The 250564-nt window shown below is 53.9% G+C and overlaps 63 protein-coding genes and 1 non-coding gene across 64 annotated transcripts; 27 read left to right on the top strand and 37 right to left on the bottom strand.

Moving 5' to 3' along the window:
* Positions 1-601: 601 nt before the first annotated feature.
* Positions 602-6741, top strand: BDP81DRAFT_204941 (uncharacterized protein). Its single transcript, XM_060582592.1, has 2 exons — positions 602-1202; positions 1254-6741. The coding sequence occupies exons 1-2, from the start codon at positions 711-713 to the stop codon at positions 6420-6422; spliced, it is 5661 nt and encodes a 1886-aa protein (XP_060446878.1). The 5' UTR covers positions 602-710; the 3' UTR covers positions 6423-6741.
* Positions 6742-11229: 4488 nt separating this feature from the next.
* BDP81DRAFT_204923 (uncharacterized protein) lies at positions 11230-11708 on the bottom strand. The gene has a single exon (XM_060582590.1). The coding sequence runs from the start codon at positions 11587-11589 to the stop codon at positions 11317-11319; it is 273 nt and encodes a 90-aa protein (XP_060446877.1). The 5' UTR covers positions 11590-11708; the 3' UTR covers positions 11230-11316.
* Position 11709: 1 nt separating this feature from the next.
* BDP81DRAFT_204924 (major facilitator superfamily domain-containing protein) lies at positions 11710-14356 on the top strand. The gene is made up of 2 exons (XM_060582591.1): positions 11710-12694; positions 12770-14356. Exons 1-2 carry the CDS (start codon positions 12188-12190, stop codon positions 14318-14320), a joined length of 2058 nt encoding a protein of 685 aa, XP_060446876.1. The 5' UTR covers positions 11710-12187; the 3' UTR covers positions 14321-14356.
* A 1604-nt stretch (positions 14357-15960) lies between these two features.
* On the bottom strand, positions 15961-18220 carry BDP81DRAFT_516119 (Alpha/Beta hydrolase protein; the record flags this gene model as incomplete). The annotated part of the gene is made up of 2 exons (XM_060595866.1): positions 16397-18220; positions 15961-16012 (listed from the first exon to the last, which is right to left on the bottom strand). The coding sequence occupies exons 1-2, from the start codon at positions 18028-18030 to the stop codon at positions 15961-15963; spliced, it is 1686 nt and encodes a 561-aa protein (XP_060446875.1). The 5' UTR covers positions 18031-18220.
* A 1366-nt stretch (positions 18221-19586) lies between these two features.
* On the top strand, positions 19587-20361 carry BDP81DRAFT_315663 (riboflavin synthase; the record flags this gene model as incomplete). The annotated part of the gene is made up of 2 exons (XM_060584100.1): positions 19587-19617; positions 19694-20361. 2 exons carry the CDS (start codon positions 19587-19589, stop codon positions 20359-20361), a joined length of 699 nt encoding a protein of 232 aa, XP_060446874.1.
* Positions 20362-20908: 547 nt separating this feature from the next.
* Positions 20909-22675, bottom strand: BDP81DRAFT_316033 (crossover junction endonuclease MUS81; the record flags this gene model as incomplete). Its single annotated transcript, XM_060584133.1, has 1 exon — positions 20909-22675. One exon carries the CDS (start codon positions 22673-22675, stop codon positions 20909-20911), a length of 1767 nt encoding a protein of 588 aa, XP_060446873.1.
* Positions 22676-23794: 1119 nt separating this feature from the next.
* On the top strand, positions 23795-25467 carry BDP81DRAFT_459967 (phosphoglucomutase/phosphomannomutase domain-containing protein; the record flags this gene model as incomplete). The annotated part of the gene is made up of 2 exons (XM_060593602.1): positions 23795-24556; positions 24607-25467. The coding sequence occupies 2 exons, from the start codon at positions 23795-23797 to the stop codon at positions 25465-25467; spliced, it is 1623 nt and encodes a 540-aa protein (XP_060446872.1).
* Positions 25468-26870: 1403 nt separating this feature from the next.
* Positions 26871-30299, bottom strand: BDP81DRAFT_316532 (uncharacterized protein; the record flags this gene model as incomplete). The annotated part of the gene is made up of 2 exons (XM_060584182.1): positions 26871-29709; positions 29839-30299. The coding sequence occupies 2 exons, from the start codon at positions 30297-30299 to the stop codon at positions 26871-26873; spliced, it is 3300 nt and encodes a 1099-aa protein (XP_060446871.1).
* Positions 30300-37447: 7148 nt separating this feature from the next.
* BDP81DRAFT_204857 (uncharacterized protein) lies at positions 37448-39352 on the top strand. The gene has a single exon (XM_060582589.1). It carries the CDS (start codon positions 37738-37740, stop codon positions 39235-39237), a length of 1500 nt encoding a protein of 499 aa, XP_060446870.1. The 5' UTR covers positions 37448-37737; the 3' UTR covers positions 39238-39352.
* A 1208-nt stretch (positions 39353-40560) lies between these two features.
* BDP81DRAFT_315911 (protein arginine N-methyltransferase) lies at positions 40561-41850 on the bottom strand (the record flags this gene model as incomplete). Its single annotated transcript, XM_060584124.1, has 4 exons — positions 40561-41039; positions 41121-41452; positions 41538-41681; positions 41768-41850. 4 exons carry the CDS (start codon positions 41848-41850, stop codon positions 40561-40563), a joined length of 1038 nt encoding a protein of 345 aa, XP_060446869.1.
* A 738-nt stretch (positions 41851-42588) lies between these two features.
* Positions 42589-45364, bottom strand: BDP81DRAFT_424580 (uncharacterized protein). Its single transcript, XM_060590147.1, has one exon. It carries the CDS (start codon positions 45174-45176, stop codon positions 42729-42731), a length of 2448 nt encoding a protein of 815 aa, XP_060446868.1. The 5' UTR covers positions 45177-45364; the 3' UTR covers positions 42589-42728.
* Positions 45365-45977: 613 nt separating this feature from the next.
* Positions 45978-48405, bottom strand: BDP81DRAFT_346100 (ammonium transporter). Its single transcript, XM_060586110.1, has 4 exons — positions 48026-48405; positions 47889-47953; positions 47067-47827; positions 45978-47010 (listed from the first exon to the last, which is right to left on the bottom strand). The coding sequence occupies exons 1-4, from the start codon at positions 48137-48139 to the stop codon at positions 46424-46426; spliced, it is 1527 nt and encodes a 508-aa protein (XP_060446867.1). The 5' UTR covers positions 48140-48405; the 3' UTR covers positions 45978-46423.
* Positions 48406-52630: 4225 nt separating this feature from the next.
* Positions 52631-53348, bottom strand: BDP81DRAFT_204790 (uncharacterized protein). Its single transcript, XM_060582588.1, has one exon. The coding sequence runs from the start codon at positions 53250-53252 to the stop codon at positions 52734-52736; it is 519 nt and encodes a 172-aa protein (XP_060446866.1). The 5' UTR covers positions 53253-53348; the 3' UTR covers positions 52631-52733.
* Positions 53349-54271: 923 nt separating this feature from the next.
* BDP81DRAFT_424573 (RNA polymerase II mediator complex subunit Sin4) lies at positions 54272-58365 on the bottom strand. Its single transcript, XM_060590146.1, has 8 exons — positions 57845-58365; positions 57434-57788; positions 57135-57384; positions 56647-57083; positions 56377-56596; positions 56203-56322; positions 56036-56149; positions 54272-55988 (listed from the first exon to the last, which is right to left on the bottom strand). The coding sequence occupies exons 1-8, from the start codon at positions 58027-58029 to the stop codon at positions 54697-54699; spliced, it is 2973 nt and encodes a 990-aa protein (XP_060446865.1). The 5' UTR covers positions 58030-58365; the 3' UTR covers positions 54272-54696.
* Positions 58366-59699: 1334 nt separating this feature from the next.
* BDP81DRAFT_204767 (uncharacterized protein) lies at positions 59700-60094 on the bottom strand. The gene has a single exon (XM_060582587.1). The coding sequence runs from the start codon at positions 60036-60038 to the stop codon at positions 59802-59804; it is 237 nt and encodes a 78-aa protein (XP_060446864.1). The 5' UTR covers positions 60039-60094; the 3' UTR covers positions 59700-59801.
* A 571-nt stretch (positions 60095-60665) lies between these two features.
* On the top strand, positions 60666-63421 carry BDP81DRAFT_424570 (Sir2 family protein). The gene has a single exon (XM_060590145.1). It carries the CDS (start codon positions 60862-60864, stop codon positions 63007-63009), a length of 2148 nt encoding a protein of 715 aa, XP_060446863.1. The 5' UTR covers positions 60666-60861; the 3' UTR covers positions 63010-63421.
* Positions 63422-64479: 1058 nt separating this feature from the next.
* Positions 64480-69505, bottom strand: BDP81DRAFT_316678 (SNF2 super family protein; the record flags this gene model as incomplete). Its single annotated transcript, XM_060584189.1, has 5 exons — positions 64480-64642; positions 64698-68805; positions 68867-68954; positions 69010-69036; positions 69092-69505. 5 exons carry the CDS (start codon positions 69503-69505, stop codon positions 64480-64482), a joined length of 4800 nt encoding a protein of 1599 aa, XP_060446862.1.
* A 5477-nt stretch (positions 69506-74982) lies between these two features.
* On the bottom strand, positions 74983-78207 carry BDP81DRAFT_424565 (uncharacterized protein). The gene is made up of 6 exons (XM_060590144.1): positions 77921-78207; positions 77723-77871; positions 76630-77674; positions 76462-76578; positions 75637-76401; positions 74983-75580 (listed from the first exon to the last, which is right to left on the bottom strand). Exons 1-6 carry the CDS (start codon positions 78059-78061, stop codon positions 75371-75373), a joined length of 2427 nt encoding a protein of 808 aa, XP_060446861.1. The 5' UTR covers positions 78062-78207; the 3' UTR covers positions 74983-75370.
* A 472-nt stretch (positions 78208-78679) lies between these two features.
* On the top strand, positions 78680-80671 carry BDP81DRAFT_316164 (TRAPP trafficking subunit Trs65-domain-containing protein; the record flags this gene model as incomplete). The annotated part of the gene is made up of 2 exons (XM_060584153.1): positions 78680-78857; positions 78909-80671. The coding sequence occupies 2 exons, from the start codon at positions 78680-78682 to the stop codon at positions 80669-80671; spliced, it is 1941 nt and encodes a 646-aa protein (XP_060446860.1).
* A 255-nt stretch (positions 80672-80926) lies between these two features.
* Positions 80927-83726, bottom strand: BDP81DRAFT_316556 (DNA replication regulator SLD3-domain-containing protein; the record flags this gene model as incomplete). Its single annotated transcript, XM_060584183.1, has 5 exons — positions 80927-81480; positions 81537-82060; positions 82108-82829; positions 82885-83628; positions 83691-83726. 5 exons carry the CDS (start codon positions 83724-83726, stop codon positions 80927-80929), a joined length of 2580 nt encoding a protein of 859 aa, XP_060446859.1.
* A 16533-nt stretch (positions 83727-100259) lies between these two features.
* BDP81DRAFT_448323 (uncharacterized protein) lies at positions 100260-101054 on the top strand (the record flags this gene model as incomplete). Its single annotated transcript, XM_060592284.1, has 1 exon — positions 100260-101054. The coding sequence occupies one exon, from the start codon at positions 100260-100262 to the stop codon at positions 101052-101054; it is 795 nt and encodes a 264-aa protein (XP_060446858.1).
* A 3329-nt stretch (positions 101055-104383) lies between these two features.
* Positions 104384-105690, top strand: BDP81DRAFT_392864 (histone-fold-containing protein; the record flags this gene model as incomplete). The annotated part of the gene is made up of 4 exons (XM_060587763.1): positions 104384-104707; positions 104777-104910; positions 105033-105151; positions 105284-105690. The coding sequence occupies 4 exons, from the start codon at positions 104384-104386 to the stop codon at positions 105688-105690; spliced, it is 984 nt and encodes a 327-aa protein (XP_060446857.1).
* A 3426-nt stretch (positions 105691-109116) lies between these two features.
* BDP81DRAFT_204529 (uncharacterized protein) lies at positions 109117-109901 on the bottom strand. The gene has a single exon (XM_060582586.1). It carries the CDS (start codon positions 109783-109785, stop codon positions 109153-109155), a length of 633 nt encoding a protein of 210 aa, XP_060446856.1. The 5' UTR covers positions 109786-109901; the 3' UTR covers positions 109117-109152.
* A 770-nt stretch (positions 109902-110671) lies between these two features.
* On the bottom strand, positions 110672-112972 carry BDP81DRAFT_392863 (chromatin remodeling complex subunit; the record flags this gene model as incomplete). The annotated part of the gene is made up of 3 exons (XM_060587762.1): positions 110672-112440; positions 112573-112656; positions 112906-112972. 3 exons carry the CDS (start codon positions 112970-112972, stop codon positions 110672-110674), a joined length of 1920 nt encoding a protein of 639 aa, XP_060446855.1.
* A 12895-nt stretch (positions 112973-125867) lies between these two features.
* BDP81DRAFT_204463 (uncharacterized protein) lies at positions 125868-126899 on the top strand. The gene is made up of 3 exons (XM_060582585.1): positions 125868-125938; positions 125998-126546; positions 126739-126899. Exons 2-3 carry the CDS (start codon positions 126131-126133, stop codon positions 126839-126841), a joined length of 519 nt encoding a protein of 172 aa, XP_060446854.1. The 5' UTR covers positions 125868-125938; positions 125998-126130; the 3' UTR covers positions 126842-126899.
* On the bottom strand, positions 126900-127454 carry BDP81DRAFT_204436 (uncharacterized protein). The gene has a single exon (XM_060582584.1). The coding sequence runs from the start codon at positions 127354-127356 to the stop codon at positions 126937-126939; it is 420 nt and encodes a 139-aa protein (XP_060446853.1). The 5' UTR covers positions 127357-127454; the 3' UTR covers positions 126900-126936.
* An 842-nt stretch (positions 127455-128296) lies between these two features.
* On the top strand, positions 128297-131730 carry BDP81DRAFT_371644 (RNB domain-containing protein). Its single transcript, XM_060586631.1, has 2 exons — positions 128297-128611; positions 128672-131730. The coding sequence occupies exons 1-2, from the start codon at positions 128413-128415 to the stop codon at positions 131425-131427; spliced, it is 2955 nt and encodes a 984-aa protein (XP_060446852.1). The 5' UTR covers positions 128297-128412; the 3' UTR covers positions 131428-131730.
* A 367-nt stretch (positions 131731-132097) lies between these two features.
* BDP81DRAFT_448319 (uncharacterized protein) lies at positions 132098-133071 on the bottom strand (the record flags this gene model as incomplete). Its single annotated transcript, XM_060592283.1, has 2 exons — positions 132098-132608; positions 132926-133071. The coding sequence occupies 2 exons, from the start codon at positions 133069-133071 to the stop codon at positions 132098-132100; spliced, it is 657 nt and encodes a 218-aa protein (XP_060446851.1).
* Positions 133072-133952: 881 nt separating this feature from the next.
* On the top strand, positions 133953-136334 carry BDP81DRAFT_392859 (uncharacterized protein; the record flags this gene model as incomplete). Its single annotated transcript, XM_060587761.1, has 4 exons — positions 133953-133991; positions 134882-135740; positions 135822-136070; positions 136324-136334. The coding sequence occupies 4 exons, from the start codon at positions 133953-133955 to the stop codon at positions 136332-136334; spliced, it is 1158 nt and encodes a 385-aa protein (XP_060446850.1).
* BDP81DRAFT_346073 (P-loop containing nucleoside triphosphate hydrolase protein) lies at positions 136214-138321 on the bottom strand. Its single transcript, XM_060586109.1, has 2 exons — positions 138139-138321; positions 136214-138064 (listed from the first exon to the last, which is right to left on the bottom strand). Exons 1-2 carry the CDS (start codon positions 138164-138166, stop codon positions 136449-136451), a joined length of 1644 nt encoding a protein of 547 aa, XP_060446849.1. The 5' UTR covers positions 138167-138321; the 3' UTR covers positions 136214-136448.
* Positions 138322-138550: 229 nt separating this feature from the next.
* Positions 138551-140147, top strand: BDP81DRAFT_424524 (haloacid dehalogenase-like hydrolase). Its single transcript, XM_060590143.1, has 3 exons — positions 138551-138976; positions 139121-139230; positions 139515-140147. The coding sequence occupies exons 1-3, from the start codon at positions 138870-138872 to the stop codon at positions 140006-140008; spliced, it is 711 nt and encodes a 236-aa protein (XP_060446848.1). The 5' UTR covers positions 138551-138869; the 3' UTR covers positions 140009-140147.
* A 3266-nt stretch (positions 140148-143413) lies between these two features.
* Positions 143414-144418, bottom strand: BDP81DRAFT_424521 (uncharacterized protein). Its single transcript, XM_060590142.1, has one exon. The coding sequence runs from the start codon at positions 144114-144116 to the stop codon at positions 143625-143627; it is 492 nt and encodes a 163-aa protein (XP_060446847.1). The 5' UTR covers positions 144117-144418; the 3' UTR covers positions 143414-143624.
* Positions 144419-144709: 291 nt separating this feature from the next.
* BDP81DRAFT_424520 (uncharacterized protein) lies at positions 144710-145708 on the bottom strand. Its single transcript, XM_060590141.1, has one exon. The coding sequence runs from the start codon at positions 145345-145347 to the stop codon at positions 144898-144900; it is 450 nt and encodes a 149-aa protein (XP_060446846.1). The 5' UTR covers positions 145348-145708; the 3' UTR covers positions 144710-144897.
* Positions 145709-154255: 8547 nt separating this feature from the next.
* BDP81DRAFT_459951 (homeobox domain-containing protein) lies at positions 154256-156138 on the top strand (the record flags this gene model as incomplete). The annotated part of the gene is made up of 2 exons (XM_060593601.1): positions 154256-154555; positions 154609-156138. The coding sequence occupies 2 exons, from the start codon at positions 154256-154258 to the stop codon at positions 156136-156138; spliced, it is 1830 nt and encodes a 609-aa protein (XP_060446845.1).
* A 2941-nt stretch (positions 156139-159079) lies between these two features.
* BDP81DRAFT_448315 (carboxylesterase) lies at positions 159080-161135 on the top strand (the record flags this gene model as incomplete). Its single annotated transcript, XM_060592282.1, has 6 exons — positions 159080-159256; positions 159305-159520; positions 159571-159871; positions 159924-160548; positions 160607-160736; positions 160821-161135. The coding sequence occupies 6 exons, from the start codon at positions 159080-159082 to the stop codon at positions 161133-161135; spliced, it is 1764 nt and encodes a 587-aa protein (XP_060446844.1).
* A 1508-nt stretch (positions 161136-162643) lies between these two features.
* BDP81DRAFT_424493 (uncharacterized protein) lies at positions 162644-163610 on the top strand. The gene is made up of 2 exons (XM_060590140.1): positions 162644-163257; positions 163353-163610. The coding sequence occupies exons 1-2, from the start codon at positions 163044-163046 to the stop codon at positions 163460-163462; spliced, it is 324 nt and encodes a 107-aa protein (XP_060446843.1). The 5' UTR covers positions 162644-163043; the 3' UTR covers positions 163463-163610.
* A 463-nt stretch (positions 163611-164073) lies between these two features.
* On the bottom strand, positions 164074-167035 carry BDP81DRAFT_392852 (nucleotide-diphospho-sugar transferase; the record flags this gene model as incomplete). Its single annotated transcript, XM_060587760.1, has 3 exons — positions 164074-164165; positions 164242-164623; positions 166055-167035. 3 exons carry the CDS (start codon positions 167033-167035, stop codon positions 164074-164076), a joined length of 1455 nt encoding a protein of 484 aa, XP_060446842.1.
* Positions 167036-167675: 640 nt separating this feature from the next.
* BDP81DRAFT_516087 (uncharacterized protein) lies at positions 167676-168624 on the top strand (the record flags this gene model as incomplete). Its single annotated transcript, XM_060595865.1, has 2 exons — positions 167676-167899; positions 167958-168624. 2 exons carry the CDS (start codon positions 167676-167678, stop codon positions 168622-168624), a joined length of 891 nt encoding a protein of 296 aa, XP_060446841.1.
* A 1317-nt stretch (positions 168625-169941) lies between these two features.
* BDP81DRAFT_392850 (peptidase family S66) lies at positions 169942-171159 on the top strand (the record flags this gene model as incomplete). Its single annotated transcript, XM_060587759.1, has 1 exon — positions 169942-171159. The coding sequence occupies one exon, from the start codon at positions 169942-169944 to the stop codon at positions 171157-171159; it is 1218 nt and encodes a 405-aa protein (XP_060446840.1).
* Positions 171160-171697: 538 nt separating this feature from the next.
* BDP81DRAFT_448311 (uncharacterized protein) lies at positions 171698-175825 on the bottom strand (the record flags this gene model as incomplete). Its single annotated transcript, XM_060592281.1, has 2 exons — positions 171698-172227; positions 172288-175825. 2 exons carry the CDS (start codon positions 175823-175825, stop codon positions 171698-171700), a joined length of 4068 nt encoding a protein of 1355 aa, XP_060446839.1.
* Positions 175826-179326: 3501 nt separating this feature from the next.
* Positions 179327-180784, top strand: BDP81DRAFT_316633 (glycine cleavage system T protein; the record flags this gene model as incomplete). Its single annotated transcript, XM_060584185.1, has 1 exon — positions 179327-180784. One exon carries the CDS (start codon positions 179327-179329, stop codon positions 180782-180784), a length of 1458 nt encoding a protein of 485 aa, XP_060446838.1.
* A 1122-nt stretch (positions 180785-181906) lies between these two features.
* Positions 181907-182995, bottom strand: BDP81DRAFT_448309 (rhomboid family protein; the record flags this gene model as incomplete). Its single annotated transcript, XM_060592280.1, has 5 exons — positions 181907-182118; positions 182203-182390; positions 182457-182538; positions 182596-182733; positions 182815-182995. 5 exons carry the CDS (start codon positions 182993-182995, stop codon positions 181907-181909), a joined length of 801 nt encoding a protein of 266 aa, XP_060446837.1.
* A 712-nt stretch (positions 182996-183707) lies between these two features.
* BDP81DRAFT_316330 (aconitate hydratase) lies at positions 183708-186212 on the bottom strand (the record flags this gene model as incomplete). Its single annotated transcript, XM_060584167.1, has 2 exons — positions 183708-185960; positions 186099-186212. The coding sequence occupies 2 exons, from the start codon at positions 186210-186212 to the stop codon at positions 183708-183710; spliced, it is 2367 nt and encodes a 788-aa protein (XP_060446836.1).
* Positions 186213-187033: 821 nt separating this feature from the next.
* Positions 187034-187779, top strand: BDP81DRAFT_424485 (uncharacterized protein). Its single transcript, XM_060590139.1, has 2 exons — positions 187034-187122; positions 187178-187779. The coding sequence occupies exon 2, from the start codon at positions 187465-187467 to the stop codon at positions 187696-187698; it is 234 nt and encodes a 77-aa protein (XP_060446835.1). The 5' UTR covers positions 187034-187122; positions 187178-187464; the 3' UTR covers positions 187699-187779.
* Positions 187780-189483: 1704 nt separating this feature from the next.
* BDP81DRAFT_424481 (uncharacterized protein) lies at positions 189484-190364 on the top strand. The gene has a single exon (XM_060590138.1). It carries the CDS (start codon positions 189553-189555, stop codon positions 189955-189957), a length of 405 nt encoding a protein of 134 aa, XP_060446834.1. The 5' UTR covers positions 189484-189552; the 3' UTR covers positions 189958-190364.
* Positions 190365-191837: 1473 nt separating this feature from the next.
* BDP81DRAFT_392845 (Metallo-dependent phosphatase-like protein) lies at positions 191838-194125 on the top strand (the record flags this gene model as incomplete). The annotated part of the gene is made up of 2 exons (XM_060587758.1): positions 191838-192033; positions 192150-194125. The coding sequence occupies 2 exons, from the start codon at positions 191838-191840 to the stop codon at positions 194123-194125; spliced, it is 2172 nt and encodes a 723-aa protein (XP_060446833.1).
* A 532-nt stretch (positions 194126-194657) lies between these two features.
* Positions 194658-196724, bottom strand: BDP81DRAFT_459945 (Oxoglutarate and iron-dependent oxygenase degradation C-term-domain-containing protein; the record flags this gene model as incomplete). The annotated part of the gene is made up of 2 exons (XM_060593600.1): positions 194658-196567; positions 196661-196724. 2 exons carry the CDS (start codon positions 196722-196724, stop codon positions 194658-194660), a joined length of 1974 nt encoding a protein of 657 aa, XP_060446832.1.
* A 1218-nt stretch (positions 196725-197942) lies between these two features.
* On the top strand, positions 197943-199335 carry BDP81DRAFT_459944 (aminotransferase class-V; the record flags this gene model as incomplete). Its single annotated transcript, XM_060593599.1, has 4 exons — positions 197943-198058; positions 198118-198251; positions 198318-199223; positions 199274-199335. 4 exons carry the CDS (start codon positions 197943-197945, stop codon positions 199333-199335), a joined length of 1218 nt encoding a protein of 405 aa, XP_060446831.1.
* Positions 199336-199581: 246 nt separating this feature from the next.
* Positions 199582-200702, bottom strand: BDP81DRAFT_448304 (ribulose-phosphate 3-epimerase; the record flags this gene model as incomplete). The annotated part of the gene is made up of 4 exons (XM_060592279.1): positions 199582-199848; positions 199966-200211; positions 200321-200447; positions 200587-200702. 4 exons carry the CDS (start codon positions 200700-200702, stop codon positions 199582-199584), a joined length of 756 nt encoding a protein of 251 aa, XP_060446830.1.
* An 821-nt stretch (positions 200703-201523) lies between these two features.
* BDP81DRAFT_204016 (V-ATPase subunit H) lies at positions 201524-203481 on the bottom strand. Its single transcript, XM_060582581.1, has 3 exons — positions 202973-203481; positions 202290-202818; positions 201524-202241 (listed from the first exon to the last, which is right to left on the bottom strand). The coding sequence occupies exons 1-3, from the start codon at positions 203268-203270 to the stop codon at positions 201629-201631; spliced, it is 1440 nt and encodes a 479-aa protein (XP_060446829.1). The 5' UTR covers positions 203271-203481; the 3' UTR covers positions 201524-201628.
* Positions 203482-205434: 1953 nt separating this feature from the next.
* On the top strand, positions 205435-206625 carry BDP81DRAFT_448302 (uncharacterized protein; the record flags this gene model as incomplete). Its single annotated transcript, XM_060592278.1, has 1 exon — positions 205435-206625. One exon carries the CDS (start codon positions 205435-205437, stop codon positions 206623-206625), a length of 1191 nt encoding a protein of 396 aa, XP_060446828.1.
* A 923-nt stretch (positions 206626-207548) lies between these two features.
* Positions 207549-207667, top strand: BDP81DRAFT_t136. Its single transcript has one exon. It is a non-coding gene; the product is annotated as a tRNA-Arg (tRNA).
* Positions 207668-208479: 812 nt separating this feature from the next.
* On the bottom strand, positions 208480-209258 carry BDP81DRAFT_316314 (ribosomal protein L6; the record flags this gene model as incomplete). Its single annotated transcript, XM_060584165.1, has 3 exons — positions 208480-208711; positions 208771-209026; positions 209186-209258. The coding sequence occupies 3 exons, from the start codon at positions 209256-209258 to the stop codon at positions 208480-208482; spliced, it is 561 nt and encodes a 186-aa protein (XP_060446827.1).
* Positions 209259-210118: 860 nt separating this feature from the next.
* Positions 210119-211614, top strand: BDP81DRAFT_203943 (vacuolar protein sorting-associated protein 26). Its single transcript, XM_060582580.1, has 4 exons — positions 210119-210556; positions 210619-211091; positions 211153-211294; positions 211375-211614. Exons 1-4 carry the CDS (start codon positions 210340-210342, stop codon positions 211506-211508), a joined length of 966 nt encoding a protein of 321 aa, XP_060446826.1. The 5' UTR covers positions 210119-210339; the 3' UTR covers positions 211509-211614.
* Positions 211615-211970: 356 nt separating this feature from the next.
* Positions 211971-215618, bottom strand: BDP81DRAFT_459940 (nucleoporin Nup120/160-domain-containing protein; the record flags this gene model as incomplete). Its single annotated transcript, XM_060593598.1, has 3 exons — positions 211971-212809; positions 212862-214919; positions 214976-215618. 3 exons carry the CDS (start codon positions 215616-215618, stop codon positions 211971-211973), a joined length of 3540 nt encoding a protein of 1179 aa, XP_060446825.1.
* Positions 215619-215923: 305 nt separating this feature from the next.
* Positions 215924-217427, bottom strand: BDP81DRAFT_371611 (DNA repair protein rhp51). The gene is made up of 3 exons (XM_060586630.1): positions 217226-217427; positions 217019-217166; positions 215924-216962 (listed from the first exon to the last, which is right to left on the bottom strand). Exons 1-3 carry the CDS (start codon positions 217313-217315, stop codon positions 216151-216153), a joined length of 1050 nt encoding a protein of 349 aa, XP_060446824.1. The 5' UTR covers positions 217316-217427; the 3' UTR covers positions 215924-216150.
* Positions 217428-217639: 212 nt separating this feature from the next.
* On the bottom strand, positions 217640-219253 carry BDP81DRAFT_424463 (HSP20-like chaperone). Its single transcript, XM_060590137.1, has one exon. The coding sequence runs from the start codon at positions 218831-218833 to the stop codon at positions 218093-218095; it is 741 nt and encodes a 246-aa protein (XP_060446823.1). The 5' UTR covers positions 218834-219253; the 3' UTR covers positions 217640-218092.
* A 900-nt stretch (positions 219254-220153) lies between these two features.
* On the bottom strand, positions 220154-221118 carry BDP81DRAFT_203904 (uncharacterized protein). The gene has a single exon (XM_060582578.1). The coding sequence runs from the start codon at positions 220837-220839 to the stop codon at positions 220351-220353; it is 489 nt and encodes a 162-aa protein (XP_060446822.1). The 5' UTR covers positions 220840-221118; the 3' UTR covers positions 220154-220350.
* On the bottom strand, positions 221011-222983 carry BDP81DRAFT_316440 (YT521-B-like domain-containing protein; the record flags this gene model as incomplete). Its single annotated transcript, XM_060584174.1, has 4 exons — positions 221011-221622; positions 221674-222188; positions 222242-222301; positions 222356-222983. 4 exons carry the CDS (start codon positions 222981-222983, stop codon positions 221011-221013), a joined length of 1815 nt encoding a protein of 604 aa, XP_060446821.1.
* A 361-nt stretch (positions 222984-223344) lies between these two features.
* On the bottom strand, positions 223345-225155 carry BDP81DRAFT_203919 (uncharacterized protein). The gene is made up of 3 exons (XM_060582579.1): positions 224464-225155; positions 223786-223897; positions 223345-223551 (listed from the first exon to the last, which is right to left on the bottom strand). The coding sequence occupies exons 1-3, from the start codon at positions 224959-224961 to the stop codon at positions 223502-223504; spliced, it is 660 nt and encodes a 219-aa protein (XP_060446820.1). The 5' UTR covers positions 224962-225155; the 3' UTR covers positions 223345-223501.
* Positions 225156-233786: 8631 nt separating this feature from the next.
* BDP81DRAFT_316288 (proteasome A-type and B-type) lies at positions 233787-234638 on the bottom strand (the record flags this gene model as incomplete). The annotated part of the gene is made up of 2 exons (XM_060584161.1): positions 233787-234474; positions 234535-234638. The coding sequence occupies 2 exons, from the start codon at positions 234636-234638 to the stop codon at positions 233787-233789; spliced, it is 792 nt and encodes a 263-aa protein (XP_060446819.1).
* Positions 234639-235137: 499 nt separating this feature from the next.
* On the top strand, positions 235138-241272 carry BDP81DRAFT_392832 (phosphatidylinositol 3; the record flags this gene model as incomplete). The annotated part of the gene is made up of 7 exons (XM_060587757.1): positions 235138-235320; positions 235405-237009; positions 237062-238767; positions 238815-239433; positions 239483-239689; positions 239737-240024; positions 240076-241272. 7 exons carry the CDS (start codon positions 235138-235140, stop codon positions 241270-241272), a joined length of 5805 nt encoding a protein of 1934 aa, XP_060446818.1.
* A 741-nt stretch (positions 241273-242013) lies between these two features.
* BDP81DRAFT_203808 (cation efflux family protein) lies at positions 242014-244900 on the bottom strand. Its single transcript, XM_060582577.1, has 6 exons — positions 244245-244900; positions 243452-244090; positions 243246-243359; positions 243062-243160; positions 242709-242914; positions 242014-242450 (listed from the first exon to the last, which is right to left on the bottom strand). Exons 1-6 carry the CDS (start codon positions 244658-244660, stop codon positions 242206-242208), a joined length of 1719 nt encoding a protein of 572 aa, XP_060446817.1. The 5' UTR covers positions 244661-244900; the 3' UTR covers positions 242014-242205.
* A 2986-nt stretch (positions 244901-247886) lies between these two features.
* BDP81DRAFT_315769 (phosphoribosylglycinamide formyltransferase) lies at positions 247887-248729 on the bottom strand (the record flags this gene model as incomplete). Its single annotated transcript, XM_060584111.1, has 3 exons — positions 247887-248030; positions 248096-248220; positions 248318-248729. 3 exons carry the CDS (start codon positions 248727-248729, stop codon positions 247887-247889), a joined length of 681 nt encoding a protein of 226 aa, XP_060446816.1.
* Between the last annotated feature and the right edge of the window lie 1835 nt (positions 248730-250564).

Below are 250564 nucleotides of genomic sequence, written 5' to 3'. Positions count from 1 at the left end.
TCACAAAGGGCTACCCTGCGGCGTGAACTTTTGCCTGTGCCGTTCCCTGGGATCTTTTTTTTTCTTCCTACCAGAGTTTTCTTTTGGTGTTTTGTTTGACGACGACACACAAGGCCCAATACGGCCAACGACCTTGCGAGCTCTGGCCCTGACTGCAACGCCTATCGTCGCGTTCACCTTCGCGTCTCCCTTCGTCGACTCATTCCGTCCTCGCCCGGCTTTCGAATAGACAACGGAGAATCGAGAATCCTTGGTCGGTCCACCAGAACCACCACCACCACCGACATTCGATCACCTTCACTTTCGTCCACGTCGAGCAATCCCTTCCGACTTTCAAGCTCCTTTCCTGGGGCCTCCGACCGCTCGTCGCCGACAATACCTTCATTTCTCTTGCCACGCCTCCGCCGTAAAGTGGGCAGCGTCTTGTGTTCAACACTAGAGCTCCCATCGCTACTTCGTGCCTTGGACCCTTTTGCTTCGATTCTCGTCATGTCTCGTGGTCTGGCTTGCCTTTAGTCTTGGCCCTTTGCCAGACAACCTGGCTCTCACTCGGTGCTTCGAGTTGAACCAATTCGCGACTTGCAACAGCCACGACATCTTCACGCCCTACCTCGAACACACACTCTCCAGACAGTCCTCGCTTGCCGAGACGGTTCAAACCGGCCAATGGTATCGAAACAACTCGGGATCTCACCCGCTTCTCTTCCACAATGGAACCACCGCAACTCAACATGCTGGCGCCACCGGCCGTGACCTCTCTTCGGGCACAGGCCGGCGTCATGGAACGATCTTTGAGCGAAGATATCCGAGAGGAGCGAGAAGAACTACGTGAAGCTGCCGAGCAGACTCTCAATGTCATTCTCGACCTCAACCTCGACGGCACTATCCGATGGGTCAGTCCGTCATGGACCGATGTGATTGGCACTCTGCCCGACTCGGTCAAAGGAACTGCGATAGCCGACTTGATCATCAGCGAGAACAAAACGGCCTTTGCGGATACCGTAGAGTACATGAAGAAGGACGACTCGCGGAGCCATAGAGTACGCTTCGCCGTCACAATGGGCCCACTATCCAGATTGCTGCCCATCGAAGGCCTTCAAGACCAGGAACCAAACGAGGCCAACGAGAGGGTTCCCGAGGCAATCGACCTGGAAGCCCAGGGCATCATGGTGTACGATGGTGTCTCGGGGGGGGAGAGCCATGTAGGTACCTCATTATCACCCCAACTTCCTTGCTAACAAAGCGCTTGCTAGACAATGTGGATGATTCGACCCTACATCGCACCCAGAGAGATCAAGATTGACCTCCCTGCTGTGATCGTCGACTCTCTTGGATCCGGTGCCGAAGTCCTTGCCAGCTATCTTACGCAGCTAGCCGAGTCTGGCGTCGATGACCCCGAAAACCACCCACCGCCGTTGCCCGTTCTGTGTCGAATCTGCGAGCGACAGATTTCTCCTTGGTGGTTCGAAAAACACACCGACCTGTGTCTTCAGGAGCACCGGGCAGAGATGGATGTGCAGATGGCGCAGGACAGTCTGACGGACCACCGACACTCCATTGTGAAAGTTCTCGATGCTCTCGAGGCGAGAAAAAGCCGGCCACTTACAGGCGATCAGCTTTCTGGCCCAGCTGCTGAGTACAAGGGCTTGCCAATTGGCCCTCCTCTATCAGCCTCGTCATCCCCTGGAAGTTCCGTTTCGCAGTCAAGAGAGAGATCAGGTGGTTTCGGCCACTCGCGAGCTCGCTCTTTCGCCATCAGACGTCCTCAAGCAAGAATTGTTGAGTTGCTTCTTGACCTCTGCGATACCGCCATCGAAGTCAGCACTCCAGCGGTGAAGGAGGCTTCATCGCAAAACCCCGGCGAGATCAGGACGCAATCTCCTCAATCCGAGTCTCGCATTTCGCAAGTCATGCAGTGGCAATCACCCAGCAACAATACTTTGGAACAAGAACAGGGCCTAGCTCTGCTCTGCGCCGACACTGAGAAGGCCGCGAAAACCAAGGTTGAAGCAGTCTTCAGACACCGGAAAATCATCGAGTATGCGGAGCGCATTAGAATTGAGTTCGCTGTCATCGTTCAGGACTGCATTGATGAGGCAATGCGGAAAGCAGCTCGAATCGCTGCTGGTCGGCTGAGCGATTCGACTGAAGACGGGGAAGAGGAGCAAGCCACGCCGGCGCAGGAGGAGCTCTTCTTTCAGGGATCGTTTGAAAATCCTTCGGCCCTTGCGGCTGCTTTGCAAAACGTCAGCCTGAATGACAACACCGACAGACCAAGACCTACTTCCTTTGTGGGATCAGCGCGCTCAAGCAGCCCTAGAGAGTGCCCGACGCCGAGATCGAATTTGGGAGGATTAAACCCAACTGCACCTGCCCGCGAGTCCCGGCGAGAGTCATTGCTTTTCGAGAGTGACGCTGGAGACAGCGATGGAAGTATTCGCTCTTCTTCTGTTACTTCTCGACAGCCACCGCGTACCGACTCCCCGATATCTGAGTTTGGCGATCTTCGTCGGGCAGCTAGCTCGAGACAACATCATCGCAGAAGCATCATTCTGCCCGGTACGTCTTCACCTCGACGACAAGAATCACCTTCGCGTATGAACCAACCATCATCCCCTCTACGAATCATCAAGCCGCGCAATTTCCCGTTCCCACAAGATGGCGTTACGTCGCCAGAAGCATCACCCTTGCTACCCGGGAGCGATTTCAGCTCTCCAGCTCATTTGCCAGCCAATCACCACCGTCGACAGTCCTCAGCAGCCATGTCCGAGTTTGTGATGAAAGGTCCGCCGTCTCCCAGAATGGCTGCCCATCAGCCTCCCCCTCAGGCAAGGCCGGCGCCTCCCTCCATCAAAGATTTCGAGATTATCAAGCCAATCAGCAAAGGCGCTTTTGGCAGTGTTTACTTGTCCAAGAAGAAGTCGACAGGAGAATACTTCGCTATCAAAGTGTTGAAGAAGGCAGACATGGTTGCCAAGAATCAGGTTGGCAATGTCAAGGCTGAACGCGCCATCATGATGTGGCAAGGCACAAGCGAATTCGTCGCCAAGCTCTACTGGACCTTTTCCAGCAAAGATTACCTGTATCTCGTGATGGAGTATCTCAATGGTGGCGATTGTGCGTCTCTGATCAAGGTACTTGGTGGTCTTCCGGAAGACTGGGTGAAAAAATACCTAGGTGAAGTGGTTCTTGGCGTGGAACACCTGCACAGTCGGAGCATTATCCACCGCGATCTCAAGCCCGACAACTTGCTCATCGATCAAAAAGGCCACCTGAAGCTCACGGACTTCGGTCTTTCGCGCATGGGTCTAGTTGGACGACAGAAGCGAGCGCTGGACAGTCAGAATTCCGATCCCACGCCCGACCTCCTCAAGCAGGGTCCATTTGCTCGCTCAGCATCTCTGGCATCGTCCCGGTCTACCTCACTTGATCTTCACCCTCATACTTACTCACCTAGCATGACGCCACAGATGACACCCGACACTGGCTCCAGCGGCGGCCAGCCCTCATACTTCGCCCTGGGAGGGCCGGAGGTCCGACGAGTCTCTAGTCACCGTAGCGAAAGCGGTGGTAGCGAAACCCTTGCTCGCATGCTCAACAGCTTTTCTTTGGCCGACCAAGAGCATAATGCCCCGATTCAAAACGCCCAGCCGACGCACGATGATGCGAGTGAAAGCACCGGCCAACCTTCGCCAGACATGGCGGCACTTCATCATACCAGCACTCAGTCCAGCATTGACTATCTGGGAAAGAATACTCCCCCGCAGTCTACGATGATGCCACCGCCGATGGCCCTGTTCGATCCGGAAGACACCAACCGCCGTTTCGTGGGGACACCCGACTACCTCGCCCCCGAGACCATCAAGGGCGAGAAGCAAGACGAGACCAGTGATTGGTGGTCTGTTGGCTGCATCATGTTTGAATTTCTCTACGGATTCCCGCCATTCCACGCCGACGAAGCAGAGCAAGTCTTTGAAAACATCCTTGCACGCAAGATTCAGTGGCCGGATGAGAACGAATGCGAGCCGATCTCAGACGAGGCGAAGGATCTGATCAACAAGCTGCTCTGTATGGAGCCCCAGTCGCGCCTTGGAGCCAACCGGGAGGATAAGTTCCCTTGCGGTGGAGATGAGATTCGAAGCCACTCTTGGTTTGAGGGTGTCAACTGGGAGACTCTATTGGAGGATGAGGCTCAGTTCGTTCCTCAGCTCGAGCATCCCGAAGATACCGAATACTTTGACGCTCGCGGCGCTGTATTGCAGTCTTTCGCCGAAGAGATGGAGGATCAGCTTTCACCGCCAGTCTCTGGCGCAGGCTCTGACTACCATGACCGACCGCATGACGCTCTGTCTAGGGTCCGATCTCAAGTCAACTCGATCAAACGCAACTTGATGCCTCTTCACATTCCTCCGCACGTCAGGGACTTGAAGAGTAGACGACTTAGTGAGCCTGTAGTTGCCGATGATTTTGGCAGCTTCGCTTTCAAGAACCTTCCTGTGCTCGAAAAGGCCAACAAGGACGTCATTCAGAAACTCAGGGCAGAAGCATTGGCATCTCAAAACAAACCGACTGTCGTAAGTCCAGGCGGCAGTGTCACTTCGCCTGGCCCAGCTCTCGAGGGCAGCCCAGTACTTGCCAACCCTATCCAGAGAACAATATCTAATGCGAAGAACCGACCTCAATCGCCATCCGGCCTCAGTCACGCGGCCTCGTCCCCTAGCAGGGCATCCCAGCCATCGTCGCCACTGCTAGTCTCGTTCGTCGCGGGCCAAGGCAGCGAAGGCCGGCGCAAAGCCTCCAGCAACTCTTCCAGCCTTTCACAGCAATCGAGTGTATCTCATCAGCCTACGTCCCTTGACATTCCCCGAGTACCGCCGAGCCTGCAGAAGGCGGCGACAAGCGTAGCTGCTTCCCCAGTCAAGGGCCGTGGGGCTGCACCACCTCCGCTAGCTCTATCACCGCAGAAGATCGTGTCAACGCCCAGGCAGGCCTCGAGTAGCCGGTCGAGATCTTTGACTGTTGGCTCGCAGTCCCAAGAAGGTAGCCCAATTACCTCCGATGTTCTGTCGCACCACCGCAATCGTCGCAGCCAGGTCTTCGACATGTCACCTTCATCGTCCGACAACGAAGGCGAAAAGCACAATGCTCTTCTCCGAGTGCAGCGTCGCCGCCAGAGTTCCCGTCGCCTTTCTCAAATTGCTTTTGACGGGGGTCCGATGTTCCGCCCACTGGATGTCTTAATCTGTGAGGATCATCCGGTCTCCCGCATGGTCATGGAAAAGCTCCTGGAGAAATTGCGCTGCCGTACCATTTCGGTATCGAATGGATCGGAAGCTGTCAGATACGCCATGAGCGAGATCAAGTTTGACATCATCTTCCTGGAGTATAGATTGCCTCAGATCAATGGCGCTGATGTGGCCCGCATGATTCGGGAGACTAAGAACACGAACTCGCATACGCCCATCGTCGCCATTACAGCATATCTCAAAGAGCTGCAGGCTCCGCATTACTTCGATTCACTAATCGAGAAGCCCATCTCGAGTTCTAAGCTTACCGAAGTTCTCAAGAATCTCTGTCAGTGGAAGCCCGAGTCGCCTGGCGTCAACTTCTCGATGTCTCTTGGACACTCTCACCCTGTGCCCTCTAGCCTCCGTCAAACCAGCTCTCGAGCAGACGACAGCCCAACGTCAAGTTCATCGCTGTACGCTGGACGGCCGGGTAGCAGCCTGATTACTTCACGTGAGGACTCCATCAGCTCTAGTCTCTTCGGGGACTCCGAGTCAGTATCAACGGATGATGTGCCGGTGGTGATCAGCAGGAAGGCTACTGGCGACTGGGACGAAGGTGGCCTGGGTATCAGCCAGGATGAAGTTATTCAACCGATCAAATCACCAAAGTCATTGCCACAGCTCCCACAGTTGGTGACGCAACAGTCTGCTCCGGGTCAGCTGGAGCACACTCGACGATCCGCACCGCCGCCTTCGTTGGAGAAGCTGAAAGCCCGGAAAGAGCACATGGAGAAGCGCCTTGCCGAGGGTACAGATTCGGCCGACGATGAGGACGAAGAGCTTGGCTCCGGACGGGACAAGCTATTCCGAGGCAAAGCGTTACTGCCGAGCTCCAAGCTAGGGATTGAGATGATGAGGGCCGATAGCCACGACAGTGTCACTTTTGGATCTGAAAGTACGCCGGAGCCTGTCACACAGGTCGTGACACCTTCCAAGGAGATCGATATGCCTTCGTACGAGATTTTGCGAGACACAGCCACGCGCACGCCTCCGGATAGTGGCATAAGCTCAGAAGATAAGACACTCGTGCCCGACGTTGACGAGACACCGAAGCCGCTTCCGACGAACAGAGAGGATGACGCAGACGGGGCAACGCCCAGAGCGTTGGATCGATCTGGGGTGTTGGGAAATTAAGAGCACAGGAGCGCTCGCATACCTATGGAAAAGGATGCGGAGACATTTACCAGCCGGCAAAGCCTATCATGTTATGGCAGTCTCCAGCAGATATGGAACATCTTTTTCTTTTTCTTTTTGTTCAGTTGTTTACCCGACAGCGAGGCGTTTAGCGGGGACAACAGCGACACGCAGACTGCATCATTTCCTTGAGTTTATGGTGGCTGGGAAGGGTTATGGCGTTATGGATTTGATTTTGCTAGTTCAGCCCGAAGGTCTCCTGGAGGAGGATGCGGGATTGAAGGACGGGGAGGTCTTCTATTCCACTATCTGTTATTGCATTTGTGTGCAGGGCGGATGCGAGGGTGCTGCATTGCCCTGCATACTAACTTTCATTCTTCTGCACAGACTTCTTGGGGCGACTGCGCTCACCACCACACACCGCTCTGGACTTGATTTCCTCTTTTTCCTTTCTATATTGTTCTGTGTCTACACGATTTAGGCTCTCTCCTACAAACTGCATCTGGGTTGACGAGAAGGGACGGGCAGGGTCGATATTCCGGACGCGGCGGGGTTCTGTGACAGACAGTTGGCCCTTGCTTGATACGAGAAGATCAACCGGGCAGACATGCTCGGTAACTGGGTCTATTGATCAAGCATGGTTGCGTCGAGGGGAAGACTCTTGTTTCTCTCTTCTTTTTGCGTTATGGTTTTTGCATTCGGGTCTGACGCAGTGCCGCCAAAAGTAGGGGGAGTCACGGCTCAATCAAAACAAAAGCCTCTTAAAAAACAAAACAAGACTGAATACAAGTATCATCAGACTGCAATGACGTTGATGGCTACGGCTGTACTTTCTTTCGTACTACGAAGTGTTCAACGTGCTGTCTATTACTCGGATTCGCAACTTTCCGTCTATTCTGGGAAGTATGGAATAAGGTACGATGATGGCCATTCGAAGAAGCGATCTGAGGAGGCAACCTACCCAAGACTACATCATCTCGTTTTTTTCTCTATTCGGCATGTTAATTATGGGATGAACCGAACAGTGGCAATGACGGCGACTGCGTAGGCTTTTGGCAACGGCGTGGCTGAGCACGTCACGGAGGGGGAGCTCTCGGACTCTTGGCGGTCGAAGCGATGACGGATTTCACAATTTTTAACGGACGTTGGGACCGTTGAAGAGACGGATGCTTTGAGAAGTGGCAAAGTCTCTCTTGCCTCTGAAGAGCTCGAAGTGAGGTAATCATGGGGTCGGTACACCTTAGGAAGCGAAGGTCCGGCCCGTCTATTTATATCCCTCCTCTCATCCAAAGCTCGTCATGAGCGGCGATCTTGGTAACTTCCATGAATGATCATGATAGATGAGGGAAGGAAGAGCAAGATCACTATGTACATGTTGAGGCTGTGCTGATTTGAATGTTGAGACGACCTATGCTCTTGTAGATGATGTTTCGTGGAGATGGATATCTAGGGCATTTGGTAAGATAGTCGAGAAGAAAACGGGAATAGGCTTCCCCCTCCTGTGACTATCTTGCAGACAAGCTTTCGATGCCAGGATGAGGGGTGATGCCTGAACCGGGGATAATTCGCCGGGCGGACGAGAGAGAGCCATGCGGAGATGGTTGTCTTTAAGGTGTTCGGGCCAGAGGATTGAGTTTACCGTTGCACTAGAATGGCAGGCGTCCTTACGTGCATAGAGTTGGAGGAAGACTAAGTCTCCTACTCAGTACTTAGTCTAGATGGCGGGCGATGAGAGGAGGAGGAGGGGTGTATAACATGTAGAGTATATCTCGAAATGTGGAATCCGGGGGAAGAGTTGATGGTGTCGTCGGCGATGCGTGGGTGAGCAGTCGGTTCATGCAATCATTGGCTCCAAGCACTGGGTTGATTTCATCTCAAGTGTGCTTGCTTTAGCAGCCAAAGTCTTGTCCTATATCATTCTGATGAAATGCTAATACTTAAGAGTTTATGGTGCATGTTTTGAGATGGCTGTAATTTTTCATCCGCTCCTTGATATTTATATAGCATTTTGGGGGGGGGGGGGGGGGGGGGTTTGTTATGGGTTTACTACGTTGGAGAGCTGACGTCTTTGACATGGCTCTTGGATGGGTGAGGGTGAGTGAGAGTCTGAGAGATGCGGTGATATGAGAGGAGAAGTGAGAAAGTGTGTGAGAGAGAGAGAGGAAGGGAGAGTGAGACGAAGAGTGCAAAGAAGCTTTGCCAATGTGCGTGGCGGCCGAGGCTTGTGTGAAACTCGTGTGGACTTGGCGCTTGGCGCTTGGCGGTGCGACGTTGACGACGACAGCTGCGGACGAGGGGACGTTGCGACTGAGGGAAAAAAGAGGAAAGCGAGCACGCGAGCACTTTCTCGATGGCGGCTAGCACAGGATGCAAAGGAAAATTGAAAAGGTCTTGGCGATGGCTCGGCATGCGGGAAGGTACCAAGGGTTTAGTGGGAAAGATTCCTCGCATAGCTCTTCAATTTGCCCGTACGATGATTTTCGAATTTTTTTTTTTTCGTTGGTCGCGTCTGCTTCGAGGTTTCGTCAACGCTGTCAACGCAAGCTTCATGCAGCCACAACGTGCATGGGGGAGGACTAGGCCCTGCCGGAAGTGCGGGTTTGCTGGGAGTCAATAGATCTGGCACGTTTTCGTTTTACGAGTAGTGATTGGCTGGATCTGGATGAGTTTTGTTTCGGCGGTTCTTGTACTTCCTTTAAGCTCGTCGAAAGGGCTGCGGGCAAGGTGGCATGCCATAAGTGGAGCCTTCCTACCGCAGTTCGAGAAAAAAAGGTGCCATGTGGGTAGCAGCGGGGTTATTTTATGGGGAGGACGAGGAGGAATGCTGTGAAGAGATTGGTTCGACGATCCATCCGTCACCTTCTTTTTGGTCACTTTGTCACTTGTATCTTTTTTCTCTAGGTACGCAGTCACGCAGTAAGGTAGGTACGTCTTCCTCTGGGGACAGAAAGGCGCGCGGAAGGGGAGGGGAGGAGCGGCCAGACCACAGAGGAAGCAGCGGAGGAGGACTGCAGCAGTGCAGCATCTTGCTCTTTCTCCTCCTGCCCCTCCGTTCGCCTTACTGCAGGTTGGGATATGGGGGGTCCAGGTGTTGCTCTCTTTCTGCAGCCGCAATTGGCGGGGCGAGTCAGCAGGACATGGAACGCCTGAGCTCTCTTCTACGTGTCTGCTCAACGACAACGACTGCACGCGGTTGACCTCGGCCGGGAGGGAGGAGGACGACACGGAAGAGTAAGGTACCTACTACCACGTACTTGAAAGGGTGGTTGTTTGGGAGAGATTGGGGAAAAGGGGATCAGTCAGGTAGAGAGGCACAAGACGGGGGATCCAGGCGTGGAAGAGATGGGAGGTTTCTAAAAGAGTCTCGATGGAAGGGGACTGCCTGTCTTGCATGTGTCGAACCATGGAGACAGATTGTGCCTCGTGGGATTTTGGAGTTTGAGAGCTGAAGCTTGAGCTCTACGCAGTATCGTACACACTATCTGTACACACACAGTTACATGGTCAAGACAGTGTTCTGGACTTGAGGCGGGAATGGCGAGTGATGGCCAGTGCTGGAAAGTAAAATAAAAATAAAAATACTGCCCTTCAATGCATGAGTTTCCCTCTGTCTGTGACTGTCACAGTTGCAGTTCATAGTATTTTGGACGCTCCCCCCCCGCGTGCCCTCGCACATCATCCACAGAACATGGTGCACATGGTACGACTTTGGCCGAGTTGAAGACGGGACTGTCAGAGTTGATGGCTGCCAAGATGTGTACAAAGGTACCTCCCTCTGGTATTCGTACGGAGCAGGACCATATTGGGTGAGGTGTCGTGTGAGAACATCGGCGGTGGCAGGCTGGATCTCGGTGCGGCGGACAAGGGCAAGCATGGAAAGGCAGGATCTTCGGGAGCGACAGCCTGGAAAGACCCAACAGGCCTAGCCGGCTCGGATTTTACCTGCTTTCTTTCCTCTTCGGCTCTTCCTGACATGTCCAGTCCTTGCGCAGCTTTGCCTCCAAGGTGTTCCCAGACACTTGCGGCTTGCCAGAGACTAGGTACCTAGACTAGGTACCTAGACTAGGTAGAGTCCAAGGTTGAAGGTGCTCCAAAGCTAGCCCAATCGGGTGACGTAGAGCTAGTGTGCCCCGCCCGTTTTCGGGTTTGACCGCAGCTGGTCCCTGTATCATTTTTCTGGCCTTTTTATTCCAGCTTGGTTTTTTTTTTTTTTTAATCAATCTTTTTCTTGCCGGTGCTCAACCCGCTAGTCCAAAAAACAAATAAAGATGGGAAAACAATAATAACAAATCACACTCAAGGTCTGAACCCAATGCTCAAACTCGGCTTGTCTTGCCCAAATACAATACCTACCGTACACATTCCACACAGACACGCCTCTTCAACGGCCATCCGTGTCGCCTCTTACCTCATCCCACTCCTCTTCTGGCCCTGACGCCTGGGGGGTTTATGGGTCTTCCCACACTCACCTTGATCACAAGGCGAGGTACACCGTAGCCGTACACGGTACAATGAGAAGAAAGTGGAGGGAAGCCACCATGGATACGTCCGAGGTCGCGGCGAACATGGAGAGGAGTTCAGTGCATGAGCAACCCAAAGGGTCCTTCTACTCTATGTATGCACTTGCTCAGAATTCCACTGCATAATACCTTCTTGGATGTGACCATGGGCGCTGCCGATGCTACGAAAAAGTCAACATCTCTCAGGTACTCCAGAACCCCTAGGTCATAGCAGATGTCTCCCGACACGGGACATTCCTCTTCTTCTCCATGCCATCCCATGCTCCGGTCCATGGATCCCAGCCCAACCCCCAGTGGGGTGTAAGTGGGCAGAGTGGCCACACTCCACCACAGTCCTAAGCCCGTCCTCCTCTTCCTCTTCCGCCTCTCGATTCTCAAGTATCTGAGTCTGCAGTGCTGCACATCGTACCCCCTGGTCCACTGGGGGCTTGATTCCGTCTGTCCATCCAAATCACCCGGTTGGACGCGCTTACAGCAACTTTGGCAATTGGCTTTTTCATTACTGTTATCGCTTTGTATCGTCTTCCATCAGGAAGACCAGTCCGCAGCAGAAGCCGCAGCAGCAGCAGCAGCACCCCATCTTTCAATCTCTGACCCTTAACCCAACCTGGGAAAAGATTCGAGACTACCCTGGCGACGCGGTACATGTACTACTTCCTACACCACCTATAGTATACCTTACGGTCGACCTACCCAACTCAAGGGGTCCTTTCGGCACATCAGAGAACCGTTGACCCGCCGGTGAAGCAGCCACGGGATCCAATTCTCGACGGAGACTGGTCCAGAGTCCCAAGACTTGAGCGGCTCCTCGGGGTTCGGCCGATTCCACATCCAGGACATCTTGTCACTGAGGCAAGACATCTGCCCCGACCAGGTCCTCCACCATCCCGGGATCAACTTTGCTTATATCTGCTCCCGTCCCTCTTTGGCCCATCACCATTGCCCTCCCTCTCTCTCTTCCCGCCGTGGCCGTCATCAACCCTCCTCTCCCCCTTCATCCTTTGCCTGCTTTCCTTAGGTACAGCAAGGAACCACTTGTACCAGTGAACCTTGTCCGTGGGTTACCGTCCCATCCTCTCGAGGTTTTGCTTTGGTCTCCCCGCAACCCCCCTACGAGACACATCTAAATACCACAGCCACCCGCCCTCTTCACATCGGCGCGTGAGCTAGTCCAGCTCGTCACTAAACACTTCCTTCTCACCACCCCTAGGAAGTGTCTCGGACGCCTCACAGTCTTTATTCACAATGGCGACTCATCACCAGCGCCATTCCGCCCCCATTGGCGTGATTCCCGTGCCTCACGGTCCGGAGACGGGCCAGGAGCATGAGGACTACCCCCGGGAGCACACCACCGCGCATGAGCGCGAGATCTTTGGTCACGTCACGCGTCCCGACGACTCATATACCCCCGACGGTGTCTACTGGGCCGATTTGCCTTTGTGGAAGCGCGTCAGCTTCGTCAACAAGGTCGATCGCGATGAGGCCGCCAAGGAGCTCAGGGCCACCGGCGAGATGATGAAGAAGGACCCCCTTTCTCCTCTCACCTGGTACTTTCGCAACGCTGTTCTTCCCGGTGCCGGCCTCGGTCTCGAGGGTTACGTTCTGTTCTCCATTGGTAACTTGGAGCCCCTTTTCGCTGCCGTCTGGCCCGAGTGCTGGGGCAAGGGACACGCCGTTTGCACACAGAACTGGGTCGCCTCTGTCACATATCTCGAGATTGTCGGTATCATGATTGGTCAAGCCGCTGTTGGTGTAAGTTTGAAAGCCTCGGGGTTTTTTTTTTTTTTTTTTTGAGAGAGAGAGATGTCATTTCTGACATGAATACAGGTCATTGGTGATTGGATTGGCCGTCGTTGGGGTCTCATTCAGGATGCCGCCATCATGTTTGTCGGTCTGCTGCTCTTGACCGGCTGCTGGGCCAGCTCCCTCCAGGGCTGGGTCATTTTCTACGCCTGGTCCCTCTTCTTTTACGGATTTGGTGTTGGTGGTGAATACCCCATCACTGCGACGTCCTCCATGGAAAACTCCGTCACCGCCGGTCGTCTGTCTACCCGCGAGGATCGCCTTCACCGCGGCCGCAAGGTCACCATGGCTTTCCTGATGCAGGGTTGGGGCCAGCTCATCAACCAGGTCGTTCTCATCGTCCTTCTCGTCATCTTCAACCGCGGATATGGCAACGGCCCGTACACCCAGTCCGCCGCTCAGTACACCTTCCGTCTCTCTTTCGCCCTTCCCGCCATTGGTACTCTGTGGCTCGTCTACTACCGTACCTGGAAGATGCCGCGCGCAAACCAACAGCTTGCGCTGGCTAAGAAGAAGCAGGGTGTCACCGGTTACGACGTGAACGCTTTGAAGTACTGCTTCCAGCAGTTTGGTGGCCGTATTCTGGCTACCGCTGGTACTTGGTTCTGCAACGACGTTTTCTTCTACGGCAACAAGCTTTTCCAGGGTCAATTCATCTCGGTCATCTCCAGCAACCCCGATTCCCTCTTGACCAAGTGGACGTGGAGTTTGATCAACGTCGTCGTCTCCCTTGCCGGTTACTACCTCGCCTCCCTGTTCATCGACAACAAGCTTTACGGCCGCAAGATGATGCAGCAGGTTGGCTTCTTCATGTGCTTCGTCATGTTCGTCATCCCCGCCTTCAACTTCGAATACTACACCAGCCCAGCTGGCGTTCACGCATTCCAGGCCATGTACTTCCTCAGCTCCTTCTTCAACCAATTCGGACCCAACTCGGTTACCTTCCTCGTCGCCGGTGAGGTTTTCCCTACCCCCGTCCGCGCCACGGCCCACGGCTTCTCCGCCTGCATTGGCAAGGCCGGAGCCCTTCTCGCCTCCGTCCTCTACAACTACATCGACACCCAGACCAAGTTTCACGTTGTTCCTTGGTTTGGTCTCGCCGGCATGGTCCTCACCTACTTCTTCCTGCCCGACACCACCGGTCTCGATCTCAAGGAGCAGGAGCGTCGCTGGACCTACATCCGTAGCGGCAAGGAGGCCGAGTACCACGGTGTCGCCGTCCACCCCACCCATCTCAGCGTCTGGGAGCGCCTCCGTGGCGTCGGCAAGTACTACGACGCCGAGAAGGACCACAAGGCTCAGATCGAGGACATGCGCAAGGAGTGGGAGGAGAGACAGGCGATGCAGGGCGAGAAGGAGCCCGAGGTCTGGGAGGACCCCGAGCTCTTCTCCGAGGCTATGCACGGCTACTTCAAGGAGCAGCACAAGGGCAAGTCTCAGAGCGGTGTGATGCACGACGCCGACGTGTCCGAGTCCTCGTCGGCGCGGGAGAAGGAGACGGGTGACGAGATCCAGCCCAGCCCGATGCTGGGAGCGAGGCAAGATCGCACTGATCTCGACGAGAAGAGAGGTTAATTGTGCATAAAGTGGTTTTTTTTTTTGCATTATACACGTAATGAGGAGTATTAACAATGGGCTTTGGAGTTTTACAACATGGGCGGGATTACTTGCATTGGGCTGGGGCTTTGGGTAGAAGCATACTCAGCATGGCGTATAAGACGCCCGAATATTCTTAACGTATTATGACTACCATGCTCTGTTGTCCTTGCTCTCGGTGACTCTACGTATTTGGTGCCTACCATTAATCTCTGCCTACACAGTCTTACGGGCCATGCCTATATGGAACCAGGAGCACCCATTACCCGGATATATGGAAGTCACATTCCCATGACAAGCAGGGGGATGGAAGCTGAGGCTCATAATTTCAGCAAATTGCGCCAAAAGCTTGATTACCTGCCATGCGGGTACCTGTATAACACCATGTCAGTTACAAAGGTTACACGGCCTCGGCGATCCCGGCAGACGGCATATGGGTGCCGGCGTATGACCTTCGATACATGGACCACGTGAAGGGCTGGCGGCGCTCTGGGTATCTGAGGTAATTGACGACGATACCTGGATAATCAGAGTATTTGGTTTGGAAGTTCGCCTGCCGGTTGCTCACGTGCGCATTTCGGCGGGTGTTTTGTTCTTCAAGGCCTGACGACCTCTTACTCTAGCAATGGTCCAGGCAGACGGAGAAGGTGGTTTGAGAGAAAGGGAAGAAAGCTTGCTGAGCCTTCTTATACAGGTGTTGGGATACATAGAGGTAAGGGCGGCTAGATGCTTGGGCTTTTGTATTATACGAGGGATAGCGTCTTGTGGTGAGTTGAACCTTTGGGGTGGGACCTAGTATGATGAGGACTTTGGATATCTATCCCGCCTTCTCGACATCGTAACCCTTTCGGAATACGTCACAAGTAGCGGTGATGTGGTGTTGGATGAGTATCCCAGTGGAGTGGGCAAGTGAGTAGTTGGTGTGAGTGCTTCTCTACCTTCCTTGTGAGCATGCCTCCATCATTAACGTCGTTGAGGGTTGAAGGAGCAGGAAACCTGAGAGAGGCTCAGATAGCAGGCAGTTATTTTAGAAGAAGCCGACACGGAGATATATAAACTAGAACCACCTCGTCGTCATCAACACCTCTTCACCACTACTTATAACGTATTCGGAGTGGACCGCGAAGTCAATGATAAGATATTCATCCTATGTCCATCTCATCCTAGCTATTGAAGACCCTAGCCAGATGCTCATACCAACATCATACTCACTCTAGCTTAAAATCCATTCTAAAGTTTGACCCATTTTGATACCTAAGCTCTGATATGGATCCAGCAAAGTTTTGATCCTCTACGAAAGGTTCTTTCTGAATGAACAGGGGCCGTCATGGTATAAGAAATTACAGAATAAGGGGACCAAGGTCCGCTTAGTTCTTTGTGAAGTCTCTAGTGGAAAGGAGAAAAGTCAGTACATAGACTGGTTGTCTTTCTTACACGCGACACAAGACGAGTAAGATGGCTGCGAACGTCGTACTAGAATCGGCAGGGTGGTCCAAGAATACAAGTACCTAGATGCAATGACCTTGGTAACTAGGAGCTTTCTACCCTTGCTGACATTGTCTTGTCAACTCTCATACTTATACCTTAGAGTTGCCTCGTTAGACTGCGACATAACTCTTTTATGTACGGTTCGTTGGGTTACCTGCTTCGACGTTTGGATTAAGACTCCTGCTACCGAGCTTTGGAGGCAATATAATGGTCCCGAGAGAAGCTTCCCATTCCACCAGAGGTTAATAGAGGGCCAAAGGACAGGTAAACAAACAAAACATACAGGCTCACTTATTGAACTACACACGCACAAGTAGTTCAAATGTCTTGGCAAGTGAGATGGTCATGATATCTAAACATTCTTCAGCCCGCTATATATGAGCTAACTAAATCCTTAACTGTGACGGCCCGTTCTCTCTCAACATCTTCCTAATATTCTTCGCCGTCATACCAGCCAGCGGATGAGGCTCCATATCCGGATCTTCGTCAGCCTTGATACTAACCTCACCACCACCCACCGCCGCCACCCGTCCCGGCAACACGGGCAGATGCGTATGCGGATCATACATGGCGCCCTTGGGCACAACCTGTGTCTGCACCGTCGCGGACCCTTCTCTAAAGGTACTCTCCGGGGGCCCCTGCGTGATCAGATTCTTCCCAAACACCATGGGCGTCGTCCCAGACGCGATATCTACCCCTTTAATCGTCCGCTCCTGGATCCTCAGCGCCGCCTCGGGCTGGTTGAAAGCAGATAGGTGACCCGCGAAGAATAGCCGCGTGAAGGAGAAGTTGTCGGCCTGCTTTACCTCCCCCGGCACCTGCCCGTCCGTGTTGGCAGACATGTTGACGAACCCGGCGCTCGCCCAGTTGGCGGCGCCCAACTGCGCAGCAACGATTTGCGCGCCAATCATGTTGCTGTCATAATCGGCGTCACCGGTAAAGAGGGAGACGGTGACTCCTTGCTGGACAAGGTTCTTGAGCGACTGCGTGACCAGCGCCCCCGTCCGGCTATCGTCGCCCGTAGACCCGAAGGCGATGGCGGTCTGCACCGACGCCTGGCTGAAGTTATTGGACGCCCCGATGGCGGCTTGCACGTCGGCCCTGTTGAGGTAGCTCACGAACGTCGCCGAGGGGTACGGCTCGGGCAGCAGGAGGCGGATATCGTTCTCTGCGCGGCCGGCGTTGACGTCCCAAAAGTCCTCTACATTCTTCACGCAAAAGGCGTCAGCCTCGGCGCAGAGCCTGTCGGCCGGCTGGGCGTTGCAGGCGTTCTGGCGGTCCTGGCAGCCGCCCGTGCCAAACATGTTGTTGAAGAGCTGCTTCTGGAGGGTGTCGTTGAAGGGCTTGATGTCGTAGGGGTTCCCGGGGGAGACGGAGTAGTTGAAGTAGGCGCCGAACTGCACGCGGGTGTCCATGAAGCCGTCCTCGATGGAGATGGACTTTAGGGGCACCGGGACGGTGCCCGGGGCGTTGGCCTTGTTCTGCTGGGTGATGAAGTCGGCGAAGACGGGGACGTAGTGGCCGCCGTACGACTGGCCGTTGATGTGGACCCCGTTGGCCGCGTACTGTGGGAAGGCGCCCATGATCCCCTGCATCACCTGGTAGAAGACTTTCGCGGCGTCGGCTGTCGAGTTGGGCGTGAGGGAGACGTCCATGGAGGAGTAGGTCCCGCACATGGGATCCGCGGACGTGCACTGCTGGGGCACGATCTCGGCCGTCTTGGGGTTGACGGTGCCGTTGACCAGGTTGGTGAAGGAGAAGCCGACGGTGGCGGGCTGGTCGACGAAGAGGAGGTTGCTCACCGTCGACCACGAGTTTGGGTTGTCCACCACTTTGCCCTTGGCGTCGATGGAGCAAGGACCGATCTCGGTGAAGAGACCGTTCATGGAGGACGCTCCCGGCCCGCCGTCCAGTCTGACGGTCAAGGGAGCCGCAGCGGCGTTCTGTCGTGCCTCGAACATGTAAAAGTACATGTGCTGGGTCGGGCTGACGTCCACGTAGCCGGCGAAGCTCTTCACGTTGGGGTTGGTCTCGCAGATGCCGTTCGGCACCTCCTTGAAGCGGACATTGACGCCGCCGGCTCCCTTGACCGTCTTGAGATCCGTAGGCTGAGCAACAAACTGTGCAGAAATTAGAGATGAAAAGAAGGCAACAGCGTAACCGAGAGTGGCCCGCATCATCATATTGTTTCGCTGCCGCATCTAGCGGACGGATCGACGTGATGGCTACCGTGGAAAAAGTGTGAACGAGCGGATAATGTCGATCCAGATCGACCAAACGAACGAAACTTGCGTATTACATACGAGCTGCACCCTCGCTATCGGGAAAGATCCATACCTAGGTGTCTTTAACGTTCCATCCAGAAGTTTGAAGGAGTGGCTAGTTTCTCACAAAACCAGCCTCACTGATCACGAAATGGCATCTTCTCAGGGCGCATAAGCATGGGCAATGCTGGGTCGTCCCCCAAACATGCTAGGTAGGAAAGCTTATTTGTCACCTAGGACACGGACTGTCGAGTAAAACGCCGTGGAGACCGCGGGATTGTTGTCCGTACCACTCAGGGTCCAAGTTCAGACAAGGCTCACCCATCTCCAAGTCGGTTGATTCGGCTGAGAGAGCCAGACCCTAGGCTATTTGAAGGTGCTGGTCGTCTCAAGTTATTGGTGGCTGACGATTGAAGACGGGCGAAGAAGTAATCCAGTCCGACTTGCCTGGTTTCCCATACATATTCGAGGAGGTGAGTGAAGATGGCTGTGTAGTGCGTATGAATTCCAGTCTTGGAAAAGCTGATCAAAGGTCTCATGAATCCCCCATTGCTCTTAAGGTGGCGGTAAGTATGTGAACCGATGTGGCTGGGGTCTCTAAGTGAATGAAGCCATTGGTGTAGTAATATGTCCCATGTGAAGGAACGTGCCGAGTTAACGTCTGTTTCCTACCACAGAGAAAGTGAGTAGTCCAATAGTGAACCTTTTTGGGATCGGCGGTAGAAGTTATACGACCACATTGAGTTCTTTCAAATGCCAGCTCCTAAGTTCTTGCCAAGGTGAACAACGGGCGAACACATCGACTGAACCAGCGATGAACTCACGCGTCCCGAAAGATGATGGACTAGGATCCCCCTCGGAACTTCCGACCTCCGACATTAGCCGCAAGAACCAACAAGAAACGCCCGCAAAGTTTCATGTCCCCATTGATGTGATGATGCTTATATCTCTACCTCGTCCCCACACCGAAAGAACTGCGTGGGTCGGATTGAAATGTAAAGAGTCCCACTTGGCTGGTTTTCTCCAAGGACAACAAAGCGGTCGCCATGCTTAGTAATACACACGACGTGCCTCCTAATCGCACATCTAGCGTTAAGCGCCATGGAAGAACTTTACTGATATGAGCTAACGGAATGGCCCGATACTGATAAATTTAGATGTTCCGCTGGTCGGATGAAGGAACGCGTAGGCAATGAATTGGAACATCGGAATCGCGAGGAATGCATTGGGCGCTGGCATATGTAATCAGGCCAGTGTCTCTGAGTGGATAGCGCCATCGCCCGTTATAGAAAGTGGGGGAGGGGATTGTGCTTGGAGGGGTCACTCTGATTAGACGTCCATAGCTTCCGACAGCTTTCAATGACTTCTCATCTCAGCTCAACTCACTCACTCAATTCAACACCAATCCTTCTAATTGACGTAGCTTCATAGCCTTTATACTCATCGAGTGTCGTATTCTCACAGTTGTACTCAGCAATCTAAGAACCGCAATCATGTTCACCGGCATCGTCGAAGAAATCGGAGGTCCGGACCCCTCATCTCTCACCCTTGACTCACCCCTCACCACACCCGTGAATACCCTCAACTAACATCCATTCAGTCGTCTCCGAACTCAACCCCAACGACGAGACAGGAGGCACCTCTCTCACAATCACCCTCCCCGAGTCCTCCACCCTCCTCTCAGACTGCCACCTCGGCGACTCAATCGCCATCAACGGCGTCTGCCTCACCGTCACATCCTTCGAGCCCGCCGGCCCGCCCTCCTTCAAGGTCGGCGTCGCCCCCGAGACCCTGCGCATCACTAACCTCGGCTCCCTGGTCAAGGACTCCCGCGTCAACCTCGAGCGCGCTGTCCGCGCCGACACCCGCATGGGCGGCCATTTCGTACAGGGCCACGTCGACACCACGGCCACCATCCTGGCCGTCACGCCCGACGGCAACGCCCTCACGTTCCGCTTCGCGCCGCGGGACAAGGCTGTGCTGCGCTACATCATCTACAAGGGCTACGTCGCGCTCGACGGCACGAGCTTGACCGTGACGCAGGTCAATGATGAGGAAGGCTGGTGGGAGGTCATGTTGATTAGCTACACGCAGGAAAAGGTCGTCGTCGCGAGCAAGAAGCCCGGTGACACCGTCAACATTGAGGTCGACATGATGGCAAAGTATGCTGAGAAGAGCCTCGCGGGGTACCTTGGCGGTGCTGGCAGCGCTCCGTTGGAGAGAATGGTTGAGCGGATCGTGGCTCAGGGACTTGGTGGCAGGTCTTGAAGAGAGAGTGTATGTATGTGGTAAAAAGAAAACGTCATTCCTAGGTTTTTATATGAGCTTCTTTATACAGCTATCATACGTTATCCCAAAAAGCTCTTCATTTGTACAAGCTGTCTGTCTTATGCCATTCGACGGATGTAAATGGGCATCCAGTGTGTCACCTCGAGGTGATTGAAATCTCCGCGAGCTCGTCCAACAAGAGCGATATACTACTACTACTACTACCACTGACGACACAAAAGACATCAATCGACGAGTATCAAAGTGAAAAAGCTCAGCCCCTCTCACGGGGGGCCTACGAAATCCCAGGTGGCTCTTACTTATTATTCCTCAGGTGTAACGATGCTAGGATTTTCACGAGACTCGAACTGGCGGCCTATGAGTGCAGGGTAATTCAAACGAGGACGTTCCCCGCGACGCCATAGGCCTTGGTGAAAGGATAACCTCCTTTTTCTTATATAGGGGTTGGGTGGTATGCGTGACCCGGATATGTGATGAGTCTATGGACTGCTTGCTGTATATTCGCAATAGGGGTATTCGTTCATAATTAGGCATCGCCCCAGACCTCGGCTAGCCGTTGACTGACGGCCTTGGCAATCTTCTTGCGCCCTACAAGATTGGGTAAACCGCTAATAACCATCTCCCGTTTCCTCTCGAGCCCTTGCTCCCCTGAACCGCACTCCTGGAACGCCTTGATGAAATCATGCGGTGTCTTCCACCGCTTCTGAATCTCCAAAGCCTTCTCTCCCGTAATGCCCCTAGTCGTCATGAGCATTTTCAGGTAAACATCTCGCAAGGTCATCATGTCCGACTTGGACGCCAACGACGCAAAGGCCGCGTAGGTGATGTAGTAATTTGTCGTAGGCTCCTTCTCCCGGAGGTGTTCCAGCAACGGCAAGTAGTTCTGCGCTGTCAAGACCGGGGTCGGTATGACCAAAAGAGGCTTACATTCGTACATCTTCTTGAGCATAAATGTCATCCGCGCAAGGTACCGGATCGTATCGTCCATCTTCTGGGTCTTCTTCAGAAAGTAGCCATTAACTACTTGTGTAGATGCGGTGGCGGATTGGACCATTTCCTCAATCTTGGAGAAGTACGCCGAGTCCAAGGCGATTTCCTCGACGATGTAGACGACGTGCTTGACCCCAGATTTCCGAAGTCGAAATTTCTGCTCGTGAAAACGGCCGTCCTTGATACTGCTAACAAGATCATCTAGTCGCTTGCGCTCGACAATCCAATCTAGAACAACCTCGTCTCCCTCTGCGCCTTGGCGGGATAGGGCGGTGGGATCGTGGCACTTGGCAATCCACTGCGCGTCGCCGACGTCCAGAGCTCGCATGATGGGTTTCACGCCCTTTTTGGTGAGCTCGTCTTGCATGTAGTCGCGATCCTTGACTGCTCTGACTTCGCGGATGTCAAGGGCGAGATGAACAGTGAAAGAGCCGGGCGCAAGCCGAATCGGGACGAAGTTTGGTAATGATGCCTCATCCGAGACCGCTGGTCCGTTTGCGACGACGCCTTCGTATTCTGATGTCGTTCTTGGCCGTTCCGCTGGCTCGACAGATGGCGAAGCTTCTCTGTTAAACGGTAGGGAGGTCGGGTCAACCCCTGTTGAGGGACCGGCATGCGTGCTGGGGCCTGCAACATTATTGTCGGCAGCACCGCTTGCCTCTGTGGTCTTTTTGATGCGTTCAGCAACCTCCCATCCCTCATCAGTAAGAGAGTACCGCCTCTGTGGACGGCCTTTCTCGCACACGAGATCTTTCTCGATGAGCGTCTTCATCGAGTTCCACGCCGTGTAGTACTTGCCAGGGTCACTGGGCGCCGAGAAGGATGCGTCGCAGTGTTCCTGAGCCACCTCTATGAGATTGGCTTTTGTTATTCCAAATTGTACACCCTTATCCAACGTGGAGAGTGATAGTAAGAGAGCGTAGGCTCCGGAGCGATATGTTGGAACGTAAGGCTTTGCCTTGCGTGCTTTCTTGGGTGGAGGGGGCTCGTCATCTTCAGCAGCGCCGCCGAGGGATGTGCGGTCTTCCTTGGACAGCCGTGGATTCTTAGGCATGGGCAGTCCATTTGACTCGCAGTGCTCCTTTAGCTTATCGGTCAGGCGTGAAGAGAGCTTGTCTCCGAAGCCCTTGAGCTGGGTGAGCTGGCGTGGATGGTTGAAGGTGATAGGGCATGCCTTGAGAGATTCGTAGGCATTTCGATAGGTGGAGGTGCTCTTCACGTTTCGTTCTCTCGCAGTATCCAGCCACTCCTTGACCCAGTCAAGGAGCAGGGGATTAGCGTATTGCTCGTGTTCGCCAGCCATGGTGCTGCCGTGATGTTGGAGGATCCTCGGCGTACTTCGAAGGTCATTGCCAAGAGCTCAGCGTAGAAGAGAGCATCTCTGCCGGCAAGTATGCAGCCAGGCTGGGCAATGCGATTTCCAAAAGTGCACCGAAAATGCCCTAAAAAATGTAGTTGTCAACTTGGATGCCGAACGTGCCTCGCCAGCTAGAAAGAGGCGAAGGACGGAGGGTGGGGGAGGAAGGAAACTTGGAGTCGCGACGCGTAGACACGCCAAGTACTGGCACTTGGCTTAGAGTGGTTATCACGAATCCACGTGACACGAGGCACAATGAATTCGACCTTTGTGCCAGGACCATCCTGTGTTCTGAGCGCTGAATGCGCCGATCACCTCCTGAGTGCCCAAGGGAGTGACAAAATAATCCGCCGCTGATTTATCCTAGTCACTCTTCTTGATCACTACTATACCACTACTGTTGTTCTGATCAATACTTGGAAAATACAAGACTGATGTGCATTTCATCGGGGATCTTCTGAGATAATACAGATACGAAAAAAGAACAATCCCATCAGTATCCAAGGTGATGGAAAGCAGTTGTCGGGATGTGTTGAGCGGCAGTTTAGGTACTGTGTCACCCACTTGTGCCCCTCATGGACGCTGAGGAGGGGCAATCCGGGCTGCAACCCCACTCCTTCCTGTTGCGGTGTACTGCATCCATCCAGCGCCCAGTCTGACTTGCATGATTGCATCACGGGCAATGGCTACGGCGGGGACTGCCTGTTGAGGTCGCTGCTGTCCTCGCATGAGGTAAATGGCGGGGAGCTGAGGTGAGCCTGGCAGTACCCAGGTACAGTAAGTAGTTGAGAGTTGAGGGGAGGAAACAGCACACTGGAATGGCGGCCTCTGCATCCAGTTTCCAGGTCAGCAAGTAAGGTACGGTAAGGTAGGCAAACTGCCACCCTCCATTTCTCTCCACTGTTTCCTCGTAAACATCCCCAGCTCTAATTACCTACTACGTTGCCTCTTTCTTTCCCTCCTTCTTCACCCCCGGCCATCGTTCTTCCAACACGTCAAACTCCCTTTTGAAATTGCCTCGTTCCGTTGTTCACCATAGCCACTCGCTTGAGCCCACCGCCCGCCATGTCGGACGAGAAGATCATCGCCGCTTCGCAGAAGCACCCCATCGTGCCGAACCACACCTTCAAGTATGGCACTGCGGGGTTCCGGATGAAGGCTGATCTCCTTGACGGTGTCACTTTCCGTGTCGGTCTGCTCGCCGGCCTGCGCAGTCGCAAGCTCAATGGCCAGGCCATTGGCGTCATGATCACGGCTAGCCACAATCCCGCTGCCGATAATGGCGTCAAGGTTGTTGACCCCATGGGCGACATGCTCGAGCAGGAGTGGGAGTCGTATGCTACTAAGCTCGTCAACAGCTCCACGGACCAAGAGCTTGTCGACAACTACAAGGCCTTGGCCTCCCAGCTCCGCATCAACCTGTCCGACCCTGCTCGCGTCGTTTACGGTCGAGACACCCGTCCTTCGGGTCACAAGCTTGTCGCTGCCCTGGCCGATTCCTTCGAGGCCACCGGCGTCGAGTACACCGACTACAAGATCCTCACCACTCCCCAGCTCCACTACCTCACCCGATGCGTCAACACCGAGGGCACACCGCAGTCGTATGGTAAGGTCAGCGAGACTGGCTACTACGAGAAGTTTGCCGACGCTTTCGTCAAGGCACTCAAGGGCCGCAAGGTCGACGGGCAATTGACCATCGACTGCTCCAACGGCGTTGGTGGCCCCAAGTTGACCGAGTTCCTGAAGCACGTCCCCAAGGATCTCACTGGCTTCGGCGTCAAGGTCGTCAACGACGATGTTCTCCGCCCTGAGGTCCTCAACCTCGACGTATGCCGCATCGCACCCATACCACTCTGCGCCTTAACTAACTTGTGCAGTGTGGTGCAGACTTCGTCAAGACCAAGCAGCGTGCCCCTGCTTCCCCTAAGCCCGTTCCCGGCGCTCGCTACTGCTCCTTTGACGGTGACGCCGATCGCCTGATCTACTACTACACCGATCCGGACACCGGCTTCTTCATGCTCGACGGCGACCGGATATCCACCTTGGCTGCCTCCTTCATTGGCGATTTGGTCCGATCTGCCGGCCTAGAGAAGGACTTGCGCACTGGTGTCGTCCAGACCGCTTATGCCAACGGTGCTAGCACCAACTACATTGAGAAGCATCTCGGATTACCCGTCGTTTGCACGCCCACCGGCGTCAAGCACTTGCACCATGCTGCTCTCAAATTCGACATCGGACCCTACTTCGAGGCCAACGGCCACGGCACTGTCATCTTCAGCCAAGACGCCATGCGTGCTTTCAGCGATACAAAGCCCCAGTCCCCCGCACAGAAGGATGCCCTCGAGACCCTCGCCGCCGTTGGCAACCTTATCAACCAGACAGTTGGCGATGCGCTCTCGGATATGCTGATGGTGGAGGTGATTCTCGCTCACAAGGGCTGGACTCTTAAGGACTGGGCTTCAACCTACTCGGACCTTCCCAACCGCCTGGTCCGTGTCGAGGTTGGCAACAAAGATGCATTCCAGACCACGGATGCCGAGCGTCGCCTCAGCCATCCTGCGGGAGCTCAGGACGAGATTGATCAGTGTGTTAGAAAGTACACCAGCGCTCGTTCCTTCGCTCGCGCCAGCGGCACCGAAAACGCCTGCCGTGTGTATGCCGAGGCGGCCACTCGGTCCGAGGCTGATGAGCTCGCCAACAAGGTTGCAGGCATCGTGAAGCAGTACGGTGGACTGTAGGCAAGGCCGCCTAACTGTCAAAGGAGCTACGATGCACTGTTCATGTAGAGGACAGTTGATGATTGGATTACCTTTCCCCCATTACTTGGACCAAAATTACGGCGGATATGTAAAAGCTAGAGCGGACTGGTTACGAGGTGGAAGCTGCCCAAAAAGATGAAACGAACAGAAAACGAGACATTTGATATCCCTAGTCCTTCCCTACTCAAAAAGAAGCGCAGCACATCCCCTTTAGAACTGAGAAATGTGACTGAAAGTGAGCTAAGTCACTCCCTAGCTGTCAATTACCTGCAAGAAGAAGTAAACGAGAACAACGAGAAAAAGCATAGTAAATACAATTTGGATGGCTGGCTGGCCTCATGCAACTCTCCGGGGTCTCCCTGTCCCGGAATGCCCGATTCGACGATCTGACGTTGATTCTCGCGGCCCGCCTGTTTGGTGTGGCAATCCTCTCCAGCGCGTCGGGATTATCTCAATGCACTACCAATCGAACCGGCTTCGCTCTCGCCAACTACCTTACCTTACAAGGCTAGCCATGAAAAGATCATGTCATGTTACTCACGATAGAATCTAAAGAATGCGTTCTATACAAGTCACGTAGAAGCGGATCAGGTTTGTACGATTCAAGTCGTCAATTCTTCTCTATCATACACCAGGCATCCTCGCAACCCTTGACGCTTGCCGGCATCGAACCTTTTCCCATTCTCTCATGGCAAGGCCGCCTCTGTTTTCTTCTGCCACTGATATTCCTCCTCTTCAATTATTCCGTTTCTTGTTTGTACAATTCTAGCCTCATACCAAGTCAACCCCAGAGGAACCCTTGCAAAAGGACATCCAAGAGCAAACAGGGGGAAAGGAGAAAACATAAACTAGATAAACACATTACACAAACACTTCCGTGCTTGACCGCCCACTAAGTATATATAATAGAGGTATAGAGAGATGTCTGCAGACTGGCGAGACATATATCATGTGCTGTAGCTTTCGGCCGTCAACGGTGCTTTGGTGTAGCACCAAAAAACAAAAACCAAAAAAAAAAAACCAAAAGGGAAGCCCATTCTGTGGAGAATTGTGGCACACTGCCTCATCCCAGAGATGGTTGTGCTCCGATACCCGCCCAAAACAAAAAATTCAAAAAAACGTCGATGCAAGTGATCGATGCGCACTTCGCTTTCCCAATGCATTGTTTGCTCCTTTTCGCAAGAGCCATTGCGGCTACCGTGTTGGTGGCCTGAATATCAAATTTCGAGCGCGTGCGGTGCGACGACTGGAGAATTGTCGAGGGAATGTCCTGGCCCAGGTGCTCATCCTGAAACAAGGCGCGCCGCATACTGATGACGGGTATAGGAGGCCATGTTATGCCGTGGCACCAACCCCTATCCGAGCCGAGTCGCCCGATTATATCATTGAACTGAGCTGCCGAGCGTCTTGAATCGGTCTTCGAACGCCTTCATTCTCTCCTTTTCCAATTCTTGCTGGATACGTCTGGTCTCACGTCTCGCGGCTTCGCGCTCCTCCTGCAGCGTCAAAACCTCGATTTGAGCAGTACTCATGCGGGCAATGACATCTTGCATCTCAGAGTCGGCAACAGTAAGCGCTGTCTCCAGCTCAACGACCTTGACCCGTAGCCTCTCGATCTGCGTCTCATCTTCGACGGACTGCTTCGGCATGAGACGGGCCGACCGAGGGAACATTGGCGACGGCATCGGGCTGAGACTGGACTTGCGGGGAGAACGAATGCCGCCAGCCCCCGGGGAAGGGCTCATACGGCGCAGCTGAACGCTTTGTGCGTCCTTAAGCTCCTTCAGCTGCTCCTCGTGACGAGCCACACGCTCCTCGGATGAGATCTGAGCAGCTTGCAGTTGCTCCTCCAGGTTCTTGAGGCGACTCTGCAGACGTGTGATGCGGTCGGCGTTGGCTTTGCGGTCGGCATCGCCACGAGCAACGGCTTCCGCGAGGCGTTGGCGGAGCTCAGAGTTCACGAACAGCTGGTTCTGAACTTGGGAGGCGAGTTCCTCAACGCGCTGGGCAGACGTGCGGAGCTCATCAGCAAGAGCGCGCTCGCTCTCGAGATGTGCTACCTCACTGCCGGCCAAGCTTTCCAGTTGGTCCTTGTAAGCCGAAGCCTCTTCCTTAGCTGCATCGCGCTCGAAGACGGCAGACGTCAGGGACTGCTCCAGTCTCTCGAGAGCCAGTCTCGTAGCCTCGTCTCCGACGACCATAGAACCGCTGCTCTCAAGGTCCTTGATCTTGAGAAGGGAGTCTTTGTAGGCAAGTTGGAGGTCTTGGAAGGCAGCCTCCAAGGATTCCGAAGTTACGGGAACGGACGCAGACTCATAGGTGCTGCCACGAGCCATTGACGGGGGAATGAGAATATCCTTCTCCTTCAACAGTTCACGGAGTGCAGCGACTTCACCCTCAGCACGATCGAGGTCCATCTTAAGGCCGGCGAGGCCCTTCTCCACCTGCCACTTCTGTTCGGCCGCTTCGTCAGCACGGCGACGCAGTACATTGACCTCAACTCTCAGGTTGGAAATGTCCTTGGCGAAGCCAGCTTGTCGTGGAGACGTCACCATCAATCGCTCGCGCTCTACCTCCAAGGTCTGGATCTTCTTTTCATTCTCGCGGTTTTGGAATTCTTGGCGCTCGAGGAGGCTCTTCAAGGCGTTGTGGAGAGCGTCTCTCTGGGCCTCGACGTCTTTCAAGCGCTCTGACAGCTGCTCTCGAGATTCGGTCACGCCAGACTTAACGGTGTTGGACCTGGTCAATCCCAGGCCTGACGGTGCCTTTTGAAGGATGAATGGCATAGCCGTCACCGAGCTAGAACGGGCAAGGCGAGTCGAGCTGCTGGTCGCACTGCGGGCGCGAGTCTCCGGCTGTGGCGGTGGTCCAGAAGACTTGAGTGCTTTGTTCTCCTGTCTCAGGACTTCCAACTCCTGCTGCATCTTGGATGATTCATAGGTGAGGTTGGCATACTCGGACGCCTCAGCTTCAAGGCCATCAAGCTTTGACTTTAATTGGGGGACGATCTCGTCGCGGAGGTTGTCTCGTTCATTCGTAGTGCTCTGGAGCTCAACCTTGAGAACGGAGAGAAGGTCTTCAAAGTTGGACTTGACCTGCACTTCCTCTCCAAGTCTGCGGCGCAGATCCTCACATGTGTGCTCCAAGTCTCGAAGGCGGTTGTTGGTGTCCACATTGTTGATCTGGGCAACATCCACCTGCGAGGCTTTCTCTGCCAGCTCTTTAATTTGCTGGTCCAGCTCGTTTCTTCGTGACCGTTCATCTTGCAGCTTATTGGTCAGTTCCAGTCGCATTGAAGCCTTTTCTTGTTCTGCACGACGTTGAATCTTCTCAACCTCTTCCTTGCTCTGATCGTATTCGCTAAACTTGGCAGAGCTATACCCAGAGTCGGAAAAGTAATCGCTGGTCCTCCTGCCGGGGGCCTGTGGGTTGTTGATCTCGGACTGGAGTCTATCGACGAGGTCTTCGAGATCCATTTCGCGCCGAATGGACGATGCCAATTCGGCGCTGATGGCCTTCAGTTCGTCCTCCATCTCTTCGATTTGTAGTGATGGGGCTAAGGAGGAAGGTGGTGGTGTGTATAGGTTTGATTCGCAATATCCAAGCGCGTTTGTCGGTGTCGCATTCCCTTTTCGAGGTTCTGGCAGTAGTGACGGAACTCCGGTTGTGAGAGGGGTGTCATCTGTCAGGGTAGCTCGTCGAGGCGAATTAAGAGGCGATGAGAGAGAGGAGAACTCTGTCGTCGAAGGTGACGGCGAAGAACCCCAGCCGAAGAAGTTGGCTAGCTTGGAAGAGCCTGGTGATTTTGGAAGAGGCTTGTTGATCGAGGGAGTCGGAGTTGATGTAGTAGGCGTGAGTGACTGTCTGAGTTCTAGAACTGTGGTGACTGTTTGCGAAGGAATGTCTCGATCCGTGGATAGATTCAGATGGGGAGTAGGTTTGGTAGCGGGCATGGACATGTTAGAGTTATCATGAGTGTTGTGACTGTAAATTGACTCGGAATCTTCGTCCGTGTCCTCCTCCTCCTCCTCTTCCTCGATGATCGGCTGAGGTGTCGCTTTCGGTAGCCTCAGAGAAAAGGTTGGGGTGACGTCGGAGGTCAAAAAGGCAGGTTCTGACAGGCCGTCTGAAGGTTTTGTTTGAGGGGATGCAAGGTTGGTGCTTGGGTTGTTTCGTGAAGCAAAGTAAGCCGCGTCGTCTGCCGCGTTGGTAGGTGGGGGTCTGCTTGCAAGAGGTCAAAGTCTGGTTAGCTACTGCAGGTGCTGACAGAGTTGTTTCTTGCCAGGCGAGGGACGACCTGGCAGAGGACCCGGCAAAAGTTGGACGAAGAGCAAAGGCGTTCGGACTCACTGTATGTCAAGCTTCTGGTGAGCGGCTGGTGGCGCGAAGAGAGGGCGAACGTTGTTGTCGGAAAAGTCATAGAGGGTAGGGCTGTCGACAGAGTAGGATCTCGAGAAACGTGTTTCGGGGGCGGCAAAGGCCGAAGGTGACAGTATAGACGGGGTACTGGAACCAGAGCCGGTGCCGTAGCTGGCGGCCAGTTGAGAAGCTGTCGAGGAGAGAGGCTTCCGCTTGATTGCCTTGGCGAAGGTAGGCGTCAGGACTTGGACGGGCAAAGTCTGCGATCTGGTACGTCCAGGCGAGGGCGAAGGGGAGGTTGCAGGGCGGTTGGGGTCGCGGTAGGGTGGGCGACCACGGAGGTCATCAGATGAAGCGTTGAGAGTCTCAGGTTTTGAAGGGTCTCCCGTGGCTCTCGGAGGGCGTTCGAGGTGAAGGTTGAGATGAGGTGGGCGAGGGTCGCGGGCCGCCATGATTATGATTAGGGTCGAGATCTGAGCGGCGGTGGCTGTCTCTGTTCATAAGTGTCTTACTCTGGCTTATCTCTGGAGCCAAGTTGCGAGCCAGCAAGAGATGTTCGAGGCCAGGCTCGTTGTCCATTGGGAAAAAGGAAGGGCAAAAAGAGGAAATGGAACAGTATTGGGGGATTTTCGGGAGGGCAAATGGTGGAAGAGGCCGCAGGGTGGGATCGCAGATGGCGACTGGCCAAAAAGGGGCCATGCTCGCGCACAGGAACCCTTGGAGATGGTGTGGGGCAGTAGTTGCAGCGTAGCGCTTCTGCTTTGGCGCCATTTCCCGTTTGGGCGCTTGGAGATGGTTCGCCCCAGCAACCCCGGGGCCACTGATATTGGAACCGTACGTGACATCCATGATACGATGGGTGCTGGGGCCGAAACTTGCACATTTTTCTCTTTTTGAAGTTTGCTGGACAGAATGGATCGATCTGGGACTCGGGAGGAGGATCGTGCTGTGATCTTGTGGATAGATGGGTAGGTGGTAGACTGAGGACACGGGGGCCGAGGAAAGGTTGGGACTTTCATGTTCCATTACGGGAGGTGCCGATACGATGTGAGGATCACAAAAAGGTAGGTGGGCGTTGTGCAATGCGACTGGCTATTGCACTCTCGATACGCCTTCATCTTGCTACCTACACTAAGGTAAGGTAGGAAAGGTAGGTAGAGAGAGTGCTCCCGTGTCGTTTCCGAGGGTTCCCCAATGGCGGTCTAGAACAAAGCATCCAAGCAATCAGCAAATGATGAGAAGATCGAACTTGGTCAAGCGCCCATGTGGACTTGTAGAAGAGTATCCATCTGTCCTTCCCCAAGGCAGGTAAGAATAAGATGTATCACTTCGTACTATGGCTCGTGGAAGGTGGATTGACCAATGGTGGAATGGGAGGCCTTGTTCGCAACATTCAGACACACAGAGGAAACATCCTGGGCGGATCCAGGAGCAGCAAGGAGCAGCGCTGGTACCTTGCTCTAGCGCCCCTGGCCGGCGGCAGGGGTGAGACAACCGTTTTTCGACGAATTCGAACAGGAGCAATTTTAGCCTGCTGCGCTAGCCCCGCCCAATCAGGTGAAGCAGTACGTATCTTTTCACTCCTCCATTTCACTCCTCCATTGCACAGAAGGTATTCCACTCTTTTCTCCACTTTCTCTGTCAGCGCCTCGCTCTTGCCTTGCACCCACACGACGCCCACGACACCCACGACACGCACGCGCGCACAGTCACCAGTTCCTTCACTCTGGTCCGGGACCTGAGTCTGAAGCTCTGTCCACCTCATGTCCTTCCCTTGTCCCTTGTCACTTGTCACTTGTCACTCACTGTCATTCAAGGTTCAGCCATGGCACGGCTGCTAATCGCTTCTTTCCCATGATAACCTCCTTCCTTGCTTCCGTCTGCACATCCACGGTTTACCCTACCTGACGGTACCTTGCGGATAGCACCCGGCCTCTCACATCCGCACACCGGACGCACCTGTCCCTGCCTGTAGCATGCGAATACATACGACGATTTTCCACTGTGCATACCCAAAGAGCAGAGCCTCTGCCCTCTGGGAGCCTCCCTTCGTGCCTTTGACACTTCCATATTTCCATGCTGCATGCATTGTGATGATCAATTCTCACAAATATATCTCCAAGCTGACCTCATCTTACCAATATCATGCAAGCTGCGCATATCCGTCCATGCCCCCATTCAAACAATTTTTCGCACTCCCCGATCATCGATCAATTCTCTCCACTTGGCGGCCACCTGAAGTCGACTCGAGTCACTAAACTGCCAAATCACGCTCGACCCGTGTCACTGCCATTGCCATCTTTGACAACAATGCCGACTCGGCTTGTGTTTCGGTCCGCTACCCGACACAACGACAAGAAAGCCAAATAACGACAGCGATGCCGATGAACTCCCACCCAACTGTTAGGGTTCCCGCCTAAAACGCTAGCCAGAGAGACACCAAAGTCAGAACTCAGCCTGCGTGCCGCACACGCGAGGGAATAAACCAAGACGACCTTACTTGGTCTTGGCTCTTTTCCTTCTTTTTTCTGCCAATGTTCCGTGCGTGTCGTCGAAACATTGAAACCGTCAGGCTTGCTCCTGCCCAGGACATTCCCCGTCTTCGTCTTGTCAAACCTCCAGCCTCATTTTCGCCTCGCCGCTCAGACTCGACTGACTCTCTTCGCCATCAGAGAGTTGCAAACGGCCTCGTCCGGTTTTCCGGATCCCACTCAGGGTTACCCTACCTCGAAGGTTCAACCCATTCTACCACCAGCCGGGGGCAAACACACAGACAAGATCATGCCCCCGCCATCCACTTCATGCTCTAATACCACCAGTTTGGACGCCGATTCCAAACTCTGCATACCCGTCAAAAGTCAACGTCGCCAGCTCGGGTCCCTGGCACCTAGCCTAGAATGGCAACTTATGGCTTCTACTGCACAGACATGCCCACTCTATTCGTTCGAACACATGCTACAGTCTGCTTGTGCTATTTTACACGAGAGCGAGACGCCTGCAAACTTGGCTCGTGCGATAGTTGCCCTACCACGGGTGATGGAGCTAGCATCGTCTCGCAGATCGTGCAGCTGAGCGACCACCAGTGCCTCTTCCCCTTCAACATCGATGGCAAATAAGCAATTCCCATCTAACTTTGGCGCCATGCACTCTGGCGATTGGTCACCGGGCCACCACATCGTGCCCCAAGATCTGTACCAGATCACACGATGGGATCCCGTAAGGTTGTGGTCCGTGGAGGCGCTGTAATATGCTTTGGCGCCGACAGAGTAATACTCTGTAATTTTCCCCTGAAGCGATCACAGCTGCAATCTCCCCATTGGCCGCCGTTCCAAAAACGATATTTCTCCAAAATGGACTAGCGCCAGGGACACGCATCTTGATGTGTCGAACCCCGGTTCAAAGCGTGTCGAATGAGAATCAAGCCCTCGAAAAATATCTTGCCTTTGTCCGTTCAACTTCGAGATCAGGGGCGCGATCGCTCTCCCCACAAACTTTCCAGATCTCGGTAGCCGAGATACCATGGCCTCTGAGATCTAGAGGAAGCTCTGCCTTTGGTCTCCAACAGCGAAAGCAACTCGGCTTTCTCAAACTATGCCATGGTCTGCGGGCGGAACACCACGCGACATGAATCGGAGTTGACTACCATCCCCCATATATACGCATTTTCAGGTCGCAGCTATTAGTCTATACGACTGTCTTTGTTTCAAAGCATTGAAAACAAAGTAATCGGAACTACAAGAAATGATACAAGGACGAGCGCATCCTCACAATCGGTCTCTACGGATACCTTCATTGACATGAGAAACACCAATACGGATAAAGAGCAATGGAAACTAGATAGCGCGATCTTTTCCCCCGATGTGTCAAAGGCGTGCTTCAACTTCCAAGTACCCAAGATGACAGCAGGGGTTGTCACGATCTCCAGACTCCAGATGGGTTGCGAAGGATGCGGGCTGCTTAGTTGATGATCGCCAGTTTACTTTCCCGTCCGGACATCAAAGGCAATGATCAGCGCGGCGATGCCAATAACGTCCGCTGCAACCTACCTTTTCGGGTCGACGGGTAGGAAGATTGACCTCGCACTATAAACACTTGGCCTCTATCCGTAAAGGGAGACATGTCACCCGGCCACGCCCATGTTCGCGGCTATTTCGGGAGTGTACTTCGTACACTGAACACATCCCAGAAACCGCTATCCTGGTCAGCAGGCACCACATTTCCTTAATCATCAACCAAAAATTGATGTGGGCAGCACCGCCTCACTGGGCCTCCAAGCGGGAGCCCGGAGTGGGCTCAAATTGCACCTCGGATGTTCCACCAGATATCTGCCAAGACTCCAGGCCAAGTCGTTGAGTCTAAATCAGCGAAGCAATCAACCTATAAGTTGCCATCCGCCGCGTTTGACCGGCAATCGACGACCGAATCCTCGGCCGAGGAGAAGAGTGTTTGAGGCTGAAACTCTTAACCTGCCATGACACCCATTGCTGTCAGCTCCGGTTTGCAGACCACCCTCACAACGGAGAACAGATTTTTAGATTGTGGCATCTTCAACATCTGATCCACACGAGCCAATTTCATGGAAAAGATGGCAATGGAAGCCCGCGCGACTAGGTCCAACAAGACTAGGTGCTCAAAACAACTGTGATTTCTCTCGGCCCGGGACAATAAGTGCAACCCGTTTCGTGAATCCGTGGTCGAAGCACATAAATCTCGAGAAACGACGTTCTCCAGCTCGGCTGGGCATGCAGTCCTGGTCGGTGGTGGCTGCATGATACTGTTGCTCATCTCAGATTTTGCGATTGCCACACTGCAACAACCTTCAGAGCAAGCAGCTCAGAAAAAAGCTTCATGACTTGCACAATAAAGACAAATTGGGAAGCATTCCGGAACCCGGAAACGTTTTGACGATAGCCTCTTGTTTTGACAGCCTCGCCAATCAAAACCAAAGTGCAGACATCATGACCGAATAGGTTTATTAGGCTCCAAAGGGGTACCTTTACGTTGGCAATCTTTTCGATATTCTGCCTAGTAGGAGAACTCGGAATTTCGGCTCCGGAACACTCCTCATCTGATGATTTTAGTGACTTTGAATCGTCACCGAAGCTTGAAGAGAAGTCTACGCTGAGTGACTAGCACATTGCGGGGTTCAGCGCTCCACCGAGAAAGACAAGAGAGTTGAATGCGATGTTGTTTCGCAAAAAAAAGATGTCGCATGGAGAGCAGCCTCGAAACAAAGAGAAACATCAGCCAAGCCTCGGGCGGTGAGATACTCAAGGAGGCGGGCGTCTTATGAGACTAAAGAGAACGACTGAGTCGAGTAGGAACCAGAGAAACCTTGGAGCCACCTCCCATTAGTACCATGACGAGGTCATCGACGTTCGACTTGGGTAGAGCGAGAAAGGCATAGCTTTGCTGCAGAGTTGGGGTTCGAGTCCATCGCCCCACCGGACAAGCGTTGTTCTGTTCTAAAGATAGTGTCACTACCGCACTCCGGGAACTCAGCATCGAACAACTCTAACCAGGGAAAGCCAGCAGCAACTTGATCACGGGGTCTCTTTCTCTCTACAATCTTTTCTAGCGAGGAGCAACAAACGGTCCTCGATGGCGTGGTTTAATGCCGCTACTTTACGAACTGACCAGTCTCACTCGTCGATGCTGCTGACGCTAGTTGCCGAAATGTGGCCGCGATGATAGTTGTCGATGAAAGAGGAAGTCAAGTGGCGGGAGACGCATTAGTCGGCAATTGAACGCACAACAGTAAGAAACCAAACATGAGGTTTCCGGATTTTTATTCTGTTGCCTGCTGTCAGGGCTTGGTGTTCGGGGCTATTAGGGCTCCGAGGTCGAATACGAGGTTGGCAGCTCGCGTCGTTGCAGACCCTGGGCGGTGGCTAGCGGCCAAAGACGAGACTCTTTTGGCCGAAATAGCCTCAACCAACGTCACATTTCCCCGTGTCCGGCATTGCCATGAGACGACTCAGTCTCAGCTGTTGATGATGGCGTTCATCCGTTACTGTATGCTCATCGGCAGCTCTGACAGGAACCGTCAGCTTGCAGGCCGCGAGGAACGCATGGTTGCAACTCGATTAGGGTCACAACGATTGCAGATCATTCGGCCAAATTGTAGCTGGAGGCCCAGACTAACTCATGGTAGGGTCTTCTTGGCTCTTGTATCTCAAGTCATGCAACGTTTTGCTTTGCCAATATCTCGTGGGAAGAGGCGACGCGACCAGGAAGAGCGTCTGAGCATTGCAACAAGTTACAACGACGTGCTTCGTAAGGCTGAGTGTCGAAATGGTAAGAAGATCCTGAGGTGCTTACCACATACATTACCGTAGGTGACAAGGTGATTATGTGACGCAATGGCTTGGTGGGAAATACCGGGGAGGGGGTTTGGGAGACGCCAGACCTCGTGTCTGCAGACGAGGGTGGATGTGCGATCTGCGTTCTCGTTCGTCGTCCACCGACCAGGGTCGCCGTATTGGTACTGGCGCCGGACCAAGGCGGTGATGGCTGTACTTGCTTCGAAGCATTTGCCTATGCAGATAAGCTGCGCGCCTTTGCGCCAGTTGAAGAGGCAAAACCGAACAGCGAAAAGTACGCTACACTTAGTAGAAGGTGTCTCGTCTCACCGGGAGTTGTCATGTAAGATGTTTACCCCATTAGGAAAACAGTTCGCACACGGTACGGGAACACTGACTTGTGTCTAGGCCGTTGAGGCCGTTACCAGAACTCTTTGAGCTCAATACCGGCCACCACGAAGGAACATGCAGGATAACTCAAATTCATCTGCATGTCCCCATCGCCCCAGATCTCGTTTGCTGGTTCCCGGTAACTAGCTGACACACACCACCTGACGAGGTACCCAAATAGCTCCCACCCCTCCTCTTCTGTGCCGGGGTGGGAACTACCTGGGTCGAGGCATCAGGGCAACTCGTCGCGCACACAAACCTCTGTACCGGGTCTCTTCCACTGATCTTCTTCTCCTTCTTTTCTCCTTGACAAGTCGGGGGATAGGCCCATCTTCCCGTCCATCTCTTACGCACGCTTACTCACGGGCGCCGCTCGATGACTTAACGAGCAAGGCCAGCCCCCCGGATACTAGCGTTGAGAGACAAATGCTTAGCTGAGTCGGGCGGGCAATAATCGTGTCTTCTCGATCCATCGAGGCCATCGAGGAAGGATTCTCTCCGGCTTGTGGCTCTCGTGTGGGAGAAGTGAGCTCGTCGCGAGGTGGGAAGAAAGCCGTATCCCGCCTCCTCCTCCTCCCCCATATAAGGAGGGCGGCCGGCGGCGGCCCAGAACACATTGAGAAAAGAGGCTCCGGATTTCCCTCATCATGTCCAGCAACCAACAGCGGAGCACCGCCCGAACCGAAAAGACCAGACGGGTGATCACCACTGTCCTACCCATTGGAAAACCCAACAACGCGGAAGCCCGTTGCCCGCTGCGGAGTTCCACTCGTCCCAAAAGCGGAGAGCCGCAACCGTTCCCGCTACCGCTCCGGACCGGCGACGACTTTGCCGTTCACACCGGAACAGCAATACTGTAGGACAAACAGACCGGCTGCTGCTGCTCGAACTGTCAGTGGTCAAATCAAGCCAGGCAAAAGGGGTGAGGACGCCAAACAACGTTTACGCCAGAGTCATTGTCACTCCACCGTCATGATCGTGGCTTGCTCGCCAGCAACACTGCACAGCAAACCAGAGACTCGATAACGAGACAGTCAGACGCAAAGCACGTCACATCCCACTGCTCTCTTACACGGCCGAATATACCACCGCGTATTACTCGGCATCACCCGGGGGCCCCCAACATACCCTTAAACTTCACACCAAAAAGCCTTACCACACCACCAAGTTCATTCTGTGGGCTGCCGACTCGACCACCATGTCGGGTCAGTCAAGCGCCTCATCGCCCCTTATATCGACCCGGCGCCGCGCCTGTACTGCGTGTCAGCAAGCAAAGCGCCGCTGCGACCAACGGCTCCCCCGGTGCGGCCGGTGCACCCAAAAGGGGTTCGAGGACTGCAACTACCCATCCCTCGAGGCTGCCGTCGCAGCGGCGGACTTCAACTTCTTCACAGACGTCCTCAGCGGCTCCGCGGGCACGCCGACTGACTCCCTCCACAACATCATGCCCGTCCCCGTCGTCCCCGAGGCGGACAACTCGTGGGCCCTGTACTACAGCAACGCCTCGGCAGCAGCCGCGCCGACACCGTCACCTTCCATCATGGCTCCTACCAGCGACTGCCTTTCGCGAGACGCCGTCATGTACTGCAGCGAGCAGTTCCGGTCCTATCCGCGGCGGTGGGTGAGCCAGAACGGCGTCGCCCCCTTTATCCACCCGGCGCTCTACCTGCCCACCACGAACGGAGCAGACGGTCTGCCCCCCGTGCTCCAGGACTGCTTCTGCGCGTGCGCGGCGTACGCGGCCAAAAACGACGAGAACGCGGCTCTGGTCCTCGGCGTTGTGGAAGCCAAAGCCACGGCGCTGCTCTATGTCCCCGAGCAGGTGGCGTGGACGCTGCCGCAGCAGGTCGCTTCCTTGCAGGCGCTGGTCATGTACCAGATCATGCGGTGGTTCGACGGGGATATCCGCCAGCGCGTCCTCGCGGATTCGGTTGAGCCGTTATTGGCGACGTGGACTTCAGCACTACAAGCCCGCGTCGGGACTGGTGTCTTTTCGGCGGACGAGGCTATCCCGTCGTCGTCGTCTACCGTCATGTCGGACTCGCATCTCCCGCCGCCGCATCAGCAGTCCTCTTCGTCGGCGGGGTCGTATCCGCAGCAACATGATCTCTCGCCGGATCACTCGCGCTCAAATACACCCGGTGCTCGCCTCACAAAGGAGGAGCTCAATGCCGCCTGGCGGCGGTGGTTGATGGCGGAGTCGATTCGGCGGGTCCTCGCCATGGCGCATCTCGTCAGGGCGGTATACTCTACAGCGAAACAGGGCGGCGGTGGTGCCGGCGGCGGAGGATATGGCAGCAAACTCGGCGGCGCGGGGGCAACAGTAGGAGGACCCGGGCACACGCAGCAACCACAACAACACCATGCCAGCGGCGGTAGTGGAGGAGGAGGAGGAGGAGGAGGAGGAGGCGGCGGCGGCCATCAGCTTCCACATCACCACCATCCTGCCCACCCCATCGGCCTCGCGGACATGAGCTTCACGGCGCAGGCGCGGCTGTGGGCCGCCACGACGGCGGAGCGGTGGAACCGGTCCCGCGAGGGCGATACGGCGTGGTGGGTTGGGCGGATGGACTTTTCGGGCCTGCTTGCGCTCGCGGACCCGAGGGAGGTGGATGAGTTTACCGTCATGATGGGCGTTGTGTTTCGCGGCAAGGATACGATTGAGGATTGGGTTACGCATGGGCCGGGGGGTATGTGAGACTGTATTGTGGTATAGACGGACAGAAGAAGAAGAGGAAGAAGATGACGACGACGAGTAGACAGAGAACGAAGAATGAGAGGAAGAAAAGGGGTGGGCTTTTTTTTTTAAACAGATTTCCATCGCGAGATAAGCATTTTGGGGCAGGCCTGGCGTTTCTTTAAGGGGGGTGGGGGTGGTCAGGGGTTTATAAAAGGGGGAAAAATCATTTTCACACATTAAACTTCACTCAGCATCTGGCAGCATGATTTTCGCGGGCATAGCGACAGGAGCAACGAAGAAAGAGAGTAAGAGGAAGAGAGAGAGGAAGAGGAAGAGAGAGAGGAAGAGGAAGAGAGAGAGGAAGAGGAAGAGAGAGAGGAAGAGGAAGAGAGTGGAGAATGGAGAGTGTAGCAGTATACCTATGGTATCTAGGGGTTGATTTAGTAATCTTCCTCGCCATGTTTTTAATTCCTTCTTCAAGGGGAGGAGGGGAGTAGCATAGCGTTGCTTTATCGATAGATTTAGATTGTACGAGTATGATAAGGAGGTTAAGATTCATCATATGCCGAGGAGAAAGAGAGAAAGGGAAAATAGGAGGTAGGTAGTCTAGCTCAAGAGGATCGATGATGTAGGTCCTGGTCAAAGACGGAATAGTAAAACCAATCAACTCCCTTGACTCTTCACCTGTTCATAAAGGTACTGTCACCATGTTGAAATACAAATCACCTATACACCGAAGCTTTCCAACCCTTTCACAAATCTGCGTTAGTCATTTGAGCGATAAGACAGTTCTTGCCACCAAAAATTTGCACAGAAAAGACAAATCACACAAAGGGTCAAGTAGAAAGACTTGGGAGGTTCATGTCTGATTCATTAGTCATGGTCTATTGTTGCAGGCGTTGTGGCTGCAAATGCCTTTGGATTCTATGTCATCTCTTTTCCTCCTTTCTCTGTCTGTCCTCATATCCGCACTTTGTCGGCGGTGACCTTTTTGTCATTAAGAACCAGAATAGGCAAAAAAACCCCAAGAGGGTGTGTGATGTGTCGTGAAAGAAGGCCGCGCCGTGCCTCCTTTGCCGGCGCAGGTTACGCAGCCAGGCTAGGACCATCTCCTCTCAAAAAAAAAAAAACTGGTGGGCGCAAAAAAGCAGTGCAGGTTTTTCACCCTGGGCCAGAAGTCGGCTTTCTCAGTGGTTCCTCACTGTTAGGATAATCCACTTTCTTGGACGCGCCGGCCTTTGAACGAAACGCTGCGATGCTTGATGATGGGCCCCTTATTCCAGGGGCAAGCTATCCGAAAAGGTGGTAGCAAAAAGAATTCAGTGCTCAAGCCATAGGCGCTTAGCACATCTTGTACTCGCAGCGGCCCTCAGCAGCACGAGTGGGGTCCTCTGTCAAGAACTTGTAGTCAATCTTGATGTCAAGGTCACGGCGATTTCTGTCATTGGGCTTGACGTTCAGGGTACCCTCGACCTCCTCGCCAGTCTGCATGGTGATCATGTCCTTGAGGTAGAAGACAGTCTGCTTCCAGTGGGTGTACTTGGTGTGGGGGCCGGTAGAGAAGCGGATGGGCTTGTGGGCAGCGGTGAAGTCGATGTCGAACCAGGCAACAAGGGCGTGGATGAAGTCATCGCGGCGGGCGGAGAGCTTGAAGGGGGTGGTGAAGGCAAGGTCGGCAACCTGGCACTTGTAGAGGTCCAGGGTCAGGACAGGAGTGGGGTCAGTAACCACCGCCTTCATCTCGACTGTGTCAACCAGGGGCTCGGCAAGAGCAGTAGACTTGAGGGGGCTGTAGTCAAAGCCGTAGACGTTGTCCCAGACTATGTTTGTGGTCAGCCTCTGTTTGCATCACCCAGCAAAGCTTCGCTGAGACAGTGATTGTTGGTGAAATTGTAACTTACATCCGATCTTCTCGTCCTTGTAGTCGCCATCCTCGATACCAGCAACGAAGATGGTGGCCTTGTCGGGGAAGATGAGACCGTCGGGGTTCAGGTAGCGGTCACGGGCGTAGAGGACGGTGTCCAGCATGGACTCGTAGAGAAGGAAGTAGCCCATCCACTCGGAGATGATGATGTCGACCTTGGGGAAGGGGAGCTCAACCTCCTCCATCTTGCCCTGGATGAGGGTGATCTTGTCGGACAATCCGTTGACGGCAACGATCTCGCGGGCCTTGAAGATAATGGTAGACATATCGACACCGATAACGTGCTTTGCGCCAGCCTTAGCGGCGAACCTATACAAAACAATACGTCGTTAGCAATCGAGGCTCCATCTGCGGCGCAGGGTTGGCAGTATGTTTGAGACAGCTGAGTACGTACATAGACAGAATGGCGGTACCGCAGCCGACATCGAGGACGACCTTGTCCTTGAAGAGGTGCTTGTTCTGAACAATGGCGTTCATGTAGGAGCGGGTGCGGACCTCATCCTTCAACATCTCCTCGTGGATGCCGTGGTGGTCGTAGCTGTACGGGAGCGCAAAAAGTTAGCAATGGTTCTGGGGTTTGCATTGGATAACTCTGCAGCTGTCGTCTCCAGCTTTGCGACATACCTCTTGAAGTAGTGCTGCTCAGAGTGCTCCATGCCCTTGAGCTTCTGCTCGGCAGCGTCGACCTCCATGTTGTCGCCACCCATTTTGATTATTGGTGTATGTGAATTCTTCTTTTTTTGCGCGACGACTTTTACCGTCGAAGCTCTCTGGGTTGAATAAGAAGAAGGGAAGAGAAGAAAAACGGATCGGCTTGGGGGATAATGTGTAGGAAGAATCGCCAAACACACAGAAAAGGATGAGGAAGGAAGAGAATTTCGGGGTGGGAAAGAAAACACGGGAGAGGTAGGTAGTCGCGCGGTGAAGAAGAAGGAAAGGGTCGGCGGGGCAGGCTGGGCACTGGACCGGGGGAGGACTTTCAACACGATCGGGCAGAATGGACCTGACAGAGAGACTGGAGGGGGAGGAGCAACCGGCAAAAAAAATAATAATCAATCCTGATTACGCCTCACAATGCCCGTCACCACCTGCACCCTGCATCGGGCTCAGTCTCCACATCCCACTTTCGGCCAGACCACCTGGCACCCAGCCCAAATTTTTTTTTTCTTTCCTTAGTTTTTTCCCCCCCCCCACCTCAGCTCTCAAACTGTTGACACTGGCAGACCCTTACTGCCGGCCCGTTCCTCGCCAGCGCACCACATACATCGTACACAGTTGACGGCGGTGTTTTCTAAGGTGTGCGGGTCCAAGGAAGCTTTTCAGTCCCTGAGCTTTACTGGAGGTGTACGGAGTATCACAGAGTATCCGTACAACGAGGGGCAACATTCTCCTACATCAAGCATGACAGTTTAGACCTTCACTTCACAATGTCAAACGCAATAAGCTACAAGTGTAACTTTGACTGGAGTCTCATGTAGATTCTTCAAGACTAAAATAAAAGGGTCAAAAACACTAGACCAACAATAACCATCCAACGCCGCGCTATGCCAAGTACTGTTGATGGTATGAGAAAGTGTCTCGGTCCTCAACACCACCTCTCGTGGGGCTCTCTCCATTTAACCCCGAGAATATCAAATATCTTCTTCTCATCCTGGCCCTCGACGAGCTCACCTTCGGTCAACTTCGCCCGCCCGAGACCTCTCATGACGTTCTTGTAAAGACCTCTCTGGTTGAGTCGCATTCCCTTCTTCGATGCCAGTAATCGAATGCTGCGGTTGAAAATATCGTTGCCCGTAAAGTAGATCAGGGCCGCACCAATTTCGGCTTCTGGGACCACTAGGAAATCCACACGTCTCCAGACTTTCCGATACTCCCCGTCGTTGAAGCCTTCAATCTTTGGCAATACACAACAGCCGTGCCATTTGCTTCCGTCATCGTCTCTGGATCCTGCGAGCCTTGCAACGAGAAACTTTTGCGCTTCGAGAGCCCCAATCAGGTTGTGCAGAAAGGGGATCAGTTCCGATGTTGCCCGAGTCCCTTTCTTCGTAACGATAAAGTCGATATCTCCACTGCTTTCAGCTCCGCGACGATAGCTGCCCCCGACGATGATTTGAACATCGGGATCCAGCTTCGCCGCCTCTGACCTGACGACCGCACTTAGCCACTTCATCTCGGACCTGGGAATGCGCTTGTTGAGGTCATCGTAATGATCGATACCAATTCGTTGGTTGGTAGTCAGCTTTGCTCTCTGTTTGAGATCATCGAGCGTTCGGAACCCCTGGGCGATGAAATGGCTGGCCTGTACGCTGCCAACACCATAGATCTTCAGGAATGTCTGCAGAACCTCATCCATCGGATCCAACTCTGCATTTTCCAGTCTTTTGAGGCGATTGGTCGTAACAATCTCCTCAATCTTGTCTGCCAACCTTTGGCCAACACCAGGTAGTCGGATCGCCTCCTCAGCTGTCGAAACCTTGGCGGGCTGCCGTTTGAGCTGTGTAATGGCTTTTCTGTATGCGATGGGCCGCCATGTATCATTGATACGCTCGTAGTAGCTGCACATCTGCTGCAAGATCTCAATCGTGCGGGAGTTGGGGTTTTGTTGGTCGCTCCCCAGAGTGCCTCCTTTATGACACGTGAACTTGTCTTCCCAAGTCATTTCCTTTCGTCCTTTAGTCCTGCCGACACCTCTTTTCTTCCTTCGACGTTCATCATCTGAGCCTTCACTACCTGATCCTTGTTCATGTGAATGTGTCGACGTCGCCGGAGCATCCTCATCGTCGTCATCATGCTCCAGTGGCAGATCTCTAAACTGCTGCAACTGAGAAATGACGTGCCCAAGCTCATCTTCGTAAGATCCGGCATTTTGTTGGAATGCAGTCTCACGTGTAGCTGTTGATTGCACAGCCTCTGTGATATCTCTCAACACAGCAGGTTCTGCAGCTTCGACCGCGTTTCCAGTTGCCCTTCCAGACGACTCCTGACTTCTAGACGGAGTCGACGGCGGGGGGATGTAATCCCACTTTTTGGGATTTGTCTGTCGCTTCTTCAGCGGCAACTCCTGCAACTTTGTTGCGGTTGAAGACTGAACAATCTGAGAGGTAGTCTGGGGTTCCGCCGAGGTTGGCGAGGGTGGTTCAGGGCAACCGGGTACCTGATATTGCTTCTGTTTTGCGTTCAGTAGTGTCTTGAACCTGACGCAGTCCATCGGAAAATCCTCGTTCAAAACTATGTACGATGACCCCTCGCTTGCCGAACTAAGTACCTTCTCGATGCTCTTCCAGTCGAGGCGCCGGTCGACAATGACATGTGTCGCATTCTCAAGAGATCGGACCCACTGAGCACCAAATTCTTGCACTTTCCGGATCCGAATCTTCCTGGCTGGCGCGATATCATCGTTTGGAATGAAGAAGAATCGTAATCCATGAAAGACCTGCTGCGCCTCAGGTAGGAGCTTGATGGGCGGCTCTCTCTTTCTTTTCTTCATCGCGGCGATGGAAGGCGAGTTGTCTACACGATGCGGTAAAACGTGTCTCGTGAGAGAGAGCGGTGTGGTAGCGCTTCTGGTAAGACTCGCCAATGGCTGAAGTGGTGGCCGAGCCAAGGTTTCTGGAATAGGCGTGTCTTCGACGAAGCTGAGGTCTCCGGTGAGAGCTTCCTTCCTTCCGGGACCCTTGATCTCGGCGAGAGGAGTCCGCTGGATGACTTCCTTCCGTTTCAGTTCCGTGAGAGGCGCTGATACCGGAGCCGAGGACGTCCGCCTTGGGCTTACGCGCCGTTGTGGCTGTTGTTGTTCTTGCTGGTGAGGAGGAGGGAGAAGGGGCGGTTGCACTTCTGGCTGTGGTCTTTCCCTAAGTGGCTGGCGAAGTTGCGCCGCAGCTTGAAACGCTTTTAGCTGTTGTCTATTGCGTTTCTCGGCCTCTTGAAAATCGTCGTCGTCGTCATCCTCTCCGTCTTCGCCTTGTCTGCCAATAGATTCAAGCTGGCGGAAGAAGCGCGCTTTGTCTCTGAAGGAAGTGTTTGTATCGGCCATTGTGGTAAATGTTGTCAAAGAGGCGCACGGGATACTTTTAGCTTTTTGAGAACCAAAGTCATGTCGGTGGCGGCACGTCGCTGTTGCCTAGGAATCGTGGAACAATGGCAACGGAGATGGATGGAAGGTTGAGTGATGCCTGAGTGAAGTTGAGACCTGGAGCGGCACACACACCAATACGGAATGGGTAGCTTAAAGATGAGTTGTCATCTGACGACGTTGTGTTAATGGAAGGGATGGGATGTCATTCAAGGACCCATGAATACCTGGAGGTAAGGTTGGAAATGGACAAATCTGGGTGCCCTGCATGGGGAAGGGTGCCGCATTAGTGCTGTGGCCACCTGCAAGTCATCCAATTAAGGCCGCCCTCAGCGGTGAGCACTGACAGTTTCTCCATGGACACGACGCAGGAGCCATAGGCCTTCCAAGCGGGTTTGACGCCCGCCAGGTTGCAATCGATCGACCCAAGCACCCCAACAAGGGGATTCTGCAGCAAAAGCGGCTTGGCCACGGTCAGCAGCACGGGGACCTGCAGGATCTGGTGGGAGCTTCAGGTCATCAGCAATCCTTCCTCCCAGTGTTGCTGTGGTGAATTAAGCTTCCTACCTCGAATTCAATAGAGTTAACACACCCCTTCGTCAGACCACGTGGAACTAGTATACTGCAACAAAGAGGTTAGACTGCTCGCCCGATTTGGCATCATTTGATGCATACAAAAGATCACAGTAGCATTCTTAGCACCGAGCCATTGTTTCGGCTGTCTAGGTTGAACACAAAAAATAAAAAAATAAAAAAAAAAAATAAAAAAAATTATGTTTGAAATCCTGGTCTATAGGACGAAAGAGATAACCCAAAATCGTGGCGGGTCTGTCTGGCTTTTTATACGTAATTACAAGTACAGACGGTCGAGGGTAGACCATCTCATTCTTCGCTTCCCATGGTATCACCGTAGCTTTAAATCCAACTAGTATATACAATAACATTTTCCTCGTGTCCTCATTCTCCGAGACATTGACGTTTCGCTCTGCCACCGTATCGTACACAGCTGTCACCCGGCTCTGCGGCTCGCCTGGCTCGGCAATTGCAAGCTAAGGCTTTGCTTAGTTGGACCAGCGACAGTGCCTTGAGCTGATTATGGTGTCGTTATAAACAGCGGGGCCGTGTCGAACTAAGAGCTTGTGCAGGGTAGACTGCCGAGGAAGGGCGATGGGTCGTAAGTGTTGTGTGAAACTCGTACTCATCGCGCTTTATTGAGCGTGTCCGAATTGTGAGGGATATTGCTGTGATGACCCGGCAAAGTTGCGGGCGTCCATCAAGGGAATGCTGTTGTTCTTCTCCATCGGCTGGAAAGAAGCCATATCGTTGGAGTAGCGGCTGGCAGCCTCGTTATCCATGTCGTTGAGCACCTCTCTTGTGAGCTCAACGTAATCGTAGGCGAACTCGCCGATTTCGGCATCGTCGATACCCAGAATCTCTGCCTCTTCGGTGGCACGGAGACGAAGACCGGGAATCATGTTCATGATGAAGAGGATGGTGCAGGTGCCAACAAAGGAGTAAGCGCCACCGCTGAAAGAATCGGCCAACTGGTATCCGAGCTGGATCCAGTTGTGGTTAATCCAGCCTCCGTCAATCTCGGAAACACCGTCAAGGTGAGCAATGTAGTTGGCGGCAAAGAAAGCGGTGCAGATGTTGCCCACGAGACCGCCAATGCCGTGAACGGCAAAGATGTCAAGAGCGTCGTCGATTCTGAGGATGAACTTGAGCTTAGTCGCGTAGTTGGCGAAGGCTGCACCGAGAATACCGAAAGGAACGGCAGCCCAGACAGGGACGTATCCTATATTCAGTTAGCCAAGTGAGTCTCGCATGTCTTTTGGTGCACAATGAACTTACCGGATCCCGGGGTGATGGAGACCAGGCCAGCAACAACACCAGAGCAGAAGCCCACAGTAGACCACTTGCGTTCCAGCCTGTAATCCAACACGCACCAAGTGATGCCACCGACACAGGCAGCCAGGTTCGTGACAACGGCGGCAAGGACAGCGCGAAGGTTGGCAGAGAGAGCCGAGCCAGCGTTGAAACCGAACCAGCCGACCCAAAGGAAGACGGTGCCGATGACAATGTGGGTGACGTTGTGAGGTCGGTAGTTGAGCTCGTGGGTACCGTGACCACGACGCTTGCCCAACATCATCGAGTAGGCGAGGGCGGCTGTGCCAGACGCGATGTGCACGGGTGTACCTCCAGCAAAGTCGAGACCGCCCATCTTGTTGGACCATCCACTAGGGTTCCACGTCCAGCAGGCAATCGGGTCGTAAATGACGGTCGCCCAGATAAACATGAAGATGACGCAAGGGAGCATGCGGCCACGCTCAGCAACAGCTCCAGTCGCAAGGGCAACGGTGATGCAGGAGAACATGCCCTGGTAGATAGCGAAGAGAAGATCAGGAAGGCGGCTCGAGCCAACAGAGGGACGGCCGAGGACGTCCTTGAATCCGAAATTTGACAGGTCTCCAATAAACGCACCAGCGGAGTGCGAGAATGTTAGTGAGTAGCCCCAGAAGAACCATTGGAAACTGGTGACAGCCGTCGCCATGACGGAAAGCCAGATGAGAGAAAGCGCTGACTTTCTCCTCGCCAGTCCAGAATAGAAGAAACTGCATGAAATAGTATCAGTTGTCCGGTTCTTAAAAGGGATCAGTTTCGAAGTATCCATACCCGACGCCAGGAATCATAAGCAACACCAGCGCGGTGGCTGTGATCATCCATCCAATGTCACCAGTCTGTGTCTCTTTGTTAGCAGCCGTACTACCGGAACCAGATGTCTGCGGAGAGCGTGTTTAGACATGACATACCTCATACCAAATGTTCAGATCCTCCGTGAGAGAATCTCCTCCTGTGGGACCAGAACCATTGTAGGGTATGAGATGCACATAGTCGAGGTTGTCGAGATCGAGAGAGGATGCCATCGTGACGGAATTGTCGTCGCTATCTTATCGCCGAATCGGCAATTGGGGGGGGGGGGAAGCCTGGGCCTGGACGTAATCGTAGTCGTAGACGTGTGTCGAGAGCAACACTTCACCAGAAGTTCGCCAGTTGCAGTCGACGGTCGATGATTGACGTATTAAGAAGCCTATCGGCTGGCTCTCGTATGAGCGAAGCCTCCAAAATGAGCGCAAAGGGCCGTCGCGGGGTGATCGGAAAGGACAGCAATGAGTGAGACGACGGAACGAGGCAGCCAAAACGGGCGTGGGATGCGCGAAGCTTATGAATGTGGATGCCACGGCGCCCCGACAGTCTGCGCAGAGTTGCGTTGCGGGCGGCATGGCGACTAGCCCTGCTTGTGGCGGGCAAGCTAAACGGGTACGGCAGGACTCGCCCGACGCGGCCAAAAAAGCCCACGGTCCAGAGACTCAACGAGTGCGAGACTGGGAGAGAGGCCACAGGCTGCGGCCTGGGACTTCTGGGCTATCCCACGCAGACAGGCCCTGTCCGCCCTGGGCCAAGACCGCCGGCAATGGACTAGGGGTGGGGGGAAGAGGGTGGGGGAGGGGTGGCCAGAGTTTTCCTCGGGGGTGAGGTGAGAGTGGTGTGTGTGGGAGGTCGTGAGAAGCCCTGCGAGAATGAAGCAGGGTTCCAACCAGGGCGAGCCGCGAATAAGGCCAATCGGTACAACTTGGGGTGTGCACTAGGGGTGGACTCGTGGAGGCTTTGTCGGTTGCGACGCAGGTCCATGGATAGTAGGTATCCGTATTCTGCAAGTTTGTATCCGTAGGATGGTTCCTTTTCTCTTCTGTTGCTGAGGGCATGTACAGATACGGATGCTTCATGTATGGATATTTTGAATACTTTCTCCTGATTCCCTGTGAAGCAAGGTAAGTAAGGTAGTCGATGAGCAACCTGAAGCAACGGGGTCGTAGCGATCGTGCATGTCCAACGCAGAATTGCAGGCTGGGAAAAGCAACAAGATGGTGAGCAGGAACAAGAGAAATGGGCAATAAGAAACGCCCTGGTAAGCAATTGGGGTCGAGCCAAGGTAGCATCCAGAGACCAGAAGGCTTGGATTTGATAAGACCAGACGACTTCAAGACACAACGGCTTCGATACCATGGGGGACCGGCCACCCGTTTTCGGCCTGGCGTCGTCTACTCCATACGTCCGTCCGTCTTCACTTCCAGACCGGATCATTGCTGACTTGTCAGACTTGTCATCAGACAACGACGAGGCTTTTCCTGCGTTCTGTGTCTGTGATATTGGTTAGTGCTTCAAGGTTCGTCAAATAGTTGGTCTCAAAGTCATCTCTTCCCGTACACTTGGATGAAAGCCGCAATCGAGAAATGCATGTGCTTCCAATTCATTAATCTGACCACGCCCTTCCCCATGCCCCTGTCCGCCTAACCAGGGTCGAAATCGCCATAGTATGGTTATTGGTGGGGGATGAATGGGGGAAGAGAATCCGCAGAACCACAGGCCATTGTTATCAAAGCAAGGGTCTAGTCGTAGCATAGCTTCAGATAACAGCCACGATTATTACTGCGCTATATTAACGCAGCCGCCCATCGCTGCACCGTGTACCGAGTATCCGTAGTTCTTCTCACCTTTCAGAAGGTCTTCTGTCGTCTGCGCAGATTGTTTGGGCTAATGCCGGCTCGACCGTTGTACGGTACGGATGGATACCACTTGGCATCCTAATCATCCTGTAGTCGTACCGACACAGCCATAACAAGACCCCTCGCTCGCTGTACCAGTGTTTCCTCCGAACACACGAGACGTTCTGGTCTGAACTTTGCAGATTGCTGTTTCTCTTGGAGCCTTTGAATGACCGAACATGCCGTAAAAGAGCCCCTGGCCTATACAGCACTGACGGCCAGCTACTGGACGCCTCATCAAACGCGGTCGGGGCAGGTTCCGACGCTGTGCTTGCAGTTGCCGGTAGCTCATTGTTTCGCACATCACGGGCTCGGCGGATGATCATTCAGAGAGACCATCAGCATCCATGGCCCGTCATGATGAATCGGCCAACCGGCAGGTCCCCAAGGGCAGGAGGCGGCGTAGCAAACCCAGAAGGGCAACGTGCGTGAACGTGCGTGACACCGCTGATGCTCATACTAAGCAAGAGGATCGAAAGGGTAGAGCAACGCGTTGTAGCGGCCGCAAGGCATGTAAGACGCGGCCAGGAACAGCCGTCTACGGCCCGCGAGCAGCGGATGAACACTCCGTTTGCGGGCGACTACGAGGATGACTTGCGGCGTACTGTCGCACAGAGCGAGAAATGGGCATAAAGGTCTTGGTGCAGCGGCCGCTATGGCCACACAAAATAAAAAAGCCGTGGTAAAAGGGATAAATTCGGATGTTTTTTTTTCTTGGTTGGTCTCTCTTTCTTTTCGGAAGAAAACTTAAGGGACGGGATGCTGGCGACCGGGTCTCAGTTGAAAGTCTTGGCCAAACGCCCGCGAGAGCTTAACGTTTTCTCGCAAGAAGAGGGAATAGGCTTTAGGCGGTGCTTGGTGAGTGTAGGTGTCCATGGACCATCCGTGGCCGTAGCGTGTCGTGTGTTGCCCGTTGCCCGTTGTTTGAGACGAAGAAGGGCATGGTAGCCGTCATCTCATGTCTCACTGAAACGGACGGGATTTGAGCTGATGATTTCCTGCGGCAAGGCGGGAACCCAAAGTCTGTCCCTCATACGACGCTGGAGTCGTGAATAGACGGAGACTGAGAGATTGACTTTTGACCGAGTTAGATCTGTTGGCCATTTCATCATGTCATGATTATGAATACCTTACACTACGTCTGCACAGTAGTGTTAGAAAGATAGACCGTGGAGAAATGACAAGTCTTGGCCTTGTTTTCCCACCTCGGTGATGTTAGGTGATATTCGGACAAGTTTGGGCTGCAAAGTGAAAGTGTAAATTGCAGCCAACGTACCTGCCGTGTGGCGTGCTTGCAGTGTGTGAGTGAAGTGCCTGCCAGAATTTCTCAAGTTCTCAACATCGACATCAACGCGAGCAAGAGGTGCAGCGTGCTCCTTCCCATCTACCTCTGATGGTGATATCAAACACCTAACGCCAGATTGGGAAAGCGAACAGGGATGACAGGCAGTCCCGCCGCTACCATCCTGATGGGAGACCGACAGGCCAGGAGCTGCCCGAGGGAGGCAGCAGATGGCAAGGGCCCGACAGATCAAAGGCAAGTGGACCGGCCGAAGAGGCCGAGTAACCACATTTTGTCATGATAAGCTATCCGCCTATGATTGGTCGATAGAGCCCCGGTCAGAGAAAACGGCAGCCTCCCCCGGCCAGGGCCAACTTGCCAAGCATTGCTACTGTGCAGTGCTGTGCTACGAATGGAAGTAGCGATGCCAGGTGGGGGCGAGGTCTGCATTTCGAACCTTCTTTGCTTTTTCTGAAACCCAGCCGTCAATCTCAATCCCATCATCCAGTCCATCCATCCCTCACGCAACTTCAACACCTCATCTCCTATCACCGACGCCAGCCTATGGGATGCCTATGCGGCCTTCAGCATGTCCCTGTCACCAATTCCATAGCCCCTCGAACCTCCAGCCGTCCGTCCAATTCCAATGAATGGCACAGCATTGTCCTTGCCAATTTGCCTCTGTTTGTCGTCGAAGCTATCATGGAACCAACAACAAACAGACTTCATATCAATCCCATCATCCTCGCTTGGCAGCCAGGTCAAATGTAAAGTTGTACACGCAGAACGGCTACGGGTACGGATACTCTGCCTGATACTACACTGGGTGTAGCTTTTCTTGATACAGAAATGCTCCGAAGCCCACACCCCGTGTCGGAAACTTGGTAAGAAGTACTCCGTACTTACATACTTCCATCTCTCCATATCGCCAGTGCTTCATCTCGGCCTGCAGGGGCTGTCAGGTCGCCTTACAACCTGTCCCACCTAGAATGGCGTACCATCGGCTGCACCAAGCCTCCCGGCCGTTCGTTTGTAAACTTCCGTCGACCGAAACTACGTGGACTACTGTCTGTTCGCACACCTTCTTCGCCTTCCAGAACCGGTACCTCGATCGGCGCTGCATTCTTTATACGGCAAGCACTTTGCAAGACGACCAACTAGTCTTGTCTTTTATCTGGTAGGTTCACTGTTAGCTGGATTGCTAAGGCATAGAAATGGAGTTCGAGAAGCATCAGCTCAGAGACCGTGCTCAAATTGAGCTGCCTTATCCCCCACGGCGGCCCACCGTCCACGTCTGTCTTCTCACCAAGAGACGGCGCTCACACAGCCTACCGCCAGGGTTTGGCCCGCGGTTCCAGCCCAGATCAAATTGTTCAATTCTTCTCGTCATACAATCAATGACCAGGATATCTATCTCCCCGGATTAAAGGGGTTCCAATACCACCCCCAAGAACCACCTCCGGCCAACTCGTCACGTCATTCGACCAAAGCTCCTGATCTGCACCAGGAAATCATGATGAGCTCCGCCTACCAAGTGCTTGGCCTAGACCCTCACACCTTCTCTGCCTCCTGCAGGCGTGTGTATCCGTACCTTGACGAGACTAGTGCTTGATTATCTTGTCAGCAATGATATTACCAACGGGGCTTTGCGCCCCCATGTGCAGATACACATGTCTTTGCTCGGAGACGATCGTTGCGCGTGGGCGTGGGTGTGGGCTTGATAGCTGTCAAGATGTCAACAACACACAGACTTTTGATGAAAGCTCGGATTTCTTCGCCGAGGACAACCCAGAGCACACAGACAGTTCTCAATCTCAGGAGCAAACATACCGCTTTACCGTCCATGGCCAAACCATGGCAATGTCTCGGGAAGTTGGGGAGGTTCAACGGCATCGACGGTGATTGGATTACGAGTTGCTGACTGGCCAGGAGGTGAAATGAAATCACACGCGTTGCAGATGCGGAAGCTAAGCTCTGTAACACTCGAGTCTTGCTCCAAGAGGAAGCTCCTTTTCGCCATACCCTGCGCTCGCAACTTGCTAGCCAGTAGCCACAGCGGTAGTCGCTGTTCGCTCCACAACTTACGCTGCTATCCTCGGTCTTCACGGCCTCACTCCATGCATGTTCTGATCTCAAGGGGAACAGCACCATCCTGTCCCGGAGGGTACCAGCCCGTCATCTCCACGATGAGCCGCCCTTGGCACCGGTCCCGCCTCCCCAGGCGTAGCGTATTTCATGAAATCATGGGTGGAATACGCAGCTCGGTTTCTAGTTTATCGAAAGCTAACGGAACACGGATATTGGACAGTTCTCAAGGTTACGTCTCCCCCGGTCCTGGCGTCAATCATATTCGCAACCGACATCGGATCTGGAACTCTTCACCACGGTGAAGCATGAGGAGTAGTCTCGCCCACGCGTCCAGCCAGCCGGTTCCTTTATGGAGCCAGGAGGGCTTGCTTGATCGAGTGTTGTTGAGAGGAAAAGTCCGAGGTCCGTCGGCGGTTTGCCTAGCCCAATGAGTTGTCAACCCGTCGAGGGTCATAGGGGCTGGGGGCTGGCTCTCTTAGCCACGAATAACGCGGCATAGCCTCGAGAGTTTGCGAGGATATTGTGTTCGGGGTGACTGAAGTGCCTCTCAGAACAAGGCAGACATTGAAACGTCCCTGAACGCACATCTATCGCCAAGAGGGAACCCATCGGATCTCCTCCAGGGCAGTGCCGAACAACTCGGTCAGGGATGGTTGGGGGGATAACTGTTTTGACCGACGATGATTGTTTCATGGGGTTGTGCTCGAAGCCGACTTCGAACAGATATCTCTAGCTCCTCCTTTCCTTCTCCTACCTCCGGCAGTTCAGGCTTCATATCAACGCATCTCCTGTGTCTGGCTACTGGAGCAAACCTCTCCATCTCTCTGGATTCGGATTCGACTGTAGCGGATGGAGCGTTTGAACTGATCCGAGTGATCGTCTTGGCTCACTCAGGACGTCGTGCCTCCCTGACAATCGGGGGTGGTAACTGAAGTTTTGTAGGTTTCTTTTGGTGCCTACGCAGACTCGTGCTCCTGCTGTCTGCTTTTACACCGCTATCATATTGAAGCTTGTCTCTAGAGTATAGGGGATGCACTCTCAATAGCTCGACAAATGAAGACCAAGACATGCTTGAGAAGAGTAATGGAAAGAGATCGAACGTCGACCTGTCCACTAGCGGGTTAGATGGCAGGACCTTGGTGGTTGAAGTGAAGAGATGGTAAGGTAACTAGTACTACTGGCTACATTCCTTAGCAGATGTTTATTTTATCTCGTCTACTGCGTACGAAGGGCAGTCGGCAATCTCACAACATCACAAGTATCTTTAGTCTTCTGTTACAGGCTTCGCAGAGTTCATTGTAGATACACCGTCGAGGAACGAAGAGCCGTGGCAATCGGGGCCAATCTAGGTAGCTTGAAGTGACGTCTCACATCCTGGACGACGGCTGTTATCACTTGATCTCTATTAGTTCTCCTCTCTTTTCTCCAATACATCCTACTGAAACCTATCTGTGACCAATGCCATCCCAATCGTTTTTGACACCCCAAGTCAATCCCAACTACTCAACTAGCTGATCAGAGACCCCCTGGGCAAGAGCCCCCAGTGGCCGCCGCAGGAACACTTTCTCTGCTGCGCCAACACAAACGTGAAGCCCGGCCGCGAGCCAAAGACGTCCTCCATGACGGCCGAGCACCGCACGCAGCGCCTCCACTGCGCCGTCTTAACATCCTCGGCCTCCTTGCCGCCGCCGGTGCTGGCGCTGGCGCTGTTGCTACCACCGCCACCGCCGGCACGAGCAGAAGTAGGCGGCGGACCGACGAGCCTTACGCGCTTAAAGACGTCAATGAAGCGGCTCTTGGCCTTGCGCGCCGCCAGCGTCCGGCGATCGTCGTCCAACTCGAGCAGATCATAGTCTGCAAAGAAGAGCTTGGACGGATCGGCCAGGCCGCGGTAGGCCCTGAGATCCGTGTTGAAGAACTTGAGCAGCACGCCGAGGAAGGCGGGCGGGGGCGACGACGCGAGGAGCATGTTGAGCTCGCAGTGTACCTGGGCATACTTGATCTGCGTGTCGACGGCCTTTTGCCCGCCCACGCCGCCGCCGGGCGGGTTCTTGCTCGCGAGGGAGGTCTGGTAGGCGGTGCGGATGTCGTTGTTGAGGACGGTGAGGAGGCGGTCGAATTCCTGCACTTTGATGAGGCTGCTCGAGGTGACGCGCTGCATCTTCTGGTAGGCCTTGTAGAGGACGACGTGGAGGTCTTTGGCCTGCGACGACGGGTCCGTGGCGTTTTGCATGGCGGCGCGGCGCTCGTAGAACTCGATGGCGCGGTTCGAGAGGATCTCGAGGTGCAGGATGCGGCGGCAGACGGCGGAGAGGAAGCCGCGGGTGGAGGAGCACAGGAGGAGGTGGAGGGAGACGTCGGAGCGGGATTGCAGGTAGGCGCTCATCTCGGAGAAGCGCTGCGGGGTGAGGAGGGCGAGGAAGTGCGGGTCGTCGAGGAGGGCGAAGAGCGAGTCGGTGAGCCAGGCGAGCAGGTCGAGGGACCACTTTGCGCAGCCGGCGAGGGCGTCGACGACTTCGTGCTCGTCGAGCGGGCTGAGCTTTTCGCGGATGTTGACCGGAGTGTTGCTCGCGATCGTGATGAGTATAACGACGTTGCGGGCGTTGAGGGCCAGCATGGCGAATTTGCCGCCAAAGGTCCGGGGCTGGAACATGCCCTTGTATCCGAGGTGGTTGAGGATGCTGAGACACATTTGCAGCGAGCTGTTGCGTACGAGACTGTCGTGGTGGGTGTCTTCTGAGTAGTCTACGGGGACCTTGAGCATCCGCACGATCTCGTTGATCCAGTCAAATGTGAAGCCTGCAGAGGTTAGCGAGGGGCAGTAAATGACGACGGGAACAACGCACGCTTCTTGTCCGCAAAGGGTCGAGCGACGGCAAGGATGTCGTCGTAGTTGATGTTGTTGAAAGTCGCCGTTGACGCTGCTACAGTCAAAGCTGCCAAGGTGGCAGCATACGGCGCTACATGTTATTAGCCAAGGGCAGGAGAATCTGAGAGGGGTTGGGAGAAATACCATCTTGGTTGGAGTTTCCTATGTCTCCAAGAGGATGATGGAGTCTACTCCATTTGACCTTGCCATCGTCTTGAATCTTGACCACGGAACAGTTGGTAGGAGAGAAAGCCATTTGTAAACCTAGAGCATCTTGTGAGCTACATGCATCAGACCGCTTGCATTACTTGGACTTACATGGCGAATCATCCTGTAATGTGAACCCCACTTGGTTCAACGTCATGACTCTGTCGAGATTCATTTCGTTGTAGACTTCCTGTAGAGTATACCTATCGCGATATTCCACGGATCCATCACTGAAGGCCAAGCAGACGACGTTGCCGTACTGGATAGTATGAAGACCAACAACGGCCTTGTTGATGATTACGGGGTCGCACTTTTTGAGCCGACAGGTGGGCTTCAAAGACGTCAGAGCAGAATAGAGCTTATCGGGACCAAGTGACTTACAGCCGGAGCAGTTCCTGTACTGTTCCTGCGACTTCCAAGCTGTTCAAAGGCAGGATGGAGGCTCTGGGGCTGTTCGTTGGAAACCTCCCACTTATCGATGATACTCTGCGTTTCCTGATACGGGGTATTGGGTGTTGGCACGTAGGTACGAACTGCGAGGATGACAAGAGGAGCTCCCTGGCCATTTGGATCCATTACCGACGGTAAAATCTCTAGATTTGTCAGTTGAGTCGCTGCTGAGTCTACCGGTGTTGTGGATGGGCCGCTGGGTAACCAGCTAGAGATAGCAACGTGCTTCTCGTGCAAGGTAGGGTTGAGAGCTTGGCTACCCGGCGGCGGCTTGGTATCGGATTGAGATTGTGGTAGTCCCCAGTGGATGCCAACTTTCACTAGACGTAGTTGCTTGTTGGTGGTGGCCAAGGCAACCCATAGGTACCCTACTCCTGTGTTAGTTCAATCTCAAAACAAGGACAGGCTTTACTACTTGCCCTTGTCACTATGGAGTGCGGCATGTGTGATCAAGTCGTCCGATGAGTTGACGCTCTCGAGCTCAAGTGAGGTTTCTTCGATCTTGTTGTTGTTCTGGGCCCAAAACATCTTCAGATGTCCGTTTGTCGTCACACACAACAGAGCACTCTTGGACGGATTCGGGTGCCACGGGCCCCCGGCACGTACGAAGGAGCTCTCGTATTTGTACTGAGTCTTATCTTTTATAGCCGGTCCATGGCTCACCCAGTACTGATCAGTCAGCTAGGTGGAATCATCTTGAGGAGGGCTTCATGCTCACCTGTTTGCTTTGAGGAGCAAGGGGCAGCCAGTAACTTCCGACAATGGCGTGGAGGTCGTCAGAAGGGTCATGGTCCCATTTCCGTGTTGCAAAGGGTCGGTTCAGAGTGATGGAATACGTTAGGATAGCAACTCGACCAGTCGCGTCGATGACGGCTAGTTCAGGGCTCGCTGTTGATGCCCAGGCGAGGTGTATTATGGGGCTGGAAGGATTGATGCTGATGAGATCAACCTTTGTGGGCTCACTCAGACCCCAGTCGCCATTGTCGGGATGAGAACGTAGAAACCTGGCTTCCAGCGTCTTCCCATCTGGTGAAACGGAGGCTATTGCGCCGGACCTGGACCATGCCACTCCCCTACAAGAATTGTGAGATCTGGGATACATTGTGTATGATTGTGGAATGGTTCTCACTGGCAACAGCCGCGGGTCCGCAGCTCATCGATCCTTTGGCGCAGTTGTTTTGTTGGAGGGCGGGCCGTGTGAAGAGACAGGCCGCCGACGCCGTCGCCAAAGAGGTCGTCGACGTCGAGCTGGTCGACCTGCATGGCTCCATTCATGCCGTTTTCGAGCATAAGTGGCATCTTCTCTTCGTTCATGTGTGAGTGTTGGTTCCGAGATGTCGGACCTGCGCGCAAACAGCACTCAGGGCGTCAGCCACGGAGATAGGGCGAGGCTGGAGTGGTGGTTCAAGAGGGATCAAGAGGCAGGCAATAGCTCATCTTAAGAACCAGAGAGCAAAATTTGCCGTTACATGCAGTGGCTAACATGCGAGCCCTTCAGCAGGTTTTAAGAACTACAAATTGCCGTGGTGCTGCTGCCTTGATGACTTGGTGTAACGAAAAGTACTCTATGTGTGGCTGATAGGAGACTGGAGCAAAACGCATGTAGTTATCCGTAGGTTGATAGTTAATCGTTGTAAATGTAAGGTAAGGTAGGTGGACCGCGGCTCTTGAGGTGTGAATTGGGGCCAATGAAGTGCAGAGACGAAATCCACCAGGCCACACCTTGCCTCAGCCTCAAGTTCACCTCACGCACGCGCGAGAAGAGGTAAGAAGGAGTGGAGAAGCCTTCCCTAGTGCGCTAGTCCAAGTTAGGCCCATACAAACTTGCTCTACAGATAAGGCAGGAACCTTGGGAGTGAAACCGAAGCTTGTGGCTGGTGAGGTGTGGCTGGTAGACAGACCCCAAGTGCAGGTCGCACCCCAATGTTGAACGTTGTGGGGAAGTTGGAACCCGTGACGTCCGTCCAATGATCCCTGTCTGTGGTGTTAGGAGGGCCGGGCCCCTCTTCGATCGTGACAGGGGGTCAAAGGACAAGCGGACAGGGCAGAGGAGGTCAGTGTTCCCGGGCAACGGGCGTCCACCCCCGTCCGGCTCGTCCGCCCTGTGGGTGCAGATGCAGTGGTGTCGTGCTCTTGTCACTTTTTGGCCCCCCGCGACTCGGCCGCGTTTCAGCCGACCGCCTTGCACGCCGAACGTGTTGTGTCTCTACGGACGGTGGCCGCAATAGGATAAAAACACAAGAGCATTGTCCGCTCGAGTATGTGCCTACCGTAGGGCATTTTGCATCGGGGCACCAATCGGTGATAGAAGCTTGCTTCCATCTAAACTCAGCGGGCCTGTTGTCAAGAATGAATCTTCGTTCGTTTGCCTGGGTCTCGGACATCTGCAAAATGACGTCGGTTTCGCCAACTCTGTTCGCGAGGCGAAATGAGAAGTATTACCGGCCACTTACCCATTGTTCGTGGGAGTTAATATTCAATCATTGTAGCAAATAGCGCTGGGGTGCAAAACTTGCATCGCTGTCGCGGGTATATTCCGGCTACCTACACGTAGCTGTGAGTGGAATGAGGTATCTTGCGGTGCATCTGTGTGAGGCAGGCACGAGTAGTAGGTAGGGTGCTGCAGCTCACCGCTGGATCGACAGGCCACTTGTATCCGTCTAAGGTACCATAAGGTAGACAACCGCCGTAAGCTTATTCCAATCGAATCCCGCATATTGTCTCGAATGTTGGCGACAAACGACCAAAAACAATCAGAACAAGCAGAACAAGCAGTAGAATGGTGATTTACTGGAACAAGGCTTTGCGAAGCGTAGACTGAATTTGGTAGAGGTCAGTGGGTGAACATTGCCCGAGGAATACCTCTCCGAAAAAAGCTCTGTCTGCGGGATAAAACAACAAAGTAAGAGATACCAGCCGAGTCCAACAGCGGGGTTGACCGCCGTCATCCTCGTCATGCCCAAAGGACAAGAAAGGAGACGGGCGGGCAGGGGAGCATGGCGCTTCCTTTTGTGTTGTCTCCATCTAATATCGTCCCTTCGACTTTGTCATAATACACTACGGGTACTGACGCCAATGTCAGTATTTCAGAGGAAATTTCTCAAGGGCCCTTGAGTAGTACGGGTCAGCCAGAAACGAGGAAGATGCGCGAAGAGGAACAGAGGGCAAAAGATTGTATCATTTATGCTCCTCTTCAATTTTTGACCATCCGCATGACAAAGTGAGTGGAAGAAGAGGGGAACGAACAACAACACCGAGAGGGGGTGGAGGAGGCCGGAGGGAGGCCGGTGTGCATGGGCCACTTTCATGTAGCTCGAGGGCATATAAAGGCGTAAAGATACATGGAGTGGAGTAATTGTTAGGAGCAACAACTCTTCGGGATCAGGAGCAGGAGCAGAAGCAGCAGATACCAGACGGGAGCGAAATGCTCACCCAATTCCCGTCGACTTTTTGACCGGACCCAATGGGAAATTAAGCGACTCTTTGGAGACCGGAACCAAAACAGAAAGAAGCGCGTGCGCACCGAACCCAGACTTCTCCGGCAGCAAAGCACTAGCCACCGCACCGTTCCTTACACCTTCTGCCTCCCGTACCCGTGTGCCCGTCCATCTCCCTCTTTTTTTCGTGCCTTCTTCTCTTTCTCTTCCCCGTTTCGTCGGGCCTCTCACCTTCCCTTACCTTACCTACCTTACCTTAAGGTACCTTAGGTAATACCGTAATTAGATGCCAGCCCACCCGCCCGTACTTCGCACCCTTCTGCCGCGCCGGCCCTGACTGGATCCTCTGATCTGCTGCTACCGCTGTTCGGCCTTTTCCTGACCTGTGTTGACGGCACTTTAGGCCCAGCTCTGGTCCCGCCTCTCGCTTGACTGTGTTCCAAGTCACGTCCGCTCCCCTCCCTTCTCCCATTCCCCCCCGTGCCCCCTTCTCCCTCCGCGCCCCATCCATGTACGTTTGCTTGCAGCCGCTACGGCTATGTACTTGTTAAGGTACCCTCGCCCGTCCGCTCTCCACACTTTGCCTTTCTTCAACGACACTTCTTACTTTCCCGACAACAACGAAAACCCTTTCAACCCACTACCGGAGAAAGAAGCACACAATCCTGGAAATCATTGAACAATGGAGATGGTATAGAACACGCTGCCCATGTTCCCGCAAATCTTTTCCCTGGTTTTTTCTTCTTTCTCCCCTTCATCCCCGACCACCACCGACGACGACGACGACGACATCAAAATGGACGCAACCCCTTCCTCCTCAGCCATGGACGTCGACGCGCATCAACAGCCCTCGTCTCCCTCAGATTCGACTCTTTCTTCACCTCTTTCCGTACTGTCAAAATCACCCTCAATACCCTCATCGCCAGAAGTCGCTCTCGACGCGTCAAAACGATACCCGTCGCCCACCTCCTCAATGCCTTCAGGCGCTCAGTCACCAATCAAGCTCGAGGCGGCCGACGACTCCGTACCCGCCATCAAGCTTGACAACGCTGCCGACTCCATCAACGTCAACGCCAGCGAAGCTACTGATGGCCAGCCTCCCCGAAAGCGGCGCAAAGTCACGCCTCCCAAGGAGCGCACCACAGAGTACCTGAATCTGGACGAATGCAAAGAAGACGACAGAAACTTGGCGCGTCTAGTGTCCGCTCTCAAGAAACGGAAGAAGATTGTCGTCATCGCAGGCGCTGGAATTTCTGTTTCGGCCGGCATCCCCGACTTCCGATCCAAGACTGGACTCTTTGCGACACTGCCAAATGAGCACAAGGTCAAAGGCTCAGGCAAGCACCTGTTCGACGCCTCGGTCTACAAGCATGACTCCTCTACCGAAAAATTCCACAAGATGATTTGTGACCTGGCCACAATGGTCAAGGCCGCCAAGCCCACTGACTTCCACCACCTGTTAGCGTCGCTCGCCGCCGAAAACCGTCTCCTCCGCCTCTACAGCCAGAACGTCGACTGTATTGACACAAATATGGAGCCCTTGAAGACGAATGTCCCTCTCAACGTCAAGGGTCCTTGGCCCAAAACTATCCAGTTGCACGGAAGCGTTGACCACATGGTCTGCTCAAAATGCAGTGACATCAAGGCTATAGAAACAGAGCTTTTCGTGGGTCACGAGGCTCCACTGTGCAAAACCTGCGAGGACCTCGACATGGTCCGCACGCAGTATGGCCAGAGACGAAGTCACGGTATCGGCCGCCTGCGTCCCAGGATGGTGCTTTACAACGAGTTCAATCCGGACGAAGAAGCCATTGGTAAAGTGTCGAGTGTGGACCTGAAGTCGCGTCCTGACGCGGTCATTGTTGTTGGCACCAGTCTCAAAATTCCAGGCGTGCGGAGGCTCGTGAAGGAGCTGTGTCAGGTCACGCGTAGTCGCAGAGACGGATTTACTGCATGGATCAACACAGACTCGGAACCACAACACAACGACTTCAAAGACTGCTGGGACCTTGTCGTCCGCGGCAAGTGCGATGACGTGGCTCATTGGGCTGCACTGCCCCGTTTTGATGTGCCTCACAGCGACCAAACGGCCTACCTCAGCGAGGGAGAGGAGCAGAGGCGCCAGGACAGACTTAGCAGAGATAATCTCGAGGTGCAGCTCATTTCGCCTACGCCTGATTCACCGACTAAGTCTACTTCGAGCACTGCTTCGGATTCGAAGAAGCGGAAGCTCGTCGACCCGGTTCAGAGCATCCCAACACCCACAGCCAGCCCGAAGATTAAGGCTGTCGAGGCTGCGAAGAAGGGTATCAAGGCAAAGCAAAGCAAGCTTTCCTTTGGTGGCCAGCAAGCTGCTACTCCCGGAAGTGACGCAGCAGCCAAGAAAATCAAGAAGCCGTCCGCGAAGAAGCCCCGGAAGGACAATAAGAAGGCCACGATGCCTCCCAAGAACAGCGTTACACAGACGTTCAAGACGCAGAAGAACCGCGAACTCGCCGATATGCCCCAAGAAACCTTGGCTGGCAAATTGGACAACCAGCATTACCTGAAATATGTTGAAGACAAGCTTCAGTCTCAGCTTCCACCATTGCGACCGGCTCAGAAGCCTATACAGAGTTTCGTCTATAAGCGTGCCGAGAACACCGACGACGAGGGACAGAAGGAGGATGTTTCATCACCCGCACAACCTTTCGAAAAGATGTCAAGGCCGTCACTTTCGGAACGGCCAAAGTCCTCACCAAACTCCGGAGACAGCAGCGACGTACGCCCAATGACGCCTATGCATATCCGACGCAAGTCGGCCGACACGATATCCCCTGAGTCGATCCCCCGAGGCATGGAAGCCTTGATGGACTGAGGATAACCATGGAAGCGTTTGTCGATTACATGATCACTCGGCATCGACGCATTTTGTTATTTATATTCATAGAAGATGTCGCCCTGAAGGCACCGAAGAGTTCGGGCCAGACAGGTGACAGTCCACGGAGATTTGTCTTATCACAAACGGAGTTGGCATGGAATACGTCTCGCATCACTCATCCTGTACATACACAGTATCGGCCCATTTGTATAAAGCAGCGGCTACAGAGCCCAAAGGCTCTTTTACGCAAGCCGGCGATGTGGGCTCCACAAGCGAGGGCTTCATTTGGGCGGGCAGACGCCGAGAAAAGTCTGCACTCGACATGGACGAGATGAATAGTGAGATAGAGGCGGCCCCAAGTCCGCCATGGGACGAACATGATCGTTAATATACCACTTTGCGCACGCGATATGCCTAAATTCCTTTCTGCAGCAGGCTTTGTGACTACCTTTGCTTCTGAATGACATTGTTTGTTCGACTGTGCTAACTGACAGCCGTGCCCGCTAACCATAGTCGTGCCCTACCGTCCTGTCTACAGAGGTAGGCAATCAGTTGGCCCACGGACTACTTAAGAGGGAAAAGCTTTGGCATCACCTTTCAGGGAGCAGCACCGAGACTACAGGCGTCACCGAAAGTTCCACAGGTACCCGACAGATACTTTGATGGTAAACATCTTTATTCGAAAGGCAATGGATCCCTTTCAGTGCAATTTCCTTCTTGATATGCTAATGTTTGCTCTGTACAAGGTACAACCAGCTATAATATGGCAAGGTAGACAAAACGCATACAACACCCTCGAGCCTATGCTTCGGCCCACACAAATCAGGGTGCTCACTGCCTAAACCAAGGTGATTGCACACATGAAGGCTTTCTCTCTCATTGCGGTGCTGTCTGTTTACTTTTTTGGTATCTAATACGAGCATGGGAGCTCATCCGTCCATCCCATAGGCGCTGGATATATCGCTGGATATATCGGGCTAAGAGCTATATCTCATGCGACCGAGCGTCCCTAAGGTAGGTATGCATGACTGCCTGCCCGCCAGAACCGTGGGTACGTACAAAGCCCCCATCTTCAGCGAGTCCAGTATACCACGCCGCGACCAACAAGGCTATGCGTGCTCGCACCTGGACGAGGCCAACGTCATGTGACCAGCCCAGGGCCAGCCAGCAAGGCTCACTCGCCGCCTCCATGAACACAGCAACCAGAATAGGGCCCGGCTAAAAACTCAAAACGCATGAGGTGAGACATGATGATGTTTTCGCAAAACTCCAAAAAAACGAGTCCGTCCTGTACCATGCAAGTCCGGGTATGTAGTTTATCTTATCATTCCCTCAACCACAATGAAACATGCCTTGCCCACCTAGTACCGAAAACGCCATGCCGATGCTGAAATTAAACACGAATCGTGACTGGATATGCGCAAATAGAAAACCGTCTCCCAATCCGTGCTTTTATGAATGCGAATCCTAAGAAGCCGCTGCAGTGCCATTCGCCGCCGCGGCCGCCGGTTTGTCTCCGTTGTGCTTCTTCACTTCTCTGTCCCGCAGGACTCTATACATGGCGCTCAGCCGATCGCCCGTTACTTCGTTGCTGGTGCTGTCAACTGGCCACAGGTTCGCCAAGAATTCCCTGCATGTATGTTAGATCTGTATGAGACGTAAAGTAGCTGGCGGGACAAACTTACCAGAAGCGATTCTTGAGCGCATTGTCTCGCTCCTGGACGAATTCGCGATCCAAGAAGTTGCCAATGACAACCAACTCCTCTCCAAATATCTTAGCGCGTTCCTTGCTAGACTTGATCCTCTCTTTTGTCGTGACAAGAATCGCCTCAAAGTTTGCTCGAACCGGTTTGAGCAAGTACCACAGCATGGCATCCGCGTCTTTCTCGCGTTCCTCTTTGTTATCGCCCATCTTGCGGAGTTGATCGAGTCGGTGAAGGGCTTGGTTGCGACGCTCGTTGTCTGGCTGATTTGCTCGCGGTGTGTTGCTCGACCTGCGTCGGTCATCGCCATGTCGATGGTCCTCGGCGCGACGATGTTTGCTACTGCGCTCAGCCTCATCGCGATGCCTTGGTCTGTCAGCTCGAGGAGACTGTTGTTCATCGCCATTACTCTTAGTCCGCCGAGCTTCGTCTGTTCTCCGGTGCTTCGGGATACGGCCTTCTTCATGGCCTGAATGCTTCCTCTTGGAGTCAGGTCGCGGCGTGCCCTTCTCATCAGCGTTGCTACGGCTGCGGTGATGATCAGCGTGGCTGCGTTCTCTGTCCCGATGTGAGCCGCTCTTTTTGAGGGCCGACGGCGCAGGAGACGCCGCGCCACTGCCTACGTCGCTGCGACGGTGTCCATTCGCCAATCGCTTGTTATTGCGATGGTGATTTTCGACAGTTCTGTGAGCCAATGGGTCACTGGAATGCTTGGCCGCAAGCACAGAAAGTAGGTATTCTGAACGACGGACGAGATGTACGGCGCCTGGCGAGTTGACCCCTTTCTCGGTCGCCTTGTTCCGTTCTTCCTTCTTCTCGATGCGATGTTCCTCGAGGAAGAATTTGTCCGACATGTCCAGCGTGGCATCGTCCCGGATTTGAGTCCAAGCCCCGAAGCCATACTTGTCGATGCCAACCAGAAGCATGCCATCTTCTCGAGCGCCCCACTCACATGAGTAGTGGGCGGCCTTGGTCGCATCGGCGAGTCGAAATGTCTTGAAGTCATCGTTCTTCCGAATGGTTTGCCTCAACAGGCGAAGCTGTTGCGGACGCTCGACCGCAGTCTCAGCGTTCATCTTCCTGACCTCACCGAAATCAACTAAGACAGCCTTCTTATCCTTCTTTGTGAGAGACTTGCCAAGTTTCCGCTCGTCGTCCATCAGACGTGTGTTGTTATCGTTGAGCGCATCTTCGCATCTCTTGACAAAGTCGTCCAGAATTGACTTGAGGAAATCGCGATCGCGCTCTGCGAGGCGTGCTTCCTGCACAATCTCTTCGCCGCGGTCATCCATGGAGCCGTATCTGAAGAAAGCCTTGAGAAGATTTCGCGTCTCCTTCTCGTTGAGTGGGCGCTTGGGATCAGACAGCAGGGCACGTTGCTCCTCGGCCTCTTGGCGTTGTTGTTCCTCTCTTTGCCGTTTCTTCGCAAGACGATCGGACCTGTCCGTCTCATTTCGATTCTTCATTGTCGCTCTCCGTGGAGCGCTCTCAGCAGCAACCTTCGCCACGTACTCCTCGTTCTTCCGTTGCTCCTCATCAGCCTTAATAACGGCAAGCTCTTCGGTGGGGATAATTTGATCCCAGTCAAGGGCCAAGTCATCCACCTTCACGTCGGTGTATTGCATGAAGTTGTCCCAGTCAATACCACCACTGCTGAGATTCATCTTGTCATCCACCTTCGTCTTCGTGATTTCGGCGTTCTCCAAGATGGAATCGATGTCAAGCTGCTCAAGACGCTCTTGATTGCCGCTTTGTTCGAACATCTTCTGCGAGCGCATCTTGAGAATGAGCTGGATGTCTTCGGCGGAGTTGGGCCCTTCGATCTTTAGACCCTTCTTATTCATTTCGTCACGGAAAGCCTTGCCATCGTCGGTTACGCCGGCTTGGATAGTCAGGTACTCAAGCAAGAGCTTATTGCGAGCGCGCTCGAGCACTTCTTCTTCGACGGTCTCCTTTGACACCAAGCGGTAGATGCTAACGGGCTTCTTCTGACCGATTCGGTGCGCACGTCCCATAGCCTGCAAATCAGCCTGGGGATTCCAGTCGGAGTCGAAGATGACTACAGTGTCGGCCGTCATCAAGTTGATGCCCAAACCACCTGCTCGGGTGGAGAGTAGGAAGCAGAAGTCGTCGCTATCTTCCGCATTGAAGTGATTGATGGCCATGCGTCGGGGCCCGGCGGCGATGGTGCCATCGAGACGTTGAAACTTGTAGCCTCGGAGTGCCATATAATCGCTAAGAATGTCGAGCATCTTGACCATCTGACTGAAGACGAGTACTCTGTGTCCATCCTTTTTCAGCTTTGTCAAGAGCTGGTCGAGAAGCATCATTTTTCCACTGCTGGCGATAAGACCCTTGATCTGGTCTTCTCGACGGGTGCTGCCGGCAAGAACTCTCTCTTCGGCACCCGCAAACATGTACGGGTGGTTGCTGACTTTCTTCAACTCCATCATGATGTTCAACAATGAGTTCTTCTGGCCGGTTGCGCTAGACAACGCGGCATAATTCCTCGTAAGAATGTTCTTGTAGTAATCCAGCTGAACATCAGAGAGCTCAACACGAATAATCTTCTCTGTCTTTGGCGGGAGATCTGACTCGACTGTCTCTTTTGTGCGTCGCAAAATATAAGGGGCGATAGACTTGTGGAGGTCCTGGAGCTTCTCTTGCGTATCATTGCCCGCAAGATCTTCCAGCGCCTCGTCAATCACAACTTTACCAGGGTTGAGGAAGTCCATCAGTGCGGACAGCTCGGCTAGGTTGTTCTGGATAGGGGTGCCGGTAATCAAGATCTTGCAAGGCACGCCGAAGCTCACCAGTCTCGCGTACAATTGAGACTCCTTGTTCTTCAAACGATGTGCCTCGTCCACGAGGAGTGCTTGCCACTTGATCTGCTGAAGAAATTGCCAGTCTTGGAGAATCATCTCATACGAAGTAATGAGGGCGTTGAACTTTGGCTTCTTGGGGTTGCCGTTGATCATGAGCTCGTTGTCACGAATAGTGCTGCGAGAGGCTTCGTTGCCGAGATACACAACGTAATTCATGTCGGGGGACCAGTTGTCGAAGGTATCGCCCCATGCTGGGATGACACTCAGAGGCGCAACAATGAGGAAAGGCCCCTCTTGCTCGCGTTCGTTGCGAAGCCAGCTGAGGAATGACACGCTCTGAACGGTTTTTCCAAGACCCATTTCATCAGCAAGAATGACGTTGTTGGCGCGAGTCCAGTTGAGACACAAAAAGTTCAGCCCTCGAAGTTGAAATGAGCGCAGTTCGCCATTTTGGATGAAGTCGGGTTGCGATTCAAGCTTGATCATTCTTGTTCGAGTATCCGGGTTTGACTCTTTCCGATCAGAGACCCACGAACGAGACGATCGATCCAAGAATTGATCAATCTTGTCTTGAAAGTCCGCACTGATGGCAGACGCAACTTCCCACGTGCACTCGTCGTAGTAGCACCCTTTCCACTTGACAAGGTATTCTGTTTCATCATCACCGTCTCGAACAGCGACAACTCTGTCCACCTTCGTGTAGTCTTCCAGGGCTTCTTCGGCACGTTCACGATCGAGGAAGAACTGCTCCTTGGTTTCCGGCGGGATGTCTTCACCATACCGAATCAGGAGCTCGTGTTCCACGATGGTTCTGAAGTAGTTCTCAACTCTACGATAGCCTCGCATGTTGCGTAGGGCCTCTGCTGTTTCCCAGGTGTCGTGCAAATGAGACTTGCCTTGCCACTTGACGAAGTATTCGAAGTCGGTTCTGGTTGAGCTCCAGCTGAGCTCAAGGCCGTCTTTCAGCTTGTGCCGGAGGACCTTGTCGATGTATGGGGAGTCGTCAACAACATCTGCCGCGTAGTAGTTGGGCGTAAGCATGTCCTCGTCCTCGTCATCGACGTCGCTCTCTTCATAGGCGCCTTGTTGCACTTGCGCCGCCCGTCTGCTTGACCAACGCTTCTCTGCGAGAAGCGCGCTTGGCTGGGCCTCACGCTGACGGCGTGCCTTCTTTTGCAGACTTTTCGCGCGCGCACCACCGTAGTTATCAGAGTCGGAGTCCGAATTCGTGGAAGGTTGTCGTGCGGGTGTACCTCGTTTGGAAGCTATGCGAGGTCAGAATTGATGATTTCGATGACTTCGGAGGCTAGAAGGGTTCATGCTCACATTGTCTCGATGTCTCAACGCGTCTTCTTTTCACCACTCTTCGGTTAGTAGGAACCACATCAGACTCGGATTCATCAGAAGAATCGACCTGTCATTTCCAAACTGTCAGCGAGAGGGTCTAGCAAGCATCGAATCCTACGTACCATTCGGCGCTGCTGTGTCGGACGTGACTGCGAAGCAAAGTCAGCTCACGATGTGGTCAATTAGAGCGGGCGTCAATCATACACTTCTTCTCAACCCGTAGAGTTCCGGATTTGCCTTAATGTAATCATCCTCTTTGGCAGGAGCTTTCCGCTTTATGGGCCGCTGGGAATCATTGGAGTCCGAGTGGACGTCGCCAGCCCCGTCGCTTTGGGCAACAGAAGCCGCGTCCTCGTCCATATCGAAGTCGGCATCGTCAGATGCGTTGTTCTCATCACCGGAGCTCTCGCTTTCGGCGAAGTCGGGTGCGCCATTCATGTAGCCGGACAAGTCGTTAGGATCCGGCGACGGTGACGATGAGGCGAGGCGTGCGGCATTATCCTGCATATCTGAGAGATCACTATCGCTCTGGTGGCCGGCAGCGACTATGGGGGCGGGAGAGCCGCCCTCCGGCGACCCATACCCGTTTGTGGGACCGGGTTCGAGGGGGCTAGACATGGTGATGGTCTAAGTCGAGGCTGCCTGCTATGGATGGGACGACGTTAGCCAAATGTCTGACCGCCTGAGAGTAGAAGTGTAGAAGAGCGTGGTCGGTGAGGTTTGGCGACCGAGATCACCATAGAATCACTAGAGTAACCTGGGAATTGATAGAGATCTCGAGCTCGTCGCATCGCGGGGACGCGGTTGATGGAGACGAGGCTGAAAGTTGATGGCGATGCCATTGTGCCAGTCAGGCGGATTCAGAGTACCGTGACGTGTCACCATGGAATCAGAACCATCCAGCGAGTCCGTTTCCATCAACACGAGGCATCTCAGGGATCGCCCAGGTCATGGCAGATGAGGGTATCAAGATGGGAGCGCGCCGCTACGAGGCTGGGTTGATGGCTCGTGACGGGAAAGTGACTGGCCCTTGAAAGGCTTGTACAAGTCCAGGTGGAGGTAATAACTTACAAGTCATTAACAAATGGCCTCCAGGCAGCTAATACCATTGATCTTGACCAGGGAAGGTATTGTATTGAAGGAGGTTATAGAAAGTGACGTGCCTAGGTAGTCCGTAGGCCTGGCGGGTGATGGGTGGTGGTGGATGGAAAATGTACTGGTGGAGAGGCAGGAAAGAATTGAGGTGGATGCACGGGTGAGGTACAGGTGGTTGTAGCGCTATCCGCACTGAATCACCCCCCAAAAGAGTCGGTCGTTTTTTGCCTGAGGCACGACCAGCCCTCTTGAGGACCTATCTGGTTCGTGCAGGTCAAGGTGAATAGGCGAATGGGAGAAGAGGAAGAATGTGGGGCTCCCAGCCTCAGAGGTCGAACACGCCGTCGCGAGCGGGCTGGCAGTTCCCATGAGTTCACCGAGACTCAGAACCCCGCTGGCACCTTCCACATCTCACCGCTCCCGTCCTTCTTCCCCACTTTGGACGACGCAACTCCGGTAGCATCTAGGGCCGTGACAACGGTATCCGATGATTGTCTTATTATTGCAATTCCGAGTATGAAGGCGTTCGGTATTTCCACCTTTGTCTGTGATGGATGGCAATTGATATTATCTTAGTACTCGTACCTTACTCTCGAGGAAGGTAACAGGTCCTACCTTACGCTGGGCTTGATCCACGAATGTTTGTGACCTTGTGGTCTGAAGTCAACCATTTCGACTCATAAACTAAACTGTACCTTCTTTTGCACTGAAGACGAGTAAATCACATGTTGTGCAAGATTATTTCGCACCGCTTGTCGTTATGTACCTTAGTTTTCGGTCTACCTAGTAAGGCTCTAGTCGCTCTCTCGTCCGTTGTACAACCTGTCTCAAATATTCCCACTATCTGCCGTTCATCGGGACTTGATTCCAGATGATATATCGCTGAAGTAACTTTGTGTGGTACCTTAGCTGAGCTTGCCGTATATATCCAGCGACATAGGCTGTGTTTATTTGCCCATGTATTTCATTACCCAGGTACATCTGTCACCACATTCTCAAGACAGAGTCACGTGAGAGTCTAGCAACCGTACTGTCAAGGTGCGGACAGCATAGGCAGATCAGCAGAGGCTGTTTGTATTTTAAGCATTAAAACTAGGGGGTTGATCATTCTTTACGATATTTTCATGCCTCTAATGCGTCCCTGGAGCTTGCCGTTGTTTGGTTTCTGGACAGAAGTTTTGGGACTAGCCGCCTGGAAACGACTGCTTGACACCCAACGCATTCATCCAGAAGGGTGTCTAATGAGGGAAATAGCCTCTGGTGGAAAATATGGCAAATGACTTACCATAGCAAGGGACAGCGTGGACCTTACTCAAGTCTGTGTCTATCCCAAAGGGGATTTTGTTGGATGATAAAGAAACCACCATAAGGTATTAGTAGGTAGGTAGGTATGAAATGCATCAACCCTCTGGCAAGTAGCGAAGCGGAGACAAACGGCCTCGGTGCGATCCGTCAACCAACCTTCGGAATGGAAAATAAACATGGGGTCAGCCTTCTTGCAAAGTTGTGCACAGGTGTACCTATGTTTCCAGCCAATGTTGTCACCAGCACATTCATCTGCAGGGGATGTTCCAGGCCTTGTGTTTGGCCTCACAAAGACCGTGATGTCAGGTGCTCTGGAAGTAGCTACCAGGTACTGTTTAGCCTGGTGCGTGGACACAAAGTGACACACAAAACACCTGGTAACCCTCACTGGCGGGGTAGTTAGGAGGCGGTAGGGTAGGGGAAATGCCCCGCCAAAACTTGGCCAATTCACACACTCACAACCAGTGACGGCGCACACAAATTAGCTGACCGCTGTATTTCGCTGCCATAGCCGTGCGTTTCTTCCTCGTCTCTGCCACCTTTGCAACAAACACCAAATTCTTTTTTCCTTCCTCACCCAAGAAGGCCAGGTCGTGACGCCTCGACAATACTCGCCGTTTCTCCGGTCCTGTTGCTTTCCAGGTTCTCTTCCTCTATCCGATACCATCCGCAGACTCTGAATCACTCCAACCGCCTGCAGATCTAATTCTTTTTTTTTTTTTTTTTTTTTGATTTTTCGAACCTGCGCAAAAAGTCTTGCCCCACCATCCCATCGCCAACCCCGCCTCGATCTGTCGGGCACCACCATCACCATGTCTGACAGACTCACCCGTGTCGCTATTGTCAACAGCGACAAGTGCAAGCCCAAGAAGTGTCGCCAAGAGTGCAAGAAGGCCTGTCCCGTTGTCCGCTCTGGAAAGCTCTGCATCGAAGTCACCCCCGAGTCCCGCATCGCCTTCCTCTCCGAGTCACTATGCATCGGTTGTGGTATCTGCCCCAAGAAGTGCCCCTTCAGCGCCATTACCATCATCAACTTGCCCACGAACCTTGAGAGCCAGGTCACCCACCGCTACTCTGCCAACAGCTTCAAGCTTCACCGTCTTCCTATGCCCCGTCCTGGCAATGTTTTGGGTCTTGTTGGAACGAACGGTATCGGAAAGAGTACCGCTCTGAAGATTCTCAGTGGAAAGCTCAAGCCTAACTTGGGTCGCTACGACAACCCCCCCGACTGGGAGGACGTCATCAAGCACTTCCGTGGCTCTGAGCTGCAAAGTAAGCCATCCCTAGTATGGGACAACATGTTCTTCGGATACTAACTCATTACTCTCAAGACTACTTCACCAAGCTTCTTGAGGATGACCTCAAGGCCGTCGTCAAGCCTCAGTATGTCGACCAGATCCCTCGCGCCGTCAAGGGCCCCCAGAAGAGTGTCAAGGCCTTGATCGATGCTGTGAGCAGCTTGGGAAACAAGAAGGAGGTTTGCGATACTTTGGAGCTCAACCACATCATGGATCGTGAGATCAACCACCTGTCTGGTGGAGAGCTGCAACGTTTCGCTATTGGTACCGTCTGTGTCCGCAAGGCCGATGTCTACATGTTCGACGAGCCGTCTTCCTACCTCGATGTCAAGCAGAGACTGGCTGCCGCCCGTATCATCCGCTCTCTGCTCCGCGACGACGACTACGTCATTGTCGTCGAGCACGATTTGTCTGTCCTGGACTACCTCTCCGACTTCATCTGCGTCCTTTACGGCCGCCCCGCCGTCTACGGTGTTGTCACCCTGCCGCAGTCCGTCCGTGAAGGTATCAACATCTTCCTCGACGGTCACATCCCCACCGAGAACTTGCGTTTCCGCGACGAGTCCCTGACCTTTAAGCTCTCCGAGGGCGCTGATGAGTTCATGAACGACAAGTCTCGTGCCTTCAAGTACCCCAAGATGCAGAAGACCATGGGTGAGTTCAAGCTCAGCATCGAGTCTGGTGACTTCACCGACTCCGAGATCATTGTCATGATGGGAGAGAACGGAACCGGAAAGACCACCTTCTGCCGTCTCCTCGCTGGCGCTCTCAAGCCCGACACCAAGGCTGCCGTCCCCGAGATGAAGATCAGCATGAAGCCCCAGACCATCACCCCCAAGTTCGAGGGTACCGTTCGCCAGCTCTTCTTCAAGAAGATCAGAGCCTCCTTCCTGTCGCCCCAGTTCCAGACCGATGTCGTCAAGCCCCTGAAGCTCGATGATTTCATTGATCAGGAGGTCAAGAACTTGTCCGGTGGTGAACTTCAGCGTGTCGCCATTGTCCTCGCCCTCGGTGTTCCCGCCGATATTTACCTCATCGACGAGCCCTCTGCCTACCTCGACTCCGAGCAGCGTATCATTGCCTCCCGCGTCATCAAGCGCTTCATCATGCACGCCAAGAAGACCGCCTTCATCGTCGAGCACGATTTCATCATGGCCACCTACCTCGCTGACCGCGTCATCGTCTTTGACGGAAAGCCCGGTATCGACGCCCACGCCAACAAGCCCGAGTCTCTCCTGACTGGCTGCAACACTTTCCTGAAGAACCTCGACGTCTCCTTCCGTCGCGACCCCACCAACTACCGCCCTCGTATCAACAAGGGCAACTCCCAGCTCGACCAGGAGCAGAAGGCCAACGGCAACTACGTAAGTTTTACACCTGTATGCCACCTTGACCCCAACAGCGAGACTAACACGGTTTGCAGTTCTTCCTGGACGACGGCGACAAGACGAGTTAAAGAGGGCATCTATAAGGATGTTTTCCCTCGTCACGATGCATTCGACTCAGGCGTTAAGGGCGTTCAAAAGGAGCACAAGCGGCAACCGGGGAGGCGCGCTTCCGGCGGTCAGGATCATGGTTTCGGTTTAGAGGAGGCGAGCGCGTCTGAGGACGACGCCGATGGCGACGGATAACAACGGCGACGGCAGTCTATCCCCCGTTGCCTGGTCCTATGGAGATAAACACATTAGGTGTTTGACTGAGTCCCCTGGGTTTGGATGTGTGAAGGACGCTTTGCAGAGCCACGAAGTTTTTTTTTGTTGTTGGCTGCACATTCAATTGGGACACAGCCGGAACTCCATAGATTGAGGGGCAACGGATGAAGCAGGATGACTGCCGTCAGTCTCTGCCACGCTTTGTGGACAGAGACTTTCGTAGATATGGTTGAGCATGCCAAAAGGCACGTATCTTGAGCACAAACGAGAAGCAATACAAAAACAAAGACTGTTGTTATTAAAGTAAATTCATTTGCGACAGATCGCTCCACATCTGTCAGTGGCTTTGGTTTCGATTCGATGTTGTCCTGTGGCTGTTGCCTTGGCATTGGTCTCGCGGTCCGCTCCAAGGGTTGTGAGCTTCAGTGTTGTGATTGGCTTGGTCGCTTAGGTTCCTTTGTATCGAAGTTTTTTACATCATCCTCGTAACAACGCTACTGCCTGTTGCTAGCTCGGCGTTCTTCTGGTGCCGTATTCTGCGAACCCAATCGGAGGATCGAAACTCTTGTATGCGTGTAGCCCGCCTTGGGACGATATCAAGCCAGTCACATTCACGAAGTTGCCTGCCACGGTTGCGAAGTTTTGCCCAGACAGCTCTAGACGAGCATCACATCCCGTCATCTAATCATCACACACCAGTAAATGTCCCTGTGGAGCAGACAACCCGGAAGACAATAGAGAATCAGGGCGAAAGCGACTTGGCTCTTTTTCTTTTTCTTTTTTTATTGTAACTGCTTCGACGATGACTACTTTGACAAGAATATACGCACCTACGGTGAGGATGAAACGAAGAAAGAAAAACACATACTAGCTAGAAGAATTCCCCTCTGGGAAAGTAACGAACCCAACGACGTATAACTCGATGATCCACAGGCCAATTGGCCGCGAGGGTCAAAACCTGTGGACAGGCGCGTAGGAGGCCGGCCGCGATGCGGAAGGAACGATACCAATGGGTCTGTATGCGCTGCGGTCATCAGGCTCTCAGTGACGGCAGGTGATTCCGGTACGTACTCGAAAGTCACTCTTCGCGGTCCGTCAAGGGTCCCGAGGCTTCGTAGACCAAATGTCGGTCTCTAATCCTCCTCGATCTCACCCTCTTCAGATCCAGAGTGGATCGCCACGTCCTCCTTATCCTTCATCGCAACGTCCTTAACAGGCTCCTTTTCCTTGGTTTCCTTGACTTCCTTGGGGGCAGCCGCTGCCGGCGGCGGAGTCCTGTTCTTGTGATGTGTAGTATCACGTTGGGGGGTGCGCTCACGGGGTGTTTTCTCTCTTCTCACTCTCTGCAGCATTGTCAGCGACCTGGCTCAGTGATCGTGAACTGGCTGATCCGTCGTACCTTTGAGTCCCTGGAATCCCGTCGGTCCTCCTCATCCTCCTCGCGACGGCGTCGGGATCCAGACGGGCGCTCATCCCCATAAGGGAGCTCGTCATAAGATCCTATGCGGCGCCGGTACAGCCTCTCCCGCTCTTCCTCTCTATCCCTTCTCTCGCGATCATAGTGACTGTCATCGTCGCGGCGAGAGCGATGACGGTCGTAATCACGGTCGCGATCGCGCTCCCGGTCTCTGTCCCGTTCGCGTTCCCGCTCGCGACGCGGGGGAGGAGACAAACGGCGTTCACGTTCGGTCGAGAGCAGACTCTCCGCCATGGTTGACTTGCGATGGTTACGCTCACGCTCAGCAATAGCTTTTCGCCTATCCGCCTCGTAGGCGTCTACCTCCGGGCTACGGCTTCGCCTGGTAGCGCGGCCACTGCTGCGATGAGATCGCTCACCTCTGGATCTGGGTCTCTCACGGTACATGTCGCGTTCGCTGGAATCGCGGCCACGTCTGCGGCGGCGATCGCGGTCGGCCTCTTCTTCTTTCTCGCGGAGTCTCCTCACGTATCGGTCGAAGGTAGCGACGCGAGCGTCTTCCGATGTGACAGCCTGGAACGCGGGCGTATCCGCAAGGCGAACCTTGACCTTATCGTACGTGTCATCCAGGGTAATAGGGGGATCCATACGTTTCATGTACGCCCGGAGATCATCAGCCGCCCTTCGCTGTTGGCGTTCAGACTGTCTCTCATCGTCGGATCTCTTCAGAGATCTCTTCTCCTTGGCCTGTTGCGCACACGTTAGCTTTCGCCAAAATTTCAAGTTTGATTTCCATCTTTGACTCACGCGTTCGAAAAGAACCATCAAGATTTCACGTTCAATGTTAGCAGTTCGTCGACTCTTCTTCATAACGGCATGGAATTCTTCGAACGTGGTCTGGGGAGTGATATCAAATCGCTCGTCCTATATATATTAGCACACCAGAACAGCACTACGAGATCAAGGTCAACTTACGTCAATGACATCGTACACATCGTTCCTAGCGCCACGCATGGATTTCTCCTCTTCTTCGACGAGATCCCAGAAAAGTTCCTGGGGAGCTGAGCCACCTTGGCCAAGAATAGCCTTGTAACGGTCGTCGTCCTCGATAAGGGAGTAGATCTGGCGCCACTTCGTGCTGGCATTGATCTTGCCATCTTTCCTGAGCTCAGTGAGGAGGGAGATGAAGCCATCACGAGCCTTACGCTCCTTGCGGAACTTTTTGTTCTTCTGCTCCTGTTTGGAGTCGTTGAAAGCGCGCTCCAAAGCCTTCATATGATTTTGGAACGCAATCAGAATGTCAAATTTGCTCAGGGTCTTGTACTTCTCATCATTTTGGAAGGGCGTCGTGGATGAAATGAGGCTGTGCGCATCGGACCAGCGCGTGTAGGGCTCCAGGTTGAGCTTCGGGAGGAGGTCAATGAGCCCATCCATGGCCGTCTTGCGCATACTGGCCTGGTTCTCCATGTGGTTCTTCTTGAGGTCAACTCTGTACTCCTCAAAGAGTTGACGACGCTCGGCCTCGTTATCGGTGGACCTAAAGATGGTCTCGCCCTCGATCATGGGGCGCGCAGTCTTCCATCGCGTGTAGTGCTTGATCTCCGGATGGCGCTTAAGCATAGTCTCGAAGTCAGTACGCAACTTGGTCAGTCTCTCCTTTGCGCGCTCTTTGTCTTGGACAATCATGTCATGGCAGTACTTCTCGAAAGCTGCTTTTCGATCCTTGGGGTCCTTGATAGCCCTGTACTGAGGGTCCTTTGCGATGGTTCGCAGCGTCTGCTCCCAGTTCCAGTCCGTCTGAACGCCGCTGCGTTTGAGGAGCTTGGTGAAGGCGGCCTCTGCTTCCTCCTGCGTGGCGAATTCGGGCTCGTTACTGGCGGGCACGAAGGCCTTGGCCGTCGCGTCGTTGCCGAATGTCAGCTGGCGCGACTCGTGGAAGGTATCGCGGTGGTCGCGGTAGGAATCGTAACGGTCGTTATTGTACCTGTCGGAAGGCGCTCCTCGATCGTATGGCGCAGCCCTATTCCTGTTAGTTGACGAATGGCACTGGATCGAGATATACACATACGCAGGCGTACTCGGGCCGCTGTTGGCACCCAGAGCTTTCTTGTAGGCCTCGGGCATCTCCCAGGAGCTCGACTTCGTCTCGGTATTATACCAGTACTTGCGACCGCCCTCCGCAGTGTACTCCTTCCATGGCTGATTCGCAAGGGCTCTCTGTGACCAATTAGCAGCTAATCTTACTCGTCCAAGGGAGCTCACGTACTTCGGCCCCAGTCATCATATCCTCGGGCTTGGTCCATTGCGTGACCTTGGTTGCCGCATTGTAGTAGTAGGCTCGGCCGTCTGGCGTGCGATGCTCCTGCCACGCCGGAGGCTGGCCATACGAGCTGCCGGATCCGTTCATGGTGATGGCGCCTATCGATTGGGGATTTTGTAGATACTAAAGTGTACTCGAGGACTTTGCAAGTCGACCGTAAGCAAAGCGGCGATGCGTGGACGCTTTGTATGGCGTGTCAACGTGGAGAATCGAACAGGTCGTCGCGCGGAGGGGAACGCGAAGAGATGCTACGAATATTTGCGACCGACGGAATGAGCAATTTGGCGCTTGGTGCACGGACTGGGGTAGCTCGGTGGTTCCGGTTCCAGTCTAACCTCACGGCAACTTTCAACCTTAAGTAAGCCAGCTGGCAGCCAGGGGAAAGCTCCCACACTGTGTTAGAGACACTCAACCTCTCACTGTCCTACATGCGACCCAACTCATTGGACCTCTCACCAAACCTCTCTCATACCGCAGGTACTTACTCGGACCGAGAACACTTATTTGCGATTCTCTCTTCTCTCATCACGGAGCCAAACCGCAGGTCATTCGAGAGAAACGTCGTGAGCTCGCTCAGCGTTTGGTATAAGTTCCCTTAATTTGGCAAACAGAAGGACACCGTTGTGAAACTGTCCATCCATCCTATCTATATACATGGATGGTTGAGATGAGCTCTCACATTTGATACCACAAACATAGCCCAGCATGGCTATAGACGATCAAATCCGGGAGCCCGCCGCGGTGTCCGAGTTCATTGAAAATGCATTTCTTACATACTTCATCCCCGAAGCAACAAATCTGGACCTTGAGAAAGCGTTTCAAGGCGTTGACGACACTAAAGCGCTCTTTGATTCCATCAAGCGGAGGGATACACTATTCTTCGGTATACCTTCTACTCTTCATATCCATATTTACATAATCTAACATCTACCAGATGAGACGGTTGACGTGCTGCTCGTCCTGAGAGCCCCTCTCATGGACGAAAAGGCGCTACGATCCCACTTCAGTCGCTTGGTCGTCTCAGTAGAGGCCCAAATCGTCAACAGCCACGCCTCGGATCGGGAAAAGCCCTCGACGGACATCATCTTCCAGGGGACCGTCGAGGACACCTCGGACCCGTTCATCGTTGTCGACGAACCCGAAGACGAAGACTCCGCCTCAGACTCCAACAAAAAGGACGAGAACGCCGTCGCCCCTATAGACAGGCGAAAGAAGGAACCACACATCTACGCCGTCTGGAAGCTCCCCGTCTTCCTCGCGCGGCCACGCATCCGCCTGCAAGGCCCCTTTGCAACCTTCACGGCCTCCGCCGGCCTCAGACCGGCTTCCGCGGCAGGCTCCGGTTCAGCCACCCCTCTCTCCCCCAACTTCCGCATGAACGGCGGCGCCGGCTACCTCCAGTCCGGCATGCCCTCGGGCCTGAACCTTCTCGAACCCTTCACCAGTGATCCGGGCCTCGGCGGCGTAGTCCCGCGTCTCTCCGCCCTCCGAGTCTCCCGCGTAGCCCCCGTGACCCAAGCCAAAGACACGTCTCGGCCTCTCCGCTGCCTCTCACAGCTCCGGACGCGCATCTTCCCCGCCGTGCACACCCGTGTCCGCTTCTCCCGCCCAAACACCATGCCCACCTCGGCGGCCCTCATCGCTCTCCTGGAGGTGGACTTCACCCCGTACTTCGACTGCCCCATCGATCTCACCAGCATAGCCCTCTCCGTCGCCGACGGCGGCGTCGTAGACGACCTCAGCTCCCCGGCGGGCCTCACACTGCCCATGACCTGCGTCTCCCACGACCATGTCACGTTCCTCTACCGCCTGTCGCCGCAACAGCTCGACCTCCCCTCCAAGAACCACAATCGCGACCTTGACATCCACATCGAAGCCGTCGTGCAGAAGAACCCAGGCATTTGCTGCCCGCGCCTCAGCATGACATGGACCACCACCCTCGACTTCACCCTCCCCGTCAACCCGGGCTTCAACGCGGCAATGCAACCAATGCAACCCATCCAGCGCTCCCACCGCCCCTCCCAGCTCTCCATCTCCGGTATTGAGGCTGCCCAATCTCTCGTCGCCCCGGCAGTCATGCGCCCGGATTCCCTCCCCGCGCTGGAGGCCGCCACCCGCACCGTCGAGGCGCTCCTCCCGGAACTGGGCATCACCATGACCTTCTGCGGCCCCACGGAGCCCATCTACGCGGGCGAGGAGTTCTCCTGGACAGTCTACGTCGTCAACCGCAGCGTCGAAAAGGTCAACCCCGCCGTGACGCCGCGCAAGCTCGCGCTCGTGGCACTCTCGAAACGTCGGCGCAACGAGGTCCGGCTCATGCGCCCTCCCTCGACGAGCGGGAAAGGCAAGACGGCTGCGGACTCAAAAGAGCTCGCGGATGCGGTGCTGGACGAGAATGTTCTGCACGCTATGCAGCACAACTCAGTGGTCGATGCTACCGAGGTTGTTTGCCTCACTGCCGACACGAGAGTCGGACCGCTTGCGCCCGGGGCGTGTCACGTTGTGGAACTCAAGTTCCTGCCCCTGAAAGAGGGTCTCGTCAACATCGAAGCCGTGAGAGTAATTGATATGAGTTCGCAAGAGCACGTGGACGTCAGGGAACTTCCCATCATGTTCGTAGAAAAGCGACCAGTGGCAGAGGTAGCGGCACCGGCACCGGCAGCGGTAGCAACAGAGGAGCAAAAGACGGACGAGTGAGTGCAACGAGTGTTTGGGTGTTGATAGACAGCCCTGCGCTCTCTAACCTCTGATATATTCCCACCAAAAGACCTTCAAGAACGACGCAGTCCCAGATGCAAACCCCTTGGCTCCAAAGATGCTATGCTATGCCATATTCATCAAGTGTATTCCACGCGTCCCATTCCATGATCCCAAACAGTTCAAACCCTTGGGTATCCATCCGTATGCTTGAAAGTCCATACACGCCATATCAATGCAGCGCACAAAATATCATTAAAAGTCGTCAAAGTCGTCATCCCACCCAAGTCGTGCGTAAATCGACTTTGGTTTTTCCTCTTCTGGTGGTGGGGGCAGCGCAAGTGATGATCTGCGCACCGGAGTAACCGCCACCTCGTCTCCCAACACGTCCACCGTCCGTTGTTTGCATGGCGTCGCCGGCAGGCCAATGTCTGGTGACGGTGACCGCATAGGCTCAGGTCTCGTCCTGATCACGCTTCCTGGTACGCTCAAATGCTGGGTTCTCGCAGGCTTCCTTGCCATCAAGGGCGATGAAGGCGGGATCCCGGCCTCGTGCCCTCCACGCTTGATAGGCGTCGCCTGTATAGCAGATGATGGAGTATTGCCCATAACATCGATGTGGCCCCTCCGCGGTCCTGTAGAGGGGACTCTCGATGCGCTAGAGGGCGGGATACTCGACATCGGAATGAAAAGATTACTTGCGCCCTGTGACTCCGCGCTCAAGGCATCGCGGAAGCGATGTGTGGCAGGCGTGACCTTTACTTGTACCGATTCAAATAGTGGATGTCGGGTTGGCGGTTTCTTGGATTCTGTACGAAGGATTAGCACGCCACCAAAAAAATCGAGAAGCAACGGTGAAGCTTACTCTTAATCGAAGAAAGACCCCCGGAAACCCGCTTCACCGCATCTTCAACGATGGCCTTGCCCGCCAGGTCACGATTAGGTTTCCGAATGGCCGTGATGGCATCCTTCAACTCGGCTTCCACCAGCGCCTTCTTCTGTGCCTTGACGTCTTGGACCTTGACGTCGTCCAAGGCCGTCATGCTTTGACTCCTGGAGAGGAGACCCGTCCGGTCCATGGGCGATTTGCGATCGAGCTCGCTGTTCTCACGCTTGAAGCCAGAAATATTGGCCGAGGTTGCAGATCTCAACAACGCAATGGCGTTACCGGGACCTCTAGAAATACTGCGCCGCGACTGCTCCTTGAAAAGAGCTTTTTCTATGTTGTTCTTCGATGAGGGCTTTGAAGGACGCTTCGCAGCAGCTCCAGGCTTCGTGTTGATTTTACTCGAAGACGGCTTCGCCTTGGGTTTTGGCGGAGCAATGATGACGGGTCCGCCAAGTTTACGGCTGATGGAGTCGCAGATCTCAGGCAACCGAGCGGCGAAGCTGGGATTGTTAGCTGAGGAGAACCTCTGCGATAAGTGCAAACTTACAAAGGCATAATAATGTCAGTACAGAAGTCCTTTAGGGGGTCCGCAGACGCCCTCAGGGCTGGATCTCCGCCGTTCGCCGCAGTAACTTGAGAGCCCTCAAGCAGCCTCAACTCATCAGAAGCAGTGGACTGCCAAATGGTGAGCCGATCGGCATGAACGTCCACCAAGACGGGGAAGTTGTGTTTGCTGCGCTTCTTCGGTTGAGTTTCTGCGGCCTTCTCTCCATCGCCCTCGCCCGAGAGACCAGGCAGCTGGGTTTCCCCCTCGGCCTCAGCTGTACGCAGAGGCTCCAGGGCCAGGATTTCCAAAATCAAAATCATCTGTAACTGCGTCTCGCGGGTTCGCAGGAGGGAAACATGGGACTTGATCTGTGCCGGTGTGACGGTCATATCCTCGTCACTGAATTCCGGCTTGTTCGAGTTCCACCAGGCACGCACATGCTCGTCTTCGCCAGAGTACATGCCATCCTTGCCCATCTTCATTTTCTTGGTCTTCCTTCGCTTCGACTTGCTGCCTTCGTCGGAACTATCAATGTGTGTCTTCATTTTCGAAATTAGATCGGGTATTGCTTCGCGGTACTTTTTGTCGATTTGAACCGTTGTCATGACCAGACTCTTGAGAAACTCTATGAGGTCGTTCATATCCATCGTGCCGTCACAGTCGAGATGGAAAGCGGCACGGGCTCGAGATAGCGGCCCCTTGGCAAAATACGCAAGAGATCCCTATATCTTGATGTCAGCTAAAACTCTTTCCCGCAAGACGGAACAATGAACCAACCATTGACTCGTAAAGTGCCTCGGTATACTGCGTCCTGATGGTATCCATGATGTCGCCAGCAGTCTGCTGGGTAGTAGGCTCGGGAACGGGCTGTGGTGTCGGTTCGACTGCGTCTAGATGTGTTTCAATCCACTCAGTCGGCTCAGGCTTCGGCTCGACCGTCTGAACCAACCCGCTTGGCGTTTGCGGTCGTGAAATGTCATCGTCAGACCTCGTCCGTTTCTCTGCCCTCCCGTCAAATGTCGACACGGATTGCGAGCGGCCCCTCTTTCTCACAATAGACTGCTGCAGCGCCTCGATCGCCAGTCTCTTCTCCTTGTGTCCTCTGTGCAAGGCCGGTGTCATCAATGGCATAGTCTGCCCTTGCTGAGACTCCCTCGCCTCCTCTGCAAGCCGCATGCGCGCTACATGCTTGCCGACCACCGTAGCCTTCTCAGACAAGGCCAGCAAGTCCACCCACGAGCCAAGCTTGCAGACTGTATAGAGGTTCTTTCCAGAAGTAGTAGCGCGTTCGAGCGCATAAACCGACTTGGAGGCTTCGTTGCGCGCAAGGAGCAGGCTCGGCCTCTCGGCGACTCGGTCTTCGAGGTCGAGGATCTTGACTAGGGACTCGTAAAGGCGACTAGAGGGAAGATCGCCATGGGGTGAAAAGAGGTCAAGGCTGGACAGCGGAAGGTCTTCTCGGGGGAGCAGCATAAGCGGCTGCAGCGTGCATGGCTTCGAGACAGTGCTGGTAGGATGCACCTATACAACGGGTCAGCCATTGACGGACACCGCGGTGATGCCTAGACAAGTCGGGAACCTACCTTGAGAACAATGGCAGCCTTGAGCAAGTCCTCCATGGCATGCGAGACACTGCGCTTCCTCTGCGCCGTCGCGGGCGGCGGCAGCTCATGTTTGGAGTTCAGAGACCCATCGGAGCTGGGCGTCAAAATTCCCGATCTTTGACGCGACGCGTCTGAGGGCGGGAACAGCCTGGAGGAAGACATAGATTCATAGGGGGAGGAAGTGGTAAATCGAACTTGAGAATACAGACTGGTCCTTAAGAAAACATAAAGTTCATGTCCAGTGCCATCGCACGTACAAACAACGGTTGGAGGGGTGAGTAAAATTGCGGGCGACACTTTAAGTGACATGGGTTGAACGACGGAGCGCGACAAAGTGATTTGGAGCTCGGAATGATCGAATGGCGTCACGCGTCAGTGATTTAGCGCACCGTCCAGCGTGTTGTGGTGGCCCAGTCGCCCGGGCCCGGGGTACTTCGGGAGTCCCACAATTATCTTCAACGTCCCGTCTTTCAAGCTCCGGCGCCCTTGGCAAGCTCCGAGTCCATCTAACGGATATGGGGCACTTCTTATGAGTATCACTCAAGTTCTTGCATACCTATGTACCAAGTAGTTTTCATATTAAATCAATTTGTGCCACAAGTTGGAACTGCAATGCGCCTCATGTATATAATTTCGTACAACTTTTTGCTGTTTGCATAGCTCAAGGGAAGAGGTCATACGCTTCCACAACTCAACGATTCCTCATTTAGCTCCTACCAAACTTTTTCGGTCATTCTTCTCCAATATATCGATCCCAAGCAATCTCGACCACTCTCACAATTCCGGGTTTAGTCACTGAAGAGTATTATTTGCGCAACAGCTACCACTCCAAAACGCCGTCTAGATCTAGAAACCGGCATCTCCTTCTCTTGGTTCCGGTCTACTTCGAGCCGAGTCATTCTTGACGAAGCTCTGAGACTGCCTGGCTATTATTAACTCCTTTTTATATGCGAAGACTTTGTCATCCTGTGCAGAAGCAGTTTTTTTTTTCAATTCTATGGTAGTGTTCCAGAAGTTGGTAAAGTGATAGAGAGGCCTCGCGACAGAGTCAAGCCACTTTGGCCTCAATTATTGGCCTCACTCACACAAAATGAGTCCACAGACACATGTTACATGTGTTTCCAGACATGGTAATGGCATGGGAAGATCCCGAGGCAGCACAATCTCTCCTGGGGACGCTGAATCACAGAGGCGTATCTGTCAAATTTCGTCGCCTTCGTTGTATTGAGCATATCTTCGTTCTAAGCGACATGATCCTTCGATACAACGAAACCTTGAATAACCCTTAAGTGATATCACCGGAGTTACTTCTAGTAGACAGTCGTCGGTGTCTATCGCAAATCTGGCAGATACTGATAACCAGTGGGACAACTGACGCCCCAGCAATTTGGACACGAGTTGATCTAGAGACGTGGAACACTTGGCGCATATTAGTCACAGATGTTTTCCTCAAAGGAGGTCTAGTAACTGCTGCCTAAGACTCCAAGCCAGGCCGATTTGGCCTCACTTGACAGTGCCCTAGATTGGCCTCATTCGAGTCCTTAGAATTTGGCCTCACCAGCGCCGCCGCCTTCACCAATATCCACAACCTCTCATCCATCTATAAAGGACTCACACGTTTTACATCTTCTCCACTCTCTTCTTCTCCTTTTATTCTTCAGCTCTCTTAGCCAAAGGCTATGATCAAGTGTAGTATCTGTTCTTACCAGTATAACCAACTGGGCAAGCATCCCCACGGGGATCGCGAACCTGTCTTCAACGGTTAACATAATCTTTTCTCAAATCCGGGCAGACGAGCCTCTGTGTCCCTCTCACTCTCCTGAGGCTTGCGACATTGCTCGCTCTTCTTGTCGCGGCGCTTACGTTTCGGCGTGGCACCGCGAAAAAGGAGGCATGGGTCTCATCGGGGGAGAGAGCACACATGTCGTTTTCCCACTGTGTCCCTGGTATTACACTGCCTCCAGGCGACGCGAAAGGAAGACCGATTTTATATTACTTTTTCTTATTCTCACTTTCTCATTGCGGAAATCTCTGGCTTGCCCAGGGTCGCGAAGAGGATGTCAATACACGATATCAAAACCGCTAACTATGTTAAGACCGCTGCCTTATGGTTCGGCTGCCAGCATGAACTAGTCGATCATATCACACTGGTAGTAATAGCAAATCATAATGATGACTCTGTGTAAGCTGATAGCGGCCTTCAGCTTGCTCCTAAAATCCAACCCTAAAAAGCTACATCCACGGAAGGTTTCAGCTTTCCATCGTTTAAGTCAATCCATCCAAGCATTCCTGAGTTGAACTCAATGAATGAGTACCGCTACTATAATTCATCCCTTCCTCGGCCGAGTCTCGCTGATACAGCTTTATCTCCGCATCTCAATGTCCCAATAGACACTTACAGTGCTGTTACTTTTCACACAAAGTCCACATTCAAACAAAAGTCCACCTCCAAGCAACTTACACCTCGGATCCCATCCTCCCGCTGATCCAGCCAAGCAATGAAGGCGCCAATAGAAGAAGAAACTTGACGAATGAACCGCTCAAGCGCCGAAACGCCCAACTCGCCGGCCCTCCTCCGGCTCTGAATCAAGCTCACTCTTCCTCGGTATCAAAACAAACGGGGCACGTCTACGGCCGGAACACCCACCCTCTTTCAAGCCTCGGCGTTTGATTCACAGGAAACGGGGCGGCTTCTTAGACCATCCCTATGTTCAAGCACTGAAGTGAAGGCAGAAGAGGTGGATAACACGTAAACATCCCACCTATACCGCCTCCCGCCGGGGACGAGGTCGCTCAGCGACAAGGCTTCTCGAGAGTTGTCTCGCAGAGGAGGGGACAAAACCTCAAGGCTGAACCGTATGTAGAGAAAGAGCTCGGTTCTCTCTCTGCGCCCAGAATGAGAAGGGCCAAGAATAGGCAAAGAGACTGCCAAAACACCCGCTCAGACTTTGACACATGCACCAACGGGAAATCACGAAGAGGAGCCCACTTTCGGTCGGCACTTCGCTCCTGCTCCATAGAACGTTCGTCTCCCGGGACCCGTTGCTCGGCGACTTTGCCCCGTACGAAGGCGGGATGGGGTTGAGAGTATGTGGCGATGATGGTTACTTCTACCCTCGGGACCAGCATGGCAATGCCAGTCTCTGTCATGTGTGTTTCTTTCCCCCCATTTTTTAGATATCAGGGGAATCGCCGTCATCTCTCATCCTAGCTTGAAGCTGAAGAGGATTACTTGATGTCGATGAACAACCTCCAATATCCATACACGCCCAGCCCATGGTTGCTCGTTTTCGCGAAGCTCGGTGAAGATGTTTTCTCAGACAGTATCAAGAAACGGCAAAGCCCTCACAGGCATGCCACGAGTTTTACCGGGAATTTAAACACGTCTCTCTCTCAACTCTATAACAGCGCACGTACACAATACGCAAGCGCGCGGACTGCTGGGAGGGGAATCTTGCAGGAAGGGGAGAAAAAAAAAAGATCAGCCCAATTTCTCTCATTCAAACACACGGTAGGAAAGTTCTTGACTATTCTCGTCGTCTACGCTCTCAGAGAAACTCAACTCAACTACCCGCTCCCGTTCCCCATACCCTCCTCCTCCAAGTCATTGCAGACCTGGGGAATGCCCTGTGTGTTTGCATATCCTAAGCCACACACACACACACACACTCCCCATGATATGACGGGCTTCATTGCGTTTTGAAGCAATGTTTGTTGGGTACCTAGGTGGGGGTGGCTCTACGAAACGTCCCAAAAGGCGAAGTCCCCGATACTTAGAGGTTTGGAATTCAAACGAAACTCAGTCAGCTCTTTTTCTTTCCTTCTCTTTCCTGTCAGCAAAGATCCCACGATGCTAGCATAACCTTAAACCACATAGGCGTGGAGAGTTTATCTGGTTTCAACCTGGAAAAGAAAGATTAACCCTCAGCCGAACAATTTTGACAAGCAACCCGAAGCCGGGGCGATACGCAAACAGCGCCCTCCCCGATTTCCGGCAACATCACTACCCGGATGGGGGTGGCAGAAAGGACAAGTTCGATAGGCAATTGACGGGATCCGACGTCACATCTCTCATCGTCCTTCCTTTCCGTGATCCTACCACAAAAGCCCCAGCCATCAATGTTCTGCTGTCATCTACGCAAGGATATTTCTTCGCCAGTCCCAGATTCTTTGCTGCGATCGTTGGGACGACGTCAGTACACCGGTTTGTGCGGCTGTGTGCCGCAGGACATGAAACAGCCCCAGGGACTAGACCTCACGTCGAGACTTTCGTTTCGAACCGCTAGGTAACAAATTTTTCTGGCCTTCTCTGTGCGGCTACAGCCTACAAGCTTTTCTTACCTTTTCATCCCTTTTTGATCATTCGTCGAGTCTGTCCGAAGTCAGACTCACACAAAAGTGTCCTGGATCCAGGATGATCCGGGCTCGTAGACGCCGCAGAGGGAGCAGTACAATAAAGGTGTGGGGGGGGGGGGGCGGAGTCTTAGCATCCGTCATGCAGCCTTAAGCCTCTGCTGTATTATACAGGTTACTGTTTTGGATGAAGGTAAAATCGAGCCAAAGTTCTCCCGAGGGGCGTCTAAATACCAGCGACGGACAAGCATGAAGCATGGAGAAAGAACGATGCCGTGTGCTCCCCCGTTTGATGCTCGGACTATAGAAGTATTCCTTTATGGTTTCTCAAGTCGATCATTGCGGGCGTCGTTGGGAGAGTGATATTGATCTCATTATACCCTCCGTGCATCGGACCAATGTATTCCGAATAGAAATTTTCAGTCTTGACAGAAAGTCAAAGGCAGGAGCTGAAGGTCCTGAATGTGGTGGCCAGTCTGGTAGGGATAGTAGTCTAAGTTAATCTTGTTTTCTACCGGCATCAACTGGTCTTGTAGCGGAATGGCCTGTTCATTTCGGATCACCGATGGGACTCAGAGATGCTACCTTGACTCTAATCCGCGGTTGACAGCGATTCAGGGCCGCAGAAGCTTCGCGGAGATCCGCGATGCCATCTTCTAGTTGCCGTGCCAAGGAAGGCTACAAGCGTCGTCTGGGATCTTTGAGCAAGCTGTTGGGTTCTCGAGGATAATCCTGCTTGGAGAGTTACTTCACAGCCTCATATGAAGACTTGGCTAAAAGTCTGCTAAAGAGCCACCTGTGTTTTCAGATCGAACTTTGAGTGTTGTCGGCGTTGAGGTACTTCGATGATCAAGCGCAAGCGATGAGAAACCACATGTTGGAACGCGGCATACACGGATGTGACAGAATCTTGAATCTTTCCATCTGTGAGCTCTCGGCCGGACCCTCAACGACCCGAAAGACATCTTCTATTAGAACATCATCCACAGCCGAATAATTGACAGCGAAAGCGAAGTGTATAGCAGTCTCTGCTGTGTACACCCAAGATCATCAAGAACATGCGCCAGCATACTCCTTGGAGGCAAGCACACCGGGCTGCTTGACAGCGTGGCACCCGGAAACATACGGATGAAGAACCAGCGAATAGAACCCTTCAGCCCTTGTGTGTGGACAGTCAGATGAGAACAATCGTGCCGTCATGCTCATTTGTGCTTATTACAACGCACATTGGCTACTGCGGTCTGCAGAATCCATAGCCTTTCATTCGCATCGTCATTCGTCAGCAAAGAAGACAGGCTTGATCAGGTCTCTCACCGGCGGTGAAGGACGTTGCAGGACAGCAAGCATTGACCTGTCGGTCGCTGTGCACGTACTAGCTGACTTCCGGCCGTTGTAGGATGAGGAAGCACCGAGACCAAAATAGCATGTGCCGTTCAATTATGTAAGGTGAACAGCTTAGCTTTTGACCGCTTGAGCAAATTCCATCGTGCGGTGACTTTGAAAATGGCAACTGGCAGGCGTGCTGTCACCGCTTGGAAGCGTCGTGGTTTGAAGGCTAGAAGAGAGCAGTCGTTCAGTTCACAGGCACGTGGACGAGATCGGAAACGCCGGATCTGCCGCCACGCCGGGCGATGGCCTCGGGAGAATGATCGCCAAACCACGCGGACGGCCCGTGATAATCGACCCAAGAGAGGAATTCGCAGAAAGACGAGAGTCCGTGAGTTGCGCCGTTGCAAGCGCCGTGCTGCACGTGCTTTTCGCGATCAATGAGACCCAGCCTGGGGGTTCGTATTCAAGATCGAGCTATCGTCGTCGAACACTGTAAAAAGAAGCGGTGAATAGTCGAGCGTGTTCCTAGACTCTTTGGAGTTGAGACAGATTTGCCGGTGAATGGCGTCGGCGATGGCAGGAATGGGTTGTCACCTCAACATTGTCTTTCATGGACACGTTCGATAGATATTCCACGAGGTCTGTGCTACAGGGAGCATCCTGGTTATTTCCCGAGCAGATCGTCTTTGAACTAACACGGCGCCGAAAATAGGGTTTGGGGAGGTTTTGCTAAACCCACACGTGTTTCTCAACCGCGTTGCGAGCCCTGGCAGGAATAGACAATGATATCTGGATCCTTAATCTTTTCCCTGCGTCATGTCGATCTCAAAATGAGGCTCGATGTAATGTGAGCTTTACTGGAGAACATCTATCCGTAGATGCATTGCGACTCCTGCAAGGCCTGTATCGCTGCAAGTCATTGTGTTGCGCCGGAAGAGGGGTCAAGAGAGGTCACAGCGCTGGTCTAAACTGCAACGCAGCAAACCGAAGACTGTTAGAAACATTCATCCGCGGCCAAATATCTGGTATCTCGGCACGCCCGGCCATGTGTCGTCAAACTCGTGATGGGTCAGTACTCCGTAGTGTTAGGCGGTAGCGATCCGTCGGACAGAAAACCAAGATATGTCCGGTCCCTTGCAGTAACTCTGCAGCATCTCCCCTTCCTAGCAGGGCCGGACCACGATGACGACCAGGTGAGGGGAAAATTAACGCAGGGAGAAAGCAAATAAGGTGAAGTTAGAGACGACGACAACGAATCGAGCCCCGGTGAAAGAGCGGTGAATTGGCGTTGCTGCACACCATCATCGTTGGGCTATCCACCCTCCAAGCCGTAAAATGGTCAGCCGATGGCTCCAAAGTCCGCTAAAGACGGGCTTCAAGGTGCTGTTCCTGGTACCTGGCAGGTTCTGGCGCCGGTGCTGTTGCTGGTAGCCTGGTGCTGGTGCTGAGTAGCGGGGCCTGGTGTTAGTGCGGTTTGAAAATGGCGTCAAGGGCTCCTCATATTGACGAGGATCGGTCGACAAACGAACAGCCGCCGGCCTCCGAGTCTCCAAATCTTCAACCTATCCGGCGTGGCTGTGGATCCGAAGACTCCAAGGATCTGGTGGTTCAAGAGTACTCCAGCGCGGCGAGAAACCGCTACGGATCTAGGTACCCCACAGGGCAGAGGCTGATCAAGTCAAGCAGCGTCGATCAAGCATGGATGAGGCCTGACGTGACGGCTTGCTGAGAGAGCTTCTCGGCCATCGGCGGTTGGTGGTTGGCCTTGGCTGATGAAAGACATGGAAGAGGATTACAGCGCAACGGCCTTTTGTCTGCAGTGACAGTTGTCAGGTATCCGTCTGGCGGCAGCCGACATGGCTGTGTTTGGCCTGGATAAGCACTCAAATGTCCATCATTCGCATGCCTGGGCCGTCGGGCGCTCGCAGGCGGCTGCCCTGGGAAACTGGAGAGCAAATCCGTGCACTACTTGGGGCAATATTGGCATGCCGGCCTCCAGCAGCGTGGTCTCGGCCAGTCTGTTATCATCGATATGAATGTGCGGCTTGCCATCGTCCGTACCAATTTTCTCGTCTCGCTGGACAAAGAAAAAAAAAGAAAAAAAAAACCCAAAAACAACCACAGGGCTCGGGCGGAAAAGGCTGGCATCCCATGTATGACATATTGCGACTAAGAAGGCATAATGCCTGTTTCTTCACCAGCCTGCGCGTTCCTCGATGGCTGCGAGGGCGTCCGGATGAAACCTGACAACGGAGAGGGGAACGAGGGGGTCATCGAAGAGGGGTGGTTTTCGATGGCGTTTGTGGTTTATCGATGAAAAGGCTGACGGGGTTATTAACCACTTTGTCGCGGGAGGAGGGGTAGATTCCTTGGCTGGTGTGGGCGAGGTGACACCAGGCGCGAAGGAGGCCACTGACGTTGAATGTATTCGAAACTTGTTCCGATGGAGTCCAGACTTGGCCTGGGTCGGGCTGGAAATATCCCGCTGTCAAGCGACCGAACCACGCTCGATTCAGTCCGACCTGCAGAACAGTAACGCGTTGTCGGGTTTGACGGACTGCGATGACTCGGAGTAGAATAGGGCTCGGGTTCGATCTCCCTCTGAGCACAGGAGGGGTAGAAAAGGCCACTAAAAGCTTCTTCAAGCCTGCGGCCGTCAGGATGCGATCTTGGCGAACTGAAGGCCATCAACGGCGGCAACTGCGTGACGCGCGCTAGGTAGGCGGTGAGGTTGAAGCTGAAGTATAAGCGGCATGGCCCGCGAACACCAGGAACGCTAGACTTTGAATAGTTTCGGCCGAAGGTCCCAAGTAATAATTAGCCTTGTTCCAGCAATGACCTTGACTGTCTGACGATCATAGCTCACTGCCGTTCACCGTACCCAACAGGTCTGCTTTTGACGGGTTCGTTATGCTCCCTCAACGCCACCCCAGGGCTCAATGTGTAAGTAGAGTCATTGCATCAGCGTCGACACCACCCTGTTGCCGCCGGGCGGCTCGGTTTGGAGAGGACAGGAACGACGATCACACTGTTGACTGGTCTGCTGTTGTGGCGTTTGCGGGGCACTTTGCATACGACGCACCTCACCACTCCGTTCTGAGCGGTGGCTTCTCTCCTGACAGTGCATGGCTTGATGAATCTCAATCACCTGGCCCTCCATACTGTTGTATGCGTGTGCTAATGTACGATAGTGTGGTGTCAAAGAGCGGGCTTGTTTCTTCCGGACTCGACAGCATCACGAGCGCCCACTCATCGCAAGGGGACATCGACAGAAATATAGACGAAGAAGAAAAAACCGCAACACCAACGGCCAACGGCGCATAACCAGCCAATCCCTCTACTCCATATAACCTGCGGGAAGACACGGTGGGGACGCATCATGGTCAAGGTCTCGAGGTCCGTGTGCCAGTCGATGCGGGCTGCATCTCGGTATGCAAGGTACCAGGGGTAAAGATGGTGAACATACGGTTACAAGTGTGCTGCGTGCAAGAGTCTAAGAGACAAGACTGGTGTGATGAGACAACGAGAAATCATCAGAGAGGATGAGGAAGAAGAAAGCGCTGTAGAGACCTGGCCAAGAATGATGCACTTTGATCTGTGAGCGCCTCTGCCGCCCAGCGCCATCCTGCGGTGTCTCGGTCAGGAACGCCTGTGACTCCGAACACGATCGCCATAATATTCGTAAAGCTGGGGGATTGGGACAAACACGCCTCTGACTTGGCTTGATATCCATTAAAGCGGTATACGAGGTTGTTCCTGGGCCCCCTTGCTTGCTTGTACCGCAGGATCCTGGTGATCAAAGACGGATCGGCCCTGGTCCGTCTCGACTCTCGACTCTCGAGAGGCGAGACAAACAAGCTAGCTCCGTTTGGATCATTGTCGTTTTCCTGAACGGAAAATACTCCGAGTCTCAACGGGTAGGCTCCGAGGACTGTGCCGTATTTTCCTCCACACTGCGTAACGCCTCCAGCTTCCTGTACTTTTGGAAGCGCGGAATTGGTTGCAGACTGTATGTGCTGTTGATGGAAGTATCGCAGAAACCGGCTTGGATGTTTGCCGTCAAGTGCGACGCCCAATATCAGACCAGAAATGAGCCCTGTCGCCGAGGTTCTGGCTCATTGAGGCATGCTCTGTCACTCAAGGCTCGCAGATACGGCCAAGTCTCATTTCGAAAATAGCTAGTAGCGGAAAGTTATTGCCAAAAGAGGATTGGGTAATATCACCCAAAAAGAATGAATACTCGGCAAGATGACTTTTGAAGTTGCTGCTTGTTAACGTTTCGTCGCTCATTTGCCACTAGATGTCACCGACCCGAATTCTTGCTCGCTCTGGCACGCCAGAGTGCCGTGTAAACCGTTGAACCCACTGGTCGTTGGAGGACAGGTCTGGGAAACTGGGAGAGAGGAGAAAGCAGTGCGCGGCCAGGTGCGGATAGTTACTCGATCGAGACGTCGTCCGCAGTAGGCCATGATTATTCAAGGCTCAATCTGCACTAGAGGTTCTCAATTCCAAGTTCAAGTTTCTGCGTGAACAACGCCCGCCTTCAACCCATCTCGCCCCTTGCAGGAGACCCGATGAGGAGGCCTGATAGCGATGGCGCTTGGCCAATCACTGGCAACCACGACGAGCAGCGGCGGGTCGTTTCAGCGCAGCTCCTCTGAGTGATGAGGACGGCATGTCTAATTGGACTGTGATGTGTGTCGCTGGGTAGTGCTGATTTCCCCGCCATGTGGTGTTCCTTTTTTCCTACGGATACTCTGCTGCCTCTCAACTCTCCCGGCCTGGCCAAGGCAGACCGCAGACCGAGCTGGGGTGGAAAACGCTCTTATCAGAATACCAAGGGGTAACGGCAGGTTGAAGCTGAAGGAAGGATGATTCGGGTGTCCATTGAGCCGGTACGGCGAAACGGCCGCGTTTTGCTGAGAGTGGTACACACCACAGTTATCAATGATGACTGCCATCCCATCACCATCCTAGGGCATCCCGATTCTAGGCCCAACTTTCGGGCGACACCTCGAGTGTGGTGCTGTTTTACTGGCCTGGCGTCTAGTGTCGTCGGCTGGCGTGGTGTGGCGATGGCAAGCCAGCAGGGCTTCTTGACTCGCTCACCGCTTCGGGTACAAGACGTGGGGGACCTGGGCTACGTTGACTTGGGCGTCCCAAGTTTGAAGCGGCCGACGCCAGAGATGACCGGTCACAAAATCCTGGTGTGAAGATTCGTTCGGAATGCCAACTCGGCCCTGGCTCTCGGCCGGCTTCGTTTCCAGAATAGTTCACGATGGAGTAGCTGTAGCTCCGGGCCCCGCTACCAGTGCCCGCCGATTTTGAGTTTCTGTAGCACGACCACGGGCTGAGATATGGGCCATCGCGGACGATGGGCAGAGCCATGCATGCATGCCAGTTCAATGCATTGCAGGACAAGCGCAGCACATGTGCAGCCAGAGATTCTCAAGATAGCAGAGAGAGCCGGCAATATGGCTGGGTGGCTGCGCGGTACCTATTGCGGGCAAAAGCAGCACGGCACGAGCTGTCATCGATGTTGTGTCTTGTCAGATGGCTGCGAGCCTGCGACAGGCCTGACCGGTGGTGCGGCCTACGCGCTGCAAGGATGCGGGGATTCCGACAAGGCCCCCCGGGCGATTGACAAATTGCTTGCATGGAAGCGAGTGAAGGGCCGCAGAGGGGATCTGTGGATCGAGCTCTGAGATGCCATCACCGTTCCATCCGTATCCGACCTTGAAAGTTGAGTGCCAACGTACGGTCCACGGGTAGTGTAGACAGCACTGGAGCGAGCGTTGCAGAGGCCAAGTCGGGTTGCAGTTGCAGTCGGGAACTGTGCGCCGAGTGGCATCTGGCCTGTCCACCGAGCTTCACCTTTGCCCACCAAACACCTTAGCGGACGGTAGGTGGCTAGGACGAATTGGTCTGGCTCTTGCTCAAGAACAGGCGCAGCACCACGAGTCCTGAGGTAGCGTGCGACAGGTACGTGTTCGCAGGCTTTGGCACGGCCGTTCTTCGTCGTACCGGACCGCACGTTTAGGTGTCCGAAAATACATATAGCCAGTGGTGACGGGTGACGGGTACTGAAAGGTCGAGGATGAGGTCTGTGGTGGACTTGGAACGGTGACTCCGACACGTGAGTAGGCGTTGATGTGTGAGTTGATTGACGCTTGACTGATGGCTCGATGTGAAGATACTTGGTGTTGTAGTCGAGGGTGGTTGGCGGCGGAAGAAGACGGGATGAGAGGAGGAGGAGGAGGAGGAGGAGGAGGAGGAGGAGGAGGAGGAGACGTCCAGATCGAGTGCTCCACTTCAGAGTACGTACCAATTACTAAGGCATGGGATGTACCCATCGCTCAACGCTCCCCTCCTTCTTCTTCTTCCCGTGTCTCCTCGAGGCTCATCGGGATGGTTAACCTCACCTTACCCAACCCTACCTTTTCTTACCTTGCCTTACCTCACCTTGCGGCTTGCCTGTCCACATATCCTTACCTTATGACTTGAGTTGTTTTAGACGCGGTGGACTTGGCACTTGCACCAACAGTCGGCAAGGGCGTCCCGCTTTCTTTCTTCCTTTCTTTTCTTTCCGTTTGTGACCAAAATGAGGCTTGTTCTAGTGCTCTGCAACCGCGTCTGTGTCCCTCGTTCTCGGCGCCTATCTACGAATACCCAGGTACCTTGCTTAGGTATTAGTCGAGGCTACGTAGGAAAGCGTCGTAAGGTTTCTTGGCTTCACGATGGAACTTAGCATGACTCTGTTCCAAAGATTCAATGTTGCAAAGACTCGGGATTCCGGCTTGGGCTGGATATCTGCCGTTGGTTTCCGCCGTCAAAACTTCGCCAGGCAAAAGAGATGGGTGTGTAATGTTTCTGCACATTTGAGTTTCAAAAGTGCTACCAAACGCCCAAATTAGAAGCATTCGAGTCCTCCCATCTCCGGACCGAGCAACACCCGCAGCAGGATGGGATCCAACAAGACTCGCGGAGATGGACGTCGATGTGGTTGCTTTGCTGCGGGATGCGTGCTGTACGGTCGTTGTACGTTGCATTTTGCATTTTGCAGGCCCTGCTTCTCCTCTTCCCCCTCCTCTCCCCCTCTCTCCAGCCTCTCTCTCCCCCTCTCTCCAGCCTCTCTCTCCCCCTCTCTCCAGCCTCTCTCTCCCCCCCTCCCCCGTCCTAGCCAAAGGTGCCTGCGTAATGGAATCTGCATGAGATCTATCTTTTCACGTTGCTGCCGGGGGTCTGAACTTTTCCGTGCTGCACCTCGATGGAATGGGGCAGGGACAGAGGGATGGTCTCACTCAATCCCGAGGGCACATTACGATCCCAGCTACATCACGGTGTACAGCAGCCAGGGCACCTAATCCCACACCCGGTAAGGTTTCTTTTCCTTTGTTCCTTTCAATAGCCTGTCTGCAGCTTGCCGACTAGGCAGTTGTCTATCCTCAATGTTTCCTCTGTGGAGGTTGTGGAGATGGAGGAAGAGGGGGGAAAGACGATCATGCTCTCACTTACAAACCAACCGTTCCAAACTTAACCATAAACCCAGCCTGCCTCTGCTTATCGTGGCTCTGCTTTAGCTCAGCCTGGAGGAAGAGGGCTTCTCGATGCTCATTCGCCCTTCCGTTTCAACACCATTCCACAAGCCCTGGTGTGTTCCTGGGTCGTCCTTAACCCTTGTGCATGGCTGGGTCCTGGAAGAGCCCCTCCCCCCATAAACGGCCACGAACCTGTGGTCAGAAATCAGCGCAGAACCACATGGCACCATCCAGACCATACAATCCGCTCTCTGGGAACCCAGCTTGGGCAGCATCACATCAAGCCTGCTCAGTGTCCCCCCATGTTGTCTGGACGTCGAAACAAACCACTGGTCAGAGTAATTAAGATGAGGCTGTTTAGGCTGCCCGGGTGCCTGTAAGTGTACGAGGAGAGAAAAAGCTCCGAGAGGATCGGTCGGTGTCTTGGTCGACCCGACAAACAAGCCCTGTCTTTCTCTCTCCGACTCTGTCCCGGTTCCGACTCCGACTCCTCCACACGTTGTGATCCGGCGATAGTGATAGCCGCGCTGCATCCGTGGACTCGTGTCGTTGATTTTCGATGCTGATCCTCGATGGGTTGTCAATTTAGCTCATCCTCGGGCGTTTGTTTCGAACACAGACTCTATCTATTCTTTCCCTTCTGCCATCCCACCTCGTTCTCGTCATCGGCATCCCGAAGGTCCTTGTGCAACCAACCGATTGCAGACGGGAAGATCAAGAAACAACAGACACAAGCTGCCCTGATGGCCGATACAGTCCCTGGACCTTGTCTTCTACGTGTAGTGTATACAGAATGTGTGTGAGAGAGTGAAAGAATGTGTGTGTGTGTGTGTGTGCCGTACCTGACCAGACTTTACCTGACGTAAGGTAAGCTTCCGTGCCTGACCTGAGAGACTAAGGGGAAGAAGAAGGTTCAAGTCTGTCCTTCCATATTGCTATTCCCAGCCTTCTCCCGATCCCGCCATGATCCTCTCTCAGATCTTCTTCCACGTCGCTCAACTGTCCTTCTATCTGATCCAACACCAAAGCCAACGCCGGTACACCGACATCAGCACCAAGCACCCAGCACCGACACCAACAGCAACACCGCTTATGCCAGTCTAGCCAGTCCCATCCAGCCAAGTCAAAATTTAGAAACACCACAACGTCCTCCAATGGCTACCCGCAGACGCTCAGGTACCGCAGGACGCCATGCACACTAGACACAGACACTCACACACCCCTCTTTTCCTCTCGTCTGCCCACCCCTGTTCCTGTTCCTGAGTGCCTGTCTTCCCTCTCGTGGCCTCTCACTTCTCTCTCTCTCTCTCTCATGAGTCTCAACTCCTCAGAAATTCTCCCGCTCAGAAGCCAAGCCTTCGCTGCCCTCGTCTCGTCTTGTCTTCTTGTCTTCACCCCTCCCCCCCTTGTTCATGGACCCCGACACACAACTCAACCTCCGAACGCTCCACCCAGATCCACCCAGATCCACCTCTCCACTGTCTTGAACCTGATGCGTTGTGTGAAGCTCGGTTCGTTCGTTTCTTCCCACTCGTCACGGACGATTTCTCTTGACCACAGACACCTCCACACTAGGCACAGGAACCCGCAACTGACCACCACCATTCTCTTTGGCTCTCTCTCTCTCTCTCTCTCTCACACACACACATTCTCACGCACACACACTTACTCGCTCTCAGCTTCTCGCCTCCCCCTCCTCCTACACACGCGCACACCCCACTAAAGGATCTCAACATCCTGTCCTGCATCACGGATCATGGCCACACCCCCGGAAAGGCCCCATAATACCCTTGCGAGATTATTCACATGCCGTCGTTCCCAAGCGGGTGCACGGTTGTACAGCTTATCCCTACCCTGTCTCTCTCCCAGCACACTCTTCCTCGCTGTACGGAGTATGCACCAAGTGTGTGTGTACATGTCTAAGTGCGTGGTGTATCCGCACATCGTGTGTGCGTGGCTGCAAAGGTGGCCCAAGGTGCCACCGCCCGTCAATCTTTACATCGTTCCCATGTCAGTGCTGCCGCAAGTGCCGCATCCAAGGAACCAGGTGCTCTCTGCTGCGTTTCCCACACCTGACATGGCAGGTATATACATAACCCAGGACAGCCCGTCCACTATCTCCTTGATTCGGTCTCCGCGACCCTCTCTTCCTCGTCTCCAACCCGTCCCCTTCCCTTTCTTAAAGGTCTCCAGCATCAACCGGCTCCCATCGTCAATCTTGGAGTCGTGGAACCTGATCTCTGGCCTGTCTGTCATCCTGACCAGGTGCCGAGATCATACACCCAAAACTGTTTGTCACCCTTTCCTATAAGCTCTTGTTTTCTTTGTATTTCTATTTGTCGGTTTGTTCCTATCACGGAAGAACCCAAAAGCCTAGTGGTGCAATTTGTCCATGGCGCTGGGCAACATTTTAAACCCTGGCTTGTAATACGAACACTGGGTTGTTCCATATATTGTATCGGGCTGGCCCATCCACACCGAATCGGCGTATAATACCTACTGGACGATGTCAACGACGAAGCTGCTCTCCACGGTGGTTTGGCTTTCGAGCCTATCATTACCTACCAGAGCCCTGGATCCAAGAGACGACACCACCGATTTCGAAACTGAAGAGGAAAGACAGGGCAAGGGCAAGGGAAAAGGAAAGGGAAAAGGCAAAGGCAAAGAAGGTGTGACCTGGCTCAACCCTAGCACTGAACACTCAGTCTGCGATGCCTTCACTCATCTGCCGTTTTTATCACACCGACAATCTCATCCGAGCCCCGCCTTGCCTCAACTGACTGACCCTTTGGATACCTTTGAACATTTTCTTTGCGTTTCACTCTCATATGACTTGCATATAAATTGGACAAAAAGCTAACACCATCTTCCAGCGCCTCCTCATAACGAGGAACCGCCGCCTCCTCCACCTTTGGAAAACCCTCAGGTCCCGGAAACCCCTCCAAATCAGGAGCCCCCTCCACCACCTCCGCCGCCACCCCCGGAGACCACCTCGGTTGAGACTCGAAGGCTAACGACAACGCCGCGCTCTAGTCCCGTAGTCTCAACTTCGCGACCTCTAGTGCCATCAGTCTCGTCTTCTCCAACTCCAGTTCGCTCGTTTCCTCCACCGGTCTTTTCCCAGCCGAGTGCACCACCAAGTTCAACGCCCAAGCTTCCTCAGTCAAGTTCAACGGCATCTGTTATCGTTGTAGCTCCGCCGCCAACCTCAATTCCACTGACCACGTTGCCTCCACCTGCTCAGCCGACTGATGCTGGCAGCAGACCCCCAAACCTACCGGCGCCAGCTGCACCAAGCTCAACCTCTTTGACGGACCAGCACGGCGCCATGAACGGAATCAAGTCACAGGGTATTGAGGGCAACCGCGGCCTTGTTGTTGCTCTCAGCACTGTACTCTCTGTGCTTGGAGTAATTATCATTATCGGAGCTATCTTTCTCTGCTACCGTTACCGCCGTGGCCGCCTCCCATTCAGCCGCCGGGGCAACAGCCCGATTGACGACGAGGAGATCGAGTCTTGGAAGGCCTGCCGGACAATTGAGAAGTGCACTACCGTCGTTGTGGACAAACATGACTCGGCTGGTTCCATTCGCAAGCCAGCCAGCGTGATCGTCTATCAAAATCACAACCAGCACCAGCCACGCCCTTCTACGGATACGGCACCACGCTCTCTGTATCACAAGCGGAGCATGGACAAGAAGAGCATTGATATCCCTCAAACTCCTGTTCTCGCACGAGCCCCAAATGCCCGCGTTGGTCTCACTGACGACGCCGTCGAGGGTGACCTCGCCTTCCTCCCATCTCCCAAGCAACAGAATTCCAGACTATCCAAGTTGCCGTCTCCTCGTCATGGCAGACACTGCAGCTCTCGCAGCAGCGCGAGTGTCGGTAGCCTGCGCGAGCACTGGTACGGTTACCACACCGACACAGAACTGTCCCCCCGCCCTTCGGTGGACCCTTACTCCCGGATGCCTTCTTCGGCACACTCGGATGGGAAGCACCAGCGCGTTTACTCGTCTCCCTCAAACCCTCCGAGACTTTCACTCGATGAGGAATATCACATGGGTGGCCTCTCCCCACGCCCTTTTCTACGGCAATCAGAAATTGGTCTCGCGGTAGGCTGAAGTTACATTTTACGATTCTACGCCGGCCGAGGAGACCTCTCTAACGCCGCGCCTTGTCTTACAACCAACTTTTACGAATATTGCAAGAAATCCGTTGCAACAAACCCTGCGGATGAAAGGAGCACGCCACACGCTAGACTACGACATTCGTTTCAGCCCTCGCGCTCTTCCCGCGGGACTAGAGAAAGTGCGGGGTGTGCTATCGCATGGGACTTTTGTTTCATGTCCCGATGGATGGCAGCATATCTCAACTCCCATGTGGCTTAACACCATCACGAGGGTGGTGGGTGAGGCCAGCCGTATCAAACTCAGAATGGAAATTCATGGCTATTCAATCCTCCCCGCCACCATCACTCTTCGAGCTTTCTTCGCGATGCCCTCTTTGTAGTGGCGCGGAAGACTCGGCGGACGCATCTGATGCGACCCAACTCCCCTCTCATGTTCCTCTTGATTGAGCGAGCATTATATCGCTTCACAATTGCCACATTCGTCAAGAAGCTTTGATGTCTGAAACGACATCTTTTTTCCTTGAACGGTGGTTCATTGGAGTCACTAATGACGGAATACCACATTTTGGAATGGTGATGGATATACCCACATGACAAACGGTCTACTTACAGCTGCAACGCAGCCATTTTCTATATTAAGTCTCTAAATACTTCGCTGGGCAACTAAACTTAGCCCCGAAACAAATTCAAATAAAAGCCATATATCAAGTGCTACAAACTAGATCCCAACGTGCTTTGTGTGATGTGTATGGACTCAAGGTGAATCGCGTCGGTGGCAATGTCGATTCTTGGCCTCAATAGCGCCGATTTTCTTTGCAGTCAGGAAGTCTACAACGAACAGGTTGTCACTTGTCACACTGCAAAGGAGGGAAGCTTTTTGCGTGCGCGAACGGTAGAGCAGAGCGCGCGGGTGAGCGCTCATTCATCCCATGTTTAGGCGGCAACCCTCACGTCGAACCAGGCTGCTGACAGCCCGACAACACCAAAAGTTCCCCAAGAATCGCTGGTGAAACGCGGAACAGGGAGCATGGGTCGTGTGCTCCTCCCACATCAGCATCTTGGAAGAAGAGAGGAAGGGTTCATTAAACACAAATATGCTCACCGGCACATCACTGACGGGCGGGAACGGAAGGGGAGGGGGGGGGGGGCGATGGAGGAGAAAAAGCAAGATTTCATAGCCAAGGTTTCGATGACACTCTGGTGTCGTGTTCTTGTTTTCCCTCTTTTTTTGCTTTGCCGTGTTCCCCTCCCTCCTTCATCATGGCGTTGGCCACATTGCGACACCTGCCATCCCAGGATGACGGGCCACGATGGCAGGCGGGACAGGTGAAACGCGATGCCTTTCTTCCCCGCCGGAGGAGTGGGTGTGCAAAAAGTTGGGCATAGGGGACGATGCGAAGCGGCGGGAGGAAGAGGCGAGGGAAGAAAAGCACGGGAAAAGAAAGGTGTGTGTGTGTCGTGGATATGGCATTGTGAGGTGAACAACCTGTCTTTGCCTTTTGAGTGGTGTCTTCGCATTTAGACACATACGCTTAGATGCCTCTTTTTCTCGTCATAACTTCAATGGTAATGCCACTATTAACTCGGAGGTACGGATGGTCGTGAAGAGGCTGTGGCGTGTGTATTTGTCGGTTCATCATTATGCAGAACGGGGCACATACCAGTCGAAATCGAACACTTTGTCATTTCCTCTTCTTGTCTTCATTTGTTTTCCCTCGTCGTGATGGGGATTTCATTCGTTCGGAAAAGCTGTCCATCTCGGAATTATCGGGGGATGTAGGACACCTCTTCCCTCGGATGTTTCTTACTTTTCATCTCTTCCTTCCGAGGTCTTCTGACATCTGTCATGACGTTTCGAGTGTAGTTCCCTCGGCGTTGTAGTTCTGGACTCTTTTCTCCCCGCGCGCGCGCGCGTCTTCGTCGTGTCATATCTGCGGGTTCACGATTTAAATTCGGATGTTTGCGGGGGAGGTAGAGATATGGGAGCAGGGGAGATGAATGAAGGTGAATCTTCATTTTTGGGGTGTCTGAGTTCTATATTCCCAGGGTCCCGCAAGGAGAGATAGAGGATGAGGAGACGAGGGATTCTGAGTCATGGGAGGGCGAATCGGGGACGAGGTTACGGGAGGTGTGAATAGGAGGATCGGGGAAGATGCGAGATGGCTTGCGATCTTGGAGCTGTTGGGATGTACGTTAATGGGTGAAATGGGGGTGGACGATGGTGGGCTCAGGTTGAGTTCCGTTAAAACAACGTTGCCAGGTCGAGGCTAATGTGTGTGAAGAAGATCTTGTTCGTCCCGCCTCAAGTGCCTTGTTATTGAAGAAATCCAAAATTGGATTTCGTGTGAAGATCTAGTTTTTTCTTCCTAGATTGTCCTCATCCTAGGTAAATACGTATGGAAAGTTAGTATGAACTCATGTCAATTGATAATGGAAGTTCTCGCCAGCTCAGATGGCTGCATAAGAATGAGTTGTATCTGCTGGGCTCAATCATGGTGAATACTTGTCAATGCTTAAGATAATGTATAATGCTGGTATTCAAAAGAGTGAGTGCCTTTGAAAGATTGATACCAATTGTCGTTTATGGTGTGTTAATGAGAAAATGAAAGAGTACAATGAGTGAGTGGACGAAATGAGTGAGAGCCTTGGGTGAGAACGGTGAGTGAAGCATTGAGATGAGAGAATGACAGATGCACTTAACGCGTCCGCCCTTAAGAATGGGTCCAGGTCGCGTCCACTGGAGCGCAAGACGCGCTGGCCAACGACGACAGCGCACCTCAACCACTCGTTGTCCTGCCCACCGCTTCGAGAACCGCTTCTAGATTCTCGAAAGGCATTGATTCCACCTCGTCCGCGACAGTGAAAGGGTCTTTTCAGCTACTTCAGATATCCCAATTGGCCCGGGTGCAGCAGCTTTGCGAGCTCAAGCTTCCTCCTGGTCCATCTACCCAAAGCCGTGGACTACGGCTCATCCCGAGGGGCTTATCGCATCTTCCCTGCACATGAAAAACTTCAACTCCTCGGCACGCAGTCGACAAAAATCGATAGAACAATCAGCTCTCGATACCACGGAAGGATAGAACTGCTTACTTCTCCATCAAACCCACGCAAACCCACGGGGAAGAAGAAGACTTTGAGACAACCAAGCTAAAGAAAAAGCGTCCAGGGGTCGTGTACGGAGTACGGGATACAACTCCATTTCCTCACATCCTTCTCCACAATAAATCCCTCCTAGCACCCGCTACCTCATTACCCGACTCAGTTCTCGACCCTCGACCCTCGACCCTCTACCCTCGACCTTCCCACTCGCTCTCACAAATCATGCCTCCGCGCAAAAGCGACGCGAGCCGGAGAAGCGACGTGTCCAACGCCCGCTTCATCGTCATGGACGAGGAACCCTCTGCCTCCACCACACCTGCCAAGGCCGCGGCGGCACCTGCTGCCGCTGCCGCCGCCGGTACCCCGTCTTCAGCATCGGCGGCCAAGCTCACCTCCTCAGCGACGCCGTCCAGTGTGCCCGCGCCGATGCCTGATTCTGCTGCTGCGGCGGCGGCTGCAAAGTCGACGCCAGCGACGACTGAGAAGAAGGAGAGTCAAACGCATGACAAGATGGCCAAGGCGGATAGGGACGCACTCACTATCGAGGTAAGGAGAACATTCGTGTGATGCTGCAAACAATGTGCTGGGCTTGGCTGATTATAATGTAATCCGCAGGATCTCAGCTTGCCCAAGTCTATCATCACGAGGCTGGCAAAGGGTGTCCTACCACCCCAGACTCAGATTCAGGCCAATGCCGTTTTAGCCATGGGCAAGAGCGCGACGGTGTTTATCAACCACCTAGCTTCTCAGTGCGTCAAACCACTCTTGCATCCCTCTGAGATTCTTTGTCCAAACGGGCAGCAATGTCAACCAGGAGCAGAGGCCATCTTTGTCCAGTACAGGTGAAGCTAACTCTCATTGTGAATCTTAGTGCCAATGAGATCACAACAAATGCCGGCAAAAAGACTGTGAGCGCTGAAGACGTCTTCAAGGCTCTGGATGATATCGAGTTCGGTTTCCTGCGAGAGGCCCTAGAGCAGGAATTTGCGAGTGAGTTTACCCTAATTTCTTCTCGATGTCACCACCAAAGATCGCCTTTACAGGTCGTAAATCTCGGTTTCACTCCTCTATCTTACTCATCTACACTAAGCAAAGAGACAACACGACTGACTTGAATCTCAGAATATACCCAAATCCAAAACGCAAAACGCACAAACTACCGCAACAAGGTCGCCGCCAAGAAGGGCGGTGCCGGGGCAGCAGGCACAGCATCAGCAGATGCATCCCTCCTCTCCAACCCTGACGACAGCGTCATGACCGCAGCATCCACAGACACAGCCCCTCGCTCAAAGAAGGCCCGTGTGGACGACTCAGCCATGACCGTTGACGAAGAGGCCGATGACGCGGAGACGGAGCCCGAGGAGGAGGCCGAAGAAGAGGAAGACGAGGAGGCGGACGAGGAGGAGGAAGAAGAGGATGACGACGACGAGGAGGAAGGCAGCAGTGAGGAGATGCACGATGCGTTGGAGACGAAGGAGGGCGAGGGCAGTGACGTCGATGAGGCGCTCGACGGGGACGAGAGCGACTAAGTCTCGTTGTGAATCTCCTATTTCGGGGGTGACGAGGAGAGATTGAACGTTTAGGGGGAATGTGAGGTTACCTAGCGTGATGAGGGCAAAAAGAATGGGCTGCAACGGGGAGCTTCAGCCCCGGTTTTGGGTCATGTAAGGAAAGCAATGCGAATGGTTTATTTTTTTGATACTACACATGTGTTTCGTGCGAATACGCCACTGAGGGGGATATGATCTTGATTCTCCTTCTTTATTCGCATTCGCGTTGGTGACGGTGCTATTGGCTTGTCGGCTTGGTATGGAATCTCGGTCTCTTCGTAAGAGCCGGCGAAAGATATATCGCGACGGCCCGGCCCCCCCCCCCCCCCCCCTCCGTCGGAGACGCGCCGCCTACTACCCCCGAGATCACGGTTCATCTGGACCGGAAGGCAACTACACTCTTGAGGTCTGCCACGAACCTACGAACTTACATGCGGATAGGTTCATTGTCTTTAAGATAACCTTTCTATGAAAACACGATCCAGCCCTACCAGGAGTCACTGGATCTTACGACTTTAGCCTCATCCCATTTAGACGAACGACAATCAAGCGTATATTTACTACGCCACCCCACAGTAAGCTCTTTACGAAAGCGACGATCAACACCATAAGGTTGTAGTATCTGCGTAGAAAAGAAGAAAAAGTCATGATGTCAACAAGATACCAAGAATAGTAGAGGTCAACGCTAATACTGAGCAAATACGGAACCTATTTCCACCAAAAGGTTTATAATTTGGGGGCTTTCACTGGTTATATATTGCACGTGCGAGCCGCCCTCGATCGTATTCGCGGTTTTTCCCTTACAACAGCCTCGATAAAAAAGCGTATGTCAGCGTCATGATCGCGCCATGGCAGATGTTGGCAAATATAGAGGCTGCAAACGCCGATTGTAAAACACGTCAAGTCCTACACCTCAAGGCAAAAAAAGAAAAACAGTCAGTATCCTGTTTCTTCAGATGACATGCAAGAAAAGCAAAATAGGAAATCCCAATATAGACAATTCTCTAATCACTGTACAATGCTTGGATCACACGTACATTTCCTTACACACAGACGCCCGAACATGAATGATTGCTTAAAAACCAAGACATGACAATCCCATCTTTTCTGTTTTGACCTCTTATTGGGCTGTTTCTCCCCTCGTCCGCCAAATCCTTCTTCAACATTTCCTATCTTGGTGTTTTGATGGACGGTGCCCTTTTCCCCTCCCCAACAGTTCCTCCGGTACAGCCCCTAGCCCCGTTCGTCGCCGGCCCATCTTTATCCATTCCATCCATTCCTCTTCACGCACAGGAAGGAAAGAAGGGGGAGGGTGGGAGACGGTAATAAGAAAAGGGAAACCTCCATAACTCCCCCCACAAAGACGAGACGAAACGGGAAAGCAGGACAAGCAGACATAAACCTCGTGCACTTGTAGTCACACAGTAGGACCTATCGCAACTTCGGAGCGGCCGACTGGATGATGGGGAGGCAGGCAAGGCATGGCAGCTCGGGTCCGAACGAGGCTTTACGCTTTCGCTGGGGGCGGTGATCTCATCTTCAGCCTTGCCACTCAACTCACACTCCCATCAAGTCGGCTTGCACAATTCATCATTGCCCATGATCACCGTCACCACGACCCATTCACTACACACCACCACCATTCTATCAAACGACCTTCATCATAGATCCTCCCATCTCTCTCCCTCTCTCTCGCGACACCCCTTTTCTTCTTCCCACTCCGGATCTCTGGGTCTCAACCCACCCTCCCAACGCGCTCCGTGTTTCTCTTCACTAATCCCACTCGGCAGCGCACAAAGGGTCCGAGGAAGACATCTACACACACCATGACGGCGCGGCGCTTTCACGAGACACCCATCGCCGACGGTCTTCCTCCAGGTTTTCTTCGTTGTTTTTCATCTTATCCTCCCCGAAAGTCCCGAAGACGCGGTTCTCTCCATTCCACATTTCATCACACCTCCCTCTCTCCTCTCTCTCTCTCTCCCCCTGTCTTTTTCGTTCAAGGTACCTCTACGTCTCCAAGCTCGCACTCTTGCACACCTCCCCAACTCAACGCTCCAACAGCCTTTTACGTCCGCCCGAGGAGCCGCATCTTCGGTATCGTCAACTTTCATTTTACCCTCCCACACACTCTCTCTTCTCAGAAATCTGCTCCCCGGGCAGTAATTTCTTTTCCTAATCGCGTATTCTTTCCCACCTTTTCCCACACCAAACAGAGTATGCTCCAAAAGAGCTCTCCTTATACTCCAGTTTCCAAGGGGAAAGTAGAACTCTATCAAGACTTCTCAAGTTTTTCTGTCTTTTTTGGGGGTTTTCTCCCCCTTATTCAGAAGTAATGTAAAAAAAGAAAAAAAAGAGTAATCCGTCCCTTCGGCACCTCGAGTCTGCAGTTTAGACCTCTTGTCCAACAAAGCTACACAATTAATCTTTACAAGTCATCTTGAACTGAATAGTGAGCAAGCCTCGGTGACCGTCCTCCTCCCCTCCGATGTTGGGGAGGAAAGTCATCCAAGAGTCCTAATAGACACATTCCCATCATCCAACCACAGATCAAGACTAACGAGGGTGAACCGTGGTGTAAGAGCACATTGAGAACAGTGTACCACTCATCTCGGTACCCTGTCCCTCCCCACCCACCCATCCTCCTCCTCCTCCTCCTCCTCCTCTCTCTCTCTCCCACCACCCTTGAAAGAGTCCGAACTAGTTACCCAAAGCAAACCCAAGCTTCATCACGAGGACGTAGAGGCGGAAGAGTGCCTTCGGCTTCGGCTTCTAATCCTCTCTTCCCTCGGCCGAGAGAGTTGGAAGGAGGGGAGGGGTGCTCGGCTTGAAGGCACGTGAGAGACAAAGAGACAAAGAGACAAGAGACTTGGACTTACAACGTCCGTCCACCACAGACGTCCACCACAGACGTCCACCACAGACGTCCACCACAGACGTCCACCACAAAACGTCCCAAAACATCCCACATCACATTAATCGGTTAACCTTCTTCCATCACCTTGAATCATCGTTCCGTGGGACCCGGTCGACAGAGATGAGAGGGAGGGGTGGACGGGGAGGGAACCTGACAACTTTGAGAATACAACAGCGGTAAAGCGGCAATAGTCCGTTCGTCGGGGGGGGGGGGGGGGGGGGGGTCAGCCTAGGAGGGCATCGCAGAAAAAGATCAGACACGCTTTCCAAAACCTGCCGCTGCACCTGCAGTATTGATGGATTGAGAAGAGTACACAGACCCTTGTCTCACAACATGCCGGTCTTCGTCCCGATAACGAGCCTCTTCTACCATGGAGAAACTCAAAGTCACGACCAGATGGCACATGCATCCTCCGGGGCACGCTGTTACCGGTCACCCTCGTCCATGTTTTAAATAGTTGTCCCAACTGAGAGAGAGAGAGAGAGAGAGAAGAACAAACCTGCAGGCATATACATATTAGGTAGTCAGTGACATTGGGGCGCAATATTTGGAAAGGAAAACGTATTTGCATTCAAGAGAAGAAATCGAAAAAAACCAAAGACTAACGGTCCTCCAAATGTGTCTCCAAACAGCCACCATCTTAACTCGTGTCCGCACCGTCCATCAAGTCGTGAATCGAGTTGTACAATCAAGAAACAAAAAGACCCCAGAGAAAAAAACAAAACACGAGCCACAGTTGTTCGATCGACACGGCCCTCATGCAATCCCAAAGAAGCCTCCCTGCCACTGCCGCGGAAGAAACGAAACAAATCCCACCCAGATGCCGGATCATGGCGCTTCCCGGGTTCCTGGTAACCAAAACATGACAACCAATATCGAGTTTCACCCAAGCAATATACAACTCCTTCGATGCTGCCGTATCGGCCGACACAAAGATAAAACAAGGCCAAAATAATTTGACCGCCGACGTGCAGACTGAAAAGGGTCCTCGCCCATGTCAAGTGCGCCCTCCAAGACCCAAATGGCTTTCGCTGTCTTCGAAAAAGGATGCACCCTGAATTGGGGGTAAACCTTAAAACCATATTGTGACTTGTCGCCCTCATGGTTCTTCGCTTTCGTGATGACCTTGACTCCCTGTCAGAGAGGCGCCCGGTCATACCTCACGGGCCATTTCGATATCAGAACACACCAGAACACAAGTGTCATTCGTCGTGAGAGATGAGCTTGGTCTTAAGCTTGAAAGCTTAGGCACCAAAGGATCCCTAAGAAATGACACTGTGCATGGCCTCGTGGCCACACCTCCCTCATTCGACGGCTGCTGAGTAATGAGGCTCATAACCGCCATAGTCGTCAACATTGCCGCGGCAAACGTGGCGGAGTGATGTTTGTTCAGTTGCGCGGTGACGGGGACGCGTGGATGTGGTGTTCGTGTGGTATCGTGTATTCGAGAGGATGAGAAGGACTAACTAAGACAGCGCGCGTAAAGCGAAGCGAATCGGTGATGGTGGACGGCGATGGTATCGAACTGAAGTCGGAGGTTCCCGTGTGCCAACGGCGAAAGAAATCAGAAACAATCGAAACAGAAAAAAAAGTGTCCATGGGTGATGAGGAGGATGAGAGAACCGAATCCAACAATGATCAACGGAAAAGAAACAATGCATCCTCCCTAAGATGCCAAAAAGAACTTTGACTAAACCACGAATAGAGGCGCGTTACAGTGAAAAAGACCTTTCTCTCCGCCCAGGACCTGAGCCCATGTGTTCCTGGTTCCCCACTACTCCTCTATCCATCCTTCTCGGCCAAAATGCTGTACGAAGACTGACAGGCCCGCAGCCCAAAAGCACATAGCCTCCACCGAACTGTATGCTTGGGTATCCTTCAGAAGGGCAGCAAGGCTGCCAAACCGGCGAAAGCCAGGGAGTAACCGCCACCTATATATATAAAAGGGACAAAAAAGTGTAGTTGGCACAACGCTGTTTGTTGTAGAAGCGAATTTGCGAGTTGAATGGGGGGTCATCGTGTTTCGACTCTTTTCTCCGATCTTCATTGAGGTTGGTTGGACCACCACTGAGCTGGCGTTTGCTGGTTGGACCAGGCCTGCGTCACAGCCGGAGATCCCTGGTTCGGCTGAGGCATGTACTGGCGCGGAGTTTGGTCTGCCGGGTAGATTCCCTGTCCGGCGGCACCGTAACTCTGTCCCATGCCTGGCATTCCCGAAAACTGCATCCCCGGCTGCACGCCGCTGGTCGCATGTCGTAGTTGAGGAGCTGGCGACTGCTGATGGGGTTGCTGGCCCTGTGTCGTGTACCCAGAGTAGTTGTGTTGTTGAGGATTCTGCTGCGTCTGGGGCCACATTTGGCCAGTCCCGGGGTAGTGGTAGCCCTGAGCACCCTGAGGCATGCTGCTCGCACTCCCGGCTGCAGGCAAAGTCGTTGGCTTGTTGTTCTTCTGGGTAGACGGTTGAGCCATACCTCTCATCGGAGCCTGACTGATTGGATTCTGCGCATGGATCGATTGAGAGTACGGTGGGGCCGTCATCATCATTTGGGGACTTTGGTTGGGCACGATGCCTGACTGCGGTGGCATATTGCTCGCCGTAGTATGCGGCGACTGTGTTGCTCGGGTAGCAGGCACAGCCGCTTCGCTAGTGGCAACGTTCTGGACGAGGTTCGCTGACTGAGGCTGCTCATGCGGCCTTCTCCAAATACCCTGGAGGTAGTCGCCGCGCATCTCTCGTTGCTGGTTGAGGGACCGGTTGTACTCGGCGGCGTGGTGGGCCTGGGCATGAACTTCTCCAATCTGAGCAGGTCGAGTTTGGTCCTGGTAAGCCGGGCCGGTAATTTCCTGGCGTGGACCACCCTTGAGAATTCCGCTGTAGTCGCGAGGGCGGTTGTCACTGAGCTCTGATCCTAGTGTTATCACGGGCATTCTGGTCGTGGTTCCGGTTGGCGCTCCAAGCATACCTGGTTGGACGATCTGGGGTTGAGGGGCGCCGGGGAATTGGCTGGGTGTGCTGCTGTAAACGATCTCACCGTGGGGGCCGCCCAGCAGGACCTGGTTCTGCGCCTCGGCTGCGGCCTCTCTGGCCTTGGCTGCTCCTGGACGCTTTTCGCCAGCGGGATCGGCCTCTGTAAATCCTTGTTTACGGGCCTTTGTCTCCCAGTAATCGTCCCGAACTCTTCTACCGTTGACAATGACACGACTTCCAAACTGGCGGAACATGGATCGGGCGGTGACAATGGCAATTTGTCTCGATCTGTAAGAAAACGGCAGGATCTCCTGGCTGACGAGGTCGTCCTTCTCGGGTTGACTGGCAATGATCTTGAAGAGCGACCGATTCTTGTTGAAGAGAAGGTACGAGTCACGGTATCCCAAAACCCTCGCGCACTCGGTTGCCAGCATGAAGAGCTTATCCCCGCGGTTGGGAACTAGGAAGGTTCGGCATCTGTATTCGCGGCCGCCCAGCAACTGGCCATTGGGCATCACCTTCTTCTCTCCAAACTCGTCGATTTCTCTCGGGAGGTACTCGTCGCCGGCGGGGTTCAGCTGATCGGTGGTGTGATCTCTGACTGTAGGAAGAGCTTTCAAGGTAGTCTTTGTTGGCGTCGTCTTGGGCGGAGGGGAGGCCTGCGTGGGCGCGTAATTGACGGCTTGACCCCCAGGCAGCGGCGCGCTCTGGTTCTGGGGGGTTTGTGGTGGTGGAATATTTTGAGGCATGTTGGCTACTGGGGCCTGACCGGCAGTCTCGGAGATGGCACCGGATGATCTGGACGACTTGGATGACTTTCCACGTTTTCTCGGGTTGGAGTCACCTACAGAGACACCAGTATTAGCTTGTATCGCGTTGCGCGCGGCGGGGAAAGAAGCAAGAGGTTACACGCGCGACTGCTGAACAGTACAAGCATGATGGGGAAGAATGGGTTTTTTGGATGGGAAGGACATACCGGTAATACCTGTAGGTGGGTTTCCCTGGAACTTGTCCGGGGAGCGGCTTCTTTTGATGCCGCGAGTGCTTGCGTTGAGCAGGTCTAGACGATGATCAAAGCCGTCAGCATAATGTTATGGCAGGACAGTTGTGTTAAGAAAGGTCATAGCCATGGCTCAAACAGGCGAAGGGGGGCGCGCAAGTGGTAGTTGCGCATGGAGAAATGGTTGCTAATCCGGCCAGGGCCTCACAGTGGAATGCGATGACGGCTAGCGAGCAGGCTGGGTGGAGGCGGGGGTGTTGAAACTGGGGAGGGGGGGGGGGGCGCTGGATAGCGAAATAAGCAACATACCAGGAGAGTTGAGGGCAGCCGGGTTGATTGTCGCACTATCAGCTCCGTTCGGCTGAGTGGAGTACATTGAGCGCGCAAACGTCTCGCGGTAAATTCGTCAAGTCAAGATCAGGACAACGAAAGACGTGTCTTGATATAGTTGGATTGCCTTCCGGCCGGGTCGCGGGCGACACTGGGTCTGGGGAGGGTGCGTTGGGTGATGCAGGGCAGGCTTATGCGTGCATATGATTGGCGCGAAGCTCTGAAATGTCCCTGGCGGAAAAGTATGTCGAGTAACAACGGGTAGGGGGAGCGGCCTGAGAAGAAATCGAAATAGAAGCTTTTTTCTTGCCTTTTGTTCGCTCCTCTGTACCGCAGGACAGGAATAAGAGGGTTATGGGGGCGTATGGCTAAGGAAACTCTGAACTCTAGATGGAAATGCAAGAGTTGAGTTGCAGCGCCGGTACAACCAAGCCGTAGAACTCAATAGAGTATGGGATAGGGTCTGTGTCCTTGGGGCCCGGGGCGCGACGGGTAGGTAGGTTCTTTGGCGAGGGGGCCTGTGTGCAGCAGCTTTGTAAGATGTGAGGAGGAGAAGCGTGTGGCGAAGGGTTGCCGAAATTTCCTTCTTGATTTCCGCGCGGCGAGGAACAAATGAAGTGTTTCCTGCGGCGTCTGAATGATATGAAATGGAGCTGTTGAAAAGCCCCCGTCAAGGTGAACAAGGCGGCGAGACGCAAAGAAGAAGTGTGGGCGCAGAATCTGAAGGCTGTCGCCGGTGGAGATGCGCGCGTAGGGTGGTGAAGGAGGGAAGATGATGGATGGTTGGTTGGAGTTCGCAAAGACGTCGTGTGGTAAGATGGTAAGGTAGGTACGCAGTATGGTACGGATAGGATAGACAGATGATGGATGGACGGGGAGAAGTGGGCGACCTGATGAGAACGGCAAGGTCGTGGTACGGAGGGGGAGGGTGAATGCAAGGTGCCTCGTCGAATCGTGCCGTTGGGGGTGTGAAGCCAAAGTGCCCTTCCCTGAGCAGGCGGGCGGGCAGACAGCGAGACTGAAAGGTACCCAGACGAGGTAAGGCACGACAGGCAGTGCTGGATGTACCTGTGGGTGTAGCGGCCTAGTCGGATGCTTGCGCTTGTCAACTTGCAGCCGAATGCCCTTCTGGGCGACTTCTGTGCTCCTGTCCCCGCGGAGGGTTTGCGCGAGGCGTGTGTGTCTGTGGTAGAGAGGGGGTGGGTGAAAAAAAACGCGACTTTCCAGCGAATGGAGGGGATTTCGCAGCCTAGAAGCGACGGGGATTATCTCGTGGGCGAACGGAGTCGGCCAAGTACGATGACGATGGGTCGGAGTTGTCGATTATGTCGTCGATATCAGGGACGGCGACAGGATGCTGGTCAGGGTCTCGGAGACAAGTTGACCAGGGGTTCACGGAGCGAGGTAATGCGACGCGACGGTATGCGATGGAATGCGACAGGATGGATGGATGGTGGGAAGCTGAAGAGAGCGAGGTGCGAGGTGCAAGGGCGTCGTCGGTATCAACGGTGGTTATGAAGAAGGCAAGCCGCAAAGTAAGGTAAGCGTCGGCTGCTTTGTTGCTCTGTATTTGTCTGCACGTCGTACGCAGCAAAGCAATTTGCGAGGCAGCCTTGTGGATTTCTCGTGGTTATCTCCCGATGGCGTTCTTGATTTGGATGTAGCCCTGCCGCGGTGTGTATGCTGGGCGCGTTTAGGGAAGCGTGTACGAACAATAGAGTCTATCTGTAAGGTAGTTGTCGTAGTGGCTGAGGTAGGCTGGGTTGTTCAATTTGCTCAGAGCTCAGAGCTGTGTGCTGGTTGTTGGTATTGGTGGTGTTGGTGTGTGTAGTATCTCTGACAGTGACAGAAGGAACTGGTGAACCCCGCGAGCCGGGAGAATGAGGGTCTGGTAAATCGCCAATGGAGTGGAGGGAGGGATGAGGTCGGATAACGCGCAGCTGAGCAGGTCGCATCAGCAGGTGCGATGCGAGGTGATGGTGTGGGAAGCGGGCTGGAGCTTGGTTGATGCTAGAGCCTGGCTGGGATGGGCTGGTGCATGCGCAGAGCGAACAGTATAGAGTAGGTACGGATAGTGGTAGCGACTAGCAGCAAGAGCGGCGGCAGGTGCAGAAGCAGAAGGCAGGTCAGTTGCAGATGTCCCGGCGCAACGCGCGACGTACATAGTAAGGAAGATGGGAAAGCTGGGAATGAAATGGATTGGACTGGACTGGGACAAGGTCTCCAAGTTTCTCGACGGGGGGGTGTGAGAGTGTGGTGAGTGTGTGAGTGAGAAGAAGAAGAAGAGGGGTGGGGAGTGTAGAGCGTGGAAACGTGTAGAGGGTGTGGTGTGAAAGGGAAGGCTACCGGGGGGGGGATGATTGAGGATTGAGTCTTGAGATTGGGATTTGGCAGTGGGCAAAGCTATGATGACGGTGACAGGGAACGTACATGGACTAGACCAGACCAAATGGAAAGTCACCAAAACCGAAGAACGCGCAGAAGGCTGCCGGGACCCAGAAGGAACGGCGGCGACAGACGGGCGGCGTTTTTCGGGTGTGGCGAGCACCTCAGAGAACACACGCTTCGTTCGCACTTTAATGGATTTTCCGGCGGAGGCGGCGGGCGGCGGGCGGCGGGAATGAGAGAGGGGGTGAGGATTAAATTTAAAAGGGGGGTGGGTTTAATTCAAGAATGCAAGTCAAACGACGTGCAAGAGGAAGGCACCGACGGGGAACCTGAAGGCAGAGGAAAAAGTGAGGGAAGGAACAGACCGAGAATGGAGAAAAAAAGTCTTTTGCTTCCTTCAAGAAAAACGGGACACAATTGAAGGTGGCAGGGGTGTGCCCCAGTTCACGGTTACGAGAAGTCAGCCAAGAATCCGAAGAGTCAAGACAGCTTCATCGAGAAGTTGCAACTTACTACTCCGTGCGTACGGACTACAAGACTAACAAGTCGGCAAAGGGCGTGTAAATGCACCTTCTGCATATCGATATGGCACTCGAAACCCATGTATATATACTGAATTCAGTATGACCCTGGGAAAAGAGGCTTGACTTGACAATAGAGTACCGGCAGAGATGCGAACACTATTCAGTATTCACACACATTTACCATATTATTTTACCTCCACCACTGCCTTGAAAGTGGAAGTTACAGATTGTAGTCATCACACGCTTCTCTAAAACGGGCTCTTCTCCGTACGGTAAGGTATGAATGCAGGCGCAGGCGTGCCGCGTGCTGCGTGCCGCGTGCTGCGTGCTGCGTGCTGCGTGCGAGAAACGGGAAAACGGTTCATTCATCAGCATGACCACTTTCTCACGACCCCTGCTCGATAATACGCAGTACTCCGTAGTATGCAGCCTGCTCGAAAAAGAGGAGCACTTCCAACTCTGGGCCTGCCCATCTGGGCTCGTGGGCACGGACGACGATGATGCCAGGGAGATATTAACAGGGATGCCATGCACCAATACCGGCACCAGCGTCAGCACGAGCAGCAGCGCCAGTATCAGCGCCAGCGCCAGCGCCAGCACCAACGCTAGTAATGGAGCAGAAACGCAATGAAAGCTGCTGGGTTGACTGACATTGTCTTTTCCCCTCCGTGCCTCCGTGTCTCCGTGCCCTCGGGCTGGTAGCTAGTTTGACGGAATTATTGCTTTGCGGCTTGCTATCGTCTTTGCCCAGACTAGCAGCCGCCATACGCAGTAGTCCACTTCGCTTGACGGCCGGTCCGTGTTCGAGGTATTCGTACTCCTCCGTAGCGGCGTATTCCACAATAGACAGCATGGGGGAGACAAGAGTCCAGCTCAGCTGGGGTCATATAGATCTGAGACGGGGGATCGGGCAGGCAAGTGAAAAGAGAATGGAAGAGCAGGACAATCAAACAGTGTGAAAGAGGCTGTCTATACCTACCCTTTACCGTCGGCAAAGCACCTACAGCAGAATGCCTGGGGATATAGCAAACAACGCCTCTTGAATCCAAGGTAAGGCACCTTGGGTACTCTGCCAACATGTAAGCTGAGCTACGCTATTATCAACCACGGTGCCCCGTGAATTCGTAATCTGTTGGAAAGGCAGCTACTTGACAAGGTACATGTTCCGATCCAAGGATATCTCTCAGTGGCCATCATCCGCTTCTGCATCTTACCTCACTCGGCTGGCGCCTGCATCTATCTGACCGGTCGAACTAAAGTAAGCAGTAATAAAGCGATTAAGTGAGCGCGCCTTCCACGCGCCTGCATGATGGAGAATGCGCGAGGGCCGAGGAACGGGAACGTCCTGTCTGTCATGGTGCCTGAGGTGCACCTGTAGGCTGTAGATGACGGGATGATATGCGGGCAACTAAGGCAGATAGATGGCTTATGTAAGGCACTCTAAGTGCCTGCCTCACTCCCAGCAGCATGGCAATGTACCTTGCGCTTTCCGCGACCTCTTCGAGAAAGTACCTCGTCCCGCGGTACCTTCTTGCCGAGGGGGGTGTGAGTCTGTCATTGAATATTGGGAAACTACCTACGAGAACGCACACAATCTTAGAATCCCTTACTTACAGAGAGGCAACCTGCATCGCGAGCCTACCTACAACTAAATTCCCCTCCTCGGCGAATTTGCGAATCTTGCTACCAGAAGCACCTCCTCTGTTACATAATCACGCCCCTTCGTCTGTCCGACGCTTGACCGGGCCATCTACCGTCAACTCAGCATCCAAAATGGTACCCCTCCAAGACGATGCATCGTTGACTTTGCTCAGGCTACGGGTACCTCACGAAGCAAAACGATATTCCACCTCTGTCCGTGACAAAAATGCCCTGTTCCTCACACTCAACTCGCACTAATATGGCCAAGCTACGTCCGTACGGTGGAGAGATCCGTTTTTCTGTTGATTCTGAAATGCCTATGATCAAGATCGCGCGCGCAAAGCCGTCGTCAACGCCAACGACGCCAACCGAAGACAAGGCACCAACACTCGGTCAAAGTCTTGGGACCAACGACGCCTCTTGACTGGACAAAACCTTCAACACCTACCTGGAATGGAATTTCTTCGCCATCCAAGCCCTGTCGATATTTCGACACCCACCCCGTATGAGACGACGACTTTCGTTCTGGGCGTTATCACTTTGGCCTCGCCTTCTTGTCGCTTTGCTGCCCGATAGAAATGTTGGAGACTGCACTTGCTGCTCTCTCATCGATATGCCTTTAGACATGGCAACTTGCAGTGCAGTCTCTAGCTCCTCTGGAGTCTCGCATGCACGCCTCAAACCACGCAATTTCAAGTTGGTTTAATCACCCTGGCGAGATGCTCGCTGCACAAGAAGTCCAAAAGGGCTTCATCCGACACCAAAAGTCTTGGATAACGCCCACCGAGGCCCGCTCGGAGCATCACACCTGAATACAGAACCATGGAATAATAGCAACCTGGCCTTCAAGCAGGCATTCACGCCCGGCCACCCGACCTCGCTCGAAAACCTTTCTGTTCAAACGCTCGTTGATACTTGATATCTCATAGTCTGCGGCCCGTCTAGACTCCCCCCTAGCCCGTCCAAGGCATCGACAGGGGTTCCTCACGGAGGACCGCCCCCCTGCCCTGGTCTCGCGACACTGCGACCGACTGCATTTGAAAAGAAAGCGGGCAGGATTGCTGCGGCGAAGTGGCTCCCCGGCTTGTGTAGATGAGGTGCGGGAGCGATCAATGCCCATCGTTGAGCCCCAGAAGAGGCCTGGCGGCAGCCCATGCCGGCCAAACTTGCCCACCATCTCACCACCACAACCACGGCCACCACGGCCATCACCCGAACCTCACATCCATGATTCCACGCTTTCATACTCTACTCAGCACTTAGAGTGGGGCATAGAGGAGTCATCCGCTGGCGTGCTATCTGGCATCAATGTCCTAGAAGGAAGAAGTCAGACGAATTCTAGTCATTCGGAATTCGAGCGAAGAGAAGCAGTCAAATGTCTCTAACAACCAAGGCGAATCGTTTGCTGCTTTACAGGAGTTTACAGCAGAAACAACCCGCTCTATCCGCACTCTTGCCGGCTAGTCCGGCTTAGCAAGTGACTCGACCAGCTTCCTTCCTTCTGAACAACCTTGGGTCAGCTCCTCCACTCCTAGTCCTTCGGCTTTCCCTGGCCGCTTTAATGCCCCTAAAGCATAGGTTCAGACGACTACCCTGTAGTCTGTACGGATACAGGCCCTTGATACTCTGATTCGACCCAGCTTCGTTTCCGTCAATTTGAAAAGAGCGAAGCACAATCACTGCCAACGATGTCGTTTTCCGGTTCTCGGAATGGTTTTGCAAACGCAGCATTCGTCCCCTCATCGTTGGACCCCAAGACGAACTTTGACCAAGCATTGCTCCGCGGCATGAGTTGCGGCCCAAGCAAGCTCCCGCCTGCTTCGGTAGGTAAAGCTCGAAACAATGCAGTAGGCGGTTTAGGCGGCCCATCACTTACAGCGAAGCACCACTGATACGTAGATGCAGGACATGGAGGATTCGCAGTCGACACGCCGGTCTCATTTGCCACTAGAAGAGCATTCTGCTGCCTCCATCGGTATTATACGCACGGAGAAAGGGAGCATCCCTACAGAGTAGTTGCGACACAACAGGCCGTCTAGTCATTCTGTTTCTTCCTGACACATCATATGCAGACGGCCCAACTTGGAATGAAGCACTATGCCATGGATTTGTTTCCTACTTGGATACCTGCGAGGAGTTGCAAAACTTTCGTTTGACAACTCTGGATCCTCGTCCCAAAGACTGGACGAAGCATTAAAGCGGCAATTCCTATCAACCATCCTTGGCTCCTCTGGGCTACTTCGAGAGTCCCGTTACTTCTGGATTGGCCCCGCTGGTCGAATGCAGCAGTTTTCAGCATCACCAAGCTATTCTCGAAGCAGCAACAATGTGCCGAGGGAACCATGGGGTCAATTGTCCTTGACGTGAAACCTTGCCTGGGATGTATACGGCGCGCAACTGGTCAACCCAAAAGAAGTCCTTCAACGTTTGGCTCGAAGGTTGTGTAACATGAACAGCAACCGAAACCAGAAGTAGCCGGCCACTGTTACGACACCTCCAGCTATAGCAGTCGACTCTCTTGCGGGAAGGTTACGCCATACAGCTGCATCTCGATATCCGGTATCCGTATGGAATACACGCCAGGCGGCCAGTCGAGTGAGGTCGACCGTTCGGGCACGAAGTGGTTCAAGAGTGGAGGCGGGAAAATTCCCGACACTGACTCGCTCAATGGACAAGTCCCGTCGCCGCCCTCTTTTCTCGCACAGACACCGTTCTTGTCGCCATGAATCTGTTCAGCCAATCGCTCCAGCCTGCGTGCCAATTCTGACTTACCATTGACTAGGGCCCCAGCAATGGCGCACACACTATCGACGTCGACCCCTGTCCACAATACGGTTGAAGGCGGGCGAAACGGATGGGATCAGGGAAGGTCTCCCGCCAAGATGCTCCTACTAGCCGAACGTCGTGCCTTTCGCGGGGCGTCTGACTTCTGCAAAACGACGGCCTCGTCTCCGCGCGTTCTTACACGAGAAAAGATGACATGCGGCCCTGGTCTCGACTCGTGTCTCTTGTCTCTTGATCGCCACGGACAGAATACTAATCAAGACTCAAACCTCACTCTGCACGTTGATACCTTACGAGGGACGTGACTGGGTCACCACGGATCAGTAACAGAGGAATTTGAGGGCCTGACAGAAAGAATAACTGCGATGCTGCTGCTTCGGCGTACGAATCAGCACCCAACGGCAATGTCACAGCACGCCGCCTTCGTGGACTTGGGGAGGCCGTCGTTGTCGTCGTCGCACACGGCTCTGACACAGATGAGGTCAGCCCGCAGCTCATATTATCCTCCATTATCCGCGCCTTCCTCTCGTCTAGAGCTTCCTGGCAATTGCTGCATGCCGGCCGCTAGCAATCATTTCGATACCATGAGCAATAATGACCCCATTTATCACATCACGCGCCACGTTTAGGGGCACGGCCAGCGCCGCCTAAGGTGGCTAGACAAGAGACATTTCGTCATCGTCTCGACGCTGGGGAAGCATTGCGGACGAAATGACTACCAAATGTGTTCCTCGACCTGAGGCGTCTTGTCCATTTAGCAAGGGGTTTGAAGCGAACCTGAACCGACACAAACAGTACGGTCACGACGGTGTACCCATCACATGAACAGTCACAGTCTTCAACAAGTCGCCGCGAGTTGGGAGAAGTGAGATGTTACCGTCGGCGATTAGCTGACCGAAAAGGTTAGGTAGGACAAGGGCGATGCAAGACACTGCAGCCAAGTCAAGCAAGCAGGCTGTGCTGATCTGCTTGAGCTTGACCGGGGTCTCTCTTTCACACAGGAAATGCGATTCTGGACACTTCCCCTCCTCCGGGGTTCTCTCGTCCAAATCATTGAGCTCTACTGTCACGCTGTCTCGTAGAGAGCCGATAGGTTTCAGCTCACAGGCGACGACTATGCAGATGACAAAGTAGCTAGTACCAAACACAGGGCCGCGTACGGATAGATGAGCATGGTGTCACGGATCTGGCTATGGGAAGTCACATATGTACATGCGATTGCCGACGGTCCAAATCGCAATGGCCACTGCGGAGGAGTTGCGCGGATCCGAGACCTTGGTGATGACATGCTCGGGCAGCCGTTGTGTAAGAAGAATCGACGGTAGAGCAGAGGACATCTTGCATTGGCTACAAAGGCCTCTCGACTTGCATCGTTCCTCATCAGGCGACAGCGGAGCATGCGACTGGCAGCTCAAAGAGGCTTCGAGGTGCCGCATGGGTCTCCATCGCTGACGGGCATCACGGACGTTCACGTATCGACAAAAGTCGTCGCTCATTGGCTCCTGGCCCATGGCCCTAGCCCGGTCCAAATATCAGTATGCGCCACAGCTGAAACTCGATACCAACTGGTAACCCGTCATCGTAAAGGCGGCGATAGAAATGGACTTTACAACCGAGAAGAGAGCGGTCAAGGAAAGCAACGGCGGCGTCGCTATCAAGACCGCAAAACGGCACTTGCGCGGAGACGGCGCTTCACTAGCTTCGTCTCGGCCTGTGCCCAACGACAACCTTCGAAAGCAAGACGCGAAAAGAGCGTTTTTATTAGTCGTGAAGAAGCTTCCACTTACTCGTGTCTCTGCAGCGGCCTTGGTCGAGCCTCGAGGTCGACAAACAAGAATTGTCGACAAGTGGATGCGTTTCAGCCGAGGTGGCTCAAGGCTGGGATGTGTGCATATTGAAATCGAGAAACGAGGAAGGATTCCGCCGAGACGACTTCCGCAGGGCGGAGATGCCTCGGACATAATGGAGCAAAAGACCGGTCAACCGCAGAAGTCCCGCGTGGCTTCGGTCAGAATTCCCCGCTTGTTTCGCAAGTGATCATGATGGCCAGGCTCTGGCTTGTCGTTGCCTCGCGTCAGGTTGTCGCGCCTCTAGAACGCGTCCCTCGGCGGCGGCTGAGGCTGGTTCTCGATCAGATAAGGAGCGAGGGGCTACTGTTACCTATGCTGAAGCTACTGCGAACCAGATGACTCAACGTCTGGGCAGAGTCCGGGCAGCACACAAAGACTGGACAAATCAAAAGATCAAGAGCGACGAAATCAGACAGGCTTGTTCGGGAGGAGGGGACAGACTGTACGTGGGAAGCTTCTGCCTCAGGGAAAGGTGGTGTGAAGAGTTGAGCTTAGCTCTACGGCGTACACTTACAGCACGACTACCTATGGCCCTGCGGCAAGGAGTGAGCAGGCATAGGGCAAGGTATGGGCGGCAGCGATTGCGAAGATGGAGGGGGGAGAGACATCGACGAAAAGATGGCCTAGAAACGCCTTGGCTGTTGGTTCACCCCGAATCCCCGTACGCGATTGGATCAACAAGTCACGTTCATGACCGACGCACAAGCCAAGCAAGAAATCATGGGTTCAAAAAGAGCCCCACCCTCAGGATGGATTGGCATCTGTTTCCTTGCGCATAGCACGAGCAAGGCATGGCCTGGTGGATGGTTAAGCAGGGGTTGGTGGTGATGGAGGGGACGGCCGGCATGGTGGTGTACACCAGACACCAGAGGTGCGAGAGGTGCTGCTCCCTTTCCGTCCATTTGGGATGATTTGATGCAAGCTGGGAAGCAGCAGTGCCTGCAATACTGCTGCAAGAGTGGAAGAAGACCAAAGGGTTTAAAGAGTCGAAACAACGGACGAAGAGGGTGGCGACTACGGGCGGGCGAGTTTCCACACCTCCAACCATTTAATTCTCCCCGAACGAGCCGTGCCAGTCCAAATGCACGGCAACAACCGAGAGGTTGTTATCGTGGTCCACAGCGAGCTGCCGGTAGTGGATAAGGATGGATGGATGGATGATGGTGCAGAGAAGCTGCTGCTTCAGCTGCTGCATCGGCATCGGCAGCATCTCCTGTTCCAACGTCATTTGAGGATACACTATCCATACAGAGAGAGACGGGCCATAGAGGCAGAGGACGTTGCTATGGGAGGTACGGGGAGGTGACGGTGGTCACACGTCCCGAGCTGTCCTGAGCTGCCCTTGGCTTTCTTCTCTCTTGCACACCTCTCCTAGCCTCAACAGCGGCTCTGGCCCTTGCGTCTGGGCCTCACCTCGGGAACGGGTGGCCATGTTCCTACTCGGGATGGGTGGTGTCGAGTCCATGCCCACTGCTTGCTGTGATGGGTGGCTGTCAAACCGTGATTGCCGGCGCAGCGGCACCCAATGGTCTGGGATAGAACGGAAGGGAGGGCTGAAGCAAAAGAGGTCGGCGAGGGGTGTCAGGTAGGTGCTTTCATCAAACGTTGAGGCTTGCCGCTTATTAACCTGGGGGTGGGCGCCAACCGATGCTCATTGCTATCGGTTTAAGCTATTTTCTTGAATGAGGTAGTGTTGTCTCGGTAGCATTAGTAGGTGTGTTGTCCGTGAGCTCCCGTCAGCCCATGGTAACAGTGCTGTTTACCTCTGTCATTATCTTCTTTGGCTTCCAGGCTGGTTTAGCGTAGGGAGGTGAAGCCTCGACGATTTGAGGGAGACTGGGGATGAAAGCAAGCCTCGGTCTATCTACTGTCTATGCTCCATGGACCACTAGCCTATAAAGGATGTCGAGAGGCCATGATCATGGAACTAGGTGTTGGTTCTCGTTATTGATGGTTGAACAAGGCAAGCCTTGAGTGAGATGAGAACGAGGCCGGGGAAGGTGACTAGGGGTTGTGGCTGTAGTGTAAGGAGGACGGACGGGAAACGGGAGACTGGATGGATGGGGGCGGGAACGACTTACACAACACCTCACAACTTCAGAAGTTACACTACAACTTGGATAGTTGCAAGGACTGGCAGGTGGACATGGCCCGCTGTGTTTCCTTTTTGCAGCGCGGGAGCTACCTTTGGACCCTGGCTACCCGCTCGTGCAGCAAACGCTCATCCATTCCCCCCATTCCTACAGATTCCCCTCCATCCCCCATACCCATACCCATCCATTACCCTTCCCCCGTCAAAACCCAGCTGCCAGTCACCAGTCCAGTCGAGGAAGGGGGGGGGGCTTTGTGCCTCCAGTGCGGCGTGCCCTTCCATTCGCAGTTCCCACACCCCCTAAGCCTCCTCCTCCTCCTCCTCCTCCTCCTCCCATCACGCTCCCCACCTCCACCTCGTCTTCCCTCCCCTCCCCTACCGTTCTTCGACTCGCCCTGCCTTGCCTTGCCTGCCCACCCACCCCCTTCTCCTTCCAGGTTCCCTCCAACTGCAGAAGAGCATCTACACGGCATGATCTCGCCCATCTCGTTTTCCTTTGTGGGAAACCATTCAGGCATGGTCGATTCCGATCTCCATCGCTTCTCGTTCGCAGCAATAGCTAGCAACCAGCAACCAGCAATCAGCAGCAGCAGCAGCTAATGTACATCTGCGGGTGTCTAGCCGCTGTGGAGACACGACCACCACCCTTCCCTTCCCTTCACCACCACACCATCACTTACACCACCTTGAACCATCACACCCCCAGCTCAGCATACTTACATATGTAAGTCATAATTGGTATGCCTCTGACCCTCTCTATTATCTGACCCCCGTTTATTGTTTTTGGGCGATGGTTCACGGTTCTTCATGTACAGATAGGTCGTGGTTGGCTCCTCTGCGACATACCCTACCCTCTCCAGGTTCGCTGGTGGAGGGACGGGATATATGCATGCCTTCATCGTCAGTAATTTGCTTTCTTTTTCTACCCTTCATCTAGCTCATCTCTGATTCACGCTCCAGCAGGCTTGGGAGAGAGGAGGGGCGATCAAGACGATGTCACCCTTTCTTCAAATATGTCCAAAACACAGCGTCATCCATTCACGACCATGTCTCTCTACCCCCACAAAGAGCGCCCATCTACCTCTTGATACAACCATCAGACGCCGAAAGGGCCCCTAATGTTTCCTTCTTCATACGTTGCCTAGTCTTACGGGTGGCCATGCGTAACGTAACCTAACCCTCGCCGGCGTCCGTGGTTTGTTGGATCGATCATCGTGGGACCCTCCAACCGGGTTCCGACGCCGACTGGCGTGCCACTCTGCCAGCCAGTGGCCGGCTTCCTGGGACGGCTTCGGCGGAGTTCGTCAACTCTTACACAGCAACCGTACCACTCGGAAAGAGAATTCGGGGTGCAATCGACACAGCGGTATGTATCATCGGCACATGAACATCACGCCGCTCCTCTCTGTTGCCATGGCCAGTGTAACTGACCATCTACCTACGCAATGCCTACCTACCTTACACTACCTACCGGTCGACGGAATACCACCAGGACCATGACCGACAGCGATGGACCTTGCTGGACGTCGTGTTCAGACACGCGAGAACCGCCATTGGCCGTCGTACGCTTCACCTTGGCCACTCCGTGGCGCAATATGTTTCTTTCAACGATTCCCGATGGAGACGATTAACACATTTGTAAAACAGGTTTGGCCCAGCCCGTGACAGTCGTTTTTTAGCTCCCGCCTCCGCACAGATGTGTGTGTGTGTCGTGGATTTATGCCCCATTCCTAGTCTGTCTCGCCTTTCTCAGCTTACGGTATTTTACGACTCTTGCTCATAGCTTATTCAGACGACGAGCCGAACCTAGGGAGGTTGTTTGCTCTTGTTTTCATGCGCTTGACTCGTACGCTGCGAATGCGACGGGGTGTGGCCCTTGCTGTGGCCCCTCGAGCCTCCTTGGACGTCAACCTCTTCTCGGACTGATGTCCAGCAACAGATTCTGGAGGCACCTCAAGCCCTGCAGAAGAATGAACTGCTTCGGCCAAGGTTTTTCAGGGTCCCACAAAGTCCACGTTTTCGAACTCTTTACCATCTGCGAGGCACTGCGATGCACTGCGATGCAGGAAGAAGCCCCGAGTACCACGATCCCGGCCTCCCGGCCGAAACGATGTTTCTCTATTGTCATGACTGGGGAAAACTCTCTTGGTCGAGCCGCTACAGACTCGATAAAGCCAGATTGGGTTTCTTCCTCAATTGGTTTGGCTCCGACAATTCTTCCTTTTGGGCCGATGGAAGATGGAAGAACAATGGACAAGAGTGAACGGCCCAGCCTTCTGCAGCCGACGTCTCATCTCTGGTCCTGCTGGTCAAGGAAAACCGTTTTCTCCCTCACATCCTGGTGCGTTCCCGCGCCTGGCCAAGAGTTCTCGGATACCTGCAGAACCCAACCTGGCCCATGCCATGCCATGCCCTGCCGCCCCCGTCCCCTCCCCTTCCATTCATGATTCTCCCCCGTAAGATCGAGGGAAGGGCCCAAGGGGACGACGGTTTCCAGCAGGATGCAACGCTGACATGAGGGCCGTTCCCGCAGTGGCCTCGCGAGCGATGTGTTCGTGCAAGTGTGCGTGCGCCCTCCCCCCTTGGCCGCCTGGGCCACGGAACCGGGGCGGCCGAATCCAAGCAGGGCAACCTGACCTGACATGGCGTGGCAAAAGCGGCCAGCGGCCGGTCAGAGTCCCCTGTAACCGTAGCCCTTTTTTTTTTTTTTTTCGCGATTCCTTTCCGTAGATCATATCATGGGCGAAGTAAGGTAAGCCCATTTGATGATTGATAACCAAACGCGGAATATCAGTAAGCAAAAACGTTTAGAATCCCGGTTTTCGCGCCGCTCTGATCCCTCGTTTAATTGATTTACTGTTACTAATTCTTCTTCCAGTCGGTACGCATACACACACACCCCCCACGAGTTGGATCCTTTTTTCGAGGGTCCTGTTGGAGAAGGGAAAACGTCAAGTTTGAGGCGGGACACACTCTCTAGACACACACACACACACACACACAAACACACACACAAACACACACACACACACACACACACACATCCATATACTAACAACCACACAAACACAAAAGACCAAGCACAAGGGGGCGTGTCTGCGAAACAGGTTGGTTTGTTTCCCGATTGATGGGACGAAGTAATCCCATTCATCGCTTCCCTCGTCCTTCTTATTTTTGGGTATTGTGGCACCAGCGAGAAAAGGGTCAAAGTTACACAAGCTTTTATTTTTATTGCTTTTATTTTATTTTTTTACCCTCTTCCCGCCGTGGCGCCCGCCGTGCGCTCATGAGCGGAACCGGGGCGCGCAACGTAGAGAGACAGATACTCGGGAACGACGCCGTGCGACCATGCTCGTCGGGGAAGACAAAAGACGACGCCGACGACGACAGACGGAGCGCTCACACGGGGACTCGGGTAGCTTTAGACCAGCGGTTTTGCTTTCTTATCTAGGTAGTCGGCAGCTGAATCTTAACTCTACGCGTTTCTTGTGGGATTTCAGAGTACAGCGAAGCTTGAACCCGAGAGATTTCGGCTGATCGGCTTATTCGTATCTCCTTCAATACTCGTCCGTCGTCAGAAGAGGAACGGCGCGGGTGCCTTAGTAAATCCACCGTGACAAGCTCGTTAAACATTTTGAAGAGTGTAGTAATACGAGAGACACTCTAGTGACTTGGCTCTCCTCGGGCCAGCCCCATCCGAGTCCCGGTTGAACTTGCACAAAGATTTACTTCCCGATGAGGCTGTCGGCGAGGACAAGACAGCCCTTCTTAGATTGATGGTGACAACACGGGTTCAGCAAGCCTGTCGCGTCCAGCTGCTGTCGAGAGGGCGGACCACGATATTGATCTTGGGGTGCACGGCATGATGCGTCGTTCGGAACCGAAAGTCTGCGAGACGTACCTTGGGTACACAGAACTGAGGTGTCACGGTGAGGTGGCTGATGCAATGACGCTGGTAGTTACGTTATCGATAAATGATAAGCTGTCGGGACGTCTTCCGATAAGCAACCGTTCAAGCGCCACAAGCTTCCTGATTCGTTTGTCAGCCGCCCCACGGTGACCGCGCCTCACCTCACTTCAATTTTCATCATCAAATAGTGCCCAGTGTGAAGGGGCGGCGAAATAATAATTTCAAAGAAAATTCAAGAGCCTACGTCGCCAACTCATTTTTCGACAACGAGGCGACCGAAATATTGACAAGTCAAAGATGACGACGAGTCTTAAGCGTTCGTTCGAGGCGGACCCTTTCGCCGCCAACATCTCGAGCAAGGTCTACGTCCGTTCGACGAGGAAGGGCAAGGTTCAGAAGATTGTGAGGGAGGTTTACCTGCGTCAAGATATCCCCTGCTCATCAAAGCTGTGCCTGGCCTGTCTGCAGACGGCGCCTAGAGATGCAGCCAACAATGGTGAGTTTGCCCCAATTTCGATTTACCGCCACGAGCATGACCACTAACGACGATTGCCAGTTCAACCTTTTATCCTCTCTGACAAGCCGGCGGGGACAAAGGCGTTCCCCCAGGGGCACTATATCGTCCCCGACACCAACGCGTTACTAAACGCCATGGACCTCTTTGAGCAGAGCTCAGCTTTCTACGACGTTGTCATTCTGCAGACGGTACTCGAGGAGCTGCGCAACCGCTCGCTGCCCCTGTACAACCGTCTCGTCGGGCTCACAAAGAGCGAGGACAAGCGCTTCTACGTCTTCTTCAACGACTTCCGTCTCGAGACGTACGTCAACCGCGAGTCCAATGAGACGGTCAACGACCGCAATGACCGTGCCGTGCGCAAGGCGGTGAAGTGGTACGCCGACCACCTGGCGCAGACAAAGGCCAAGACTGTGCCCGCCGTCGTGATGCTCAGCGATGACCAGGACTGCTTGAGGAAGGCCAAGGCCGAAGGCGTTGCGGCCATGTCTCTCTCCGAGTATGTCGGCGGTCTTGAGGATGGCGAGAGGCTGCTGGACATGATTGCCGAGTCGAGGAACTCGGGCTTTTCCAAGAAGCCCGCCGGTCCTATCTACCCGGAATACTTCACCATGTCGAAGCTGATGACCGGCGTCAAGGCCGGTCTCCTTCACCAGGGCATCTTCAATGTCTCGCCATACAACTACCTGGAGGGCTCTATCCACGTGCCCGCGTTCCCCAAGCCTCTCATCGTTCTCGGCAGGGAGAACATCAACCGAGCCGTCAGCGGCGATGTCGTCGTCGTCGAGGTCCTGCCAAAGGATCAGTGGAAAGAGCCGTCGACCAAGATCATCGAAGAAGAAGCGGTCACGCGCGACGAGAACGCCGACGGGGAGGAAGCGCAGGACTTTGTCTCGGAGAAGGAGCGCAAGGCGCTGCAGGAGGAGGTGAAGAAGACGCACAAGAACAGCACCGAGGGCCGGCCGCAACCGACGGCAAAGGTCGTCGGAGTCATCAAGCGCAACTGGCGACAGTACGTCGGGCACATTGACCCATCGTCTGCGAGCAAGAGCGGCGGCCAGGGTCGCAAGTCGGACAATGTGTTCCTCATCCCCATGGATAAGCGGATCCCCAAGATCAAGTTGCGCTCGAGACAGGTTGCCGAGCTCCTCGGCAAGCGTCTGTTGGTCACGATTGATGCCTGGGACCGCGATTCAAGGCACCCCGTGGGCCACTTTGTGCGTTCGCTCGGTGAGCTCGAGACCAAGGCTGCGGAGACGGAGGCCCTGCTGTTGGAGTACGATGTTCAGTACCGTCCCTTCCCCAAGACGGTACTCGACTGTCTGCCAAAGGAGGGCCACGACTGGAGAGTACCACAGAGCCTGGAAGACCCCGGCTGGAGGGATAGAGAGGATCTTCGCAAGCTCCTCATCTGCAGTATCGACCCTATCGGCTGCCAGGATATCGACGACGCTCTCCACGCCAGGCCGCTCCCCAACGGAAACTTTGAGGTTGGCGTCCACATTGCCGACGTCTCCCACTTTGTCAAGCCCGCCAATGCCATGGACACGGAGGCCAGCTTGCGAGGCACCACCGTGTACCTTGTCGACAAGAGAATCGACATGTTGCCGATGCTTCTCGGTACCGACCTGTGCTCCCTGAAGCCCTACGTCGAGCGTTACGCCTTCTCCTGTATCTGGGAGATGAACGCCAACGCAGACGTCGTCGGCGCCCGCTTCACCAAGTCAGTCATCCAGTCCAAGGAAGCCTTCAGCTACGAGGCGGCCCAGCTCCGCGTCGACGACGCCTCGCAGCAGGACGACCTCACCAACAGCATCAGAACGCTCATGATGCTGTCCAAGAAGCTGAAGCAGAAGCGCATGGACGCTGGCGCCCTCAGCCTGTCCTCCCCCGAGGTCAAGGTGCAGATGGAGTCTGAGACGTCGGACCCCATCGACGTCAAGACGAAGCAGCACCTCGACACCATGTCCCTCGTCGAAGAGTTCATGCTGCTCGCCAACGTCAGCGTCGCCGCCAAGATCTACGAGGCCTTCCCCCAGACCGCCATCCTCCGTCGCCACGGCGCGCCCCCCAAGACCAACTTTGACGAGCTCTCGAACCAGCTGCGCGTCAAAAAGGGCCTCGAGCTCCGCGTCGACTCGAGCAAGGCGCTCGCCGACTCGCTCGACGCCTGCGTCGACCCCGTCGACCCCTTCTTCAACACCTTGGTCCGCATCATGGCCACGCGCTGCATGATGTCGGCAGAGTACTTCTGCTCTGGAACCCAAGCCTACCCTGAATTCCGCCACTACGGTCTCGCCTCGGAAATCTACACGCACTTCACCTCCCCTATCCGCCGGTACGCCGACCTCGTCGCCCACCGCCAGCTCGCCGCCGCCATCGGCTACGAGGCCATCCACCCTGCCGTCCGCAGCCGCGGCCGCCTCGAGGCCGTGTGCAAGAACATCAACGTCCGGCACCGCAACGCCCAGCTCGCCGGCCGCGCCAGCATCGCCTACTACGTCGGCCAGGCTCTCAAGGGCCGGGTCGCCGAGGAAGAGGCCTTTGTCATGAAGATTTTCAGCAACGGCTTCGTGGTGCTCGTGCCGCGGTTCGGTATCGAGGGACTGATTCGGCTGCGGGACCTTGCGGAGCCCGAGCCCGAGAGCGCGTTTGACGCCGAGAATTACGTGCTCACCACGAGCGGGAGCAAGGAGTTGCGGGTGGAGCTGTTCCAAAAGGTCAAGGTCAAGGTTACGGATGAGAAGGATGAGATGACGGGCAAGAGGGGTGTCAAGATGGAGCTTGTTAGCGTTTAGGGGCTCTGCGTGTGTGGATGAGCTGAGACGTGGGAATGGAAAAAATAATTACGGATTCTTGGGTGTCTTGGGATGTTGAAGTAGAAGATGGCGGAGATTAAGCCACCGAAAAGTTCTAGAGATGAACCATTTTATTTATGCCTACTCTCGTTTTGTAATGTCCGAATTGCGAAATGTGAGTAGAACTAGTCGGTTACGTATTGTCCCATGTTACCGAACATGTCATGCTCATATCTCCAAGTAAGCATTTTCCGTAATCAGGATTCTCGGTCAACACGACACCGCACCAAGATAGTACCATGCCATATTCGCTCATCTAGAGTGTCGTACACAGCCTGTGGAGGCGCACATTATTCATCGTCAAACTCAGTCCGTGTCCATCTTCGCCCTCAACCTCGTACTATACACATCCGGTCACAGATAAAAAACACCAAACCCCGAAACCCCCGAAAAACGAACATCATGCTCAACGAGCCTGGCGAACGGGCCTATGAACCTGGTCCCACAACAAAGACTTCCGGAGCAAAGACTTAAGATCTCCCTGCGTCTCCGGATCGACGGGCAACTTGGACACGAGGTCATGTCCGTAATCGAAGTCGAGCCATGGCTGAAGGGCTTTGCGGTCGTGAGTCATACGCACCACAAACTCCTGCGTCCACACCGAGGGCGCTCATACCAACTCTTCCAGGCCCTGGCCCATTGCCTCCTTTACGAGCTCGATCCACGGCTTCCTCGACCGGATCGCGGGCTTGTTCCGCCTGCGCACGACGAGGGTCGTCACGCGCTGCTGGAGGGTCATGTACGGCAGGTCTCGGCAGTCGTCGAAGACGTGAAGCTTTGTGTTGTGGACCGGACATCCCATGATGGTGCCGTTGTCGTCGGGGAAGACGCAGTCGCCGAGCCAGTGGCCGGCGTGGCCGCAGTTGGAGCAGATGTTGTTCGGGTTAAAGCGGTCACCGGACAGGAACTGCGAGGTAGTGATCTGGTTCCGGGTCCATTCCTCGCTTGTCATCTTCACTTTGCCTCGGAAGGGCGGCTTGTGGAGGCGGATGTCGGTGTCGTGGTAGACCTTATTTCGCTTCTGACTACCGTTGCTCAGGTACTGGGAGGGTCTCAAGTCCGCCGCGGCAGCCACGGGGGCGCGGGGCGCGGGGCGCGGGGCGGCGCCGACCTTGCTTCGCCTTGGGAGGTTCTGTCGTGTGGCTTCTTCTGTGTATGGTTGGCGCGATTGGCGTTGTATCTTCCGCTGGAGGTCCCCTGGAATGATCTCGTAGAGGGAGTTTGATGATATGCCCCCCTCTGGACACTCGACTGGGCAGCAACGGGTCGTTGTGTATCCCGGTGGGTGTCATTGCGATGATCATGCTCATAGGAGCCGGTAAGATCGGGGCGGCTTTCGTTCCAGTCTGTGCCGTTGATAGAGCGGCTTGGATGTCTTGGGGGAGCTCTATCGAGCCTGTCATCATGAAAACTCTGTATGTCGTCCTGATTCTCGAACCTCTGACTCTCGGTGTAGAAGCTCAACTTGGGGTTGTCGAGGTCAAGTCCGGCAGGCAAGTATGGCGCCTGGTTGGTGTCTTGGACATCACGATCAGAAGAACGCTTCAACATCGTGAGCTTCTCTTCAAGCTTTATAATCTCCATGTTGCGCTCGTCATCGTTGAACTGTACGGAGTCTCTCCCAGAAACATTGTGTTCCGTGCTTAGGCTCTCTGTCGGCCTCTCGTCGTCTGGGTGCATCGACAAAGTGCCATCCAGAACATCGTTCGTCTTGGGTCTTTTTGACCGTATTGATGTCTCTTCCATCCTCCGTTCTTGATTGTCGACCGTCATCAGGCCCGTAGTTCAAAGCATCGGAGCTGGAGCTGTGAGGTCTGCATCTCTTCATCTCGAGAAATTGTTCTGACGTGGTCGTAGGAGGGATAATGTTGTGAAGGTAGGCCGCTGCAATTGGTAGGACACGCAAACATGAGAGAGGGGAGCTTTTGGCGAGAACGTAGATAGATACCTTTCTTCCTTTCTATAGGCAGCACTTTGAAGCGCCTGACCAGCGTGCTATCACTGTGTTGATGGAAAACAACGTAACGTTTTCAGTTGAAGGTGAGAGTGAAGTGCAGGGCAGGGGCGTTTGCAGGTAGGAAGAATGGAGACGACTTCACCTGACCTCCGGCACCTATACATCACGTGAGTACGTACTCCGACCGACTTGGAATACACTAGAATACAGCGGTTCCGGGAACGAGCGTCTGATATTAAAGGTAGGTGATATAGTAGTCACCTACTTACCTTCCGGCAACTGCTCAGGTCAGGAACAACGCCGCGACGACTGCCTCCGGCCTGACTTCGCAGACTCCACATATGGCTTCCCCCGTTTCAGCACTAATGAATACACCGCCCAAGTTCTTCATTCAATTTCCAAGACGTTCGCTGAAATGTAACATGCGTGAGTTCTATGGCGTTGGATTTCTATCGAGCGAATGAGTCCCACCGTAGGGCCCCGGCGTGTCTAATTCAGCCATTTCAAGATGACTCAAGAGTATTGCTTGCAGGTGCTCAACAACAATGTTTTTATAAGCAATTATACGCCTGATAGTATTTTAATGAAGGTGAATCTTCTATGTATGAGAGCGACGTTTGGCGTGATTTAAATATCTAGAGCAAGTATGGACCATGCTGCTTGATACCTACTGGGAACTCATGTGCAATGGATGCATAAATTTTTTGATATAGATAGCGACAAAGGCCTTCACGAATAATCAGTATTAAAGTCAGCTGACCTCAACAGCACATTCGAGGATAAGCAGCAACCTAGATTTTTCTATAAGACGACGGCGCCGTTCGGCAACTATTCTACAGTTGACCGGGTAAAACAAATGTTTCATAGACTGCAACGACATAGCTTTCTCTTTCACTCGTGAACTTATTTACGGCAAGTTACCTAGTAGAATAACTTACAACTCTCAGTATCCTCATAACCATAGTCCAGGTTCAGTGCCCAAGGCAACTACAGCTTCATAAATTCTAAGAGTCTTGTTCTATTACTTTTATTATTTATCACTTTCACTAACTATAGCTACTATAATTGCAGCTGCTGACAATTATATTAACTAGAAATTTTCTGTTATATTCACCATGGTATATTCTTAGTATAGTGACAATGAAAGAGAAAGTCATACCTGGTGTATTCTGTTGATAACGGATCAGTCGCCCGCTTGTCTGGAACCTGCCGTCCCCGAGGTGAGTGTCCCATACTACTCAGTGAACGTGTTCCAGGAGGAGAAGGAACAGCCTCGGTCGTTCCTGCCTACCTACAACACTCACCCTTCCACCTTACCCAAACCAACTTCCAGATTACACCACCATCCAGATCAATCTCATTCTCAGGTTTGCCCTCCCAAATTACCCCTTCTATATCGTCTGAATTCCTGACACTTCATCCATAGATTGACTAAAGATTGAGGTTGACGGCGAGTCTGCCGCTGAGGCGTCATCTCAGCCATCGGCCAAGCGAGTCAGACTGTCGTCACCGGCCTCCGACAACATCAAGCCCGTCTTCGGACACCTCGACGTCGCCTTGAATACCGACGACTCTGGAGATATAACCGTCAATATTAGCAACACTAGACGCCTTGGAAAGCCCGTGATCGATCATATCTCGGATGAGACTTTCGCTTTTCATGGATCACGTCAGCAAGTCCATGCCATGATTGACAGAATTCTCGACTACAGCGGGAATGCCATCATCACAGGCATTGTGAGCCTCCGACCCGATACCAGCGAAGTAGCACCCCAGTTCAAGACACCTACGACAACCAAAGTCGTGGATTTGACAGCTACAGTCATAGAACCACGCATACCTACAGTCGAGAGTCCGGCGACGTTTGCTGCTACGGAGACAAAGACATCTCCCAGTAAGAGGCCATCGACACCTGCGGTCACCCACGAGTCTCAGCAGACACCCAAAGTTCCCAGCATCCCCAAGCCATTTGCGCCGCAGAATTCATCGCTTGTTCTCTCTCGGGGTCAGCTGAAGACTGCGTGGAAAGACCGGATGTTTGGTGGACGGCGGACCATAAAGTTACAGACCCTGCTGAAGACATTCCCCGAGAACAACCGTCCGAATCCTTCTGTGGAGTGCATGGTGCTTCAGAATTTAGCTGGAAGGAAGCCTGACATAATGGTCGACGAACTCGAAGACGCTGCACATGCTTTTATGCTTAAAATCTTCAAGCGTAACTTGCAGAAGAACATCCCCCGAATCGGAGAGGATTGGATGCATTTCCAGATCTGGAGACAACTTTGGTTTTACCCAGGTCAGTGCCCCAACCATCGAGTCAACTCGTCTATCAACGAAGGCAACGCTTGCTGACATTCAGACTATTGGTTCACTTTAGATGGCGTTCAAAAGGCCAACTTCCCTTGGGCTGAGATGGAACCCAAGTCGTATTCTGAGGGCATTCCCGGCCCAGCTTACGCGTGGGTCATCAAGCACAACGGGGTTGGGCTTGGCGAAATTTTTTCTAGTCTTCAATTGACACCGCGAAAGACTGGTATGAACATGGCTACGAGGTTCAGCAAGTCAATCACCAAGCGCGAGGTTCTCGTCTGCCTGACTGTGATCCGGTACTTCATCATGGCTTTTCGTGAGACGCCATGCGAATGCAATCTTTTCTTCAGACGCTGTCAAACGGATGGCAAGCAGGAGGTCACTGGGGATGAGAGGAGTCCTTTTAATCCCGTAGAGGTCAGATCAAATCAAGAGGACATTCCGTATCAAGGAGCATGTGTTGAACGAGGACAGTGGGCTTAATCGTCACTCTTTGCTTTTTATTTTTCCCTTTGACCGCCCCCAAAAACGCCATGTGAAATAAAACGAGGAATCTAACAGCCAGCCAGGCTCTTCATGAGGGAGTTAAAACCCAAGAAATGGAACCACAACATCGTCTCCACTTTCTTGATATCATGTGCTCCTTCTCTCTCTTCCCACTATGTTCTCTCCATTACTATACCACACCACCCCTTTATTGCTCCATCGCCTCGTCCTCATCGCCAGCGGCAGCAAGTCCACTGAACAGATCACCAAGGTCAAACTCCTTGGCCCACTCCGTGACAATCGTCTTCTGATCCGCAGCGGCAACGTCGTCAGCGACGGGGCCAGCAGCCGCAGCGCCCTTGGCATCGCTCTGGACAGCCAGGACAGGGGCCTCAACCCAGCCCTGGATACGGCCGTCGCGCCAGTCGGTGACGACGGTCATGGCAGCGGCGTTGATGTTGGGAATACCGCCACGGCCCAGACGGCCGCGCTTCCGCGCGACCTGCACCAGAAAATCGGTCGTGATGTCACCGTCGGTGCGGCTGGGCAGCAGCGTCGGCAGGTCGTAGGCGTCGGTCAGCTTCTGCAGCAGGTCGGGGGAGGCGGCGAGGCGGCGCAGGAGAAGGGTGACGGCCGGGATGGGGTCCTCGATGTTCTTGGGCGGGACGGCGTTGAGGAGGACGAGGTGGGCGTGGGCGTCTGTCGCGTTCTTGAGGGAGACGAGGCCCGATGTCGAGGCGTTGGTGGCGGAGGGGAAGACGATACCGGGGCAGTCGAGGAGGGTGAGCTTGCTGTCGATCTTGACGGCGCGGATGCTCGTGGTGACGCCGGCCTCGGCGCCGGCGGGGCAGGCCTTTGAGGCGCCGCGGCCGCCGGAGAGACGGCCGAGGAGGGCGTTGATGACGGAGGACTTGCCGACGTTGGGGTAGCCGATGACGCCGACGGAGACGGCGCGCTTGAGCTGCTTGCTGGCGGCGTAGGACTTGAGGGCGCGGAAGAGGTCCGATGACGTCTTTTGGACGGTGAGCTCCTTGTGGTTGAAGGTGTGGGCGTTGGGCGCCGGGTTGGAGGCGCGCAGGGGCAGGGTCGGGAAGGAGCGGCGGAGGTGGACGAGCCAGTCCTTGAGGACCTTGGGGGGCACGAGGTCGATCTTGTTGACGACGAGGATGAGGCGCTTGCCGCCGCTAGCGGCGGCCATGACGCTGCGCTCGACGTCGCGGGAGCGGGTGGATTCAGGGTCGCGGGCGTCGAGGACGTAGAGGATGACGTCGGCCTGCTCGACGACGTTCTTGAAGACCTTGTCAAAGGCCTTGCGGGAGGTGGCGTTGCCGACGGGGATCTCGGCGGGCGCGTCATAGTCGTCGCCCGAGTCGTCGTCCGAGTCCATCTCGTCGTCGTCGTCGTCGCGCAGTTCCTTTTCGTACGTCTCGGCGGCGGCCCTCGCGCTGCGTAGGAGAGCGGCCATGGGGTTCGAGTCGTCCTTGTCGTCCTCGTCGTCCTCATCATCATCCTCAACCATCATGTCGTCGTCGGCGACGTCGACCTGCTGGCCGGTCGCACCGGCGACGGTGGTGCCCGTCTTGGCGGCCTTTGCCATCTCGCGACGCTTCTGGGCCTCCTCCTGCTTGCGCAGCTTGTTCTCCTCAATCTCCTCGAGGATCTTCTCCTTGTAGGGGAACAGGTTCGGGATACCCGGGTCCTTCTTGAGCTTGGTGCGCCATTCCGGGTTCTGCTTGGCCTTCTTTCTGTCTTTCCTCTGCTTCGCCGCCGACTTCTTTTCGATCTTGTGGCGGAGGCGAACCGTCGTCCTCTTGGACTTTGGCTCTGCGGAGAAATGCTGTTAGTCAAAGGGGAAAACGAAAAAGACACTAAACAAGTCAGAGAACACAGTCACATACTCTTGGGTTTGTTAATTGAGCCAGCCATCGTGATATCGGACCAAGTTGATTTGGCAAGATTTTGTTGTATGGGGGTGAGCTTGGTTGGTACTTTGCTACCTCGACCGCCGCAAAACTTTCCTGGCGCTTCGCTCAGTCCTTGCAACTTTCAAAAATTTAGTGGGAGGTCGGGTTCTGCCATATCACACCGCCTCTGCTATCGTTATCGCTCTCCACTTGAGAATCCTCACCGCCCGACGCCAATCCTAAAGCAGGAGCCCCGCCATGGTCGACTTTGCCCCGCGACGGCTGACATAAGGGAAAAAGTTGACAGGAAAAAAAAAGGCGTGCTGGAACCGGTGGACCACAGAACGCTCGGTACTGCCGCGGTACCGCTGCCGCAGTGTCAGAGGGGGGGTCCTTCCGGTGGACAGAAATGCCCGTCTCGGTGTTTCTGACCGCTGGAAAGGTGCCGCAGCTCAAATAGCGGGCTGGTAAAGGCGGATTACCAAGGTTGTCGTTGCCGACTCGGAACTTTCAACGATCCTTTCAGAGTCATATCTCACTCAACTTCAACTCGTAATCTCAACTAGACTTTTGAATCCAACAAATTTCTCATTTAGGACTAACATAAAAGGACCATCAACGTAGATTCAGAACATAAAACCAAACCCATTCCGCTCTTCAGGTATACATTCACAACTTACATCCGAGAGATACGCCGCTAACTCTGCCCGCCAGACTCAACAAATATGTCGTACACGGCCCCTCCGCAACGCATCACCTTTGATGGCTTCCTCTTCGACATGGACGGCACCATCATCGACTCAACAGAGGCCGTCGTGAAGCATTGGCACACGTAAGAGGAAACCGCAAAACCCCACCTCCACCGGTTCATCAGCATCATCATCATCTTTCTTCGTCCCTTGCATGAGGGGTTGCCCTCTCTCACTCTCATCTCTCGAAACCCCACTAACACCGGTCTTCTCTCTCTCCCTTGCAGCGTCGGCAACGAAATAGGAGTCGCGCCCGAAGTCATCCTCGAGACCTCGCACGGCCGTCGTAGCATCGACATCTTGAAGATTCTGGCCCCTGAAAAAGCAAATTGGGAGTGTGAGTACAAAACACACAATAACAAAATCTTCAGATCTCCGTTGTCTGATCTCGCGTTTTGGTTCCTGTTTCTGTCCCTGATCTAACGTTCCCCCCTTACTTCACCTACCTAAACACGACTCACCGGCGCGCCGTCGGTCAGGTTTCCCCAATTTTTTTTTCATGCATGTTCACTTCATGACGCAAGGGGGGAGGGAACGGGAGGAGGAGGAGGAGGAGGAGGAGGGGGGAAATCGCCAACTCAGGGGTTCGCGAAAGAAGGCTAACAAAAGTATTACTCGCAGACACGCGTGAGATGGAAGGCCGCCTTCCGAAACTCTACGGAGGAGATGCCGTCGAGATCCCTGGGGCAAGGGCACTCCTCGACGCCCTCATCGCCAAATCCGCTCCCTGGGCCATCGTCACCTCGGGGACGGAACCCCTTGTGGGCGGGTGGCTCGACGCGCTCAAACTACCGCAGCCCCAACACCTCGTCACCGCCGAGTCCGTCGAGAACGGCAAGCCGGACCCGACCTGCTACCGCATCGGCCGCGCGAAGCTCGGCCTGCAGGACGCGTCCAAGCAGGTGCTCGTCCTCGAGGACAGTCCCGCCGGCATCAGGGCCGGTAAGGAGGCCGGGTGCAAGGTGCTGGGCCTCGTCACGAGCCACACCGTTGAGCAGGTCGCGGGCGCGGAGCCCGACTGGATCGTCAGGGACCTCGATTCCGTAAAGGTCGTGGAGAGTCGCGACGGTGTCGTCACGCTAGAGTTCACCGACGCCCTCGTTTCGAAGCCTTAGTACCGGCTGTCTGGCGTGAGGAATGGAGGCTCTGCTAATGAATCGATAGAGCATGAATAGACTTTGCTGGTATAGACTTTAGTATGACAACATCGTACGCTTTTTTACCGTTCCCTTGGAACCGAACAAGTTCTTGGAGCCAAAAAAAAAAAAAAAAAAAAAAAAAAAAACCCAAGGGAGTAAGGGCCCGAGAAGAGATGATGGACGGAATACAGTCCGGCCAGTGCGGGACGAAGGGCAAACACAAACTAACCTTTGTCCCCGCCGTCGTCTCATCGAGGGAGAGCAACTTTGGATTCAGATGAGAAATAGTTCTTGAAACGGGGTCCCCTTTCCCGAACCTGAAGATCCCTAATAACTGTGTCGCGTGAGTTCCGTGATGTTTATTTTGATCCGAGGCAGTCAGTGAGTGCAACAACAAAACAAACATCATCATCATCATCATCTATCTACTTCACCGAGGGGGCGTGTACCGAACCGAACCAAGTTGATTCAAGGTACCCAAAGGCGCCCAAGACAATGTCTTTAGCCTTGGAGACAAAGTCCCCGCCGCATGTTGTGTACTCGACATGTGCAACCCCAGGATCCAAGAATATCCTCCTTCGGCCGAGTCAAGTGAGTCCTTGACTACCACTCGTCTCGCCGCCGCCGCTGCCTTTGGTTTCGCCGACAAACGCGGAAGTATTGTATTATACTGCCAGGAGTTTGCACAAAGCAGCCTGCGTCGGCGAAAATCAGCTTCAGGCGCAGGATAGACCAAGCACACATCGCGACACATCTTCGTCTCGTCTCGTCATTGTCCCAGGTTCCTCGGGGGCTCTTCCCCCAACCACGAGTGATTGCTGCGATCTCGCGACCTTGAGATAGGGAAAAAGCAACGTTAAGAGGTCTCAGCCCGGTCGATGCACCGCATCTGGTCAGGCAAAAAAAGAAAAGAAAAGCAACCCGCAAAAGTCCGCGGTCGTTTCACGAAAAGCAGCCCGTATACGAGAGTCTGAGAGAGAGAGAGAGAGAGAGAGCTTGCCGAGCGCATCCGGTGGACTGGTCTCTAGTGACCTATCTCAGTCTTTGCAGAGCTGAGCGGAGCGGTCCCGAGACCGTGGATGTGGCGTAACTTTGCATAACGACAAACCCGCTGTAGTCTACTACTCCGTACGCAAGGCAAACTACATCGGCCTGTGACCACCTTTCGTAATTCGGAGCTGCAAGGTCCCGAAGACACAAATATCACCTGTCAGCTTCGGAGCTTCATGCTGACGGACCTGGCTGCCTGCAGGACTGTGTGTGTGTGTATGTGTGTGTGTGTGTGCTCTGCTCTTCTCAGGGTACCAACTTTAGACAAGCCTGCGAGGCGAATTTAGAATTCGGCATCTTGCAGGCAGCTTCGGAGATCGTCGTGCTTGAGCCGTGGGTGTGTTGCTCCAGACAGTGAACATGTGTAACCCGTTGAGTGGAACAATGTCGTTTATCACTACTCCTCGGGACGTGATACTTGGTAAAGAAGGGTCGGACAGCAGCGGAAGGATTCCTCCCTCCTGACACAGCACAGTTGCAAGTGTCGATGCCTTGTTTTGTTCATGAGCAAGCAAGATTATCGGTGGCTGCAGGTACGATCAGCTTTAGAGAGAATCTGGCGGATGATGCCGAGACAGCTGTACGATGAGTGTCTACCTAGGCACACAGAGACGACGAGTGTATTCATGCCGGTACAGGAACCCAGGCGGGGTTTGTTTGCTTACAGCGCAGCCCATCCAAAAGCAGGCGTCCGACCATGTCATTCCGACATGTATCACAACGGACGTCAGCTTTTCGTATGGGCGAATGCAGGAACCTCAAAGGCTAAGCCAACATAGGCTTCGCGCGCGAAAATGTCAATCTCGAAATCTCCATGTGGAGGGCTGATGTGGACAGCCTCCAGGCTTTTTAGTATGAGCGTTAAACTTTTGAACGGTCGTTGATGCTGCAGGTACACAGAGGGCCGGCTCAGTTGGAGCTACATCTCCATCTCGTTGAGGCGGCGCGCTAGCAGAACACCGGAAGGGATGACAGCAATCTCCGGGGGGGGGGTTTTTTTATTTTTATTTTTTTTATTTTTTCATAGTTGTCACCACAAGACAAGTCATGAGGAGATTGCAACACGGATAGATCGCATGCCTCGCTGAGTGACGAGTCTTTTGACGGTGACAGCTCCCAATGGCGTTGGAGCGTTCGAGTAGTGCAAGCTGGCGAGCAAAGGCCGACCTACGGGACGCAGGTCATCGGGCCGGCAGGCAAAACCGCGCGGCTGTTAAGGGAACAATGGGCTCTGGTGTCTGCTTCCCGGCGACGGCCTCTGTTTTCGCGCGTCTACCATCCGGCATCCGCCAGGCCCCCAGGACTTCAAAGAAGTCCCAAAAGGTTCCAAAGGTTCCAAAGGTTCCAACACACGATAGACGTCGTCCGGCAGTATCCGCATTGTTTGCACCGGTTCGGTACTCGGTAGCGGACAGAGCAAAACTGACTCGAGCTGGCCATGTCGTGAGGCTGTGCTCAGTTTAGCGAGCGAGAAGGAAATTGTGTCGTCGCAGAGATGGGGTATTGTCCGTAGCATGTGTGGAAACTAAAGCACGCACCAGCCCAGCCCAGTCGAATGCAAGTGTTGTCTGCGTCGCACGCGTCCTCCACGGGTCCTTTACTACGGCCGTGACGAGGACCCTTGGTCGAGTTTAATGAGAAGCATGGGGCCTGCGGCTTGTGCGCATAACGAAGGGGGGGAAAATCCGGCATGCTCTCCCCGTGCCCCCAGCATCCCATGCTGGTTTGTGAACTTGTGAAGGAACAAAAACGAACCTTCGCAGACTCCTAGTCCTTACTTACCGGTAACCCTCCACAATGCAGGGGGCAGGGTCGGCACCTCATCCATCTCGTCAGTCGTCACTGTCGGCACCGCACGTGGCCGCCAGGGCCCGATTTTGATCCCAATCTCCCGCTTGCCGCTGTTTCCACCCTGGACTTTGGAGCAGAGAAAAAAAAAAAAAAGAAGGAAGGAAAAAAAGTTGTTCAGAATCTGGATCATGGATGCCACTATCCATCCATCTGTTGATTAACCAAGCCACTCACTCTCTGCCTCGTAGATCGTCATTGCGCTTTAATAAACTCTAGTATTCGTAGCCACCAAAATCGATTTTTGGGGGGTTTCTGCGGCGATGTTACCGCAAGAGGCCGTTGTTTGTCATATATCTCTTCCGGTCCGCTGTCCGCTGTCCGGAGTCAAGAGGTTTGAGGGATACCGAACCCCTTTCTCGTGCATATCGTGAAAGGGGAAAGGAAAAAAAAAAAAAAAAAAAAAAAAAGCTTCGTCTCCCATGCGCATGTTGGAGCCATGCATGGTCATGACTCCTCTAGTTCTTAGCAAGCCTTGTGGAAGTCTTCCTGCACGCCATGTTAGTCACTTGGCATTTTGTGTGTTGCGCGGATGTTCCGTGGTGTTTGTTGGCGTCACGCCTTCGATACTAGACTAGACAATTGCGTCCTCTCTCGTTTCTCGCGTTCCAGAAGGTAACTTTCTATGCCGGCTCGCCACTGTACAGCGGACATCTCTTGCCCATATTTTCCCTGTTGAACGATTGGAAAAGCATCAGCGATGTCGAGCCGATTGATTGTACTCCGCAGCTAGTCGCTCTCCGCGAAGACCTTGAACTTCATCCACGGCGTCGGGTTCTTCGTCCTTGCAAGGAGACACTAAAATAGAAGTGGTTACACTCGGAACCCTTCCAGTCCACATGGTGCTCCGTATATCTTCCTTGCCGAATATCATCTCCGGGGGAGGGTTCGTCGAATCGTCAGAGTGGAACGACGGGTAGATGTCTGACGAGCAGATTACATCGACATCTCGAGGCGCAGCCTGATCCAGTATGGCGTTTGAGAGCCGCCGGGAGAAGTGCCTACTTCGGCAAACCATCACGAAGCTCGAACAGGGGAGAAAGAAAGAGGATAACGGATACGTATACTGCACAGAGCTTATGCTGAAAAGGAATGACTTGTGTGCAACAGGCGTCGGTATAAAAAAAAAAAGACGGTGAGATGATGATCGATCCGACCTCGTTATACAATGCCCTCGCTTTTGCATCCCTCGGCCTATTGTCGTCTTCTGGTTGGACTCCTCTGGCCGGCGATGCTGATCCGATCCATCTATGCTTGGCAATTTGACGTGAATACATTTGCACCAGCAAGTCTTTCCGAATCAGCGAGCAAGGGTTGGATCTTCAGATGGCTCTAGCCGCAGTACGGAGTAGAGGCTAGAGCCTAGAGCTGCTCGTCAAACGCCGACGTGATACGTGATGCGTGATACGCGTGTTGTAGTAGAGGCTGAGACTGACAAGTCGTAGGTCACCCAATCAGCACGGACAAAGGCGCCAAGTAACTGGGACAAAAAGTGAGACAACGTCTTCTTGCCGCTTTGCTAGCTTTACAAGCGTTCCGCTCTCCAGGAAACGCCAAACACAGTTCGGCGCCGTTGTCTTCATGTCCCCGCCTTGCCTCGAGGACGCTGAAAAGCGGCGTGTCTGATGAATTCGCGCAACGTCGTGGACTGACTCTGCCCTGTGCACTAAACATTGACATCTCGGGAACATTCTGGGTCCTCAGCCCTTCGCAGGGCTGTGCTTCGCTTGATACTGAAGGCGAATGAATTGGAGCGACCTTGCTGAAAAGGCTTTGCTGAGGACAAGAGATTCTGTCTTCAAAGCTGCCATCTGCATTGCCTTGCTTCTGTCGCCTGCTGTCGCCTGCTGCCGCCAATCGCATCTCGCGAATACCACCAGCCTCCGCCCTCCAACGGGACGCATGTGCAGCATTGGTTAGACATCAAAGATGGCCAACGATGTCTCGGGGCTAGCAGAGGTCCCACCTCATGAGGATCGCGAAGCGGCTTCAGTGAAGAGGTTACAACGCCCACGGATGAGCGATGGTCCGGAGACGCCCCCACACCACAGTCTGGCTAGGTGTGCTGCCGCGTGTATGTTCTGGCTCTGTGTTGCAGTGCATCCCGACTTCCGGACTTCGTTGTCTGCACGATCTAGGCCCATGGAGGCCAAGGACGTAGGAGAAGTTCTCGATGAGAGTATGGCCTGGAACGTCCAAGTTGTCAGGCGTGACGAGGAATTGTGTGACTTTTGGTCATTGCTGTCTGCTGGCTTGGCACGGTTGGCGGCCCGAATAAATCCAACTCGCCCGCACCGAATCTTTGCACGATTTGACGGGGTCGCGGAGCAGCTGAACCATATCCAAGCGTCTTGCGTTGACATGTAATTGCTGCCTCGGTCCCAAATCATGGTACGAAAGTAACGTAGGCATCGCATTCCCTACACAATGACAGGTTGAAGGGTGACGGCGATGATGACTTGGTGATTGCCACAGACGAGCTCCAGAGATCGACAGAAAGAGGCGCCGCGCCTTTCCGGGGAACTTCTCTCCCGGACAGTGTCAGGCTGTATCGAGCAAGAGACGAACGCCCAATCTGCCATCCAAGATTCCCGGCTGATCGCCATACAGAGTACCATGGCGAACATGCCCGGGGATAATGAGCCAAGATAGTTGAGCAGCGCAGGCTGGCCGCTGAAATGGGCGAAAGGTGGGCTGAAACCCGATCACACTCAACAATCTGCGCAATGACGGCGACATTTCCAGTCTAGCTGATAGCCATGGCCTCGTTTCCTGACATGGCGATGTGAGGAGATGCGGCGTTGTGATGTGCGCGTACTGCATAACTGATCCCCCAGGTCGATTGTTTCTAGGCAAAGGGGGTCCTATAACATGCACATCTTAAGAAAATCCCACGAACGAGGCTTGAGGCGGGCCTGGGTTTGCACGCCGCGTTTGACTTAGCACTGCCACGCAGTCGGAAGTGGCCAACCGCACGTCTGCGCTCTGGTACTCGGTCTGGGATACCTGGGATCAGCCGCTTCTTGGATAGATGCTTGGGAAGCGCGATGTGACTTCAGATTGCGCCGTCTGGGCTGTCAGTGAAGGAGATTGCAGCATCTCGGTCAGGCTAAATATCCATGCTCGGTATTGAGATGCCTCGATGGCCAAGTTCATGGCAACGGAGGTTTCCGAAAGCAACTCTTGAATCAAGTCCATATCGCTTCCGAGTGGCTAGGGTGCTTCGTGAGTGGACTTGACATCGTTGTACACAGTGATATGTCCCCGGCACACGAATCTCGTGAGCATCGCAGACTTTCTATGCCCATGTTGCGAGACGACATGTTCCAGGAATAGTAGCTCGCGTGTCTTCGTCGCTCGCAACCCTGCGGCGGTCCTGCGGCGGTGTCGGCTCGAATGATGACCCAGTCACTACTATCGAGCAATCTAGAAAAAGGGTCGCCGCCCAGAACGAGGATATATTGGTATCACTTGACAGGTCTATAGAAGCTCAGACCACTCGACTCTTATACCCTTCTTTATTCGAGGAATATATAAACTTAAAAGACTTTTTACTTGTTTTATTATTAATTTATTTTAACGTTAATATTATAATATAATAAAAAGAGTTTAGTTATTGAAATTTTATAATTAATTATATTATTTTAATAAATATTTTAATATATAACTAATGATGAATTACGTAATATTAAAATATAATAATTAATATAACGGAATTAATAGTTAAAAATTAGAAAGTATAAAATAAATAAAATAAATAAACAACTAAGCTAACCTTAAAAAGTTAAAAATCTAACTTAGATCTATTTTAAATAAATAAATTAATAAAATTATAAAGAATTAAGTTAATTAAGTAGGGTTTTATTATAAAAATATAAGAGGTAGAAGTAGATATAAGGTATGGTGGTCGAGTAATCTTAGCTTCTATAGACCTGTTAAGTAATACCGATACATTCCCAACGTCTGGTTACTAATAGGTTAGAAGGCCCAGTCGAACCACGAATTGTCAAGGGACCATGACTCTTTGATGAGAAATGAAACCCGGCTAGCTTCAGACCAAAGCCGCGGAAATCTTCGAGGGAAAACTTCCCGTAGCGTAAAGACGCTACATCTCAATATGGAATGAAAGCCGTTGCCCGCTCCCCCGGCCTCGTTGGCTGGGCCTTCGATCTCGCGGCCTTATCCGGGCTACTGCTGGCTTAGAATCGACGACGAGGGACCCCCTTGGCGATTGCTTCAACTGTGCACAAGAGGCGCCTTCCACATTCTCAAAGGCTTGGTGCATTACGTGACTGCTGAGTTGGAAGTTTTGTGCCATTCCCGAGTTCCAAGAGCATATTGGTCCACTGCTGCAGCTGCGTCGTGATGGAACCACGCCTGACACTGCTCCTCTCCGTTTCGTACGGCCGAGAACAAATTTTGAACAAGCCGGCAACCCAAGCATTTCGTAGGTGAAAGTCATGCGAAGTGTGAGCTGAAGCTGCAAGTCTACAACCATTGGCTGATTCTTCAGCCCGTTTCGCTCTCTCACCAACGTAAGGACATGGGTCTATCGGTCGTTGTGATTCTAAACAGCGTCCAATGTGTGTGTCGCCTGGTTCGCGGGGAAGAAGAAAAGTGTTCCGCTGTAGGTCGAGACAAGTCGTATACAGAGTGAGAAGTATTCGTACAACGGGTTCCGACCACAATCCGCGAGCAGTACCTCGCAAGAGGCAACAAGGCAATGCTCAGTTAACGCCGAAAATGCGGTACGAGGTACACCGCACGACGAGTCTCCTCCAGGCTCCAAGTTAGTTGATGGGCCCGTGTCTCCTTGACCCGTACGGATACAGCATGGATGCCAGCTCTTCAGACCACGGAGCGTCCTTGCCCTGTCTTTCGGAGTTCTGACAGGCCCACCCACAAATCCTTTCCGCCGAAGCTCACAAGCAGGCAGTCCAGCTCTCGAGAGAGACGCGGGTCATGGAAGACAGTGCGAACGCTGAAAAAGGGATGATTGTGTATCCGTATCGATACTCCGCACACTTGGTACGGATACTACACACAGAACTGACGTGGAAACCTATTTATGCCTGCCGGTGAAAGTTGCTTTGGCCAGACAGCTACATCAGTGCATGCGTCCCCTTTGTTGTGCAGCAGCGGTAGACCGGTGGCTCCCAGTTACAAGTCAACAGCGTTGAGAGTGAGTTGTCTCTCCTCCCTCAAGATCTCAGCCCGAAAAGGAATAGACTTGCGGCTCGCCCATTGTTAACTTGTCAAGGTTCGGCGACCTGGCGAACCAACGCGTTGCCGAGTGAGACGAGCGGAAAACGGGTGGGGGCCCATTATGCTAGTCTGCGGGAACAGCGGCTGGTACCTGGAGTAAGGGGACCGGCGTCTGCCCTGGGCGTCTTCGGCCACATGCCTGGGCTATTTGAGATGCTGTACTCCGTATGGATGGATGGGTATGGTAACGCCAGGTGGTGATGAAGTTGCCCCTTTGGTACTGGTAGTTTTACGGCAACGGAGGTGGTGGTGATCTTCACAGCCAGACCAACCCAAAGTGACTGCCAGACATTTCTCCTTTCGAGGTTGACGATGCGGCAGCTGCAGTGGCTGCCCAAGACTTGCATCGCAGCGTTGCGTTTTGGGAGTCGCTGAGCAGAATCGGGAAAGCGTGGGACAGCAAGGCACCCCACCATCCTGTCAGTTGATCACAGCGAGCGACGTGCTGCGAAAGCCTCCAGTCCCCGGTAAGCCCAAGAAGGAAGAAAAAAAAAGTAAAAACCGACGCGATTTTGGCGTTGTTGAGCTGCGTTAGCGCGGCCGGGCTCAAGGGGCAGACGACAGCAGCATGACAGGGGCCGCTTGCACCCACGAATCGCAGCGGCCTGTTCTGGCAGTCTGACCGGGGCAGATGTCGGAAAGGGTCAGTGAAGAGGAGGGGCCCCAAAGTCACTCGTCCCAATTCATCGCCGTCTCTGCTCTCCTTTTGTCCAGGCCCGGCTTTGGAGCAGCAAAAGGCAGACAAAAGCGACTGTCGGTCTGCGCAGCGGCGGGCCTCAGCGGCCGGAAATGGTCGCAATGGTTGCTCCATTTGTCGCGTGGCAACATGGACAGTCATGTATCCTCACAGCTAGCAGGCTGCTCGGAGCAGGCTGCTGGGAGCAAGCAAGAGAGAGGCGCGACTGACGGCGACTGCCGTCTGTCTCTCTGATGATTATGCGGGAGGCATTATCCAGGCGCCCCGGGTGTAAGATATGCACAAGCAGTGCTCAGGTTCCAACGGATGTGATTACACTAGATGGGCTTGGATTGGACAGGATGAGTTGACAGGCTGGCCGAACCAAGTTGGGACGGCAGACGAGGATTGCTCAGTTGGCGAGATATGGTTGGTGTATTCTGTTCCGGTGTCGTGGTTTTGCTTTGGTGCTTTGCGTGCCGTCGTAACGGGGGCGAGAAGTGGACGGCTGGGTGGACGTGGACTGAGGTCGCAGTGGCGCTCTGAGCATGTGTTGCTGTGACATGGCTCTAGTCAGTACCGTACCTGGCGATCGGTGGTAGCCCGTCGACCTCGGGCCAAGATGTCGACGACGACGTGGGCGGCTGGCAGCCGACTGAGACCTGCGATTGTCCTACACAGGACGGCCTGACAAGTGTGTCTGTACGGATACTCTGCATGTCCAAGGCAGATGGAGATTGGCAGCGACCCGAGACAGAGAGCGACGTAATTGTCCACCATCGCAGGCTTCAGAGCAAGCCGCAGACCAAGCGCGAGCCCGTGGGGGAGGCCAAGGATAGGTAGAGCCGGATACCGCAAAGCCGCCATTTGCGGCGAGGAAGAAGAAAGCAGGCTGTCGATCCGTGTGGGTAGTAGAGGGGGCAGCGGCAGTGACAATAAGGATCGAGTGGTGGTAAGGCTGCTCGGATTGCTGAAAAGGCAGTCCGTCTGTAGGTTGCCAGAAGGCTAAGAAGCCGCCGACTGGGGTGGTTCATTTTGCAGAAATGACGATGGCGAGTGACGTGACGGCCCAAGCTCAAGAGGAATGAGGTCGACCGGAACGACCAACACGAACGCATGAACTTGTCGCTCGAAACTCGAGGGAGCAAGAATTGTCAAACAGCATTATCATGGTGTATATCCGGAGTGTAGGTGCACTCTGTATCTTGGGCCAGCATCCCATCTGTTCGGAAAGGTGCAGGGTTGGTGGTTCTTGAAGTGCCGCGGTGTGGGTTGCGGTGTAAGCACGCTCTGAAGCTGAAAGCCGACTACAAGGTATCCGTATCCGTAGGAAAAGAGCATTAGCCCGTAGCTTCCATTCCTTTTAGATTGTCGATTTCCATGTTGGGACTGTGAAATGCGGCAAGTGTACTTTTGATAAGTTCGACCTGCCACACTTTCTTCAGTGGGGCCGCAACTCTGCGGCAAGTGCACCTGAACCTTGCCGTCGACGTTCCTCTGGAAGGGATTCCCTTTCTCTGGCACTCGTAGCTTGCATTTTGCGTTGTTGCACAGGCTTCCGGGGAGCTCAGTACGAGATGCGTTGACGAGTCTGTGTGTCTTTTTTTCTGCTTCCACTGCAAGAGAGAGGCAGGCCGCCGGCACAGCTGAGCTGAAGCGGAACGAGACAACTCAAACAAGACGAGACGTCGAAACCATAGCAAGCGCGTGTTCTCGTGTCATGTCGTATGGGATGATGGATCAATCTTGTGGACTATTGATGGATCCCATACGTCCCTTGATGTAAGTCTCCTCTCCCTCAGTCTTCTTTCCCCCTTGGAGTTGGAGCAAGGCTAGGAAGGAAGAGAGTGAGGCCCTCGCCTTGTCGACAGTCAATGTAGTTGACGGTTGGGAGAAAAGTAGGCGATCGGAGGATAGCCCGGGCACGGCGGATAGTGCGTGCAATCAGACAGTCTCTGTGTCTCTCTGGTCGGTCTCTCGTCCTGTTTATCCAAATGGTCCGTGTGATGCTTGGTCGTGTCAATCAATGCCACACTGTCTGGCCTGTCGGTGGAGGTGGGCGCAGGGACAGGCAGAGTGAGGTGCAGTTTGACCAAGGGGGACGGAGGTGGGGGAGGAAAGCTCCAAGTGGAGTGAAGATAGGTACCTTGTCTGCGTAAGGTACCCACCTACAGACACCTTGCCCTGAAGACAAACCACATGACCTGAGCTTCCAACATGATGTTCTGACATTCGAATTACCTAAGGCAGGAGACAAGTCTCAGGTATCGTTTCCACCATCCCGACCAACACGCGTACCTGGGGGGGGGAAAGTGCTGACATAAGATAGGAACGGATACCACCATGGTCTATGCGTCCTCGTAATTAATTACTACCTTACCTTACTGTGGTACTTGGGTACCTTACATTACACTCAGCCATCTGCAAGTACTTTGTGTTCGTACCTTAACGCACCTTTGCGGCCTCATCTCACTTTTTGTTCACTCACTCTCTTCCTCCCTCACTCACTCTCTTGTTTGCATGCCTTCTTCATCTTCTCTGCCACAGCTCATCCTGGAGCTGGACACTTATGTTCACTGGCCACTGCCACACAAAAAACTCATCACCACTCAATCGGTAGCTGCGGAGACCAAGGTAAGAAAAGGGGAGGGAGTCTCTACTTCGTACTCCTTGAGTCCTTAGTGCTCACTAGACGATTGGTAAGATGAGAGTTGGCGTGATGCTCCAGAGCCTAAGCAAGAGCCGGACTTGTCAACTCGCCCCGGCAACTAACTAAGCCGTCCGCCCGCCCGTCCCCCTCTACTCCGTACAAAACATTCTTGCCCCTCTCTGCGCTCTATTCTATTGTTTTAGCTCCAATAAACGCTTCTTCCACCGCCCAGTGGCACCAGTGTACAATGGAAAGTAGCGTCTGCTGTCTGCGCAAGTGCAACGCGGCAAATTACACGCCGCAGCGGCGTAAACCGCCAACCCTGCTGCTTGTGTCTGGTGCAAAGCTCATCCGAAGTTTCTTCCTACGCTTCATGTCATCTTTGCCCGTCCCCTCACAGACAATCGACAAGACCTTCACACAAACGAACACACAGTCTTCGTACTCACTCAGTACTAATAGTAGTACTCACCGACGCAGCACAGACTTCAGCTATCCTCGCCTGTTCGGATCAGATGATGCCATTGGGATCGTCGTAACTGTTCGGCTTGACCTGCCCCGCCTGTCTCGTCGTCTTCGGTTCTGCAATTCTGCCCTCCACAACCTGAACCACCTCCTCAACTGCCCTTTCGTCGTTACCCCCTCCGCCGTCGGGTTGAGTCGAGTCAAGCCGATACACTGCCTGTCCCTTTCGGTCACATTCTCGCCACTTTTCGAGAGCCCCTTCGAAGCCGACGGGATATTGTCCGTCTACCTGTCAAAGTGCCGTCTCTCTGCTCCAAATCACCGCTCGATTGCTTAGTTATGCCATGCTCATCTCGTTTTCTACACTGGCTCAGTTCTACTGTTCTTTGGACTGTTCCCACGATAGGCGGCGCATTGACTTGTCATTCTGCAATGTCTCGCTCTCGTCCCTTTGGCGGTTAGTCACCGCCCTGTCATTCAGTCTGTCAGTTGTTGTTGGTCTTGTCACGGACGGTCCAAACTCCCAGGCCTTGCCGAGTGTCATCGTTCATCACCGAGAGGCCTCGCCCGCGTAGTCGACGGATACACGTCCAAGTCCACGCCTGCCGGGCCTATCTTCAGCCCAGAGCAGGGGAGTCGAGTCCAAAGTTTTTAGTGTGGCACCAACTGACATGGGGGCGTCGTCCAAATCCAGGGACGCAAAGACGCTTCATGGACCAGGGGTCGGGACAGACGCCGGGGCCGGGGGACCAGGATTCTGAACCAGGGGGTGTGGGATGAGATGGGATGGGTTGCGAATGGGACGTGTGGATGCCCGGTGGATGTGAAGGGTTCACTCTCAATTCAGGTTCGCTCAGGTGGGTGCAACCATCCTCCCACCCTGCTCCTGTCCGTCCTATGTCCTCGTCCTCGCACTCACTCACGCACTCACTCATACTCCAAAGCTGGAGTCTGAGACTCGGAGGAGCCCAGCTGCTGATGGATGCCGCTGCTCACTGCACAAATCCCCCAATGTCACTCAAATCCATCCTCGACAATGTAGTTTCCTCCCCCTCTCTCTCACTCGCGCTGGCGCTGTGCTGACATGGACACGCCCTCATCCACACGTAGGCTCTCCTCTCACTTTAACTCTCACTCTCACAGCCTGCTTCTCCCCTCGCTCCGCCGGCCACGTCCACTTCTCCCGCGGCACCTCATTCTCCTCATCCTCGTCCTCAAGGCCCAAAGTCTGGGTCTACCTGCATAGCTCAGCACAGTTTATGGATACACAGTCTGTGCCTTATGCGCAACTGACCGCGGCTCGAGCCCTGTCATGTCCTGTCCCTCCGCTGCTTTGCTTACCTTACCTTACCTTAGCTTTGCTGGCTTGCCTTGTCTGCCCTGCCCTGGCCCTTAGAGACCCTCCATGACCTCCCCTTTCTCTTCCCTCCCAGGGCCCAAGAGTCAAGAGAGTTGACCCCCTTGCTCCCTTGGTCTCCCGATACCTCCACCCAAATATGATCTTCTCGCTGCCAAGGGGGGTACCCGGTGGACGACGAGAGAGGGCCCCGCCCCCCCCCCCCCCTTCTTGCTGCTCGCCCATGCCCTGCCGCCACCACCCCAGCGCCTACCTACACAGTACCGCGCGACTTACACCCACGTCGGCTTGCACACGCACACGCTCCTCTGCGCTCGCTCTGTGATGATGGGTCGACAAGACACATCAATACATCTTCCGCCTCTCACCCCCCTCCTCTCCCGTCACTCCTTCTTCCCACTCCTCCTGTCATTGTTTTTTGTGCCCTTTCTCTCTCGTCAAGCCTCGTCTGTGCGCCTACAGGCCCTTGCCTAGACAGATCGACTATCTCGCCCTCAAGACCTTGGAGGACTTGAGCAGACCTTGCTGTCTCACCTCTGCGCGGCCCTGCCTGACCCTTCCTCATCCCGCTTGTCGTTCCCCATTCGATCTAAAAGCAGACAAGCTCCCCTCGATCTGCTGTTCCGATTCCCGCGCCTCTCACACCCACGTTCTCTCTTCACATCTCTCTTAATATCACCAGGCTTTCAGCCCTCTTACCTCAGTCGCTCTTTCACTCAATCTCTAGTCTGATGACTTGATCCTGCGGCCTCTAGACATCGCCGGGAACATAATACGCATGCCTATCCCCGTTGCCATACTGGTTCTGCACTCGCTCTGCACACATTCGTTACCATCGCCATCGTGTTAACCACCGAGCCCCCGTTGAACGGTTTACTCTCGAGCTTGGACAACTTTGTCACATCAGCAGCCATGGCGTTCTACCCAAACTACCAGACTGCGACAGCATACGATTATGGCTTCAGCACTCCTTTCCCCGGAGCCCCTCTGTACCATCAGAATGACTACATGGAAATGTTACGACAGCAACAGGCAATGATGAGCCGGGGCCTGTTTCCGGCAACTGGTGGAAAGGCTACCGAATCCAAACCGAGACTTGCCAAGGACGAGGTCGACAAACTTGAGAGGGAATTCCAGAAGAACAACAAACCTAACAGCAGCTTGAAGAAGCAGCTCGCCGAGGAGATGAGAGTGGATATTGCGAGGATTAATGTACTTTACCCTTCAGCCTGGTCTCTTGACATACATCCACTGACAGGTTATAGAACTGGTTCCAGAATCGGCGAGCAAAGGCGAAGCAAGAGAAGAGGACGCAGGAAAATGAGGCTCGCCGCAAGTCTGAGCAGGCTACCGAAACGTCCATTAGCTCCGAGACCATCAAGGAGTCCTTCCACGACCACGACGACGATCTTCGCCCGTCCGCGGCTCCATTCCCGCCCGTTCACGTATCAACCGACGCGTCGTCTATCAGCGAAGCATCACCCTCGGAGGGCACTCAAACCCCTGAGCCGACGTATGAACAGCCACGGGTCGTAACACAAGAGCCGGAATCAGAATACGCCTCGCCCGACTCGTCCAACTCTTTCCAGCACCAGGATCTCAACATTGGCTACACTCTTGGCGCCGACCAATTCTATCCCGAACAAACACCCTGCGATTTCTCCGCATCTATGCCTTCAGAGATCATCCACCAAACACCTAACCACTTGACTCTTTCGATTCCCAGCCAGTACTTGACGACACAGCTTCCCGAGTCAACAAGTGCCTCTACGTTCTCGTCTTACCATCTGAGCGCAAGCGACATGGACGAGTCATTTGCTTCTTTCCCGCACGGCCTGGCTACCGACATGACTAGCCCAATTCCGATCAACCTTAAGCAGGAGCAAATGCAGAGCGAGGATCTCGACAGGTTCGACCAATTCTCTCCCCATTCGATGTCCCGTTCCCCTCCCGAAATCTCCACGCCAGACTTCCGATTCAAGTCCGGTTCAACCATCGACATTGCTAGCAGAAGAAACTCCAAGAGACCCGCTGCCCTCGTTAGCTGCGTGCGGAGCCAGTCTTACAACTTCTCGGGTCCGAAGACCGGCATTGAGATGCCTAGACGCATGGAGGCACCTAGCCCGATGCGCCGCGTTGCATCTGCGACAGGAAACTTCCCGAGGGGAATCCAGAAGCCCGCCGGTTCAGGTCCGAGATCGCCAATGTGCTTTGGTCCTAACCAGGAGAACCTCATCTTGCATATGGCCTCAAGGTCGCCGATATCACGAAGCCCAGCGGCGCCACCAACCCCAAACACACCAATCGTCCCCAGTCAACAAGCTCTGCGTGAGACCACTGTCTCATCAATGTCCTCTGCCGAGGAGGATAAGAGCTACAGCATGCAAAACAACCTGACAGTACCGCAGTATGCCATGGACCCTACCATGAGGACCCCGCCGGACACCCCCGGCATGATGACGACCATGCCGAACTCTCTGTTTCCCGCGTTCGACTACAACGTTTCTGACGAGCCGCTCTCGACACCCAGCTTCGGAAGCTTCGACCAGGAGTTCCCCAACATGTCGTCGAGCGTACCCAGCTACGTTGCACACGGGTGCGCAAGCCAGCCGGTCACACCCTCGTTCCCTCCCAGCAACATGGGACCGGCATTCTACTCATCGTACGGCGGTGGCAACACCGAGTACAACTGGTCGGATGCCTCTTCCGTCTCAGTCAAGCCGTCACCTGAGCAATCACGGTCAAGACAGTTTCAGTTCACCAACATGACTGCTCAAGATTTTCATGGAGAATGAGGTGTCGTTCGGAATGTGGCTGAACTCAATCCCGGTTTTTCCTAGTAAAGTTTCGAGGGGGTATCTGTCATCACATAGCAGCCAGAAACTTGCTCATGTATACTCGGCGCTGTACAACTCCCAAGGTTCTCTCCACTGCGTTGTTTTTTCTTTGTACATACAGCGATTTGCTTTACACCATTGGGCCATCGGCGCTGCACCGGGACAACCTTATACTTGGACTACACGGGTCCCCTATTTCCTTATTGTTTTATCTCTCTCGTCTGCAGCAACGATTTCCTTTATCATGATACCTACTGCATACACCAAAGAAACAAATCTCTTTACCTAATGTAATGATATACATACGGCTTATGTCCTGCTGGCGGCGGCGCTGTTTGTGGCTGGAGAGGGGGGAAGGAAAAAAGGGACCTGGATACCCCATCGGAAGCACAGGACAGGTGGCGGGAGGGTTCGAGGTACGCGCGTCTCAGCCGTGTTGGGTTGGGAATATGCCTCAACCTCTGAGGTTCGCGGCGGCGTGAGGGGAAGAACACGACCCTCGCAGAGCAGGTCAGCACGTATGGACACCACAGTTGGAGGTGCAGGATGGGAAATGGGCTCGGATAGATGGAACCGGATGGTAGGAAGGATGGGATAGGGCGTTCATCTTCCACAGCGATCTACCTCAGCTTGGGTAGGAGACGCCGAACTTGACCTTAGGAGCTTGCTTAGGAGGCCAAAATCAAAAAGTATTTGCCGCACAGTCCACCGGGCAACCCGTTCACCATGTCGGTCGAACATGAGATGGAATCGCTTGCCCGGTGTAGCCCCACCCACACCGAGGACATCGTGCCTTCCCATCAGTATCATGTGGTATATAAGGGGTCAATTGATCCCGTTCTTTCGCCCACCGGACGCGGTGGGTCACAGAGCGTCGACGGGCGTTGAGAGCCGCAGTAGCCGAGCGGGTTGTAGTCTAGCTGGTAGAAACTTGAATCTTGAGACAGAACTGCCCTGATAGTGATGGTTTCATAGGTGCTCGAACCTCGCAAGTTCGAGTGCTGAACTTTTGCATTTTTGACCAATCGTACCTTGGTCAATTTCATTCATTTGTTAGATACATTGCCAAAGAATGATTCCCTTGTGTCAAATGGGCATTTGAAGGTGAGTTGCGGGTGATATGGGTAAATGCAGCATACAAAGATAACATCGCGATGCCCAGCGTGGTGTGTGTGGTGTTGTTTGCTTTTTTTGGGACGGGGCAACCCGCGGTAACGGCAGGTCACGTTACTTGGGTGAATACACGCTGACTGTACGTAAGGAATAACCGCGACCACGCCAGACTCATGGCAGGCAGGTGCAGTCAAATGTATGATTCACCCTTCTTTCTCATATCACCTCACTCATGTGACGCGCATCTTATCATGAGTCTGAGTACGTTGGATACTTGCCTACTGCTATGCTTCATGAGGGCCAGGCATCTTACAATGATGCCTTTTCATATGTATCACAGTTATTGTTTCTTCTATATTTCTTTACACATTTTCATACGTATTTCAAGAGTCTCAAGGCCGCGATTAAGCGCGTATGACGTTGAGTTGAGGTGAGGTGAAGTCGCAGCAGAGTTCCATTGAAGAACATTGGCCCCACTCTTCCGAAAGTCAATTGAGCCAATGGCGCCCGAGCGTTCACTTTGCGAGGAAGGTCCCTCGGGATTGGGTTTGGGGAAAGAAACATGTCAAACTTCCCGTCAATGCGGTCGGTGCAGGAATGCATCAGATCTGCAACGTCTTTCTTCGACATCTTCTTCTTCTTCTTCTTTTCTCCGAACAAAGACACGGCTCCGTTTTGACTTCATATATCCACATTCCCCAGCTCGCTCTTTATTCGACCACATGGTCCGAGGAATGCGGGCAAGACTCGCATTCCGATCATTCTCTGCGACTGGCACGCGGACACACTAAGGCCAAGCTCCAAAAACCACGTTTTGGCTAAGCTTACCCGCCCCGAATACCACGTTGAGAACAAGAAACACACACACACACACACACACTCAGCCCTCCCCATTCCGCATTCCGTCTGCCGCTGGAACGCTGGAACAGCTTTTCCCCTCGCGCCCCTTGTGCAAAGACCAAGGTGCCGACTTACTCGGACTTGGTTGTTGTCGGAGACATCAAGAACCCCGAGCTAAGACCAATCAAGGTAAGCCATGGTGGAGGTTCGTTCATTCAACATTCCCATCCGCCCCCGAATCTGCCAATCTCGCTCTTCGTCTTGTCCCGGGGACACCCCAGGTTTCCCCCCCCCCCCCGCTCCCCGCATCAACCTCCACCGGCTTTCTGTCACGTCGATAATCGACTGGATTTCTTCTGCCGTTCACTACAGCCGGCATCCACTGCTACCCACGCGGATATGGCCCTGGTAGCGACTCCGAAAGAGAGCATCATTACCACCCGATGGGGAATTGCTAGGCCACTTCTGGTGCGATCACCCCCTTCATATTTGCGTTTTCTATGCGGAGAGGAGTGAATTCCCGGAGTTGTCCCGCCTCTGGACAACGAAAAGTCCTGGGTCGTCAACTCGCCTCGGGCGTAGGGCATCGGGCGCGGGGCGCGAATAGTGCCTCACGCCTTGGTTACTTACTTGGGGCGATGATGGAGGGCCGGCAACCATGCGAACGTCCCTCATTCGATCTCCGTTAGCTATTCCCCTCGCCATGTAACGAAGCGAATTGTGTCGGTCCGATAGACCCCAGTTTCTGACTGCCGTCCACCCTTGTCGAATGAAATCTCGTGGCCATTCTTTACTAATGGGGTGCGAGAGCATAGTACCTTAGTAGACGATGCCATCCGACATGAAGAGGTCGCGGTATAAAGAGGGTTCTAAAGTCCCTAATGACCAATCTCCCCTTTTGTCGACACCCAGGCCTCAACCGGATCGATATCAGCTTCTGAAGAGAATGGCTTTCTTTGTGTACTTCCTCGCCACGGTGCTGTACCTTTCCGCGCCGGTGTGGTCCGCCGCTATCCGCTGTAGAGACAACGGCCCCGTTGTCAGCCTAAAGAATGGCTCGTACGCAGGCATTCACAGCGCAGAGTATGACCAGGACTTTTTCCTTGGAATGCCATACGCCAAGGTAGGTGGCTGTAACCTTCTGTTGATGACGACATACTGAACATTCTAGACTCCTGAACGATTCCGCATCGCTCAAGGCCTAGACTCAACATGGGACGGCACCCATACGGCCACGGAGTACCCAAAGCATTGCATCGGATACGGATCTGACATGATCGGCTATGAGTCTTCGGAAGACTGCTTGTATCTCAATGTTGTTCGCCCAGCCGGCGTGGCTCCCGACGCGCAGCTTCCCGTAGCTGTGTGGATCCATGGAGGCGGTCTGGTATGTTCCATCGCCGGACCCTCGCGAGAACCACTGCTGACAGGGAGAAGTACATGGGCGGATCAGCGGATAGGCGTTACAACCTCTCCTTCATCGTCGAGAACAGCGTCAAGCAGGGGACTCCCCTCGTTGCGGTCAGCTTGAACTATCGTCTGTCCGTCTTTGGCTTCCCGGGTGGCAAGGAGGCCCTTGATGCTGGCGCGACCAACTTGGGCTTCAGAGATCAACGCCTGGCTCTGCATTGGGTCAACGAAAACATTGCCAGCTTCGGCGGTGCCGCCGACAAGGTCGTTATCTTTGGTGAAAGTTCAGGTGCTGAAAGTGTCGCTGGGCAAATGCTGGCATACAACGGTGAGTTGCCATCATACGCATGCGAGATGTACCTGCAACTAACACCATCAAGGACGCAACGATGGCCTCTTCAGGGGCGCGGCTGCGGAGTCCGGCTTCGGAGGACTCATTCCCCGTATGGTCGGCGGCTTCAACTCCACTTCCTACCAGAGCAACTACGACCTCTTCGTCGGCAACATCTCCACCTGCGCCTCCACTATCGGCACCCAGGAGTCGATAGAGTGCCTGCGTACAGCACCTTTGGATGAGTTCAACGCTGTGCTGAACGCGACTACGTCTCCCTTCAGCTTCATCCCCATGAAGGATGGCGACTTTCTCGCAGACTTTGCGACGTCGCAACTCGAACGCGGAGACTTTGTAAAGGTTCCCGTTTTGATCGGATCCAACTCTGACGAAGGTTCTGCATTCGGCCAGGGAAGGGGCCCGAACGGTGGGCCGATCAACACTGACGAGGACATGGTGTGGGCCGTACGCAGCATCATGGCCCCCGATGTCGAGGAGACTACAGGCCAAAGCATCGAGGAGCTTGTTGACGAGGCATTAGCTCTGTACCCCGATGACCAGGCTGTTGGCATCCCGAGCTTGCAGACGTGGCCACATATCATCCAGCCCGGCGAGGAAATTGCCGTAGCTCGCGGTCTGCAGCAGAGACGCGGCGGGGCTTTCTTCGGAGACATGTACCTATGTCCCAATGACCCCCCTTCGCATAGCATGTACACGCTGACTTTCGCATAGGTTCTTTAGCTTCCTACGCCGCCGTGCCAACATCATATGGTCCCAAAACGGTGTGCCGTCCTACGCGTACCGCTTCGACGTTACTGTGAATGGAGTGCCAGAGTTCATTGGCGCGACTCACTTCCATGAGGTAAGTTTGTTGCGTGCGACGTGGCGATTCACGGCGTGATTCATCAACCCATCGGCCGTTGTGCAAAGACTAACCCCCACTCAGGTCGCATTCGTATTCAACAACCTTAACGGCCTTGGCTATGACATCAATCCTTTTGGAGGAAACGACACAGCCTACACTGAGAAGGCCACCGCGCTGTCAAAGACAATGTCCGCGGCGTGGGTCAACTTCTTCGTCTCCCTCGATCCTAATGGTGCTCCGGGCCTGGGCGAGTGGCCTGCATACTCGACGGAGGGTGGTGCATCTGGCAGCGACGTGGTGTTTGGCCTCAACGGCACAGTGTTGGAGACGGACGACTGGCGGGCAGAGGGTATGAACTGGATGATTGAGCACGGGCTTGACATCTTTGGGAACTAAGTTTCGTCTCGTCTCGCACGGCGCGCTGGGTACGCGTTGGATAAGGTACGTACTGCGTAAACATCTTCGGACCTTATTCACCCGGCGGTATGCATATAGGCTATTTGACGAGAACATATACGTACATACTATAAGTACATATTATACAAGAGTTACCAATTCAAAGTTGACGACAACCAACCAAACAATCTAGGCTCGAAAGAGAGGCCTGGAACTACCTTCACGGGGAATAGGTCCTGATCTCCTGCATCGCAAGGAACGGGCTGTAAGATCCTTTCAATCCTCCGATCAACTCAACTGCGCGTAGACTAACCATGACTTTTGCGGCGTATATGAGTGACCAACGACATCTAAAGACTAGATCCAGTTTCAATGCAACACTATCAAGTCGAGAGTCTCTTGAGTCCCGCTATAAGCGAGCAGGAGGTGGAGTTTCCCGCCCGAGAGTTATACGTGGTTGGTTGGAGGAGCCAGACGTTGTCTCACAGTCCCATCATCTAGAACCACGGCTACGCCCTCGAGGTTGCCCGACGAAATTAATCATCGACATCAATACGAGTACTTACTTACATACATGTACGTGGTGTTGAACCCTGCCCCGTTTACCACTTGTCATTTACACAGAATAATATCGTGGGCTGATGTCACTGTTGGTATTCCTTTCACAGGGAAGTTGGTTCGAACCGTAGGGTCCTGGGGGTGACGAACTATCAATATCTCTGTATTGATTGATTCTGCGTAAGGAGTAAAAGGGAGATTTCAACCGGAGGTTGGGTGGGTAGTCGAGGTCTAATTGTACTCCCTCGAGGTGGCCCATGCTCTGCCCTTACTCGCGGCCGAATTGGACTTCCAATCCGACAGTCACCCACTTTTCATCATATGAGGCTCACCCCCCCCCCCCTGTCACAGCCCTAGGCCCCCCTAGTCGTGCCACACTGTCCGGGCGAAGGCGGGCGGCTTGGGTCGATCCTTGGAGATCTGGGGGAAGGGGATGGATTATGCATGATGCTAAAATGAATTCTGCATCAACACGAAGTCGTATGTACTCGCTCCTTTGATGGGAATTTGCCATTCATTATTAATCGCATCGATGGAGGCAAAGAAGTACGTATGGTGCAAGAGTAGTGGACGGGCCGGCGTTTCAGGGGTCTAGCTCTGATAGCTTGGGAATAACATGATTCTTTCTCATTCTCAATTGATGTTGGTTATGTTGACTTTTAGCCGGACTACATCGTCTACTCGGACTTTTCATCGAATTATCCACCCGTCCGAAGGATTCGAGTTTCTATCACAAAGTTACCCATTCCTTCCGCCCCAATCGACAAGACAATATGCCTGGTAGAATCCTTAGCCCCACTGACCGAAAGTCTAAACAACCCGGCCCTATACCTTTTAGACCAATCGTGTCAACTCTACGGATACCTCGGTAGGAATCTGTCTGTGTCTCGTCCTCTGATATTACCAAGAGACAAGTGGAAACTCGACTTGCAAAATGTCATGAACTGGAGCTACAGTGCTTCTTGGCGCTTACATTGTCTCTGCTGAGCCTTTTCCCTTGACGATACCTTGGAATACTGTTACCTAATAGGCGAGTTGTCAACTTTTTGCCTGACGAGGAAAGGGCAAGAAGCAATGTAGGCCGGGATAGGCAGGGCTGAGGATGTACGAGAAGTGATTGTCAGGAACTTTTGATTCAGCTATCATGAGGCATCCATAGGCTCACATTCACACACGGGATGAAGAGCGAAGCATAGTTGACCAGTGTCTAGTCTTGCAAGTCTCTGGAACATATAAACACGTCTTCTTTCCTCTATTTCCCAACCTCTCTCTCATCAACCCACAGCAACTACTTCCTGGATCATCTTCACTACCATCTTAAACAAGCCCCTAAGACACCTCATTTCCAAGATGCTCATCACCAACATCCTCACTGCGGCCACCACGGCCTGCGCCATCTTCGCCCCCGCCGCCGCGGCCTACGACATGAGAGTCAAGAAGTACGGCAAGACGGACTGCTCCTCGTCCGGTGGCGGCAACCTGGACTGGAACGCAAACGAGTGCCACGCCCTCTACAGCACCGACTGGGGCATGAAGGTCATTGACTATGACACCAAGTGCAAGAGTAAGAAGAAGACCGGCCCCTTGATCCTCCAATGGCCCGATTATTTTCCCGAAGCAAAAAGAGAGAAAGAGCATGATCTGACTAATGGGTGTTAGTGAGAGGATACAACAACGGAAACTGCAGGGGCAGTGCGGTTACTGCCTTCAGCACCAGGCAGTGCCACACTTTGAAGGGGGTATGGTCCGTTCGTGTTGAGTGCGAGTGAGCGGTTACAGGAGATGGGTTAATTGTAACCGAGTCTTGACCTCGGAAGGAGAAGAGAGAAGGGTGACTTGTTGTGGCATTAGAGTGAAGAGCACGTAGACTTCGCACACACAAGAAGCCGTTACTTAACCCCAATCCCAGTGTACAAGGTGTTCAGTAGTCAACATTTGGTGAACCTACATATGTCCAGAGGAGGAAGTAGCCAGTTTGCCTGGTGTGTCTTCGCATAGCTTCTCGAGTTACCGCCCACTTCTTGTGAGATCATCCCGTGTAAGTCTGATTCAAAAGATATGTTGACACTTTTTGGTACCTCTATTTTTCTTGACTTAATCATAATGTGTCGTCATTGAACTACGCGTTGGTGTGACTTGATCTTTCTATACCGACAAACAGCCCAGAAAAGGCAAGACAGGGCCATCAACTCCAAGAAAATTACAGCCAGTATTCCGCCCCATCGAATTTGACTGAGAAACGTGCCGGGTGCTTCTACATCATGCCCAAATTCCAAGCCTGTCGCTGGATGTCCCAAGTTATCCAAGTACCAAAAGTGTTTTGGGTCATTTATACAGTCTCCTACGGTAACTGGCCGGAAGCCCTTTTGAAGGAACCCATCTAGTAGATCACCGATACTGTGGTTATTCTCTTTCCGAAGCCCTCGTATCGGAACGAGGAAAGAATCTCGTTTAGGATCTGCTGCTTGTACTCTGCCAAGAAGAAGCGTAGTCTCCGTGTTGTTGCTTATGTCCGCGGGTTGAGTGTCCCAAAGTACCAGTCGCTGACCATTTATCGTCAACTTTTCAACACAGCCGTTTCGTACTGTGCAATCGCTCGGGGACGGCCAAATGTACTGCGGTCGAAGGTCGTCAGAGGCGGGAGAGGCTCCCAAGACTGTGTAAACCTTCTGGCGGGCCTTGAGAAGCTCCTGTTGTTCCGCATCGCTGCGAGGACGACGACTCGAAGTGCCAAGTCCAATCAGATGCCCGTTCTCGTGCAGCTTCTGTATCCCGGATTCACCGCCGTCGTCTTTTATTACATCTGTGGTCCATGGCGTACTCCTTAGAAAGAAGGAAGCTTGTGCGTTTCGCTGTGCAAATAGCGACAGTATGTCATCCTTTTCGGTCCACGAGTCGTCATCGAATGTAAATGCTACTGTGCCTGGAACCTTTAGATCATGTTAGGTTTGTGTTGCTCCTGGTTGAGGACTCGAGAGGCTATGCGACTTACGGTACATTTTCGGATGACTTGGCCGTGTTTTGACAAGATACGAGGACTCATCTTAGTATATGCCTTAACCCAGATGCGCTTTTGACAAGACTGAGACTTATGAAGCAACGGGCACTCGCGAACTCTGTAAAAAAAAATTTGCCATGGAGCGCGAGGCCTCAGAGGCGGGCTGCTCCATTCCCTTCCCGCCTCTTACCCCCATCCCTTCGGCATTATCGCACGGCAGAATATCTGTAATATTGCCCAAGCAGCAGCAATTGATCCCAGCTCACACGTGTCTTGTAATCTTCTCCGTTCCTCGCATCCCACGCGGCAGTATCGCTTAGCCACGTTCCCCCTCTTTCTGTCGGCCCGAAACTCTAAATAGATGAAGCAAGCGCTGAAGATGATGGAAACGAGACTGTCACTGGCCACTCTGTATAAGCTTATGGATCCTGGTCAAGGGGTCCAATGCAACGTCCGTTGCCACGCCGGTGGCTGGGCCCCCGACGTGCTTGCCAATACCTGCCGTAAAGAGGGAGAACCCGAGCTGTCACTTGCATTTTCAGCTTGGCTTGTGGCAGACTACTCCATACGATAGTCTCGTACACGGGGATGCCGCAAGTCGATGGCGAAATCGCAGGGGGTTAGATGGGCGCCAAAACTTTCTGATTCTGTCTCTCGACTCCGCTGCTCTACTCGGAGACTGAGTGGCGGATAGTGTTATCTGCTTGATCGGCTTCTTTCCTCTTTCGGGTTCAAGAGAACGAACACTCTGCTCTCTTTCGCAGGCTCTCTTCCAGAAAGTAGTCTGAGCGCACATTGATTGGTAATACTGTCTAAGAAGTCGCATCCATTATCGCAGAGACCATCACCTTGTCAACCAACTCTGACTCCTCAGTGTGAGCAACCCAATAACAGAGGCCCAACAGACAAACGTGAAGTTGGCAACTGTAGAGAAACAAGAGTACTGCAACTTCTTCCTCAGTCTCGAATACGAGCCTTCACTTCTTAGTACCGAAGCCTCGTCTGACTCTTTGACGTCTCCTTCGACCGCCATGCTACTTTCGCTCTCATCAAGGGCATCCGCCAACAACAGGGTACTGAACCAAGTGGCGAACACGATGAGACAACCCAGATTCATGACTGTAACCCACGGAGAGAAGTAAAAGCCCCGTAGCCATGAGATCACAATACTCAGGTACGAAAAGTTGGCAAAGCCCGGACAGAAAATCATCAGCAAGGGATGATAATCCTGCTTCCGGGAAATCGTCTTTCTTTCGCTCCCTTGTTTCTCCAGGTCCCGAGGCAGCAGCTCCGGCTCGCTCGGACACGGTCGAGCAAAGCACTGTGTGCAGAATCTCGCCGCATCGCGAAAGGCTAACCGAACAAGCCCGAGCATCCAATAGGTGTAGTTGCTCCTCTCCCAGCGAACGTACATGAGGAAAGCCTTTAGAAATGTCTCGGGCGCGACGGTGTATCCAACGGCATTGCTCTGGTACTTGAGACGCCAGCCATCACGCAGGAGTCCCATCGTGAGCTGCACGTCTTCGCCATGCCTCATCGGTCGCCCGAGAAACCTCTTGTCCACGAGAGCCTTGGTGTGCGGCAGGATGGCGTCTCTACGGAACGCGGAGATGGCGCCTGGGAGAATGGTGATGAATCCGTGCTTCGACTGGGCTGCTCGCGGGATGTTGCCGTTTTGCTCAAAGAGGCAGTCAAGGATACGAGGGATGAAGCTATCCCATCCTTGAGACTGGATGTTAAAGACGGAGAGGTGTCCGGTGACGCCTCCGACGTCGCTGTCTAGAATGAAGGGGCTGACCAAATTCCGGAGAGTATGCCTGTCGAGAATGGTATCGGAGTCCAGAGTCACGAGTATCTCGCTCTTGGCCACTTCGTGGGCTGTGACCATAACTTGGCGTTCTCCACGGTTGATCTTGTGCCGGATTGTTGTATGTTGAGCTGAATATTTTGGAGGAAGTTCGTGTTGTATGTGAGACCAGGTGTCATCGGTTGAGCCGTCATCAACGACAATGATGTGAACCTTGTCTCTGGGATAGTCTGAGGATAACACGGAGGATATCGAGTTTCTCACGAACTCAGACTCGTTGTATGCGGGAATGATGACGTTGATATATGGTAGGCTGTCATTGTCCTTGAGCCCCTGGATGGGTTCATAAACTGCCCAGCGCGCAACGACGACTAAGAAGTTACAAAGTAGGATGCAAGAACTGAGTTGTAGGATAAGTTCGTAGAAGCTCAGTTGAGACTTCGACTTTACTGCAATATACTGAAAAGTCACAATCGTAAGAATCGTGCCCAACGCAACCAGGCGGCCGATGGTCGTCCGAAAACACGAGGCCGTCATCCTCGCTGTGTGAGTTGCCTTGCGCAGCGCAGAAGACAGACTTCAACCTCGCGATATTTGACACTTTCAACAGCAGCTTTCAAAGTCTTGCCATTTCGTGTCTCTACACTGCGGAAAACGTCGTCCACTTTAGGAAGTCTTCCGAAGCGGGGACCCCGTGAATCTGGACCCCTCTGATATCCCCTCAGTATCGGTTGCCACCCTTGATCGACAAATAGTGGAAACATGACCCGGCATGCATTCTGACATCACAAGAATAAGGTTTTGGCTTTCCAATGTTTAAGGTGGTCAGGGATGCTGTCACGAACTGGATGGACCCTTAGATGCGACAACATGAATCGTTGGATCATTTCACCGCCATCTGCTTTTGCCGCCGTCGACGGCGGTGTGAGCGGGACGCTGCGTAATGCTACGCTGAGGTGATCTAGAACCGCGTTCTTGAAACGATGGCAACGGACTTTTCTACGGCGCGAGCCAAGAGTTTTATCTGGATAGAGCGTACGTTCCGGACTCTGGTGTCTGCTTGTCCGTTCTTTACCTTATGTAGTCATGGCCAGCATGGAGGTCTTGACTTGATCGAGACAAGCAGTTTTCTTCTCTCTCTAGCCCAAGTAATTTGTTGGACAAACCCCTACACAAAATGGCCCAATCCATTACAACAAGCCTGATGGCATGTCTGCTTCTTCTTTCGGTTGGAGTGGATAGCCACACGCTTATGCAGAATCCCATTCCTTTTCCAAGTCAACTCCGGGACAATGGCCCAGTTGCCAACGATGGCTCAGACTGGCCATGCAAGGGCGAAGTGGACTACGATTGGTCCGGCGTAGCCAACATCTGGGAAAGAGGCTCAAAGCAATACTTGCAGTAAGTCAACCATTTGGACAGGCTGCTTCTGGAGTAAGCGTGTTAACGACTTACACAGGGCCATGGGAGGCGCTTCCCACGGCGGCGGCTCGTGCCAAATCTCGGTGACACGGGACCTCAAGCCTACAAGGAAGAGCCAATGGAGAGTTATCCACTCCATCGAGGGCGGCTGTCCGATCCGGAATCTCACCGAGATCAACTACGGAGACTCACCAACGGTCGTGCTACCCAGCCTCTACAACTTCACCGTCCCGGACTGGTTGCCCGTGGGACCGGCCGTCATGGCATGGACCTGGTACGGTCGCTGGAGTGTTCCCGAAATGTTTATGAACTGCGCTCCCATAGTGGTTCTGGGGCAGGAGACGAACGCAGATGTCCCCGAAGAGGAGCGGGCGGCAAAATTTGACCAAGCGCCCCTCGTGTTCGAGGCGAATAACAGCAACGGCTGCTGGACCCAGAATAAGGGCAGCTGCGTGAAGTTTCCCTACCCGGGCGAGTCTCTCGTGGTCAACGAGGAATGTCCCCTGTACGAGGAGATTATGTTCACAGGAATGTGCGGACCTGGGAGGAGTCTGGGTAACCTCTGGAGTTGGCCGTCAAAATGGGCTGTTCTCTGTGGCAGTGCTGTTGCTGTTGCTTTTGTTTTCGGGGCCGTGCGCGTTGCCAGGACTTGGCTCGGAAGGCAGAAATACGGGCATCGCAAGCTTGCAACTGACGATTTCTAACTTTTGTAGCTGAAGCTTAGAGACGTCAACGGCCGTTTGCTGGGGAGACGTGTAGAGTTCATGAGCACTGAGCTTAATGTTGATAGGATCCTAGAAGCAACACCATTGTGACATTAAGGCTGGAATCGTCTTCATTCTCTCTTGTGGAGCTACGAAGTCCTCACTGACAGATTGATTGATTATGTAAGTCAAGCCTCTTATCACAAAGGGTACCTGATGTTTCCTTCAATGGGTGTGGCCATCTGCAATTGAGTTTAAGAGACGCGAGCCTTGTATAAGTGGCCAACAACGGCTAGCTACTTCTCACAACAGTTGCTTCATCTTGTACACCGAGTGACTACGAAACTTCCTCATGAGAGTGTACAACATGACTCTTAGAGTTGTTGTATCCGTGTGCGATGGCTGATGGGGTTGAAAGGGTCAATGACCTTGAAGCTTCAACGTCATGTCCAACCACCTTGGGGACAATCGCAGGCGAGGCCTCCTGGGGCGAGGACTCTACGAGTCATTATGTCTATGCTTGAGTAGACTGGATCGATGTTTTCACCGTGATGGAAACAACCAAGAGTCTTGCCCATGGGCCGCAATGCTCTCCGTAGACCCTCATGGCTGGTGCCACTGCGATGACCCAAACGTGGAGACAGACAGAAAACTTAGATACTTCAGAAACCTCACAACAAAACAAAATCCCACAATAGGCAAGAATTCAACAGAAACTTTAGGTTCGGAAGAGAACTTCGGGTCTTACATTCACTCAGGTACCTTACACATGCCGGCCGAAAGACCCCACTTCCGGAGCCATCGGCCGACCGGCAACACAACCCGGGCCGAGGTGGGGTTTAAATCCGTAACCACCTTCCCCTCTCGGGGCCGGGGCATGTGCTGACGTGAGTTCGGACGACTACTTTATGTCTCCTCTCCACTTCACCCCTGCTTTCCCACCTCTCTTTCAGGAGCCAGCGCTTTATTGCGTGATAGGTGCGTGCTACACCTCAACTGAATTCCTCGTAATCTAACGCGTGTGCTTCAAGGAGTCATACCGAATATCGCAACGTTGACCGCATCTTTTGGCCTTTGAGATTGTAAATCACCATCAAAGTCCGGATTCAATTGTGCTGGTTTACGTTATGATCGCGTACGTCTGATCCAAACGAACCTAGACTGCCTTATTACCGAGACTGTATAAAATCCAGCACCCACCGTTGGCTTCTGGCCCGACTACACCTAACACCACCCAACACTCAACTTCACTTACACCAACCTCATCACCACCAGAACCCAAACCAAACTCCCAAAAAAACAACAAACCACCCAAAAATGTCCTTCCCACCCCCTCTAATCCCAAAATCCCTTCCCCCCAACGCGAAAATAGCCCTCATATCCCCCTCCTTCCGCGTAAACACCCTCATCCCAACATCCCTCGCCCGCGCCCAAACCCTCCTCATATCCCTAGGCTACACAATCACAACAATCTTCTCCCCTACAGACGAAGACCTCGACCCCGTCCTCTCCTCCGGCGCCCACATCCCCGCCAGCATCCGCAACCGCCTCGCCGAGCTCCGCGCCGCCTTCGCCGACCCCACAATCGACATGATCCTCTGCACCGTCGGCGGCTCCACGGCAACAGAACTCATCCCCCACCTCGCGGCAGACTCGTCCCTCCAGCAGCTCATCAGAGAGAACCCCAAGATATTTGTGGGCTACTCCGACATCACGGTCCTCCACTGGTCCCTCCGCGCCCTCACCGGCCTCCGCACCTTTTACGGGCCCTGCGCCGTCCCGGAACTAGGCGAGGCCGTCACCGCCACATCCGCCTCAGTCTCCTCGTTCGACTTCTCCCGCGACCACACGGAGCAGAATAAGCCAGAAGACGACGGATACCTCCAAGACTTCCACCTAGCTCACCTCCTCCGGACCCTAAGCACTCCAACCACAACAACCACAACAACAACAACAACACCCATCCCCCGCTCATCCTTCTACGCCCCCATGGTACCACCCTACTTCCTCTCCCCCCAAACCCGCACCTCAACCACGCCCCGAACCCTCCTCCGCTCCCCACCCTGGACCTGGCTCCGACGAGCCCCCCGCACAGAAGGCCGCCTCTTCGGCGGCTGCCTAACAGTCGTAGCCCGCATCCAAGGCATCGCTCCCATATCCCCCCCCTCCTGGAAGGGCAAAATCATGTTCCTCGAGTCTGCGACAGCCGAGGCGGACATGACCAAAGGAAACCCTCTCGGCAGGATCCGATCCGCTTTCGCGGACCTGGCGGCGCGCGGGGTATTCGACGAGATTGCCGGGCTCGTCGTCGGCCGAGCCTACGGGTACAACACGGAGCGGGAGAGGGCCGAGTACGCGGCCGTGATACAGGGGCTCTTGTGTAAGGGCCGCTTGGGGGCGAGCACCACTTTCCCAATCTTGACGAATGTTGATATTGGACACACCGCGCCCATCGTGACGCTGCCGATGGACGCGTTGGCGGTGTTGGACTCGGAAAAGGATGAGTTTTCCATCACCGAGGCTGTGGTGGTCTAGCGCGGATAGACGCTCGAGGCACACAAAGAACGCTTCATGGCATATAGACGGCTGGGTAAAATAGCCTTTGGGTATTATTTGTATTACATGTTTTGCGATAGCTCTCCTAGCCATACTCGTGTTCAACTTCCCATTTGTGTCCCGTTCAGGTTCGTGTATGTCATGTAAGAGGGTAACCCCCGTTGGTTCCCTTTCCCCAACCAGCCAGCAAGCAATTGAATACCTGTGAAAACCCGTGTAACCAGAAAAAGCACATGAACCCTCGAGGAAATGACTCCGAACGCTTTGCTGATGCAATTTCTGGGGGTTTCCCGGTGTGTATGGAAAAAGAGAGAAAATTTGGTCGTGTATCGTTTGTAGAAAAATAAAAGTACTGTGTCGATGCAGCTCTGCTATATCATGCCTAGTCCTCTGTTCGCGTGACTAGAACTTTTGGCACATTGACACTGCTTTGTGACAGTGGTGGTGCCTGTTGCGGCTCCTGAAGATGTGCGTCTATGGAGTTGAAGTGATCAACACCATGCGGCGATTTCTGCCCCTAGTAAAAACCGTCGTTGGTGTTGCTCCTACTGCTGGGCGTTGACTGAGCAGAGCTACTAGCGTCACTAGGCGTAGGCGGCTCTACGACCTGGCTGCGGATGGTCATGATCCAGTCGTGTTGCAGGAGTTCGACGGCGGATGCGCGGTGCTTGGGGTCTCTGGTGAAACACCTCTTCAAGAAGTCGAGACCCTGCGGGCTAAGCTGGTCGACTGACGGCATCTGAGGCGGGTTGCCTTGGGCAATGTTGTACATGATGGCCCACTCGTTGTCCAAGTTGGCCCAAGGACGGCGACCAGTGGCCATCTCAAGAATGACGCAACCCAGCGACCAGATGTCGACTGAGCCGGCTCTGCCAGGATTTTCACCCTTGATCACCTCAGGCGACATGTACATGGGTGTTCCCGTCATAGACTTGTTAGGCTTGGAAGAAGACAGGTCTTGGACAAGCGTCTTTCCTTGCCTAGCAATGACCTTGGCAGCTCCAAAGTCGACATACTTGATGATACCGTTGTGGTCGAGGAGGATGTCTGCAGATTGTTAGAACATTTGTCAAGAGTGGACTCAAATCTCGGCTGGATGGTACTTACTCTCTGGCTTAATATCGCGGTGGGCAATGCCACTCTCATGAAGGTAAGCGAGACCTTCGAGCAGCTGCAATGCGTAAACCATGATAACCTGCTCGTCCTCGATGCGCCCGTGCTCCAGCAAGTTGGCAAGAGATCCACCCTGGCAGAATTCCATAAAAATGTAGACCCTGTCGCGATGAACTTCGATACCGTAGTACGAGACGACGTTGGGGTGATCGAGCACCTCCAAGACCCCCATTTCGTCCTTGATCTGCTCGGCAATGGTGGGGATCAGCTTTGGATCCTGCAAACGAATCTCCTTAACAGCCATTAAGTGACCCGAGTCCAGGTTCATAGCGGCATAAACGTTGCCAAAGGTACCGCCGCCGACGAAATGACCCTGTTGCCAGCGCATCGTGATGTTGGTAGCCGAGGATGAGAGGTAGGCTAGGGATCGGTCGACCTCGTTATTACCCTCTAGTACGCGACCGAGAGCCTGTCTCTCGGCCTCCTTGGCCCTCCTGATGTCGTCGACCTTGTCAATCTCCTCCAGACGCTGCTCCGTGATGTACTTGGAAGCCTCATGGTCGTCGAGCATGCGATTTTTATCCAAGCGCTTGAACTGTCCTACCAAGGCCTCGATGCGCTCCTTCTCTGCTTGGGCGGCCAGGTTGGATCTCGCCCCCATAATGTCAAAGTGTGAGATGAGAAGCGCCATGCAGCCAGCCACCTTTGCTCGGAGCCTCGCGTATTCTTCTTCGCCTAAAGCCAAGATGTGTCTGCCTCTGGTCATCCCCATGGCAAACTCCAGAGCCAAGACCGCCCATCGGAACGTCTTTCGATCTGATGCGATGCAGTCGTCACAGATGAAGCTCACCCAATCCAATGCGAGTTTCGTCAGCTTGAGGTTGTTCATTTGCTTTCGGTTGCTGTCCATGACAAGGAGCGAGCGTTGACCGAATTCTGTCGCAAAGACAAAGCAAGTTTGAATGAGCTCTTGAACTTCTCTGCCTTCGGTCTGCTTCCGAATAATCTCGACACTGTCCATGAAGTTGTTGGACAATTTGTAGGCGACACGTCTAGTCTCCATTAGACGTGTGTTGACCTTGTGCAAATTCGATCTCTGTTCCACCACCAGGTCCACATGCATGTCGACGGCATCGATGAAGGCTTTTCTGGCATTGACGAGTCGCGCTTGAGCAGCGGCTGCGACCAGTCTCATGTGGCCCTTTTTCAGATCGACGTTTCGTTCCCGGACTGAAAGCTGCACAATGTCGCCGAACCAGTGCGGACTGCTCTCAGGCCGAAGGATCAACAGATACGGATCACTTGGATCCTCCGCAAACTGTTCCGGCGAGCTCAGACCCAAAATGGAATGGATCGCGTCGTGCCTATCCATCAATGAGGGCGAAGCTATGATGAAAATGCCTTCCTGCTCGTAGAGATCCGTAAAGATCTGGAAGTGGCCGGATGCGATTAATCTGTCATAAAACTCTTGCAGCTTTTCTGGTGTGAAGGATATGCTGAAATCGGACGCGTTTTCGTAGTTTTCGCTCAGCATGCGAGAGAAACGCTGCAGCATTCGTTGTCTAACTCGGACCGAGTCCAGGCACTGCTTGTATCTCTTGCTCATCTCGGCGGTGCTCTCCTTAGGTTTGACTTGGAGCTCCTTCTCGAATGTGACACTCAGACGATTGATAGCCTTAAAGGTCAGGGAACTGAACTGCTCAGCGACCTCAACGTCGCCACCGAGAAGGTGGCTACCAATTTCATTGGCAAAGTCCCACTCGGCAAACAGCAACTCAGCCTCCTTGAAGGTGTTTTTGTTGCCGCTGAGCTTCCAGTTGAGCATCTTGAAGTAGTACCTCAGGGCATCCAGCACTACTTGATCGAAAGACTCGTCAATGCAGGGCGGAAGTTCCCAACCGGGCTCTGGTTGTGTGACAGCCAAGCACTCCAGCTTGATGCGGATTGCCAGCTTGAGAAGTAACTGGAACTGGTTGATCATTTGATCCTGCATCATCGGGTTTTGCTGCGCAGACTCCTTTACTTTCTTGGCGTAAGCGAGGCGCATCTTGATGATTTCTTCAATCAACCGGGACGGGAAGCTGATCAGCGTAAGCAGCTCCTCGATGTATGGTGGGAGATGTCGCTTCTGGAAGGCGGCGAAGTTCCGAATGAGCGTCTGCTTGGATTTGGTGATGACGGTTGAAATGCCAGGCAGCATGCCTTTATGTGCGTCTTTGTTCTTTTCGTCGAATTCCTCGTCATATAGTGACTTCAAGCCATCTTCCTTCATCAATCGGTCGAGGAATGAGGATTCATCGCTGATGCCATTGCCTACAGGTGAACGTTGTCGTGTGCGAGTGAAATCTAGCTCTTCGTTTCCAACCCACTTTTTGAGAATGGCAAGCTCTGTGTTAATCATCTCATTGGTGTTGTACCAGGCAATGATGGATTCAGACGCCTCGTGGAAGAGTGGAGAGTTTGCCGACTGGTGTTCAGCTGCCAGTGAGGTCCAAGAAGGGTACAGGCTCTCGGCCTTATCAATCTTCTTGACCACATCCTTAACCTGTTCGTATGGTGGCTTTCCGGCTTCGCTCTCGCCCTTGACGGAGAAGTTGATAATCTCGTCTAGTGTGCGGTCCAGCGCCGCGCGAGCCTCCTCGACCATTCGTCTCTGCACTGGAAGATGCCTTCCGCAGATTTTTGAGCGAATACCAAGCCACAGCTCTGCCTTTTGCCCGCTCTTCCCTACTGCTTGTTCGTTGGATCCAATCAACCGCTTCTTTTCTTGCTTGACGACGTCTCCGGTCAGAACAGCTTCCAGCATGCCGTGCCATTCTAGTCGTTCTCGATTTGTCGGGTCCTTTAAATCTTCGTCTGTAGGTTGCAAATCGTCGTTGCCGTAGAACATGATGGTCTCCTGGTCGTATCTGTCGTCAAAGGGCCCTTCTGAAGAGGGCGTCTCTCCCTCTGAGTCGGAGTCGGCGCCTTGGCCAATACCGGTGATGCCGTTTACGTATCCGCCATCGAATGGGTAGCCATCGTTGTGATCTTGCCTTAACCTCTGCACGTATGCCCTCTCTTGCTGGCGGAACCTTTCGCTAGGACGAGGTCGACCTCTCGATGATGCTCGGACGGACTCGACGAAGGAAGGAGCAGGTTGCGGCCTGCGGTGGGCGGCCGGGGCATATGTGTTGGAAGGTGTCCTCGCGGGAGCGCTGGGTCGTTGAACTTTGCTCGCGCCATTGGTGTAGGATGCGTCGCCGTCGCTGGCGTTGCTTCGTAGACTACGGGTTGTACCGTTGGCTACGGCGGCTTGGACGAGGTTGGACATGGAGCCAGCGATATGGCCTTCGGAATACCTGGCGAGGGAACAGAGTTCATCTTGACGTTCGAGTGCGTGGGGGTCGTCGGGTTGGTATTCGCCGGAGGAAGCAGAATTGTCCGAGTCGACGGGGAAGGCAACTGGTCGCTGGGGCATGATCTTGTCTGAGCGCAAGTCGTCGTCTCCGTCGGAGAATCGAACAGCACGAGGGGAGGGTTCGGTGGACATTGTGGCTGGGGGGGACGAGGCAGTCGGGTTGTATATTTCGGTTGGGGGTGGTCCCTCGGTGGTGAGGCGATGGGTGTCCCGATACGGTAGTGGTCAGCCGTTCTGGACTGCGTACTGCGTACTGCGTACGGCCTCGGTCTGCCGCTCAGCAGTGCAGCTGCTTGTGGATCCTCGTCCGAAAAAGAGGGACAGCAACATGCAATGGGGACTGAGGAGAGGCGACAGGCAGGCGACAGAAGACGGAAGGGCAATGCGAGCCGTCCGTTTGGGAGCGAATGGAACGGAAATTAGGATGACATGAGGCAACCGTATCCGTGTCGGTTGGGAATGGGATGGATGGGGCTAGACCGAATTGACGGGCAAGCCGCAAGTCGCGATGCAAGATGGATGGGTTTGACCTCAGGGCTCAGGCTCGGTGCTCGGTGTGGGTGGCAGTCTAGGAGGAGCAAATGAGGGGAAAAAGGCGAAGAAGACGGGCCCCGGCAGAGTCAACCAAAAAAGATCACGATGCAGAGGCAGAGACAAGAGGCAGAGCAACAGCAACCCGCAATGGGAAACGAGCACGACGTGAAATTTGATATGGAGCGGACGGAGCGAGGAAGGGACCAGCGGGCAAAGAGGGAACGCGACGACCGGACGGGACGGTGCTGGCGGGCGGCCATTGGCTGAGCCACAGGGGCTAGAGAGGCTAAGGTACCTAGCACGCCAAGTACCTTTGATACGTATCCGTAAGTACCTTTCCCTTCTATTGAACATCGAAGCTCGACTCATCCCTACTGATAGTCTCTTACGAATGAATATGGACAGGTTCAGAATAAAGAAAGGACTTTAGCACCTGCCAGCACAAGGATCCCGCGGGCACTCAGCGGAAGGCAAGCCCGTTTGGCTACGGAGTATAGACTCTCTACTTCCAGTACCCAAGGTACGGATACCTACTAGTAAGTGAGCTCATACATACAAACAAAGGGTCACGAAAGGAAGCCGCGAGAGAAACGGAGTTGACCTAGGGCCTGGATCGCGTCGAGAAAAAGCTCAAGTCTCGGAACTTCAGAAAGCAATGGACCACGAGCAAGGGTCACATCCCAGCAAAAGAGCTTTTGCGGGTGGGGATTTCGCTTTGCCGAGGGTGCCAGATGCCACAGTGCTGTAGGTAGGTATTAGCCTCTTTTTTCCTCATAAAAGACCGTCTAAAGTGGGAGACTGGGAGTGGGAGTTGAAGAGAGTGAGGCTTGGAGAAACATGAGGCGGCTCCCGATTTGTGGCTTCGCGGGCTCCCCCCCCACCCCCCTGGTCCAACCATGCTTCCCTCTCCATCCAAGTGTGGCTACGGCCATCGAGCTGTGTGCCTGCGATCGAACCTCGCGCGAACCTCCCCTCCCTCTTCGACGCGACCCCACGCCCGAGACCAACTGTGTGGCCCGCCCGTCGACCGATGGCTTTTGGGTGTGGCGAGTGACCCACACAATGCCCGCCACGGTGCTCCTTGCAAGCTCGACGTGGCGCCGCCCTGTGGCTTCTCCGTCTCATGTACGGATTTACGAATACGCTCTGCTGCTTTCCTTCTTCTTCCCTTGCGGCCTGATCACGAGCACGAGTTGAGGTTGTCGCTATTCACGCCATTGTCGCTACCATCACTCGAATAAGCAGCACGAGGTTCTTGTAGCCTGGCGTGATGAGACGGTGGTGGGCGCCCGAGGTTCTCACGTTTCCCACGGTTCCTTTTGCCTCAATCGACCTGCTGTGGGGAGCTTTGCTCGAGGTACCTGCTATTATAGTATAAGTGGTATAGCTTCCCGCTCCATAACTGATGCTAATCTCAAGCTCTGCGACCCATCGATTTGTAGGGCGAATGCCGATCCCTTGTGTCTGGGAATGGCATAGGCTTTTCGAGGTCCATGGACATAAACCCGCTTTCTTGTCATCGAGATTTGCCATGGGCGATTGGAAACACGCCTTGTGCTGGGCTTTCGTGGCTTTTGACTCCGCGCTTCACGTGGGTAACATCCTTACACCTCGGTGCTCCTCTAGAATTAAGCGGGCAGCCAAGAGGAGTAGATTGCTAGTTTTTTGAGCCAGGCGCCAGTTCTCTCTTTCCAACTTTGAATACAACACCGGGAGTGCTGGGTGAGTTTTGACTTTCTCAGCCGCACTTTGCTTGATGTCTCAGAAACCAATGTTGCAGGGATACTGACAATGGAAAGCTGTATTGTGTTTTGTCGGTTTTGCACGAGTATGGGAATTAACAAATCTCTTAGTCAACCCCAACCGCCGCAACTCCCAGGGTGCCAGGGTAGCTCCTTGGCTAAGTAGGCAGTCGTGGTTGTCTTATTTGACTTTGCAACTCGGTTGCATTATAAGCCGATGGATGTCGATAGCTGAACTTTAATTGACTCCAGCATGTATGCTATTGATACCGCATGTTCAGCTCTTTCGTCAGAGCGGCAATAGCCTACTCCGACAGAACGGCTATCAGACAAAACAGCAAGTTGAGCAAGCCGACTGTGGGCCTTGGTATCATTGACTGTCCAAATTGTTGGCCCAAAAGTCTAGTTACGCTTTCGAGCCACGCATCAACTACTGCCCGCTTCTCACTCCTTGAAATTATCTTTTGATCTCCAACCAGACTTTGGAAACGGTCCTGGTATTAGTGAAATGGAAGGACCCGACTACCTAGGTAAAGGTACTTAGGTTGTGTAGCCTCTCGCTTCAGCCCTTTTTTCCGAGTCGAGCCTTCGAGTTCTGCTCCGGCAAGCAGCGTCCAAGTGACAGAACTGGCATGGAACGAAGGGAACCAGTGAAGAGGGTTTCTTGAATCGATAAAAAGAGAAATGAAACCAGTGACGTTTGTTCTACATTATCCGGTGGAGCGATACTCACTCTCAAAAGGCGAGACCCGTGTGACAGCCAGAGAGACATTCGACGAGCACGAATCCAACAGATTGAGGTCGCATGTTTGCAATGCAACTATCACAGCTCTTCAATGAGGTAACCAGCACCGAAATATCGACTGCACTCAGCCCACGTGTGCCAATGACTCGGAAGTTGTTCTTCGAGATAAACCTCACTCTACAAACGGGGGAGATTAGCTACTAGAGTAATGAGACGATTGTGTGCCGCATGCGAGACGCAGATAAGAGACCGCGCGGCTATCTGCCCGTCGAACAAGCCGTAAGGCGAACAGACCCGACCGCCCTCAACCAACATTTCAACATTCAGAGTGCGAGACCGCCCGGTCGGCGGGTGGCAGACCGAGCGCTCGGATCCTGGACCGAGACGATCCCGCCCAATTCACCAATCAAACACCAGAGAACTCGGCCAGCTTCGGACCCGCCTCATCTTATCGCATCCGAATACCTTATCGGTACAAGGGAAAGCTCTCCGTCATACCTTGGGCCTCCTCCTCCTCCTCCCCTCCTCCTCTTGAAACCTTGAATCTTTTTGTCCTTTCTTCAGTTTTCTCAATCTTTTCACCAATATACCAGCTCAATTGGACTACTGAAAATGACACGCTCAAGACTGGTAGCAGCCGCCCGGACGGCAAGGCCACTCTTGGCCTCTCCCGCTCGCCAGGGCCGGTCTCTCGCGTCCGTCGCCGGACTAAGCTCCCGCTCCTCCACCGCGGCCCCGGCCCCGAGAACGGCGGGAGCAGTAGCATCACCAGCACGGCTACACAACACCCGCTTCTACAGCTCGTCCTCCCGCGCCAACTGGAAAGAAAAGCTCGCCGCCTTCTCCAAGCAGGACAAGACCCCCCTCTACGACTTCCACGTCGCCCACGGCGGCAAAATGGTCATCTTTGGCGGCCACCACATGCCCGTCCAGTACGCCGGCCAATCCCTCGCCGAATCCCACCACTTCACCCGCACCCACGCCTCCCTCTTTGACGTCTCCCACATGGTCCAGCACCGCTTCACCGGCCCCAAAGCCGCCGCCTTCCTCGAGACGGTCACCCCCTCCAGCGTCGCCGACATGGAGTACAACACGAGCAAGCTCAGCACCTTCCTGCACCCGGGCACGGGCGGCATCGTCGACGACACAATGATCACCCGCCTCGGCGAGCACGAATACGCCGTCGTCTCCAACGCCGGCACGCGCGAAAAGATCTTTGCCTACCTCACCGAGCACACCGCCGCGCTCCAGAACCCAGAAGGTACTGACTTCTGGTGGGAGGTCCTCGAGGGCTACGGCCTCGTCGCCCTCCAGGGCCCCCAGAGCGCCGAGATCCTCCAAGAGGTCCTCGACCCCGCCGACGGGCTGGACCTGAGCACCCTCTACTTTGGCAACACGGGCTTCGCCCGCCTCCGGTACCAGGACGGCCCTGGGGGTCAGTGGAAGTCGACGCCGGAAAAGGCCATGATCAGCCGCGGAGGCTACACGGGCGAGGACGGCTTCGAAATCTCCTTCCAGTCCACCAACGGCGAGGCCGGCCCCATCGCCGAGACCTTGCTGCAAGTCGCCGGCCCGGAGAGGCTGCAGCTCGCGGGTCTCGGCCCGCGTGACAGCCTGCGCCTCGAGGCGGGCATGTGCCTGTACGGCCACGACATTGACGACTCGACGACACCCGTAGAAGGCAGCCTGTCGTGGATCATCCCCAAGGAGCGCCGCACAAAGGGCGGCTTCCACGGCGCCGAGGTGATTAACAAGCAGCTCGTGCCCAAGAGCAAAGGCGGTGCCGGGATCGAGAGGCGCCGCGTGGGCTTTGTGGTGTCCGGCGCGCCGGCCCGCGAGGGCGCCGAGATCTTTACAAAGGACGGGGAAAAGGTCGGCGTCATCACCAGCGGCTCGCCCAGCCCGACGCTGGGCAAGAACATTGCCATGGGATACGTCAAGGAGGGTCTGCACAAGTCCGGCACCGAGTTGGACGTTGTGGTGAGAGGCAAGAAGAGGGGAGCCGTGGTGTCCAAGATGCCGTTGGTTCCGAGCAAATACTTCAAGGGTCCGACTCCCGCACCTGTGTAGTGTTCGCAGGGTGGGTGTATCGATAGAAGATTTTTAAAAAAGATATCCAGCACTTTTAGCGTTCAACTTTGGCCTTTGATCTACCTTGTGTGTGTGATCCTCCTTGCTCGACACCGAATGAACAGTGACTGGGACAAAGCACGACCTCGTCTGCTCAAAACCCATCAATGGTATGTGATTGGCATCTGATATCAAGACTTAAAAGCGACGGCAAGTTTCAGTGTTTGGTTGGAGGCATGTAGCCACTTCTTCATGGGAAGCCATCACGGAAGCGCAAAGCGATGACGACCCTCAAACGAGCGGCTGTATACTCTCGAAACGATATCCTGGAATGCGGCAAACATGGAGAAGATTAATTAGCAGCTTATGTTGACAGGATCGTGTTCCGTTGAATGTGAAGAAAAAAGAGAGAAAATGGAAAGATTGAACGAGCGCAGAAATTCTTATTAGCGTTTGACGGATGGAGCTAGAGCGAATCTGGACTAGCCCGAAGAGCAATGGATGAAGTGGGGGGCCCTTCGTCTTCACCTTTAGTTCCATGACTGTTGGAAAGAAAGTGTGGGATGAATGGCATACGAGCCGAATTTCGTTATGCTTTCGACAATCCAATATTTTGCTTTCCGGCTATACCTGCCTGACCGTTGCAGCTTGAACCCTCCCTGTGGAGGCCTTCTCTATGCGAGAAAAGGGCCTGGTTTCCATGGCAGATGGCGGTTTGCCAAGGTAGCCGGACCATTTCATTGTGCTGACTTGGGCATCGATTTAGATACTGCTTGCACTTGTACGCAAGTATATCAACTTCCACATTAAACGTTCCCCGAGTAACAAATACTCGCGAGACCGCTAATGCATTTAGCTGTCGTTCTCCTCCAAGCCATACAGCACGTTTGTATGCCAATGCCACGGTAAAAGCCAGCAATTATGGGACATACGAGAATAAACAGAGAGAACTTGTAATACAAAGCAAGAATCTACCCCACCTTATACACATGCCACTTTTTGCCTGCACTATGAACTCCGAACTCCAACCAAGGTGCAAATGCAGCCTAACCCGGCAGTATGCCATGTAGTATTACAAGCTTCGACACAGATACCCACACATACACGCATAATGCGTCCCCTTCATGGCCCAAGTCTCTGCGTCGTACCAACAAGCGCAATCGGCGCACTGCCGCCCCCAGCATGGCTGTTGGTAGGCAAGACACCGAACCGCCCGTACGTCTTTTGGTCGACGCTCACATAGTGCGGCAGTCGGCCGAGGAGGTTCAGCTTCGACTCGATCCATCGGAGGGCCTTTTCGGGTGGGCTCAGGAACTTGAGGTAGCCGAGGCCGACTGAGAAAAAGTAAATCTCGAGTTAGTCATGTGCTGACTTCTAGCAAGACGGGGGGAAAAGGGGGAGGGGCAAGTGTCTCTTACAGAGATATCCAACCAAGACGCCGCAGAGATGACCGAGCAAGCTGGTACCGGGAACGAGCGCCGTAACCACCAAGATGAGGATGAGGGGAGTTGTCCACGTGGGAATCGAGTATGTCGCAATCGTCAGGTGGGGGTTCGTCTTGTAGGTTCGAATTGCCTCGATGCCCAGGAGCAAAAAGACCCAGACACTACAATCATGATTTCTCGTTAGTTTATCCCCTGTACCTCACGAGTGTCAGCAGTATCTTTCTTACCTAGCTCCCATAACTTCGACGTTGCCCTTGAAGAGGAAACGTTCGATCAAGACGTAGAGAATAGCCGGGATCGTGCTCAGAGCTGCAACAGATTAGTCGCCTGCACCTTGTAGAGGAGACCATGGGGGTTATATCTTACGGCCGATGAAAAGGGCTATCGAGGTCAAGGTGCCGAATTCCGCCTCGAACCGCTCCATCAATGGCGAGAGAGCCGCCAGATTCATGACCGTGTGGATGAGATTAACGTGAACGAAGGGAAACGTGTTCATTCGGTATGCTGCGGCCAAATTACAGTCAGTTAAACCCCGCGCCCATGGAGAGAGAGAGAGAGAGCCGCATGGCAGGAAAGGGAGCGTACAAGAGGTAAAGGACAGCTGATCAGGAATCAGGGCGCCCCAATGCCTGACATCCCAAGAACTTTGAAGACCGGCGAACCACGCGGCGATGATCACCAGCAAAACGATGCGCGTGAAGAGCGGTAGACGGAATATGTAAGAGCGAGCCCGAAGGGTGCTGAAGGACGTTATGTTGGAAGCCATCGCGCCCGCCGCCTCCGGGATTCACGGGATCTAGAGGGGTCGGTCGAGGGTCGAGGGTCGGATGGTCAATTGGCGGTCCAGCAAGCACCGATCAGTTTGTTCAAAGTCGAAAGTCGTTCTAGTAATCAGTCCAGTTGACCGTACAAGGCATCTGAGTCAGCTCGGGTTGGCACCAAGTAGATGGTGTGTTTTGCTGCAGTTGGGAAATTGTAGACAACCTGTCGCATGCTCCCGGTCCACTCGGACCTCTTCGGACGATCTCAAAAATGTTAGATATGACCCCTGTTGTACGACGCACCCACCTCTTATCATCACGTGCCTGCTATAGCGTCACAGTGAGTTAGGTAATTCGTCCTGGGTCTCTCGAGTGCTTTGAGTGGTACGTCAAGTCATTGGTTATAGGTATCAAGATTGCATGTGAATTTACGATGCTAAACACCTTTGAACTCGCTCCCACATTGTCACACTGCCTTCAAGATGGAATTTTGTTTGAACGTTTCAAATTTGTACATACTAGGAAATCATGGCCTACATAACATAGAAAAAACAATAGTCCCAGAGGTATTTGCCCGACCAAAACAAAGGGCATAACGCGGCCATACACTCTAGTTATACCGACCGACACCTCAGAACATGCTAATAAAAAGAGGTACGCCTACACCACCTAACCACATATCGCCCTGACCCGTATCGCTAACGTAACATTGTCCGTTTATGACTTGCCAGCGGACTTGGCCATGGTGTTAAGAGCGGAACCGTTCTTGAACCACTCAATCTGGGGGGCGTTGAAGGTGTGGGACAGTTTGACCTCGAAGGCCTTGCCATCCTTGGGGTGGACGACCATGGTCAGGGGCTTGCCGACCTCGAGCTCGGTAGCGAGAATGTCGACCTTGTCCTCGGGTCTGATCTTGTCGTAGTCGGCGGGGTCGGTGAAGGTAAGGGGAAGCATACCCTGCTTCTTCAGGTTGGTCTCGTGGATACGAGCGAAGGAGCGGGTGATGATGGCAAGACCACCAAGGTGACGGGGCTCGAGAGCAGCGTGCTCACGGGAAGAACCCTCGCCGTAGTTCCAGTCACCAATGACAACCCACTTGATACCCTTGGCCTTGTAGTCACGGGCAACGGCGGGGACAGCGTCCCACTCGCCGGTGGTGAAGTTTTGGACCTTGTTGGCCTCGCCGTTGGCCTCGTTGATGGCACCAATCAACATGTTGTTGGAGATGTTGTCCAAGTGGCCACGGTACTTCAACCAGGGACCGGCCATGGAGATGTGATCAGTGGTGGTCTTGCCCTTGCACTTGATCAGGATGGGGATGTCGTTGACGTCCTTGCCATCCCAAGCGTTGAAGGAGGTCAGAATCTGAAGACGGTCGGAGGAAGGAGAGACCTGGACGTTGACGGTGCTGCGGTCGGCGGGAGGGGCCTGGTAGGTGTTCTGGCCGGGGTCGTATCCGCGGCTGGGGAGAGAGTCTCCGGAGGGAGGCTTGAGCATGAACTCGTTGCCGTCCTTGTCCTTGAGCTTATCGGTGAGGGGGTTGAAGTGCAGGCTGCCGGCAACGGTCATGGCAACGACCATGTCGGGAGAGGCGACGAAGGAGTGGGTGGCAGGGTTACCGTCGTTACGTCCGGTGAAGTTACGGTTGTAGGAAGAGATGATGGAGTTGGGGGTGCCCTTCTTGACATCCTGACGATCCCACTGACCAATGCAGGGACCGCAGGCGTTGGCAAGGACAATACCGCCGTACTCCTCGAAGGTCTGGAGCTGACCGTCGCGCTCAATGGTGGCGCGAATCTGCTCGGAACCGGGTGTAATGGTGAAGATGGCCTTGGACTTGATACCGTGCTCGAGAGCGTCGCGGGCAATGGCAGCACCGCGGGTCATGTCCTCGTAGGAGGAGTTGGTGCAGGATCCGATGAGACCGACCTTGAGCTCCTCGGGCCAGTTGTTGGCCTTGACAGCCTCGCTGAACTTGGAGATGGGGGTGGCCAGATCGGGGGTGAAGGGACCGTTGATGTGGGGCTCGAGCTCGGACAGGTTGATCTCGATGAGCTGGTCGTACTCGGCACCCTCATCCTCGCGAAGCTCCTTGGCGTAGGTTTGCGCAAAGTCACCAATGTCCTTACGCTTGGTAGCGGTGAGGTACTTGTGCATGGACTCGTTGAAGGGGAAGAGGGAGGTGGTGGCACCAATCTCAGCACCCATGTTGCAGATGGTTCCCATACCGGTGGCAGAGAGGGTGTCGACACCAGGGCCGTGGTACTCAACAATGGCACCAGTACCACCCTTGACAGTCAAGATACCGGCAACCTTGAGAATGATATCCTTGGGGGTGACCCAGGGGTTCAGGGCACCAGTGAGCTTGACACCAATGACCTTGGGGGCCTTCAGCTCCCAGGGGAGGTTGGCCATGACATCGACGGCGTCAGCACCACCGACACCGATAGCGCACATACCAAGACCACCAGCGTTGGGAGTGTGAGAGTCAGTTCCGATAAGAAGACCACCGGGGAAAGCGTAGTTCTCGAGGACAATCTGGTGGATAATACCAGAGCCGGGCTTCCAGAAACCGATGTTGTACTTGGCGCAAGCGGAGGCAAGGAAGTCGTAGACCTCCTTGTTGATGCCAACGGCACGGGCAAGATCCTTAGAGCCACCAATCTGAGCCTCGATCAAGTGATCGCAGTGGACAGTGGTGGGGTTGGCGACGGAGGGCATGCCAGCAGACATGAACTGCAGGATAGCCATCTGGGCGGTGGCATCCTGGCAAGCAACGCGATCGGGGCGGAGCTTCAGGTATGAGACACCACGCTCGATCTCTTGTCCGTGAGGGTCGTCCAAGTGGGAGTAGAGAATCTTCTCAGCGTAAGCCAGGGGGCGGTTGAGACGCTGGCGAACGATGGACAGGTTCTCGGACATCTTCTTGTAGTTGATGAAGTTGCCCTCCTCGTGGATGTTCTGCTTGACCTGTTTTAGGCGAGTCAGCACCCTTGTCATGTCGAGCAAACACGTACTCGATGCCAAAGAAGCATCCGGCCATGCTGTCTAAAACAGCTGATGCCGTAGGCAATGGTTTTCGGGTGTCAAAGGGGGGAAATATCGTACCTTGCGGTCGAGAGGAGAGTCGGAGACGGTAGCCATGCCACGCAGTCCCAGACGGGCACTGGCGGCAGTACGGCTCCGGGCAACAGAGCCCAGGAGCTGTCGTGAAGCCAACATGATTGGTGTTGACACTGCGAACAGCGATTAGACTGATCAATTGAGATGGAGTGGAGAGTTGTCCGAGCTGTAATGAAGCTCGTAACAGATATCTCAAGTGCCCTTGCCTGTTCAAGGGACTTTATTTGTGAGGATGGAGGGAAGGAAAAGAATATTAAGAGGAAGGAAACAAGAAGGTGGAGAGAAATTCCGACGAGGACGAGAAGTAGTAGAAGAAAGGCGGCAAAGCAAACCAGGCCTAGGTCTTTCCGGATGGGGGTGGCAGTAAAAAAAACTCGCACCTTCTTTCCGGATCACACTCACTTTTGCCTTCTTTCACCTCGCTCTGGGCACTCTCCGCGGCAGCTTTTGGGGGGGGTGGCCACGGTGCCACGGTGCGTGCTCGGCTCAAATTGGGCGCAGGCCGTCTGGTTGCCACGCTGCTGTGTGGACTGTGGAGAAGGTGCTGAGGAACAGGGTCGACCAGAGTGGGGCTCCTCGGCTATGACGAAGGCGACGGCGGGCCAACGGACGAATCAGCGAGATTGGATTATTTTTCACTCAGCAGCAAAGAGCAGCAACGAGACTGGAGTGGGGCTCTTTTTCTTCACTTTCACGGGAACAACGACGACCTCAGGAAAGTACCTTCCGAATGTACCCCCCATTCTGTCCCATTCCCCCTGCTCCGTATCGCAGTCTTCCCTGCTCTTGCCTGCTACATTGCGGAGACCTTGCACCGCAACTGCTCAGTGCTCAGAGGTAATAACCCCCTGTCCAAAGCCACATGTACCATTTCTCGAGTCTTTTTTTCTTCTTTTTTTTCCCTCTGCATCCCCCTCGCTCACGACCTTTGCATTTGTATCGCTGTTTCGGCCGGCCCCTCTCTATCGCGCACAGATTTCATACGCATCTCCATCTCACGGTGTGAAGTGTATTCGTACTGATTCTTGATCAATGTTCATCCACCGACTGATTTGCCTCACCAGGCGACCGATGGTTGGCCTGTTGCAGGATCGAGACGAAGGCAACGGCAAAATAGGTACAAGCATCTACAGAGAAACCAATGAGCCGGGGCATGACATGAACAGGACCAAGTGCCTCGGACGGATAGGGCGTACGGCAACGGCGCATAGCGAATAGTTAGACGCCCAGCGAAAGGAATCGAGGTGCAAAAACATCACTGATAAACATTCCCACGACATCTGTTTGCGCTGCATGCCGTCACCCTGAGCTGGTTGGTACACTTGTTACCCCAATTCTTGGCCTCTCTGGAATGTGGTCACAGTCCCGTTCATCCGTCTTGACTTGGACTTTCGCTATGAGAACGGGAGCATCATGCACAATTCAATTGACAGCATGTGTCCGCGCCTATACACTACCTTACCTTGGTCCGACCGCCCGCCCGTCCGCTCATCCATCACACACGAAGACGGCCGATCAAGAAGCAGAAGAGAACAGACTGGACTTTGTCCGTCTCATGTCAGGTTCCGCCCGGAGACGAGGCTAATCCCCATGAAGACGGGTGTGCTCACTCCAGACCCCGGGGCTACCGCTGCTGCAGCACTGGGCTGCGAGTCTGCGACGACCCGACCGCATCGCTCCTCACGTTGCCTCCACATGTGAAGATTTGTACCTGGAGCAAGGTTCCCTACCACGCATACTCTGTTCTTGAGGTACCGACGGATACGTGCTGCCTTACCCGACAACGCCGGCCACCACCCGCCTGCCCGGCCTTTTCTTCTTCCTGCGTCAAGCTATGGATATCCGGACTTTGAGCGACCACGACAAGGCTCTCCGTTTCTTCCCCACGCGGCTGGACAACGTCCATCGCATACGACCAGGACAAGCCCAGAGAGCCCAGGACAGCTCCATGCGGAGAAATCTGAGGTCGCGACTCGCGAGGGCGTAGATTTCAGTCGCAAGGGCCTCGTCTCAGACTTTTGCAATACAGTCTGCATCTCGTTCAGGGCTGCAGAAGCCAGAGTCATGTTGCGAAAACTCTGGCCGCTGAGAGGTACCTGATACTGTTGTACACGGCTGTCATTGGGCGATTGGATAGTGCTACCTCGCTGTAGACCTGGAGCTCCCGTCCAGCCGGCTCGGTTCCTGTCAGTTCAGCAACGCGCAGGATGGCTACAGATTAAAGGTACCTCCTTATTAAGGCTTGAGGTACTTGTGGCTAGGCGTCGAGCCAAAATCGTCAACATCTGGTCCAGCCACGCATCTTGGAGACTGTTTCACCGACCCCGCGACACAACCTCGATCCAAGAGAATTATGCTACCGGCATGGTACAAGAAAAGTCCCGCAATGGGGAATTGAAACGGTTCGTTGCGAAATCATTCCGGGCGTCACGAGTCCAGACTCCACGACAGCTATAGCCTGTGGCATGCGGCGGCTCCTGTTAAGGTGTCCTCATGTCGCCGTGACGGAATAAGCCATCGCAAATACCTAGTCCAGGCAGATTATTATCATGTACCGGTTTCTCCTGCACTAACGTGCGGTACCTCGGATGTTTGGGGTCTGCGTTGATTACGGCGTCCAATCATCAGGGGCAATTACAATATCACCAAAATTTCCTGGTCTGGAGACGTTGTTTTGGTGTAATTTTTATTTCACTCAAGCCTGCAAAACCGGGGGCCTGCGGCCGGGGGTGTCTCCTCCTTTGGTGGGGGGGCCCTTCTCCTGGTGGAGAATCTGGGAGGCTGGGACAGCCTCCATTGATTCCCCCTCTGTGGATTTACGGATACAAACCTCCTGTTCATTCTGGTGCTTCCGCCCGCGGTAGTGGAGCTCAAGCTGGCTCGGAAAGCCTTCGGTCGCAAGCTGACCAGCTCGCAGTTCCGGATTCGCCCTCGGTCGTCGCAGGAGTTATGATAGGCGATACTCCCCAACACCCGAGCCCACGCCCGAGCTCGTCGCTTAACATCCTCACGATGCTGATTGCTCTGCATTACTACAAAAGCGGCCCCCCCCCCCCCGCCCTTACCATAACTGATGGCTTTCCTGAGGTTCCCCAGAGAGTCTACGGCCATCGTCCGCAAGGACCGGCGCAGCGGCGCTTTTGCTCTACTTAGCGGCTTTGCCTCGGCCATCCCGTGTAATCAGCCGTTCTTACACTATTCGTGGTTGGCCAGAAGGATATGGCCGGATGATGCTATCGTGGCATTTCTTGCGACCGTCGACGACTACAAACTGCTACCAGAGTATGCAACTGTCGAGCTGACCCATCCAGGCGTTTCTACAACTTACGACCTTCCTCACCGAGCAAGCGCTCTGCCAGGGTCCTCGGTCTGCGGCTCTCATCGATGCTCGCGATCGCGATCTCGATCTCTGTTTTGATTCTTATCAACTGCGGTACGCATGCCCGTAAACACCGTGCATTGGCATTGCGCACTGATTCTTTCACTGTCTTCCGGAACTCTTCGAGCACGTGATCCGAGTATCCTAGAAAATCGGAAGCCAGGCGGCAGCGGGTGCTATGGACTGGGACGATCACGTGAGCGAGACACGGCAGTACGTACTTACAAAACTGACCTGCAGAACCACGATCCAATCATGCTTGATCTCGAGTTCCTCATGCCCGCTAGGTTGACAAGACCCCTAAAAAGGATCGGATTTGACAATCAGTCAACTGACCATCTGAGGGGAACACACCGCATTAGAATGACTATGCAACTCTCGACAACACGAGCGCATGTGATGGCATGCGGTGAGCCTTCATTTGCATTTCAAACATCATGTTCCGTCAGCTTCTCTCTATGTTAAACTGAGCGCAAGGGATCAACCAGCAAACGTGAGAGTGAGAGTTTGACGGTTGCGTTGGAAAATGACGTCAGCGTAGTAAGGTAGTGTCAGCAGGGGACCAGACACGGGCCGAGTCTGCTATCACAACTGCAGAAAGGTCGCAACAACTTGCTCCGAGATGCAGCGTGAAGAGATGTCTTGGCACTTCCAGGCGGATGAGATGTAGTAGAACAATTCGAGAAATCATGGGTATGTGGTATATCGGGGTATCACGCGGCCCCACGATGGGGAGCGGGCAGATCAAGCGACGGGTTGGAGTAAGTGCCGGATTGACTCGTGCCAACTAGCCCACCCCAGGAAGAGGCATTGCGGACTTTTGTGCATATTGACGGTCACACTCTCAGTTCTGACGACCTGTCACCTCCCACGCTCCAAAAGGGAGGAGGATCCGAGGATGGAATATCTAGGGTGGTCCACGAGGGACGGTCAGAGGCCCCAAGACGCCTCAGCATTCGGCACTGGCTCGTGGTGCGGCGCTACCAGGCGGCAACCTCGCTGATACAATGATGGAATACCGTGGGATGAGGGTGGTTGTCTCAGCCCATGGGTTGTTTCGATGGGCAGTGGGTGTCGTGGAACGAACACACGTGTTGGAGTGCTGCAGCTCGATTGGCTACGGATTGAAGGTTGAAGCTTTCAGCCTTGTGGGCTGGCCATCGTGCTCCGTGGATTAGTGCTGGAGATCTGTTATGGAGAATCGAAATGGGGGTGGACTCCGGAGGATATGCCATCCAGTGAGAGTTTCACCTCTGGCCAGGTCATGGACCTTGATGGTCTTGTTTGCGGTGTTTCCAGCGACCTGCGTGCGTGTAAGTTGTACGTACACGAAGGGGGGAAGGAAAGGGAAGGCGGGGAATCATGTTCCTTGCTGCATCGTCGTGTGAGGCAGTCGTGGCAGTGAAGGCATGAGGTGCCAATACCACGTTATGGCCATCGGAAGGAGCGGACAAACACATTAATAGTCATGCTGCTCCCGGGTTCAGAATGAAAGAAGCACCTGTTGATGTTGATGCTGCTTCCTTTCTCGCCAGTGCCACCATCACAGACCCTTCCTTTCCCCTGCCCAGCCCGTCAGTCAGCAGGGACATGCAACCATTGGACGCCACCGGACATCATCACTTTCCACTTGCAAAACCCGCCCATCAACTCTAACGCAAGCCCAGCGGTTGGCGTGCGGGAGGATCACCCCTCAAGTTCAACCGGTGTTATTTATTTAGGGTCACCGACCAGCCGCGATTCCCTACCGTCTACATTCGGCGCCTACAGAGCAAGGTAGACCAGCTGGGTTGTTCCCAAGAGCTGTAACTGTGACGTGGACCCTTGCGCCCTCCCTTTCTTCTCTCTGTCTCCGAAGGTGTCATTGTGTGTAAGGTATTATTATACCTTGGGTACGGATAACGTCTCTCACTCTCACACTCTCACACATATTTGTACCTTACCGCTCACGTCTGGCAGCATTCCCAAAGGTGGTGTTCCAGCAATTCCAGCTGCCCGGTCCCCTGCTTACCGCCTCGCCCCAGCCCTGGAGCCCTGAAAAAAGCCCAGGTCACGGCCACGGCCAAGCCCAGAAAACCAGACTGTCGCTCGCGCTTCCATTTATTTTTCTACGGGGACAGCCAAAGCTCGCCCAGGGGAAAATCATGACTTAATAACCTTGAATTGGCCCCCCGTCTTCTTTCTCGCTCCCACTCTTGGTCTCTCCGAACACCCCCCGTTGCGACGGTCTCTTTCTCTCTCTCAAACAACAACATTCACCCCTTCAACCGGCTTGCCGTGCCCGCGTGCGTCAGAACCATAGAAACATCGAACCAGGTACCGCGCCTCTTCAGCTCCTCCCAGCAATGCGGTCTTTACCCGCAATAGTGGGCGCCGCCCTGCCTCTGCAGCTCGCCCTGCTCCAGCAGTTGTTCCTGCATGGCGTCATTGCGACACCTGTCGCCAGCGGGCAGCAACAAATCGTCATTGGCTCTGAGGTCGCAGACACAGTCGCTCAGGAAGGGTCTCGACGTCTAAGTGGAAAGTTTCTACACATTACTGGTAGGTTTGGATGCTACCCGACGACGCTCAGGCAAGGCAACATGAGGCGAACCGCTCTCTGCTTGCTGCCAGACATGGGACGACGCCAAAAGCTAATGACTGTTGTGCTCTCGTAGACTTCCACCCCGATCAATTCTACAAAACCCACTCCTCCACCGAAGAAGGCGTCGCGTGCCATTCAGGCGATGGACCCGCCGGCTACTATGGCGCAGAAACGTCCGACTGCGATACGCCGTCTTCCCTCGTAAACGCGACCTTTGACTGGATCGCCGCGAATATTGCAGATGACATCGATTTCGTCATATGGACTGGCGACTCTGCGCGCCACGACAGCGATGAGAGCATTCCTCGTAGCCCGAGCCAGGTGCTCGGCACAAATCGATGGATCGCCGACAAGTTTGCGGAAACGTTTGGTGACCCAAAGGACCCCACGAAAATGGCAGTACCTGTAATTCCAACATTTGGAAATAACGATATCCTACCGCATAACATCCTCCTGCCAGGGCCCAACAAGTGGTTAGGATACTATGCCGAGATCTGGAAGCGCTTTATCCCCGAGGAGCAGCGCCACTCTTTCGAGTTTGGCGGTTGGTTCTACACCGAGGTCATTCCCAAGAAGCTCGCCGTATTCAGTCTCAACACCTTGTACTTTTTCGACCGAAACGCCGGTGTCGATGACTGTCAGCAACCGTCCGAGCCAGGTTTTAAGCAAATGGAATGGCTTCGCGTGCAGCTGGAGTTCCTCCGCGAGCGCGGCATGAAGGCCATCCTCATGGGCCACGTGCCCCCGGCCCGGACCGACAGCAAGAAGAATTGGGATGAAACCTGCTGGCAAAAGTACAACCTGTGGATGCAGCAGTATCGGGATGTTGTCGTTGGTTCGCTTTATGGTCACATGAACATTGATCATTTCATTGTCCACGACACAAAGGAAATCGATATCAATATCTTGGGTGGGTTTGCGGTAGACGATGACGTCGGCCGCGAAGCTTTTGAGGATGACCTCGAAATTCAGTCGGCACAGGACTACCTCACGGAGTTGCGCGAAGGCTGGGCAAAGTTGCCAGCCGTCAACGTGAAAGCCCTTGAGGAAGACACTGTGGAATCGGACGCAAAGGGCAAGAAGGACAAGAAGAAGAAAAAGAAGAAGCCAGGAAAGGACTTGGGCGGCAAGTACGCAGAGCGATACCACCTCTCCCTTGTCGGCCCCAGTATCGTCCCCAACTACTTCCCCACACTCCGCGTCGTGGAGTACAACATTTCCGGCCTCGAGGATGCCGCGGTTTGGGCCGACTCGTTCACCGACGCCGTGCCTGCTCTATCGCTCCCATCAGACGATGACCCCGTCCACGAAGAATTGAAGCGCGAAATCGATGCAGCCAAGAATAAGAAGAAGGGCAACAAGGGCAAAAAGGGAAAGAAACCAACAAAACCCAAGGACCCCAACTTGGTCATCCCGCAGCCGCCGCCCGCAGGCACCGGCCCTGGCCCGGCATACGCTCCTCAACCCCTGACCTTCCTTGGATACACCCAGTATTTTGCGAACCTGACCTACCTCAACAACGACATGACGCACGAGAGCAAGGACGCATCCGGGAACAAGTGGCGCGACGGCATCCACAAGGACAAGGATCCCAAGTCCAAGAAGCCCAAGCCACGCCCCTTGGCGTTCGAGGTTGAGTACAGCACCTTTACCGACAAGATTTACAAGCTATCGGACTTGACCGTCCGCAGTTACGTCAAGCTGGCGAACCGCATCGCCAAGGAGAATGCTAAAAAAGGCAAAGGCAAGGCCCTTACTGAGGACTTTGAGGACGATGACGAAGACGAAGAAGAAGAGTCGTTAGATGAGCACAAGGAGGTGATTGAAGACGAAGAACACGAGGACGACGACGCAGACGATGACGAAGATGAAGATGAAGACGAAGACGTAGAAACAGAGAAGAAGAAGGGAAATAAAGGCAAGAAGGGTAAGAAGGGAGGAAAGAAGAAGAAGAAGAAGAAGAAGAAGAAGCACAACAAAGTGTGGCTGCATTTCCTAAAGCATGCGTTCATCAAGACGGTGCCCCAGAAGAAGCTGAAGAAGTTTTAGAGGGTGAGAGAGACGAAGCATGAGAGCTAGAAAGCGTGCGAGATGTTTGTTACTGGTCACTGATATATTTTGTTGTCATTGCAAGCTGCATTATAAGCATTTGCTAGACTTTTCGGAACCCGGGCATGGAGCTATGTATTTACAAGAAACAGAGGCGTTTTTTTTTGGGGGGGGTGGGGGGAGCATGGGCAAAGGGTAGCGAAATCTTTATGGGTTCTTTAGTTTCTTTCAGTTGTTAGGATTTCCGATTCGCTAGTAGACTCGGGGGTCATGTTTCTCTATGGCATTTTGCAAATCAAATCATGCCAGTTACCTTCCGTTTAAGAGGGGCTTCTGAACAATTGTTATACAAACCAGTTCCTTTTTCACGTTTACGCTTAAGTTTATTGCAACATGTCAAAATTGATACGTGAGGCGGAATAGAGACAATCATCTTTTTTTTGCAATTCATAAACTTTTGATGTCTAGCCGTGTTAAATCCCCAAAAAACCAAAGCATCAGGCGAGATATACATTACGTGTATACACCTCTCTCAGTCGCTATCGCTCTGCGCGGCAGGAGAATCAGAGAACCCATTCCACTCCTCCTCAGACTCCTCCTCCCCATCGTCACCACCACCACCATTCTTTGCACCCTCCTCATCCTCATCCTCATCCTCAATATCCAACGCGCCCGAGACATCCCACCGGTCCCCCTTGGCAGCGCGCCCGACGTACTTTACAAACCGCAGCGTGCCGCTGTCGCGCAGCACGAGCGTGAGCTTGTTCCACGCGGCGGCCTGGAAGAAGAGGATGTTGTCGTCGTCGCCCGACGACTTATAAATCGCCGCGTCCTCGTCCTCTTCGCCGTCGTCGCCTGCCATGTAGACTTCGTGTCCGCCGACTTCCGTCTCTTCTTCTGGTGCGGGAGGTGCGGGCTCGGCTTTGGCTTTGCCTTTTCCCTTGTTGCGCTTCTTTGATGCTTTGCCGTTAGGCTTTTCTACTTCCTCTCCTTCGGGCTTCTCTTCTTCCTCCTCTTCCTCGTCACCCCAGCCCTTGGACGGGGTAATACCAAGGTTGAACTCGAGACGTGGCTTCCCGTCGTGGCCCGTCGCGAGGGTATAATCCTGCCCGCGACGGAACCGGCGCGCGAGGAACTCGTGGTTCTCGACGACGGTGCCCGTGGCGACCTGCAGCCACTCGCGGAACTGCCGCGAGGGGAGCAAGTGGTCGAGCAGCTCCGTGAGCGGGTTCTCCTCGTGCGCGCTGCGCAGCTCGTCGGCGCCCGCGGGCTGCTGGTAGAGGAAGCGGTGCTTGTGCGGGGGTCGGGCGACGCGCCACGCCGACTTCTTCTCGATGGCGTCGCTGTCGTTGTCTGGGAGGGCGTGCTTGGAGGTCTCTTGGGATTCGATATACTCTTTCAATCTGGCGGAGAACTTTTTGGAGAGGATGTTGGAGAGGGTGATGCTCGAGTTCTCCTCAAAGTGCTCCGAGATTTGCTCCAGCGTGTCCGGAGTGAGGTACGTCGGCGCAATGTACTTTAACAAAAACTCGAGCCCGGCCTCGTCGAAGCCCTCGAGGCTGGCCTTGGGCTTATCCACTTTCACGGGCCGCGCCTGCGGGGTGTCGTGCTGGTCCGGGTTGCCCTGGAGCTGCATGAGACCCGAATTCTTGACCTGCTTCTCCTCGGCGCCCTCGACGTAGCCGTCCTCGCCAATCTGGGGGATGTGGAACCAGCCCGAGATGGCCATGCGGACGCGACCGCCCTCGGCCTCGAGCTGGGCTTTCGTCTCGGCGTGGTAGACCTCCTCGACGTCGTGGAAGGACTCGCCGGGCTGCACGGCGAAGAAGGAGAGCTGGTTCCACGCGGGCGGGATGACCTTGGTGTGATCCGGCGCGGGGCTCTTTGCAATCTCGCCGTCCTTGCCTTGTTGCTCGAGGACGGGGAACAGGCGCAGGGCGCCGCCCCACTCGGGCTTCCACGGCGTTTCCGGGTCGGTGAGGTAGAGGATGTAGCTGACCTTGCGGCTGCCAATGACGTCGTCGTGGCACAAGAGGTAGCAGCCGGGGGTGTAGACGTTGATGGCCATGTCGGTCTTGCGGCCGCTCAGGGGCCCGCAGCCGGTGATGTGGGAGACGTAGTCGCGAAAGGTCTCGGAGTAGATTGCGTCGCGGAGCGACAGCAGGCTCGGGAGCTTGGCGAGGGCGTCATCGTCGAGGCCGTCGAGGTTGGCGAGATCGCCCGACTGGTGGATCTTGTAAATGTCGGTTTCCTTGGGGGTGAAGGAGACGTTTTCGCGAATCTCGTCGCGGACGGAGCGCAGGAGGGCGTCGTCGACGAGGCCGTTGATGACGGAGTGCTTGTAGGGGCTCGATTCGGCGTACTGCTTCGTGTAGGCGTCGTGGACTTTCTTGTCAAAGAGACCCTTGCGGAATCTCGACTTTGCGACGTCGGCCGAGAGAGCTGCACGTGGTGCGAAGAAGGTTCGGTGTTAGTGACGACATCGGGGCAAAATAGTTGTTGAAGCGTGTTGTAGGGAATAGGTGGATGGCTAACTCGTCTTGGTCTTCTTCTTGGACGCTCTCTTGTCGTCAATTCGTGAACTGGCCTTGCGCTTCATCTTGGGCGATTGAGTGAGTAGGGATAACCCTTTGGAGGAAGAATTAGGGAGGAAAAGTTGTTGGCAGCCTCCCGGAATTTCAATATTTTGTGACGACCCAGCGCTGGGCTGTCTGTCGCTGATCGGAACCGAACGTGGGCTGAGGTCCCACATAAAGTTTTTCTCTCAGCAGCTGTTTTCGCGCCAAATCGTCCCATGGGCTTAGCACCCGTCCCACCGTTGGCCCCTGCAAAGCTTGCAAAGCTGCCTCTCTACGAGTCTTACGCTCAGCAGATGGCGGGGGCACTTTAACGGTCGGGAGAGCTCCTTGGTACACCGCCGTCCGTCCAGTGCCGGCGTGGCCAATGATCAAATCTGGCAAATGAGTTGGCTCTCTCTCCAAATAATTGGATTGTACAGAAACTCATCCGCATGACGGTGCAAGCGCCGGTTGCTTCGCTCTCCTGCGCACCCATTGAGTACCGCCAGCCTGATGAGGGGACAGCCAATGCCGGTGTTCAGATACATCAGACATGCACCATTTGCTCCTGGCGCTTGAGACTTGCATGAGCGACGTCTTGTATCAGAAGCAACGCATTAAATGGTGGGTGGGAGTCTAATAAGCGGCAGCCACCTCAACTCAACTTCTCCCTATTCCCTCCCAATCATTGGTAGATTAGGCACCATTCCCTCTGGTCAAAGGAAACCATAATCAAGGATTGGAGATAAAAAAAAGTGTGCGACGGCGCTTGGCATCGGAGGTTCCCTCACCCAAAACCCGGAAGGAGGATGGCACGGCGGGCGGGCAAGCTTCGGGCGAGCCGGGCCCAACCGCCGAACCCCGCGCCCCATATTTCCATCTTCGTGCTGCCCGCCCGCTCGCTCGCTTGCCCCTCAATCGGTCAGACGGTCTGTCCTCCCCCCGCCAGCCAGCACTTTGCCCGCAAAACGTCATGCATCCACGGAACACTATCCGTAGATCAATTGGCTTTTCCCAAATTGCGGGCTTCCTAAGCCGCTTCACTTCTCGATTGGGCAGTTCCCTAATCATCTGAACCCAGCACTTTACGTCCATTACGCCCTGCCCCGCAGCTGCTATCGTAATCTCACCTCTTTAATACTCGGTCTCGTTCCAATCACGATAGCTTCATTTTCTTTTCGCTTTCTTGAGTGTTTATGTGATTATTTCCTACGAGAATCCCATTTAGCTTATACATCTTCAGCCAGAAAGCATTCGATATGGCGTCCCAGATAGACATCGCTGCTGTGAGAAGCAAGTTCCCTGCCCTGAGCCAAGACCAAGTCTTCTTCGATAATGCAGGCGGAAGTCAGACGCTGGGCACAGTCATTGAGTCGTATGTCACCGAACACTCTCAAGCTCCTATTTCGAGACATCACTCACACAACGACTCAGCATCCGGGACTATCTCACACAAAGCAACGTCCAGCTAGGCGCCTCTTACAAAGTCGGCCAGAAGGCGACGGCCTCCTACGGCGAAGGCTACCAGGCCGGCGCAAAGTACATCAACGCATCCCCTGACGAAATCGGTAACACGACAACCATTCCACATTCTCTCTTTGACAAAAAACCTTCTAACCTAAGGGGTACCCCAGTCTTTGGAGCTTCGACAACCCAGCTCTTCCGCAACCTCTCCCACACCCTCACCTTCTCCAAAGGCGACGAAATCGTCATATCAGCAGTCGACCACGAAGCCAACATCGCCTCCTGGGTCGACCTCGCCGCCCGCCAACAACTCGAGCTCAAATGGTGGAAGCCCGCCTCCGCCACAAACCCAAAACTCACCGCAGAGAACCTGAAGCCGTTACTCTCCGACAAGACCCGCCTCGTAACCCTCACGCACGCAAGCAACATCCTAGGCACCATCCACGACGTCGCCTCCGTAGCCTCCCTCGTGCACTCGTCCAACCCCAAAGGCCTCGTCTGCGTCGACGGCGTAGCCTACGCCCCGCACCGCCCCGTCGACGTCAAAGCCCTCGGCGTCGACTTTTACGCCTTTTCGTGGTACAAAGTGTACGGCCCGCACACGGCCATGCTCTACGCGAGCCGCGCCGCGCAGGACGCCCACATGCGCTCGCTAGGCCACTTCTTCAACCCGGGCGAGTCCCTCGAGGGGAAGCTCGGGCTCGCGGGCGGTAGCTACGAGCTCGTCTCGGCCGTCCCGCGGGTCCTGGAGTACCTCGGCACGCCCGACTCCGAGGGTTGGAAGGGCAAGGTCGAGCAGGAGGAGCAGCTTCAGGCTACTCTGCTCGAGTATCTCAACGGCCGGGATGATGTGACGATTTACGGTGAGACGGATGCCGGTACCCACCGCCGTGTTCCGACGATTAGCTTCAGGGTGCAAGGATGGGGCACCAAAGAGCTCGTGAATGCCGTGGAAAATGGGTCCGAGTTTGCTTTCCGATGGGGCCACTTCTACTCGTACCGGCTAATCAAGGAGATTCTGCAACTCGATCCTGCCGACGGCATAATTCGGGTTAGTATGGTGCATTACAACAGTCGTAAGTCAAGTACACCTACTAGACCTGTCAGTAATGCTAATCAGTTGCAGTTGACGAAATCAAGGGGTTTATTGCGGTCCTGGATAAGGCACTGCAACAAAAGTCCAAATAGTAGTGTATAATGTGGTAGAATTAGGATTAGAAAGACCTGTAACTCCGGCATACCACCGGAAAGTTGCTGTCCGTCTGATATCTATATACGCTGAACATAAATCATGGCTCCCATAGCTTTTTATAGAGAACAAAAAAAAAAAAAAAAAAAAACCAACAAAAAAAGGAAAAGTCGTTAAAACGTGGCCGTGAGAGGGAAAAAAAAAAGTCGGAGGTTTGGTGCAGTGGGGACTCGGATACCGAATCTCTAGAGCTTGCCGGTCTTCTTCTCGACGGCTTGTCTGAGGACCTTAATGACCTCTGCGGGGTCCTGGGCACCAAAGACAGCGCTGCCCGCAACGATGACATTGGCGCCCGCGTCGGCAGCCTGGCCGACGGTGGCACCGGTCAGGCCGCCGTCGACCTCAATGTTGAGCTCCGGGTACCGCTCGCGGAGGGCCTGGACCTTGGGCAGCTCAGAGGCCATGAATTTCTGTCCGCCGAAACCGGGCTCGACTGTCATGATCAGGACCATCTGTGTTGTGGAGAGAACCCCTGTCAGCCTAATGCGCCTTCGCGGAGACCCCGTTTTGGTGGTGTGTGTAACAGCTGCTCGTAAAAAAATAAATAAGGGCTGGAATGGGTAACTCACGTCTGGTCTCTCGAGTGGATCTTCACTCTCGAGGAGCTCCCACACAACGTCGACCGAGGTTGCGGGCTTCAGAGCGACTCCGGCTAATATGCCTTGCTCGTGGATGTAGCGGATCAGGGCGCGGGGGTTCGTCTTCTCATCGGATTGGACCTCTGGGTTGTCGGAGTCGGAGGAAAATGCGGCCTCGTAGTGGAAGCAGTACAGGTCTGCGCCAGCATCCTTCATGCCCTTGACCCATTTCTTGGGCTAAATCGACGCATGCGTTAGTAGACTTGTTGTGATATGCCGGGATACCGCAAATGGACTTTCGGCGGCGCCAAAAAACATGAGCCCAGGGTGAAGGGAAAGCAATTACCTCGGAAACCATCATATGACAGTCAAATGTGCCCTTTCCCCATGTCTCGATAGGCTTCTCGACATGGCCTCTGATCTTGGCAACAACACCGGGTCCCCATGAAATGTTGGGTACAAAGTGGCCGTCCCTAGAAAACCATATAAGTTAGCCACGGCTCGGCTCGGATATGTGAACAATTCCTTTGCGACCGGCTTTCCAAAAAAAGCGGTCGCAAGATGCTTGTGTGCTGATTTTTTTTTTTCCCTGGCGGGGTATGGTCTCCGTACATAATATCGACGTGAAGCCAGTCAGCGCCTTGCTCTATGGTCTTGGAGCACGCATGGCCAAAGTGGCCAAAGTCGGCCGCGAGAATCGACGGAGCTATGATTGCCTTGGGTGCCATTTTGCAAGTAGGCAACGAATACAGAGGGAGAGAAAGCTGTTTCGTTTGTGTGCGCGTGTGTGTGTCTTTTGTGGTGGTTAGAGAAGAGGGAAAAAGGGAGGTGTGCGTGGGCGGCGGATGCGAAGAGCGGGTGTGTCTGGTTTTGTTCGTGGGCACTGAACGGCTCTTCGGCGTTTGGAAAAGGGTTGGAGGGTACACGATCGGACATGCGACCGGAAGCTGTGGTAAGCTATGGACCCTGAACCACGAGAGCTCTTTCGGGTGGAGTTTCTGTTGGGATCTTCCCACATTGTGGGATATTCTGGGATCTAGAATCACTAATAACTGAGGGGTCGCAGTCGCGCCACCCCACGCCAAACGTCAACCCCGCCGGGCACGTACCGCCCGTATGATAAGCTCCGGAGTACATAACGCACCCCTTATTTTAGGTACCTCCCTTCCTAAGCATAGCTCCACCCGTCCCATTACCCTTCCCATTGGGCTGGCTAGCTGGAAAATTCAAGAGATGGGGGCCGACCGACCCCTGACGTTGCCCGAATGTCATGATGGGCCTCGCCGCCTCGGGTGATTATCCGCCGCGGCGGATTTGCGGTCACCTGTATCCGCACCATCGTACGCCTCCGTGGCCCTCCCCGGAACCGAAGAAGCATCCCACGATGCTCATCAATGGTGTTGTGCCTTGGCTCCGCGTCATAGTGTCCTGCTCGACTGATCATCACCGTATGGCGTGTTCCATCCACAAACTCGAGATATCCACAGACACACGTCGCGATTTCGGCCGAGAGCGTATGCCAACGAAAAAAAACAATGGAATATGCGGGCACGACCCCTGGTCCACTCTAAACTGCCTGGGTAATGCTGTCGCCCGTTTATACATACACAGAGCCTGGACCAATAGCCCTACTATTCGTGCTCCCGAAACAAACTTAGTTGTCGAAGCTGTACTTCAACCAGCCACCCAATGCCTTCAAACTCTCCCAACGGACATTCTCGTCGGATTCTCCCATTAGCTCCATGACTCTGGTCTTCAGACCAAGCTTCTCCAGCTTATATCTCATCTCAGGCACCTCCTTAACCAAGGCTCCAACATCGTTGCATGCAATAGCGAGGACTGCCTTGTCGTTCTCCCACGGCTTCTTCATGATCTCGGCGAGCTGGCGCGCAATTGCTCCGTTCTCGTGCTCCAAAATCTTGCGCGCATTCTCAGCCCAGAATACCTGGCTTCTGTGAGGTGGTGACCATCGGAGGTGACCAGACTCGACCTCAGCAACGTATTCGTCAAAAGTCGTCTTCGTCTTGGTATACTCCTCAAGAAGTTCCTTGAGACTTTGTGCATCCTCGAGCAGGTCAGGGTCTGTCAGGTGACGGCCGCTCAGGTTATCGAGGAGCGCAGGTAGTCGCGCAAGGACTGCGGTAGGGAGGAGTGACTTCTGGTTCTTGCTGAGCAAGTTGAAGAGGGTAGAAACAACCAATCGGGTCGTCTTCTCCTTCGGAGACAAGCGCAAAAGCTGGGTGTACAGTAGGACAATATCGTACTCGCTAAACATGATTAGTTTGTGGGAGCCATACGACTGGAGTTGTACTTACTCATTAAGCTCGTCACCAATATCTTCTGCTTCGAAGCTCATTTGCCAGATTACCAGGAGCACGTGGTACAGCAGTTGCAAGCCAACACCGCCGCCAAGCGAACCCTCGAATCCGGCGTTTCTTGTGGGTGCGGTACCACTCCATATGCTTGCCGAAGAGCTGCCGTTGCTACCAATGCCAGCCGCCGTTCTGAGGATATCAATCAGGGGCGCAATCGTCTCGCTTCTTTGATTCCAGAATTGTTGTCTCGCGGCGTGTCCGAAGAGAATGGAGGAGTACTCCTGGACCGCGATATCTTGAAGGCCTGCATCAGAACTCTTCGCGAGGCCAGAGAGGTAGGAGAGGAGCACGGGGATGGCGTTTCGGGTCGCCTGCGATTCGTTCAACGAGAGCGACATGAGCTTGGTCAGGGCCGTCGATGTAAGCAGCGGGATAGGGTCCTCGGTGTTGTTCGAGTGGGCGAGCAAAGGTAGGAAGTGCTTGTAGGGGTCGGTGTTTTTGAAAATAGCCTTTGAGAGTGACGGTACACCTATTTGGAAAGACGACAGCATTAGCGGGGGTTGAGGCATATGAAGGAATCGTCGAGGTAGATCAAGATCAATCTCCAGGGGAACTAGGGCGGAATAGGGAGATTCTGGCCAAAGTAATGAATTGTCGATTTAGAGGGATGGTATAGAACATACTGGGCAAGAGGTCCGCCAAGAGGACGAGGATATACTGGACGACATTGGCTTGCTTGCCGGCGGACTCGAGCACCGAGGGCTTTCCAGATTCGCCAACAAAGAGGGAGCGGTAGCCATCTAGGTCTCCTTCAACAATATCCTTTCTAGCCTCGGGTTTCTTCGCCTTATCGACAGCGCGGATGCGGGCCAGGTGGTCCTCTGTGATGGTGCCTGCTCTAACAGCGCCATCCCAGGGGATTGGCCGCTGGCGGATGTTGTTCTGCAGCGAGGCCAGATAGGTGGGAGGATCGAGAGACATGGCGGCGAGTCGAGGGAAGTAGCGACCCGGGCGGCTTTCTTTGATTGAAGATTCACCTGTGTCGCCGAGGGAAGGGTTGGGGATGGACGGCGTGGATGGAATCGAAGGTGCTGAGGGTCGCAGGTCGTTGCGGCGGGAAGCTGTCTGACGAACGTAATGCTCTCAAGCCGCAGCCGCAGGCCCGCAGCCGCGCCCGCCCAGTTTTTGGGTCACTTCCTTACTCAAGTCACAGCGTCAGGCTGATGGCATCTGATTGGCTTGAGGTCCAGTTCTACACCAGCCACAAGTGGCAGCTCCATTTGATCCACCAAAGCTATGTTCAGCCAATGAGATCAACTCAATCGATCGAGCGTTGCGGCGGTGCACATTCCCCAATTACCACCTCCACTCGAATCCATCCCAAAGCTTGGCTCATTGCCTCTTACACACTCTGTTGCTCCAAATAGCACTACGGCCCAGTTGCCCCGGTTCCCAACCACCCTATTTCTCCAAGTGCAGCTATCGTTGATACTCAGCTCGCCAGATGAAGCTGAACACCGCTTGACTTTCCTTTTCCCCTTTACGGAGTACATACATGACCCTTGTTCGCAAGACTGGCGCACGCCAATATGCAAGGCACATACGGAAAGAGGTCCCTTGAATCTTAAAAAGGCGTCACTAGCCTGGACATCACGGCCTACTTGGTGATGGCCCTTGGGTGCCGCGGGGTCCCATCCCGCCGGCCAGACTCACTTGCACTTGATGCCGTCAAAGTTGCGGAACCCACGGACTGACACCTGCCGAGATGTCGTCGTGGTTCCAGAAGCCAGCGCAAAAGCTGTCATTGCGCTGCCAATCTGCCCTATACGAGTCAAAGACCGTTTCCTCTGCCTTGGACCTTCTGTCGCGAGAGGTCATGGCCGCTTCACTAGGCCCGAGGTAGATGAGACTAATGTGACAGCGCGGAAATGAGCATGATCTCATTGAAGCAGCTCACGATAGGCTAACGAGCGTTCCTGCCAATGATTGCAAGGCACCAACTGGTAAGAGTAAGCCCGGATCGACTGCTTCTGGCAACCGGCCAAGAACAAGCCTGCGAAACGGTACCTGACCTGACGGGGCCCGGCGGGAGTGACAAACGGCGGGCAGGGCAAACAATCGCTCCTGTTGCTGCCGTGAGTGCCCTGCTGTTGGAACAGGCTTTCTCTGCCTATCGATTGTCGTCCAGTGGACGGACCGACTCCTGCAGGTAAACAAGTGGGAACCAGGCGCTCTCGGCCGGGCCAGTCACGAACGTCTTCGTACCATCGTAAGTAGCGAGTAGCGACCCGTTTCTGCCAACTCATACAGGCATCTCCCCGCACTGGGCCACTTATAACCCTCGTCAGTTCCGGGTGTCTTGGTCTAAGTGAAGGGGGAACCACGTCTCGGCGCCCGATCTTCAGGAACAAGAACAGAAAAAGAACCACCAAGTGTGACGGAATCGCGCACTCAAGAGGAATCTTCAGAACCACCCTCGTCAGAGATTGGCCAGAAACTAATCGGTGAAGCTAGATCCCTGCGGAACTTTGCATTATTTGAGGGTGGTGTTGTGGGTGTGGGTGCGCCTGGTGACAGCGGCAGCAAAATCAAGAGGTTGGACTCCAAGGAGGTTGGGAATCGACCCGCGCGACGGGCAAGAAAAAAAAAGACAATCCCACTGCCCAAACCAAGTAATACGACACTCCCGTCCGTCAGCGCCTTCTCAACTTCTCCCTCTCTCTTAAATCAGACTTACCTGCAGGTTTCATTCTTCCCGACTTCTTGGTTCCTTCTTTCCATCTAATCCAAGAAACACCACATTCCAAGCTCTCAGTCCCTGCCGATACGTCTGCACACTAACAGGCTAGGCCGGCCAGCTCACACCTCTCACTCAATCACACCTCGACCATACCACCAGCCTACCCTCCCTCTTCTTCTCGTCCCCCGCCAACCATTAATACCTCATTCTACCGCTGCAACATTCCTCACTCTCACAATCTTTGAGGCGCCCACGAGGCTACGAACCAAGACAAGACCTCTCGACATCCCCATTGACCTGACAAGACCGGCAATTGTGGAGAGAGCCGACTTACATTCTCAAATCGCCGTCTTCCCGGCCTCGCGCATTCCTGGCAATTGACGACACCGACCAGCCAGAGGAAAAATGACACGGCGCAAGCAGTCGGCGGCGGCCCCTCTGGTCGCCGGCCTTCTTCTCTTGGTGTCCGCCCCCACTCCGGTGTTCGCCCACCCTTATCCTCTCCAAAATATCGCAAACAACCTCTTTTACAACCTTGGCGATCAGTTTATGAAGCGCGATTGCGTTCAGCGTTGCGGAGCCGACTCCCAGTACTGCTGTGGATCTGGAGAGCAGTGTTACACCGTGAACAACATCGCTGGCTGCAGCACCGTGAGCGGAGGTGGAGGCTACGGCATTTACACCACGACATGGACTGAGACGAATACCTTTACCAGCACAATTTCGACAAACTGGCCTGCTGCGACAACAACGGCAGCTGGAGGAGGCACGGGGGCCACCTGTGTCCCTCAGAGTGATGGAGAGACGGCCTGTGGCAGCATTTGCTGCGCCAACTACCAGTACTGTGCCTACTCGGGGCAATGCGCTCAGCGCGATGGCTGGGGCGGAGGTGTCACCACAATCACATCGGGAGGCCAGACAATCACCACCCAGTACTCCGCTCCCTACCGCATCACGAGCACCAGAGCCACCGGCACCGCTGCCTCGGCAACCAGCACTGGCACAGTCGTTCCCATCACCGACGAGGGCACTGGCGGAGGATTAAGCGGCGGCGCCATCGCTGGTATTGTCATCGGCACGCTTGCAGGTCTCGGTCTTCTGATGCTGCTCTGCTTCTGCTGCATCGCCCGCGGTCTGTGGGGTCTCATCTTTGGCGGCAAGAAGAAGAAGGAGCACAGCCGCGAACGAGTTGAGGTTGTTGAGGAGAGATACTCGCGTCACGGTAGCCGCATGCCCTCGGCCCACTCCGGTCGCCCCTCTCACGGCGGCTGGTTCGCGGGCGGCGGCCGTCCCGCCCCGGCTGCCCGTCGCAAGGAAGAGAAGAAGGAAGGTGCCAAGTGGTTGGGCCTGGGAGCCGCCGCAGCGACCATGCTGGCGCTTCTGAACCTGAAGAAGGACAAGCCAAAGGCCAAGCCTAGGTCAAGCTACACCGACTCGTACTACTCGTACACGGGGACAAGTCCCAGTGAGTTGTCAAGGGATTCTCGGGATCGATCGGATCTGACGTCCTACCTAGGCAGCTCTAGCTCGGGTGGAAGAACTCACCGCACCGGCCACACACGCGGCACACACACGACGCGCCACTCACGGAGGTAGCACCCCAAGTTCTTTCTCAACCTCGGTTGAATTGCATATGCTGTCGGCCGCCTTCTTTACAAGATGACTGAAGCCCCGAACATGCTTTGATCGTACATAAAATTGGTATCATTGCTTTCTATTTTTCTTTTGGCGTTAAAGGGGGAAATCATAATCCCGCCGAGCTTTTGAAAGCACGGCGATGAGATACTACAAGGCACGAGAGACGAGACATTCGGCGACGAAGGGGGAAATGAAAGATTGACGAGAGATATAAAAACTGGGTGGAGTGTGACGAAGAGAGGAGGCTTGGAAATGACCACCAGATGTGGAACGGGAGGAGGATCATCTCTTTGGACATTTGAGCGTTTCCTACTTCACTTTCCTTGGCGTGGCTCACTTTGTCTACCCATCCCCCAAACCTGCATAGCATGTACGATGTTCAGAACGATTTGATGGCATAGACGAAACTTCTCGACGCCCTTAATGCATTGGAATGGAAACTAAATTTTCGATCGAACCTACGAAGTACTTACTACAAACTTGTTCACTGCCGTGCTGTTGATATTGTGTTGTTGATTCAAGCTCACTTGTGTACTGTAGCCACAATGCTGAAGCTTTCTCGGGGAAACCGTGTAAGAGTCGATGAGTTGAGATGAACATGCGGCGCTTGCGCACAGCGTGAGCGTTTGATCATGCACGGAACAAACCGAGTTTTCCATGTACGCTCTGTGTTTCCGAGTTTGGGCCGTCTGATGCGTCTGTCTCTGCGTGTGTGGCGGGTCTCTATGATTCCAAGTCTAAGAGTTGCGTTGCGAGGTTTCCACCTGGGGGGAGGAGGCCCTTGTGAAGGATATTTTTTTTTCTTTCCTCGTGGAGCATGCCATGTGCCAACACAGACCGAATTCTGCTCTCTTTTCCTTCACATTCCCACTTTCACTAGTGGCCGGTTGGCCCAATGGCAAGGCGTCTGACTACGATTGCGTTTACCCTCGTTCGTCTAGGGCGAGGAAAACGTTGACAAAGTATCAGGAGATTCTGGGTTCGACCCCCAGGCTGGTCAATCTTTTTTGGGGGATTTGGGAGATGTTTGATGCCTTTTTGGACGTTCCTGTACCGAGTCTTGTGTGAACCAAGTTCGTTGCAGGTCGTTGATTTAATTGCTCAAAAATGAGAGAGAGGAATGGTTGTAATGTGTGGAGTAATGTAGACTGAGAGATCATCGTTGCGAAAAAATTGGTGATGTACCCGCCACGTTTGAAATTTTCACTGGGCGAGGGAGAGGGATTGATCGTCTACTTTGGATCATGATTGGTGTGATCAAATTTACTATCCTGACTTTAGGAATGGCGTGTAATGGTCTTGAAAATTTCGGCTAGCGATTAAAATAACTGCATTTTCCCCGACACACACACGCAGAAAGATTGTAGAAAGTCGCAGTTGAATTGCCTCCAGCTTTGTCTAGGAATTGACATTCACATGGCAGACATTGGAGGGAAGTTTTTACAAGCTGAAGTGGGTATCATTTCACCATGAAGAATTTCTCATGCGTAGGGTATATAGTAAGGTGTTGTTGGGATAAGCCGCTCGGAGATAGAGCAGGCAATGTCTTCTTGACTTTTGATGTGATTCATGGTAGCCCTGCGCTACACGATGCAAAGTAAAAATGGAACCCCGGCCACGCCAGTTGTGTGTGTAAGACCCAGAAACCCCATTTTGATTCTTTTGCATTTAGCCTCGAAAAACATTGACCTGTTTTGACCCTTTTTGTTTGGTGTTGCTCCCCTCCTCCGGCTCATACATCAATCAATACCTTCGTTTTTGTTTGATATCATCGAGAGGGATTTATACGTTTGATTGTGGGGAAAAGTGCATTTAAGACTCCTCCTCAACGTTGCCCTTCTCGGATACGTACATGCCGTCCAAGAACTTACGGATATCCTTGTTGCGGACCTTGCAGATCTGCTGGATATCGGCAGCGGACTGGGAGACAGCCTCGAGGGAGTTGCCGAAGAGGACGAGCTCGTCCTTCTGGGCCTTGGAGACCTCGACGTCGACGCCCTCGCGCATGATGACCTTGCGGACGAGCTTCTCGCCAATGAAGTTGCTGGGGTGAACATGTTAGCTTTGTTGTCTTTGTCATGTATCAGAGAGAATGCGACATACCGGATCTCGACCTCCCACAGACCAGTCTCGGAGTCCTTCTCCAGGTTGACGTTGATGGGGAAATGGGCGTAGACGTAGCGCATCTTGTACTTGAAGCCCTTGGTGACACCGACGATCAGGTTGTTGATGAGGGTGCGGACGGTGCGGAGGGTGGCAACGTTCTTTCTTGAGCCGTGGTGGATCTCAATGTTGATGGTGCCCTTAACCGGCTGGGAGAAGTTGACAGCCAAGTGGGACAGGTCCTTCACAAGCTTGCCTGGTGACAGGTGTTAGCCATATTGACTTGATGAGGGGCCCATGCCTCACCGCAGCCGTTGCGCTCTGCTTGCGCAGACTACAGACAGCGGGAGAAGGTGGTTCGCGATACGTTGGAGACGAAATCGCGACCGGAAGGAGAGGGGAGTTTTGTACTTACCACGGGGGCCCTCAACGGTGACGATGCGGGACTTGATATGAACCTTGACTGTTTGGAGAATCCAAGTCAGCATGCATTCGATTGCCTGCCACTACTGCTCCTTTCGAGCTCATCCACAGTCTAAAACTCTTCAACCCAAAAACCCAAATGTTGCTTTGTCCGCCTCCAAGCCTCCCCAATCCCTCTGCCATTTGTGATGTATGTGTTGTACTTTTGCGCCAGCAACCATGTTGCCATTGGCACCGAGGTTGCGACCATGACAGAGGAAGGGCGAGAGACTCGAAGGGCGAATGGCGACAGATAGGTGATATAGTATCGTGAAGTTCAAAACCCGGCGGAGCTCGCAGGGGGCCGCATCGTGGGGGAGGAGATTTTCGGTGTTTTTGTGTGCTCTCTCGATCGCCAAGAAGACGACGACGACGGCATTGCTTCACATACCATTCTCGGGAACCGTCAGGCTCTCTTGGGAGTGGATGTATCTCATCTTGACGTCGGGGGGGAGGAGGGCTGTCGGCTGGGCGATCTACTGGGCGACTGGTCGTTCGTTGGGCGATGAGGGACAATTCTTCAACTTGCAAAAAAGTTCCAAAGTCGGGGAGTCTGGCAGTCGCGATTCAATTTTCGGGTGTGGGGTGCAAAAGTTCTAGCGAGGGCTTGGGTGCACGTGAGGAAAAAAGGCATGGTCTGTGCGTAATTGGATTTCTGTTCGGCCGCCCGGCTTCCCGGAGCTGGTGGGGTAGGAAAGACCTGGACCGTCCGGAACACGGCCGCTGAGCTTCAGCCACAGATCCGGATGCACCAGCCGCAATCACTGAAGATGACTGCCTGGTCCAGTCACGTGCCAATGTCAGCCAATGGGGGGATCCATTCCCTACAGCTCCAATTGCTGCCCACTCTCGATAGCTGGGCTGGCGCAACTGGAGCAGCGCAAGCCGAGCGAGTGCACGTACAGATACAGATACGTCAGCCTTGAAGCTCCGCGACACCCCCTTCTCCGACGCCCCGATATCAATCCGACTTAATCTTACAACTTCCAGCGTCGACGGGCGACCGATCATTAGCCATTGGGACCGTGGATCCCCTTTCCCCTTTATATCCGAGCATCGAAACGACACAGTCGCGCGAGATCCGGGCATTCCCCCGCATAAGCCAACATGTCGTACTTCTTCTCAACCCCCGTCGACATCGACATTGTGCTAGAGGACGCCGACGAGCGGTCCATGGTCGATGTCAAGCTCGATAAGAACCGTCGCGAGAAGGCACCACTGTACATGGACGGCGAGTCCGTCAAGGGCGCCGTCACCATCAGACCCAAGGACGGCAAGCGACTAGAACACACCGGCATCAAGGTCCAATTCATCGGCACGATAGGTGATTTCCCAGAGCTCCCACTTCCTCGCTTCCCTCCTATTCTGACAACGTTCCTCGCGCAGAAATGTTCTTTGACCGCGGAAACCACTACGAATTCCTCTCCCTCGTCCAGGAGCTCGCGGCCCCGGGCGAGCTGCAGCACCCGCAGACGTTCGACTTCAACTTCAAAAACGTCGAGAAGCAGTACGAGTCGTACAACGGCATCAATGTCAAGCTGCGCTACTTTGTCCGCGTCACCGTCTCCCGCCGCATGGCCGACGTCATCCGCGAAAAGGACATTTGGGTCTACTCGTACCGCATACCCCCCGAGATGAACTCGTCCATCAAGATGGACGTCGGCATCGAGGACTGCCTCCACATTGAGTTCGAGTACTCCAAATCCAAATACCACCTAAAGGACGTCATCGTCGGGCGCATATACTTCCTGCTCGTCCGGCTCAAGATAAAACACATGGAGCTGTCCATCATCCGGAGGGAGACGACGGGCGCCGCGCCGAATCAGTATAATGAGAGCGAGACCCTGGTGCGGTTCGAGGTGAGTTTGCCCCCCGTAATGCTCCGTTCCAAATATCACGCGTACTGACTCTCGGCACAAGATCATGGACGGCTCGCCTTCGAGAGGAGAGACGATCCCCATCCGCCTCTTCCTCGGCGGCTTCGACCTGACGCCCACGTTTCGGGACGTGAACAAGAAGTTCTCCACCCGGTACTACCTCAGTCTCGTGCTCATCGACGAAGGCAAGTCACAAACCCAACCCAACCCCCATCTATGGTCATCTCTCTAGTCGGATCAAAGTAAGCTAACAACAGATCTCCAGATGCGCGGCGGTATTTCAAGCAGTCGGAAATCATCCTCTACCGCCAAGCCCCCGATGCCGCCGCCGGTCCTAACATGATCATGGCCGCCGCCCCCGAGAACCCAAAGTTGATGGGCCAGTCTGTTCAGGCATAGAAGTATCTGAAGAATGACGCCATGGTTTACAAGTAATGAGTTGTTGATGAACAAAGGGGGGGAAGGAAGGGGGGAGGTTATTATGTATGATGTGGCTGCTGCCAAATGAGGGAAAAAAAGTCCTCGTCAAGAACCGTCCCACGTAGTTTTAAGCATAGGTCACGGCGTTTGGGGTAAACAAAGCTGGGGTCTGCTGCACTGATACACAAACAATGAAATTCTTCTTCATCTTCTACCTTAACCGACTACCGAAAAACAAAACCCAATCCATGCAATTCGTGAGGTATCTGGTTGTCCTGGATCATTCTTGTGTGGTCCAGGATCGCGTTCTTGATTACTTGTACACATGCTCTTCATCCCCTACGAAGTAACCACATCCCCCTACTGTAACTCGCCCCCTAGGCCCGCAATGCCCCCTTTTTTTCTCTTCTTTTGATCTTGTCTCTTGCTCGTTTCATCCATTTACAAAATGTCCATTACATCGTCAGCCTCGAATCCGAACTGATTGTTCTGGATGGCGGCGATCCGGTCGAGTTCGTCCTGGTATTGCTTGCGCAGGTCCGGCAACGTGACGACCTTGCGCTTACCCTGGAAGGTCGTCGACTCCCTCGCATTGGGAGGCGGCAACTCCTCGGAAAATATCCACGCCTGCTTCGGATCGACGCAGCTGAGGGCGTTGATGAGCAGCAGATACTGCTTCGTGACCGCCGTGTCGAGAATGTCTTCGCCAATGAGCTTGTCGCCCTCGCCGGCGTGCCGCAGCTTCTGGATGCGGTCGAGCAGCACCGTGGCGGCGCCGCGATAGTCGTTGTGTTTGATCCTCCAGGAGTAGAGGATCTGGTGGTATGGGATGCCGCTCAGGACATCCATGGTCGCCTTGCACCGTTGTGCCAGAATGTCGTCAATCGAGTCTTGTAGACCCGGGAACGGCAGCGACATGAGTTCGCTGTTGTGGTAAGATTCGCACATCTTGTCGACAAGCTTGCGAAGGGAGGAGAGCTGCATCGCTTTATCCTTCATGGCCAGTAGACTGGCATGGGCGACGTCGAAGCGTGAGAGTACCGTCGCCGCGTTGAACTGTCGGCTAAGCATCTCGCTTCTGACCAGGGCAGCCTCCGGGCTGGCGTGGGAGTACTGAATTGCCAGTCCGGCGAATTCGATCACATAGGAGTATGCCTTGGCCTTCTCGAACAGAGCTACTGCGTGGCAGTGGTACCTGGCTGGCCCCTTGTTGAGCAGGTTCCACTCGGTATCGTCGAGGAGTCCGCTGCTGTGTCTATCGACATCTACATCTTTGACACCTATCACTAACGTTAGTTTGGTTTCCTCACAGACAGAACAAAGTTAACTTACTCATGCCTATCGCCGCTTTACGGAAGTGGAAGGCGGCCGAAGCAAAGTCTTTCAGGGCAAGGAATACACGGCCCTGGATGTAGATGGCGAATGGCGTTTGCGCGCAGTAGGGGGTGAGTTCAAGAGCAAGATCGGCCCGCTCCCTTCTGATGAGGGAGCACTGGATCAGAGTAGGTGACACCTCGATATCGCTGTTGGAAGCACAGAGATCCGTAACGATATCTGTGATGCTCGTAGCCAGAGGCTCGTTTCTGCCGTCAACGAAGCCGAGAAGATGACCAACATTGCCCTCCAACGCGGTGACCGTCTGCGTCTCCTCTGCAGTCCTCTTTGTGGTGCTAGGCGAGCCTGAGAAGGAATCGTTGCGGTCGTTCTTGTTGCCAATAGGAACAGTGATTTCAGTCTTGGAAAGCCATCGAAGCAACTCTAACCGACGAAGTGACTCAAGGAACTGTCTAAACACGGCACCAACGTCAATTCGTTTCGAAAGCATGTCTTCCTCTTGATCCCAATCGAACTCCATATGTACCAGAAGCAAGACCTGGCTGAAGATGATGTTCCATTGCAGATCAATCGTCTCCTGAACAGCCTTGACGATGAGCTTCCTTCCAAAGTCGGTCAGCGGCTGACGGGCCTTGCGGCTGCCAGAGTCTTCTGTAGCCGCGATCAAGCCAGACAGACTTTCGTACAGATCCATCGTAACACCGGTATAAGCTTGTCCTAGACTCTCAATGACCTGTGCGCAGTCTTCGTCACTAACGGTGCGCCACAGAGCAGTAGTGTCAAAGAGGTACTGGAGTCGTTCATAGTCCGTTCGAGGGGTCTCCTCGTAAATTTCAGGTCGCAGGGCGGCAGTGCAGACCTGCTGTATGCTGTCGGAAATGGCGTCGAGGAAGCCAACTCCCGTCGACACAAGGTTTGCTATTCTCTCAGAAGCCTCATCTGGTCGCGAGAGGTTGTAGTACAGCCGCTCCAGTGAACTGCATTCTCTGATGGCGGAGATCGCATCAGCACACACAACCCACGTCATGTCGGAATCGGCGTCGAGGACCAAAGCAACTGCCTCGCCACGTTGCTTGTCCAGTTCGATCAGAAGGCGGTAAAATCTCCTCCACTGGGTCTCGCTGCTAGCACGGAATTGCTCATAATCCATACCACCAGCCGAGTTCCGGTCCAAGGATGCTGTTGAGGCAAGGACAGAGCAGATCGACTCTGCCAGGCCCTTTTGTTGACTCTTCGAGCTGCCCTCCTTTTGGGAGTAAAGCCCCTTTTCGTATATGGAAAGAGCTGTCTCGAGGGTTGCTTTGGTGAAGCGGCCAGGGGCAAGGATAAGATCTAACCACTTTTCCGTCGGGTCTGTAGGATCAGAGGATCCGGACGTCGGCGCGGTAGGATAACTCGTGTCGATGTGAACTGACGCCCATTCGCTTTCCCATGACTCGGCGATGTTGTCTCTGTTGAGATCCAGCTCCTGGACTCTGTAGGTCATGTTGTTCTTCCACAGTGTCCACAGCTGAATCCCACCATCTGCCAGGTTTGAAAGTACAAAATCCGCCAGGGTCCACACATCTGAAAGCGATGGTGACGACGGGGTAAGGTGATTATCAGGGAACGCATCCTCCACGTAGACGGTGTCGCTGTCGCGGGCCTTGATGTTCCAGAACTTAAACTCTCCGGCCCCAATGGGCGAATACGTGGCGCACATCCGGTTGCCTGTTCCATCGCCGACGAGCTGTAACAGATTTGTCTGTGTAGGCTCAATCTGCCACTTGCCGACTTCTTGCGGGTTGCGGTCAGAGTTCAGTATGTCGCCTGTGAACAAGATCTGGCCTGTCCGCAGGTTCCAGATGCGCATTCTGTGGTCGAGACAGACTGTGAATAGGAACGCCGCATCATCGAGGCCCAGGTTTGTGACCTGTATCGACGTCGCCGCGCTGGCGTCCATGTGGATGTTGCGGTAGCGGATAGACTGGTTCTGCTGGAACGGGAGGTAGCTGCGAATGCCCTGCGCCCAGCCTTGTGAATTGTAGATCGTCTCCTTCCAGGGGTTGCTCGTCGCTATGCACAGGTTAGTAATGGAGCTTGATTGCGGCAGCGGTCGAGGGGTGACATACAATCCTGTGTCTTATTCCGGTCCAACCTCACCAATCCACCGTCGTGCAGAGAAATAACAATTTGGTCGGTGCTCGCGGCAACCATGCGATGCGGGTGCTTGAAGCCAAAGACCTTTGGCTGGTACACCTTGCAAGCATCTCCCGGGCCGGCCTCGATGGCGGAGCGCTTCCTGAAGAAGTCGGGGCGGAGAGTGAAGGAGTATAGGCAGTTTGCCTCGTCGAGCACGAACATGGACAGCGCATCATGTTCTCGGGGGTCGGCGAAAGCGACACAGGACGATTGAATCGGGACCGTGAATCGGAAGTTAAGGATCAGCGGCGCATCGACCGTCTTCTCTTGTCGGCAGGTGTCGACGACTCGCAGGCTCAAGACGAGGCCGTCATCCAACAGCCTCCAGAGGAAGCTGCGCGGTGCATCGTGCCATTTGCGGTGGTAGACCGACGAGGCGGGAGCGAGGTTCTTGAGCCGAAAGTTGACTTCGTCTTCGCTGATGTTTTTGTCGCCGGATGTGAGCTTGCGGGTCGCGCCCCTCCCGTTCGACGTCAGCGAGGGGACGCGGATGTTGACGATGGACGAGGCGGAGGCCGGTTCGAGATTGAGACGAGTCTCTCGGTATAGGTATTGGGTGTCTGCGGAATCCATTTTCGTTTTGCCCCTAACCTGTAAAGACCTCAAACGCCGTAAATAAGAAAGAGGAAGAGGCCGCGAGAGTCGCGGGTCGGGCTCGGCGCATAAAGCAATCTATGGCAGCAAAAAGTTCGTCGCGATTGAGTTGATGGAATTTCCAGTTTGAAGGCTCCAACGCGCCCGGTGGGGCTAATCCAAAAACAGCAACCAGCTTGGTACAGTGTTTTGGGTGCGGACGATGGACTACACACGGTACAGCACCATGAGTTCAGCTGGGATATGGTAAAATAAGGAAGTCACAGGAAAGCAGACAGTACATTGGTGGCTATCCATGGCAGGTTCATGTCATTCCGAAGGTACCTTGATTCGTTACGTTTCTAGCAAATGCTCTAGCAGAAATACCACAACTCCAGTGTAACGATTGCCGCCCAACGCCAGCACCAATGCATGCCATCTTTCCCAACCGGGGTGTATCAAAGCTCACTCATATGCGCATAACACCATCACAGCTACTCTCGTCCAGTCATCCCGCACCAATATCCCTTTTCTAGTCCTTCTCCAGGTCCTTGGGGCTCGGGTCGCCAATGCCATCCTCGTTGATCGCAAACAGACAGTCACTCTCTGGCAAACAGGGGCTGTCGTAGATCTTGGCGACACGAGTCTCGCCTCGACCCTTCCTCAAGCTGATTCTCGTGGTACTTGCGTGGGCAATGATGTTACCACCAATTGGCTTCTTCGGGTCTGGGTTGAACATGGCACTCGGTCCACCGTCAACCTGTGCGACGACTTGGTTGGTGATGACAACAGCAATGCCAAACTCGTCAGCGAGACGCTGGAGCGTGCGCATGAACTTGGCCAGATGAGTCTGTCTCGACGAGAGCTCACCTCGGCCCAAGAAATCGGTTCTGTAGAGAGCCGTCGCACTGTCCACAATGAGGAGCGAGAAGCGGGTCTCGCACATCATGGCACCAGCCTGTTGGAGAAGCTGAAGTTGATGGTCTGAATTGTAGGCGCGAGCATATGCCACGTTGTCGAGAACCTCTTCTCCAGAGAGACCGAATCTGTTGGCGACGGCCAGCAGTCGAACGGGACGGAATGTACCCTCAGTGTCGATGTACAGACACTTGCCCTCGCCACCGCCCATGTCGAAAGGCAATTGGCATGTCACAGCAAGAGTGTGGCAAATCTGACTCTTTCCCGTACGGAACTCTCCAAACAGCTCAGTCACCGATCCGGTCTCGATACCACCGGCGAGAAGTGTATCCAGCTGCTTGGAGCCAGTCGTGATAGAGATGAGCTCGCTTCGGCGTTGATGCATCTCGGTGGCGGTCGTGAAGCCCATTGGCACGAGTTTCGAGGCTGGTTTTCTTCTGTCAGCAAAATACGCGCGAAACGTCTTTTTTGCAGTTTCATACCTTCAGCGAGAATCTTGGTTGCCTTTTGTTCCGAGATGCCTTTGATCTGTTCCAGCATGCGGCGCGGGGTATACGCTACTGATTCTACGGTGTTGAAGCCGCCGTCGACGACCATTTGGATATCGCGCTTCGTCAAGCCGGCAACTCCCTTTTCGGAGTATTCGTCAGCATACCGAATACGACGCAAAATGCCTATATGAGACTTACCTCGAGCGCAGTGAGTGGCGTAGGCGCGCCGGGCCCGGTCACGCCGCTCTCATCGCCATGGCCCTCGTCATAGCCGTCAGCGTCGGCCATTGTGCTCGTCAACGTAGGATTGTGATGTAGAGCTGGTATTACACGTGGGGAGACACAGCAGTTCTACACGCGAAGTCGAACGTCAGGAAGCGGGTTGGGTGTTCACACAGTTACGAAATCGTTGATGGTGGGCAAGCGCGGGCTCTTAAGACGCGTCGGGGATGACTGGTGGTGGCGACCGAGTGGGAGGAAAATACGCCAAATCACGTGCGGCAATTAAGCAGCCGGTCGGCCCCACCGTGTGCCTGGAGTTAGCGTCAACCTACCTTACTAAGACGCTTCATGCTTCCCTCATAATTACTCATCGAAGACATCCCCAGGTGAGCAGCGCGGCAATTCTCCATCATAACATCCTCAAGATAAGGTATTCGCAGGTCTGTCGCAGTCTTCAAATGTCAGGACTCGGTTGAGAACTCGCCTTAAGCCACTGTCCGAACAAGTGGTTCTTGTATCCAACAGCTTGTAACATCACATGTAGATGTTGTAACTCCCAGCTCAGACCTTCACCATCTCTTTTCAAGTTAAGCTCAAAGTAGACAACTTCACAAATGCATGCTGGAATCAATCTGTTTTTGAACTGTTTTATTCTCATTGATAGTATATAGCGAAGGAAAGCAGGAAGAAAGCCGAAACACCAATCCCAATGCAAGACCCATTGTGCTAATCCCTCCATCAAATCCATCCCGATCCACTCAATTCTCATTATTGTTTACTGTTGTACAGTCGAACAGGTCGTAATCGCCATGATGATGGTGTCAAAAAATACCGGAGCCAATCTTAGTTGATGAAGATGCGGCGCGTCTCGTGCCTGGGAGCCTTGGGCACCCGGATCGAAAGGATACCATCCTTGAAGCCAGCCGAGACGGCATCCTGCTTGATCTGGCCGGGGAAGTTGAAGACCCGGCTGAACTCGCCGATGCTGCGCTCCGAGACCCAGTACTTTGCGTTGTCGACCGGCTCCTTCTTGTGGTGGTGTGCAGCAGCAGCGGCAGAGGCAGACTTGTCGACCTCGGCGACGGTGGTGGCGGGCGTAGGCTGCGCGGTGGAGTTTGTCTCGTCGTCGTCCTCATCCTCGACGGTAGCCTGGTGAGGCGAGCGAGGGCGCTCAGTGCTGGTGGTGGTGCTAGCGGTATCGTTGCCGCTACCGTCGGTGATGGCGCCGCTCATCTCAGTTCCGGAAGAGGACTGGAGGAGGCCCGCGGTGGGCGGGGTGCCGGCGGTGTAAGACCTCTCGACGCGGCCGCGGATGTGCAGGGTGTGCGGGTCGGTGAATTCGATGGAGACGTCTTCCTTGCTCAGGCCGGGGAGCTCGCCGTGCAGCTCGTAGGCGTCCTCGACTTCGCGGACGTCGAACTTGGGCTGGAAGGTCGGGACGTGGTTGCGGTGGGTGCCGCGGGCGCCACCGGAAGGAGTACCATTGCCCTGGCGGGAGTAGTTGTCAAAGTCCTCGAGAAGGCGGAAGAGAGGGGTGAAAGAGGCGTCGGAGTTGTAGAAGTTGCGGGGGAAGAAGGCGGCCATTTTGATGGTGTTGTTGTTGGTTGTGGTGAGGGTGTGAAGTGGTAGTATTGTGGGTTGGTTTATGAGTAGAAAGATATAGTAGTTGGGAGAGGTGGCTGTTTTTGTTGTTTTGTGTGAGAGAGTTGTAGCTGTGTTTGCTTGTTGTTGTTCTTGATGTTCTGATCAGATGAGAAGAAATCGGTATTAGACGTGATCAAGACGACGGATTTATACAATGGAAGTAGGCACCATCGTGCCTTCCCCAGCGTTCCGGCAACATCGCTGAAAAATCAAAGGACCCGCCGCAAGATCCTTCGAGAATGGACTCGCACGTCGAGGAAGGGACGCGCATGCTACGAAAGCCTGTTCTGGAGGGATCTGTAAGCTTCTCGTTGGCGATTGCCTCACGATGGGAGGAGGGTTCTCGTAGCTTCGGAGGCGTGGAAGCTGCTGGAACCTTCCACTGGCTTCCATTGGATTCGCCACCCGCGCAGTGATACATCACTCAACCGAACCACACTGATTTGCAGGAGAATATTATTGAAGTTCAATTCGCGCCCTTACGCACTATGTCAGTTATTCAATAGCAACTTCATTTGATCAATACTATAAATATGTCAACATCCACAAGGTCGAGATCGCATCTTTAGGTCTTCCAAGAGCTCCAAACCGCTGTAAGCCACCGCGGTACGTCCACCTCGCCCAATTTTTAGAGTTCCGGCCTCCGACAAGGGTCCAGCAAGACGCCATCTCTCACTCAACCAATCGAATTTCCTCCCTTGACGTCAAACGGATGGTCCGTGCCGGGGCACTTCGAGAGTCCATGAGAGTCCAGGCTTTCTCAATCGCCCATGGCCAGGTCCAGACTCCTGTTCCAAACCAGCCCGCGGGCCCCCATCATCGTGTCGAATCGCACAAATCGGGGGAGGGCAAAGTGGTACAGCCCACGGCGACTCCCGTTTTAGTCTGCATGTCCGGTGTGGTTTCCCGTCGAAACCTGTTGCACGATGTTCCCACTTCTTTGGGTAGTGTAGTAGGACAGGACACGACGAGCAGAGAAAAAAAAATTCCAATGCAGCAGTACGACATTGCTGAGTCAAACTCCGTACATTACCTGCGGATACGTCAAGCCCGCACGGCGTAGCATCTTCGGCCTCAGGGGGTTGGTCTCTCACAATACGGTGGTCAGTTAGGGTGTACCTCAGAACGTGGGGAAAACGTTCGTCTCACTCAAGAGACGGAGACCCTCAGTAATCGTCGCGTCGCAATTATAGCAACCCCGCAACAGAAACTTGGACGAGATATCGATCCGTACCAAGAAAAAAGAATTCGCAGAAATTCAAGGTCTGGCCGTACCTTGGATTTATTCAAATTTTGTGGTACTCCGGTACCCTTGACAGCAAAAATCCATCCGTTGCCCACTCAAATGCGACGGTACATTATCCACGCTAGCTTCACTTTTCGACGAAACCCCGGCATCGAATTTGAATCTGACGCAAAGTCACATGTTGCAGTCGATTCCACAAAGATTTCCCTGATCAGCTGTATGGGCAATTTGCGCATCTTGACATCAGCTCCCAGTAACAGAAAACCGGCAATCGAATGATACGTGCCTGGTGAGCCATGCGACGTCCAACCATGCCAATTAAGGTTTGAGGTCGCAGTTCGAGTCGTGATCCCGACGCTCGTCCGGGTTCATCCCTTCCAGGGTCAAGCCACAATGTGGATGTCGCCACCGGGAAGGTGCCACAGCTGATCGACGACATGTCTTGGATTCGCAGTGACAATGGCATGTTGTCCAACTTTTTTTTATCCTGCATTCTGCCTTCATCTCGCCGGACCAAGTGGTAATTCACACGCATATGGCGGGATATGGGAAATGGAGAAAATCTGCTCAGTTGACCAGTCCATCCGCGCGAACTGCCTCGGTAGCTGTCATATCGCCCAGGCGCCGTCCCTTCAACGCCAATGCAAGCGCAAGATACACCAAACTCTTTCGTAGAATTAGACAGCCAGATTAGGTACATTGAGAAGCAGCATCCAGTAAACCAACCATGTCAGCGCTCGCCATGGCCTGCATATGCGGCTGTTGTCGTAAAAACATGTCCAACCGATCGTAAACCACAGAGTCCGGATCCAAATGGACTAATGACTGGGAAAAGGAGTCCTGCCCATGTCGCCAGCAATGCCGGTGCCCGTTATTGTTGAAATTGTGGCCGCATGGGCGGATATCCTGCAATCATCGCCATTCCGGGTCGCATGGCCGGCACAGATCCTGGGCCGGGACTCTGGACCCTATTGAAGAGCCCAATCAGCCTCCTTCCGACGGACGGTTCCAGTTCGGTGCCGTCTCTCGCGATCTTGACCTCTCGGTTCGAGTTCCATGGATTACGAAGACCCCTGGTACGGTAGAATGGAAGTCGTGCCGTCGACAGCCACTCGAGTTTGAAGGGCTTCCCCCAAGCCTTGGTGGTACCATCAGCTTCTTGGTTCCCGCTCTTTCGGCTGCTTGCATCGCTGTGTTCCACCTCGGTCTCTTCTTCCTCGTCACCGCCTTCTCCGTCCTCACGCTCTGCTTCCCAGAAGATGGTGCCCCGGGCCGAGTCGTCAATAATCCTGCCCTTGGGCGCAAACTCTGTGGGTTCGGTAGGAATTGCCTTCGGTAAGTCGACATCGTTTGCGGACTGCGCTTTGGGGGCAAACTCGATCGCGGCGTCCGGGTCTTCGTTAATCTGGGATGTCATTCTTGCGTATCCGAAGTATTCGCCTGATTTGTTCGCAGAAAACACCAAGTAGACGTTGTCAACGGCCTATAAAAACAAGTCAGACATGCAAAACCAAAAGAACAGATTACTGCTCACATTGAAAGCAGCATTCAGCGTATCCTCATTGTGAGATTGGGTTGCCCAAATCCCCGTCCTGACACTAAGCTCGAGATCCTCCACAGTCAGACTTTTCAGAATGAAGAATTTGTCCTTCTGAGACGTTGCTTCTACTGTAGTGACGGGTTTCAGGTCGTTGGACTCTGCCACTGCAGCCTCGGGGGCAGCTTCAGGAGCGCTGGGTGGTGCAACCACGTCATGGGGTGTTTGCGATCCAGAAGAGGCCGCCGGGCCCGTAGGTGCTGTAACGCCCGTTGCGCCTTCGACGGTGCTCTTGCGCAAGCGGCTGACCAGGCGAACGGACTGGAACTTGGAGTCGTGAAGCTTTTGTTGAGCTGTTACGCACGTTTGTTCGTCTTTGAAGTTGGCGAATGCACAATTGCTTTTCGATATCAAGAATAGTGACTCGAGGCCGTTCGCTTCTTTGCACACGTGGTGGACGAGGTTCATGAGGTCGGTTTGAGGCGGAAGATTTCCAACCCAGATCGCATGTCCTGATATCGTTGTCAGCGAGCGAGTCTTCCTTTCGAGTGGCAGGATAACTAACCACTTTGGCGCGGTTTTCGCGGTGGGCCGCGTACAACACCAGATCGGCCATCGCCCACATCTATGGTTCGGTCAGTGATGCTTCTCCCAAACACTGGCACTGGGCGCGCAATACCACTCGACCTGTGACTCGAAGGAGCGTTCATACCGCTAGGGTTGATCCCGTTAGGCATCTGAGGCATGACTCTTGGGTCACTGTGCCCAGTGTCTGTCCCCATGTACTGTGCCGAGACCATGGGGTTGTGGCGAGCTTGGTTCTGAGAGTAGTGGCCAGCTGGGGGATAGTAATACCCTTGAGGGATCTGGTTATGCTGCGGATGATTCATGACCATCTGATTCGGATAGTATCCCATGTTCGGGCGAGCTTGCTGCTGAGTCGGAGAGAGCTGATTGGTATAGTAATGCTGCATCTGGTGGTGTTGCGGCATGTAGTACTGCGGGTTTCCCATGGGCATCGCGCCTTGACCAGGATACTGAGGAGCCATCTGTGGCATCTGCGGCATCATCGAAGGCGAGGATGTAGCAGGGCTGAATCGCTGCTGTTGATGCTGCGGCTGGCCACCAGGTACATAATTCCCATGCCTCATGTTGGACTGGGGCAACGCGTTCGCCATGTTGTTCAAGTTGAAGTTCCCGGGGCGGCCGGCTGCGGGTTGCTGAGCCATGTCGAGTTGAGACGAGAAGGCATGTTGAGGAGGGCCGTACTGCTGATGCTGCGGGTGGGGGATGCCTTGAGCTTCCATTCTCGACTTCTCGTCTAGGTAAATGGGCGAAACACTTGCAGCGTTTACGCCTTGGTGAGAGTCCACGATAGGATACTCAGTGACTTTGGGAGGGGATTGAACATCTCCCATTTGTATGGTGATTGTGCGAGCTGTATCGCAGTTTAAGCCGCCCACAAACTGTCGTAACCGAGTTAGCAAAATGCCCAAACGTCGGCGGCCGGGACCAACGGCGCCACATAGCCAGAATGAGGTCCGTCTAGTAGTTTATACCTTCGGCCAAGTACTAGTCCAGTCCTCCGAGCTCTGGGTCGACGGACAGCTCTAACGGAGCAAAACCCGGACGAGAGGAAAGACGGTCAGGATGTGACGGGAAGTATGTATGATTCTAGGCGCCACAACAAGATTGAGCTATTTGCGGTAGATGAGTGAAAGCCCACGTTGTGGCCAATGTGGCTAGTTTGCACAGCCTTTGAAGGAAAGGGGGGGGTTCCCTCTGGAAAGTCACGCTTCCGAGCGCCCAAGGGTATATGTGGCAGTTAACCCTGCTCAGGAAGGAGAGCGTGCAATGTGTGGCTCAATGAAATTCCTAGAAGGCGATCAGCTCGTCTGGGCGTCCAATACCAATGCAGAGAAGAGCCCGAAGCAGGGGGCACGGCGTAGCCTCTGGTACCGGGGTGAAGGGGGAGCTGCCGAAGATGACGGGACGGACGAAGAAACGAGACGCGAGGGGCTAGGTTAGGGAACTCCAGGCATGCATATCGTGTGGAGAGGTGCGGCTTCAGGGTGGTGCGGTTGCCACTAAACGAGGGCTGTCTCTTACCTGAACTTCGGGGCGCCGACGCAGGGGTTGCTGCTGTACGCTGGCAGGACTGATAGATCGATACTCTATGAGTTGCGATTCCAATGCTGCTAGGACGAATGCGAGCTCGGGACTTAATGATAGGAGGAATCCAAGTTAGAATGACGATGTGGTGTTGCGCGCCAGCGGACGTCCAATCCAGTGCGATTCGGGAGGATAGAGGAGTAAAGAGAGTTGACGACTGAGAAGCCCTAGTGGCAAGACGAGACTCGACCCGTTGAGAAAGACCAAGTCAACGTAAGCGAGGGTTTAGACAGAAGAGTGCTGGCGTACCAGTTAAAGGTTGCTGTGGTAGCTGAGTGATGAAGGAGACAGACACTAAGAGTGCTTGGTCTCCCAACGTCCAATGATATTTATGGAAGAAGGAAGGCAACGGCTATCATGAGACCCGGGCAGCAAAGAGAAAGGCGTGGAATAGCGGCACAAGGAAGGTGACGAGTTACCGACAGGACGGTGGCCAAAACCCAAGGGCCGGGTATCTTGCACGAGCAAGTAGTGTAGTGTAGTGTAGAGTGTGGAGGCTCGAAGAATCCCAGTTGCTTGTTGAGCAATATGAAAGCTATGGGCAAGCGGCGACTGGGGCGTAGGGGTTTGAGAGAAAACGTTGGAGGAGTTGTGGGATGCTAGAAACGCACGTACTGAAGTAGAGTAGATTGCGCAGGATAATGCCCACAGTTTCGAGGTCGGGGGAGCTGTCGATGAGGTGCTGGAGCACTGGAGGTGGGTTCCAAGATTGCGCCGTTGGCCGACTTGAGGAGAGCTCCGGGATGTAGGCGGCAACCACTTCGCCGCTTTGCGTCCGTTATTGCCGTAGTGTATGTGTCGCCCTTTTACGGATACCACGAGGAAGAGGCCGAGATGGCAGTGCTCATGAGCGAGGGGACTGTCATACACTACACCGAGGCTGTTGTGAGAGAGAGAAGACAGGACGAGTTGAGAGTCGAGTCCGGGTGAGCGACGGGTAAGGCGAGAAGGAAACGACCGGGCCAGACAGTGGGTTAAGTGGCGTTCGAGGAGGGGTGAAGTTAGAAGAGGAGAGGCGTGTAAGCGTGTGTGAAGCCAAGAAGCAGATGGGGAAAGCAGTGCAATTGGAGATGGGGAAGACAGAGATGACAGAGCCACAGCTTCCCGCTTCATGGGAAAGAATTGGTAGAGGTTGAGAAGCACAGAGGCACTAGGTAGTAGAACTAGTAGAGAGTTTTTGCTCGTAAGGTAGCCCGGGCCAGTTCAGCCCAGATGGAATGGGGAAGGGGGAGGGATGAGGATTGAGGAAGAGCCTACCTTACTAAAGAGGGCACGGAGGGGTGGCGGTAGAAGGGGCGATGCGGGTAAGGGGAGCATCCATGATGTGGGAACGAACTGATGTGCATGGCCAGGTGCCCGTTCTGGAATCAGTAGCATCAAATTGGATGAAGAAAGATGGTATTTTTTTCTTCGGTTCTTGGCTGCCGCTCTAAGATGTGCAAGGGACACAGATGTGGTCGGGTGGCCCTCCCACTTGACCGGGCCGCGAACTAAACTAGACGAAGGTAGCTTGTCACCTTGTGTCAACAGGGATGGACTTGTAGATGGAAGTCTTGTTTTTTGGTCAATTACGATTGGCATGGGCACTTCAAGTATGAGAGCTATCGAGTAACAACGAAGCCGGAAACTGCGGAGAGAGAGAGGATGATGTAGAAGAGATGGCGATATGGACAGAGGAAGAGAATGATTAACCCATCAGATATCTTACTTCGCCTAGACACTCGTAGTCGATGATATCAAGCACAACACAGGTATCGGCGGATCGAATACTAGGTAGGTATGAGACAAGTATTGAGGGAGACATGGAAAAGACAGGCAGTGAATACAAGGGCTAATGAGAAAGAGAGAGCGAGATGCAGAACAGAGCAAGAGCAGAACAGAGTAAGGTAACGGATAGAGCAGCGACAAACACCAGAGACAAGCAGGGCGACGGGCGGAGGAATCCGATGGAGAGCGACCCAGTCTTGCATTCGCCACTCGACCCGCCGAGCCACTTTCCAGAGTCAGGAAGCAATCTGTGTCCGAGTACGTAGCCAAGTAACTCGTAGCGCAAGGAGGTAAGGAACTGTACTGTGGCCGATGGCCTGTGGCTAGGTACCTCCACGCTCCTCGTGCTATCCTTTCCTCTTGCCAAGTAATGTAACGTGCCGACTTGACCTGCCTGCCGACTGGACTGTTTAAAGATTCAAGGTCCCTTCCCAAAAGTGCAAGGGGATGAGGGGAGGAAAGAAGAAGAGCACCAAAAAAGAAGAAAGAGAGACAGGGACCGCGCTTGCTCGCCCACTCGTTCGATTTCGCTCTGGTCTTGGTGTGTCTTGTTAGTCCCGTGTCTGGCCCGGACGCCCAGCCACATCGGTCCTGGGCCTTCCCCGGTCAATCAAAGTCGCCTCCCGGTACGTATCGCTTGAGGTACTCGGGAAGGTACATCCAGTGTACAGGGAAAAGGTACAATCACACCTAGGTATACGTCGTATCTTGCTGTGTGCTCCATGTGCTCCCTGCAATTCAAAACTTTCGTCTTCCTGCTTTGGCGTCTTCTTGACTGACACTGGCTTTTTCCCCATCACTTGACGGATCGCTAGCCTCAAATTCTAAACAAGGCGTGCCAGGCGGGTGGCGGATACCTGACTGATAGGCATCGCATTCGCAGCTGTACTATCAATAGACAATCAACCCCTGGTAAACGCAGCAAAGCGTCGGAAACGTCGAGACCCTTCAACAGATCATTGCCTGCTTTGAATTGCTTTTCTTCGCTGTTGGGCTTGTGAATGTTTGGTTGCTGCTGCACAGCTGCGACACGGGATCATGCGGTATTCGTACAGAGTACCGCACCAAGTCGCAAGGGAAAAAGAAAGCATCGGGCTGCGGACTGGCGCCCACGACCGCATCTCCCGGTCCAGGTCTCCAAGCTTCGCCCTACATCTTCAGCCTCGCTCAATTGGCGTTAAGCTCTAGCCTGCCGTACCCTCGCCCTCGCATCGGCCTGACTTGAGTTTGGGTAACGAGCAACGTGCTCAACTGGTGATCTGGGGGCGGCTATGCGCTTCCGAGGCCAATGGCAAGTGAAATCCAGAGAACTGGCCATCCTGCTTCAGCGGTGGAGTGGCTCGAGGAAACGTGCACCCAAACATGCCTACAGCATTTTTGGGTTGGCGAGACTCATCCTGTCTGACCAAGCTACACCGGTATGAGGCGTGGAGAAAAGTCTCATGTCTCATCTCTGCCCATCATGGCATGGCAATTTGAAATAAGGCATATGAGGCCTACTGGCTCATTGGCCGTTTTCCCACAACCAACGGCTCGCCGAGCCTCGCCGTCACCCTTTCGAAAGTCATGACGTAGATGACCATAACAGTCTCAGCAAGTTGAGTATCCTTCAGCTTTGAAGTATGTTCGGTGCCGCGCTTGCAAGAATGTGTCGTGAAGCACTCTAAGCCAGTCTCTCCCATCGGCGCCGGAACATCATTCCTGTTCAGCCAAGGCCTTGCCGTAGCGTGGCCAGGCGTCGGCCGGCTGTCAAGTACACAGACGAGTTGTCACTACCGCGCAAAACAAGGTAGAATCGCAATGATCGAGGACAAGGGCGTGGAGGGAGCCGAGATGCCTGGCAGATTCATCTATCCGTTGTGGATCGAGGGCTGCTTCGAGAAATCCTGCATCATCCCGTCCAATGTCCCAGCTTGCGTGCTTGCCCAGTGACAAAAGATATCAGACCTGAGAAGCGTCGCGCTAAGAATGTAAGAGGCTCAATTTGCAGCTACGGCAGCATGAGTTGGTTTGGCTGTTAGCCGCATGAGGGAGCCATTGTGCGGGGAGACCGGTGGTCTAGACCATTCTCCCCTTACCCAGGCAGCCCATAACGCATCCAGCACATCTGGATGATATCTGGGCACGAGAGGCCTGTAAGTTGACGCAGGCCCTCGGCCCATTGGTGGTCTGATCATTCCACAGCCCCCAAATGTTGATTCTCCCGCTTGCCAACGGCAGTGGTAAATTGTAATAAGGCAAGCCGGCCAAGCGTCTAAACCCACGTGGTTGGGGCAACACCGCTGTGGAATATCGTGACCGTAAGGTAAGTGGAAGCTATGCTACGAAAGCTTGATGAGTGAAGAGAGGAAGCGGAGTCCACGAAGACTAGACCAACGCCGGAGCTGGAGTATCAGGTGGAAGGCTGAAAGTGGCCAACGAGGACTAGGCCGAGTAAACCTCAGTTGGAGACGTTTCGTCGTCGGAGTATTAAAGATGGCCGAGTGGACTAGTACAGTGTCCGCGAGGGACAACGATGGAGGAGTTGGGGAACCAGACAGCTCCATCACGTCGGAGAGTGTGCGACGAGTCTCCTCGGAAAGTAACAAGACCGTCGAGACGTTGGAGCCTTGGAGGAAAGATTTGCGGCGGTACGGGGCGCGGTGTTTGTGCCGCTGACCAGTAGCCGTGATTCAATCGCGAATCGCGATTGTGTGTGTAAGGTAGTGTGTAGCATGGAGCCCGCGCGGTTCACCCCACGTCCAGTCCACTGTCACTTGTCAGCGTCCTTGACGCGGTCGGATGCCATAGTGAGCCGGCGGCGGTCCTTTGTCTGGGCGGTTTGGCGGTTTGGACGGAACTGCGGACATTCCAAGTGGATGGGGGTGGTGGAGGAGGAGGCTGGAGTCGTGGACAGGGTCCGCGTCGGAAACAGGAAACTCACAGTGAAGTCTGACGGTGACTGAACCGACACCGACCGCAATGCGCATCTGTCGCGCCCACAGTGGGAAGTCGGTCTGTACAGGACCCCATAAGCCCCACCAGCCTGCCCCACGCTCCAACTTGGAGGGTCCAAGGCCAAGGAAAGAACTGCACCGTGACATTTGACGTAAGTGTGCAAATCTATTCCCGCTGGTTCTTGTTCCCCTTCCACCCCAAGGGCCCCAAGCATCAAGCATCATGACTCCATGAGTGAGATGGAGACTTGGAGCATGAAAAACTCTGTCTTGAGGAGCTCGGCCTCTTGCCGGAGTGTCTCCGAGTAATGCCATTTTGCGAACTGCAAATTCATCCTCCAACAAGGGGGATCTCTCTCTACCTACCCTTTAGCTTTGGTTGACATTCAGTCAGCTGGCTTCTCACAAGTGGTTTTCAGGGTCCAGCAACTTGACGTACCCTTCGGTATCCTATTGGGCCAACAGAGAATAAGGTAAGCACACACATAGGGTGATGCCTTCGAATTTGGGGGCCATCGGTGCTTGTTTGTCGTGTCTTGACCAGGTACTTCACTTCAAGTTAAGATAGCACGATAGGTAGCCAAGTTTGTCCTTGCTTCTTGCCTTGTGTGCCCTGTTCCTCCCTCCTTCCAGGCTGTCAAATGTCTTGCCTCGCCTCGCCTCACATCTCTCTGCTCCTTCCTCCTTGAAGTAATGCTCCAGTCTGCGTGCCTGCTTGTTGTGTCATTGGAGACCACTTTAGATACGTACCTTGCACCGTACAGAGCAGGTACCTGGGGAGGTACTCGGGGGAACGTACGCCCCCCCTGGCCTCCTTACCCGAAATCCTTTGCAACCACGACTATCCAAAGCCGCCGCGCCAGATTTTTGACGGCACTGTCAACATGGGATTCTCCAAACTTTTCGATTTTTTTCAGACCTCCACTTACATTGCGGCCCCCCGCTGCCCTTGTAGGTCTCCCTCTCCCTTCTCCAGCAGGCCTGATCCCTTCTCGACGCCAATTGGCAAGCCGAAAGCCTGCAGCGGCAGCATGTTTCCTTCTCCCGCAACCATCTCGAATGCTTGTGGCGAAAAGGTCTGTCTCAAGCTTATTGGGAAGCTTTCCTGACGGTATTCGTAACCAGTCGCCAGTCACCAGCCAAGCCATTGTCCAATCTCATCGCTTCTTTCACCCAGAGATACCTCTCCGGCGCCAACCCCGACAGCCCGAGTCATCGCCCGAACCCTGTGCCGGAGCAGCAGGACCCTTACCCGTCCACCGCAACCATCTGGGTCCAATCAATCGTGGCAACATTAGTGTACCTAGCTATCCAGACTTGCGACGGCCGGAAGCTCCTCTCCGGGCCCAGTACACGGTGTACACCTCCTGGACTTACATCTCTGGCAATTTGGCCGAGATCCAATCATTCGCCGGGCCATCACAATATGCTTCGAATGGATTTGCTAGGAACGCGGGGCGGCCGGAGGTGGAAATGAACAAAAAAAAATGCAGAAAATATCCACGGCGCAGGCCGTCCAAGGATGCGAGCATGCCAAACTGCCGTTTGACGCCAGAAAAACCGCGCGGCCGAGGATTGCGGCTTGTCGGTCGGAGTTTCGCCACAACTGACCAAGGCTCCAGCTTGACCGGCGCCGATCCTTTACCCCATCCGCACCGAGATCTTCGTTGCATGTGGCACGCATCCTCCGAGAATCGTCACTGCTACCACATCATGATCCGGGGGTGAGATCATGGCTAGAACCCGTCGAAGCAGTAACATTGAGGGTCCTTTTTGCATCCCGACCCCGGAAACATGCCACCCGAGGTGCCATGCGTGCCATGGTCCATACCTATCCGGACATCATACGGCGTTCGAACTTGGGCCAGGCACGCCAGGTGTACTTGTGCGTGCCATCAGTGCCATGAGACGAGCATGCCCGTATTGCCGAGTGCATCAGACCTCTGAAGGCGTGACCGATTCACAGCTTAATTGACGACCGACCAGCACCTGTCTGCTACAAGTGCAACCCAGTCGGACGGATACGTCGCCGTGATAGCACGGCGCCTTGTCTTCAGACGCTAAGGCTGGTCTGGCAGCTTCCTCCGCGGCTAGTCTGCCGTTACAGGACACAATTGAATTAGCTAATGCAGCCTACAGTGGCCCGGTGCAGATAAAAGGAGAAACGGCACTCGACCGAGATACTAGGTAATAAAGTCGCTGCGTACCGCATCATCTTGGCGTTGCATTACCTCATCAACTCGTTGAAGTGGCACCAGTGGTTGGTTTGAATTCCGTCACTCAAAGACGGCCCCTGGGTAGCGGCATATCCCGATTCCTATGTCACTGACAATAGGTATACAGCACCTCAAACGATGATCAGCCAAGAACGCCGATGACAAGGCGGCTCAAGCTTCAGCACTCCCTCTAGGCAACGTGCCAACTCAAGCACTTGGGCGCTTGGCCAGGGGCCGCGGCTGCATGAGGAGAAGCAGTCGTGGCAGTCACTCGAGACGAGCACATACAGGTGACATCGCCTTGACATACAATTCGACCCTCAGACGAAAGACACGCAAGTGCGGTCTCCTAATTCAAAGGTCGAAGCCTCGTTTCTTCGCAACCAGAGCCAGATTCCGCTTAGTGTAGTCGGGCCGACAGCTCTCAACGTCAGTGCTTGCTCGGTTCAGAATGCCCGAGCTACAGAGACCGTCGTCCGAAGCCATTGAGTTCGACACTGGACCTCGACTTAGAGTCTCGACTTTGACAGTTCTGTGCATCACCGTCTGACTTGATCTCGACCGTGCGCCGCGGTGGCGACGCACAATCTGTCGCTTTGAAGGATTGTGTGCGATGTCGTTCGCCAGGTGGTCCATGTCTACAAGCCCAGCGCCTAGCAAATTTGAGACTGGCTGCACAGTAGCACACTTCATCTCGTTGGAGGAGCTGTCTCCGAGACCCTGGACGGTGATGCTAGTGTGTGCAACCACATCAGCGACCCTTGCCGTTACAAGCCACACACTAGATGCAACATCAGCCACGCCTAACCCGAATGCGCAACGATTCTCTGTAAATCCCATGCACGTCTGACGACGATTGACGACGAGTTACATAGGCCATTTGATATTTCTATATAAACTCATCTCAGCTACAAAGGGCAATATGCCTGACGTAATCCCGGCCATGGCTATTCCCGAGATGGCAAATCCCCTGATCTGCCGAGAACTAGCCAAATACCCTCTCGAATACCGTCATATCGGCATCCTCTCCACAATCGGCATGGACCGAAGATAAGATGCTTTTTTCCCGTCTTGGGGTGACACGCCTCCTCCAAGCTCAAGCCCGTTCAGGCCGTATTAAGACGAATGATTCCCTGTAATGCTCATCGGCAATGCAACAAGGGTTCAGCTCTCCAGGCCTGCGACGTACTGGCCTGTAGTCTGTCCCTTCTTTGCACTAAGCCCAGAGGATCAGCGTACGTCTCCGGTGGCAAACAGACCACCTGTTTCGTTGGAAGCTGAGATCTTGGGCGGTGCCTGGTGGCTTTTTAGGTGGTGGGGTTTGGAGAGGAGACCTTTGCAGAGTAAGCTTCCGACGACGATCGCATCTCGAAACTCTCTGGGCCCATCGCAGCATTGCATCTGAAGAGGAGAAGCTTATGCTAGATTACGAATCAGCTGTTCGACGTTAGCTGTCAATAGCCCTCCTCCCAGCCCTAGGCGGTCCCGTAGTACAGCGGTACAGCAAAGTAGCTCGAGAATTCAATAACCTTGTATCGTACAATTGTGGCAATGACAGACAACAAACTGCAGAGAGCTCCTCTGCTCGGATGGCCTCCCCGATAGCCCAGGCACCCAGGTTCGGGTCAGGTGGTCTTTGAGGCCAGGGGTACTGGAAGCTGCAGTCTTTGCTTCGTTCAAACTACCAATGATACCCCGTTCGACAGCCTCCCCGATGAAAGGCATCTCCATCGTTATCCTGCATCACCCGCCAAGCTATGCGGTGCTCGCGGTTCTGGCTATCGAAACCCTGGCAAGGGCTTCCAACTTCTAGGGAGGCCTTCGGCCTTTGACACGGAGGACCCGGACCTGCCGCTGCCGCGTGACAGTTTACACTACCTACCTCAACGTCTAAGGCCGTTGTCGCTACCGATATCCCGGATTGCTCGATGGATTGGGCACATCGGGGAAGGGCCTAGCCGGCTCCCTTGGCGTGGCTGTGCTCGAGGGAGACGGACAGATACCTACCTACACACACTCGACACACTCGACACACAGAGACAGAGAGGTTGAGAGAGGCCAAGACCAGAACCCTACCAGGCGGTTATCTCAAACGGTGGGCGCCGAGTACGCGGTATTTTCGCCACGCTCTATTCCTTCCGCGCGATCCCCACGAGAACCTCCGTGCTCTTCGTGCCTCGCTAACTCGGTCCAGCCCGTACCGTACGTAGTCTGACAGGAACGGGCGGCCCAATGTCCAATACCCGTCCCGGATGTCCTATCTTCTCTCATGTCTGCCCGCCTTCGCTTGCGCTTAGCGCTATTCCCTGGATATCCATACCCATAACCCAAATGTTTAGAGGGCTCGGTTTCCTGAGGACGACCAGCTTTCCCAGTACAGGATGGCAGTGCGAGAGAAGGATGCGAAAGTGCAAAGGTGGATGCATTTGTTGAATGAACGCCCTGCTACCTGGATTTCTGATTCGTTAACACCATGGACGCAAGTCTTACGGAGCGAAATATCAGATATCACCCCAATTTCAATTGATGTTGGGGGATGGTTCTCCAAAGGGGGAAGTTAGAACATTGAAGCATCCGATCCGTTATTCCGTATTCGTACTCGTCCCTGTTAGACTTTCCCTCCGTCGTCTATATGGCCTGGCGGATACACCGCGGGAGCTGTGTGGCATCACATGCGGAAGAAAAGGGGTCAAAGACCATCGGTTCGTCCTGGGGAGCCGATGCGTTGTGCGAGGCGAGATGAGATATCCCTGCCTGCATTCCTCTATTTCCACATGCTTATTCCGGGTCAGAGCGAACGGCCTACCAGAGCTTCGAGATGGCCTCGCAACGTGAGATCCACAGAGGAACTACCCGTATCAGTTGCTAATGGAACTTTGGTGTGCTGTGAACACGCAGGCTTAAGATTGAACCGCGTACGATGATTGATCAGCTGAACAACTGCCTCTTTGGCATTGCTACCTGTCTGTATTGTACAACGCCCCCAACCGCAAGACTTCCCCCAAACCCCATCATGGCCTTAATCCTTCTTCAGGGGAAGAAGGACCTCCTCGATGCCGTTCTTGGTGATGACCATCATTTGCAGGTGGTCACCGACCTCAATATGTCTCTCGACCGCTCCGTCAAACGCATCCTTGACCAGGATCTCAGCCTCCTTGCGCTCCAAGGGAACGCGGGGACGCTCCTGCAGCTCGTGGCCCACACCGCTGCCCGGCACATACTGGTTCTTGAAGTTGACCTGGTTGTCGAGGAACGGTGTGATCAAGCTGGCGGCGGCGCCACCGGCACGGGACTGCTCCCTCTCGTAACTTCCGACGGGATCGTAGGAGAAGACGGCGCCGACGCCCTCCTCGTCGAGGCCGCCGAGGATAGCGTAGACATAGTAGGGGAAGAAGCGCTTCTGATAGAGGATCGTCGAGAGACGCTTCGCGCAGGCTGTGACGCTCATGGGCTTGCCGTGGCGGTAGCGGTAGATCTTGCAGATGGTGTCGAGGCGGTCCTTGAGGGCCTCGCCGTCGGCGGCGAAACCGACGACGGAGAGCATGATTGTCGCATCCTCTTGTGTTGAGGTGGTGCCGCCGATCTTGAAGACCTTGGGTGTGTATCTGGAGTTGATGCTGTAGCCCGAGGTGCTACGGGTGTCGCCGGCCACGATGGCGAAGTCGGCGCCGGCGATGGCGAGGGTCGAACCGCCGTTGTCCGTGTAGCTGCAGCACAAGGTAGGTTAGCTTTCGGGCACGTTGAGAGGGTCGAGGGAAGCTTCGTACGGGTTGAAGCGGTGCTGTCTGAACTCGCCGTGGGCGGTCTTGGGGGCCTCGGAGAAGGAGTAGTTGGGCCCGTTCATCAGGGGATTTTGGCTGAACATAGCCATGGTTGCGGTATCTGAAGGGAAATGGAGATTATTCGTTATTGTTCGTGATGGAAATGTCGGTCGTCAAAAGGGTGGTTATCGTCAATTCGATAAGGTTCGTTCGTTGGTGGGGTTGGGTTGATGGGACGTCGTCGCTTTGATTGAGGTTCAAGGCTGCTACTGCTGAGTGCTCCGGTGCACGCGTCAAGCTGGCAGCCTTGCTGAGCGGGTGGTGGTTGGCAGGGGTAGCTAGCTCACCTGATGACTAAGTCGGGACAGCTCTGGAATGGCAGGTGCTCTGCAGGGATGTGGCTGCTCACAGATGGGAAATTTGGGGGGAGGCTTGCAGACAGCACTAAGGAGGTATCGTCACTGTGCAGCTGCCAGCAATTAGACGCGAATTCCAAGGAAAACGTCCTCATCGTGAAATGCTTCAATAAATCACGGAAATACCCAAACCCTTGGAAAATCGACCAAATCCTTTCGCTACGGGGTCTAGAGCCCTACGATTCCCTCCAAAATGACCCGCGACATTCGGCAGCGGGCGCTGGAGAAGATCGCGTCGCTCTCGGCTGCCAGCTCGCGTACGTCGTTCGACCGATCTGATCTCGACCGATTGTGCAAGGCAACTCAAGCCGCTGGGAAAGGTGTCAATGGCTATTCCGGAAAGCAGAATTCGTCGTCTCTCGGGAGATGTCCCATGGTAGTGCACTTCTTCTCTATAAACCCATGCGATGTTATTGCGTCCCGTAGTGAGCCGTGGCTAACAAGCCCCCTATTTCTGCAGACAATTCGCGAATTCGAGGTCCTCCTGTCGCTATGCAAAGCCGCGCCGGCAATTCAGACAAGCCAGAGCGCCCAGAAGCTCGCCCATCAATTGATGCCCTATGTTCTCGAGGCCCACGTCCAGGTGTTTGTTCCGTCGCCCTTCTTCAGAAAGGTCGAGCCATCGCCGACGGAGGCACTGGCGTTCCACGTCACGGCCGCGCTGCTGTCCCTGGGCTCCCACTACGATGATCTGCACGAGATGATTTCCGACAACATTTGGGCATTTGTCAATGCATGTGATCATGCGGCGGACCACACTGTTCCCCCTCAAGCGGACGATGAAGACCCAAACTTAGAGGACGCTATCAGGACGGCCACGATTGCAGTCTCGCTGCTTGGCTTCCTTGATGCGGCGTCGGCACAAGCAGATTTCTGGAGGGCTGGAGGTAGGCTGGCACTGGTTCAGCGGTTCCGAGATATCCTCTCAGAGTCGTTCTTGGTTGCTGTCGAGACGGCCTTTTCCACGATCAGGAACTCACAATCCTCGGACCGCCATGCTAGAGAGTGGAAAAGATACTTGCGCCACTACTCTGCTGCTGGACGACCCCTCGGAGCCATCCTGCTTCAGAGAAGTTACATGTGGCTTCTTGTCTCCGGCACCTCACTTTTGGTCACCGACGCATCCCTCTTGCGGGGCACCCACATCCTCGACCTGCTCATGTCAGGGGATGGGGCTTTCAGACCAGGCTCTCCTCGCAGTCCTGATGCGGACTATCGGTCCCTCGACATGTACACCACGGTAGCCGTTGACCAGATGAACTACCTCGAGGCCGGCGAAGACTACCTCAAGCTTGGGTCCTCTTGGCAGCAGAGACTGGCGTTTGCAGTGAAATCGGCAGCTCTCATCAGCTACCTCAATTGCTCGCTTATGAACGATGATGTTGCAGACGTCGATGTCTTGATTAACTGGCTGGAGGAGACACTTGCAGACCCTCTCCAAATGGCGGACGAAAACCTGGCGGCAACCGTCCTGCGGTCGATTGCGTTGGTCTGCAAGATCTCCAGGGGATACGCTGCGACCGCTAGTAGACTGCTGCCTCGATTCATTGTCCAGAGCGCGCCCAACGCTCGCACTGTTGCGGTTGCGTCCAAGAGTCTGGCGTTCGTTTTGCAGCTTCTTTCTCATGACGCCGTCATCACAACTCTTTACACCTTGGGTAACGTTCTCAGCCCTGGTTCCGATAGATCCATGACGAACGGTACCAACGGTGATCTCGCCGTGGACGCTGCTGCTACGTTGTACCCCAATCGCCATTCAACTGGCAGTAGCATATCCTTGGCCATCACTGGCGAGGAGGAAACCGCAATGGTGTATGGCAACGTCGTTCAAGCCATTTGTGGTATTGCGACTGCTTGCAATGATGAGAAGATCACAGCCTTGGCGCAGTCCATGTTGCTGCAGAAAATCGACAAGGTCAATAGCAGTGTCGATGCTCAAATTGTCAGCGGTGCTGCCGCTCTCGCGTTGAAGGGCGGACAGCTTGAGTTCCGATCACTGTTGAAGGTGTTCTCCAGAATATGTCACATTGGGGTCGTTGGCCACAAGGACTTCCTTCTGGTTGCTGTAAGTGCTTCCCCAACCGTCTTTCAGAATGCCCATTTCTAACAATCACTAGGTCATGAAGGCGCGTACATACATCTCGGCAAACCTCCACCGTGGATCTCCCCTTTATGATATTTACTGGGAGCATCTATTGGAAAGCATCATTTCCATGGGTGACGTTCACCAGTCGAATCACACAAAGGAGGCTGATGTTCAGCTGGCTGCCCGGGAGATTGCGGAGCTGCTGCATCCCTTGGCTGTCTTCATGTCCACCAACGATCTGGCATTCAACTCTATTACCGATGATGAGTCGCACTCAATGATCAGAGATGCCTGGTTCAACATTGTTGTTCACGGCTTCACTACGCAAACCGACATGGGCAAGACCTATCTTGATGAGCTTCGAATCATGGCCGTTCATTCGCCCCCTCTGGTTGCCGAACAACGAGGAGAACAAATTGAGAGTGACATCGAGCTTAACACCGTCCTGCGCCGAGGCATGAGCTCTGATAGAGAGTCGCTGCAGAAGAGACATCTCACTGAGTTGATTCCCAACAAGGCTACAGAAATCAAGGGACTAAGTTACCGTAAGGTGATCTTTTTGCACGCCGCTTACTTGGTCGAGAGTCTCCGAGCGGATGCTGGTGATTGCACCAAGGCTCTCTCATACTTCTTGGAGCCCAGCATGCGTAGAGGAGAGGTCAGCAGTACTATGGAGGGCATCGCTGCCGCTGTGGCGGACAAGTATTTGCGAAAGACTCTGGGCGGTACCGACGCTACTTTCTCTGCCCAGTATGCTGCCACCCAGCTCGTTGCCATCTTCTGTGGCTGCTGTCACCGGATCGAGCGAGTCCAGCAAGCAGCCTTTACCTGCGCGGACCGCATCATCACTCAGGTTCCTTCTGCCCTCTGTCACAGGTCATCGCTCTTTGCCTTGCTGGAACTTCTTTCTCTGATGTGGTCGAGCTGCCTGGAAGCCGAGACGGATCTGTACGCACCACGATCCAAATTCACCTCTAGCCTCGGAGACGTGTCCGTCGAGCTATCAGACGACTACACCTTCCGCCGTCACACTCTTGACGTACTGAATCGCAGAGCCAAGCAATGGGTCTCGAGCGTAATCAGCTTGGCACCCCTGGACATCAAGGGTCTTCTCCAGACGTACTTGTCCGAATTTGACGACGAAGGAGCGTATGGTCACATTTCTTTGGGCCGTTCCTTTGCCATTGAGCTTGGTTCCCTCATGCCATCCACCGATCAAAGACTGCAGTCTCTCGACCGAGTCGGAGAGTGCAGCATCAACACTGGATCTGACTTCGTTGCCCAGTACACCACTCGTCAAGAGTACCGATATGGCGAGACTCTACCCGAACGTGGCAACGAACTGGTGAACTTCATGCAACTGAACCGTAGAGCGTCTTTCTTGCAGTCATCGGGATCGAGCGCTAGCGATAGTGCGAACGCCGCCACGGCCCTGGCGCATGTTGAAGCCCGCATCAAGAGCAAGAAGACCACCGCTCTTAACGAGGTTCGCGATATCCTGCGCAGAGCTGCAGCCCTGCTTTGCCGCAGTAACCGGGATGAGTCCGCTGTTGCACATTACCTCGTCAGCATCCCCTTCGCCATGTTCACAAAGCAGTCTATCAAGCTGGGTGTTTCCTTGTGGTTGGGCGTGATGAACGAGAATCCACGCCTCGAGCCTAGACTTCTTACCGAAATTGCCCAACAATGGGAGGCGACCATTCAGAGCGGCCTCGGGCTGTTCAGCCATGCCATGTCGTAAGTCATCTTGGCCCCTACCTTTAACACAGCTAACAGATTCCCAGGCATCCTGACCCTTTCTTCCTGAAGGAAGAGTTCGCGCCTAGTGACCTTGAGGCATTGGCCAAGCGCAAGCAGCAGGTGCACAACCTGCTGTCACCCCACATGAGGCTGTTGCAATTCTTCGCCAGCCACTTCAATGCCACCCGCTTGGGTAGCCCGGATGTGCAGCGAGTCTTCCTGCGCATGCTCGATGTTACTCTGGATGCTGTGCGATCATCAACGCCTCACCCGATGGCACGAGAACTGCGGTTTCAGATCGTATTGTTCGGACTGAAGGTGTTGCATGTCTGTACCACCATTGGCGCCATCGCCCAATGGCGATTCAAGGAGAAGATTTTGTCCGCCGCGCTCAGCTGGTTCCGTTACGCTCCAAGATGGTCTTTCGGTAGCAATATCCTGCAGCTGAAGACAGAACTTCGTCTCTTGACCGACATCGTGGCGGCATTGAAGCACGTTGCATTCATTGGAGCAAACGCTGCCGACACGATCAAGTCCCTGCAGGCCAAGGAGCAACTTCTCGTTTTCCTCCTCGAAAGCGAACAGACCCGTTTGTCAGTGTGGGTTCATCCACTCGGCGAGCCCTCCAAGGCCCATGGACAAGCTAACAAGGCTGCTATCGAGGTACGTGGTGAAATTTGCAATGCGGGAATGTCACTAACAACAGGTGCAGACTGCCCTCGCCCCCCTCATCCGTGTTGCTTGGGCCGAAGACCCGTCTATCGCTATTGAGCTGGTCACTCGATTCCCCTATCCACGTGTTCAACGCGAGGTCAGATGGTTGTTGATCAACTTCCCGCAGAAGGCCATCTCAGAGCCGGAGGGTCTTCCCATTCTTCTGGGTGGCTCTTTGCCTAACGACGTTAGCTTCCAACTGAAGGTAAGTGACATCCTTGGCTCCCTGTAGTCTGATACTGATCACCGTAGTATCTGTTGTTCTGGTCGCCGGTGAATCCGATCACAGCTGCCACGTATTTCCTGCCCGCGTATCGGAACCATCCGTTCCTTATCCAGTACGCAATGAGGGCAATGGAAAGCCACTCCAGCGATGTAACTTTCTTCTACGTTCCCCAAATCGTGCAGACGCTGCGCTACGACGCACTGGGCTATGTGGAACGATACATCCTGGAGACCGCTCAGTTCTCGCAACTGTTCGCGCATCAGATCATCTGGAACATGAAGGCGAACGCCTACAAGGATGATGATGCAACTATCGTGAGTTGAACGAGACCCTTGTGTTTACGTGCGATGCTAACAACGTAACAGCCTGACGCAATCAAGCCTACGCTCGACAAGGTTATGGAGAAGATGGTTGCAAGCTTCTCTGATGTGGACAGGACTTTCTACGAGCGAGAATTTGCCTTCTTCGACGAAGTCACTGACATTTCGGGCAAACTGAAGCCATATGTCGGCCGGCCCAAGCCGGAAAAGGCGCAGAAGATCGAGGAGGAACTACGCAAGATCAAGGTTGAGATTGGCGTCTACCTGCCCAGTAACCCCGATGGTGTCGTGATTGGTATCGATCGTAAGTCTGGAAAGCCTCTCCAGAGTCACGCCAAGGCGCCTTACATGGCAACATTCCGCATCAAGAAAAACAAGGGAAGCCTGGAAGACGTCAATGACATGCTCGAGGATGTCAACAAGAAGGACTCGGTGCCGGCGCAGGAAAACACCATTGAAGTCTGGCAGTCTGCCATTTTCAAAGTCGGCGATGACTGCAGACAGGACGTGCTTGCCTTGCAGATGATTGCGGCGTTCCGAGGCATTTTCCACAACGTCGGCCTAGACGTCTACGTCAACCCGTACCGCGTCACGGCCACGGCCCCTGGCTGCGGTGTCATTGACGTGCTGCCCAACTCCGTCTCCCGCGACATGCTCGGTCGCGAGGCCGTCAACGGTCTCTACGATTACTTCATCTCAAAGTACGGCAACGAAGACTCGCTCCGCTTCCAGCAGGCGCGCAGCAACTTTGTCAAGAGCATGGCCGCCTACTCCATCATCTCCTTCCTCCTGCAATTCAAGGACAGACACAACGGAAACATCATGATTGACGACGCGGGCCACATCCTGCACATTGACTTTGGCTTCTGCTTCGACATCGCCCCCGGAGGCATCAAGTTCGAGCGCGCGCCCTTCAAGCTGACGACGGAGATGCTGGCCGTCATGGGCGGCAGCCCGCACCACCAGGCCTTCAAGTGGTTCGAGGAGCTCTGTGTAAAGGCCTTCCTCGCGTCCCGCCAGCACTGCGAGAAGCTCAGCCAGATTGTTCTGCTCATGATGGACTCTGGCCTGCCGTGCTTCAAGCCCGAGAGCGTGCAGCACTTCAAGGAGCGCTTCGTGCTGGAGCGCAGCGAGCGCGAGGCGGCTGACTTTGTCAAGGACCTCATCCGCAGGAGCGCAAACAGCTACTCGACTGGTGTCTATGATCAGTTCCAGCTGCTTACCAACGGTATTCCCTACTAGTCTGGACGTTGCATGAGATGTGGGATATGAAGGAGGAGGATGGTGATGATGAAAGTGGGAAAGGATTCTTGTTTGGTTTCAACTTTTGTTTATGGCCGCTGTCCGACTTTGTTCATTCGCTGCTGCTACCCGCCTCTATAGAATCCTGTGCTTGAGATGGGTATCGTATACAGTTCCTCGCGCCGCACGCCGCCCGTCGCACCAACGACACCACACGCCTGTGCAGTGGTTTGTTACACAGACCGGACCTCCTCCGCCCTTTGATAGAAACAGCAGTTCTAGCTAGTAATAATAATACAAATGTGGGAGATGATTGTTTTTTGGTTTTCGCTTCAACTCTGCGCCACTACACCGCCATCCCTACTTAATACCCTGTTACTTGCGTTCCCTTGTCTTTGCTACCTTCTACCTTCGCCGTCCCCTCTGAGGCCCCAGCTACACTCCTTGTCGTCGATCGACAAACCAAACATACAAAAAGATTCATGCTTGAGACTTTTGGGGGATTCTCAAACAAAACAACATCCAAGACCCTGTCGATCCCCACACTGACGGGACGGAAGGGAGGGTGGGAGAACAGCCGCCCCTTGTTCTTTTTGTAGCCAACCAAATACACCTAGTAAATAACCTTGAAAATATACAACAATGGCCATGAACCACTAAATCGCTTTGAAAATGCTAATCCACCCAAGATGCTGCCTTTTTTTTGTGACCTGATCCTTCTTTCTATAGTTTGTTTCCCCGGCCTCGTACTCCTGTTTACATTGCGCCGCGGCGCCCACTCTTTCCCGCCCTGGAATGATGATCTGCCGACACTCCCAACCGGTACAAGAGATGCGGAGATATTGAGAAGACTGTTGAAAAGGGCCACCGAGATAAAGCCCGTACTTAGTATTACAGAGTTTTGTGTTATGCAGCACTGCTTTGGCTGCACGGTTATTGAGTGATGTGCGTGTCAACGTTGTATGTTGCGTAATCGACATGCACAAAGGCGCGGTCGACAATGGGCACCGACTCGAGGAAGTAGGTCAGAACTTCACTGAGATCGTGGCTATCCTTCAGAGGCATGTTGGCGTTGAGAACAATGTCAACCTCAACGAACAGCTTGTCGCCCGCGTGGTAGGCCCGCAGATTTTGGATCTGTCTGATGGACGTGGCGAAGCGCATGGTGAGGTAGAGGACTATTGGAGTGGCGGCGTTAGTTCATAGCTGACTTCACTGAATGTACAATGCATCGACTGGTCGACTGGGCTCTACAGCCGGCAGTATGTAGCTAGGCTTAGGATGAAGGGGAAGAGGGAAAGAGGAAACAAAGACATGACAAGGGGTGTACACTATAACAGGGTCTAAGTATAGAAATTGTGGGGGAGGCGAAACGGCAAGGTAGAGGGCAGGAGAAAGGTACAAGGGACAGCAGAGGAAGAAAAGAGGTTACGCACGGAGATTTCTCTCATCCGAAGTCGCCGAAAAGCCCGTCAGGTTTCGGACATGGTGCATCGAGGTTCCGCTCCAGTTGACGATGACGACGAGAGATAGCAGAAGACCGCCGAGCGCATCCAGCCACCAAATTTTGGCAAAGTAGCCAACGATGGGGAACAGGATGGAGCCAGTGTTGAAGATGACATCGGTCATAGCATCGTCGGCCCTGCAAGATGGAGAAAAACAAAGAATTAGTTATGAAAGTTCCCCATATCCCGTGATAGGCGCCGATCAGGAGGCGGCTACGTAAACCCGTTGCGACGCAAACGCTGAGGTTACGACGAAAGAGGAGCAGGGTGTCAGATCAACGTACAAAGCCCGAACGCTCGAATTCTTGATGAGACGACACCAGAGCCAGCACAAACCCTTGATCACCACAGTACCAACCATAATGGAGATGGCCGGAATGCCGCTGTAGTTTCCGCGAGGTTAGCATTGCGCATTCCGGAACATTGCGGAGCGGGACTCGATGAGTAGCAGCAGCAAGTGAGACGTACAGCTGAACAATTTCATGGTCGGGCGACATGAGACGCTGGATAGCTTCGAGAGCGACCTGGCAGAAGGATGTAACCATTACGATGGAGAAAACCAGCACGCCAAGAGGCTCGAGACTGTAGCGAGTCAGCACGCGGCACGGAATGCAACAAGGAGGCAGCATCGCGAGAAAAAAAAAACGAAAAAAAGGGGGCAAATTGATACTTACCGCTGTCTGCCTACAGGATATGAATGCTGGTCATTTTGGCTGGCGGCAATGAGCCTAGTCGTCGTCCACACAATTGCCGTGCTGAGGAAGTCGAGAACCGCGTCTACCAAACTGGCGAGTACTGAGACTGAAGGTACGGAGAAGACAACGAGAATCTTTCCGATCAGCAAAGCTGCGTTGGCGATGAAATTGACCCAAATGGCGAGAGTGACGATGGGGTCGCTGCTGTCGAGGTCGGTGTCCTCGAGCCATGGGATCTCGGGCTTGGGCTGATCGGCTAAACCTTCCTCCTCGTCGTGGCCATTGAGAAGTGGGGTCGCCTCGGTGGACCGAAAAATGTCCTTGGGTTTGCGTTTCGCCTTTTGCTGTATGCTGTTTGCCGAACTACTCTGCTCCGTGCTGCTGTTTTGGGCTGAAGCAGTAGTGCTGCCGTAGGTGAGGCCGCCTCTGGACGGTGGTGAGGTGGGAGTTGGCGACTCCTCGGTAATGGTCTGGGGAACATCGACTGGGCGGTAGGCCGAAGCGTCTAGAGCTTGGTGATACTCGTTGAGCAGATCGTGGGGCACGGATGAATCCAAGAGCTGGTCGATGTATAGGTACATGCGAATCAAATCGTTGTTTCTCTCGTAATATTCGCGGCTTGAGGAATTGGCAATGCGCGTCAGCAATCCGCAACTCAACTCGCAACTGATACATGCCGAGTAGATGGTCGACGGAGTACGGGAGTAAACTGGGAACCCCGAATTGCGCCTGGGCCGATCCAGGGCGGCATGGTTGCACAGCAGAAACTCACATATGCTTTGGCATAACCTCAAGCTCGGCCTCCGTCTTCCAATAGCGCTCCCATTGATAGCGCGGGTTGCTGTTCCCGATAAGGCGCATGCTCCTCATCTGAGGGCCGAAAATGAGTTCGCTTAGACGGCGCTCCTCGGCGGCGGAGCGGTGGTGGTCATCGTCCGAGTCCCTGTGCAGGAAGCCGAGCAGAGAGGTGCTCTCATGCTCCTCTTCTTCGTGACCCAGCTGGTGGTAGGCCGGGCTCTTGAGCGACTCTCGCAGAGTGGCATTGGATCGGTTCCGGATGAGGGAGACCAAGGCGCCGTTGCCTCTGGTGGCCAGAAGTGATGGATCGCTGTCGGCGTTGAGTACTGAGGGACGTTTGAATGAGCCTACTCGAGGGCTGCTCGAGCGATGGTCCTGCGGCGAGCTCATCGTGGCCGAAGGGGAAGAAAGAGAGGCAATGACGGCAGAGGTCGAATTGGGGAGGGAGACGACCGGGGAGGAGGGATAGGGAGGAATGGAGTGGAGCTAGGATGACGGTTAGGTAGTGAAGTGAGATTGAAGTGAGGGAGGAAGAGAGAAGAAAAAGGGAAGAGTAGCCGGCGCGATGCGAGGGAGAAGGCCAAGATAATAGATGAGATTGATAGTCTCGTGGTCGGCGTGTAGCAGGTAGCTCCAAGCTGTGAATTGGCAGGTCCCGGCGCGTGGACGTGTATAAAAAAATAAAAATAAAAAAGGCCCCCAGTGACGGACAGAGTATGCAGTATGGACCCGGAGGGTCTGAGGAGACGAGAGCCGGCAAGGTAAGGTACCTTAAGGTAAGGCAAGGTAAGGCGCGGCGAGATAGTGGGTTGGGGCCTGCCGCCTGGGGGGGGGCGGGTGGCTTGGATGAGGGAGGGGAACCTTTTCGAGAGCTCACACTCGCGTAGAGCTTCCTGGGGCTACGATTCGACAAACCAAGAGACGCTTGGGGAGCTTCACGGTACGGGCGTTGGCAGACCCGACCAATGTTGTATCGGAGGAGTGGCTACTGGCGTTTGATACCTGCGCAACGCCATGGATTCTGCTGTAGCTTCTCTGGGCGTCCAGAAGGCAAGGTAAGTTCCTAAGGGTATCCGTACCTGAGGTATGTTTGGAGAGAGAGGGAGAGAGAGAGAGAGAGAGAGAGAGATCTTCCTCCTTCTGTGTGTCTCTCTCCTTCTCTCTCTCTCTTTCTCTTTGACTACCTATTTCGCTGCTCAGATGGGCAATGAGGGAGCTCCCCTGTCATCATCGAGGCAAGGCAGACAGGCAAGGTACCTTACCCTATCTGTACCTATCTATACGTAGTGTACGGATACAAATACCTAGTTTCGAGTTGCCCTTCCCGTCCACCCGAAGAACGAAACCCCCGGCCCTGGCCTCAGCAAGAGCAAAAAAAAGGTTTACCCATTTCCATTTCCAAGAACGCCCCCAGCCAACCAGGTCACGGAATTCCGAATTTGGGGGGGCGAGGCAATTGGAAAAAAGACTGGAGCTTTCAGCTGGAAAACGGGGACGACCTCGCGCCAAGTTGCCTTTTGAGCCGGTGTCGGCATTCCGCGCATTGTCTACCCGTGTCTCGTTCTGCCATTGTGAATGGTCCCCCCCATCATCCATGGTCCAACCATCTCTTGATGTTGCACAGAGTGCCAGAAACTCCAGAGTCCGTGGGTTGCTGAGCACCCTTCAGTCAACACCTCATACCTTGGGGGATACTCGAAACTAGGTTTGACCTTTCAGCTGCCGGGTTCCATAACTTCATCGCATAACTTCGCCAGCCCTTCTTTTTCTCTCTTCCACCTCTCTGAACTTAACCCGAGCAAGGCACACACACAGATACCTTGTGGGGAGCTGACAGTCGCGCCAATACTTTCTCATCTCGTTAGATTGATTCGGCTAGACCTGAGCGAAAAAAGTTGAGGATAGCCCCCAACGTGGCTAATTAGTGCCTTTCCCACTCGACACAACCTGCCCTTTTACTGCCATTTCCGATCCATTTGGTTTCCCCCCCCCGTTTTGCTTCCACTATCCATCCGCACCCCGGCCCGTGCTGCCTCCATGTTTGTCCTTGCCATTCCAGAATTGGCCTAGCCGAGCGAGCAACTGACTAAGTTCACACTTTCTCAGGTACTTGTCTGAACCATTCCCATCACTTACCAAAAGAGAAGCTCTACTCGAGCCCACCGCCAAGATTCAGATCAAACGGTAACTGTTTACTCCCAATTCGCACCCTGCTTTATTCCTTCCCCCCTTGGGTAGGAACTCATCTTTTGAGACTCGTTCCGAGGCGCAGCACATCGGCAAAAGGGACAATCACGTTGTCTCTGTCTCAACTCCGGCATAAGGGGGAAAAGAGAGAAAAAGGTCTCGGGCACAACGATGGGGGTTTCTTGTGCCGATGCTGCATAGCGCCGTGTCTTGGCATTACGGCATGGTCGATGGTAACCCAGGACTTGCGAATAGTCGTGAGCAACTAAGGTATACACTTCTACCGTACTATAACGAGAAATAAGATAGAGAGAGGGAATTGACATTTCGTTTGTTCAAAACGTCAAAAAGACTCAACCCTAGTTCAACTCCCACGTTTACCCGATTCCTCCAGCCCTGCACTCGTCATTGGCTCCTCAATTTTTTTTTAAAGGGAGCTGGTTAGGGGTTCCCCTCCCCGGGACCTGCAGAACATCTCAGCAGAGCCGCATCTTCTTCTCACCTATTTGCAGCAACTTTTGGCGAACCTTTTTTTTTTTTTTTTTTTTTTTTTTTTTACTGTCTGTCCACCATCACCTGATGAGGGGTTCTCCGCTTCGGCTCCGGCTCCGGCTTCCCTTTCATAATCACGACAGCCCTTACTACCCCCCGCGAAAAATAGAAATACGTGATTCAGACACTGCACGGATGCATCGTATTGCTGATTTCGGCATTGGTTGCTGCTTGGACATTGGCAGGAGGCCGAACTTGTGCCGATTTGAGGTCTGGGCATGCTTTTCCCAACTGATGGAATGTTTACGTACTGCTCTCATTGGAGCCGAATCACGTTCATGAGAGGTTAATCTTCGATGCTTCCCCTTCGGCGTCTCTTTTTACGATATACCATCCTGCTAGATTCAGGTCATCAGCTCCCGACAAGAGCTACCACAAATGATGACGGGTGAATGTCTTGGCGGCGATGACCTGAAATCTCGCGGTCCATTGGCTCAAAGATTTCTTTCATTGAGTGTTCTCTGGAAAACCCGAGCTGAGTAGAGGAGAGCCAAAGGATGTACTCCTGCTGCTGCTCCCCGGCACCTCTTTTGGGCCATGTTCTCTCAAAACTCGCCTTCATCGGCCATCCAGTTGATGACAGACTCTCTTCCCGATGCAGACACGGCTTGCCCGGCTCTTCATCATGTCCAATGAGCATCTGCCGCGCCTTTTTCGTAAGTCGATGGCTCCGAGGGCTAACAACCTTCCGACCCTGCTCCTGAGTGCTCGGGAAGCCATCATGGCTGACTTCAAGAGCTAAGCGCTGCATCTTTGAAAGAAACTAGTATTCCAAACCATAGCCAGCCTGGCGCCTAGCAAATGTGTGACTGGTGATGTGTGACGACGTTGAAGTCTTGTGTCACAAGTCGTCCTATCTCTGCCTATTCGCCGCTGCTCAGTGCTGCTTCTTCTTTTCCAGAATCTCCTGAACGACCTTTGCGGTGGCCTTGACAATGAGACCGTGTTCGACGCTGTGCATACGTTCTTCGACGTCTGACAGACTGTCGCCCGCGCGAATCTCGACCTCCTCAATGAGAATCTATCATGGCCGTCAGCATATCGTGCAAGTGGAAAAAAGGGGGAGCATCTCAGAAGTAGACGAACAGGCTCTCCACGGTCCACCGTCTCAATAACGTAGTGAATCATCGCTCCCGTCCGGTTGTTCTCGAGCTTGCCAGCCTGGAAATCCTCAAACGCCCTGCCAATCGCATTGGCACCATCATAACGGCCTGGCGAAGCAGTGTTAGTCACACACAATCTTCCAACTTTCACGATTTTCCCTCTCGGCCTCCTTCTCATCAACCCATCAAGGAGATCAAAACCTACCAGGCAGCGCCGGATGAAGATTAATAACAGGAACCCCAGCAGCCTCCAACGGTCGCAAAAACGGCGCGCTAAACACGTGCATCCAGCCCGCAAGCACAACCAGGTCCGGCTTATCCTCCAGGACGACCTCGGCCAGCGCCGCGTCGTACCGGCTGCGGCCCTCCTTCAGCTTCGCCTCGTCCTTTTCGCCCTTGGCCGTGAAGCCGCCCGAGACGAGGTTGAAGTAACGCGTCGGGATGCCCGCCTTGTCCGCCCGCTGGACGGCGTAGGCCGTTTTGCGGTTCACAATCACCTTTTCAATCTTGCTCTGGGGCACTGTGCCGTCGGCGACTGCGTTGATGATGGCTTGCAGGTTCGTGCCGGAGCCGGAGCAGAGGACCACTAGGCGGCATTGGTTGGTGGATGATGACATTGTGGGAGATTTGATGAAAGTGTGAGATACTGTGGTGTGAGTGAGTTGCCTTTTGGTGAGGGGTGAGGGGTGAGGGGGGGGATATGAGGTGAGGTGAGGTGAGGTTCGAGTCTTGTTCCTTGGAGGGGTAACTCTCGAGATGATTCTGGTTGAGTAGGGGTCTCGGGCGAAGCCGTTTCTGTGTCCAATTTGGTTGTCCTAGTGTGCGAAGGCCGAGTGAAACAAGAGCAGCGACTTTTGAAGCTAGTTTCACAGAGTCCAGGGGGTTTACGCTTCTTCCAGCCTCTTGGGATCTTTGTAGATTTCTTTCTCGGGTCCAGATGTTTGTCATGGGGTTTCTGATGTCTCGTCACACAAGGATTCACTTAAAAATCTTGGGTTGTGCTTCCGCTAGAGGTTTAAAAAAAATCTGTGAGTTGCATCTGAGGAAGGGCGGGGTAGCTTGTAATTGGTCGGGCAGTCACTCGGGGCGGGAACCAACCAAAGTGTGGTTTGGAGACGGCGGGGGACCGAACTTTCGGTGCTACCGGTCGCTGTTGCCTGAGTTTTCACTCTGTACCTTGAAGATGAGCACATCAGGCTCACTCAACGTATCACATGAAAGAATCAAGAACGTCAACATTGACGAAAAGCAGGCTACGAGATCAATTATGAGAAGCAAGTGAAGCAATAGAACAAACGCGAGCTCCAAAGTCAGTTGCTATCCGTCAGAATTTTGGCCGTCATTCGATCTGAGAACAATTCAATGCTTTCAACTGGACTGTGTAAGGCTCTTGGGAACATGGCCGTAGCATAGCTTGAAGCAAGAATATTAACAGAAATGGAACAAACAATAATTTACTAAATTGTCAGGCTTAACCTGAAGGCCAAGCGCAAAGCCTAGCGATTGAATCAAGCCCGAGACCACGCCCAAGACCTCTGGCTGGTAGATTGGTCGGGAGGATTTCAATGTTTCCACTCACATGGTAATTGGGCAATAAGCAATATAGTAGATGGGGTCCAAGAGCTCGTATCTTTTGATGGTACCCATCTCATGATGATAAGTGTTACGTGTATTGAGGAAAGACCACGTTCCAAACTCACCGCTCTATTGGAGTACGAGCATTTCTCCGACAACGGACATGGCCGGTTTGAATGTCTGGAGATAAAAGTTACTGTAGTGTTATCGACACAACGTCTGCCGCGAAGGATGAAGAGCACAGGTTGCTGCCTCGAAATCGCTTTGGCTCACCCACCGTCCCTGACTTAGCTACATGAGCTTGTTATGACTTATACCTACCTCGAAGTGTTAAACAGCCTTTAGTCTGGCAACGGCAAATGGCCTACACCAAATTCCCACATGGAATAGGAGCTCAAAATCAACAATGTGCGTCGCGGTTTGCCCATGCACCCGTGAGCGGCCATCGTCAGATCTGTGATCTCCGAACCCTGCCAACCAGAAGCGCCCGCATGCGCCACACTCGGACGCGAAAGTACACTAGAGGCCCGGCGACTCAACGGCGGAGAGCAGCAAGACGCCGTTTGACCGTCCATTTCCGCAGGGAGCAAACCTTCCTAGCCAGGGGTGAAGTCTGGGGCGGCAAGGCAGCCGACGAGACCAAGACGGACCAAACCAACACGGGTGTTCAAGGCGACATGAACATTCCCCTTTGAGCTTCGCCCTGGCATGTATTTGGTAGCAGTGCAGGCTGCGCAACAAGTGTACGGAGCTTTAACCCGCCCGCTATTGACGAGGGTGTGCCAATGTGAGTGCAATCCATTTTCTTTGGAGTGTCTCCCTTTTTCTTGCATCGTGGTGCCGCATTATTGACAGTTGATGAAATGGGATCGGGTCA

The sequence above is a fragment of the Colletotrichum phormii genome (genome assembly GCF_030913505.1).
Source record: "Colletotrichum phormii strain CBS 102054 chromosome Unknown BDP81scaffold_7, whole genome shotgun sequence".
NCBI classification, from domain to species: Eukaryota; Fungi; Ascomycota; class Sordariomycetes; order Glomerellales; family Glomerellaceae; genus Colletotrichum; species Colletotrichum phormii.
This window is presented reverse-complemented; position numbering and strand designations above follow the sequence as displayed.

Excerpts from the sequence above, each read along its gene's own strand:
- BDP81DRAFT_204941 (XM_060582592.1), top strand. The coding sequence starts at position 711 with ATGGAACCACCGCAACTCAACATGCTGGCGCCACCGGCCGTGACCTCT. Across the intron at positions 1,203-1,253 it reads TCTCGGGGGGGGAGAGCCAT|ACAATGTGGATGATTCGACC; the intron begins GTAGGTACCTCA and ends AGCGCTTGCTAG.
- BDP81DRAFT_204923 (XM_060582590.1), bottom strand. The coding sequence starts at position 11,589 with ATGTACCGCGTCGCCAGGGTAGTCTCGAATCTTTTCCCAGGTTGGGTT.
- BDP81DRAFT_204924 (XM_060582591.1), top strand. The coding sequence starts at position 12,188 with ATGGCGACTCATCACCAGCGCCATTCCGCCCCCATTGGCGTGATTCCC. Across the intron at positions 12,695-12,769 it reads TTGGTCAAGCCGCTGTTGGT|GTCATTGGTGATTGGATTGG; the intron begins GTAAGTTTGAAA and ends ACATGAATACAG.
- BDP81DRAFT_204857 (XM_060582589.1), top strand. The coding sequence starts at position 37,738 with ATGTCGGGTCAGTCAAGCGCCTCATCGCCCCTTATATCGACCCGGCGC.
- BDP81DRAFT_424580 (XM_060590147.1), bottom strand. The coding sequence starts at position 45,176 with ATGGCCGATACAAACACTTCCTTCAGAGACAAAGCGCGCTTCTTCCGC.
- BDP81DRAFT_346100 (XM_060586110.1), bottom strand. The coding sequence starts at position 48,139 with ATGGCATCCTCTCTCGATCTCGACAACCTCGACTATGTGCATCTCATA. Across the intron at positions 47,828-47,888 it reads CTTATGATTCCTGGCGTCGG|TTTCTTCTATTCTGGACTGG; the intron begins GTATGGATACTT and ends TATTTCATGCAG. Across the intron at positions 47,011-47,066 it reads CTCCATCACCCCGGGATCCG|GATACGTCCCTGTCTGGGCT; the intron begins GTAAGTTCATTG and ends AACTGAATATAG.
- BDP81DRAFT_204790 (XM_060582588.1), bottom strand. The coding sequence starts at position 53,252 with ATGGTGCTGTTCCCCTTGAGATCAGAACATGCATGGAGTGAGGCCGTG.
- BDP81DRAFT_424573 (XM_060590146.1), bottom strand. The coding sequence starts at position 58,029 with ATGAACGAAGAGAAGATGCCACTTATGCTCGAAAACGGCATGAATGGA. Across the intron at positions 57,789-57,844 it reads CGGACCCGCGGCTGTTGCCA|GGGAGTGGCATGGTCCAGGT; the intron begins GTGAGAACCATT and ends CAATTCTTGTAG. Across the intron at positions 55,989-56,035 it reads ACCCTTTGCGGACAAGAAGC|GCTTCACATTTGACTGGATC; the intron begins GTGCGTTGTTCC and ends TAACCTCTGCAG.
- BDP81DRAFT_204767 (XM_060582587.1), bottom strand. The coding sequence starts at position 60,038 with ATGCCCTCGAGCTACATGAAAGTGGCCCATGCACACCGGCCTCCCTCC.
- BDP81DRAFT_424570 (XM_060590145.1), top strand. The coding sequence starts at position 60,862 with ATGTTCCCGCAAATCTTTTCCCTGGTTTTTTCTTCTTTCTCCCCTTCA.
- BDP81DRAFT_424565 (XM_060590144.1), bottom strand. The coding sequence starts at position 78,061 with ATGAACGGATCCGGCAGCTCGTATGGCCAGCCTCCGGCGTGGCAGGAG. Across the intron at positions 76,402-76,461 it reads TGATGGTTCTTTTCGAACGC|GCCAAGGAGAAGAGATCTCT; the intron begins GTGAGTCAAAGA and ends TGTGCGCAACAG. Across the intron at positions 75,581-75,636 it reads GGGATTCCAGGGACTCAAAG|AGAGTGAGAAGAGAGAAAAC; the intron begins GTACGACGGATC and ends ACAATGCTGCAG.
- BDP81DRAFT_204529 (XM_060582586.1), bottom strand. The coding sequence starts at position 109,785 with ATGACCGGGCGCCTCTCTGACAGGGAGTCAAGGTCATCACGAAAGCGA.
- BDP81DRAFT_204463 (XM_060582585.1), top strand. The coding sequence starts at position 126,131 with ATGTCCAGCAACAGATTCTGGAGGCACCTCAAGCCCTGCAGAAGAATG. Across the intron at positions 126,547-126,738 it reads GTTTTCTCCCTCACATCCTG|TGGCCTCGCGAGCGATGTGT; the intron begins GTGCGTTCCCGC and ends CCGTTCCCGCAG.
- BDP81DRAFT_204436 (XM_060582584.1), bottom strand. The coding sequence starts at position 127,356 with ATGAATGGGATTACTTCGTCCCATCAATCGGGAAACAAACCAACCTGT.
- BDP81DRAFT_371644 (XM_060586631.1), top strand. The coding sequence starts at position 128,413 with ATGACGACGAGTCTTAAGCGTTCGTTCGAGGCGGACCCTTTCGCCGCC. Across the intron at positions 128,612-128,671 it reads TAGAGATGCAGCCAACAATG|TTCAACCTTTTATCCTCTCT; the intron begins GTGAGTTTGCCC and ends GACGATTGCCAG.
- BDP81DRAFT_346073 (XM_060586109.1), bottom strand. The coding sequence starts at position 138,166 with ATGGCTGGCTCAATTAACAAACCCAAGA. Across the intron at positions 138,065-138,138 it reads CTCAATTAACAAACCCAAGA|AGCCAAAGTCCAAGAGGACG; the intron begins GTATGTGACTGT and ends ATTTCTCCGCAG.
- BDP81DRAFT_424524 (XM_060590143.1), top strand. The coding sequence starts at position 138,870 with ATGTCGTACACGGCCCCTCCGCAACGCATCACCTTTGATGGCTTCCTC. Across the intron at positions 138,977-139,120 it reads GTCGTGAAGCATTGGCACAC|CGTCGGCAACGAAATAGGAG; the intron begins GTAAGAGGAAAC and ends TCTCCCTTGCAG. Across the intron at positions 139,231-139,514 it reads TGAAAAAGCAAATTGGGAGT|ACACGCGTGAGATGGAAGGC; the intron begins GTGAGTACAAAA and ends TATTACTCGCAG.
- BDP81DRAFT_424521 (XM_060590142.1), bottom strand. The coding sequence starts at position 144,116 with ATGCAAAAGCGAGGGCATTGTATAACGAGGTCGGATCGATCATCATCT.
- BDP81DRAFT_424520 (XM_060590141.1), bottom strand. The coding sequence starts at position 145,347 with ATGCGATGCCTACGTTACTTTCGTACCATGATTTGGGACCGAGGCAGC.
- BDP81DRAFT_424493 (XM_060590140.1), top strand. The coding sequence starts at position 163,044 with ATGCTCATCACCAACATCCTCACTGCGGCCACCACGGCCTGCGCCATC. Across the intron at positions 163,258-163,352 it reads CTATGACACCAAGTGCAAGA|TGAGAGGATACAACAACGGA; the intron begins GTAAGAAGAAGA and ends AATGGGTGTTAG.
- BDP81DRAFT_424485 (XM_060590139.1), top strand. The coding sequence starts at position 187,465 with ATGTGGTCACAGTCCCGTTCATCCGTCTTGACTTGGACTTTCGCTATG.
- BDP81DRAFT_424481 (XM_060590138.1), top strand. The coding sequence starts at position 189,553 with ATGCCCGTAAACACCGTGCATTGGCATTGCGCACTGATTCTTTCACTG.
- BDP81DRAFT_204016 (XM_060582581.1), bottom strand. The coding sequence starts at position 203,270 with ATGTCTCTCGATCCTCCCACCTATCTGGCCTCGCTGCAGAACAACATC. Across the intron at positions 202,819-202,972 it reads CTTGGCGGACCTCTTGCCCA|GTGTACCGTCACTCTCAAAG; the intron begins GTATGTTCTATA and ends CTTTCCAAATAG. Across the intron at positions 202,242-202,289 it reads ATTGGTGACGAGCTTAATGA|CGAGTACGATATTGTCCTAC; the intron begins GTAAGTACAACT and ends AATCATGTTTAG.
- BDP81DRAFT_203943 (XM_060582580.1), top strand. The coding sequence starts at position 210,340 with ATGTCGTACTTCTTCTCAACCCCCGTCGACATCGACATTGTGCTAGAG. Across the intron at positions 210,557-210,618 it reads CCAATTCATCGGCACGATAG|AAATGTTCTTTGACCGCGGA; the intron begins GTGATTTCCCAG and ends TTCCTCGCGCAG. Across the intron at positions 211,092-211,152 it reads AGACCCTGGTGCGGTTCGAG|ATCATGGACGGCTCGCCTTC; the intron begins GTGAGTTTGCCC and ends TCTCGGCACAAG.
- BDP81DRAFT_371611 (XM_060586630.1), bottom strand. The coding sequence starts at position 217,315 with ATGGCCGACGCTGACGGCTATGACGAGGGCCATGGCGATGAGAGCGGC. Across the intron at positions 217,167-217,225 it reads CGCCACTCACTGCGCTCGAG|GGAGTTGCCGGCTTGACGAA; the intron begins GTAAGTCTCATA and ends TACTCCGAAAAG. Across the intron at positions 216,963-217,018 it reads AACCAAGATTCTCGCTGAAG|CCTCGAAACTCGTGCCAATG; the intron begins GTATGAAACTGC and ends GAAGAAAACCAG.
- BDP81DRAFT_424463 (XM_060590137.1), bottom strand. The coding sequence starts at position 218,833 with ATGGCCGCCTTCTTCCCCCGCAACTTCTACAACTCCGACGCCTCTTTC.
- BDP81DRAFT_203904 (XM_060582578.1), bottom strand. The coding sequence starts at position 220,839 with ATGTACCTAATCTGGCTGTCTAATTCTACGAAAGAGTTTGGTGTATCT.
- BDP81DRAFT_203919 (XM_060582579.1), bottom strand. The coding sequence starts at position 224,961 with ATGAAGCGGGAAGCTGTGGCTCTGTCATCTCTGTCTTCCCCATCTCCA. Across the intron at positions 223,898-224,463 it reads GCGCAATCTACTCTACTTCA|TCCCGAGCTCGCATTCGTCC; the intron begins GTACGTGCGTTT and ends CCTATCATTAAG. Across the intron at positions 223,552-223,785 it reads GTCGGCGCCCCGAAGTTCAG|GAATTTCATTGAGCCACACA; the intron begins GTAAGAGACAGC and ends ATCGCCTTCTAG.
- BDP81DRAFT_203808 (XM_060582577.1), bottom strand. The coding sequence starts at position 244,660 with ATGAGCTCGCCGCAGGACCATCGCTCGAGCAGCCCTCGAGTAGGCTCA. Across the intron at positions 244,091-244,244 it reads GAGGTTATGCCAAAGCATAT|CCGCGAATATTACGAGAGAA; the intron begins GTGAGTTTCTGC and ends CAATTCCTCAAG. Across the intron at positions 242,915-243,061 it reads AATTCGAGCGTTCGGGCTTT|GGCCGACGATGCTATGACCG; the intron begins GTACGTTGATCT and ends TCCATCTTGCAG.